Source organism: Delphinapterus leucas, chromosome X (assembly GCF_059928025.1).
Source record: "Delphinapterus leucas isolate spDelLeu-1000000601 "Yukka" chromosome X, BTC_Dleu_Yukka2, whole genome shotgun sequence".
NCBI classification, from domain to species: domain Eukaryota; kingdom Metazoa; phylum Chordata; class Mammalia; order Artiodactyla; family Monodontidae; genus Delphinapterus; species Delphinapterus leucas.
Window position 1 is genome coordinate 58,979,718 of NC_143150.1, and position 261,876 is coordinate 59,241,593.

Genomic DNA, 261,876 nt, shown 5'->3' on the forward strand with positions numbered 1-261,876 from the left:
GGGTGCCTAAAGAGGACATTTTTCTTTAAAGTAAGAAATTATAGCATGTTTATATGCTGATTGGGGCTGATCCAGTAGGGAGGGGAAATTAATAACGCAGGTGAGATAAAGGAGAATTACTGGAATGACATCTTTGAATAGCTGAGAGGGATGGGTCCTTTGTACACTTTGAATAGTGTACAAATGAAGTGGTCTGCCTTACCATGGGGTGTGGATAATGGCAAGAGGGAAGCAAAATATGTGTGTACTGTTGCCGGTAAGTCAGCAGGAAGTTCTCTTCTGATTGCTTGTGGAAAATCTCTCTTTTAAAATATTCTTCATTTTGGAAAAGTTCAAACATATACTGAAGTAAAGAGAATGGGATAATGAACCTCTTCTTGTCATCACCCAGATTTAGCAATTATCTCTTCATCACCTATCTTGCTTTTCCTGTTGGCTCACCTACACTCTCTCCATTCCCCAGATTACTTTGAAGGAAATCCCATATGGCATATTATTACCATAAATGTTTCCATAATAAGTACCATAAGGACCTTAAATATTTATGATTTATGAACAATAAATATTTCATTATATGTCTCTAAAAGACAGTTCTTTTAAAAATTTAACCACATTACCACAATTAAAAGATTTATGATAATTCCTTAGTAGCATTAAGTATCCATTCAGTGGTCAAAATACCCCAATTGACCTTTAGCAATGTTTTCTTGAAACAGGATCCAAACAAGGTCCATGAAATGCAATTGGCCAATGTGTGTCTTAAGTCCCTTTTAATCTATAGATTCTCTTTCCATCTATTTTCCTTAATTTGCTTGTTGAAAAACTGAATTATTTGTCTTACAGAATCTCCCACAGTCTAGATTTTTCTTTTTGCGTCCTCATGGTGACTTTTAACATGTCTTTCTGTTCTCTGTAATTTGCATTCTAGAGGCTTAATGAGATATGGGTTCAATTTTTTGCAAGAATATTTCATAGATGGCATTGTATACTACCATCAGGAGGCACATAATGTCCAGATGTCTCTCTTGTTAAGATGGTAGCAGCAATTGATGATTTTTGCTTAGATCTATGAATTCATTAGGGGTTGCTGGAATTAGCTGGAATATTTCTAAAATAAGAAACTTCCCCTCTTTCCTGATAAGGTTACACTAGTATACAGTTGGAAGTTTTATTTTGATTGATTCAATTTTCTCAGTTAAATAGGAAGGAATGTCATCAACTAGAGTGAGGAGAGAGATGAGATACTGGAGATTTGATGAGGAGAAGGTATTAGTTAGACATCTAGGAGAGTGGGAACACGATTGGACTAAGGAAATTTAATATGATTGCCAGGTAATACTAAGAGCACAGATGAGGTTCATGATCAAGAATTTGACATAAGACCAGTAAGTGTAGTTGTGCGCTTTTCTCAAGAAAACTGCAGCTGCATGGGTGCAGGTAAAAGTAGGTAAAGAACTGGATTTAACCAGGATTCGGTTTTGGAAGATCAGTACAAGCAAGAAAAAGACAAGAATATTGAGGATATGTGCAAGGGAATGATTGTAATGATGAACCATGGAATTTGAATTAGGTAACGGGGGAAGTGAGGGCATGAGAATGATGAGGAACAGTGAAAAGCGGATAGGGTCAAAGGAGTGCATATCCTATAATGGCTGAATAATTAAAGAAGTCAAGAAGCTAAAAAAAAAAGAAGAGTGTGCTACAGGGATAGGCGGTTTTGATCAGATAATGTAAGACTAAAAATTGAGTTATGAAGAGAGCAATGAATGACTAAGGCTAGGGAAAGACTACGGGAGTAAGTGGCTGAGGTGGAGTGAGGGACAAGATCACTGGAAGAGAGGAGATCAAGGGAAAAGAGGCCAAAGGATTGGAAAATTCATTAATATAGATATTGACATCATTAAGTATAATGACGGCTAGTGGGCCAGAAGCTAAACTCCTCAAGGGATGAGTGGTATAACTCAATAAGGAAGGCTAGTAAAATATAAACTCCATATGTGCAGGGATTTTTCTCTATATTTTTTATCACTGTATCCTCAGGTCTTAGGATAATACCTGGCATATAGTAGAGTGCTCAATAAGTTATTATATGAATTAATAAGTGAATGAATGAATGACTTGAAATTCAAAGCTGAAGAGTGTTTAGGTAAGAGAGAGAGAGTAAATGAGTTGTAAGTAGAACATTTAACCCACCTCTAGGACCATTGATTTGAGGGGTATGGGAAAGGAAACAGCTGCCACTTGATAGGACTTCAGGGGAAGCAATGTCTTCATGGGAGAGCCAGAGTTCCTAGATCAAGAAGGCAAAAGGAATGTTCAGAAAAGAGGTTGAGGATATAGGAAATTTTTCTGGTGAAGGATTGTAAGTTCCAGTAGACAATGTAGAAGAAATTCAGGAGGGTGCGAGGGGTGGGGGAAAAGGACCAAAAGAGAATTTGTGAAGTTGTATGCAGATTAGGGATTTGGGATTTCTGGACTTCTCTTGGTGACTGAAGTAAGCTGAGATAAAGGGTAAAATGAGATGATTCTAATGATTTCAAAGCAGATAATGGTTGTGAGGCTGTGAGTGTTGGGGGTGAGGGAGAGAGAGATGGGGATCCTGCAAGGAATACAGAGAGATATGAGGCCAATTCTTCATTTATGTAATGTAAAGGTGGAGACCATGGAAGGAGGTATGTCTTTCTCCTAACTCTTGGAGAACAAGGAATGCTAGGGTTCTCTTTCAATCCTTATGTATCATAGTGTTGAATTCCAGGGATTCCTTTTGACTACTACCAAAGGTGAACATTTCAGGAAAAGTGATATCTCATGCATAAGCTCTTTATGCTTCAGCCATACTTCACTTACTTGTAGCTCACTCAGTCTGGCATGCTGTCTCAGGTTTCTTTGCCTTCTAGTCTCTCTTCCTGGAGTATCCCCTATATTCATTCCCCATCTACCTGGAGTGCTCCTACTCATTTTTCAAGACTCAGTTTAGGCATCTATTTCAATACAAAGTCTTCCCTTTTCCTCACATCCAAGGCAGATTTAAGCACTTCCTCCTGTTGTATTCCTTAGCACTCTATAAATACACCATCATGACATTAACTTTTTTATTAGGATAGTGTAGATTCACATGTAGTTGTAAGACATAACACATAAATAATCAATATACCCTTTACCCAGTTTTCCCCAATGGTAACATCTTGCAAAACTATAGTACAATATAGCAACCAGGACACTGACATTAGTAGAGTTCATCAATCTTATTCAGATTTCCCCTGTTTTATTTGTATTCATGTGTGTGTGTGTATGTGAATTTAATTCTATGCACTGTTATCAAATGTGTAGGTTCCTGTATCCACCACCACAGTCAAGGTACAGAATAATTCCTTCACCACAAGGATCCCTCTTGTTGCTCTTTTATAACCACAGCAAACTCTATTCTACCTCCTGCAACCCAACCCCTGACAACCATGAACATTCTCTCTATTTCTAAAATGTAGTCATTTCAAAAATGTTATAAAAATGGAATCATATAGTTTGGAAAATTTTGGGATTCACATTTTTCACACATAATTCTTTGGAGATTCATCCAGGTTGTTGCATGTATCAGTAGCTCATTCTTTTTATTGCTGAACAGTAGTACATCATATGGATGTATCATGGTTTATCCATTCACCAGTTGAAGGACATTCAGCTTTTCCCCCCCAGTTTTGGCTACTACAAATAAAGCTTCTATTCATATATATGTTTTGTGTGAACATAAGTTTTCCTTTCTCTTGGATAAATACTCATGAGTGGAATTGCTAGATGTAGTGGAAGGACCAGGGAAGTCCATCTCCTCTTATCAGGAAGTCAAAAACTTTCCCAGAACCCTATCCCCATCATACTCCCCCTTCAATTTCATTGGCCAGAAATAGCTGCAAGGGATGCTGGAAAAAACAGGGACAAACTTAGATGACCCAAAAAAAACTGGGATTCTGTTAGCAAAGATGAAGAGGATATTGGTTATAAAATTTAAAATGCCTGCTAAAAAGTCAATGTTTGAGAACAAAAGAAACTGAATAAGAGAACGTGTATCATAGTAGTTATAGTGGGCTAAATGGTGACTCCCCCAAAACTATATCCCTAACCCCTGGAACCTGTGAACATTACTTAAATGTCAAAATATGCGATTAAGTTAAGGATCTTGCTTGTCTGTTAAGAGACAGAAGAGGAGACAGAGACATACACAGAGGAGAAGATGATGTGAATACTGAGGTGGAGATTAGCATGATGTGGTCACAAGCCAACAAAGCCATCAGAAGCTGGAAGAGGTAGGGAATGGATACTTCCCTAGAACTTCTGGTGGGAGAGCAACAGTGCTGACACTTTGAATTCAGGGTTTTATATTCCATATCTGTGAGAGAATAAATACCTACTGTTTTAGGTTGCCCAATTTGTGGTAATTTGTTATAGCAGCCACAAGAAATTAATACAGTAGTTAAGAGCACTGACATTAGAGTTACATCTGAGTTCAAAGCCTTCCTTAGCTACTTAGGACTATGACATTAGAGAAGTGACTTAAATTTTCTATGTTTAAGTTTCCCCATTAATGAAGTGGTGACATAACATAAAAACATTGAGCACTGTGGCTGGCACACAGTAAGCACTTATTAGCTTTTAGCCATTAGTGTTATTCAGAGAGGTGAACCTACAGAGGAAAGCAAGAAAAACACTCACATTAATATATAATCCATCAATCTCAAACTCTGTCTCTCTCTCTTCCAGTGTTATCATTTCCATAAAGAATGCTTCAGGGTTTTCAAGATGGCAGAGGAGTAGGAGGGCATGGAGTTCATCTCTCTCCACAAATGCATCAATAATATATCTACAGATGGAACAATTCTCACAGAACACCAGCTGAACACTAGCAGAAGACCTTGGACACTGGAAAGGACAATAAAGATCCCCACATAACAGGGTAGGATGAAAGAAAGAAGGGAGAAAGAAGAGGAGAGGAAGCAGGATGGGACTTGCAGACCTCGGGGGGAGCTGAAGCAGAGGAGAGGTTCCCGCATTCAGGGAAACCCCATTACCAAGAGGGAAATCAGTTGGGACAGAAGGGAAGCATCTGAGGCTGTCAGAGGAGGGTGAAATTGCCTGTCTGTGGCAGGCAGGATAGAGTGAGAACTACATAGACAGTCCGTACTATGGCTCTGTGTGCCTCAGGCTGGGACATGTATCCACTGGTGTGCATGTCCACTGCTGGCTGAGAGCTGTAGTGTGGGGATTGGAGAGCAAACCTGGGGGGAGAACTTCTGTTGGCTGCGAGGAGACAGACCAAAGGGATAGGGGGGAGGAAATCTGCAACAAGGAATGCTTGTGGAGGAAACCCGGTCTGCCATGGAAGCAAGGCGCCACTGTTGAGTGACGCACAGTGTGTGGAGCCATCATTGTGGCCTCTCTCTCAACACGTGCTGACCCCTGCCCCCCAAGGCACCAGGAAAGGACCCCACCAAGGCTGGCCCTTGCACGCCTGCCACCAGGTACTAGAAAAGACTCCCACTAGGGCTGGATCACTCGTGCCCATGGCCGCTGGCTTACCCATGCACCTGTCACCACTGGGGCTCCTGCGACCCAGGAAGCCGTGCCACCTCCATGACCTGTCCTCAATGGGGCAGACCTGAGTGCTCTAGGGCAAGCTTGGGAGCGGACTCCTGTGGGTGGCCCACATGCAGAGGTGGGGTTAAAAGTACAGCTGAGCCCCAGTGGCGGGGTGACTAAGGAAGAGTAATGAAAATCTTTCCCTCAGCTGCACAAGCCACATTAAATGCCTGCGATCTGCTTGATAGACACTGCATCTATGGAGTATCTGAATGGAAGAGTGTTCCCACAAGTGAAGCCAGTCTAGCTCCGACAGCTGTGGATTTTGGGGGCAAGCACACATAAGAGTTGGGCCTGATCAGAGTCTGAGCTGTCCCCACAGGGCCCACAGTAGATCCAGAGACCAACCTAGAGGCATTGGAGGGCCTCCGGGGGAGGCAGAAGTGGGCTGTGGCTCACAACAGGGGCAAGGACAGTGACAGCTGAGACTCCAGGGAAATACTATTATTACTATTATTTTTATTATGTTTTGATTCATTCAGCTGTTGGCATTGTTTTGTTTTCTTAAATTATTTTTAATTTTTATTTAGTTTTCTGGGGTTTTTTTGGTTTGTTCACTTTTTTCTTTTTGTTTTCTCTTTTAAATTAAATTCTCTTTTAATATATTGTTATTGTTTTATATTTCTATTTTTACTTTGCTTTTTCATTCTGTTTTTTTCCTTTTTTCTTTTCTTCTGTTTTGTTTTTATCTTTTATTAAATCGTTTTTATGTGTTTGTTTTGTTTTCTTTGCTTTATTCTTCAGTTTGCATTCCACTTTAGTTTTGTTGTTTCCTTTGTGGTTTTGTTAGTTTTGTTTTTAATTGTTTGATTTCATTTTGGGTTCTTTTGTTTGTCTGGTTGTTCTCTTGTTTTTTGTTTACTTTGTTTTTGTTTCTTTTTTCGGTGCTTGTGTGTGTTTCTTTGCTTTTTTGTTTGGCTTTGCTTTTACCATTTGTCTGTGGTTTTGTTTGTCTGTTTTTTTTATTGCTGTTTGTTTGCTTCTGTCTTTGCCATTTGTCTTCAATTTTGTTTCTCTGTTTTTTTTTCATTTGTTTTCTCCACCCCAATATTTTTCCGTTTATTGCCATGATGTGTGGCTTGCAGGGTCTTTGTTCCCCAGCCTGGGGTTGAGCCTGAGCTTCTGGGGTGGGGGTGCAAAGTCCAGGACGCTGGACCATCAGATAATTTCTGGCCCCAGGGAACATTAATCAGACAGAGTTCTCCCAGAGGTCTCCATCTCCAATCCAAGACCTGGCTCCACCCAACTGCCTGCAGTTCCAGTACTGGACACCTCATGACAAACAACAAGCAAGACAGGAACACAAAACCACCCAACAGACAGGCTGCCTAAAGTTGTACCAAGCTCACAGACACCCCAAAACACACCACCAGACATGACCCTACCCATCAGAGGGACAAGATCCAGCTCCACCCACCAGAGTTCAGGCAACAGTCCCTCCCACCAGGAAGCCTACACAAGCCAGTGGACCAAACTCACCCACTGGGGGCTGACACCAGAAGCGAGAGGAGTTATGACCCTGCAGCCCGTGGAAAGGAGAACTTGAACACAGCAAGTTAGAGAAAATTAGAAGACGGAGAAATATGTTGCAGATGAAGGAGCAAGGTAAAAACCCACAAAACCAAATAAATGAAAAGGAAATAGGCAATCTACCTGAAAAATAATTCAGAATAATTATAGTAAAGGTGATGCCAAATCTCTGAAATAGAAAGGAGGCACAGATTGAGAAAATACAAGAAATGTTTAACAAGGACCTAGAAGAACTAAAAAACAAATGAAGAGTGATGAACAACACAATAACTGAAATTAAAAACACACTAGAAGGAATCAAAAGCAGAATAACTGAGGCAGAAGAACGGATAAGCCACCTGGAAAATAGAATGGTGGAAATAACTGCCATGGAGCAGAATAAAGAAAAATGAATGAAAAGAAATGAGGACAGTCTTGGAGACCTCTGGGACAATATTAAATGCACCAACATTCAAATTATAGGGGTCCCAGAAGAAGAAGAGAAAAGGCCTGAGAAAATATTTCAAGAGATGAGAGTAGACTACTTCCCTAACATGGGAAAATAATAGTCAATCAAGTCCAGGAAGGACAGAGAGTCCCATACCAGATAAACCCAAGAAGAAACATGCCAAGACATATATTAATCAAAGTAAAAAAATTAAGCACAAAGAAAAAATATTAAAAGCAGCAAGGGAAAAGCAACAAGTAACATACAAGAGAATCCCCATAAGGTTATCAGCTGAGTTTTCAGCACAACCTCTGCAGGTTGTGTGAAGGAAGGGGCAGGATATGTTAAAAGTGATGAAAGGGAAAAACCTACAACCAAGATTACTCTACCCAGCAAGGATCTCATTCAGATTCGAGAGCAAAATCAAGAGCTTTCCAGACAAGCAAAATCTAAGAGAATTCAGCACCACCAATCCAGCTTTACAACAAATGCTAAAGGAACTTCTGTAGACAGGAAACACAGGAGAAGAAAAAGACCTACAAGAACAAACCCACAACAATTAAGAAAATGGCAATAGGAACATAAATATCAATAATTAGCCTAAATGTAAATGGATTAAGTGCTCCAGACAAGAGATACAGACTGGCTGAATGGATACAAAAACAAGTACCATATATATGCTGTCTAAAAGAGACCCACTTCAGACCTAAGGACACATACAGACTGAAAGTGTGGGGATGGAAAAAGATATTCCATGCAAATGGAAAAAAAAAAAACAGGAGTAGCAATTCTCATATCAGAGCAAGTAGACTTTAAAATAAAGACCATTACAAGAGACAAAGAAGGACACTACATAATGTTCAAGGGACCAATCCTAGAAGAAGATATAACAATTGTAAATATTTATGCATCCAACATAGGAGCACCTCAATACATAAGGCAAATACTAACAGCCATAAAAGAGGGAATCAACAGTAACACAATAATAGAGGGGGACTTTAACACCCCACTTACACCAATGGACAGGTCATCCAGACAAGAAATTAGTAAGGAAACAAGGCTTAAATGACACATTAGACAACATAGACTTAACTGATGTTTACAGGACATTCCATCCAAAAGTAGCAGAATACACTTTCTTCTCAAGTGCACATGGAACATTCTTCAGGATAGATCACATCTTGGGTCACAAATCAAGCCTTGGTAAATTTAAGAAAATTGAAATCGTATCAAGCATCTTTCCTGTCCACAACGCTATGAAATTAGAAATCAATTACAGGAAAAAAACTGTAAAAAGACACAAAACTTGGAGGTTAAACAATATGCTACTAAATAACCAAGAGATCACTGAAGAAATCAAAGGGGAATTCAAAAAATACCTAGAAACAAATCACAATGAAAACATGATGACCCAAAACCTATGGGATGCAGCAAAAGCAGTTCTAAGTGGGAAGATTATAGCAATAAAAACATACTTCAAGAAACAATAAAAATCTCAAATAAACAACCTAACCTTACACCTAAAGTAACCAGAGAAAGGAGAACAAAAAACCCCCAAAGTTAGTGGGAGGAAAGAAATCATAAAGCTCAGACAAAGGTATCACAAAAAAGAAAATTACAGGCCAATAACACTGATGAACATAGATGCAAAAATCCTCAACAAAATACTAGCAAACCGAATCCAACAACACATCAAAAGGGTCATACACCATGATCAGGTGGGATTTATCCCAGGGATGCAAGGATTCATCCCAGGGATGCAAGGATTCTTCAACATACACCAAACAATCAATGTGATACACCATATTAAAAATTGAAGGATAAAAAACATATGAAATTCTTAATAGATGCAGAAAAAGCTTTTGACAAAATTCAACACCAATTTATGATAAAAAATAAATCTCCAGAAAGAGGGCTTAGAAGGAACCTACCTCAATATAATAAAGACCATACATGATACACCCACAGCAAACATCATTCTCAGTGGTGAAAAACTGAAAGCATTTCCTCTAAGATCCAGAGGAAGACAAGGTTGCCCAATCTTGCCACTATTATTCAACAAAGATTTGGGAGTCCTAACCACTGCACTCAGAGAAGAAAAAGAAATAAAAAGAATCTAAATCAGAAAAGAAGAAGTAAAGCTGTCACTGTTGGCAGATGGCATGATACTATACATAGAGAATCCTAAAGATGCTACCAGAAAACTACTAGAGCTAATCAATGAATGTGGTAAAGTAGCAGGATACAAAATTAATGCACATAAATCCCTTGCATTCCTATACACTAATGATGAAAAATGTGAAAGAGAAATTAAGGAAACTCTCCTATTTACCATTGCAACAAAAAGAATAAGATACCTAGGAATAAACCTACTGAAGGAGACAAAAGACCTGTATGCAGAAAACTATAAGATACTGATGAAAGAAATCAAAGATGACACAAACAGATGGAGAGATATACCATGTTCTTGGATTGGAAGAATGAAGTTTGTGAAAATGACTATACTACCCAAAGTAATCTACAGATTCAATGTAATCTCTAGCAAACTATCAATGGCATTTTCCACAGAACTAGAACAAAATTTTCACAATTTGTATGGAAACACAGAAGACCCCGAATAGCCAAAGCAATCGAGAAAGAACAACGGAGCTGGAGGAATCATGCTCTCTGACTTCAGACTATACTACAAAGCTACAGTCATCAAGACAGTATAGTACTGGCACAAAAAAATATATATAAATCAATGGAACAGGATAGTAAGCCCAGAGATAAACCCATGCACATATGGTCACCTTATTTTTGATAAAGGAGGCAAGGATATACAATGGAGAAAAGACAGCCTCTTCAATAAGTGGTGCTCGGAAGAGTGGACTGCTACATGTAAAAGAATGAAATTAGACCACTCCTTAACACCATATACAAAAATGAACTCAAAGTGGATTAAAGACCTAAATGTAAGGCCAGATACTATAAACTCTTAGCGGAAAACATAGAATACTTCTTGACATAAATCGCAGCAAGATCTTTTTTGACCCACCTCCTAGAGTAATGAAAATATAAACAAAAATAAACAAATGGGACCTAATGAAACTTAAAAGCTTTTGCACAGCAAAGGAAACCATAAACAACATGAAAAGACAGCCCTCAGTATGGGAGAAATATTTGCAAAAGAAACAACTGACAAAGATTAATCTCCAAAATGTGCAAACAGCTCATGCAGCTCAATATCAAAAGGATAAACAACCCAATCCAAAAATGGGCAGAAGAGCTAAATAGACATTTCTGCAAAGAAGACATACAGATGGTCAAGAGGTACATGAAAAGCTGCTCAACATCACTAATTAGAGAAATGCAAATCAAAACTGCAATGAGGAATCACCTCACACCAGTCAGAATGGCCATCATCAAAAAATCTACCAACAATAAAGGCTGGAGAGGGTGTGGAGAAAAGGGAACCCTCTTGCACTGTTGGTGGTAATGTAAATTGAGACTACCACTATGGAGAACGGTATAGAGTTTCCTTAAAAAACTAAAAATAGAACTACCATATAACCCAGCAACCCCACTCCTGGGCATATACCCAGAGAAAACCATAATTCAAAAAGACACATGCACCCCCATATTCACTGCAGCACTATTTACAATAGCCAGGACTTGGAAGCAACCTAAATGTCCATCAACAGAGGAATGGATAAAGAAGATGTGGTACATATATACATGGAATATTACTCAGCCATAAAAGGAAACGAAATTGGGTCATTTGCAGAGTTGTGGATGGACCTAGAGACTGTCATGCAGAATGAAGTAAGTCAGAAAGTGAAAAAAAATATCATATATTAATGCATATATGTGAATTCTAAAAAAATGTTATAGATGAACTTATTTGCAAAGAAGAAATAGAGACACAGATATAGAGAATAAACATATGGATACCAAGGGGGAAGGGAGCATGGGATTAATTAGGAGATTGTCATTGACATATACACATTACCATATATAAAATAGGTAACTAATGTGAACCTACTGTATAGCACAGGGAACTCTACTCAGTGATCTGCGGTGACCTAAATGGGAAGGAAATCCAAAAAAGAGGGGATATATGTATACATATAGCTGATTCACTTTGCTGTACAGTAGTAACTAACAGAACATTGTAAAGCAGCTATACTCCATTAAAAATTAAAGAAAATGAATGATTCATTTTCATTTTGTAATCTGAAAACATTAGGCAGTATACTCCCAACTATGATTCATGCCTGCATTTATCCTCTATTCCCAGAGACATAAAAGTGTACAGTGCCTTCTTCATTCCTATACTTAAGAATATATTCTTTTACTCTCAGTCTAAATACCTAGTTTTGAATGTTGACAGAGAAAATATCCTAAGGTTAATATAGTGACAGATCTGATTATCTGTTCAGCTAAGGCTCTGGGCATTGAAATACTATTCTACAAATACTACATCTACCAAGGGAGTTCCTCAATATCAGTAATGAGTTCACCAGTGAGAATTAGTTTTGTTTCAAGGAGCCTTAGGCAAGAAAGTAATTTAATATATAGTATAATGCTTCATTTTAATTATGTCATTCAAAAACAGATAACATACATGTGTTATAGCTGATTTCAAGTGGATGTACCTAATCAGATACTAAACTGTTAAAATTTGGGGTTCCCATCAGAAAGCTGAACATATTCTCCAGTCCTGTGTTTGGAAAGTAAACACGCTATTGCCAGATGTCGGCTTTCTTAAAAGGAAAACGATTCTGTGAATTGCAGGCTTCTAATGCACATTTTGACTCTCATTTGGGGACCATAACTGGACCTTTATCTTACCTAACACAGAAAGGAAATCCTGGCAAGCTTATCAGGACTTCAGAGTTTCAAGAACTTTTTGAAAAGACGAAACATGCTCTGATTTCATTACTAATGTTGAAAGTTCCAGTCTTTTCAAATCCATTCATAGTGGCCTACTACAAAATTGGATGCAGCTTTGTTTTAGGAACATGAAAATATAAAGCATCTTGTAATATATTTCAATAGAATGTTATTGCTAAACGAAAGAAAATTGTTGTCTTTCTAGAAATATAACCTAGTAATTTTGCAGGACATAATTTTTTTTTTTGCTCTACGTGGGCCTCTCACTGTTGTGGCCTCTTCTGTTGCGGAGCACAGGCTCTGGACGCGCAGGCTCAGTGGCCTTGGCTCACGGGCCCAGCTGCTCCGCGGCATGTGGGATCTTCCCGGACCAGGGCACGAACCCGTGTCCCCTGCATCGGCAGGCGGACTCTCAACCACTGCGCCACCAGGAAAGCCCTAATAGGTGTTTTGTAGGAGTTGTTCCACATGTAGATGCATTTCTGATGTATTTGTGGGGAAGAAGGTGATTTCCACGTCTTACTATTCTGCCATCTTGAAGGTCTTCTCTCTCAATTTTTTTTTTTACTTGGTTTATTATCATCTAAAGGTCCTTCCTCTGCAGGAATGCTGTTCTTCACTTCACTGCGTGGGAGAAGAGGGAGCAATATTGAAGGCTTTAAGAAGAGAAGTAATATTAGATTTGTATTTTTTATTGAAATATAAATGAAGTAAAATATGTTGATTTCAGGTGTATTACATAATGACTTCATGTTTGCATACATCATGAAATGATCACCATAAGTCTTTGTATTTGTCCCCATATAAAGTTTTTACTGTATTTTTGACAATATTACTTATGCTGCATATTACAGCATAATGTGACCTATTTATTATATGACTGGAGGTTTGTACCTCTTAATCCCCTTCATCTATTTTGCCTACTCCCCATCCCCCACCCTTCTGGCAACCACCCATTTGTTCTCTGTATCTATTAGTCTATTTTCATTTTGTTTTGTTTTGTTTTTTAAATTCCAGTGGATCATGGGGTATTTGTCTTTGTCTGACTTATCTCACTTAGCATAATACCATCCAGATGCATCCACATTTTTGCAAATGGCAAGATTTCATTTTATATTTGGCTGAGTAATATTCAATTGTGCATATATATATGTATATATATACACACACACATACATACAATATCACGTTTCTTTATCCATTCCTCTATCATTGGATACTTATGTTGATTCCATATCTTGGCTATTGTAAATAATGCTGTAATGAATATTTGAGTTCATATGTCTTTTCAAATTATTGTTTTTGTTTTATTGTTATAAATACCCAGAAGTGAAATTGCTGGATCACGTGGCCGTTCTATTTTTATTTTTTTGAGGAAACTCCATACTGTTTTCCATAATGCCTGCACTAATTTTCAATCCCACCAACAGCGCATGAGGATTCCCTTTTTCCACAGCCTCGCCAACACTTGTTATTTGTTGTCTTTTTGATGATAGGCATTCTGACAGATGTGAGGTGGTATTTCATTGTAGTTTTGATTTGCATTTCTCTAATATCAATTTCTCTTTCTGTTAGTTAATTGTTAGTGTATAGAAATGCAACAAATTTCTTTACATTAATTTTGTATCCTGTAACTTTACTGAATTCATTTATTAGTTCTAATAGTTTTTTCATGGTATTTTTAGGATTTTCTATATATGGTATCATGTCATCTGCAGAGTGACAGTTTTCCTTCTTCCTTTCCAGTTTGGATTCTTTTTATTTCTTTTTTCTTTTCTGGTTGCTGTGGCTAGGACTACCAATGCAATGTTGGATAAAAGTGGCAAGAGTGGGCATCCTTGCCCTCTTCCTGATGTTAGAGGAAATGCTTTCAGCTTTTTACCCTTGAGTATGTTAACTATGGGATTGTCATATATGGCCTTTATTATATTGAGGTATGCGCCCCCTATAACCACTTTGTTGAGAGTTTTTTTTTTACCATAGATGGATGTTGAATTTTGTGAGATGCTTTTTCCTGCATCTATTGAGATGATCATATGATTTTTTTAACATCTTTATTGGAGTATAATTGCTTTACAATGATGTGTTAGTTTCTGCTTTATAACAAAGTGAATCAGTTATACATATACATATGCCCCCATATCTCTTCCCTCTTGCATCTCCCTCCCTCCCACCCTCCCTATCCCACCCCTCTATGTGGTCACAAAGCACCGAGCTGATCTCCCTGTGCTATGTGGCTGCTTCCCACTAGCTATCTGTTTTATGTTTGGTAGTGTATATATGTCCATGCCACTCTCTCACTTTGTCTCGGTTTACCCTTCCCCCTCCCCATATCCTCAAGTTCATTCTCTAGTAGGTCTGCATCTTTATTCCCGTCTTGCCCTTAGGTTCTTCATGAAGATCATATGACTTTTATTCTTCAATTTGTTAATGTGGTGTATCACACTGATTTATTTGCAGATATTGAACTATCCTTGCATCCCTGGGATAAATCCCGCTTAATCATGGTGTGTGATCCTTTTAATGTATTGTTGAATTTGGTTTACTAATATTTTGTTGAAGATTTTTGCATCTATGTTCATCCATGATACTGGACTATAATTTTCTTCTTTTGTAGTTTCTTTGTGATGTATCTTAAATTCGGGGGGGGGGGACAATTGCTCTCTTACCATAATATTAGTTTTAGTGGAGAAATTGATTTTAGGTACTCTAAAGAAGAACTAGCCTCACTGTAACTTAGACTAGAAGACCTCTACATTCTCTTCCTCCCACTACATCCACAGGCTCTGAACAGCTTCTACATTCAACACTAGAGATCATGGAATTTGCAAAACTTTCCCAACTTTGGAACAATCATATGAATCCCTTCTCTCCAGTTGTTGGATAACAATTTAGCTGGAGAAACAGCTAAGCCAATCCCCCATCAACCCATCTCCATCTGCCTTTCTGTGAGGGAAAAATGGTTCTGCATGGGTTAGAATTATATTGGAGGAATGTGGCAGACACTTCTGGATGCCATTCCAGCACCCATTTTCTCCTTTCCTCTTGCCAACAAAACCTTTATTGTGATCAAAGTCTTGAATGATACAATAGTAAGAATAATGCCCTTCCCCCAAAGATGTCCATGTCATAATCCATAGAACTTGCGGGTTTTACCTTAAATGGTAAAGGGGAATTTAAGTTGCAGATGTACCAAAGGATGCTAATCATCTAATGTCAAGATAGGGAGATTACCCTGGATTTATCTGGGTGGATCCAATGTAATTCTTAAAAGTGGAAGAGAAAGGCAGAAGAGGTATTTGGAGTGATGCAATGTGAGAAGGACTCAACCCACCATTGCTGGCTTTGATTGGGACCATAAGCAAAGAGATGTGAGCAGTTTAGAAGCTGGAAAAGGCAAGGGAACAGATTTTCCCCTAGAGCAGGAGCAATACAGCCATGTCCATACCTTAATTTTAGCCCAGTGAGAGTCATGTTCAGACTTTGACCTACAGAATTGTAAGACAGTAAATTAGTGTTATAAACCAACTAAGTTCTTGGTGATTTGTTACAGTGGCCATAGGAAACTAATATGAGCAACTAGATAGATGAGCTCACTTTTAGAAATATTGAGTTTTCAATGCTTTTGAGATATCCAAGTTTACAGTGACATTAATCTGCCTCTATCCTCCCAGCTCTTTTGTCCTCTTACCCCTCTCCCAGTCTGCTCATTGACCTGTTGATCTGTTAACAACCTACCTCATTGAATAGTCCCAACATCCTTTCAATCATAATAACTTCTTCCTCCCATCTGTGACATCTCATGAGTCTCCATGTCCTGTCAGTTTACTTAGAATTTGCTTCAATCTGCCTTTCTTCTCAATCTATTTCTCTCACTGCTACAGTGATAGGATTCCTCATCTCTACCTTCTAACTGGTCGCTCTGCCTCTCATCTTGTCTCCTTTATTTTTTAAAAAACATTTATGTATTTATTTGGCAGTGACGGGTCTTAGTTGTAGCATTCAAGATCTTCATTGCGGCATGCAGGATCTTTAGTTGCATCATGCAGGATCTAGTTCCCTAATCAGTGATCAAACCTGGGCCCCCTGCATTGGGAACACCGAGTCTTAACCAAAGGACCACCAGGGAAGTCCCTCATCTCCTTTAAATCCATCCTCCACTTAGCCATCAAAGTGATCAATCTAAACATAAAATCTGATTATGATTATTTAAAACCCTTCAAAGGATCCCCATAACCAATAAAATTTAGTCTAAACTCATTAACAAGACATATGAGATCCTCCATGACCTAGTTTTTGGCTACCACCTCAGCCTCATCTTTTATCTTATGCCCTTGCTCACTTTTACATGCCAGCAGTACTTGAAGTTCCCTGCATACTCCATGTTGTTTTTCATTTCTCCACTTTTTGCTTTCCCTCTGTCTCAAAAACTCTCTCCCAACCTCACTTCATAAAGCTAACTCCCACTCACCTTTTATGACAGCTTAGGCATCACCTTCTTTTATGGCCTTCGTCCTTCACCATTATCATCACACTTCTCCCTAGGCTTGGTTAATTGTTCTTTGAACTCCTACTTCCTTGTATACATTTTTATCATTGTATTGATAACATTGGATAATAAGTGTTTTTTGTTTCTGTCTCTTCTACCAGTCTGAGCTCCAGGGACTATCTCAGATTCATCTTCGTACCTTTGCAACTAACCAGTGCTTGGCACATAGTTGGTGTGAAATAAGTGCCTTTTAAAGAAAGGAGGGATGAAGGAAGAGAAGTAGGAATAAGGGAAGAAAGGAAAAGGGGAAGGAGCAACCCAGATCTTGGGATCATTCCACAATACCACTCAGTTACAGAAATCATTTAGCAATTCTTAGTTTATTTTAAGCAATTAATTTATAATCAAATCACACATTTCAAATAAAATTCATTATTTATATGCCAATGCTTTGGTGCAATTCCATAGATTTATCCAGTAACTACAAAGTATTCAATATTCTCTATAAGCAATTTGCAATCAACCTTCTATGCATTTCACTGAGTACTTCATAAAGATACATGTCATAAATCAGTAAGCAAGTGTTATGCTGAATTTTGGAGATAACAAGTATTTGCCATCCCTGCTGGTTAAAGAAGTTGGATATTGGAAGTGAAAGTTTCGCTCTGTGGTCATAGAAGGAAGGGTTGGGGGAAGGAAAAGTTAAACATATAAAGAGATAACAATTGATGGCATTAATACAGAAAGAAAGGTAAAGTATAATTTATAGCATAGGTAATTCATACCCATAGTTTTCTAAAAATATTCCAAGTATGCTTTGAAAATGATCAAATTATATTATATATATAAATTATATATATATACAGATTTTTTTCTGCCGGAAACGTTTAATAGTTGGGTTTTGTCTGCACACGTCCTATCTTATAAGGGATTTCTGGCTCTTCAGAAATTGGGTATCCAATTTGTTGTCTCTCTCTTTGAGTGTAGCTTGACTTTGGAACTCCTGGTGTGGCCAAACTCTGCAAGGAAGTTAAAAATATCAAACATAATTAAATGATATTTAATAAAATTTCTATTCTTGTTTAGATGTGTTTTGTATTAGAAAATTGTGCATATAATATCTGAATCATTTTAGAAATTTGTTTAATCACCATTATACATTTTAGTTATTTAAAAACACACACACACAGAATTTTTTTTTAGCAACTGAATTGTTGGCTGCTTTTAAATAATCATTAAATACTGTACTCATAGTACAGTTTCCCTAGACAAGTTTAGATATTGTCCAATCCAGAATCTCTGTACTAAAGTAAGAACCTAACATTACAGGAGCAAATTTATGGAAGAAAAACAGATACCTCTTTTTTCTGAAATTACAGTACCAAAGTCCACACTCTAATCTTGCAGTGATGAATGTTAGTACTATATAACTGCACAATTACATTTGTTGCTTTTATGAAGTATCTCACTTTTCTTTTGTTGTATGATCTTATTCACAAATATTAAACTACATTACTAGTGTTTCCACATCATATGTTATTATAACAACATTGTTTATGTCATAGTAGCACAGACTTCTGTTACCACTATAATATTGTTTTATGATAGGGGTTCATGCTAAAACCTCATTTTCTCAGCATAACATGTTACTTTTTGACAATTAATCTCTACTCACAGATGCACTTTTCTATTGCAAAGACCCTCAGAAACATGTTCATGAGCATTTAAAAATACCATTTTAAAACAGATCTGAGAAAGAAATGAAGGCCTTTATTTTGAGAATTCTCTATTTTTATTGGAAAACATTGCACTGATCACTTTCCTCAGTTGTAAGAGAATGGTTCAAAGATAAACACACATATGTGCACATATACACATATGTTGACCACCACTCTGTGGCAGGCATTGTACTTGGCACTAAGGATACAATAATGAATAAGTGAGGGTTCTTGATCTGGATGAATTAAAAATCAAGTGGAAGATACATACCAATAGTCAGGTAGATAAATAATTATAACATAATATCTTAGTATAAGAATGAAGGCAATAATAGTGTTGCTGGGAGGGCAGAGGATAGAGCACTACCTCTGCTTAAAGGTTTGGGAAAGGCTTCATGAATGTGATATTCAAAGTACATATTAGGATGACTAGGAGTTTTCCAGGCATGGAACCATAAATGCTTTGGAACCATATACTTGAGAAACCATACATGTGGTATGGCTGGAACATAGAGTGCAAACCTAAGATCAGCCAGAGATGAAGCTGTAGAGCTGGAGAGATGAGGGGAGCTAAAATCCTTCACATTATGCTTACTTGAGGAATTTTGACTTTGACCTATTTGTAATAAGGATCAAGTATGGTCTTTTAAGCTAGATAACAATAAAATCATATTTGGTTTTAAGATAATAACTTTGGCAGCTGTGTGACAGTTAAGCCTGAAATAGAGACACAGGTAGCAGAGGAATTAGTTGGTAATAATTTAGAAGGGACATGCTGAAGACCTGAATTTAGTCCGTGGCAGAGGGATTGAGTTTTCCCAGAACTGAGCGGGTTCCTGGAATGTGGGACTTTCACTTTTAAAACCAAGACTGTCCCAAGCAAATTGTGGTGAGATGGTCACCCTAGATTTAAGGGAAAAAATTAATAACACATGACTTTGTGCATGATTAGATTTAGAGAGAGTAGTAAAGGAGAGAAAAGAGCCTCCTAGTGCTCACAGACTTCAGTTTTAGATGATTGGGTAGATGGCACCATTCACTTTAATACAGAATACAGGAGAGGAGCAGGGTGGAGTGAAGAGATAATGACATAGGTCTTTAAGGGGCCTGCTAGACATACAAATGTACAGATATCCTGTAGATTACTAGAATCACTGGCCTAGATCTAGAGAAACGTCTATGAGTTGAAATTAGATTTGAAATTCACAAACAAGATGGAACCCTGAAAAAACAGCACCATTTAAGTTGTGGACAGAGTTGGAAGTGTTTCAGAAGGAGTTTGAGGAATAATAATCAGAGAAGTATGCAGACAACCAGGGCAGTAGTACCCTGGCAGTCAAATGAAGAGTCAGGAAGCAGTGAGTGTCAAATGCCAACAGAGACGTCAAGTAAGGTAAAGTCTTAAAATAAGCCTTTAGGTTTGCTTATCAGGGGCTTACAGGTATATGTAATGAGAGCAATCTTAATAATATGGTTTAATAAAATGCTGAGCTTGGTCTCCTGTGTCCTTTAAATGATAGTACAACGGAAGATTTCTTGAGAAAAAGATAAATTGAAGTTGTTAAAAGAAACTCAGATGAAAATTTCCCTAGGTATTAAGTAAGGAGCTCTTGGCATATTGTTTTCTTGTTTGGTGCACTACCTTCTACCCTTATCAATATCAACTTCACTTCAACCTTTTCTCTTACCTTGCCTCCTCCACTTCCAACCCTGCCCCTACTTAGAAATTGCTACTACTTTTTGACTGAGGTAGCCACAAAAGGGAGCTACAGCCCACTTCTTCCGTTTTAAGTCTCTTGTCCAACTCTTGTATATTACTGCTTTTCTTTTAGTGACTGTAATTAAGGGTAAAATTGATATGCGCACTGCATTGAAAGTGACTGCACCAACTTTGTTATTTTCTCTCACTACCCTCTGAGCTATTTCCTCATAGCACTTATCACAATTAGTAATCCTATATGTGTTTATTTGCTTAATATATTTCCCCCACTATATTACAGCTCCATGGAGCAGGAACTTTTCTTTCATCATTCTTTAACTACCACAACAGTGCTTGGCATGTAATGGGCAACAAATTAGTTGAGTGAATGAAAAATGTCATGTTACTCTGTTAACTTCACTCAGTTTTAAAAGATTAATCTATCTGTCCCAAGATTTCTATAACTCTATAATCTTTAAGGGTCACTATTTTTTTTCTGTTCACCTAGTCTTCCAGTAAAATGCTGTTTTAGTACCATTTTAGTCCACTTTAAGTGGTAACCTGCTATTTATCTGGACACACCCTAAAGAATGACCCTCCAATGAGTCATGTCCCCTACCCTTGAGTGTGATCAGAACCTGTGATGTGCTTTTAGCCAATAGAATATGGAGAAAATAATAGGAAATGTCAATGGAATAGTTATTCCCTTGAATAATTTTCTTATATGACTCCATCTTAGGAGAATGGAGCTGAAGCTTCTTCTGCTGGCCTTGAAGAAAGCTGTAATGTTGTGAGAGAGTCTGTCAGAAGGCCAAGTGGCAACTGTAGGTAGCCTCTACGGACCGACAGTGACCCCCTAGTTGACAGCCAGCAAGGAAAGATATGGGGCAGGGTGGGCGGAATCACCTAAGTGATTCCTAAGGAACTGGATTCTACCAACAACCATGTGAACTTAGAAGAGGACCCAAACTCCAGATGAGAATACAGCCTGCCTGACACCTTGATTGCAGCTTGGTGCAACCCTGAGCAGAGCACCCAGAAAAGCCATATCCAGACTCCTGACCCACGTAAATTGTGACACAATAAATGTATAATGCTTTAAACTGCAGAGTCTATGGTAATTTGTTATGCAGCAACAGAGAACTAATACATAGATCAAAACTAATCATGATGTCACCTGCATTCAAACCCAGACAGTTTACCTGCTATATTCTCAATATTAGTCTTTCCTCTTTCATTATTTAGATTGTATTTTCTCTTGGATTTCCATGTATATTGACCCACAATGAGTTCAGTACCATTCTCTATTTCCTTCTCTTTCTGATTTAATATGTCACGTAAAAATTCCCAGTTTCTTCCCAGTTCTATCTTCCAGAATCACTGGTCCACATACATGGTACCATTTACCTAATGTGTGAAAAATCAGTTTTTATTCCATCACACATCCAGCATTTTGCCTTTCTCTTGTACGTCACTAAAACTCCACATTTGTATTTCCTTTCTTTACCTCTCTGAGGTCACTCATCAATTCACAGTGTTTTTTTCTCCCAATTTTAATGAGAAATAATTAACATGCATCACTGTATAAGATTAAGGGGTACAGCATGATGGTTTGATTTACATATATCGTGAAATAATTACAACAGGTTTAGTTAACATCCATCATCTCATATAGCTACAATAAGAGGGAAAAAATTTTTTTTCCTTGTGATGAGAATACTTAGGATCTACTCTCTTAACAACTTTCCTATGTATCATACATGAGTGTTAACTATAGTTATCATGTGGTACATTACATCCCTAGTAGTTATTTATCTTATAACTGGAAATTTATACCTTTTGACCACCTTCCTCAATTCCCCTCCCTTCACCCCCACTTCTGGTAACCACAAATCTGATTTCTTTTTCTATGAGTTTGGTGGTTTTTCATTTGTTTGTTTTACATTCCACTTCAAGGACCATCCATGTTGTTGCAAATGGTAGGATTTCCTCGTTTTTATCTTGCTGAATAATATTCCATTGTGTGTGGTATATATATATACACATACCACAACTTCTTCATCCATTCATCCATTGATGGATGTTTAGGTTGTTTCCGTGTCTTGGCCATTGTAAATAATGCTGCTATGGGCATGAGGGTGCAGATCTCTTTTTGAATTAATGTTTTCATTTCTTTTGGATATATTCCCAGAAATGAAATTGCTGGATCATATGGTAGCTCTGTTTTTAAGTTTTTGAAAAATCTTATACCAATTTACAATCCCACCAACAGTGCACCAGGGTTCCCTTTTCTCCACATCCACATCAGCATTTGTTATCACTTGTCTTTTTAACTATGGCCATTCTAACAGGTGTGAGGTGATATCTTATTGTGTTTTTAATTTGCTTTTCCCTAATGAATAGTGATGTTGAGCATTATTTTCACGTAACCATTGGCCATTAATATATCTTCCTTGGAAAAATGTCTATTCAGGTCCTTTGACTATTTTAAATTTAATTACTATTTTCCTGTTAAGTTGGATTAGTTCTTTATATATTTTGGATATTAACCCCTTATCAGATATATGGTTTGCAAATATTTTCCCCATTCTGTAGGTTGTCTTTTTACTCTGTTGATGGTTTCTTTTGCTGTACAGAAGCTTTTAGTTTGATGTTATCCCACTTGCTTATTTTTTATTTTGTTGTTTGTGCTTTAGGTGTGAGTTTCCAAAAAATAATTACTGAGACTTGTGTCAAGAAGATTTGTTCCTATGCTTTCTCTTAGAATTTTCATGGTTTCAGGTCTTACATTTAAGTTTTTAACACATTTTGAGTTAATTTTTGTAAGTGGTATAAGAGAGGGGTCAAGTTTCATTCTATTACATGTGAATATCCAATTTTCCCAGCACCATTTATTGAAAAGACTGTCTTTTCTCCATTAAGTATTCTTGGATCTTTCACGTCATTGGTTAAATTTATTCCTAAGTAGTTTACTGTTTTTAATACTATTGTAAATAGTTCAGTTAGTTCTTCTTTTTCTATTACTTAAGGCATAGAGTTAGGTTGTTTATTTGGGATCTTTCTTGCTTCATAATTTAGTCATTTATTGATATGAAATTCCCTCTTAGAACTGCTTTTGCTGCAGCCCATAATTTCTAATATGTTGTGCTTCCATTTTCGTTTGTCTCAAGAAATTTTTAATTTCTCTTTTAATGTATTTTTTGATCCAGTGGTTGTTCAGGAGAGTGTTGTTTAATTTCTATGTGTTTGTGAATTTACCAATTTTCTCTTGTTATTGATTTCTAGTTTCATGCCATTGTGGTCAGAAAAGGTAATTGGTATGATTTCAGTCTTCTTCAAGTCACTAAGACTTGTTTTGTGGCCTAATGTATGGTCTATTCTAAATAATGTTCCATGTGCAATTGAGAAGAATGTATATTCCGATGTTGTTTGATAGAATGTTCTGTAAGGTCAATTGGACTATAACGTTGTTCAAATCCAAATCCACTGTTTCTTTATTAATTCTCTGGCTGATCTATCAATTGTTGAGAATAGGGTATTAAAGTCCCCAAATGTTATTGTATTACTGTTTATTTCTCCTTTTAATGTGTTATTGTTTGTTTTATATATTTAGGTGCTCCAATGTTGGGTGCATAAATATTTGCAATTGTTATATCTTCTTGATGGATTGACTACTTTATCATTATATTATGACCTTCTTTGTCTCTTTTTACCAATTTTAGTTTAAAGTCCATCTTTTTCTCGTATAAGAATAGCTACTTCTGCTTTTGTTTTTGGTCACCATTTGTTTGAAATGTCTTTTTCTATCCCTTCACTCTCAGTCTATTCATCTAAGGCTAAAGTAAGTCTCTCGTAGGCAACCAATCATTGGATCTTGCTTTTTTTTTTTTAAATCCATTCAGCTATTTCATGTCTTTTGATTGGAGAATTTAATCTATTTCAGTTTAAGGTAATTATTGATAAATAAGGACTTACTATTACCAATTTGTTAATTTTTTTCTGGTTGTTTTGTAGATCCATTGTTTCTTGTTTCTTATCCTGCTCTCTTTTTTTGTGTTTTGATGCTTTGGGTATCAGTAAGCTTTGACATCTTTATCCTATTCTTTTGTGTAATTGCAGATTTTTTCCCTTATGGTTATCATGAGGCTTACATAAAATATATATAACAGCTTAACTTCAATGAAATTCCTAAACTTTACACTTTTCCTTCTCTTCCCTCTTACATTTTATGTTACTGCTGTTATAATTTACATATATTATGTTGTGTAACTAATAACAGATTATTGTAGTTATGGTTATCTTTACCACATTCATTTTCTTAAACATTTAAACTAGAGTTGTAAGTGAATTATGCACCACCATTACCATATTATAGAATCTAACTTTGAGTATATATTTACCATTAACAGTGAGTTTTTGCTACCTTTTTAATGTTTTTATGATGTTAATTAATGTGCTTTTACTTCCACTCAGAGAACTCCCTTTAGCATTTCTTGTAAGGTAGGTCACATGCTAATAAACTCCTTTAGCTTTTTTATTTTTTCAGGAAAGTCATTATCCCTCCTTCAGTTCTGAAGGACAGCTTCACTGGGTATACAATTATTGGTTGACAGTTTTTTTCTTTCAATATTTTGAATGTCATCCCATTCTCTCCTGGCCTGAAAAGTTTCTTTTGAGAAATCTGCTGATAATCTCATGGGGGTTCCCTTTTATGTAACTTCTCTCTTTAGTCTTGCTGCTTTTAAAATTCTTCATTGCCTTTGACTTTTGACAATTTAAATAATGTCTCAGTGTAGCCCTATTTGGGTTCAACCTATTTGGGGTCCTTTGGGCCTCATGGATCTGGATGTCAATTTCTCTCCCCAGGTTCAGGAAGTTTTCAGCCATTATTGCTATAAATATACTTTCTGTTTCTTTCTCTTTCTTTTCTCCTTCTGGAATTCCAATCATGCAAATATTGTTTCTTTTCATTGTGTCCCATAAGTCCCATAGTCTTTCTTCACTCTTTTGCATTCTTCTTTCCTTTGCTTCTCTGGCTGGATAATTTTAAATGTCCAGTCTTCCAGGTTGCTGATTGTTTCTTCTGCATGGTTGAGTCTGCTTTTGAAACTCTATTGGATTCTTCAGTTCAGTTTTCATATTTTCCAACTCTAGGATTTCTGGTTGGGTTGTTCTGATGATTTCTATTTCTTTGCTGAACTTGTCATTTTGTTCATGTACTGTTTTTGTAATTTCAGTTTTTTGTTATCTATTCCTTGTTTTTAATTACAGGGTAACACAGTAAACTCCAACACAAAGGTAGGGATGGGGGAGTGCAAAAGGAATAAAGAAAACAGAACCAGTATTTCACAAAAGCATCAAGCCAGTGATGAAGTAGCAGTTAATGCTTTGCAGAGTCTTGAGGGTAGAATTTGCTCAGGGTGCTCTGAGGGATTCTCTTCAGCATTTCTTTGGAGAAGGTTTGAAGCAGCTGCCAGCCAATGTTCAAAGTCTCATAGACAGGGCGATTTTCACAAGGACTCTGAGCAATAAAGTTCTTCTCAAACTTCTGCAGAAATTCCAAGTAAAGAAGATCATCTGAGGTAAGGGCTTCGTCTCCAACTACAGCTTTCATGGCTTGTGCATCCTTACCAATAGCATAGCATGCATACAGCTGGTTAGATACATTGGCATGATCCTTTCTGGTTATACCTTCTTCAATAGTAGACTTCATTAACTGTGATAATGAGGGCAGCACATTAATAGGTGGGGAAATCTGTCCGTGTGTAGATCTGCCCCTCTGTAATATATCCAGTCAAGTCAGGGATTCAGTGAGTGATATCATTGTTATGCATGGTGAGAATAGGAATTTGAGTAATAGAGTCATTTCTACCTTCCACTCGACCAGCACATTCATATATTGTGGGTAAATCTGTATACATATAATTTTGGAAGCCTCGTTGACCAGGAACCTCCTTCCTGGCTGCTGAAACCTCTCAAAGTGCTTCAGCATAAGAACTCATGTCTGTTAGGGTAACCAATGCATGTTTTTCATACTGATCTTCACTACTCAGCTGTGGTTAGAGCCAAGTGAGGAGTGATAATTTGCTCAATAGCTGGGTCTTTAGCCAAGTTAAAAAAGAGGCAGGCATTGCCCCTTGAGCCATTTTCTTCAAAGTCAGATTTGAAGAACCGGGCAGTTTCCATGTTTACACCCATAGCAGCAAATACAATCACAAAATTTTCCTCATTGTAGTCCACTACATCTTTGGATTTTTTTTTACCATACCAGGCGGGCAATAGATTAGAGCTGCAATCTAATTGTGTGGTAAGCCAGCTTCAGAGAAGACAGGAATTTTCATGCCATCTATGGGCAAAATACCAGTCTGAATCATCTCCTCTGAATAGCTTCGACACTGAGGATTGATTGCCTGGCCCATGATGTCAATGAACTCTTCAGCCAGTACAACAGGACCTCTGTTGATTGTTTTTTCTAATCCATTGAATACCCCACCAAGCACCTCCTTAGACACTGGTGTTTGGAGAATATCCTCAGTAAACTCACAGGACGTTTTCTTGACATCTATACCTGAAGTCCCTTCAAATACCTGAACGACTGCTTTGGAACCACTGACTTCTAGAACTTGCCCACTCTGCTTCATGCCATCAGGTAATGTCAAGTGCACAATCTCAGCGTATCTGGGAAACTTAACATGAACTAAGATCACTAGTGGACCATTGACTCCTGATACTGTCTTGTATGCCCTAAAACAATTTCTTCATTGTTCTCATTTTAAAAGCATGCAAATATTGTTTTTCAAAGACTTTCTAAAATCAACTGTCTGGCTCATCACTTGTTCTTTAACTCTATGCTGCTGCTCAAATTCTAAAACTGAACTGTTCATTTTTTTGTGGTCTGGGACACTCTGTGTCATTACTGAAAAACAACCTTTCTCCAATGGAGTGTAGCCACTGGAGAAGTTCTTCGGTCACTGGCTAAGCACACACAGAATGTTGAGAAATCATAGTCATCTCCCTTAAGGGTTTACAACCTTAATCATGGAGTACTCTTTAAACTATGTTATTGTTTCAGTTGATACTCTCTGAATTGAGATTGAGTGAATAATTATATGGAAAAGTGACAGCTGCCCCTTATAATCTTTTCCTAGAAGCTGCCCCTCCTAGGGGCAAAACATATAAATGAAATTCATAAAAGAGTATTTATAATTGTTAGGTATAAATTTATTGTCATAAGAATGCAACATCTGTCAGTTACTTGACACATCTACTTCAGCTCACATGAACTCCCCAAAGGCATTCTCTAATGCAAATAATTCCCATTATAAAAAGCACATCTGGGAGAGGAGGGATAAATTAGGAGTTTGGGATTAAAATATACACACTACTGTTTATAAAATAGATCACCAACAGGGACCTAGTGTATAGCACAGGGAACTATACTCAATATCTTGTAATAACCTACAAGGGAAAAGAGTCTTAAAAAGAGTATATATACTGAATCACTTTGCTGTACACCTGAAACTAACACAATATTCTAAATCAACAAAAAATTTTTTTTATAAAAGCCCATCTCCTTAAACCATAGAATCAAGTCTTTTCCTTCTTCCTTACACTGCAGTGCTGTCACATGACCCAGTGACTGATCAGGACAGGATTAGTCAGGCAGGAGAGCGCCCAGACTGATACTCTTCATCTGAAATTCTTTTTAACCAATGAGCCACAAACAGGCACTCTGGCAATTAACCAGTGCAAACATAGTCTTACAACCTGGGGAAACATCAGGTGCTTTCCTAAGTTTTAAAGAGTCTACTTCCAGGGCTCATCCCCAGTTCCTAAGGAAGCTATGAAGAGGTCTGATGCTACACAATTGTATTGTTTAGTAATCAAGAACCATTTCTTTCAGAACTGCTGAGCAGTCCACTTAAGCCTGGTTTATTAAGGCCTTTTTACAATCACAACACTTAAACATATCAGTGCATATGCTTTGGATATATGCTATATAATATGGGCAAAGCTGCTTGTCTTCCCCAAAGAGAGCCTTGAGCTGAAAAAAGTTAATGGTAGAAAAAGGTCAAACAAGACTTAAGAAACCTGGAATTTTCCTGCTCTGCCAATAATCAGGTGTCTAAATCCCGGCAAGCCCTGTCCCTCCCATAACCTTAGGCTTCTCACTGTAAAATGAGAGGGTTAGACTAGATGACCTGCAGGGTACTTTTCAGCTCTAGCCTTCTCTGATATCTAGGTGTCCTCCTGCAGAGCAGCCTCTCCACTGAACAACACCTCCCTCTGGCTGCGGGCCTGACCTCCATCCATGAAAGCAGTTTTCCTAATTTCATTTAGTTTTTTGTGTGTGTGTTCTTGTATTTTGCTAGATTTCCTTAAGAGAATTATTCTGAATTATTTGTCTGACAGTTCATAGATCTCCATTTTGTTAGCGTCAGTTCTTGGAGCTTTATTAGTTTCCTTTGTTGGTGTCATATTTTCTTGGTTTTTCGTTATCCTTGATTCCTTACATTGGTATCTGCACATTTGAGTAATTGGGGTCCTCATACAGGCTTTACAGGTTTGCCTTGGCAGAGACGGATCTTCACCAGTCAGCTCAGTTTGGATCTCTAGGCATATTTGTTGGTAATATGCTTAGGCAAGTGGGGCCTACTTTTATGCTGGGGGTGGAGGGAGGCAACAGTTCAAGCTCTGAGGTTGGGGGTGGGAAGGTGTGCCACTGGCTGAGAACAGTTGGATAGGACTGCTGGCTTGGTTCCCTACCCAAGTAAGGCTGTTAGATGGTGCTGTACTTTCCTGGATTCTCTGGTCAGGCTTACTAAATGGTTGGGACTGGGTACTATATTCAGTAGTAGATGGGGCTATGAATTAGCTTCACTCCCTGGTAGGGTAGCAAGGACCTGTATGGGCTTATTGTTTGGGAACCCAGATCAGGCGACAGTGTACACTGAATTCCCTGATCAGGTGAGACCACCAGTTTTTTTCTGCAAGTGGGGGAAGACATGGCTTGTGCTCTCTGTTCAAGTGCCACTCTAGTCTGGGCTGTTGGATGGGCTATGCAGCTTCCTGTGTGCTCTGATTAGGTTCCCTGGTTAGGCAGGCTAGAGGCTGTATTCAGCAATGAGCAGGGCTATGAATTAATTTTCCTGCCTGGGTGCAGTGAGAGAAGCAACATAAAGCCAGTAAAGCTCTTTGTTGTCTTAACTAAAGCCAACCTGCACTCCAAGTTCTCTGGCCGAACAGGTTCATTGGCTTTGCTCTGCAAACTATCAGCTCTGCCTGCCTGCCTCTTGCCTTGAGTGCTGCTAGGCTGCACAGCTTCCAGTTTTTTTGCCAGCCTTTCTGATCAGATGGGGTGAGAGATACAGTCCACAGTGAGTGGGGATATGTCTCAGTTCCCTTGCCTGGGCAGGCCCGCATCTTGGCTCAAGCATTGCTGGTTACACAGCTTCTAGGGGTTCTTGCCAGCTCTTGTGGTCAGGTGGAGCTCTGGAGCCACAATGGGTGGGGCTATGTTTCAGGTCACTTGCTTGAGTGGGACAGTGAAGGGTCACTCCAGGCAACTCCCATTTTTCTCCAAGCAGGCTTTCTGGTCTTGAGGGGTTGGGAGATACCCTCAGCCTTGGCTATGAGTTAATCCCCCTGCCTGGGCTTAGCAAGAGAACCCTCCATGTCCAGTATTGGCTTTACTCTGGGGGCAATCAGCTCTGCATGTCTCTCAGCTGGAGTGTTGCTAGGCTACACAACTTCCCGGTGCTCTCACTAGCTACTCATCAGATGGGGCTGGGAGACACTCTTCCTAGTGGATGGATCTATGACTCAGCTCCTTGCCTCAGACTCCTTGGTCCAGGCTCTACGGCCAGAAAAACTCCTCATTTGAGTACCCAAATCAGTCAGATCTGCATCCTAATGGGTTCCCTAGTCAAAGTGCACCACTGACTTGGTTCTGCATATGGGCAAAGCCATTAATTAGGATTACTACTTGGGCACTGCAGGTATGAACTTGGTCTGCCAAGATCTTTGTTGCAAGCCCCTTCTCTCTTCTCCATAACAGTCAGATTCCCAGTGGTTGAGCCCTGCAGATTTCCCTGCAGTCTCCATGTAGCGAGACCAGAGTAGGGGCTCCCACATGAGTAGGGGCTCCAAGAAACTTAGGAGGTTTGTTGTCCCCCTTGCCTCTCCTTTCCCACTGGAGGAACCAGAGACTCAGGGAAGACCTCTCTGTGTGTTGCTACACTGGCAATGGGAGGGACAATGCAGTCATTGTGTAGCAGCTTCTCTTATCCTTCTGAAGCAGTATCTTTTGCTCTCTGTGGTGCAGGGGGTGCTTTAGTCTCACCCTTATTTCTAGAATTCTTTCAGTAGTGCCATGTACTTGAATAGATATTAGTTCTTCTTCTGAGGGGGAGTGAAGTCAGAAACGACATATGTTGCCATCTTGGTGATATCACTCTCTCCACTGTGGGTTTTTTGGGGAAGGTTATTTTGTCAGTGGTCACTCAAATAAAAATGACCCTTCCCCCCAAAAAACACAAAAATTCAATATGTCAACAAACATAAGGTATTCATTTTTGGTGAATTATTTTCATTTTTCTATAATTCATTGCATTTGTCAAGAACATTCATAAAGATAACTTTCGGGTGATGATCCATTTCACTTTTTTTTCTGATTTCTGGTTTTAAACACTTATACAGAGAAACACAGTTTGCACTTCATGATAATTGTTAATATGTCTTGTAATTAGAGATCAGCAATTAGCCAGTATTCAGCATTAGCTTGAGCAATGTACTATTTAATGTATTAAGTACACTAAAACACAAAATAGCAGTTGCCTTGTTAAATTATGATAATTTAATGATTATCATAAGACCAGTCTCATGGAATTTAACCAGTCTTCCTTTGATCTCAAATCTCCTTTCTAAAGATTGCAAATTTAAGTTACATACATAGTATATTTATACATATGAAGTATTATATATACTATACCTTTGACTCATATTTCCTAATCCCATTTAACAAAATGAAATAGTAGTGATAGTAAGTCTTATAAGCTAAACTTTCCATATCTTTATCTCAAATGATTCTGTCATATCATTTTGCTATAGCAAAGTCTTAGTATTCATTATATTACCTTTACTAGAACTATGGTGATGATAACTATATATAGAAATGGAAATGCATGATACATACGAAAAGTGGCTTCATATGCATGGCTGAAGAATACTTGTCCCCATAATTTGCTTCAGGTCTAGCTGTTCCCAGAGAGCCATTCCAATTAAAAGATGGATGGATGTAAGGATTGTCCTCTTTGGGCTCATAAGTCATAATGCTATTTTAAATGAAAAAACAAACATGAAATATTTCAGGATATTTTAAAAATATCAAACACACATAGATTCTTATCACTATATTCTCTAGGAAGCAAATAAATGAAACCATCCAGAAGGCACATTAGATCGGTATAGCAGATATACCAAAATAATGGCATCTTCATAAAACAAAGAAAATGATTCTGCTTTTATTCTATTCCTCACTAAGACTAGGGTTTTTGTTAGGGAATATTTCCTATGGTCTAAGAATGTCTGAGAAATTACTATGATACTTAGATAAGTGAAGGAAATACAATTTAAAAAATCTTACAGATTAATCTAGGTCAGTGCTTTTTTCCTCAGGAAATGTGTTATCTTCTGGCATAAACACAATTATGTATGTATTCATAGTTAGAAACACTGTTATCTCTGACTATGCCTCTCCTTCTCTGCAACCCCACCTCCTACTGAAAAATAAATACATAAAATTTTCTGCTAAAATTCTTTCCAAATAATATCCTGCTTTCTTTCTTTTTCAGTATTTACAAGCTTTAAATTTCCTTTTAAGGGATTGCTTACTTGTAATTTCTTCCAGAGAACTGTTGTGGTGGAGATACAGGACTTCTAGGAAGGATGCTCTGAAGGGATGAACTCCAGGGATTCTGCAGGTAGATTTTGTTTTTTGTTTAAGGGAGAGAGGAAAGGTTTAGCCATGATTTTAAGGAAATTTGAAATACAGTGGCTCATATTGATACCACATGCTAAATATCTAAATGTTAAGATACCTCCAGGCCTGCTCCTAAAAAATGACAAATAAGCAAAGGTATTATTAAAAGGCAAATGTTTACATATTATAGTGGTAATTTAGCAGGTCTTTGTCTATTTCTATCTATTATCTATTTATATTTATCTATCTTTCTCTCTATGATGTAGAATGGCTTACTGAAGGGGAAATGCAAATGGAAGGTTCATTTCAGCTGGTACTCTAAGCAATACGTGAAGCTTCCAGTCAAAAGAATTAAATATAAATCCCCCTTCCTATTGTCATAGTGTGAAAAATGCTAATCCCCAGACAAAACAGAGTTGACAAAAAGTAACTTAGAGAATACTGAAGCTGAATATAGAGAGCTGCAACATTAAACAGTTACAGCATACAGCAGAGTTTTGGAGGGAAACAAATACAAATCAATTGATAAAGAGTTGGTTCTTAAAGACCATACTTTAAGTACATAAGCAAAGAGTAAATTGTAGCAATACGGACTTTGAAATAAGAAACTGGCATTTTAACACAGACATGAGGCATATAAGTGGATCCAGACCAGATCTACACAGAGCCTATTCTTACAGCCATACTGGTTATGTGTGGGTACATAACATTGTGACATAGCCATTTTGATGGAGCCATATTGAAATCAAGGATATTTTTATATAGGTACTTTGATAGAGATATTTTGACATGGGGGAATTTGATGCAGACTATAAAATAATCCATTGTACTTTCTGATTAAAATAAGATTAAATTGGATGTGAAATATGTACCATGACTCATCCTTAAGTTTAAGCTCATGTCCATCCACAAGCACCCCTGGAGGAGGGGGTGGTGAGGAACCTTGGATTGATAATAATGTTGGAGATGAGATAAAGGTTAAGTATAATCTGGGAAAAAAAAACTGATACAAACAGGAAGAATGAGACAGACTCAATATTTTTCCTCTATTGTTTAAATATTTGCCTTTGGGCTTTCCTTTTCTGCTTTGTTTTTGCAATCTTCTTTAAAATAAAATTTAAAAAACCCACAAAACTAAAAAAGAAAACCATGACTCTTGAAAGTGTGATTTCAGTGAAGCTTGGCAAGAAAGCTTCACTTGTGTCTATAGCCAGTCCCTCTTTTCTTGGCTCCCTGATGTCATAGTAGACAGAATCACGGGTTCCTGAGCATTCTGTACATCAGTTCTTAAAGGGGCTACCTTTCCTTCCATTGACTTAATTTCATTGGTCCAGGCCTTTTTCTCCAGCAGGCAAGAGAGAATAGCATATCTGATGCAATGAAAAGAGAGCTATCTAAAATTTGGATTTGCGGACCACAGAACAGATTTTCTAGCTGAAGCAGTATGGATATATTTGGGGAGAAGGATCCCATAGGAAGTAGTAGGTGAGTCTCGGCTACTATATAGAGGAATGCTGCATACTTCCCACTTGTCCATTTTGGGCCTAATTTAAATTCATTAAGCCAGACCTGGGCCTTGATACAGCTAGATAGATGTAGAAAAGTGTTTCAGGCAGAACCTAAGGAGTATAAACTTATAGAATAGAAGTCAGGGTCAGATTGACATGGTGACTTATTTATTTATTTATTTTTTGAGATCAGGTCCTAGGGGTGGTGGTGATGGTCATGTGATCATAGTGTGACACCTTACTCTTTTCTTTTTTAACATCTTTATTGAAGTGTAATTGCTTTACAATGGTGTGTTACTTTCTGTTTCATAACAAAGTGAATCAGTTATACATATATATATGTCCCCATATCTCTTCCCTCTTGCACCTCCCTCCCTCCCACCTTCCCTATCCCACCCCTCTAGGTCATCACAAAGCACCCAGCTGATCTCCCTGTGCTATGTGGCTGCTTCCCACTAGCTATCTATTTTATGTTTGGTAGTGTATATATGTCCATGCCACTCTCTCACTTTGTCACAGCTTACCCTTCCCCCTCCCCATATCCTCAAGTCCATGCTCTAGTAGGTCTGTGTCTTTATTCCTGTCTTGCCCCTCAGTTCTTCATGAACTTTTTTTTTCTTAGATTCCATATATATGTGTTAGCATATGGTATTTGTCTTTCTCTTTCTGACTTACTTCACTCTGTATGACAGACTCTAGGTCCATCCACCTCCCTACAAATAACTCAATTTCGTTCCTTTTTATGGCTGAGTAATATTCCATTGTATATATGTGCCACATCTTCTTTATCCATTCATCTGTCGATGGACACTTAGGTTGCTTCCATGTCCTGGCTATTGTAAATAGAGCTGTAATGAACATTTTTGTACATGTCTCTTTTTGAATTACGGTTTTCTCAGGTTATATGCCCAGTAGTGGGATTGCTGGGTCGTATGGGAGTTCTATTTTTAGTGTTTTAAGGAACCTCCATACTGTTCTCCATAGCGGCTGTATCAATCTACATTCCCACCAACAGTGCAAGAGGGTTCCCTTTTCTCCACACCCTCTCCAGCATTTATTGTTTGTAGATTTTTTGATGATGGCAATTCTGACTGGTGTGAGATGATATCTCATTGTAGTTTTGATTTGCATTTCTCTAATGATTAATGATGTTGAGCATTCTTTCATGTGTTTGTTGGCAATCTGTATATCTTCTTTGGAGAAATGTCTATTTAGGTCTTCTGCCCATTTTTGGATTAGGTTGTTTGTTTTTTGTTATTGAGCTGCACGAGCTGCTTGTAAACTTTGGAGATTAATCCTTTGTCAGTTGCTTCATTTGCAAATATTTTCTCCCATTCTGAGGGTTGTCTTTTGGTCTTGTTTATGGTTTCCTTTGCTGTGCAAAAGCTTTGAAGTTTCATTAGGTCCCATTTGTTTATTTTTGTTTTTATTTCCATTTCTCTAGGAGGTGGGTCAAAAAGGATCTTGCTGTGATTTATGTCATAGAGTGTTCTGCCTATGTTTTCCTCTAAGAGTTTGATAGTGACATCCTACTCTTATGAGCCCATAGGGGTTCAGAAAGAATAGCAGCTAGCTATGAAGACATTTTTCTCCACAATCAATGACTGTATCAGCCTCTTGAGGTAGAATGACTATATAATTTATTGCCCAAACCAGAACACTTATGAACGTGACAGGGGTAACTGTTCATGTTTACATTGGAACAACCAACAGAAAGTGGGGCTATCCTTATCACCCTACATTGAAATCACTGTTGTTGTACCCAAAAGCTGAGCCTCCACCTGTTTTTCAGAAATACAGTCAATACGGCTTCCACTTTCTCCATCAAAAGAAATTTCTCTTCTATATCTTACTTCAGAAAACCTTGAAATACCCTATTTGGTATTACATAGGCACAATCATTAATTCCATTGTTCAGCACCCACAAGTAGGTTGACCCTGTGAGTGTGTGAGACAGATGTGTTCAGTAAAGCATTAAGCCATGGTCCACCTTGACAATTTCAAAGGAGAATGAAAAAGCCATGTGGAGGGAAAAATTAGCATATAATAAGTGTAGAAAAGTCAGCAGATTCTGATTTAAATCTATGATCAAAGAGCAAAACATCATGTGAGGGTTGGGAAAATTAAAGAAATCAAGAGAAGTCTCTGGAACTCTGTGATGACATTCCAAAGAGCAAAATTTGTATGTAGGAAGACCCACAGGTCATTCTAATCTATCTGGGACAGCCTGACTAGGTGCCCCATGTATTGAGAGTCAGAGGCAAATTACTTGTCCTATTCATTCTCTTCTCCAATGCCAGTGAAGTTTTTCCAATTGTTACAGATCAAGGCTCTTTCTAGGGCATCAATACCTGGAACCAGGAGTAGACTGTGCCAATGGAGGGCTGGATTTTAGTTTCTCAGATGAATTTCATATTTTAAAATGTATGATTAAAAATCTCCAAAGGGCCAAACAGCACTGTCTAGCAATCCTACAATTTCCTAATTTATTTTCCTATTCTCTGAGACAACTATTTCACCATTGCGTCTCTCCACAAATCTTCAACTTCTCCTCTATGTTCTTTATTCCCAGTTAATGACCTCACATCTTATTTCACTAAGAAAATAGGAACAGTCAGAAGAGAACTATTTCATTTTCCAACCAGCAAATTTACCAACCGACCTGAATCTGTATCCACATACTCTATTATGGATAAAATGTCTCTTGTATCAAAGACCAACTCTTCCAAATGTTCTCAGGATCCCTCTTTTTGCCCTCCCATGGCTTTTCTTCATGCAATTATTAGCATTCTATCCCATAGTGTCACATTTTTCCCTCTCAACTGGATCATTCCTATTAATATGTAGATTTGCATTACACAAAACTCTCTTAACTCCACATAATTTCCCAGCTGCTGCCTCATTTTTCTGCTTCTTACGTGAAAACATCACAAAAAAATGTTGTCACCCTCATTGTAACCGTTTCCTCACCTCTCTTTCACTTTTCAGTCCGTGTCAGTCTTGCTTCTGTCCCCACCACTCTGCTGAAACAGCTCTTGTGAAGGTTACCAGCCATCTCATTTTACAAAATCTAATGTTATTTCTCAGTCTTCACCTGACTTTATCTCTCAGTATCATTTAATATACTGGATCATTCCCTAATTCTTGAAATACTTTCTTTTCTCTCTTTGCTTCCTTGAGACTACACTCTCCTAGTTTTTCTCCTATTGCTGTATATGATCTATCCCAGATCCTTTTTCTGGCCCAGCTTCTCCTTTGCTACATGATCTCTAAATGTTGGAACACCTGAGGGCTTGTTACCAACTTCTCTTTTCCTCTATATTTATACTCTGTCTATAAGTCCAGTAACATGACTTTAATTAGCACTCATATCCTGATGACTATCAAATTCATATCTCCAGTTTGTACTTGTCCCCTGAGATCTAAATTCATATATCCAGCTGCCAACTCAAGGCCTCCGCTTGGAAGTCTAATAGACATACCCAACTAACCATGAAAAACCCAAAAAATTTGACCCCTCTTCCATCTAAAAACACTCTGCTTTTCCTCCAGTATTCCTCATAATCTGGTTGCTCAAATCAAAATCCTTGAAGTCATCCTTTGTTACTCTCTTTTCCTCATGCTTCATATACACTCTGTCAGTAAGTTTTCAGCATTCAGAATCATTCCCATGGAGAAAGTCCTCCAGTGTGACTTTCCACTGAACTAATAACAAAATCAAATCCTACATACCTTACCATATCCTACAAAACCCAGTATAATCTGCTTACCTCACCAGCAATTCAGTCATGTTGAATTTCTTTTTTTGAGCACATCAAGCCTGTTTTTTCCCTTAGGGTTTTTGTACTCTTTCTGCTTAGAAAGTTCTTTCCCTGACTTTTTATATGGAAGTGTTTTTTTACAACTTTCAGTCTTAATTTAAATATCACATTTTCAAAAAGTCATCTCTAACTTTCCCATCTAACGTTTCCCCACTCCAAGTCACTATTATATCACTGTTTATTGTACTTATGGAATTTATCACAATCTGAAATTATCTTATTTATTTACTTGCTTATTTGTTTATTGTCTGCCTCCTCTCCCTTCTCTAATGTAAGATCAATGAGGACAAGACTTAATCTCAAATACCACTGTATCCTCAGAGTATAGAACAGTTCCAAGAACATAGTAGGCATTTGGTAAATTTTTTGTTCAATGGATAAATGAATAATGATATCTAATGAACACAACTGAGTGCATTTTTATGTTAAGAACCAAAGTGAAACATTGGTTCCTTCTTGTTTGGAGTCTGCAATCCCTTTGCTGTGACCTTCTACTTTAATGGCCTCATAATATACCTATCTTGAAAGAACATCAAGCACAGATGAGGAATAATCTGAACAATAATAAGGCATAGTGGGCTCTCAATCAGAACTAGTGTACTGATTATCTAGGATATTTTACTTCTCTATCCTTCTTACTGCCTGCCTGTTGGTACCTTTGTGCCCTCTTAAGGTGAATAAGAATGAAAAAATAAAATTTGATACTCAAACTTATCAATTTGGTTTCCATTAGCAGCTTTAATCAAAAGTTGGTAGAAGAAAAATTATTCTGAAAGGAAATTTGATTAATTTTCTGTTTAGAGATTTAATATATCCACATTTCCTCTTGTCTCATCTCTTGGTCAGGACTAAAGATAATTAAGCATTGGGAATTTAAGATCTGGTGAATAGTGGTCACCTATCCAGGGAAAAAGTGAGTCAAAGAAACGGAAGAAAGTGAAAGAGGTAAGTACTCTTTAAACCCCACTCTAAGATTACTCCAACAGAAAGGAACTGTTTCTTTTCCTGCTTCTGCCTCAAATAATAGTCTTGTCCATCACAAACAGTGACTCTAGACCCTGCTAGAGTTCTTTTGGATCAGTTGTGAAGTGAGTCTTTAACTTGCTAGACTGGCCTGTGAAACTCAGAGAAAAATTTCACACCCATGACAAACAAAACAAAACAAAACAAAAAAACACATCCATAAGTATATATAAAGTATGTATAAACAGAGTTAAAACAACTCATTGAGAGTACAACTTAAAAAAGATCAAGTCTATATTAACACATGATACAGTCTTTAAAATGGGTCTTGAAACTAGCATAATAGAGCCTTAATCTCCTTTAAAAATTCATGTTAATTAGCAACATCCTAGGCTCTGTTTAAATTCTCTCTAGCCAGAAGCACCAAAGTCTAATGAAATTAAGTATTTTAAAGTTTCGAGTAAAATTTTTCTTACTTTTGATCTAAGAAACACATACACATACATGCACACAAAAACATACACACAAACACACATTTATGTGAGTGTGTTGGAAGCTACATTAAAATGCAGTCACCTCTTTGGGTTCTATTTAGTACCACAAAACAGTATCCTGAGGTATTGTAGACCAGAAAGAGTGAATGCATTTGCCAAAGGTATACATTTTACAACGGTTGTAATTTAAATCCTGAGACAGTATGACTCATGTTACTCACAGTTTCCTCCATTAGCACTACACCTAATAGAGCAACCATATGTCTTACCTTTTTATAGGGACAACACTGACTTCATGTAACTTTTTTTTCAATAATGGAAATTTGCTAAATGTATTATAATGCCAGGGACTTCCCTGGTGGCACAGTGGTTAAGAATCCACCTGCCAATGCAGGGGACACAGGTTCAGTCCCTGGTCCAGGAAGATCCTACATGCCATGGAGCAACTAAGCCTGTGCACCACAACTACTGAGCCTGCACACCACAACTACTGAAGCCTGATCACTTAGAGTCTGTGCTCTGCAACAAGAGAAGCCACCGCAATGAGAAGCCTGTGCACCGCAAGAAATAGTAGTCCCCGCAACTAGAAAAAGCCCACGCACAGCAACGAAGACCCAACGCAGTCAAAAAGAAATAAAATTAATGAAAAAATAAGCATGATGCCATACCTCTGCAAGAACTAGCACTGACATATATACACTACCAAATGTAAAATAGATAGCTAGTGGGAAGCAGCTGCATCGCACGGGGCGATCAGCTCAGTGCTTTGTGACCTCCTAGAGGGGTGGGATAGGGCGGGTGGAAGGGAGAGCAAGAGGGAGGGGATATGGGGATATATGTGTACAAATAGCTGGTTCACTTTGTTATACAGCAGAAAATAACACAACACATTGTAAAGCAATTATACTCCAATAAAGATGTTAAAAAAAAGATTAGATGAGGTGACTATTTACCTCCCAATAAAAGAAATATACATTGCAAATAAAAAATAAATAAATAAATACACAGGGTAAACAAAGAATGTTGCCAGCCCTTCCAGTTCTACAAGGATTAAGTTGCAGCGCACTGCAGTGTGGCCTGAGGGGAATTCAGGATGGAAAAACAGGAAGCATTCTGTGTTTTGGGTATACGGGGCCCCTCAATAGTCAAGATGCACATCTAAGGAAGAATTTCAGTGACCCTAGATTCTTGCATCTTCCCATACATAGAAAAGCACTAAAATCATTAACTTCAGATTTTTTCTTTAGCTTATGAGAACTGGCTTCATTATTTTATAGTAGAATTTTGAACTTGTGTCTCTTTTGAACGAATGACAGGGTCTAGTGATAAGACAATAAAGTACAACTGCTAACTGAATAAGTTCCATTTCATTATTAATTTTATTAAATAGCAGAGTATTTGTTCTAACATCTAGTATATCTTTTAGTGGGTATTACCTAAGATATCCTGTCATTAATGTTCATAGTTCTCTTATAGCACATTTCCTAGTGATTAGCCTTAACCCAGTTATCATGCCTATTAGGAGAATAATACAAACTGGATTGAGTTCCTTGAAAAATAAGACCATCACCTTTATCCAGCTGGGTTAGACACCAACATGTGTGGATTAACCATCTGTAGATAATCATGAGTTTTTAGTATTATTACTATTATTAATTTATTTTTATATCAGATGACTATATCTTATTCAAACAGGTCAGACACTATTGGATATGGACATTGGTTATTAGAATAGAATTTTCCTGGTGAGAGAAAATGTCCTTTATTTTTGTTATTTCTAAATTTTATTTCTGCTATTTCTAATTTTATGTATCTATATTACAGGCTAGACTATTTTGTCCTTAGCTCATGATGACAAATAGAGGCACATTATTGGCCAAGTGTAGCTGTTTTATAACCATAATTTCAGAATAAATATGTTTCAAAATAATTGTATTAAGACCATTCTGCAATAACTGTAAAGGCTACAACTGGACATTATATTTATTTGTAATTCAGTAAAAGAACATTTTTAAGCATGAATACATAAATGCTCATATTTTTAAGTTTTTTCATTTCTAAAAAAGAGTTTGACAATCATATTTTTCAGTTTAGTAATAGATTGGTATGGGAATAAATCAGCAAGGAAATGATTAAAAAAGAGATAAGAGGTTACTTTCTGTGAGCATTCACTTATTGAATGCTGCTATTAACTATTCTGACCATGCTGTATAGTTAGCGGCTGTCTGGCTCCAACTGTGCACCATCCATATTAGAGCGCTACATGACAATTGAATATTAAATCTTGCCAAGTAGCATTCATAGTCTCATGTTACAGATATCTTGCTGTGCCTGATGTCTGAAAGCTCCATGTATGATTCAAGTGGTTATTAGCATTAATTTCATAGAGAACTTTTATCTGAGATTTTGAAGCAACAGTTACACAAAGTTGCTCCCTTTTTGGGTGCTATGCAGCTATCAGGAAATCTGTGATTACATTTAAGCCTAGGACTGTGGGGAAAACAAAAACTGTTCCACACTTATTCAGAATTCAGCAAGTTGAAATGCTGAAACCTGAAGACCTTTTGATACAACAAAATACCACAACAAAATTTTGTTTACTTCCAAAAAGGACCCCCTTAGCAGCAAGTTTTCTGAGATATCATGCCCATAGAATGAGAGATAGAAACTTTCAAAGAAAGAACATTTTAGCAAAGCTAACAGAAATGAAGCTTCACAGTTTCTGTGTTTGGCCGATATGACTAAAATCACTGGAGCTTGAAAGAATTTGGTATGGTTATTTTGATAAGCCTAATGGTTAAATTATATTGCTGCTTGGGTGAGCTAATTAACTGCATGATCAACAATTTGTTCTATACACTGAAATAAAAAATCCAAAAATATTGTGAACAATTTGGCAAACATTGATATAAATAATGCTTTGCTTTAATACGTATGAGAGTTAGAAGTGAGAAGTAAAAGGTGGCACTGTTTACTAAATATCTGTTCTTCATCATCATTAAAGAAAATTAATTGAGCGTTCATGTGGTACATAGCACTCATATAAGCATACAGAAATATCAAGATGAATTTTGTCACATCCTATTTATTAAGAAATTTGCAATCCAAGTGGAAAAGTAATGAAGATATTTCCTCCCAATATTTTATAATATCTCCATTTTGAAATATACTATTTTGCATGTACAAACACGTTTGAGAAACCTATCTCTGCATGAAAAGGCTGTGGCTAATTTATATTAACAATTATTTTCATTTAGATATTCCGTTTTATAATTTTAACTATTTTTACTTCTTACAATAAAAGACACACACACACACACACACACACCTCTTCCCAAACGTCTCCTTAAATCTTTCCACTTCCCCACATGTCACCCAACTCATAGACATGTAAAACTATCTTCAAACCCACACCAGCCTGGAAATTTTAAATTTAATTATTTTATGGAAAGTATGAAAAAGAGAGCACCATATACCCACTGCATTAAAGCATATTTATTTTGCATTTTCACGTGTGTGTTATGGCCAAATATCTTACTTATTTTTTAACATCATTATTGAAATATAATTGTTTTACATTATTGTAAAACTTATTATTTGTAAAAATAATTTGTAATTATTTGTAATAATTTATTTGTAAAAAACTTACTTTTTAACATCATTATTGGAATATAATGGTTTTACATTATTGTGTTAGTTGCTGCGGTATAACAAAGTGAATCAGGTATACATAAACATATATCACCATATCTCCTCCCTCTTGCATATCCCTCCCACCCTCCATATCCCACCCCTCTAGGTGGACACAAAGCACCGATCTGATCTCCCTGTGCTATGTGGCTTCTTCCCACTAGCAATCTATTTTACATTTGGTAATGTATGTGTGTCTATGCCACTGCCTCACTTCGTCCCAGCTTACCCTTCCCCCACCCTGTGTCCCCAGGTCCATTCTCTACGTCTGTGTCTTTATTTCTGCCCTGCCCCTAGGTTCTTCAGAACCTTTGTTTTGTTTTTGTTTTGTTTTTTTAGTTTCCATATATATGTGTTAGCATACAGTATTTGGTTTCTCTTTCTGACTTACTTAAATCTGTATGACAGACTCTAGGTCCATCCACCTCACTGCAAATAACTCAATTTCATTTCTTTTTATGTGTGCCACACCTTCTTTATCCATTCTTCTGTCGATGGACACTTAGGTTGCTTCCATATCCTGGCTATTGTAAATAGAGCTGCAATAAACATTGTGGTACATGACTCTTTTTGAATTATGGTTTTCTCAGGGTATGTGCCTAACAGTGGGATTGCTGGGTAATATGGTAGTTCTATTTTTAGTTTTTTAAGGAACCTCCATACTGTTCTCCATAGTGGCTGTATCAACTTACATTCCCACCAAGAGTGCAAGAGGTTAATTTTCCTCTACACCCCATCCGGCATTTATTGTTCGTAGATTTTTTGATGGTGGCCATTCTGACCGGTGTGAGGTGATACCTCATTGTAGTTTTGATTTGCATTTCTCTAATGATTAGTGATGTTGAGAATCCTTTCATGTGTTTGTTGGCAATCTGTATATCTTCTTTGGAGAAATGTCTATTTAGGTCTTCTGCCCATTTTTGGATTGGGTTGTTTGTTTTTTGATATTGAGCTGTATGAGCTACCTGTATATTTTGGAGATTAATCCTTTGTCAGTTGCTGCACTTGCAGATACTTTCTCCCAGTCTGAGGGTTGTCTTTCGTCTTGTTTATGGTTTCCTTTGCTGTGCACAAGCTTTTAAGTTTCATTAGGTCCCATTTGTTTATTTTTGTTTTATTTCCATTTCTCTAGCAGGTGGGTCAAAAAGGATCTTGCTATGATGTATGTCATAGAGTGTTCTGCCTACGTTTTCCTCTAAGAGTTTAATACTGTCTGACCTTACATTTAGGTCGTTAATCCAGTTTGAGTCTATTTCTGTGTATGGTGTTAGGGAGTGTTTTAATTTCATTCTTTTCCATGTAGCTGTCCAGTTTTCCCAGCACCACTTATTGAAGAGGCTGTCTTTCCTCCATTGTATATTCTTGCCTCCATTATCAAAGATAAGCTGACCATATTTGTGTGGGTTTATCTCTGTATTTTCTATCCTGTTCCATTGATCTATATTTCTCTTCTTGTGCCAGTATCATACTGTCTTGATGACAGTAGCTTTGTAGTATAGTCTGAAGCCAGGGAACATGATGCCTCCAGTGCTCTTGTTCTCTCTCAAGATTGCTTTGGCTATTCAGGGTCTTTTGTATTACCATAAAAATTGAAGAATTTTTTTGTTCTAGTTCTGTGAAAAATACCATTGGTAATTTGATAGGGATTGCATTGAATCTGTAGATTGCTTTAGGTAGTATAGTCATTTTCACAGTGCTGATTTATCCAATCCAAGAACATGGTATATCTCTCCATCTGTTTGTATCATCTTTAATTTCTTTCATCAGTGTCTTATAGTTTTCAGCATACAGGTCTTTCATATCCTAAAGTAGGTTTATTCCTAGGTATTTTGTTGTTGTTGTTGTTGCAATGGTAAATGGGAGGATTTCCTTAATTTCTCTTTCAGATTTTTCATCATTAGTGTATAGGAATGCAAGAGATTTCTATGCATTAATTTTGTATCCTGCTACTTTATGAAATTCATTGATTAGCTCTAGTAGTTTTCTGTAAACGTCTCTGATATACTCTATATACTGTATCATGTCATATGCAAACAGTAGCAGATTTACTTCTTCTTTTCCGATTTGAATTCCTTTCATTTCCTTTTCTTCTCTGATTGCTGTGGCTAAAACTTTCAAAACTATGTTGAAAAATAGTGGTGAGAGTGGGAAACCTTGTATTGTTCCTGATCTTAGTGGAAATGATTTCAGTTTTTCACCGTTGAGAATGATGTTGGCTGTGGGTTGTCATATGTGACCTTTATTATGTTGAGGTAAGTTCCCTCTATGCCTACTTTCTGGTGGGTTTTTATCATAAATATGTGATGAATTTTGTCAAAAGCTTTTTCTGCATCTATTGAGATGATCATATGGTTTTTATCCTTCAATTTGTTAATATGGTGTATCACATTGATTGATTTGTGTATATTGAAGAATCCTTGCATTCCTGGGATAAACCCCACCTGATCATGATGTATGATCCTTTAAATGTGCTGTTGGATTCTGTTTGCTAGTATTTTGTTGAGGATTTTTGCATCTATGTTCATCAGTGATATTGGCCTGTAGTTTTCTTTCTTTGTGACATCTTTGCCTTGTTTTGGTATCAAGGTGATGGTGGCCTCATAGAATGAGTTTGGGAGTGTTCCTCCCTCTGTTATATTTTGGAAGGGTTTGAAAAGGATAGGTGTTAGCTCTTCTCTAAATGTTTGATAGAATTTGCCTGTGAAGCCATCTGGTCCTGGGCTTTTGTTTGTTGGAAGATTTTTAATCACAGTCTCAATTTCTGTGCTTGTGATTGGTGTGTTTATATTTTCTATTTCTTCCTGGTTCATTCTCAGAAGGTTGTGCATTTCTAAGAATTTGTCCATTTCTTCCAGGTTGTCCTTTTTATTGGCATATATTTGCTTGTAGTAATCTCTCACAATCCTTTGTATTTCTGCAGTGTCAGTTGTTACTTCTCCTTTTTCATTTCTAATTCTGTTGACTTGCGTCTTTTCCATTCTTTTCTTGATGAGTCTGGCTAATGGTTTTTCAGTTTTGTTTATCTTCTCCAAGAACCAGCTTTTAGTTTTATTGATCTTTGCTATTGTTTCCTTCATTTATTTTTCATTTATTTCTGGTCTAGTTTTTATGATTTCTTACCTTCTGCTAACATTTGGGTCTTTTGTTCTTTGTTCTCTAATTACTTTAGTTGTAAGGTTAGGTTGTTTATTTGAGTTGTTTCTTGTTTCTTGAGGTAGGACTGTATTGCTATTAAATTCCCTCTTAGAACTGCTTTTGCTGCACCCCATAGCTTTTATGTCGTTGTGTTTTCATTGTCATTTGTTTCTAGGTATTTCTTGACTTCCTCTTTGATTTCTTCAGTGATCTCTTGGTTATTTAGTAGTGTATTGTTTAGCCTCCATGTCTTTGTGTTTTTTACAGATTTTTTCCTGTAATTGATATCTAGTCTCATAGCATTTTGGTCGGAAAAGATACTTGATACGATTTCAGTTTTCTTAAATTTACCAAGGCTTGATTTGTGACCCACGATATGATCTATCCTGGAGAATGTTCCATGAGCACTTGAGAAGAAAGTGTATTCTGTTGTTTTTGGATGGAATGTTCTATAAATCAATGAAGTCCATCTTGTTTAATGTATCATTTAAAGCTTGTGCTTCATTATTTATTTTCATTTTGCATTATCTTTCTATTGGTAAAAGTGGGGTGTTAAAGTACCCTACTATGACTGTGTTACTGTCGATTTCCCCTTTTATGGCTGTTAATATTTCCTTAAGTATTGAGGTCCTCCTTTGTTAGGTGCATAAATATTTAAAATTGTTATATCTTCTTCTTGGATTGATCCCTTGATCATTATGTAGTGTCCTTCATTGTCTCTTGTAATAATCTTTATTTTCAAGTCTATTTTATCTGATATGACAATTGCTACTCCAGCTTTCTTTTCTTTTCCATTTGCATGGAATAACGTTTTCCATCCACTCACTCTCAGTCTGTATGTGTCCCTAGGTCTGAAGTGTGTCCCTTGTAGACCGCATGTATACAGGTCTTGTTTATGTATCCATTCAGCTATTCTATGTCTTTTGGTTGCAGCATTTAATCCATTTACATTTAAGGTAGTTATCAATATGTGTGTTCCTATTACCATTTTCTAAATTGTTTTGGGTTTGTTATTTTAGGTCTTTTCCTTCTCTTGTGTTTCCTGCCTAGAGATTTTCCTTTAGCATTTGTTGTGATGCTGGTCTTGTGGTGCTGAATTCTCTTAGCTTTTGCTTGTCTGTAAAGTTTTTAATTTCCCTGTCGAATCTGAATGAGATCCTTGCTGGGTAGAGAAATCTTGGTTGTAGGTTTTTCTCTTTCATCACTTTAAATTTGTCCTGCCACTCCCTTCTGGCCTGCAGAGTTTCTGCTGAAGGATCAGCTGTTATCGTTATGGGGATTCTCTTGTGTGATATTTGTTGCTTTTCCCTGGCTGCTTTTAGTATTTTTTCTTTGTATTTAATTTTTGATAGTTTGATTAATATGTGTCTTAGCGTGTTTTTTCTTGGATTTATCCTGTATGGGACTCTCTGTGCTTCCTGGACTTGATTGACTATTTCCTTTCCCATATTAGGGAACTTTTCAACTATATTTTCTTCGAATAGTTTCTCAGTCTCTTCTTTTCCTCTTCTTCTTTTGGGAACCCTATAATTTGCATGTTGGTGTGTTTAATGTTGTCCCAGAAGTCTCTGATACTGTCCTCAATTCTTTTCATTATTTTTTCTTTATTGTGTGCTGTGGTAGCTCTTGCCACTATTTTACCTTCCAGGTCACTTACCCGTTCTTCTGCCTCAGTTATTCTGCTATTGATTCCTTCTAGATAATTTTAATTTCCTTTATTGTGTTGTTCATCATTGTTTGTTTGCCCTTTCGTTCTTCTAGGTCCTTGTTAAAGGTTTCTTGTATTTTCTCCATTCTATTTCCAAGATTTTGGATCATCTTTACTATCATTCGTCTGAATTCTTTTTTAGGTAGACTCTATTTCCTCTTCATTTGTTTGGTCTGGTGGTTTTTACCTTGCTCCTTCATCTGCTTTGTGTTTCTCTGTCTTCTCATTTTGCTTATCTTACTGTGTTTTAGGTCTCCTTTCTGCAGGCTGCAGGTTCGTGTTTCCCATTGTTTTTGGTGTCTGTCCCCAGTGGCTAACGTTGGTTCAGTGTGTTGTGTAGGCTTCCTGGTGGAGGGGACTGGTGCCTGTGTTCTGGTGGATGAGGCTGGATCTTGTCTTTCTGGTGGGCAGGACTGCATCCGGTGGTGTGTTTTGGGGTGTCTGTGAAATTATTATGATTTTAGGCAGCCTCTCTACTAATGGGTGGGGTTGTGTTCCTGTCTTGCCAGTTGTTTGGCATAGTGTGTCCTGCACTGTAGCTTGCTTGTCATTGAGTGGAGCTGGGTCCTAGAGTCGAGATGGAGATCTCTGAAAGAGCTTTTGCCATTTGATATTATGTGGGGCCGGGAGGCCTCTGTTGGACCAGTGTCCTGAACTCAGCTCTCCCACCTTAGAGGCTCAGACCTGAGACCCGGCTGGAGCACCAAGACTCTGTCAGCCACACGGCTCAGAAGAAAAGGGAGATAGAAAGAAAGAAAGAAAGAAAGAAAGAAAGAAAGAAAGAAAGAAAGAAAGAAGAAGGAAGAAAGGAAAGAAGGAAGGAAGGAAGGAAAGAAAGAGAAAGAAAGGAAGAAAGAAAGAAAGAAAGAAAGAAAGAAAAGAAAGAAAGAAAGAAAGAAGGAAGGAAGGAAAGAAGGAAGGAAGGAAGGAAAGAAAGAGAAAGAAAGAAAGGAAGAAAGAAAGAAAGAAAGAAAAGAAAGAAAGAAAGAAAGAAAGAGGAAAGAAAGAAAGAAAGAAAAGTTATTAATTTAAAAATAAAAATATTATTAAAAATAAAACAGTAATAGAAATAAAAAAGAATGAAAGAGAGCAACCAAACCAAAAATCAAATCCACCAATGATAAAAAGTGCTAAAAAATATAGTACAAAAAAAAGAAAAGAAAACCGGAGACACAGAACCCTAGGAGAAATGGTAAAAGCAAAGTTATACAGAGAAGATCACACAAAGATGCATAGACATACACACTCATAAAAGGAGAAAAAGGAAAAAAATATATATATATATAAAAAGGAAGAGAGCAACCAAATCAGTAAACAAATCAACCAATGATAATAAGCTCTAAAGACTAAACTGAGATAAAGTTAAAACCAGAAACACATTAGATGCAGAAAGCAAACCCCAAGTCAACAGTTGCTCCCAAAATCCACTGCCTCAATTTTGGTAAGATTCATTGTCTATTTGGGTATTCCAGAGATGCAGGGCACATCAAGTTGATTGTGGAGATTTAATCCCCTGCTCCTGAGGCTTCTGGGAGAAATTTCCCTTTCTCTTCTTTCTTCACACAGTTCCTGGGGTTCAGCTTTGTATTTGGCCCTGCCTCTGCATGTAGGTCTCCTGAGGGCATCTGTTCCCTGCCCAGACAAGACAGGGTTAAAGGAGCAGCTGATTAGGGAGCTCTGTCACTCAGGCCAAGGGGAGGGAAGGGTACAGTTGTGGGGCAAGCCTGCAGCAGCAAAGGCCAGCATGACGTTGCAACAGCCTGAGGCGTACCGTGTGCTCTCCTGGGGAAGTTGTCCCTGGATCACGGGACCCTGGGAATGCGGGGCTGCACAAGCTCCCTGGAGGGGAGGTATGGATAGTGACCTGTGCTTGCACACAGGTTTCTTGGTGCCTGCAGCAGCAGCCTTAGCATCTCATGCCCATCTCTAGTGTCTGTGCTGATAGCTGCAGCTCGTGCCCATCTCTGGAGCTCATTTAGGCAGTGCTCTGAATCTCCTCTCATCGTGCACCCCAAAACGGTGGTCTCTTGCCTCTTAGGCTGGTCCAGACTTTTTCCCAGACTCCCTCCTGGCTAGCTGTGGCACACTAGCCCCCTTCAGGCTGTGCTCACGCAGCCACCCCCAGTCCTCTGCTTGGGATCTGACCTCCAAAGCCCAAGCCTCAGCTCTCAGCCACCACCTGCCCCGGTGGGTGAGCAGACAAGCCTCTCAGGCTGGTGAGAGCTGGTCGGCACCAATCCTCTGTGCAGGAATCTCTCTGCTTTGCCCTCTACAACCCTGTTGCTGTGCTCTTCACCGTGGCCCCAAAGCTTCCCCCCCACCCACCCACCGTCTTCACCAGTGAAGGGGCTTCCTAGTGTGTGGAAGCTTTTCCTCCTTCACAGCTCCCTCCCAGAGGTGCAGGTCCTGTCCCTATTCTTTTGTCTCTGTTTTTTCTTTCTTTCTTTTGCCCTACACAGGTACGTGGGGAATTTCTTGCCTTTTGGAAGTCTGAGGTCTTCTGCCAGCGTTCAGTAGGTGTTCTGTAGGAGTTGTTCCACATGTGGATGTATTTTTGATGTATTTGTGGGGAGGAAGGTGATCTCCATGTCTTACTCCTCTGCCATCTTGAAACTCTGCCCCAAATATCTTTTTACATACTACATTTTTTACATTCAAGAAAGGTAAAAAATTATTTCCAAAGAGATATTAAATGGTAGAATATGCTTAAAACATACCAGAGACCATTCGTAGAGTCATAGTATTTTTTAGATGAACAAATTAGAAACTATTAGAATTCTGTGGTAGTCTGTTTTCTCTTTACAATTATAGAGTAAGGGTTAGAAATTTCCAGAAATTTAAAAGGTCTAGAACTTTTAAAAAATGAAGCCTTGTTTTATTTTGAGAGGTATGCATTTTAAATGTACCAAAAAACCCAGAAAAAATGTACAGTCACTTAACCTATCTTATTGTTGATTTCCTCGTTATTAAAAATAGGATTAATAAGACTATGCAGGGGCAGTCATGAAGATTAAAATAGATATCCTATGTTACAGACATTCTGTGATTTAAAAATGCCTTGTGTATGGGACGTGTTCAATAAATGTTAGTTGTTCTCTACTCCATTACCTTACTTATATCCCAGAGTACCTCAATCACAGTAAAGTCTTAATGATACTGAATGGACGGTTGATTGGGGAAAAAAAAATCATTTGAACTGCTTGATTACCACGATTCAACAGATTCAGACTGTATAAATTCTATATGTAAAAAGATCACAGAACTATTTCTCAGGCTCTGATCATATGATTCCAAGCTCAGATATTTTTACACCATAACCCAAAGAGGGAAATGAGAGAACAGACAAAAAAGCTAGTTTTAGAATTAACAATAAGATTAGTGAAGACACTACATGAATTATTTTTATTGGTTTTTACTGAGGGAAATTAAGAATAAAGCTTTCCTGAAAGTGTTTAGTAAATCAAAGGGGACTTCCCTGCTGGTCCAGTCGTTAAGAATCTGCCTTCCAATGCAGGGGACGGGAGTTTGATCCCTGGTCGGGGAACTAAGATCTCACATGCCACAGGGCAACTAAGCCTATGTGCTGCAACTACTGAGCCCGTGTGCTCTGGAGTCCACATGCCACAACTAGAGAGAAGCTGGCATGCTGCAACAAAGAGCCCACTCACTGCAACTTAAGACCCAATGCAGCCAAATAAATACATTAAAAAAATGTAGATTAAAAAGAATCAAAGGTGTCAGAGAAAAGTTACTTTAAATGTGTAGGGTGGTCTATACCTGTTCTATCCAATATGGTAGCCACTAGTCAGATTTGGTTATTTAAATTTAAATTAATTAAAATAAAATAAACCCACTCCTTAGTCATACTAGCTGAATTTCAAGTCCACTATAGCCATATGTGGCTAGTGGCTGACACATTGGACAGCACAGATTTATAGAACAGTTTTTTCATTGCAGAAAGATTTATTCAGAATCACTTGTCAAGTCTTAGTCAAAATACTAGGTGTGGGAGAATCATAAGGGCTGAAGAGCATCTCTTGAACAGTTTGAAGAAAGTCAAAATTGAAATCGTGGAATAGATGACCACGAAGTGTTACATTTTGTTATAAATGGCCACTATGCTGACTCCAATCCATAAGAATCCTGAGAACTATAGACCAATAATTCTTATTCTTACATTGTGGGTGAGGTGGAAGATTAACAGCAATATTATCAGATGCTTAAGAAAACATAACTTATTATGTAAAAGCAATCATGATTTCTATAAAGGAAAATTATGACTGACAAAATCAACTAGGGTTTTTTGAGCATTTTGAGTAAGGGGGTTGAAATGGTTATAACTTATTTAAACTTTCAAAAAACTTTTACAAGTTTCCACACCAAAGGCCGTTAAAGTGTCTGTCATTGAATAGATGGTCTCTAAAATTTCTTCCATACTAACATCTGATGCTGACCTTCCTGAAAATGAACTGCCAAGCTGACAAGGATAATCTGCGTGGAGATCTCGCAAGACTGAGTGAGTGGGTAGAACTCAGCAGATAAGCTTCAATGAGCTAAATATTACTTATTAGAAAATGAGCTTCAAACAATAACCTTGGCATTTAACATACTGAAAACACAGAGTTGAAGGATAGCAATAAACAAAAGCTCCTTTGATTCTTCAAATACGAAGGAAGCTGAAGCAAATTTAAAGGGTGATATGTCAGAAAGGATACAGAATCTTAGCAGTGACTATCATAGAATCTTATCTGTTATCTAGTCTATTCTTCCACCTGAAGATGTCACTCCTGTCTCATCCTACCCTTTTTTGGAATATTTTCAGTTTTGAGGAGTGCTCCCCTCACGGGACCAATCTGTTTAATTAATTGATTGCTCCAACTGTTAGAAAATAGATATATTACATCGAATTGAAGTTTGCCTACCATAATCTCCACCATTGGTTTTGGTTCTGAATTTCGGAACTAGGCAAAAGAAAAATAATCTTTCTTCCACTTACATTCCCTACACATGCTTTAAGACACCTATCATGTACAATATGTACATACATTTTCCTGCTCCTAGTGGGGAAGAAGATATTAAAAAAAAAATCACCCAAACCAGAATATAGTTGCAAAATAAGATATGTTACTAAGGAAGAAACATCTTCCTGCAAGAGGGTATAGCATGATTTCCCTGGTGGTGCAGTGGTTAAGAATCTGCCTGCCAATGCAGGGGACGTGGGTTCGAACCCTGGTCTGGGAAGATACCCCATGCTGCAGAGCAACTAAGCTTGTGTGCCACAACTACTGAGCCTGCGCTCTATAGCCCGCAAGCCACAACTACTGAACCCAGGTGCCACAACTACTGAAGCCCGCGCGCCTAGATCCCGTGCTCCTCAACAAGAGAAGCCACTGCCATGAGAAGCCCGCACACCACAACGAAGAGTAGCCCCCGTTCACCGCAACTAGAGAAAGCCCGCATGCAGCAACGAAGATCCAACACAGCAAAAAATAAATAAATAAAATAAATAAATTTATTTAAAAAAATAAAAAGAGGGTATAGCAAAGGAACCTGACCTAGTCTTGTCCATTGTTTCATGGATCTTTATCATATCCCTGGATACCAGGCATAATGATGTTCATCTGTCTTCCTACACATTCCAGCAGGACTTTGGACCAAAGAGGTTTTCAACCAATGTTTATTGTTAAAAACGTTTTATTTTGAAATGACTTTAGACTTACAGACAAGTTGCAAAAATTGCACAGTGAGTTACTATATTACCTTGACTCTGCTTCCTCTAAAGTTTACATCTTATATAGCTATAGTACATTATCAAAATCAGGAAAATAATAATGGCACAATATTACTAACAGCTGTAACTAATTAACTAACTAAAGTTTTATTTTTTCCATTATTAAAAGCAAAATACTCTGAAAATTTTTGAATGAGTAATAATTTAAACAATGAATTTCTTTTTCTCACCCCGACCTCCAACAATTCAGTCTCCACCCGCAACCCCCTAAGCAGTAATCATTTTTATAGTTGCTTGTGTATTAATCCGAAGTTTTTTTATATACATATAAGCAACATGAATATATATTCTTACTTCCTCCTCTTTCTTATACAAAACGAAGCACACCATACACACTTTTTTGCACCATTTTTTGTTTTTCACTATACCTGTCTTGGAGATCTTTTCATATCAGTACAGAGATAATCCACTTCGTCTTTTGTAAAGTCCCATAGCGTTCCATTGTATGGATGTACTATAGATTATTTAACTAGCCTCTCTTGATAGGCATTTGTGTGGTTTCCAATCCTTTCCTATTGTAATCCATGTAGCAATAAAAATATTATAAACATATCAGTCTGCACTTATGGGAATATATCTGCAGGATATTCACTCCCCCAAGTGATATTGCTAGGTCAAATGATATATGAATTTGTAATTGCCAAACTGCCTTTCCACCAGCCATTTTCCTCAGAGCCTTTCTAATAGAATATATTATCAAACTTTTGGATCTTTACTAAAATGATAGGCAAAAAATGGTATTTCAGTATAATTACAGTCATGTTTCATAATAATGAAGGAAGGTTAACATATTTTTATATGTTTAAGAGCTATTCGAATTTCCTTTTCAATGAACTGTCAGTTCATCAAATTTGTCCATTCTTTTATTGAATTGTTGATCTTTTACTTCACGATTATGAAGAATTTTTATATATTAAGGAAAATTAACCTATAGTTTCCCACCTAAAGAAAAGTATTGTTAATATTTTGGCATACGTATTTCCATCATATATGTATAATTTAGAAAAATGATAGTTGTGATCCTTCAGCATTACAGTTTTCTATTTTCCTATTTTCCACTTGATTGATGCTTGCTTTACAATGCTGTTAGTGTGACACAAATCAGTTAAGATTTTATCAGAATCGCCATAATTTGATACTGATGGTAAGTCCTCTCAATGATTTGGCCCTGAGTGCTTAACTACAGGTTTTCTGCTTTTGAATTTTTACAGAGGAGGCTCTTCCTCAGCAAACCAGAACGGCCTAGGAAGATACACTTAATGGTTGATCACTGCCATCTGTTGGTAAATATGTAGAATTTCATCCAGTGACTTTCCCCTGTGGCGTGGATATTTTATTGTTTTTGAAAACATATCTTAAAAATTCCAGAAAATTTGGGTGCATGATAACCTTAAATAAAATGACAAAAATAGGAACAAAGATTAAGGAAGCTTAGGAGTTTAGTCAGAACATATTTTTCTTCGAAACACTGATTCAAAAAGGTGCATACACCTCAATGTTCATAGCAACATTATTTACAATAACCAAAACAAGGAAACAACCGAAGTGTCCATCAGCAGATGAATGGATGAAGAAGATGTGGTATAGATATACAATGGAATACTACTCAGACATAAAAAAGAATGAAGTTTTGCCATTTGCAGCAGCATGGATGCACTTGGAGGTTATTATGCTTAGTGAAATAAGTCAGGGAAAGATAAATACTGTATGATATCACTTATATGTGGAATCTAAAAAGTACAACAAACTAGTGAATATAACATAAAAGAAGCAGACTCACAGATATAGAGAATACAACTAGTGATTACCAGTCGGGGGAGAGGGAGAGGGAAGGGCACTATAGGGGCAGGGGAGTGGAAGGTACAAACTATTGGGTGTCAGATAGGCTCAAGGATATATTGTACAACACGAGGAATATAGCCAATATTTTGCAACAACTGTAAATGGAAAGTAACCTTTAAAAATTGTATAAAAATAAAAAGTAAAAAAAATAAAATAAAGGTTAAAAAAGCTGCAAAATAATATTCCCCTTCCAATTACTAAGATTCCTTTAGTGTTTCTAACCAATTAATATTATTTTCCTAAGCAGAATATTGGACTGTTGAAAAAAACTAATCTCAGTAAAAGATATTATTTCTACCTTGCTGATTTCCAGTTCACTTTACATAACTGGTTGTCATGGACAAATTAATTTCATGAATTGTATAAGTGACACAACATAAGGTTTTAACTATCCAAATATTCATAAAGCTGTGACTAATTGTTTACTGATAAGGTAGAATAATGTACATATCCAAAGATAATGCAGACTGAAAATGTAGCAACGGTCTGGAGATTATCACAATTTGCACAGTGCCATCTGCAGTGGAGTTCTTGATAACGTTTAACTGTTTGAAGATGATATTAACAACTTCTAGTGAGAAATTACTTAAATAATATAATATTCTCAGGTATCAGTAAAGAATACTTTAATTATTGGATATTATTTTCATTTATTATCTAGGAAGAATAATCTCCTGGATTTGGTAAATTGATCATTTAAAGCTTAGCTCATTATCTCCTCCTGCTTTCAATTCATTCTATTTGAAAACACAGTAAATCCAGCAATTTGGTAAGTTTGTGATTATAATGCCAAATTTAGAAGATCTTATTTTTAGTCAAAGTATTCTTCCTTTTCAGTGAGCACATCTCAGTATTTGTTGCCTCCACTATATGACTTATTATATGCTCTTTAAGTCATACCAGTATTTATTTCTTTGCTCTTCAGACTATGCCAGTTACCTGGGTCTCTATCAAATGTAAGGGTGTTTTTTTTCCCCTCTGGACATAGTTGTCATATATTTTCACCAGGTGAAAGTAGCTAAAGCATGTTATCTCCTGTGGCTGAATGTGGCTGAATCATTACCTGGCATGATAAACTAAAAGGCAGATAAACTTAAAAAACATATTTATGATCAGAACAATAACTAAAAAAAAACAACAGTAGCAATGGTGAATTCTCACAGGGCTAAACTATGCAGCACACCTTCCTGCCAGAGATTCACAGAATATATTGGGACTTCTAATTATATGCTCATGCTAGGATTGTAACAGCTTTGAAAGCCACAAGCTATTCTGTGCTAAAAGTAAAAGTGGGTGGAGGTGAAGAAGAGGTAGCAAATAGGTAGTCTTACCTCCACCCACTCAAATCTAATTGTTAAGTCAATTAGAAAAGATTAACGTTGAAAATTCAAGAATGAACTCAGGCTCTGCTTATTAATTCCTGGTTCTCTGCGTGTGAGTTAGCTGAATAAAGAAAATAGTGATCAATTTGCATGAAAAAGCATTATTCACGTCTGTGGAAACCTGATCTGGGCCTTAGCTTCTGAAAAGTCATCACACGCCAAAGTCAATATTTTAAATGTACACTCAGAGCACAGTGCATCTGGACACCCTTCTAAAAAGTTTAACTCAGTTGAAAAGTTTCTTAGTCCTCTATTAAATTGTTAACCTGCAGTCCACTTCTACTTCCTAATGCCCTAGACTCTGGGAAACCCTCAAGAAGAGAAGAATATGGTAGATTGAGACCAGGCATGGTGGTTCACTTGTGCTGTCCTCAGTAAAGGGAAATTTAGGAAATGTTCACAGCAATGAAGAGAAAGTGTCTACAGTGGAAGTATTCAGATAGATGTAACAGGAACGGAGCAGACATTTAGCCATAGGAAGACTGAGACCAGGAAAAGGGAGAGTAACATTTATTGAATATAGCCTAAACGATGTGCATTATATTGGCCCTCCTCCTGAATTTTATCCACTATTAGAGCTTGTATAGCATTAAGTAAAAAAGGGATGATGAAAGGAGAGAAGGAGATTTGAAAAATAGGTGGGTAGCCAAAGTAACTACAGAGGCTAAGAATAAGTGAATACTTAGAAGAGGAAAAACACCACCTCCCTGCTTGCTTTTCTAACTCATAGGATTCATCTACAAAATAATTGGTCACTTCAGGAGAACAAGTGACAACTAAAACAATCTGACAGCCCTAGAGTTAGCCTTTCATAACATCAACATTATTCACCATAGTATATTCATCCAGAGTACCTTAAACTTCGTTTTTGAAAAATGTTTTAGATAGATAGATAGACACAGATATATTCAGAAACACATAAGTCCTATCCTCATTCTCTAAGTTCCAATATTTAACTGTTCTGACTTCTAATAGAAAATATATGACCACTATCATTCACTCATCCACCGTTTATCAGCTTTTTATCTTAACCTTTTCATGAGTTTTAATTTTAACTGGCCTTGATACTATTGAGAAGGTACCATATCAGGAATATATGTAGAATTATACTGAGGCTTGTGTTCTTTAGTCTCAAAGTAGGTCTTCCTTAAAATACAGAGATCATAATTGGGCATATTCTAGGACTAAAATACCATAACAAAAAGATGATGCTGCAGTGTCTTACTAGCGATTTGTTTGATTTAAAACAATAAAAGCATTGCTGCTGCTTCTGATACTTGTGGTTGGGTATGACATCCAGACCTCTTACTTCAGAGCTATTCCTAAGGTACAATGAATTGAAGAGATCCACACAAGTCTTCTGTTTCAGAGGATCTGTGCTACTGAGAACATATTGTTAGATAAGAAGAGATTTTCAGCTAATTCAAAAAAAAAAAAGCCACATAGCTCTAATCCGTGTCCTGTTACCCATATCTTTCTAGCCCTCTTTTAGTGGCTTCCTTTTCCCCTTTGATATGTGTTTTAACTTTCCCCAAGGCTGCCTTTGATATATGTTTTAACTTGATTTTACCTGGAAACAAATGCTGGAGAAAAGAAGGAGAGAGCACTCCCAGTGTAATTTGCCCCAGGCCTGGCCTGTACTCCACTGATAAATAACTTGTCATCAACAATCCCATATTTGTACAATTTGATCTTCTGATCACACTTCATTTTGTTGTCTCTGACTACTTCTTTAATCTCCCAAAGTTCTTTTTGTTTCTCTAAGGCATTCCTCTCTTTGGTGTCTTCTGTAAACTTAGTTTACCTTACAAATGAATTTCAGTGTTTACCTGGCCTTGATCAGGTTGAGAAGGTCTCATAGCAGTATCAAAAGCATGTGCAGAATTATGCCGAGGTTGGAGTCCTGATAAACTCCTCTGTTCTCTGGCACAGTAAATTAAAAAAAATATATATATATATATAGTTAGGATAGAGAAGTAGCTTAATTGGTTATAAATCACTTTTTAAAATAAACTCATTTTTGACAACACAGAATGAATGTTCCCATCTTAAGACTCCATTATTATATGTACCCGAGAGAATGCAATAATATTGGCTACCATTTGTTGAGTATTTTCCATGCTCAAAGTGTTTTACTTTACATTATCTGATTTTTCCCAACACTTTATTAGGAAAATTTTCAAACACACACCAAAATTGAATTTTATAGTGAATGCCCATGTATCTACCACCTCGATTTAATCATTAACACTTTACTATACTTGCTTTTGCATATATCTATCCATCTATCCATCCTTCTATCCACCCATTAATCCATTATATTTTTAATGCAATTGAAAGTAAATTTCACACATCAGTTTATTTCACAAAAATTACATTATCTTACTTGAGTAAGGCTTGCAAGATAAGTATTATTAACTCCATTTTACATATGAGAAACCTGAGGCTGAGAAATTTTAAGGAAATTCCCCAAGGCCACACAGTGATTTATAGGGCAGGGATTTGAATCCCAGTCTGTCTTGCTCTATGTCCATACATTTTCCACTACACTAAGGAATCTTCCAGAGTATATATAGAAACACTCTGTCAATTCACAATTGAGGGAATGGCAGAAGGGAAAAAAAGGAGCTCAAACTAAATTATATTTTAACTGAAGAAAAATAAGGCAGATTAATTCTTTACCCAAAAAACCTGTAAATAAGTCTAAATGCTTATAAACACTACTACTATTCTAATCTATAATCAAGCTTTTTGTTTTGCTTTTGCTTCTCAATGCAGTTTTCCATTAATTATTTCATTTGATTCTCACAACTATAGAGAAGGATATGTATACCCAACTCTTCATTTATAAAGGAGGAAACAGGGGCTAAGTGATCCTCTCAAACTCATAGACAATTAGTAGAAGAGAGAGGATTGGAATACAAATCCAGTGTTCTAGAAAGCTTTGGAGTAGGAAAACTATGGAGAATACTTAAAAGGTGACTTGTTTATGGGTATGATTTCTAATTAAAATGATTCTTTAAAATCTCAGGAGGTTTCCAACCTAATTCTATTCTTAGAAGTGTAAGGCTGACAGTACAAGCCACTTCCAATTTTAAAGTAATATTTCAAACTCTCTTCATACTGCATAGAGGGTAACATTATCTTGTCACTGGAGAATGATACTTTAAAGTAGATGCTAATTTGAATTAACTGATATAAAATTGGTGAGATTTTACCCTACTGGTATTTACCTTTCATATTTCTATCATTTAGAGGCAGTGCAAAATATAAAGGATATTATTTGCTTTTAAGCAAAAAAACAAAAGGAATGCAACAGGGCTTTACAGCTTTCAGAGCACTGTTTTATCTCATTAGAGTCCATTAGTGTAGCATGGGGATTAAGAGTTTAAGCCTGGGAGTCAGATTGCCTGGGTATAGACTTAGCCCTGTAACTTCAGCCAAGTTATTTGATCTCTCTGTGCCTTAGTAATCTCATCTGTACTTTATAGGGTTCTTGTGAGGATTACATGGGCCGATAGGTATGAAACATTTATAATTCAGCCTGATACATATAATAAGCTGTCTGTAAATGATTGTTGTTTTCAGTATCAATCTCACCATCTCTGTGAGATGTGTAGGTCAGATTATAGCAATCTCTACAGCTGAGAAAATTGAAGCCCAGTGAAGTGATGAGATTTGCCCAAGACAGAGTCAGAATACAGTCAAGCCTATTGGATGCTGGGGGTTGGGGTAAATAGGAGATACTGGTACAGCTGTCCCCCTTCCCCCACCTCAACTCTTAGGACAGTATGTGTGGTGCATACAAATAGCACGTTGGTGGAAGGAAGGCAATGAAGTAGGACAATTCTTTAGTGAATTACACTTGGCTCACTTGGTTTTTATCTGAGGAAGGGGCTTTACAGTTTTTGTTGTATCCAAATCCTGAACAAAATTTATTTAGTTATCCTGACTTTTGTTCTAATTTAATTAAATGTTGATGAATATGGAAGAGAATATATCAGCTGTATGCATGATAAATGATATCCATTATTTCTTGAATCATTTACTGATCTCACAAGCGATTTCCCATCATTCTCAGATGTATTTAGAAATTTCTTACCAGTGATCATTTGTATTCCTTGACTTCTTTTTACAGTAGTGGATAGTCTGGATTGTTACACCAACTAGTAAAGCCAGTCCTATTCCAGGCAATGCTGCTACTAAAATCAGGTCCAGAGTATTCCAGAGCTGGTCACATTTGGTCCCCATGTACCAATAATTTCCCCACCAACCTCTGAAATTTGGACATCTTGATAGAGATAATAATAATAGAAAAAGCTCACAACTTAAAGAAATAAAAACAAATTGTTTACCCTGAAAGAATCCAATCTTTCATTGTTACTAAACCATAAGTTTTCCCTTTAAGGCCCTCAAGAGATTTCTATTGTCCTATTTTTCCACTTGAGCAAATATGCTAAAATGTACAGGTTTGAACACATGGAATTAGCATGCAGAAGGTGGTCAGGATTTCCCAACCATTGGCTAATGAAGATGTGGTACTTAGAAGTGAAAAAAAAAGTCTCACCCAGAATGGCTGTCTCAACACTGCTTTTAAAACTATCCACATTTTGCCCATTGCTCATGCCTCTATTCACTCTGGCTACTTCAGTTCATGACTGCTATGAAAAGAGTTTGAAGTGGCCTAATCTACTAGTTCTGTAACTGCAGCTGGGTGTTCCCTTGACCAACTCCTACAGTGATGAATGCAGGTTAACAGCCTGACTATGCCACTCGACAGCAAATACAAGAAGAAACATGAGAAGGTGAGAATAGACTGTCTGCCAGCAAAATCTGCCTGTTTCCATCTTTCCCATGACTCCAGATCTTCCTCCTCTATTTTAAAGAAATAAATGACTCATACATAAACTTCTTGTGTTTTTATAAAACCTGACACTTTGCCAGATAACCTGAGTGTGGTTCTCTGGTGCCTAGATTGAACTGGCATAGCACACACCCACATAGAAATGTCTATAGGTTTGTGGAAAGGAAAAATGTGACTTCTCACCATCCTCAATTAGAGTGACTAATGGTGAGGTTAGTTCATGTAGTGTCTTTAGAGATTACGTCATTATCTCCTGTAGAATTGATAAAGGATTACCCAGTTTAACAGTGAATGTCAGATCCTAAGTAAACTAAACCTGGTTTGTATTGTTCCAATACATTGGGGACTGTCATGGATGACATGAAGGGATTGATTAGATGATTACTATAATCTTTTATAGCTCTGATACTCTAGGCTTCTATAATAAAGTGCAGCTACCAGCTTCAAATAGGTAGTAATCTACTCAATGGGACATGGCTTCTAATATGTAATATAATGTAATTCATTTAAGCAAGTTAAACTATGTTTGAAAAATATGTCTTATAAACTCTCACAGAATTCTTCCTAGAAAAAAAGACTTTTTCAAGAGTGTATTTCTTGTTTAATTTAGGACTGAGTCACAAAAGGAATTATATATAAAACAGTAACAATTCATTCATTTATTCAACAACATTTATTGGGTTCGTACCATGTACCAAGTACTGTGCCAGGCATTTGAGATAGACCAGTAAATAAAACAAAGATCCATGTTCTCAAGCATCTTAAAATGTAGGAAAGGAAGACAGACAACAAAAATAAGCATCATTAGTAAATTATCTAGAATGTTTAAAGGTGATAAGTGCTAAGGAATAAAGAAAAAGTAGAGCAGGGTAAGGGGGATTAGCAATTTGGGGAGGGCAGGATAGTGGGACAGGTTGCAGTGATATAATAGGTTGCTAAAGGGCAGGCCTTATTGAGAAGATAATATTTGAAGAAAGACTGAAGGAGGTGAGGGCGTTAGACACAGGTTTATTTGGGGAGAAGAGCATTCCAAGAAGCAGGAACAGCAAGTACAAAGGTTCTAAAGCAGGATGGAATGTGCCTACATGTCTGAGGATCACAGGAAAATCAGTGTGGCTGAAGCAGAGTAAGGGAGTAGGGTAGAAGATAAGGCCAAAGAAAGAAGGAGACCAGATCACAAAAGTCCTTATAGGTCATTGTAAGGACTTTAACTTTTATACTGAGTGAAATGAGGAATAGTTACAGGATTTTGAGGAGTGACATGATCTAGGTTGTTTTACACGGATCGCTCTGTTTTCTACAGTATTGAAAAACAGACTATAGGGGACAAAGGTAGAAGCAGGGAGAAAGGTCACAAAGCTGTTCAGTAGTCCAGGTAAGAGATGACCAGAGTAGTTTAGACCAGAAAGATAACAGTGGGGGTGAGGATAAAAGATGGTTGATTTCTGCTTATCTTTTAAAAGGTAGAACCAGCAGGATTTCCTGATAGACAAGAAGGAGAGTGTGCAAGAAAAAGAGGACTGAAGGATGACTTTAAGTTTTTTGGCCTAAGCAAATGAAAGGATGGCGTTGCCATCAACTGAGATGGGAAAGACTGTGTAGAAAGAACATTTTGGGGTGGGAGTGATGGGAGTTGGGGAGTTCAGTTTTGTACTTGCTGATTTTGAAAGGAGTATTAGATATCCAAGTAGAAATGTTGAGTAGGCAGTTATACCTCTAAGTCTGGAGGTATGAATTTTCCCAGTTGGATGGTATTTAAAGACATGAGACTGGATGAGATCACCAAGGGAGGAGGTACAGATAAAGAAGATGAAGGACTAAGTCCTCAGACACTCCAACATTAAGTAGGTGGGGACAAGAGAAGAGATTAGCAAAAGTAATTCAGAAGTGGGCAGTGAAGCAGAAGAAAAAAAATAAAAACAGGAGAGAGGGATATCCTGGAAGCTAAGTGAAAATTCAAGGAAGAGAGATTTATCAACTGTGTTAATTGCTGCTGTTGGGTAAAGTAAGATGAAGGCTGAGAATTGACCATTGAGCTTAACATCATAGTGGCTAGGGAGAAGAAATGAACTGACTTTGCGGGAGCACATTTCTGAACCAGTTACTTTATGAGGAATTTTAAGTATTTTATCTTACTTAATTCTCATAGCAATCCTGGGAGGTATGTAATTTTTTTCTATCATAAATGGAAAATAAAGCCGTTATATAAAAATACACTTAAAATATAGTTTAGATTTCTTTTTCCTCAGAAACCAGTAAGTATGTGAGAAATGTGAATATTGGTTGAGAGATACATTAACTGTTCCAAGTAAAAATAGTCAAACTCATAGAAGCAGAGAATAGAATAGTGGTTTTCAGGGGCTGGGGGCGGAAATAGGGAATTATTTCTCAATGGGTATGAAGTTTCAGTTGTGCATGATGAGTAAGTTCTAGAGTCTGTTGTACAACATAGTACATATAGTTTACAATACGGAATTGTGCACTTTAAAATATATTAAGAGGATAGGGGATTGGAGACAAGGTGGTGGAGAAGAAGGACCTTGAGCTCACCTCCTCTCACAAACACACCAAAATCACAACTAACTGCTGAACAATCATCGATTAAAAAGATTGGAACCTACCAAAAAAGATATTCTGTTAATACATCCAAAGACATAAAGAAGACCACAACAAAATAGTAGGAAGGGTGCACTTGGGATATAATCAAATCCCATACAACCTGGGTGGGCAACTCACAAACTGGAGAATAATGATATTGCAGAAGTTCTTCCACAGGAGTGAGAGCTCTGAGCACCACATCAGGCTCCCCAGCTTAGGGGTCCAGCATCAGGAGGAACAGCCCCCAGAGCATTTAGCTTTGAAGGTTAGTGGGGCTTCATTGCAGGAGCTCCACAGGACTGGGGGAAACAAAGACTCCACTCTTAGAGGGTGCACACAAGGTCTATCACACACTGAGACACAGGCAAAAGCACTGACTTCATAGGAGCCTTGGCCTGACCTACCTGCTGGTCTTGGAGGGTCTCCTGGGGAGGTTAGGGGCAGCGGTGGCTCTCTCTGGGGTCATAAGAAGTGGTGGACATATCGGGGACTGTTCATCTATATGAACTCTTGCTGGGGGTTGACAGCAAGACCCTTGCTCAAGTCATTAGCACCAAGACTTGGCCCCACCTAACAGCTTGTAGGCTCCAGCTGGGACACCTCAGGCCAAACAACCAACAGGGTGGGAACAAAGACCCGCTTTTCAGCAGAGAGGCAGCCCAAAGAATTCCTCACCCCACAACTACCTCTAGACACTTCCCTTGACACAGCCCTGCCCACCAGAGGGTCAAGACCCAGATCCACCCACCAGGGGGCAGACACCAGGAGCAAGAAAACTGTCATATCAGAGCCTGTGGAACTGAGTCTGCAAACATGGGTCAGAACTGATCCTGGGACCAGCTGGTCCCTGACCCTTGGGTGACAAGAGGAGAGTGTACTGCTTGGACACATAGGACATCCCCTACAGAGGGCCAATTCTCCAAGATCGAGAAACATAATTAACTTACTACATACATAAAAACACAAATAGAATTTATAAAAAATGAGACAGCAAAGGAATATGTTCCAGATGAAGGAACAAGATAAAACTCCAGAAGAACAACTAAGTGACATGGAGATAGGCAATGTACACGAGAAAGAGTTCAGAGTGATGATTGTAAAGATGATCCAAGAACTCAGGAAAAGAATGGATACACAGAGTGAGAAGTTACAAGATGTTTTTAAGAAAGAGTTAAAATATTTTAAGAGGATAGATCTCGTGTTGTGTTCTTATTAAACAAAGAAACAAAAGGTGGGGTGAGGGGGAAGCAAGCAAGGAAGAAAGTAAAGATACCACAAAAGAACACAAGAACATTTTTGGAGTTGATGGATATGTTTAGTGCCTTGGTTGTGATGATGATATCACTGGTGTATGCATACGTTCAAACTCATCCAGATATAAACATTTAATGTGTGCAATTTTTGTAGAGCAATTATACCTCAATAAAACAGCAATACCAAAAAAAGATTTGCATCCTGTTTAAATATACTGAGGTATTGATTCTCATTTTGATGAGTGATGGACATAGGGGGTCAGAGTTAATTGAATTTTTTTTTTTTTTTTTTTTGCGGTAGGCGGGCCTCTCACTGTTGTGGCCTCTCCCGTTGCGGAGCACAGGCTCCGGATGCGCAGGCTCAGCGGCCATGGCTCACGGGCCCAGCCACTCTGCGGCATGTGGGATCTTCCCGGACCAGGGCACGAACCCGTGTCCCCTGAATTGGCAGGCGGACTCTCAACCACTGTGCCACCGGGAAGCCCATAATAGAATTTTTTAAAAATATAAAATGATCTTAAATAAGCTTTATTCTATTTGAATCAATGTAAAATGTAGTTCTTTTAAACAAAACATGACTGAAAAATTAAAAAGTGTGTATCAGGCATGTGTTCTTAGTTCGGCCAATTTTCTTAAATTGTTTATCTTTAAACATATTTTAAATTTGGCTTTTGTTCATTCATTATTTGAATGAAATATTTGGAACATCTGTGCATGTACGTGTGTGTGTGACAGAAATCTGCCTGGAGGGGTGTGGGTGGTGGTGATGGTATATATATCCTGACAATTTCAGCAATGCCATTAAAATGTTCTAAGAACTTAAAAATAATGATCATACCATTTAATTTGATACGTTCAATTATAATTTGTTAGTGCCTAACTCTGATTAGCAATGTCAAAATAACTGACTCAAACTGTGTGGTGCTAATATATTTAGTAATAAAAATGATCCCTTGTCATTAGGTAGACATTCAAAGAACCTGACAGATACATATATACACAGGCACACCAAGTCCAGAGCAGTTATGCTCCACATTGAGATCTACCAGTAAAATAGGTTGAAGTAATTTGTTTGAATCAACTTGGTGGAGAAAAACTTTAAAATAGGCATAATGTCAATGTGATGTGGCAATTAACAATTGTAAAGACTTGTAAAAGAAATGAGGTACATAATTATAATAAGGATTAGGAAGACAGGTAAAAAGTAATTAGCTTTTAGCCAAAATTTTGATTACATGCCTCCAGAATTCCTCCAACTAAGAGTTTACAAATAACATTAAAATTGTCAGATGACTTATATATGTTTCTTCATTGCCGTATTACATTTACTTCCTACTCCTTGGATGTAATTTTGCAATCTGGTTTGTATTCTCATCTCAGTCTTGGAATATTCTCAAAGATTATAACCAACAACTCCTAAATGCTAAATCCAATGGATTTTTAAAATCACTTTTTATCTTTTTCAATATTTTTCCAATATTTTGCACTATTGAATTACTGATTCATTCAACAAACCCTTGCAGAACGTCTTCTATATGACAGGCATTGTGCTAGGTGCTGGAGATAAATAAAACTAAATTTTTGTTCTTGTGGAGCTTTCAAAAAGGAAACTAAATTTTTGTTCTTGTGGAGCTTTCAAAAAGGAAACATACACCCTACATTCATAGGCAGAACACTCTATGACAAAAGGAACACAGCAAGATCCTTTTTGACACACCTCCTAGAGAAATGGAAATAAAAACAAAAATAAACAAATGGGACCTAATGACACTTCAAAGCTTTTGCACAGCAAAGGAAACCATAAACAAGACGCAAAGAGAACCCCCAGAATGGGAGAAAATATTTGCAAGTGAAGCAACTGACAAAGGATTAATCTCCAAAATATACAAGCAGCTCATGCAGCCAAATATCAAAAAACAAAAAACCCAATTCAAAAATGGGCAGAAGACCTAAATAGACATTTCTCCAAAGAAGATATACAGATTGCCAACAAACACATGAAAGGATGCTCAACATCACTTATCATTAGAGAAGTGCAAATCAAAAGCACAATGAGGTTTCACCTCACACCGGTCAGAATGACCATCATCAAAAAATCTACAAACAGGGCTTCCCTGGTGGCGCAGTGGTTGGGAGCCCACCTGCCGATGCAGGGGACATGGGTTTTTTCCCCAGTCTGGGAGGACCCCACATGCCGTGGAGCAGCTGGGCCCATGAGCCATGGCCGCTGAGCCTGCACATCCGGAGAGTGTGCTCCGCAAAGGGAGAGGCCACAACAGTGAGAGGCCCGTGTACCGCAAAAAAAAAAAAAAAAAAAAAAAAATCTACAAACAATAAATGCTGGAGAGGGTGTGGAGAAAAGGGAACCCTCTTACACTGTTGGTGGGAATGTAAATTGTTACAGCCACTATGGAGAACCGTATGGAGGTTCCTTAAAAAACTAAAAATAGAACTACCATATGACCCAGCAATCCCACTACTGGGCATAGACCCTGAGAAAGCCATAACTCAAAAAGAGTCATGTACCCCAATGTTTGTTGCAGCACTATTTAAAATAGCCAGGACATGGAAGCAACCTAAGTGTCCATCGACAGATGAATGGATAAAGAAGATGTGGCACATATATATAATGGAATATTACTCAGCCATAAAAAGGAACGAAATTGAGTTATTTGTAGGGAGGTGGATGGACCTAGAGTCTGTCATACAGAGTGAAGTAAGTCAGAAAGAGAAAAACAAATACCATATGCTAACACATATATATGGAATCTTAAAAAAAAAAAAGGTTCTGATGAACCTAGGGGCAGGACAGGAATAAAGACACAGATGTAGAGAATGGACTTGAGGACATGGGAAGGGGGAAGGATAAGCTGGGACGAAGTGAGAGAGTGGCATGGACATATATATATGACCAAATGTAAAATAGATAGCTAGTGGGAAGCAACCACATAGCACAGGGAGGTCAGCTGGGTGCTTTGTGATGACCTAGAGGGGTGGGACAGGGAGGGTGGGAGGGAGGTGCAAGAGGGAGGGGATATGGGGATATATGTATACATATAGCTGATTCACTTTGTTATACAGCAGAAACTAACACAACAATGTAAAGCAATTATACTCCAATAAAGATGTTTTAAAAAAATAAAATTGAGAGGAAAGACACCCAGAAATTGCAGTACAGTAGTTTAAGTGCTATGTTAGAAATATGATGGAGCTTACTCTTGAAGGTTAAGTAGGAATTCACCAGGGGAAGAAGAGCTGTGATGAGAGGAGGGAGGGTGAATGAACAGTAATAGGGAGAAGTTGTAGTATATGTCAACATCCAAAGGTGAGAGAGAAAATAGTGCACTTGAAGAACTGCAAATACTGTTATTCAGTATATCCAGAGCATGGTGTGCAAACTAGTCACATTTCTCCAAACACAAAATTCTCTCAAACCTCAGGTCCCTTTGCCTACCCCTGGTTTTCTTACTATCAGTTTAAGAGGCAGGGACCCAGGAAAACCTTTCACTATTGCCCCGTCCCCACCTATCCTCTCTTTCTCTCACTTATGAATGCTTTCTTATTCTTGTGTTATGTTTTTTCCTAGGTCTCCTTCTAGTTTTTGCTCAAATACTCTCATATTTTTGATTAGAGCAAAGTAGAAAATCTGCCTAAATTCATATCAAAGAATACATACTTTTATAAAAAGCAAACCTGGAAACAAAGAGGGGGAACCACAGTACATTTAAGATATTTCTTGATTTACAAAAAAACTTTATTTACACATAACATGTCAGGTTTATTGCTATTTCATAACATGAGGCACACCTTAAGTTCTTCTTTAGAACAGCAAAATAGTTTATTCATGAGTATATATAACTAATCTATTAAAAGTCTGTCTGAGGAAAGCTCTTTTGAATGATGCTAATCTCTTAAAGTTAATAAAAGTGTCTCAGTTAATCTTTTAAATTTTATTATATTGTTTTTAGAACAGTAAATTAAACTGTTTTAGGGAATCTACAATAACTGTGCTATATGTGTAGGGGTTATTTCTGATTAAAATATTATTTTAAAAGAAGTGTTGCATTGTTGAATATAACAAACAAAAACAAAGTGCATTATTACTTACAGTATATTGTACTTTGCTTTTACAGCATACATAACCACTTACTTGCAAAAAGGCTCTCCATCTTTGCATGCACAAACAATATTCTCTGGACAGAAATGTGTTATATTCCCTGGACAATCATCAAAGTCAGTCACAGATGTACAATTGGCTGTAAATAACAACATTCAAAAATCCTTCAACAATATAGAACAAATGTTTCAAACTTAGCTAATACACATGTGAAAAGTTCTACATGTTAGAAAAACTACATGTTAAAGAATCTTAAAACATAAAAATGAAAATAACTTTGTTTTACTTTGAAAATGTTCAAATACCATATTTTCAAGTACCAGTCTCCAAAAATCAAGATGAACAACACAAGTGATTTCATTCTGTTATTTTGTACCTGATGGATTTTTACAACATGGCTTCAAAAACAGTCACTACACACCATTATAGCTTAAAGGCTATCTAACATTTGAAATAAAGTTCTTTTGTACTAAATTTGAGAATCATCTCTGGCTAAGGGAAGACATAACAATATATCCAAAGATAGGATCAACACACATCCTGGTTTGCAAGGACAGTTTCAGTTTATGCCTTTTGTCCTGGAATAAATATTAATACTTCTCTCTTCACTTTCAAAGTGTTCTGGTTGAGACAGGTAGATTAGTTACCCTACTAGTAGGTCACTGGGGGTGGCAGACACCTCAGCCCCAATCCTTGATGATTTTCTGATATTTCTAAGGTTACCTTGGAGAGTCATTCTGTCAATGATATGGCTGCAGTACCCGTTCCAGAAATCTGGACTCAGAAAAGGTTTTCTAGAGTCTGAAAATCAGTGAGTAGGAACATTTATCTGGAGTCACAGGACCTATAAACATGCACAGAAACTGTAATTTCAAGAAAGGGAAAACTATTTTGACTCTCCACCAGCCTAAACACAAAGAAGAGATTCTATAAGCGTGAGACTTCAGATTGCCCAAGTCCCAAGGTTAGAGGTGACAGGCAAGAAGGGAAAACAGCTCCAATAAGATCAGGTCTATAGAATCCAAAAGAAAACTGTTTGCCCTTTGGAGAGCATATTTTTTCCTAATGTAAAATATGACACATTGATTTTGCTACATAAACATATTTTTTTAAATAAATGAAAGGGTGACATCAGAAAAATACAGTACTTTAAAACAGTTTCTTCGAATCTGGAAACCATTTCAGTTGACCAAAATGCACAACTGACTATCTAAGTACCAACTAACATGGCAAAACTCCCTCACCAGAATTAGTGAGTCAAATGGTATTGCTTGGAGAAATTTCAACAGGCAATATTTTGAAAAAGAATTGTACCTCTGGTCTCAGCAAAGATGTTAGGCCATTTTACAGACCAATATGATTATATAATTTATTTCTTTGGATATCTCTTTCCTTTTATAGGGATTCACATGGTTTATATTATGTCAAGTAAGTACCTGTTTGTATTGGACATGTTAACAGAGCAAAATTTTTCTGAAAAATAAAGTATAACCTTATATATTCTAAGAAACAAAGTGTTAAATATAAATAGCCTAAAACAATCACTAATATTGATGCAAGTAAACATTTTAGTTGGTAGTCCATAGAATTTTTCATATTTATCTTAGATATCAGAGACAAACATGTCAGCTTCAAGATAAAACAATTATTTATCCCTTCTAAGAATAAATATCTTTTAAAAGAACCAGATACTTTCAGGTTTGTGAATTTTTAACAATAGAACCTTTGCTTAGAGTTCTGTTTAGTCCCTTAGGCTACCTACTGCAGCCTTGATTCCTTCTCTGATTAATATCTAATGAATTCTTTACATCTTCAATCTATGGAAATAAAGCAATTAAAAATTTTCTTACATTGTGCACAATGTACAGTCAGAAAACAGCAGGAGATGAAGAAAATTCGAGTCAATATAAACATGCAATCCACCATCGTGAGAGTAAGACAGAAATACAAACAGTCCTCACAGCAGCACTTAACGACTACTGCAATTATGAGAGAAGATCAGCACACAGAGACTGTGAGTGGTTAATATAGGAGATAAGTGAGCATGGATTTTGAGCTTTCTCCTCCACCCTGCGTAAATTACTAGATAACTTTTTCGTTGTACACTTGTTGGTTCCTCACATCTATAGTTCCTATATATAGAACATACATGACTTGTTTGTGAGTTGTATACTGCTTGTGTTTAGTCACAGGAATTTGTTATTTGTAAAAGCTATTTGTTCATCTTTGTACTAGGTTTCATCATGTTTTATTATTTGCCAAAAAATCCCCCACATCTTATGCATGAAATATACTGCTATGAATGCAGTTTTCAACCCTGTGCAAATCAGAGATCTCTGACCTTATAGCCACCAGGACTGCTAAACAATAATCTGAGGATATCATTGAGTATCATTGGCAAGGAGAAGAGATGAAGAAAAAGTAAGGGAAAAAAAAGCAAGTGGAAAAAGACAGAAAGAGTGAAACAGGTAAGGAGAGTTGCCAGGAAGAGAAAATAAGGAGGAGACAGGGAAAGAAGTATTAGGCAGGGCAACAGACACAGATGTAATCCAGCTGGGACACCAGGCTTTCGTTAAGATTCATTCTCTCTCTCTCTCTCTCTCTCTCTCCCTCTGTCTTTCTTTCTCTCTCCCTCAAGTCTACATTTGCCAGGATGTCACTTCACATTCTGCTAATATTCCCTACCATATATTTTCCATTTAGGTCATTTTGATAAGTTGTTAACCTTCTACCCACTGTGTATCTCAAATTCTACTACTTCCCTTACTTATTGGCAAATATATTTTATGTACTATTTCCTGCTTGGAATATATGCATTTTGTACTTTATTCTCCACTCCTTCTTCCTGGAAACCAATAAAATGGAAGTTTCATGAGAATGAGAATTCCAGGGTGATTCATGCCACCTGTTAATGCAAATAATTTTTTATCTACCTGGCCACCTTGACCTACTATAATTTATTTGTTTCCAGTAACTATATCTCATTTGAAAAATAATCTCCTTGTTTTAGAATACTTAGAGCAGTAAAATAGGTACTTCATGGTATTAGTACAATATTATGAGAATATATATACCCATCTTTGAGAAATGGGAATTTTTAATTTATTTCTATTATCATGAGAACCAAGTCCTTATTTGAGTGTTTAGTAAGAAATAAGATACAAAGGGTTATGAACCACAGAGGGTAGTAGAATCTAACTCTATGTAACCTCTATCAGAATTCCCTTCACAAAATTACACTGGCCTTTGAGATGAATCTCAGCTTCTCTTGGTTCAGAATTTATAGATTACTATTGCCCCTAAAGTGCTCTGCTTAAACATTCTGGTGACAGGTAACTCAGACCCTCTGGAAGCAGCCAGCTCTGTCAGAAGTATTAGTCCTATTAAACCAAAGTCTACTCTCCTGAAACTTCCAGTCAATATGGAGCAAATTCACCATGGACCACTGAAAGACCTGTCATATGGTGAGACTTCAGAAGCACAGTGGCAGACAAGTTGTGGGAAGAGAATATTTCAGCTAACTTATTTACTACGGGTGTAGTTAATGTCCCCCTTCTTCATCTCTATCCTTTCTAAGACATTAAGATTTTTTTGTACTGAAAGGAATAATGAGTGACAGTAACATTTTTAATGATAATGATAACAACTCATACGTTGGCTCTCAACTTCTCTTGTCTACTTAAGGACTCTGCTCAGCAATGCTTCCCTCTCTCTTCTGCATTAGAATTTTTGGTTCTCCATTGTATCATTCCCATCAATAAACGTGCTCTCATGCCAAGCATCTCAAAAACAAACAAAAATCCCTTGACCTTACATCTTCCTCCAGGTATGTTCCTTTACTCCCATTAACAGCAAAATTCCTCAAAGGAGATGTCTAGACTTGTTATCTCCAATTTTTCTTCCACTTTGTCTTGAACCCACTTCAGTCAAACTTTCTTCTCACTATTCCACTAAAACATCTCCTAGCATGCTCACCAGTGATTACCATGATGCTAAATACAATGGCCAATTCTCAATTCTCAACTTACATGACTTATTTTGGTGACCATGTGTTCCAGTTTGCCCAGGACAGTCATGGTTTTAGCCGGTTCTACCCACATGATTATTAATACTGTTATCTGTCACTCTCATAAGTGTCCCATTTTGATCACTCCACCATACCTATTTGACACAGTTGCTTACTCTTTATTTCTTGAAAAACTTTCTTTACTTGGGTTCCAGGACATCCCTCTCTTTTGCTTTTCTTCTTAGTTTTCTGGCCATTCCTTCGGAGTTGTCTCTGTTGGCTTGTTAATTTCTTAACCCAGGTCTATAGCTAAACCTCTTCTCTTTTCTATCTCACTTCATAGGAGATATCATCTCACCCCAGGCAAATGACTCCTGCATTTCTATCTCTACCCCAAACCACTCAGAGCTCCAGACTCAAATATCCAACAACCTACCTGACATTTCCACTTTGTTGTGTAATAGGTGTCTCAAACTTATTTCCAAAAGTCCCTTCTGATCTTTCCCCTTAAACCAACCCCTCAAAGTCTTACAATAGACTAAGATTGTACATACTCTAACCATATATCCTTCTAATTGCTTCCTTATTTACTGAGCTTCAAACTACTACACTGGCCTCCTTACTGTTATTCCAAAATGTTAGGCACTCTCCTTCTCTGGGAGTATGTACTTGTTGTTCCCTCAGCCTGGAATGCTCCAACTCCAAATATCCAAAAATTTCACTCTTTCATTCTTTCAAGTTTCTGCTAAATGTCAACTTTTAAGTGAGGCCTTCCCTGGCCACCCTAATTTAATTTTGCATCACCTCCACAACACCAGCTCTTCCAAATTTCCTTCCTTGTTTTATGTTTTTTCATAACAGTTATAACCATCTGACATTCTATACATTTTGTTAGCTGATTATTTCTGTCTCCCTCAATTAAAAGGTAAGATTTATGAAGGCAAGGATGATATTTAAGCAGAGACTTAAAGGAATTAATGGAGGAGTCACGTGGTTTTCTACCTGAAGGGCAATCTCGGCAAAGGGAACAGGATGACATCATGTTACCGAACCAAACTTGGGTTCACTTGCTTGCGTGCAGTAAAGCCAATCTACTGACATCGGGTTGTGGTGAAGGAAAGTGCAGTATTTATTGCAGGGTGCCAAGCAAGGAGTCTAGGGCAGCTAGTGCTTAAAAGACCCGAACTTTCTGAAGGTTTTCAGGGAAAGGTTTATAAAGACAGGGTGAGGGAGTGGGGTTGTGGGGTGTGTGATGGGCTCATGGACAGTCTTCTGATAGGTTGGTGGTGAGGTAATCAGGAGTCAACATCATCAACCTTTTGGTTCCAACCGGTCTGGGGCAGCATACGGTTAACTTCTTCTACCTGGTGGGGCTTTCAGTATCTGCAAAACAGCTCAAAAGGCATGGCTCAGAATACTATCTATAGTAGGGGTCCCCAACCCCCGGGCCACGGCCTGTTAGGAACCAGGCCACACAGCAGGAGGTGAGCAGCGGGTGAGCAAGCAAAGTTTCATCTGCTGCTCCCCATATCTCCCCATCGCTCGCATTACCACCTGAACCATATCCCACATCCCCATCCATGGAAAAACTGTCTTCCACGGAACTGGTCCCTGGTGCCTAAAAGGTTGAGGACCACTGATCTATAGCCCTTGAGGAGGAACTAAATATCCTTGACTTTGTTTAATGGCTAAACTATTATTATTTTGTCTTGCTTGACTGTTTTCCTTTCTTTCTGAATTTTCTCACTTCTCTGATTAAATGTAGTCTTTGGAACTCGAGGAAGCTTAGGAGGCTACAGTTTTTCTACAGACAAGAGGCAGGTGGAGGACATGGAGGGGTACTGTTCTGAGAAGGCTCCATCAGGTCCTGCTCGGTTACAATTATATGACTTAAGTTTTTAAAAGCATCACATTGGCTACTGATAAAATACTTCAAGGGTAAAGGGTAGAAGCAGGGGGACAGTAGAAAGCTATCATGGCCTTCTGGTTTCAGCTCCCATACGTGAAGAGCTTGTAAGTCGTCACTCCCATCCTTACAGCAAGGAAAAGGCTGAACAAACTGAAGATCAGTGATTTTCTTAGACCCATCAGAGAATTGAGGTCACAGGCCAAGTCATTGCTCACAAAACTAGAGTGACAGGTGAACATAGAAAATAAAAGTCCAGATTGTCTTATCTGGAATAGAAGCCACTGGAGCCAGTAACTGGTAGAAACACTTAAATGCTAATTGAAGAATTGCTGGAGGCTGAACATCGACCAGCTGGAGAGTTAAAAAACTCCTGGGGCCCGGTCTAGGGGCTGGGCACACTTTCATTAATTTTAACTCCAGGAGTCCCACCAGATTCTCATGGTGAAGATCAGATGAAAATTTCTCATATTTTGGGCAGGTGGAGGGGAAAAGTAACCACATTGAAATATGACCAGAGGAAAATAACCACTTTGAAATGTCCATAGAGTTATTTTCTCTGTAACAAAGCCCTGCCCTCAAGGGAAACTACTTTACCAGAGCCTTATCTGACTTAAGGGAAGGGCATTTAGGCAACTCCAGCCCACTATAGTTTTCCTTTTTCAGATACAAGAGGTGAAAAAAAACTAAGAAATACTTCTGAAAATCACAGCCCAAGGACTCAGGTCCACTAACAAAATGAGATCTAATCACAAGACTGTAGAATGCTTCCCCTCCCCAATACCTTACTGCCACATCAACAGGGTTGCAGGATAATAACAGTGGATTACAACTGAGAGAGCTACAAGTCACAGACTTTATTTAAGGAGTCTCTAGGAAAATCCAAAGACAATAGGAGGCAAAAACAAGGAGAGTAGAGGACATTTTAGCCACTGACACCACAACTATAGCAAACAGTAAGTACAGCCTAACTCCAGCTAAACATAATACCTCACACTAAATGTCAACCTACATTAGCTCCTTCTACCTCATACATTATATCTATTTTTCAAAAAAAAAATTTAGCATGCTAAAAAACATGCTAGAAATCAGGGAAAAAAAAGTCTGAAAAGCAAACCAAACCAAGTATCAGAACCAGACTCAGATATGGCAGAGATTTCAGAATTATCAAATTGGAAATTTAAAATTATCGTGATTCATATGCTAAACCTTCTAATGGAAAAAGTGGACAGCATGGAGGAATAGATGGGTAAGGTAAGCAGAAAAATAGATGCTGTAAGACAGTGTCAAATGAAATGCTGCAAAGCAAAACACTGTAACAGAAATGAAGGACACGTTTAATGGGCTTATTATTAGACTGGACATGGCTGGGGAAAGAATCTGAGCTAGAAAATATGTCAATAGAGAAAGAGAGAGAGGGAGAGACCTCCATCAAGTTCATTGCCCCTTCAGTTATCACTATTTCTTTCTTCATAGTACACCTAGTTGGAAGAGTCACACTCATTCATTGCTTCTACTCCTTCACTTCTTATCCATTCCTCAGCCTATTGCAGTTTGATTCCACTTCCTTCATTTTACTGAAATCGAAACTGTACTCAATAAGTTTATATACAACCTAATTGTTGGTAAATCCAGTGGGTACTTTACAATCTTTATCTCCTGTGAACATTTACAGCATCTGACACTGGTGACCACTCCCTTCTGGAAACTCTCTGCTACCTTGGCCTCTGTGACATCACTATCTTTCTGACCTTCCCCATACCTTTATGGCAATTCTTTTCAGTCTTCTTCAGGTGCTTCTCTTCTTCCATTTAGTCTATATACATTGGTACTCCTTAGGACTCTATCATTGGGGTTTTAATCTTCTCACCTTCTATACTGTTTATTGAGTAACCTCGCTGTGATTGTGTCCTCAAATACCATGTCTTTGAAAGTAGGTCTAGATCTATCTCCAGCCCAGATGTCGAACTGCTAACTGAATATCTTTGCTTGGAAATTTCAAAGATAACTCAAGTTTGATTATGGCTGAACCCATAATTTTGCTTCCTTGCCTGCTCCTTTCCCTTCCTATTTGCCATGTTTCATTAAACTGTACTCTTATCCATCTACTCACTAAAGCCCCAAACTAGGGATCTTCCTATGACTTACCATCTCCCTCATCCTCACATGTAGTCAGTCACCAAGTCTTCTCACTTCTACCTTCTAAAGAATTCTTGAATGTGTCCCTTTCCCCCCTATCTCCACAGCTTTACTTCAGAACCTCATTTTTTTCTTAAATCTAGATTAAAGTAACAAACTCTCAACTGGTTTTGGCTCTTTCCTCTTTTCATTAGATTTATCTCTAAAACACAAAACTTGTCACTGTTTTGCTTAAGTTTCTTCGATGGCTTTCAGTCACTTCTGGATAAAGCCAAACTCCTTAGCAAAGTCATACCAAGTTCTTTCAAGATCTGGCTCCCTCTGATCTCTTCAACTTCATGTATTGCTACTCCTCCTTCCCTCACACTCTAAGCATTGAACAAGTTGCAGATTTCTGGAATCCTTCTTGCTTTTCGTTATCTCCAGACTTTCAAAGAGGCTTCTTTTACTCCCTGGAATACACCCCCTCTCCTTTAATATGAATAACCCCTATTTCTCAACTGTAACTTAGCTCAGAATGTCACTTCCTCCAAAAAGCCTTACTTGACCCTTCAGTTTGAAACAGATGTTCTTTTCATCTGCTCCTTTGCCAGCCTCTGCATATCTCTAGCACAGCACTTACACCGACTTTTTATCTATCTATCTATCTATCATCTATCTATCTCTCCAAGAATACTGAAAACTTTGAGAGCAGAGATTTATCCTATTCATCTTTGCCTCCTCAGAGCCTAATGTAATATCTGTCTGACATAAAGTAGATGATCAATAAAGTTTTATGAATAAATGCTTAACTGAATGAATGCTTTTCCCCTTTATTCAATCTAATCTCCAAATTTCTACATTCTCCTTCACTCATTTCTTCCCTTTCTTATAAGCCAAACATTTCTCTTTTTTGATTTAATGTCTTAAAGACTTCTGTCTTGAAGTGTTCCACTGGAGAAAACTTTGTGTGTTTGTGTGTGTGTGTATATACATATACACATATATATTCAAAGAACTTTTATGTTGTTATTACTGAAACAGAATACTCATTCATTAGAGTTCATATACTTTTTGAGTTTTAATTCTGAGCACGGAAGAAATATTTGCTCCTGGTACAAGCTTATTTTATTTATTTCAAGAGCTCCCTAAAATATCTATTTCTTCAGTTTATTTTTGTGTAATGCAAGGAGATTAATTTACTCTTTTCCATATAAGGTAATATACATACAGCATTTGCTTCATTGTCATTTATAATTATAGAAAACAGGAGGAATTAAAATAATTTATTCATGCAAAAGAGTTATGTAACTACTAAATGGCAATGCAAGACAATGATATAAAATGGCATGGGTTGAAAAAATTCAGTAACAATTCAGTTTTTTTTTGTTTGTTTTTTAGTATCAGTTTTTCTGTTATTTGCCAACAGGATATGGAGGAAATTAAGATCATTAGATCACAAAATGTTAAAACTGTAAGCTGCTTTGTTTTACAAATGGTGAGAATGAGGTTCAGGGAAGTTAATGCCTTCAATCAAATCCCACAGTTTAGATTAGGGGCTAATGTGAACTAACATTTCTGTTTTCAGACCTGATACTATGAATAATAATAATAAAACCTACAGTTGTATAGTGCTTTAAAGTTTTCTTTTTTTTTTTGGCGGTACGCAGACCTCTCACTGTTGTGGCCTCTCCCGTTGCAGAGCAAGGCTCCAGACGCGCAGGCTCAGGGGCCATAGCTCACGGGCCCAGCCGCTCCGCAGCATGTGGGATCTTCCCGGACCGGGGCATGAACCCGTTTCCCCTGCATTGGCAGGCGGACTCTCAACCACTGCGCCACCAGGGAAGCCCTGCTTTAAAGTTTAAAAAGTACTTTCAGATGCATTATCCTCTTTGATCCTCAAAACCATCTTTGAGGTAAGGCAAATATTATCCCCAATTTATAGATGAGAAAGCAGGTGGTGGTGGAGGAAGGGCTTAAAGAGATTAAATAACCTCTCAAATTTATATAACTAGTAAAGATGTAGAGCTGGGATTAGGATTCAAGTCCTTTAGCTCTAAATCACACAATAAATCACAATAAACTAAATAGGAATCTGAATCAGCAAGTTAGTAACAAAAATTAATTCGCTTTTTAATTTAATTTTATCTTCTCCTTTTGGTAAAATACCTCACTAAAGAATTATAAAATGCCAGACTTTGAGGAAGTTGAGTTGATAAATTAAATACTCCCTGAGTCCGTTTTCCAATGTTTCACAATAATTTTGAGCCTTGATTCATGAGTCATTTTAACTATGGTGAATAATTTCCTATAATGGTATATATCAGCTTAAAATAATCAGCAGGGTGAAATTTGTAATGAGAGGAATAAAGGTCATCATTAGATATTTCAGCCTCTGGAGGTTTGCTCAAGTCTTGGGCAACTTATTAGGTACCTAGCCCTGTCCTAGGCCCTGAAGAGATTTTTTAGACCAGGAGCAACACAGGATTACAATGAGTGAAGCATACTTAAATCGCTTAAACTACATCATGGGTCAAGCAATTCTTTCCCTTCAGAGTTCACTAAGAACCTTGAGCAGGCAGTTCACAATTTTTGAAAAAAATCACACATACAAATTTAAGGCATTGCTCAGCAATGGATCACATATTCGGTGAGGTCTTCAATGGAATAATTCAAGAATGAATTGACTGGAATGTGGAAGGACAGTTTTAGTATTGCAAGTTTCACGGCATTGATACATTGCAAAGAAAACTTACAGTTTGCTAGTAAAAAGATTTGAAAAGTACTTGAGCATTCAAACATGGTTTTGGGTTTTTTTTCCTACGATATATATATATATAGATATAGATATAGATATAGATATAGATATAGATAGATATAGATATAGATATAGATATACATATGGTTTTTCATCTGAAATCTGTACATTGCATGTTATGTTACTGTAGATGTTTGGTTAAGCAAATTCCTATGGGCTCATTACAGATTGACTTTGAGATAAGTTCTCAAGTGTGCAGAGTTCAGAAATGTTATCTACCATTCACATAAGCCAGTGGGCAATTCTCCATTCTTTTTTCTCTCCCTACACGCAGGCACACAAACTTTCCTGTTTTTCTACCTTCAAATGGAAGGAAGAAAAATCATGCTTCAGATTAATGCAATACAGGGGTCTTTTTGCTTTTGCCTTCATTTTTGCCTGGCCAACTCCTAATCAGTTTCTTCCCAAGGAAGATACCTACTTTTCCACGTTAAAAGAAAACCCAACAAATTATTGGGTTACCCTGTGCTGCTCTCTCATAGCACCCTTTGATTCTTCTTCACAGTACATATCACACCTTTTTCTCTAGGCAGATAGGTATAATTTAATGTCTGTGTCCCCCAGGGACCACGCTGGCTTTGTGCACCAGTGTATTCCCAGTGCATAAAGTGATGTCTGCCACACAGGTGCTCAGTACATATTTGTTTAATGAACAAAGTGGAGAAGAAATATGGCATTTATTGAATACCTGGTCCTATGCTAGACACTTTCACATAACTCACATTTATTCTTTATAACAGTTTTGTGAGGAAGGTAAAATTAGCACATTTATAAGAGGATGAAAGTCAGAGAGACTAAACAATTTTTCTAACATCACAGCATTATTAACTGGCAGTGTCAGGATTCAAACTGAGGATCCTCTGACTTCAAAGCTAGTGCTCTAATTCTACCATATTGCTTCTTTTTTTATTTTAAATTGAGATGTAATTGACATACAACATTGTGTAAATTATATATCACAACAGGATCACTACAGGAGTGTTAGCTAACACCTCTATCATGTCACATAATTATCCTTTCATTTCTTGTTGAGAACAGTTAAGATCTAGTCTCTTAGCAACTTTAAAATTTATAATAGAGTTTTGTTGTCTATAATCACTATGCTGTGCATTAGATTTCCAGAACTTATTTACCTATTAGTTGCAAGTTTTTACCCTTAAACAACATCTCCCCAGGTCCCCCATCTCCAAGCCTTTACTACATTGCTTCAGTGTCTGTCTAGTGTGACTTCTCCATTGACTCAGTGATGTAAAGGATGTACTAGCAAGCCATATTTAAAAGAAACAGAAGGAAGGAATAAGGTAAATATTTGAAGCTAAATACTTTCGCTTTCATTCCCAAATATCTAAATATCACAGAGAAAGTTGGATTACAAACAACTACCCAAATACATTTTTGTAGAGTAGCGTATTGATAAATTATGGCATCAGTAACACAGCCCTGAACTTTTAAAAACATATTTTATTTTGGGTGTTTTTTAAATTTAAAAGGTAATATGTCTACAAATAAGAAATGCTGTAGGGTGTGTGGAGAAAAGGGAACCCTCCTACACTGTTGGTGGGAATGTAAATTGGTGCAGCCACTGTGGAGAACAGTATGGAGGTTCCTTAAAAAACTAAAAATAGAGCTACCATATGATCCAGCAATCCCACTTGTGGGCATATATTCAGAGAAAAACATAATTCGAAAAGATATATGCAACCCAATATTCATAGCAGTGCTATTTACAATAGCCAAGACATGGAAGCAACCTAAGTTTCCATCAACAGATGAATGGATAAAGATGTGGTACATATATACAATAGAATATTACTCAGCCATAAAAAGGAACGAAATAGTGCCATTTGCAGCAACACAGATGGACCTAGAGATTATCATACTAAGTGAAGTAAATCAGACAAAGAAAGACAAATATTATATGCTATTGCTTATATGTGGAATCTAAAAAATACAAATGAACTTATTTACAAAGCAGAAAGAGACTCACAGACATAGAAAACAAACTTATGGTTACCAAAGGGGATGGGGGATAAATTAGGAGTATGGGGTTAACAGATATGTACTACTATATATAAAACAGATAAACAACAAGGATTTACTGTATAGCACAGGGAACTGTATTCAATATTTTGTAATAACCTATAATGGAAAAAATATGAAAAACAATATGTATATATGTATATGTATAACTGAATCACTTTGCTGTACACCTGAAACTAATGCAATATTGCAAGTCAACTATACTCCAATAAAAAGGTAATATATACTCCTAATTTTAAAAAGTCAAACAATACAGAAGTGTATAAAGTAAAACCCCAAATCCCTTACCTTCTCTCCCAATCCTACTCTCGGGCAGTAACCAGATTTGACAGTTTGATGTGTTGTGAACATGCCTTTTTTGTTTCTGAAAAATCATCTACAGTTTCCATTAAAAACTGTTATGAAACTCATAATTGACAGTTATTATGACAGTGAGTCCAGATGTTGGTAAATGTTTTGCATTTAGTGTGCTTGTTCTTAGAGCACATCTTTGTAATAATTGAGATGCAGGGTTCAAAGGACCATGCAAAGTTCATATAGTTCTTCCTACTTTAGGAAACCTGTTCTTTCACCTTCTTTTCTTTCTTTCATATAGTCATTCATTTATTTATTTACTCCAATATGTATTGAGTGCCTACTATATGTCTGGCACTGGGAATACAATCGTGAGCAAGACAGACGTGGTCCCTGCTCTCGTTACAGGTTAGAGGGAAGAGACAAATATACTATTTTAACTCAGGGTGATGAATAGTATGAGAGAATGTGCTTCTTAAACTTTAGTGCACAGCAGAATCACTTGGGATTCTGGCTAAATTGCAGGCTGGTCCTACACCAGACCCACTAATCTGGAGGGTGGATACCATAAATTTGCATTTTAATAAGCTCCCAGGTGGTTCCAATGGGAGTGTTTTCTTTCTGCGACATATAGAGGAAGAAGGAGTGCAATAGGGAGTGAGTGGGGGGCAAGTTTGTTTAAAGGGAGTCAGGGAAGACCTCTGCAAACAGTATGTCTAAATTGAGACTTGAATGGTAAGTCAATATTAACTAGGCAATTGGAAGTTGGGGGTTGGGAAGTGGGTAAGTGCATAAGAACAGAGACTTGCCTGAATCTAAGAGGGAGAGGGCCTACACTCAGGAAATGAAAGAAGTTCAATATGGCTAAAGAATACAGTTTGAGGTGGGTAGGTAAATGGCAGGTGGGTAGCTGGGTAAGAACCCCCATGGAAAGGGTAGCTTGAGGTGATAACCAAGGTTGGTACCACAGGGATTGTTAACATTTAGAGGAAGTGTGGAGGAGGAAGAGGTCAAGAAGACTAACAAGGGCCATTCAATTATTTTCTGTCATATCCTTGGTCAATTAACTATCTCTTTTTTTCCATTTATACATATATCATTTTCTCTCTAAATATAAAAATAATCCCTTACATTTGTACCTTCTTATACATTTTTTCTTTTGAGTGGACCTTCACAACAAATCTGTGAGGTAGTTTGGGCAGGAATTATTATTTCCATTCTACATATGAGAAAACTACGGCTCATAGAAGTTAAATTTCTTAAGGCCTCAAAGTTGCTAAGAAACACAGAATTGATTCTTGAACTAGGATTTTTTATGTTTGTTATGATTTGTTTTGGTGTTTGTTGATGCCAAGTTCAATGTTCTTGTACTCTCTATTTCCCTATTTGAGGGTATTATGAATTCTGACTTTATCTTCCAAAATTCTATACATTCTAGCCAACTGAAAGCCGTTACAAAGTTGAGCATATCATCACCAAACTAGTGATGATGGCACAGGGCCCAGGGCCAACTTAAGCAGGACCTATTCGTTTTCACCCCTCTCTGTGATGGATAACTCTAAATTTTTTGTAACAGATAGGCTTGTAGAAGAAAAAGAGTGTGTCTTAGAGTATATGTTGCAAAATCACCAGCATCTTTTGAGTACTTATTAACTAAGCACAATATTCATGGTAATAACCTTTTCTATAACAGCCCAGGATATTACAGAAGATAGTTTACTGCTATGATTTTCAGTTTCAAAGTTCAAATGAAGCAGAGCTCTCTCATCAAACACCATTGACATAAACTCAGTTTCTGGAAATGTGCTTCCTTTAACTTTGCTTCCTTCTTTGCATATTTCCTAATAACTCCAAAGAGAACTGAATTATCAATTTCATCAACTTTCTTATCCTTTTTGGTCTGCTTTCACCCCAGAATTATGTTCTTCTTAAGAGTTTCTAATTTTACCTTTCATTTTCTCCAAGAATATTACTTCTACACTAGAGGTGGAGAAAGACTGTCATTATTCCTGTTTTAGAGTTGGGATTTCCTTTTAAACTGGGGACATTTCAGGAAGACAATAACTAAGTGGTTAAAGGTTAGTAAGATTAGTGGGTACAATTAAGGGGAAGAGAAAATAAAATTTCTTTGGGGACATAGCTACAGTATCAGTCCACTGCCTCCACCATACTCTGGAGGGAGAGGCTTCCCCAGAGAACTAGTTCAGGAGCAGGGATATTTGAAGAGACTAGAAAAGTAAGATTATAATAATATTTAATTGGGTTACTAGGCAGTTTAAAAGGAGTCTTTGAAGGGGAAAAAGCAGGATTTAAATTACATTAAATTTCTTAATAAGAATTAAAGCAAGGATAAGTTATTTCATAAATATTTCTTGAATTATTTTATTCTATTACTTGAATTTTTTTTATTTTTAGTCTTTTTTTCATTGAAGTATAGTGGTTCAGTTTTATATATATATATATATATATATATATATACACTTTTTCAGATTCTTTTCCATTATATGTTATTACAAGATATTGAATATAGCTCCCTGTACTACATAGTATGTCCTTGTTGTTTATCTATTTTATATATGGTAGTGTGTATCTGTTAATCCCAAGCTCCTATATTATCCCTCCCCTGCTTTCCCCTTTGGTAACCATAAATTTGTTTTCTATGTCTGTGAGTCTCTTTCTGTTTTGTAAATAAGTTCATTTGTATCATTTGTAAAGATTCCACATATAAATGATATCAAATGATATTTTTCTTTGTCTGACTTACTTCATTTAGTATGATCATCTCTTGGTCCATCCATGTTGCTGCAAATGGTATTATTTCATTCTTTTTATGGCTGAGTAGTATTACATTGTGTATATATATCATATCTTCTTTATCCATTCAGTTGTTGATGGCATTTAGGTTGCTTCCATGTCTTAGCTATTGTAAATAATGTGGCTATGAACACTGGGGTGCATGTATCTTTTCTAATTAGAGTTTTTGTCTTTTCCTGATATATGCCCAGGAGTAGGATTGCAGGATCATATGGTAGCTCTATTTTTAGTTTTTAAAGGAAACACCATACTATTTTCCATAGTGGCTGCACCAGTTTACTTGGATTTTTCCTTTTAGTCTTTTTAAAACTTGAAGTGTAGTTGAGTTACAATATTGTATTAGATTCAAGTGTACAGCATAGTGATGCAGTATTTTTGCAGATTATACTCCATTATGTTATTACAAGATCCTTTTAGTTTTTTATTCATTTAATTTAAAAATAAATTTATCCTGATTTTACTCTTTGTTATTAAAATAAAATGGAAAAACCCAGAAATTTTAAATATCATTAATTGCTACTAATGGTATCAAAACACTCTTTTTAAGGATAGCTCTACTCCACCAATTTCCTCTGATTCTCCTTAAGATATTTGAGGAGTTAGAATTTAAAAAAAAATTTAACTTGAAAAGAAAGTTCTAACTTGACACTCCCTGGATATTTGCTGAAACTTGTATACTGAGGAAGATCATTTGCCTAAGAGTCCTATATATCAAATGCCAGGTATTTAAGCATCTTAAATAGAGCTTTTGTCTGGGCTTCATCTACTGCTATTTTTCCAAAAAAAATTCTGGGTTTTTCCGGAATTTTTTTTTTTTTTTTTTGCGGTACGCGGGCCTCTCACTGTTGTGGCCTCTCCCGTTGCGGAGCACAGGCTCCAGACGCGCAGGTTCAGCGGCCATGGCTCATGGGCCTAGCCGCTCCACGGCATGTGGGATCTTCCCGGACTGGGGCACGAAGCCGTGTCCCCTGCATCGGCAGGCAGACTCTCAACCACTGCGCCACCAGGGAAGCCCTTTCCGGAATATTTAAAGTGAAATTTATTTTAAAAATTTATTGCACAAATATGTTCACTGGAAAGTTGTTTGATACCACAAAACTGGAAACAATTAAAATGCACATCAAATATGAGGTTGATTAAATAAAAGAAAGCATATACATGAAGAGTGAAGTGACTATGCATCTGGTTTAGAGCAGTGGGCTCAGGAGGTCACACTAGTCCTGAGTTTGAATCTTGACTCAACCATTCCCAAGTTGTGTGATATCAGGCAGGTTAACTTCTCTAAGCCTCAATTTCCTATTCTATGAAACTGGGATCATTGTGCCTACCTCACTGTGAGGATTAAATGGGATTATGTATATAAAACATGTGCCATAGTACCTGACACTTGATAAATGCAGGGCTCAAACAATTTGGCACATGGCTGGTGTTTAATAAAGATTTGTTGAATGATAACAAATTTTTAAAAATGTTATATGTTATGCTATAGCAGCTGGGGAAGACTAATAATACATTGTTAAGTAAAGAAAGACAGTTACTATGATGTCAATTTTATTTAAAATATTATATATATATATATATAGAGAGAGAGAGAGACAGAGAGAGATATAGAGCCAAAAGATAGTTTTGAATCATTGAAACGTAAAAAAATGGTTATGTACAGATAGGACTCTGAGAGGTTTTTGATTTCTATTTTATGCATTTCTTAGGTAACCCAAATGTCTCCCAGTCTTCTGGAGCCATTTATTCCTGTAATAACCAAATGTCTTGAGTTCCTACCCTAGGTAATGGCAGGGTCTATGCTCGCTACCCACCCCTCTTCCTCTAGGGTAACCTTCTTCTTAGATACCTGTTCATGAATTAGTCCAAGTTTCAGTTTTCCCAGTCCCTGGGTTCAACTCCTGCAGCTGCTGTCTTCTTTCAGCACCTCTGTCAGGCATGTAGCCTTCATCTCTCCATTTTCATGGCCCCAAACCACCAAGGCTAGTCTACTGACTTTCACTAAATTACTGGTAAGTGTTTTTCCATACAGCATCTAATAGGAAACAATTTAAAACTGAATACTGATATCTTAAAGAGGACATTTAGTGGCTATCTTGTGCCCTAGACCATAGCCTACCACCGTTTGGCCAGGTACTGCTCCTCAAGCCAAGAATTCTTCATTTCCATTTAATCTCTCTTTTCCTAGTTCCTGAAACACCCAGCCTCTTTCTCCAGATTGCTCCCTGGAAAAAAATCCAAGTTCTTTTTATATGTAAAGAAATCTAATTCTCAGTCCTCATCCCAGACTAGGCTCTGGCTGGACCCATCTTGCCTTTCACATAAGGTTACTGTTGGGGAACTTTTCTAAACAAAAAAGCCATGCACCCATGATCTACACCCTCAGCTAAGCAAAGAGACAGCATAAGCAAAGTCATGATTTTCCCTTAATTGGAAATTTGCTGATAATATCTGGAAAGGAAGAAAATTCATATTTTTGGATATGCTCAATTTTAACCAGTGCAAAATCTAGAGGTAATTTTTTGTCTGTCTGTTACAGATATTTCCCAAATGTTTTACAATGAGCATGTATTCTAAATAAAATAAAATACAGCAAATATTATAAAATATTAATCTTTTAATTGATGAATGTCTTAAGTTTTCATTTCAGAAAATATCCACATATGTTAGCTCTGTTCTCCTTGCCTTAAGTTCTTCCTCACCCCACTCCCCACCTCCTGCTTTTTCTTTTTCTTTCTTTTTGTTTGTTTGCATCTTACAGGAGTAAAAATAAAAAGCTTGTGAACTTAAAAGGGACAGGAAAAAGATGGGCTCTGAGGTACAGGGAGATTCCAACAAATTTGTCTGCTTGCTATAGATGAAAATTATATAAATGTCTTTCTCAATTGTGAATATTCATTTAGATGAAACCAAGCTGGGGTCACGAATTCCGAATGCTGGATTTTACATAGCATCTTCAGAAAAGGGGGTCTAATATATTGTAGTAATTAGACTTTAAGTGCATAAACATATCCATGTTTTTACACCTATGGGAGATGGCTTATACATCATACTAAATTAAAAACATTTTGGTAGAGCAGACCATGAACACACATTTTGAATTCTTAGAATTTGGCACGTATTGGCTTACAAAATTTACCACCTAGACTAGATCTGTAATAAAAGATCTGTATGTTAAGACTAAGATTATATTTTAGAAAATTTCTGATAATATCTGGAAATGATAAAAACCTGAAATTTAAATAATATGTACACCTTTATTAAATATAAACAAGGTTGCAATGTTTATCATTTAGACTTTGTTTCTAAACTGGATTACATTTCTACCTTGTGGCAAAGACTTATTATTGATGCTTTTGTTTAAATATTGCAAAAAACTATTTTTTCCCTGATAATATACCAGTTATAGTGTGGAGATAATTTGCATGGCTGATGGAGACAGTCTCATTCTGTTTCTAAGATGGAACAAGTTGTGTTAATAAGTAACTGTGAGCAAGAATATGCATTTTTGTGTGTCCCCTTAAAATCACTATTGTATAATGTTAAAAAAACATTAAAAATTAAAAACAAACGAACACCTAAATCACCTTCAAGTGATGGAAAGTTCATGAGCCAAAGTACAAAAGAAACTTGTTAACAACTCTAGATCACTAAACTATAAATTTCTAATTTTACCCCTTTAAGGCATCAGCCAGAAACCTAACACATGTCTCCTCCTTTTATAAAGCAAAAAGCAATGTCATTCATCCCCACAATAAATTATGAAAGTGATATGATTTTGTAAAGCAAAAAGCAAAATTCCTTCACCTCTTTTCTGGCATTTCAGAAAAGCCAAAATGAGAACTCGGTTTTCCTTATTTTGTCTGGAGTTTCAGTTGTGTGACTTAAATCAAGTTACCTAACCTCTCTGAATCTCAGTTCCTTTACTTGAAAAATGAACATAATAATATAACCTACCTCACTAGATTATTGTGAGCATTAAGTGAGCTAATATAAGTAAATTGCTCCTTAGACCCATGCCTAACACCACAGGAAGCATTCATAAAATTTTAGCTCTCATTGTTATTACAGGTCGATCAAGATCAGGAATGTATCTACATCTAATTTGTGTTGAGTTTGGCATAGTTCTGCGATGTGACTTAATTTGTCTGTCATGCTAAGAAGGTGGGCTCTCTAGTTTTCATTTATAGCTAGTATAGGCAAAATGGTGATGGTACTCTTTAGTTCTATTCGAACCTTCCATCTATGGGATGGGCCTTGGACTCTCCCCATTCTGGCATGTATTAGATTTTGGAAAATTAATCTTTCTAAGTTCCAGTTTCTTTATTGATAAAAATGGGGAACAAGAGTATATATCTCACAGGGTTGCTTTGATGATTAAATAAGTTATGCATACCTAAAGACCTTTTCGCAAAGTGTGAGACTTCACAGCTTCAACCAATGTTTTCTGGTATGTTTAGAAAATAAAAGACACTCCATCTACAACAATATTAGCACTAGTTATATAATATACATTGTTGAGGAAGTGAGCCAACAGATAAAAAGATGGGAGAAGGAATTCTGCGAGGGGGGATGGGGTGAATGGGCAATATACCTGATCTTACAGATGTGGGGGGTGGAGAATAAGCATAGCATGTGTAAGGAGCAGGATAGTGTGATGGTAAAAACCCTGGAGTTGGAATCAGATAGATGTGGGTCTGAATTCAGGCTCTTTGCCAACTGTTCATGTCTTGGTTAGGTTGCCAAATCTTATGAATCAGTTTCCTTAGAACTGGGGATAATAGGGTTGCTGTGGGATTGAATGACAAGATGCAAAGTGCCTCCCACTGAACCTAGGTCATAAAATAACTCAATAAATAGTAGCCATAGTTATTCTTAATTATTTGTAAACAAATATTTTCTTCATTAGGGACTTGAGCACCTCAATAGGAGAACCCTTTTAAGCATTCCACTTTCTATGGTGTGGGGAAAAGGTAATAAGTGGAAGTCAGAACAGAAATAGGAAGTGAATTATTTCAGGGCTGGGGCATGGGGAAAACAGAATGGGTTAGGGCAAATATCCTTACAGTTGTTGGTTAAAACAGTGGACACTCTTAGGGTGTCAAGCATATGCTCTGAGATTCCTCCCAGCTTTTTGCTTCAGTCTCTTAAGCTCTTGGGAGGAGGAAATAAAGTGGTGTAGCAGCCCCTGCCTCGCCCCTCCCCCACCACGTGGGGGAGCACTCACACACGTAAATAAGGGCACTGTGACTTCATCACTGTGACGCAGTGATGGTGCAAGGTGGTGAAGCAGTAATACTCTCCCAGGGTCATTTTCTTCTTCCCCTCACTACCAGCCTGTTGGCAGGGAAAGGCCAGATGACAACCTGAAACCCAGCCAAGCCTACAGCTGTGATAGCTGGTAAGGTCAACTCCAGCAAATTGGAGGCATCAGTAATCTTCTTTAGGTAGCACTCCTTTATTTTTCCCATTCTCATCTTGATAGAATGGTATCTCAAAGAACGAATCAAGTTGAGAAAAAAATAGAAACATCCTACAGCCTCCCACCACAGCACTGTAGTTAAGGGCTCCTGTTACATGAAGGCACTTAGTCATTGGCCAACCAGTTGTCTGCCAACCCATCATCCACCAACTAGTTCTAAACCAAATAGCCCTCAGCCAACCAGACACGAATCAACTGGGTATGAATCAATCAAGCTTACCAGACATGAACCAGCCAGGCATGATCTTACGTGGTATGAACCAATTGGACATGAACCAACCAAGTACAAGCCAACCTGACACTAACCAACTGAGTCAACCAGGTAACTAGGCCTGTGCCAAATAAGCATGAGGCAACCTGGCACATGCATGCAGGCCTGAGTCAACTTGGCATGAGGCAAACAGTCGTGAGCCAATCAAGCACGACCCAATCAGGCACAAGTCAGCCAGGCATGAGTCAATCAGGCATGAGTCAACTGCAACCAGACCCAAGCAAATCCAGCATGAATGAACCAGGTATAAGGCAAAAATGCCCAAGCCAATCAATCATGAGTCAGCCAGGCATGAGGCAACCATGCCCGAGCCAATCCAGCACAAGTCAACCAGGCCTGAGCCAATCAGGCACAAGACAAACAGCCATGAGCCAAACAGGCAGGAGACAATCAAGCATGAGGCAACCAAGCGTGAATTCTTTCCAAGTAAGACCTGCGGAGGCTCGAGACTGCCTATGTTTTCCTCTAAGAGTTTTATAGTGTCTGGTCTTTAATCCATTTTGAGTTTATTTTTATGTATGATGTTAGGGAGTGTTCTAATTTCATTTTTTTACATGTACCTATTCAATTTTCGCAGCACCACTTATAGAAGAGGCTGTCTTTTCTCCATTGTATATTTTTGCCTTCTTTGTCATAGATTAGGTGACCATAGGTACGTGGGTTTATCTCTGGGCTTTCTGTCCTGTTTCATTGATCTATATTTCATTGATCTATATTTCTGTTTTAGTGCCAGCACCATACTGTCTTGATTCCTGTAGCTTTGTAGTATAGTCTGAAGTCAGGAAGCCTGATTCCTCCAACTCCGTTTTTCTTTCTCAAGATTGCTTTGGCTATTCGGGGTCTTTTGTGTTTCCATACAAATTTTAAAATGTTTTGTTCTAGTTCTGTGAAGAATGCCATTGGTAATTTGATAGGGATTGCATTGAATCTGTAGATTGCTTTGGGTAGTATAATCATTTTCATAATCATTTTCACAAAATTGATTCTTCCAATCCAAGAACATGGTATATCTCTCCATCTGTTTGTGTTATCTTTGATTTCTTTCATCAGTATCATAATTTTCTGAGTACAGGTCTTTCGCCTCCTTAGGTAGCCCTAGGTATTTTATTCTTTTTGTTGCAATGGTAAATGGGAATGTTTCCTTAATTTCTCTTTCCAATGTTTCATTGTTTGTGAATAGGAATGCAAGATATTTCTGTATATTAATTTTGCATCCTGTAACTTTACTGAATTCATTGATTAGCTCTAGTAGTTTTCTAGTAGCATCTTCAGAATTTTCTATGTATAGTATCATGTCATCTGCAAACAGTGACAGTTTTTGTTCTTCTTTTCCAAATTAGATTCATTTTATTTCTTTTTCTTCTCTGATTGCCATGGCTAGGACTTCCTAAACTGTGTTGAATAATAGTGGTGAGAGTGGACATCCTTGTCCTGTTCCTGATCTTAGAGGAAATGCTTTCAGTTTTTCACCATTGAGAATGATGTTTGCTGTGGGTTTGCCGTATACTGTATATGGGCTTTATTATGTTGAGGTAGGTTCCATCTATGCCCACTTTCTGGAGAGTTTTTTTTTAATCATAAATGTGTGTTGAATTTTGTCAAAAGCTTCTTCTGCATCTATTGAGATGATCATATGGTTTTTATTCTTCAATTTTTTAATATGGTATATTACATTGATCAATTTGCATATATTGAAGAATCCTTGCATCCCTGGGATAAACCCCACTTGTTCAAGGTGTATGATCCCATTAATGTGTTGTTGGATTCTGTTTGCTAGTATTTTGTTGAGGAATTTTGTGTCTATGTTCATCAGTGATATTGGCCTCTAATTTTCTTTCTTTGTGACATCTTTGTCTGATTTTGGTATCAGGGTGATGGTGGCCCCGTAGAATGAGTTTGGGAGTGTTCCTCCCTCTGTTAAATTTTGGAAGAGTTTGAGAAGGATTAAGTATTAGCTCTTCTCTAAATGTTTGATAGAATTTGCCTGTGAAGCCATCTGGTCCTGGACTTTTGTTTGCTGGAAGATAATCATAATTTCAATTTCAGTACTTGTGATTAGTCTGTTCATCATATTTTCTGTTACTTCCTGGTTCAGTCTTGGAAGGTTGTACTTTTCTAAGAATTTGTCCATTTCTTCCAGGTTATCCATTTTATTGGCATATAGTTGCTTGTAGTAGTCTCTTATGCTCCTTTGTATTTCTGTGGTGTCCATTGTAAATTCTTCTTTTTCATTTCTAATTTCATTGATTTGAGTTCTCTCCCTTTTTTTCTTGATGAGTCTGGGTAAAGGTTTATCAATTTTGTTTATCTTCTCAAAGAACCAGCTTTTAGTTTTATTGATCTTTGCTATTGTTTTCTTCATTTCTATTTCATTTATTTCTACTATAATCTTTATGATTTCTTTCCTTCTACTAACTTCGAGGGTTTTTTGTTGTTGTTGTTCTTCTTTCTCTAGTTGCTTTAGGTGTAATATTCAGTTGTTTATTTGAGATTTTTCTTTTTTCTTGTTTCTTGTGGTAGGATTGTATTACATAAACTTCCCTCTTAGAACTGCTTTTGCTGCATCCCATAGGTTTTGGGCCATCGTGTGTTTTTGTCATTTTTTTCTGGGTATGATTTGATTTCCTCTTTGATTTCTTCAGTGATCTCTTGGTTATTTAGTAGCATATTGTTTAGCCTCCATATATTTGTATTTTTTACAGTTTTTGCTTTTCCTGTAATTGATTTCTAATCTCATAACATTGTGGTCAGAAAAGATGCTTGAAACAATTTCAATTTTCTTAAATTTACAGAGGTTTGATTGCTGACCCAAGATGTGATCTATCCTGGAGAATGTTCCATGAGCACTTGAGAAGAATGTGTATTCTGCCACTTTTAGGTGGAATGTCCTATAAATATCAATTTAGTCTATTTGGTCTATTGTGTCATTTAAAACTTGTGTTTCCTTTTTTATTTTCTGTCCGGATGATCTGTTAATCAGTGTAAGTGGGGTGTTAATGTCTCCCACTATTACTGTGTTACTGTAGATTTCCCATTTTATGGCTGTTAGCATTTGCTTTACGTATTGAGGTGCTCCTATGTTGGTTGCATAAATATTTACAATTATCTTCCTCTTGGGTTGATCCCTTGATCATTATGTAGTGTCCTTCCTTGTCTCTTGTAATAGTCTTTATTTTAAAGTCTATTTTTAAAGTCTATTTTGTCTGATATGAGTATTGCTATTCCAATTTGCTTGGAGTATCTTTTTCCATCCCCTCACTTTCAGTCTGTGTGTGTCCCTAGGAGACAGCATATATATGGGTATTGTTTTTGGATCCATTCAGCTAGTCTGTGTCTTTTGGTTGGAGTATTTAATCCATTTACATTTAAGGTAATTATCAATATGTATGTTCCTATTACCATTTTCTTAATTGTCATGGGTTTTTTCTTGTAAGTCTTTTCCTTCTCTTGTGTTTCCTGCCTAGAGAAGTTCCTTTAGCATTTGTTGTAAAGCTGGATTGGTGGTGATCAATTGTCTTAGCTTTTGCTTGTCTGTAAAGCTTTTGGTTTCTCCTTCAAATCTGAATGAGAGTGTTGCTGGGTAAAGTATTCTTGGTTTTAGGTTTTTCCCTTTCGTCAATTTGAATATATCATGTCACTCCCTTCTGGCCTGCAGAGTTTCTGCTGAGAAATCACCTGACGACCGTATTAGAGTTCTTTTGTACATTATTTGTTGCTATTCCCTTGTTGCTTTCAAGATATTTTTCTTTATCTTTAATTTTTGTCAGTTTGATTACTATGTGTCTCGGTGTGTTCCTCCTTAGGTTTATCTTGCCTGGGACTCTCTGCCTTTCCTGGACTTGGGTGACTGTTTCCTTTCCCATGTTAGGGAAGTTTTCAGCTATTATCTCTTCAAGTACTTTCTCAGGTTCTTTCTCTTCTCCCTCTGGTACCCCTATAATGCGAACGTTGGTTGTTTATTGTTGTCCCACAGGTCTCTTAGACTGTACTCATTACCTTTCATTCTTTTTTCTTTATTCTGCTCCTCAACAGTTATTTCCACCATTCTATCTTCCAGCTTACTTAGTGGTTCTTCTGCCTCAGTTATTCTGCTGTTGATTCCTTCTAGTGTATTTTTCATTTCAGTTACTGTGTTGTTCATCACTCATTGTTTGTTCTTTAGTTCTTCTAGGTCCTTGTTAAACATTTCTTCTGTCTTCTCGATCCATGCTTCCATTCTATTTCTGAGATCTTGGAACGTCTTTACTGTCATTACTCTGAAGTCTTTTTCAGGTAGATTGCCCATTTCCTCTTTGTTTATTTGGCCTTGTGGGATTTACCTTGCTCCTTTGTCTGCAACATATTTCTCTGTTGTTCCATTTTGTCTAACCTATTGTGTTTATGGTCTCCTTCTGCAGGCTGTATGGTCATAGTTCCTCTTGCTTCTGTTGTCTGCCCTCTGGTGAGTGAGGTTGCTCCAGGGGCTTGTGTAGGCTTCCTGGTGTGAGGGACTGGTACCTGAACTCTGGCGGGTGGAGCTGAGTCTTTTCCCTCTGAAGGGCAGGGCCATGTCAGGTGGTGTGTTTTGGAGTGTCTGTGAGCTCAGTACGACTTTAGGCAGCCTGTCTGCTGATGGCTAGGGCTGTGTTCCTGTCTTGCTGGTTGTTTGGTGTGAGTTTTCTTGTGCTGGAGCCTGCAGGCAGTTGTGTGGGGTTGGGTCTTGATGTTAATATGGACTCCTCCAGAAGTGTGCATGCTGAATAATATTCCCTGGGGCCAGGAATTCTCTGGCAGTCCAGTGTCCTGGACTTGGTGCTCCACTCTGGAGGCTCAGACCCAACCACTGGCCAAGGAACGAACAGCCTGCAAGCTGCACAGTGTGGCCAGAGTAAAAGGAAAGAAAAGAAAAGAAAACCAACAGACAAACAAAACCCAAGACAAATAGCAAAAACAATGGCAAACAAACAGCAGCAATAACAACACTACACACACACACACCGAAAAAATAAAATAAAATAAACCAAGAGAATAAACATACAAAAGAATTTAAAAATGAGAATAGTCAATAAGGACTAAATGAACAAGAACAAAAAATGAAAAAGAAAACAAAAACAGAAAGCAAACACAGGCACTTCCCTGGTGGCGCAGTGGTTGAGAGTCCGCCTGCTGATGCAGGGAACATGGGTTCGTGCCCCAGTCCGGGAAGAGCCCACATGCTGCAGAGCAGCTGGGCCTGTGAGCCATGGCTGCTGAGCTTGTGTGTCCGGAGCCTGTGCTCCACAGTGGGAGAGGCCACAACAGTGAGAGGCCATGTACTGAAAAAAAAAAAAAACAAACACAAAACAATTACATAAAAATGATCAAAAAATATAAAGAACAAAACCAAAAATAAACACAAAACAACAGAAAACTAAAGTAAAAATAGAAAAATCAAAAAATATATTAAAATTTTTTATAGAATAAATAATAACAACCACAACTGAACAAAATGAAACAAAAAAAGAATAATAGTAATAATAATATTTTCCTAGGCTCTCTGCTGTCAGTGTTCTTACTCCCACAGTGAGCTAGAGCCAAACCCTGCCTCCCCAGGAGGCCCTCCAATACCTCTATTTAGGTCACTGGACCCGCTGTGGGTACTGTGGGGGCAGCTCAGACTCTGGGCTGGCCCAACTCCTGTGTATACTTTCCCCCAAAGTCCACTGCTTCTAAAGGTAGAACAGACTCAGTTGTGATAGCACTTTTTGTCCATTCACATACTCCACAGATGCAGGGTTTACCAAGCTGATCTCTGGGATTTATTCCTTAGCTTTTGCAGCTGCATGGAGAGATTTCCATTCCTCTTCCTTAGTTGCACCACCCTTGGTGCTCAGCTTTGGTTTTGGCCCCACCTCTGTGTGTGCACCACCCTCAGGTGCCTGTTTCTTTCCCCGGTGAGAGGGAGTGAAAGCAGTGGCTGATTGGGGCACACTTACTCACTTAGGCCGGGGAGGGGCATGGCGGCCACAACTGGGGTGTGTGTGAATTGCCTGCAGCTGCATAGACAGTTGCAACAGACTGGGGTGTGCTTGCTCTTGCGGGAGTCCCTCCCAGTGCCTGCTGAGGCAGGGGCTGGCATGGGGAGGCAGTGGTGGCCCTGCCCCCTTGCACGCCACTCAACAATGGAGCCTTGTTTCCAAGGTAGACCATGCTTCCTCTAGGGGCATTCCACCTGTGGAGCCCCTCACCCACATCCCCTTTGTTATATATGCACAGCCAACATTGGTCCTGTCCCTGGATCTGCTTTCTTAACCCCATGCTTTAGCACTCAGCCCCCATCAGCTTTGGTGGATTCCCATTTCAGGCAGGGGTGACCAGGGCTGATTCCCAAGGAGGCTTTGGGATGGGCGGCACTCGGGTCCCCAGAGCCTACGCGGGTGGAGGAGACCTTGGCTTGAGGGGCGGGCAAGCCTGCTCAGATGGGTGACTCTCCCAGTGGCTGTGGAGGCTGAAGAAGCCAGCAGGTGGGGAAAAGGGTTGTAATTGCGGCTCCACCCCTTGTATGCCACTCAGCAATGATGCCTTGCTTCTATGGTGTCCTGGGCTTTTTCTAAAGACTTTCCTGGCTGTGGAGCTCCTTACTCCTGTCCCTTCAGGCTGTCTTTTCACAGCCAACAGCTGTCCCCTCCCTGGGTCCACGCTCCAAACCTCACTTTCCAACACCGAGCCCCCTTACGCAACAGGTGACTTACGACTCAGGCTGGAATGTGCAGAGCTGCTGTGTAGGCCATGTGTGCAGTTCTTACTTTGTCCTGCCTTCCACAGACCATCCACTGCATTCTCCTTTGATCCCCTGAATGTCCTTTTCTGTCCCAGCTGCTTTCCCCACCGTGAGGGAGTTGATCTGAGCGTGGGGACCTCCCCTCACTTTCAGCTTCCCGCCAGGGTTGCTGGTCCCTGTTTTGATTCCTCTTTCCTTTTTTTCTTCTTTCTTTCATCCTACCTACCCAGTTTTGAGGGGATTTTTTTGTCCTTTTAGGTGTCCAAAGTCTTCCGCTAATGTTCAGCAGGTGCTCTATGAGAACTGTTCCATTTGTAGATGTATTCTTGATGTACTTGTGAGGAACAATGAATTTCATGTCCTCCTATTCTGCCATCTTGACTTCTCCTCAATTTTAACTTTGAAAGAGGATCTTTGATAAAAGGAATGCTTAACTCAAATGAATGACCTGTCAGTGATAGAATTTCAGGTATTAATGGCTAAGATTTTAGGGTAGGGCCTCTTGCTTTGAAGACCACACCTACATGTAGAAGCTAATGATTGACTGCCCAGAAAACAATATTTATCCACAACAAATTTTCCATATAATTTCAGACTGTTCTTTGACTCCTGAAGCCCATCCACAGATAGCCTCCCAGAAGTCCAAGGAGCAGGGTTAAGTTTCTGATTTAAAATTCATTTTAATTATTTTCCTGGAAATCATCCCAGTGCAGTAAAGGTGACAAACTATTAGCCATACTTCAGCTACTGTGCTGAAGTTCTGTGGCACTCAAGGCAATCATGTATGTAATACACAACCTAAACAATTCCATATAAAAGCCCATATAAAAGCAGTAGCCTAGATTTTTTAAAAGAGTAAATATGTGGCTGGAACAAGGCACAGGTTATAGGTAAGGAAAACTTGTAAAAGAGTTTTGTAATGGAACTGTTTCCATATATATATATATATATGTATATGTATATAATTTAAATTAGGCCAAGTTTCTGTTCCCTTGGATCAGAGCATGTATTTTAATGGACAAAATAAAATACCAGAAGTTTTCTAGTGAAATCTATCTGCTGAAATGATGCTAGGCCTGGTTACAGATCTATAAGAACTGGGTTATCTACCTTCCCATGCCTTCCATTCTATTCTATCCCCAAAAGTTCCCACATCATTTCTCTAACTGGCATTAATCCGCATGACTAGGTCATCAATCAAAATGCTATGCCCAACATGTTAATTATTCTAGAAGCACATTTTTCCAGGTAGAAAATAATTTTAAAGGTTTTTTTTTCTTAGCTTAGTATCTGACGCCCAGTTGGCAATTAATAAATTTATTATTGAACGACAGTGAATCTTTCTATCCAGAAAACTTACCTTCCTTATCTTTCCAAACAGTGCCCATTGTTATCACCAAGGGAAAAATACATCACTAGATTCTCCGACTTCAGTGAACCTGTATCTGTGAAGTTCCTAACCACATTTACTTTTGAATTTGCCTCATGTACCTGAATATACACTAGATGTTTCTTGGAAATAATTCTAATGACTATTCAGTGTAGAAAAATAATAGAAAAGCTAAATTACTCTGCAGCACAGACATGAATATAATGATTAATTAGGTTTGGGATGTTATTCTCTGATACATACATGTCCATTCACCCTAACTCCTGTTCACTGATAAGTTTTCAAAGCATTCTCTCTTTGCTTTGCAAGGGATTTACGAGAGTTTGTCATCTACAAATTGTTTCCATCTACATATATATGTGTACATCTACAAACTGTTTCCATCTACATATATATGTGTAATATATATATATATATACATATATATAACACACACACACACACACACACACATATATAACTCACATATATAAATACTCATTCCTTAACTGAGTATTTTTCAGGTTTTACTTACTGCCCTGCCACTAAAATTCTTCCAACCATCCTTTGTATGAATCTGTTTTATCTTATTCTTAATCAAACAATACCACAGCATTATTTGGGGATCTAGTCACTTTATGTCTAGACAGCTATAACTTCTTGCTTACCAGACTTTCCATTTAATGCCTTTTATTATGGTGGTTCTCAAACTGTGGTTTTTGGACCATTGATGATCCATACGAAGGACTGTGTACTATTAATATCTGATTTTTGTTCCTTATGCAAACACTGAGTGCATACTAGGTGAAGGCCACGTGCTAAGTACTATAAAGGATATCAGATTATTAAATTATAGTCCCAGCCCTCAAAGAGTGTACAGCGTCTTAGGGAAGGTGCTCAAAACAGCAGCCAAGAGGCTCAAATTCCATTGGGCTCTGGTTGTACTGAGAATAAAATCCAAATTTCTTAGCAATGATGTACACAATCTGGCCCTTGCTGTCTTCCTTATATATTTTATACATTTTTTCCATTATAAATTTAATGCAATTCCAGTCAAAATCCCCAAATTTTCACGTGGAAGAATAAACATGTGACTGTTTCTAGAAAAATATCAAAAAGAAGAGTGATGAGGGGGAGAAGATCCCTATCAGATATTATAAAACTGTAAGTAATTAAAATACTATGGTAATCTATTACGATAGATGCAGAGATAGATCATTGGAACAGAATGGAGAGTCCAGAAATTCTGTTAAGTATATATGAGAATGTAGTACATGATAAAATGGAAACTTCAAGTCAGTTAATAAAAGATACATTATTAAATAAACAGTGTTGGGATAACTGGGAGAAAAAGAAAAAGGTGAAATTCCACCATCTTACATATACACACACAAACAAAACCAAATTAATCAATTTAATATAAGGAATTTAAAACAGACTGGTGGAGGAAGAGGAAGATGGCGGAAGAGTAAGACGTGGAGATCACCTTCCTCCCCACAGATACACCAGAAATACATCTACACATGGAACAACTCCTACAGAACACCTACTGAACACTGGCAGAAGACCTCAGATCTCCCAAAAGGCAAGACATTCCCCACATACCTGGGTAGGGCAAAAGAAAAAAGAATAAACAGAGACAAAAGGATAGTGACGGGACCTGCACCAGTGGGAGGGAGCCGTGAAGGAGGAAAGGTTTCCACATGCTAGGAAGCCCCTTTGCTGGCGGAGACTGTGGGTGGTGGAGGGGGAAAGCTTCGGAGCCGCGGAGAGCACAGCAGCAGGGTTGTGGAGGACAAAGCGGAGATATTCCCGCACAGAGGATCGGTGCCGACCGGCACTCAACAGCCCGAGAGGCTTATCTGCTCACCCGCTGGGGCGGGCGGGGCTGGGAGCTGAGGCTTGGGCTTCGGTCGGAGCTCAGGGAGAGGACTGTGGTTGGGGGCGTGAACACAGCCTGCAGGGGGTTAGTGCACCACGGCTAGCAGGGAGGGAGTCCGGGGAAAAGTCTGGAACTGCCAAAGAGGCAAGAGACTTTTTCTTCCCTCTTTGTTTCCTGGTGCGCAAGGAGAGGGGATTAAGAGCACTTCTTAAAGGCGCTCAAGAGACGGGTGTGAGCAGCAGCTAAAAGTGTGGACCCCACAGACGGGCATGAGACACTAAAGCTGCTGCTTCCGCCACCAAGAAGCCTGTGTGCGAGCACAGGTCACTATCCACACCCCCTTCCGGGGAGCCTGTGCAGCCCGCCACGGCCTGGGTCCCGGGATCCAGGGACAACTTGCCCGGGAGAATGCACGGCGCGCCTCAGGTTGGTGCAACGTCACGCTGGCCTCTGCCACCGCAGGCTCCCCCAACACTCTGTACTGCTCCCTCCCCCCAGCCTGAGTGAGCCAGAGTCCCCGAAGCAGCTGCTCCTTTAACCCTGTCCTATCTGAGCAAAGAACAGACGCCCTCCGGCGACCTACACTCAGAGGCGGGGCCAAAGGCAAAGCTGAGCCTCAGGAGCTGTGAGAACAAAGAAGAGAAAGGGAAATCCCTCCCAGCAGCCTCAGAAGCAGCAGAGTAAAGCTCCACAATAAACTTGATGTACCCTGCATGTGTGGAATACATGAATAGACAACGAATCATTCCAAATTGAGGAGGTGGATTTTGAGAGCAAGACTTACGATTTTTTCCCCTTTTCCACTTTTTGTGAGTGTGTATGTGTATGCTTCTGTGTGAGATTTTGTCTGTATAGATTTGCTTCCACCATTTGTCCTAGGGTTCTCTCCATCCGATTTTTTTTCTTAATAATTATTATTTTTATTTTAACAACTTTTATTTTATCGTACTTTATTTTATCTTATTCCTTCCTTTCTTTCGTTCTTCCTTTCTTTCTTTCCTTCCTTCCCTCCTTCCATCCTTCCCTCCCTTCTTCCTTCCTTCCTTCCTCCCTCTCTCTCATCTTCCCTTTCTTTCTTTCTTTCTTTTCTTTCTACATTTTCTCCCTTTTATTCTGAGTGATGTGGATGAAAGGCTCTTGGTGTCCCAGCCAAGAGTCAGTGCTGTGCCTCTGAGGTGGGAGAGTCAACTTCAGGACACTGGTCAACAAGAAACCACCCAGCACCACATAATATCAAATGGCGAAAATTTCCCAGAGATCTCCATCTCAACACCAGCACCCAGCTTCACTCAACGACTAGCAAGCTACAGTGCTGGACACCCTATGCCAAACAACTAGGAAGACAGGAACACAACCCCACCCATTAGCAGAGAGGCTGCCTAAAATCATAATAAGTCCACAGACACCCCAAAACACACCACCAGACATGGACCTGCCCACCAGAAAGACAAGATACAGCCTCATCCACCAGAACACAGGCACTAGTCCCCTCCACCAGGAAACCTACACAACCCACTGAACCAACGTTAGCCACTGGGGACAGACATCAAAAACAACGGGAGCTACAAACCTGCAGCCTGCAAAAAGGAGACCCCAAACACAGTAAGATAAGCAAAATGAGAAGACACAAAAACAAACAGCAGATGAAGGAGCAAGATAAAAACGCACCAGACCTAAAAAATGAAGAGGAAATAGGCAGTCTACCTGAAAAAGAATTCAGAATAATGAGAGTAAAGATGATCCAAAATCTTGGAAATAGATTAGACAAAATGCAAGGAACACTTAACAAGGATCTAGAAGAACTAAAGATGAAACAAGCAATGATCAACAACACAATAAATGAAATTGAAAATACTCTAGATGGGATCAATAGCAGAATAACTGAGGCAGAAGAATGGATAAGTGCCCTGGAAGATAAAATAGTGGAAATAACTACTGAAGAGCAGAATAAAGAAAAAAGAATGAAAAGAAGTGAGGACTGCCTCAGAGACCTCTGGGACAACATTAAACTCACCAACATTCGAATTATAGGGGTTCCAGAAGAAGAAGAGAAAAAGAAAGGGGCTGAGAAAATATTTGAAGATATTATACATGAAAACTTCCCTAATATGTGAAAGGAAATAGGTAATCAAGTCCAGGAAGCACAGAGAGTCCCATATAGGATAAATCCAAGGATAAATACGCCAAGACACATATTAATCAAATTGTCAAAAATTAAATACAAAGAAAACATATTAAAAGCAGCAAGGGGAAAAACAACAAAAAACACACAAGGGAATCCCCATAAAGTTAACAGCTGATCTTTCAGCAGAAACTCTGCAAGCCAAAAGGGACTGGCAGGATATATTTAAAGTGATGAAGGAGAAAAACCTGCAACCAAGATTACTCTACCCAGCAAGGATTTGATTCAGATTTGATGGAGAAATTAAAACCTTTACAGACAAGCAAAAGCTGAGAGAGTTCAGCACCACCAAACCAGCTTTACAACAAATGCTAAAGGAACTTCTCTAGACAAGAAACACAAGAGAAGGAAAAGACCTATAATAACAAACCCAAAACAATTTAGAAAACGGTAATAGGAACATACATATCGATAATTACCTTAAATGTAAATGGACTAAATGTTCCCACCAAAAGACACAGATTGGCTGAAAGGATACAAAAACAAGACCCATATATATGCTGTCTACAAGAGACCCACTTCAAACCTAGAGACACATACAGACTGAAAGTAAGGGGATGGAAAAAGATATTCCATGCAAATGGAAACCAAAAGAAAGCTGGAGTAGCAATTCTCATATCAGACAAAATAGACTTTAAAATAAGGACTATTAAAAGAGACAAAGAAGGACACTACATAATGATCAAGGGATGAAACGAAGAGGAAGGTATAACAATTGCAAATATTTATGCACCAAACATAGGAAAACCTCAATACAAAAGGCAAATACTAACAGCCATAAAAGGGGAAATCGACAGTAACACATTCATAGTAGGGGACTTTAACACCTCACTTTCACCAATGGACAGATCGTGCAAAATGAAAATAAATAAGGAAACACAAGCTTTAAATGATACATTAAACAAGATGGACTTAATTGATATTTATAGGACATTCCACCCAAAAACAACAGAATACACATTTTTCTCAAGTGCTCATGGAACATTCTGCAGGACAGATCATATCTTGGGTCACAAATCAAGATATGAAAATTGAAAAAAAGTTGAAATTTTATCAAGTATCTTTTCTGACCACAAAGCTATGAGACAAGATATCAATTACAGGAAGAGATCTGTAAAAAATACAAACACATGGAGGCTAAACAATACAATACTTAATAACAAAGTGATCACTGAAGAAATCAAAGAGGAAATAAAAAATACCTAGAAACAAGTGACAGTGGAGACACGATGACCCAAAACCTATGGGATGCAGCAAAAGCAGTTCTAAGAGGGAAGTTTATAGCAATATAATCTTACCTTAAGAAACAGGAAACATCTCGAATAAACAACCTAAACTTCCACCTAAAGGAATTAGAGAAAGAAGAACAAAAAATCCCAAAGTTAGCAGAAGGAAAGAAATCATAAAGTTCAGATCAGAAATAAATGAAAAAGAAATGAAAGAAACGATAGCAAAGATCAATAAAACTAAAAGCTTGTTCTTTGAGAAGATAAATAAAAGTGATAAACCATTAGCTAGACTCATCAAGAAGAAAAGGGAGAAGACTCAAATCAATAGAATTAGAAATGAAAAAGGAGAATAACAACTTACACTGCAGACATACAAAAGATCATGAGAGATTACTACAAGCAACTCTATGCCAATAAAATGGACAACCTGGAAGAAATGGACAAATGTTTAGAAATGCACAACTTGCAAAGACTGGATCAGGAAGAAATAGAAAATATGAACAGACCAATCACAAGCACTGAAATTGAAACTGTGATTAAAAATCTTCCAACAAACAAAAGCTCAGGACCAGATGGCTTCACAGGCGAATTCTATCACACATTTAGAGAAGAGCTAACACCTATCCTTCTCGAACTCTTCCAAAATATAGCAGAGGGAGGAACACTCCCAAGCTTCTTCTACGTGGCCACCATCACCCTGATACCAAAACCAGACAAAGATGTCAAAAAGAAAGAAAACTACAGGTCAATATCACTGATGAACATAGATGCAAAAATCCTCAACAAAATACTAGCAAACAGAATCCAACAGCACATTAAAAGGATCATACACCATGATCAATGGGGTTTATTCCAGGAATGCAAGGATTCTTCAATATACGCAAATCAATCAACGTGACACACCATATGAACAACTTGGAGAAAAACCGTATGATCATGTCAATGGATGCAGAGAAAGCTTTTGAAAAATTCAACACCCATTTATGATAAAAACTCTGCAGAAAGTAGGCATAGAGGGAACTTTCCTCAACATATAGGCCATATATGACAAACCCACAGCCAATTTCGTCTTCAATGGTGAAATACTGAAAGCATTTCCAGTAAGATCAGGAACAAGACAAGGTTGCCCACTCTCACCACTCTTACTCAACATAGTTTTGGAAGTTTTAGCCACAGCAATCAGAGAAGAAAAGGAATCCAAATCGGAAAAGAAGAAGTAAAGCTGTCACTCTTTGCAGAGGTCATGATACTATACATAGAGAATCCTAAAGATGCTAACAGAAAACTACTAGAGCTAATCAATGAATTTGGTAAAGTAGCAGGATACAAAATTAATGTACAGAAATCTCTGGCATTCCTATACACTAATGCTGAAAAATCTGAAAGTGAAATCAAGAAAACACTCCCATTAACCATTGCAACAAAAAGAATAAAATATCTAGGAATAAACCTACCTAAGGAGACAAAAGACCTGTATGCAGAAAATTGTAAGACACTGATGAAAGAAATTAAAGATGATACAAATAGATGGAGAGATATACCATGTTCTTGGATTGGAAGAATCAACATTGTGAAAATGACTCTACTGCCCAAAGCAATCTACACATTCAATGCAATCCCTATGAAACTACCACTGGCATTTTTCACAGAATTAGCACAAAAAATTTCACAATTTGTATGGAAACACAAAAGACCCCGAATAGCCAAGCAATCTTTACAACGAAAAACGGAGCTGGAGGAATCAGGATCCCTGTCTTCATACTATACTACAAAGCTACAGTAATCAAGACAGTATGGTACTGGCACAAACACAGAAAGATAGATCAATGGAACAGGATAGAAAGCCCAGAGGTAAACCCATGCACATATGGTCACCTTATCTTTGATAAAGGAGGCAGGAAGGTACAGTGCAGAAAGGACAGCTTCTTCAATAAGTGGTGCTGGGAAAACTGGACAGGTACATGTAAAAGTATGAGATTAGAACACTCCCTAGCACCATACACAAAAATAAGCTCAAAGTGGATTAAAGACCTACATGTAAGGCCAGAAACCATCCAGCTGTTAGAGGAAAGCATAGGCAGAACACTCCATGACATAAATCACAGCAAGATCCTTTTTGACCCACCTCTTAGAGAAATGGAAATAAAAACAAAAATAAACAAATGGGACCTAATGAAACTTCAAAGCTTTTGCACAGCATAGGAAACTATAAACAAGACCAAAAGACAACCCTCAGAATGGGAGAAAATATTTGCAAATGAAGCAACTGACAAAGGATTAATCTCCAAAATTTATAAGCAACTCATGCAGCTCAATAACAAAAAAACAAACAACCGAATTCAAAAATGTGCAGAAGACGTAAATAGACATTTCTCCAAATAAGATATAAAGACTGCCAACAAACACATGAAAGAATGCTCAACATCCTTAATCATTAGAGAAATGCAAATCAAAACTACAATGTGATATCATCTCACACCAGTCAGAATGGCCATCATCAAAAAATCTAGAAATAATAAATGCTGGAGAGGTTGTGGAGAAAAGGGAACACTCTTTCACTGCTGGTCGGAATGTGAATTGGTTCAGCCACTATGGAGAACAGTATAGAGGTTCCTTAGAAAACTACAAATACAAGTACCATATGACCCAGCAATCTGACTACTGGGCATATACCCTAAGAAAACCATAATTCAAAGGGAGTCATGTACCAAAATGTTCATTTCAGCTCTATTTACAATAGCCCGGATATGGAAACAACCTAAGTGTCCATCATAGGATGAATGGATAAAGAAGATGTGGCACATATATACAATGGAATATTACTCAGCCATAAAAAGAAACGAAATTGAGCTATTTTTAATGAGGTGGATAGACCTAGAGTCTGTCATACAGAGTGAAGTAAGTCAGAAAGTGAAAGAGAAATACCGTATGCTAACACATATATATGGAATTTAAGAAAAAAAAATATGAAGAACCTAGGGGTAAGACAGGAATAAAGACACAGACCTACTAGAGAATGGACTTGAGGATATGGGGAGGGGGAAGGGTAAGCTGTGAGAAAGCGAGAGAGAGGCATGGACATATATACACTACCAAACATAAAATAGATAGCTAGTGGGAAACAGCCGCATAGCACAGGGAGATCAGCTCGGTGCTTTGTGACCACCTAGAGGGGTGGGGTAGGGAGGGTGGGAGGGAGGGAGATGCAAGAGGGAAGAGATATGGGAACATATGTATATGTATAACTGATTCGCTTTGTTATAAAGCAGAAACTAACTCTCCATTGTAAAGCAATTATACTCCAATAAAGATGTAAAAAAAAAAACCTGATTGGTGGTTGTTAGAGGGGGGAGGTAGGGGTGGGGGCAATGGGTGATGGTAGTTAAAAGTTAAAGGTTTCCAGGTAAATAAGCTCTGGGGATGTCATGTACAGTATGGTGACTATAGTTAACAAAACCATAGTGTATATCTAAAAGGTATTAAGAGAGTACATCTTAAAAGTTCTCATCACAAGAAATAAATTGTAACTATGTGAGATTATTGATGTTAACTAACCTTATCGTGGTAATCATTTCACAACATATACATACATCAATTCATTACATTGCCCACCTTGGACTAATACAATGTTATATGTCAGTTATATCTTAATAAAACTGGAAAAAATAAACAAAAATTAAGAAGGGAACAGAAGTGACTATTTTTATAATCCAAAAGTGGGGATTTCCCTTCCAAGCTTGAGATCCAAACTATGAGGAATTGACTTGAATGTGTAGAATTATTTTAAAAACCAAATAAACAAAGTCTAAAGTTAAATTGGGAAGAACACCTCACAAGCAATCACAACAGACTTCTCCGTAAAGTCTATGAGCTTTATAATTCATAGACTTTGTGATATCTACCTTGAATGCTCAGAAAAACTTTTGGCTTTACTTCCTGATTTCTGGTTGTATCCAAGGCTAGTTACCTAGACAGTTGACCTTCACAGGAATGATGTATCGACATAGTTAATCATCTCTCTATATATTGTCTTGTTGCATATGCTGTTTTGGATTTTAAGTTTCTAGATGACTGGAGTTAAGTCTGACTCACTTTTAATACTACCCAGGACGTCGTATGTTAATAAATACTCAATAAAATCTTAATGCCTATCATCTTTAGAATTTGTTACTAGGAATTCTCTGGCGGTCCACTGGTTAGGACTTGGCACTTTCACTGCTGTGGGCCAGTTTCAATCCCTGGTCAGGGAACTAAGATCTCACTAGGTGCTCAGTACAGCCAAAAAATTTAAAAAAGTAATTTGAAAAGTAATTAAAAAAATTTTGTTACTAAACCATAAACTGAATGTTTTCTCTACTTTGACAGGAATTGGCTGCCTGTGAAAACATGCTAGATGCAATGAAGTTAACAGCAAAGGGTAAGATGTTTTATGGTATTTTCAGAGCTAGAAAAAGAAGCATGGCATAATGTGTGCACAAAGCACTACTTGTACCTAGATATGTGGACACTGTTGTCCTTGGTACACAAAGAAGTTGTCATTAATAGTATTTAGATATACAGGGCAAAAGTTTGTATAAAAAGCTATTGTTTAATAGCTTTGTCAGTGCACCACTATTTTATATTTTCCTCATTTTTAAAGTATGAAATTGATAGTTAAGAGCTTTTACATCTTTACAGTGTCAATAAATTTCAACTAATTTTGGAAATGTAAAATGAGAAGTGTAGTTGTCAAAGACAATATAATTTAATGCCCAATGTTAGTAGTAGCTTGATAGGATGAAATGGATAAAAGCAAAATGACTTAAAATTATTTTCAAGATATTTACTACATTTTGAGAGCCAGCAATATTAATAGCCAATGCTAGTGTTTTATGATGAATTGCAACATTTTAGGCAGGAAACGTGAACACTGAGAGAAGAGATGATTAAAGTGTACAGACAGTCCCTGACTTACTTACGGTATGACGTTGAACAATTTTTCAACTTTATAAAGCAATACGCATTCAGTAGAAACTGTACCTCAAATTTTGAATTTTGTCTTTTTCCTGGGCTAGCTATATGCAATAGGATACTCTCTTATGATGCTGGGCAGCAGCAGTGAGCCACAGCTCCTAGTCAGCCATGTGATCATGAGGGTAAATAACTGATACACTTACAACCATTCTGTACCCATACAACCATTCTATTTTCACTTAGTATTCAATAAATTACATGAGATATTTGACACTTTATTATAAAATGGGCTTTGTGTTAGATGATTTTGCCCAACTCTAGGCTAATGCAAGTGCTCTGAGCAGGTTTAAGGTAGGTCAGGCTAAGCTATGATGTTTGATAGGTTAGGTGTATTAAATGCATTTTCGACTTTTATGACATTTTCACCTTATGATGGGTTTATCAGGATGTAACCCTATTGTAGGTCAAGAAAAGTCTGTATAAAATTATACACTTGGAATTCTAAATGAATTTGAGGATCAGCTTTACCACTCCTGTAAAAAAGGATGTTAGAATTTTGATAAGGACGACATTGAATCTTTAGATCACTTTGGGTACTATTGACATCTTAACAATGTTAAGTCTTATCTATGAACACGGGATATCTTTTAATTTATTTAGGTCTTTAACTTCTTTCAGCAATGTTTTATAGTTTTTAGTATGCAAGTATTTCACCTCCTTGCGTAGATTCTTTCCTAGGTATTTAATTATTTTAGAGGAGATTGTAAATGAAATTGCTTTTTAAATTTACTTTTTGGTTTATTCTTTGCTGGTGTATAGAAATAAAACTGATTTTTTTGGTTGATCTTGTAGCCTGCAACTTTAATGAATTAATTTATTAGTGTTAGTAGCTTTCTTTGGATTCTTTGGGATTGTCAATCAGTAGGATCATGTCATCTGCAAATAGAGATAATTTTACTTCTTCCTTTGTAATTTGGATGGCTTTTATTTCTTTTTCTTGTCTAATTGTCTAACTTCCAGTACAATGTTGAACAGCAGTGGTGAGAGTGGGCATCCTTGTCTTGTTCCTAATCTTAGGGGGAATGCTTTCAGTCACTCACCATTAAAGTTAACTTTTTTTAAAAAAAGGTACCCATTATCATGTTAGGGATTTCCCTCTATTCCTAGTTTTCTAAGGGCTTTCATCATAAAAGGGTGTTGGATTTTGTCAATTGCCTTTTCTACACCAATTGAGATGGTCTTGTGTTTTTTTCCCCCTTTGATTGATTTCCTTATGTTGAACCATCCTTTCGTTCCTAGGATCAATCACACGGTCATAGTGAATGATCCTTTTAATATGCTGTTGAGTTCAATTTGCTATTTTGTTGAGTATTTTTGCATCTGTATTGATAAGAGATATTTATTTGCCTTTTTTTCTGCTAGATTTGAGCTTAGTTTACTCCTTTTTCTAGTTTCTAATGTGTAAGATTAGGTCACGACTTGAGATCTTTCTTCCTCCCTCCCTCCCTTCCTTCCCTTTCTTCCCTTCTTTCTTTCTTTCTTTCTTTCTTTCTTTCTTTCTTTCTTTCTTTCTTTCTTTCCTTCCTTCCTTCCTTTTTCTTTCCTTTATTTCTTCCTTTCCTTTCCTTTCCTTCCTTCCTTTCCTCCCTCCCTCCCTTCTACTTCCTTCTTTCCTTCCTTCTTTCCTTTCTTTCTTTCCCTCCCTCCCTCCCTTCCTTTTTTAATGTTGGAATTTACAACTATAAGCTCCCTTCTGAGCACTTCTTTCACTGAATCCCATAAGTTTTTTATATTGCTTTCATTCTCATTTATCTCTGTTTTCTAATTTCTCTTGTTATTTCTACTTTGAGCCAAAGTTGTTTGAGTGCATTGTTTAATTTCCACATATTTGTGAATTCCCTAGTTTCCATCTATCAGTTTCTAGTTTCAATCCATTGTGATTGGAGAAGGTACTTTGTATGGTTTCAATCTTTCAAAATGTATTAAGACTTGCTTTTTGGCCTAACATATGATATATCCTAGAGAAAGTTCAAGAAAAATTGTGTATTATGTTGTTGGGTGGGATGCACTGTATATTTCTGTTAGGTCCAATTGATCTATAGTTTTGTTCAAATAATCTATTAACATATTTATCATTGGTCTGTTTGTTAAGTACATTACTGAAATTGATGTAATGAAGTTTTCGAATATTATTTTAGAGCTCTTTCTATCTTCAATTCTGTCAATATTTGCTTCATATATTTTGGAGCTCTGATGTTTGGTGCATAAATGTTTATAAATGTTATATCTTCTTGGTAAACTGAACCTTCTATCACTATATAATATCCTTCTCTTCAGTAAGAGTTTTTTACTTAAAGTCTATTTTGTCTTATATTAGTACATCCATCCCAGCTTTCTTTTGATTACTATTTTCATGAAATGTCTTTTTCCATCATTTCACTATCAACCTTTTTTTTTTTAATCTAAAGTAAGTGTCTTACAGACAGCATATAGTTGGATCATTTTTAGAAGTTCATTCTGCTAATCTCTTTTGATTAGAGCATTTAATCCATTTACATTTAAAGTAATTACTGATAAGGAGGGACTTCTGACATTTTCCTATTTGTTTTCTATATAGTTTTTTGTCCTTCACTTCCAACATTGCTACCTTCGTTTGTATTTAGTTGATTTTTGTAGTAAAATGTTTTGATTCCCTTCTCATTTCCTTATGTATATATTCTATAGACATTTTCTTTGTTGTTATTGTGGGGATTACATTTAACATCTTAAAGTTATAACAATAAAATTTGAATTTATACTAGCTTGATTTCAATAGCATACAAAAACTCTTCTCCTGTACATGTCAATTCCCCTTTTATGTTATTGATGTCACAGATTACATCTTTATACATTGTGTGCCCAAGAACACACACTAATGACTAATTTTATGCACTTGTCTTTTAAATCATGTAGAAAATAAAAAGAACTACAAACAAATTTAAAATAACACTAGTTCTTTATAATTCCCCATGTATTTACCTTTAACTAGGCACCATTACCTTTATCTTTATTTCTTCATATGGCTTTGAGTTACTACCTAGTTTCCTTCAACCTGAAGGACTCCTTTTAGCATTTTATGCAGGGCAGGTCTAGAGATAACAAACTTCCTCAGGTTCTTTGTTTAGGGGGGATGAGTCTGGGGATACCTTAATTTCTCTTTTTTTTTTGCAGTATGTGGGCCTCTCACTATTGTGGCCTCTCCCGTTGTGGAGCACAGGCTCCGGACGTGCAGGCTCAATGGCCATGGCTCACGGGCCCAGCTGTTCTGTGGCATGTGGGATCCTCCCGGACCGGGGCATGAACCCATGTCCCCTGCATCAACAGGCGGACTCTCAACCACTGCGCCACCAGGGAAGCCCCCTCTCCTTCATTTTTGAAGGACAGTTTTGGTGGATATAGAATTCTTGGTTGACAAGTTTCTGCACTTCTCCCCTCCTTCCCTGTCCCCAGTACTTTGAGTATATCAATCCACTGCCTTCTGGCTTCCAAGGTTTCTGATGAGAAAGCAGATGATAATCCCATTGAAGATCCATTGTATGTGACAAGTTACTTCTGCCTTGCTGCTTTCAAGATTTTCTCTTTGTCTTTCAACAGCCTGATTACGTGTCTTGGTGTTGACTTTTTGGGGTTTATACCACTTGGAGTTTGTTGAACTTGGATTTGTAGATTGATGTATTTCATCAAATCTGGGAAGTTTTCAGTTGTTATTCAAATATTTTTTCCTTTCTCTCTCTTCTTCTGAGAGTCCCATAATATGTATCTTGGTCCATTTGATGGTGTTCCACAGATACCTTAGGCTCTTTGCTTTTCTTCATCTATTTTGTTCCTCAGACTTGATAATTTCAGTTGTCCTATCTTCAAGTTAACTCATTCTTTCTTCTGCTTGCTTAGAAATTCTGATTTTGAATCCCTAGAGTGCACTTCTCATATATTATACTTTTCAGCTTCAGAGTTTTTTGATGGGAATTGTTTTTTTAATAATTTCTATTTATTGATATTCCTATTTTGTTTATACATCTTTTTCTTGTCTTTGTGCATGTCACCCTTTAGCTCTTTTAGCACCTTTAAGTCTTTGTTTAGTAAGTCTGACATCTGGGGTTCCTCAGGTATGTTTTCTGTTAATTTACTTGGTTCCTTTGAATGGGCTATACTTTCCATTTTCTTTGTATGCACTGTGATTTTTTGTTGTTGAAAACTGGACATTTTAATTTTATAATGTGTCAACTCTTGAAATCAAATTCTCTTGCTTCCCCAGGGTTGGCTGTTTTTTTATTGTTATAGGGTGCCTGTGTCAGAGATCAATCTGAGTTAAATGTTTAAAGGTATTTTAAGGTCTTTTCTAAGTCTGTGTCTTTCCCTGATCATACATGGTGGCTTTCTAGATTCTCCTGTATACATGGTTGTTTTTGAATGTCTAACAAAACTGGTGTGGCTCCTTTAAATCTCCTAGAAGCTGCTTTAGTTGGTGGAGGTTAGAAAAATAGCGGCCAACCTCTAGGTCCTCACCTCAGCATTGAGAGTAGCAATCCACTCCAGCAATTCAGGAGTCTCAGCAGTCCCTACAACTGCCTGCCGTGAGATGAGGTAGGACATGATGGAGTTGGGGTGTGTGTGCTTGGAAACCACCACTGGGCTGATGGCTGAATTTTGCCAAAATTAACTGCAATTTACCAGTCAAGCTGTCCTCTGGAAGTTGTAAGTATTCAAATAAACTCTACTGTTCCAAAATATTCACTTCAGGCAGTTTATGCCAGTACAGTTGTTGTATAGGTGAAGAAAGGAATTCTGGTGCTGCCAACTCCACCATCTTCCTTTTCTCTACTGTAAATTTTCTAACATATTTTATGTGAATTGATATTTCAGATGTACTCAGGGGTGGCTTTGGGGACCATCCCCTTTTCTACTGCTTGATTGCAGAAGTACACAATCATCAAAAACCATTAGGTAAAATAAACCTTCCTTTTTCAATTTAATCTAGAGTATATTTTCTCTATCCTGAAAACAAAGTACAGTTTGATAGCATATAATTACTATTAAGCAGAGGAGAAGAGCATAAGTACATAAACTGAGTCTTGTTTTTAAGAGAAAATGTATGGTATGTACTTATGTTTGTAAATGCATAGAAAAAAAATTTAGGAAGAATATACTCCACACTGTTAAAAGATGGGTTATCTCTTAAAGGTTGTATTATAAAGGACTTAAACCTTCTACCTTATACATTTCTGTATTGCTTGAAATTTTGTCCAGCAAGCTTTTATTACTTTAATAGTTATTTTGGAGGAAAGAACATTACAAGATTCAAAGCATTAACCTCTTTATACCCTCTCTTTCCTCTTCCTAGGCAAAGTGACTGTTGGATTTGCCATGTACTACTTTACATATGACCCCTGGATTGGCAAGTTACTTTACCTAGAGGACTTTTATGTCATACAAGCTTACTGAGGTCAAGTAACAGTTATAGTATTACTTATACTTTAAAAATTAAAATGGTATATTTTAATTTAAGGAGAGTTAGTATAAATGTGTTTAAGTTAGTTTATGTAACTCATTTCTATTTCATAAGCCTGATCACTATCCTAGTTATCCTTGCTTATGGTGAAGACTCAATCACAGATTAGAAAAAGATTTATTAGTTCCCATCAAGGCTTGAATAAGCCAAGTTATGAAAGCTATACTTTCATGTTTAAAACGTGCTTTTACATTTTGTGTTGGTTTGTCTAAAATGAATGAGAAATATATTCTGTGATAAGATGATAGTGATAGGGACACATTTCCTCTTCACTGATCTTTAAAGTAAATCCAAAATCTTTTCCATTACCTTTGGAACCACATGCCAATTAGGAAAAAGAGATATGAAAAACATTCATGAGTTGAATTTCAACACAAGCTATTACTAATATGTAACAACCAGATACAGGGTTTAAAGTAAAGCAAATAACTTTTTAAATGGAGTTTTTCAACTTATGTTTTTTTCATTTTGCATTATCTATTTAAAAGGTCTAGGTATTGGAGCTGAAATGCTGAAGAGGCTAGGTCAGGTATATATTACAGTTAGTATTCTTATTCTATATGCTATCCTTTTCTTCATCAAATGTTATTACTTAACATGGCATAAATTAGATAATTTATCTTAACATCTGAACATAATCTCAAAATATGCTTAATTTTTTAATTCTAATTACACTGGATCTTCAAATCAGATATTCATACAGGTCATAATTGAGTTATGTTTAATTAAGAGTTGTGTTCTATATAACACACAACCACATTATATGCCTCTGTGCTACAAAGCAGAAGTAAGCAAAAGGGAGATCAGAAGGCAATTTTACCCATAAAATAGGTCTACAGTATGAATATGAGAACAGTATAAAAAGATTCTTTTATATTTTGGAAATACACATGAGAATTTTAGGTAAACTTTTTCTATAGAATAAAGAAAAAAATAGTGAAGTAGATTTATATAAAACCAATGAGTAGACTTTGCAAATGTGTTTTGGACTTCTAAAGAAAGTATTTTAAAACTTGATGGGAATTTTTTTCTTTTTACAGATTTAGAGAAGTCCAAGAGATAACTATTGTATTATTTTTTGGGAGTATTTTACACACACACAGTGCCTTGCATACAGACCTTTAATAAAATAAATGTACTAATGAAGATTATACTTTCAAGTAACAGTAATATCCATTTGTTTTTAAACAGATAGCCGTCAGAAGCCAGTGTAACTGCATGAAGTTTCTGGTTGTCATTTGGAACCAGGCTTCTACTGACTACTATACTAGTCGAGGGGCTTTAGACCTTTCCTCCGAGGAGGGCAGGCATCTGTTCAGGTTTAACAGAGAAGAACTAATGGACACGGCAGGGGAAGAGTTAAAGATGACTCATCACAAATTGTCCCAGTACAGGCTCCAATATTTAAATGTCACCTGAGTCCAACAGCAGTTTGATTTTGAGTGTTGTACAATACAAGTGAACAAACTCTCGTTTCAGCAGATCTTTTACTCTGAAGGAGATTTTACCAGTCAACTTTCCATTATCCAAACTAATATACTAATGGCTAGTAGCAGAGCTAATGATCCAAAATAGCAGATAATTCAAAAGTAACTTACACTTGGCTTTAGGATATTTATTTTTTATCCTCCATATCTTATTATATTTCAAATGCTTATATTTTTACACACTAACAGACCTGAAATCAGGGTATTATCATTAACTGGCAGCATGTTTTATTTTTTAACATCTTTATTGGAGTATAACTGCTTTACAATGTGTGTTAGTTTCTGCTTTATAACAAAGTGAATCAGTTATACATATACATATGTTCCCATATCTCTTCCCTCTTGCATCTCCCTCCCTCCCACCCTCCCTACCCCACCCCTCTAGGTGGTCACAAAGCACCGAGCTGATCTCCCTGTGCTATGTGGCTGCTTCCCACTAGCTATCTATTTTATGTTTGGTAGTGTATATATGTCCATGCCACTCTCTCACTTTGTCACAGCTTACCCTTCCCCCTCCCCATATCCTCAAGTCCATGCTCTAGTAGGTCTGTGTCTTTATTACTGTCTTGCCCCTCAGTTCTTCATGAACTTTTTTTTTCTTAGGTTCCATATATATGTGTTAGCATACAGTATTTGTTTTTCTCTTTCTGATTTACTTCACTCTGTATGACAGACTCTAGGTCCATCCACCTCACTACAAATAACTCAATTTCGTTTCGTTTTATGGCTGAGTAATATTCCGTTGTATATATGTGCCACATCTTCTTTATCCATTCATCTGTTGATGGACACTTAGGTTGCTTCCATGTCCTGGCTATTGTAAATAGAGCTGCAATGAACATTTTGGTACATGACTTTTTGAATTATGGTTTTCTCAGGGTATATGCCCAGTAGTGGGATTGCTGGGTCATATGGTAGTTCCAGTTTTAGTTTCTTAAAGAACGTTCATACTGTTCTCCATAGTGGCTGTACCAATTTACATTCCCACCAACAGTGCAAGAGGGTTCCCTTTTCTCTACACCCTCTCCAGCATTTTTTTCTAGATTTTTTGATGATGGCCATTCTGACCGGTGTGAGATGATATCTCATTGTAGTTTTGATTTGCATTTCTCTAATGATTAATGATGTTGAGCATTCTCTCATGTGTTTATTTGGCAATCTGTATATCTTCTTTGGAGAAATGTCTATTTAGGTCTTCTGCCCATTTTTGGATTGGGTTGTTTGGTTTTTTGATATTGAGCTGCATGAGTTGCTTGTATGTTTTGGAGATTAATCCTTTGTCAGTTGCTTCATTTGCAAATATTTTCTCCCATTTTGAGGGTTGTCTTTTTGTCTTGTTTATGGTTTCCTTTGCTGTGCAAAAGCTTTGAAGTTTCATTAGGTCCCATTTGTTTATTTTTGTTTTTATTTCCATTTCTCTAGGAGGTGTGTCAAAAAGGGCTTCCCTGATGGCGCAGTGGTTGAGAGTCCACCTGCCAATGCAGCGGACAGAGGTTTGTGCCCTGGTCCGGGAAGATCCCACATGCCACAGAGCGGCTAGGCCCGTGAGCCATGGCCCCTGAGCCTGCGTGTCCGGAGCCTGTGCTCTGCAACGGGAGAGGTCACAACAGTGAGAGGCCCGCGTACTGCAAAAAAAAAAAAAAAAAAAAGGATCTTGCTGTGATTTATGTCACAGAGTGTTCTGCCTATGTTTTCCTCTAAGAGTTTGATAGTGTCTAGCCTTACATTTAGATCTTTAATCCATTTTGAGTTTATTGTTTTGTATGGTGTCAGAGAGTGTTCTAATTTCATACTTTTACATTTACCTGTCCAGTTTTCCCAGCACCACTTATTGAAGAAGCTGTCTTTTCTCCAATGTATATTCTTGCCTCCTTTATCAAAGATAAGGTGACCTGGCAGCACTTTTTTCTTGGATTTGATGAAATATCGGTGCATTTGTTTATAAACAGATCTGAGGTAAAAAAATTTATTTAAAATACTGAAGCTTAATTTTATAAAGCTTACCTATAAAAAACTAGCAAGTGAACTGCTTCCCCACCTTGAGCAGATCAAGGACCACTGCCTCCTTAACTTCATCTCAGAACTACGCTCCATCTCTGAGCATCCATAGTTCTTTTGTAGTACATATCTTAGGGAAGATACTACATAGAACACTGTATTTGTGTATGTTTCTATCCTTTCTAGTAGAATGTAAGCCTTTTGATAGGGTGCAAAAATAATTATAATTCTGTGTTACAACTAGCATGGTAGAACATGTGAGTTTCTACTACATACCAGGTATTCATGGGCATAAAAGCTACACAAATATGATTCAGTCATATCCACAAGGAGCCTTGTAAGTGAAAAAATACTAACCTAGTTTTAGTTTTATAATAAAATGTATGCGCTATCACAGCTATAAATACCAAATGTAAGGGAATGTACAGGAGAGAGCATCTAAATCCTACCTTGGAGAACTGAGAAAGGATGGGTTTGAAGGATGAGTAGGAAGTTGGAATGAAGCAGGATGAGACAGAAAAAATCCTAAGAGGAAACACCAACATAGGCAGAGAAAAAGAGACATAAAATAGCAAAGCATGTTCAAGAAGCAAGTGGTAAGTTATAGATAAAATATACATTGGCAGTACGGTGGGTGGGGAGAAGGAAGGAAGGATTAAAGTTTAGTTGGGATCATATATGAAGGGCTTTGTATGTCATACTAAGGGGTCTTGATTTGATTCTGTAGGCAATGATTAGCCACTGAGGACTTCAGGAACACAACTACCCATAACAGTTGTTAGAAACATAACTATGTCATAATAATATGACAGATGGGTTAGAAGAAAAAGGTGGCAGACACTGTGTGTTAGCTTAAACTCAACACCCATTCCAAATCCCTTACCCCTTGCCTTTCTCTCCATAGACAAAAATGTGACTTGCCAATCTTCCTTGAGCTAAATGTGGCTTACATGACAAATTCTGGTCAAGATATAGACATAAGTCTTTTGAGAAAGCACTTACTTCTCTGATAAAAGGGGATCAGAAGCATCTGGTACAGTTTCTGTAACCCTTCTTCCTACTCTGAGTGTGTATGTGTTCCCCAGAGGTATAGGAGCCATTTTGTGATCATGAGGTGACAAATCAACATGCTAAAGAGCAGAGTAGAAAGAGAATATGTCTAGATCCTTGATGATACCAATGAGCCACTATACCAACCCTGTACTGACCAATTCCCAGACTTTAAATAGACTCTCACTTATTTAAGCTACAGTTAACTGGTTTACTGTTACCTATAAGGAGAATGCATTGTTAAGTGACAAAAAGCAAGATTGATATCAGGCAGATTAACCAGAGGCTACTGTAATAATCCAGGAAAGTGATGAAGAAGACTTGAATGAGAGCAAGGATTAGAGAAGGTAGAAAAGATTTGAGAAACACAGAAATGAGAGCGATGTAGAGACAATTTAGTTTTAAGTCTATTGACATTGAGGATATCTATGGGATATAAGGTGGATATGACTAACAAATAATTAGAAAGATAGCTATACACTTCTGGAGAAATACAGGAGCTGGAAATATAAATAATAATGACATATAAATGGTAGCCGAAGTCAGTAAAGTATGTTGAATGGAAATGAGAGAGCACAGAATGAGAAAAGACTAGAAATGCAACCTGAGGAGCCTCAGCATTTAAGGGATTCAGAGCAAGAGAAGAATGAAGAATAACAAGAGGAGCAGCAATGACACCAAAGGGAGGACTGAATTTTAGGAGGGAGTGGTCAAGAGTCAAACATTACAGAATATTCAAGTAGGTATAGAGGCCAAGGTGTCACTACTTAGAGAGGAATTGAAAGTGAGGAAATAAGAAAGTGACATTAATTACTGTTTTATGAAGTCTGAAAATCATAGGAAAGAGAAAGAAAAGATAGCTCAAGAGGAAGAGGTAGAGTTGGGGAAAGGTTTTTGTTACTGTTGTCTTTGGATAAAGAAGATCTGAAGCTATTTAAGAGATTGAGAAAACAAAATGAATGAAAAGAGAAACCAAAGACTGAAGATTAAATGGGATGGAATATGGTACTGGAAAAGATAGGAAAGGAGGAGATCAGGAACACAAATAGAAGCATTAGCTTTAGAAAAGGGGGATGCATGGCTGAAAAGAGGTAAGTCTTGAAGGTAGATGTGAAGAAGTTGGGAAAAACTATGTGTAATAACTTATTTTTTTCTCTATGTAATAGGAGACAGTCATCATTGGCAGGTATAGGAGGTTTGAGAATAAAAGGTCTGTAATGCCTCTCCTGGAAAACAGAATAGGAAACCACCCAGGAACCAGTAGAAGGAATGCTAAGCAGCATCGGGGGTCCCATGTAGCATATGTTCCTCTCAAATAGTTAGAGGTATTTTGGGACATTTAAGAGGAGTTAACATTAATAAAACAGAGACAAAGCCAAGTCCAAGTGTCATAAAATATGGATATTTTATTCCAGCTCTGGGAAATGAAAAACAGAGGGGGAGGGAACACATCCTTACACACACAATTCTAATTTAGCTGACATTAATTCATAAAAGTTAAACAAATATATATGTGCATATATATACATAATTATATACACACATACATATTTTTTCAGATTTTAGTCTCATCAGTGTTCATATATTTACTTTTATTTTTTTATAAATACCCTTAAAAATCACCAAATGCATCCTAATACTTTTACCTCTGCCTCCTCATCAATCATTTAGTATTGTTCGGATTGTATTCAATTTGAGTTTTAATCACTTATGTGATTTGTCTAACTGTACATTAGAAGATGTAAAGGAAAAACTTGGTTTAAATTATACTCCATGCATCACAGTTACCCATTACATGATTTTTTTCATTGTTATTCACAACTTCACACATCTTGTAGTTCTATTTCAGCTTCTAGTGCTGTACATATCTACATCTTCTGGATGGGACTGCCCATGATCCATGAGCTTGGGGTCAGCCATAAACTGTGTAGCACCTGATAAAGTATTAAAATGAAAAATATTAGTCATTCATTTTACAAATTTCCTGTTGATATGGGGCACACATCAGCGAACAAAACAGATAAAAATGTCTGCCAACATGGACCTAACATTCAAGTTGGGTGAGAGAGACAATAAACTAAATGACATACCAGAAGGTGGTAAGTGCTATGCAAAAAAATATTAAATAAATCAGGAAGGAGGGGCATATGGAGTGCTTGGGTGATTTGCAGTTTTAAATAGGGTGGCCAGGGAAAGCCTTCTATATTTGAGCAAAGAACTGAAGGAGGTGAAGGTGTGAGCCCTGTAGATATCTGAGGGAAATGCCTTTCAGGAAGAGCAGGCAGCAAGTGTAATAGAACTTAGGCATGTCTGAGGAGCCATAAAATGGCCAATATGGCTAGAACAGAGTTGGCAAGATATGCTGATGGTGGGTATAATGAGAGTGGTAGGAGGCATGATCAGAAAACAATGGAAGGTCAGGCCACATAGGGCCATGGCAAAGTTTTTCTCCTTATTCTAAGAGATGAGAAGTCTCTGGACAGTTTTGAGCAGAGGAGTGACATGATGTTATGTTTTTTAAAAGATTACTCTTGGCTATGGGGAGAAGAGAGTATAGGGAAACAAGCATGGAAGTAGGGAGAGCAGTTACGAAGCTATTGCAGTACCCCAGGAGGGAGATGCTGATGGCTTTTATTAGGGCAGTAGCAGTGGAGGTGGTGAAAAGGTACTGGATTCTGGATAACTTCTTAAGGTAGAATGGACAAGATTTCCTAAAGGGACTCAATATGTTGTGTGAGTGAGACTCTTTAACTTGAGAAACTAGAAGAGTGGAGTTGACATTTACTGAGATAGGGGAAAGTGTAGAACCATGTTTGGGAGAAGGCAAACAAAGTGTTAAGTTTTGGATGTGCTATATTTGAATTGCTAACTAGACATCTGAATACAAATATTGAGTAAGCAGTTAGAAATGTGAATCTAGAGTTCAGCACAGGAGTAGCCTGTGCTGGTTTATAAATTTTATGCTCCTAGCCTATATATGGCATTTAAAACTATGAGACCATATGAAGTCTTCCAGAACATCAGAAAAGAGGTCCAAGAAATGAGCCCTTTGGATACTGCAACTTTTTGAGGTTAAGAACATTAGGAGAGGAGAGTCAAGATGGTGGTGGAGTAGATGGATGTGGAGTTCAACTCTCTCCATGGGTGCAGCAGGACTACATCTATAGATGCAACAATTCTCATGGAACATCAGCTGAAAACTAGCAGAAGACCTTGGACGAAAGGACTATACAGATCCCTTCCATAACTGGGTAGGACAGAAAAAAGAAGAGAGGAGGTGGGATGGGAAGAGCACCCTGGGGTTGGGGAGCTGAAGCAGAGAGATTCCTGAATTTGAGGAAACCCCCTCTCTGACGGGGAAATCAATTTGGACAGAAGGGAAGCATTTGAGGCTGTCAGAAGAGGGTGACACAGCCGATCTGTGGCAGACAGGACAGAGTAAGAAATACAGATGGTCCATACCACAGCCCTACGTACCCCAGACTGGGACATGTGTTCACAGGTGTGCAAGGGGGCTGGGAGTTGGTGCGTGGGGATTGGAGAACAGGCCCAGAGCGAGAACTGCTGTTGGCTGTGCAGAGACGGACTGAGGAGACAGGAAGGAGAAAATCCACAGCAGTGAATGCCTATGGAGGAAAACCAGACTACCATGGAAGCAGGGCACTATTGCTGAGTCACACGTAAGTGGAGGAGCCACTATTGTAGCCTCTTCCCACATGCCAGCGCCTGACAATGACAATAAAAGAAGCCTGCTCAGGGATGGCTCCTGTGCACTGGCTGCTGAGCAATAAAAAAAGCCCCCTTAGTGCTGGCCCTCACGCACTGGCTGCAGGGTAATAAAAATAAAAGCCCTCTCAGGGCTGGCCCTCACACACCTGCTGCCGGGTGCCAGAAAAACCCCGGCCAGGGATGGCCCTCATACATATTACGCTGGGTGCCAGAAAAGGCCCTCACTAAGGCCATATCTCTTTTGCCTGTAGCTGCTGGCTTCTCTGCACATTTGGTGCCACCAGGGCTCCTGTGATCCAAGCAGTCATACCACCTCTGTGCCTGGTCCTCCCAGGGCTGACCCAAGAGCTCCAAGGCAGCCTCAGGACCAGACACCTGTGGGTGGACCACACGTAGAGATGGGGATAAAACCAAAGCTGAAACTCAGGGATGGGGGGACTAAGGAAGAAGACTGAAAATCTTTCCATTAGCTGTACAAGCTGCAGATTAAATCCCTGCAATCAGCTAGGTAGACCCTGCATCTATGGAATATCTGAGTAGACAGTGAGTGTTCCCACAAATGAAAATGGTCTAGCTGTGGCAGCTGTGGAATTTGGGGGCAAGTGCACACAGGAATTGGGCCAGATCAGAGTCAGAGTGGTACCCACAGGGCCCACAGCAGGTCCAGAGACCAGCCCAGAGGCAGAGGAGAGCCTCTTGGGCTGTGGTTCACAGCGTGTGCAAGGACAATTACCGTGGAGAACCCAGGGAAACATAATTATTACTATTAATTTTACTATGTTTTGATTCCTTCTGTTGTTGGTTTAGATTATTTTTTGGTTTCTTTTTCTGTTTTTGTTTGTTGTTGTTTCTTTTTTTTAGTCTTTTGGGATCTCTGTGTTTTATAACATATTTTTACTTTTTAATATATTTCTATTTCTACTTTGCTTTTCTGTTGTCCTGCTTTTTTCCCTTTTTATTTTATTATTATTTTTTAAAAATCACTTTTATAGGTTTGTTCTGTTTCCTTGCTTTATTCTTCAGTTGGCTGGCATGGCACACGCTCTGGTTTTGTTTTTAGGTTATGTGTTTTTGTTAGTTTTAATCCTAATTGTTTGATTTCATTTTTGAGTTCTTCTATTTGTCTGGTTGTTCTCTTGCTTTTTGTTGTATTTGGCTCTGGTTTTGTTTGTTCCTTTTTTGTCTTTAATATATTTTCTATTTTTTTTATATTTGTTTCTACATTGCTTTTCTGTTGTTCTGTCTTCTTTCCCCTTTCTCTTTTTCTCTTTTTTAAATATCATTTTTGTCAGTTTGTTTTGTTTCTTTGCTTTATCTTTCAGTTGGCACTCTGCTTTGGTTTTGTTTTTTGGTTTTGAGTTTTTGTCAGCTTTCTTCTTAATTCTTTGATTTTGTTCTTGGGTTCTTTGGTTTGTCTGGTCTCTTGCTATTTGATTTATCTGGCTCTGTTTTCTGTGTGTGTTTGTGTGTTTCCTTGTTTCTGTTTGTTCGATTTTACTCTTTACCATTTGTCTGGGGTTTTGTTAGTATTTTTATTTTTATTTTTTGAATCCCCTTTATCGCTGGGACGAGCGACTTGTGGGGTCTTGGTCCCTTGACCAGAAGTCAGGCCTGAGGCTCCAGAGTGGGAGCATCGAGTCGAGGATGCTGGACCACTAAAGAATTCCCAGCCCCAGGGAAGATTAATCACCTAGCGCTCTCATGGAGGCCTCTATCTGAATCTAAGACCCAGCTCCACCCAACTGCCAGCAGCTCCCAGTGCTGGATGCCTCACACCAAACAACAAACAAGGTAGGAACACAAACCCACCCGTCAGCACACAGAAAACCTAAAGTCATACTAAGCTCACAGACACCCCAAAACACACCATCTGACACGGCCCTGCTCATCAGAGGGAAAAGACCCAGCTCCACCACCAGAATGCAGGCACCAGTCCCTCCCATCAGGAAGCCTACACAAGACACTGGACCAACCCCACCAACAGTGGCAGAGAACAGAAGCAAGAGGAACTACAACCCTGCAGCCTAGTGAAAGGAGACCTCAAATACTGTAAATTAGACAAAATGAGAAGATAGAGAAATATCTTACAGGCAAAAGAGCAAGATAAAAACCCACAAGACCAAATAAATGAAGAGGAAATAGGCAAACTACCTGAAAACGAATTCGGAGTAATGATAGTAAAGATGATCCAAAATCTTGGAAATAGAATAAAGACAAGAATGTTTAACAAGGACCTAGAAGAACTAAACAGCAAACAAACAGTGATGAACACAATAACTGTAATTAAAAATACTCTAGAAGGAATCAATAGCAGAATAACTGAGGCAGAAGAACGGATAAGTGAGTTGGAAGATAGAATGGTGGAAATAACTGCTGAGGAGCAGAATAAAGAAAAAAGAATGAAAATAATGGAGGCCAGTCTCAGAGACCTCTGGGACAACATTAAGCACACCAACATTCGAATTATAGGTGTCCCGGAAGAAGAAGAAAAAAAGAAAAGGTCTGAGAAAATATCTGAAGAGATTATAGTTGAAAGCTTCCCCAACATGGTAAGGGAAATAGTCAATCAAGTCCAGGGAGCACAGAGAGTCCCATACAGGATAAACCCAAGGAGAAACACTCCAAGACACATATTAATCAAACTAGCAAAAATTAAACACAAAGAAAAAATATTAAAAGCAGGAATGGAAAAGCAACAAATAACATACAAGGGAATCCCCAGGAGGTTAAAAGCTGATCTTTCAGCAGAAACTCTACAGGTCAGAAGGGAGTGGCAGGACATATTTAAAGTGATGAAAGGGAAAAACCGACAACCAAGATTACTCTATCCAGCAAGGATCTCATTCAGGTTTGACAGAGAAATCAAAAGAGAATTCAGCACCACCAAACCAGCTTTACAACAAATGCTAAAGGAACTTGTCTAGGCTGGAAACACAAGAGAAGGAAAAGACCTACAATAACAAACCCAAAACAATTAAGAAAATGGGAATAGGAACATACATATCAATAATTACCTTAAATGTAAATCGATTAAATGCTCCAACCAAAAGACACAGACTGGCTGAATCGATACAAAAACAAGACCCATATATATGCTGTCTACAAGAGACCCACTTCAGACTTAGGGGCACACACCGACTGAAAGTGAGGGAATGGAAAAAGATATTCCATACAAAGGGAAATCAAAAGAAAGCTGGAGTAGCAATTCTCATATCAGACAAAATAGACTTTAAAATAAAGACTATTACAAGAGACAAAGAAGGACACTAAATAATGATCAAGGGATCAATCCAAAAAGAAGATATAACAATTGTAAATATCTATGCACCCAACATAGGAGCACCTCAATACATAAGGCAAATGCTAACAACCATAAAATGGAAATCAACAGTAACACAATAATAGTAGGCAACTTTAACATCTGACTTACACCAATGGACAGACATCATCCAAACCCAAAATAAAGGAAACACAAGCTTTAAATGACACAACAGACCAGATGGACTTAATTGATATTTATAGGACATTCCATCCAAAAACAACAGAATATACTTTCTTCTCAAGTGCACATGGAACATTCTCCAGGATAGATTACATCCTTGGTCACAAATCAAGCCTTGGTAAATTTAAGAAAATTGAAATTGTATCAAGCATCTTTTCTGACCACAACGCTATAAGACTAGATATCAATTACAGGAACAAATACAGTAAAAAATACAAATGGAGGGTAAACAATATGCTACTAAACAACCAAGAGATCACTGAAGAAATCAAAGAGGAAATAAAAAATTACCTAGAAATAAATGACAATGAAAACATGATGACCCAAAACCTACGGGATGCAGCAAAAGCAGTTCTAAGACAGAAGATTATAACGATACAATCCTACCTCAAGAAACAAGAAAAATCTGAAATAAACACAACCCTGGCTCTTCCGTAAAATGGGGCTTAGAGCAGTAACAATGTTAATTATTTATTTTTAGTATTCAACATAATGCACACAAAGTGGTACATACAATACCCTATGCATGGTAAGCAGGTAAGAACAATTTTTATATTTACTTTGTGACATAAGACTAAAAATATGTTTTTCACAAACTTGTTTTTATTTTAAATGTTTTTCAAACTCTGATTCATTTTGAAATGATTTTTTTTTTACATTTGGAAGACACATCTTTTTTCCATAGAGGAATTTAATTTCCAGTTTTATGATGAAACTGAAGGGGAAAAATTTACATACAGTTATTTATTTTACACCTACCTTTTCATAAACAGTTTCTGCTTTATGAACTGGGATAGACCTATATGTAATTTCACCACTAAGTATATTTTAAAAACAGCCAGATCTTAAATAATCACTATCTATGACATTAATACAGTTCTCCACAGACAAATTTTTAACCTGGGATCCCTTTGGGGGAGGGAGGTCTGTGGATAGAATTCATGTGATCTATGAAGTTGAATGGGGAAAATTTGTCTTTATTTTCATTAACCGTTGACTGAAGATGAACGTTTTCTTCGATAATGAATGCAGGCAACAAACCACAATACTATTCATGGTACCTTAGACTTTGCCACTAATAGAAATCACAGATAACCACGCTGCAGTTGCAGATATCTTGAAATATTTACACTTACTACTACTTCAAAATTATAGCCTTAATCAGATATGTTGTTAGATACTGTTGATTAACACAATTAAGGAAGCTCATACATTACTATGTATTTTAGTTTATGCATTTAAAACATTCTGAGAAGGGGTCTGTAGCACACAGAAAAGGTTAAGCTTAGTGGTTCTGTCTGCTTCTTTCCCAAATGCATCTTTACTGCCACCTGGTGGAAGCCTTTGCTCAGTACAAGTGAAAAGTATACTACGAAATAGTTTAATCAATGTCTTTTTTTAATCAAACAGACATACTATAGTAAGCATTGACAAATAGTTATTTTATGTAAGTCTGAATGTGTCTAATTTTCTTAACAATGTCAACCAATTGACTAAGTTTTCTAACACTTCTACTCACTACCTTAATTTATATTCTTGTCCAAAATATGGTCAAAGGGTCAGATCACCTAAATTTGAAAGGCTCCTTTGCCTTTAGAGCTACACCTCTCAAAATTTGTTGAAAGGCTTCAAATTTTTAGTTTATCCATAGCTTATGTCAGATATTATTAACTAGAGGAACGTGCATAGAGAATTCCCTGAGGAGCTTTTCCTACAATCCACCTGCTTGGAGGCCTCACCTCTGGAGATTCTGATTTATAATTCTTGTTAGAGTGAATTTTAGAAAAAAAAAAAAACTCAAGAAATTGTGATGTGGATCCCTCTGGTTTAGAACCATTCAACCTAGGTCATTTGATTTCTGCCTTTTTTTTTAAAGGGTCATCTCATGCTTTTCTGAGTAATTAAGGATTATATCTTTCCTCTTAGAAATTTCTTCATCCCTTTTGATCCAGGGCTCTCTGTCCTCCCAAAGAATTACCAATCATAAAAACTCTTCTTGAATCTCAATCCCCTAATCATTGTAATGATTTTCTTTGTACTTTATCATATTTAAATCTCTAATGAAAAACAATTTATGCTTAGCTTTTTTTTAGTAGACTTTAAAAAAAGCTGGTGTTATACAAACAGGAAAGGAATAAAGATATTTAAAGTTATAAAACAGCAATGAATTATTATCTCAAATAGCCATTAGGTGTTATCTGTTCACTGATAATTTAGTTCACGTCTTATCTCATTTATATTTTAAGCAAGTTAGGTACAAAAAAAATAGGACAGATCACTAATAAATTGCTGAGTGAAGTTACGAATGTTAGAGATTCTATTTTTGTTTCTTTTGTATAAAATTGGGATGATATTCAGTATTCAGCTTTTCAGTAACTGAAACACTAAAAGATATTAGTCATTGCAAAGTAGTTTCACATGCTGTTCTATTCTTTCCAATCTTTTTTCTCTCTGTACTTCAGTTTGGCTATTTTTTATTGTTCTGTATTTGAGTTCGTTATTTCTGTCCTCTTTTTATATATGATCTGCTATTAAACCCATCCAATGAGCTCATAATTTCATGTACTGTATTTTTCACATCTAGAATATCCACTTGATTTTTTAATAGATTTCAACTTTCTGTGAAATTCTCCATCTTTTTATCCATTTTGTTCATCACGTTTTCCATTTGACATATTAGTAATAGTTAAAGTGCTTTTCTGCTAACTTCAATATTTAGATCACCTGTGGGTCTGCTGTTATTTTTTTCTCTTTTGTTAGTCACATCTTCCTGCCTCTTTGCATGACTAGTATTTTATTTGTATGGTGGACACCGTGTAAAAAAGAACTGAAGAAGCTCCAGATGATATCATCGGCCAGAGGGGGGACCCTTTTCCTCTTTTAGGAAGGGTGAAGTACTTATCATCTCACTCCAATCAGGCACTGAGCTGAGCTGCAGTTATAGTAAGAGTCAGTCAACCTCTGGTTCCTCCCTCCTCCTCAGGTATGATACTCTCTAGCTTCTGATTGACAGCCTGAGTTTCTGTCTCCCTCACACTAAAAGACTGTAGGAAATTTGGTTTTGCCCTTCAGGGTTTTGAGTTTGACTATTTAGTGTTATGACTTATAAAATAATCTGGGAAATATCAAGAGGGGAAGATGAGTCATGTATATATGGCACACATCATCCCTCTAATACAGAAATCAGCAAACTTTGTTTGCACAGGGCCAAAGTAAACATTTTCAACTTTGTAAACCATAAGGTCTCCATCACAACCACTCAACTCTGCCATTTTAGGGTGAAAGCAGCCACAGACAAGACAATACACAATGAGTGTGGCTGTGTTCCAATAAGACTTTATTTATTTATGGACACTGGAATTTGAATTTCATACAATTTTAACTTGTCATGAAATATTTTTATTTTGATTTTTAAACTATTTTAATCACATAGGAACCATTTGTGAAATGTACAAAAATAGTCCGTGAGCCAGGGTCCATAGTTTGCCAACCTCTGAGAGGGACATTAATCTTGTGAGACTGTGAGAGATTTCATTCTGCTTTCATCAGATTTTGAATAGGTCCATGTCACCAAATTTCCGAATTTGTGATTCCCAAAATAAGTTATTGGCATAAATGTATATGGATGATAGAGAATAACCAAACTCATATTCAGAGCCATGATATATAGTTGGACAGTACACCCAATTTATTCTGTATGGTGAGAAGTGGTGGCCATGGCTAAGTTCCCTAGCTAAGTAATGTGCTCCCAAAGTGTGCTCAATGACAATAAATTTATCGGCAAAATGGCTAATTACTCTAGGCCAATGATAATGATATCTTCTAACACTTACTGAGAACTTAGTATGTGCTTGACATTGTACTTTTTGCTTTACATGCAATATCTCATTTAATCCTCACAACAAGCATGTCAGAAAAACACTATTATTGTCCTCCTTTTACAGATGAGGAGACCAAGGCTTGAGGTATTAGATAACTTGCCCCAGGCAATAAAACTAGTAAATGTTGGATTTAGGATTCAGATCCAGGTTCTATTCTAAAACCTGTACTCATAATCACTACTGTTTTCTGTGTCTTGGACCTTTGGGATTGCATATGAAATGTGGAAATAGTCTCAAGGGTCTCAAGTATAATCAAATCTGAATACTATACAAGGATGAATAGTACTGGGTATTTCTCTCTTCTACATGTCTCCTTAGAATGCTTTTCATATACCACATTACCCATGACAGGCAGGCAAAATGTTCCAGAATCCAGATATGTGAAGAAAAGACATTGGCTGGGGATGGTTTGGTCCCATTGTGAAGCTGCAACACCTCCACAAAGATCTCTGGAGTTGACAGGCATTTAGAGAAATGACCAGATATATTATATGCCTATGGGAATACGATCAACTGGGGATTACTCAGAGAGAGTCTAAAAACCGTATAACTTACCTTGATTAGAAAGGAGACGTGACAGGAAATAGTAAAACTCAAATCAGGTTTACTCAGTGACAGCTTTTATAAAGATTAAGTAAGAGAGGAGGAGGCTGAAATTAGAGACTAAACTCTGGCTTTAAATTAGATAATCTATACGCAATGGAAAGAGCTGGGACTTTGGTGTCAGTAATATCTAGACTATAAACACAACTCTATTCATAAACTATAATTTTGGGCAAGTTACTTAAGCTCCCTGAGTCTCAGTCTCTTTATCATAAAACAATTATAATTACATATATACCAGAGGTTTTTTTTTTTGCTTTTTGGGAGAGGATTGAATAACATAACATACTAACAGTTCTTTGCACCACAGTAGTTGCTCAGTAAAGGGGAGATATTTTCATTATTCCCTAATTCTCTACCTCTGAGTTGGTCCTATTTCCTTTGTAATAAGACAACTTAATGCATAGTACCATTTACTTGGTATAGATAAACAAACCTACATAAACCAGTGACTGGTGAGTTTATGTGAATACACTACTGAAATGGTACTAAACACTCTGTTACTTTCTTTTTGATCACAGTAAAACCATGGTAGTATTTGCCTAGGAAGTATAATTGTCACTATTTGGTCCCACAAAGTATTAATTGCCTGTATCTAATACTAGCAAAGATATTAATATTATATAACTTGTGTTATTTTTATTATTTGATGCTGAAAGTTCTTAGTATCTAAACTAAACTGATGGTAGAAGAGAGGATTGATAGGGGTAGATAGCACAAGAAATGGAAACCTGATATTTCTTCTATGTAGATGTGACTCGTCATAGCCTGTAAACTGGTAGAATCCAGAAAGACACATTTTCCTCCACCTGATTAAAAATCTCACATCTATAAATTGATTAAATGCTTCACTCACCCAACCAGCCAGTGCTATTATTCTCTACTCCCATATGCCAAGAACTATGTTATGAGCTATGTGGCAATTAGAAAAAGTTCCACGTATCTGAGTACCTCATAACCTAAAAAGATACACAGACTACATATATGAGAAAGACAAAACATTTATGAGGAAAACACATAAATAAGTTCAAACTACTAATTATAATACTATAAAATTATTTAAGAAAAGAATGAAAACAAAATTGAATTATTCCAAACAAACCTGAGGTGGATTCTGATTTGGTCTTTGTTTCAGAGCTGAGTTCTGTTGACAAAGGCACTGAATGTTTCAGGTTGTGAGTTGTTTTTGCAGGTATTTCTATTTCATCAGAGCTTCCTAGCTGTTTACCAAAAAGGATTTTTCTTTCATAAGTAAATCATTTTACTAAAAGAATAAAATATCTTAAAAAATTATAGCATGTGTCTTTATTCCTGTCTTACCCCTAGGTTCTTCATGACACTTTTTCCCTTAAATTCCATATATATGTGTTAGCATACGGTATTTGTCTTTCTCTTTCTGACTTACTTCACTCTGTATGACAGACTCTAGGTCTATCCACCTCACTACAAATAGCTCAAGACCTACTAGAGAATGGACTTGAGGATATGGGGAGGGGGAAGGGTAAGCTGTGACAAAGCGAGAGAGAGGCATGGACATATATACACTACCAAACGTAAGGCAGATAGCTAGTGGGAAGCAGCCGCATAGCACAGGGAGATCAGCTCAGTGCTTTGTGACCGCCTGGAGGGGTGGGATAGGGAGGGTGGGAGGGAGGGAGACGCAAGAGGGAAGAGATATGGGAACATAGGTATATGTATAACTGATTCACTTTGTTATAAAGCAGAAACTAACACACCATTGTAAAGCAATTATACTCCAATAAAGATGTAAAAAAAAAAGATTTTATAAAACCTTCCTCAAAATAGAAATAGCCATAAGGAAAGTTGTAGCATGCTAATGATACAGTACTGTAGATCAAAATGCAATTGGTAATAAGGCCATACATAACTTAGTTACAAACTGACTTTCTTTTGCTAATTGATTTTATGTCAATCTTGAGTTTAAATGCTATGTATCAGGGACTGAAAATTAATACGAATGCTATCTTTACAATGTATGTGCTATAAGAGTTCTTGCTGCCCTATTCCTAATACAAAGCATGAAATGTTCTCAAGTTTGAGAGTATTGGTGTCATAGGAAACATGATTAAAACTAATCAATAAGGAACTATGAAATAATCTTCTATATAAGTTCAAACAGTCTGTTTTTGGTTGATTGTTAAGAATATAATTCTGTCTTTAAGCAATAACATGTAATATGTGATTTCCACATTTTTATAAGAAAACAAACTCTTTGTTGCTTAACTCATCAAAATTCTAGTTGTGAAAATTGATTTAATGGCATAATTCCTAAATGAATTTATTTTTATAGATATCCAAAATTTCATCTTAAAATCAAACCAGAACACGAAAAATCTAGACCTCATTGCTTAGTCCATAATTAATATTAATATTGCTTCCAGTGAAATGGGCTTTATGTTATGTTGTTGACTAGAATGGAAGATGCTATGATTAAGGACTCTATTCATATATTGTTGCCAAGAATATCATACACACTTTACAAAGACCTAACAGCAACATATGTCTTAGGACTTAACTCTAGGAAAAACTGTTTCTCTTCTAAGCAGTCAGTTTTAGTTTTTTTCATATTACTATATACAAAATTAAGAAAATTATTATTTTTTTCATTTACTATGTATTAGGCACTATTCTTTGTACTAGATATGTAATAAAACATTGAATTTTCACAGAAAAATAAAGAAAATTATAGCATGCAAAGGTAGTATATTCCTTCATCTCTTTTCAATCCATCCTTGACTTCTGTCTAGGAGTCTCATTACAAGCTAAAACCCACCCAAACAAAACTCAAAATCTACCTTTTTGGTCCATTTAAACTCTACCTTAGTTTTTTCTTTAGGTTCAGGAAGTGACTCTTTTTTGTTGTTTTTTGTCCACAATGATTTAACTGCTTCATAAATCTGCTGGCTTGTAGCATATGTCTTTTTCCCAGTTACCTAATTAAAACAAAAAGTGAGTCAAATAATACACACTTTTAAAAGTTAAAATAACAAATACTAAAAAATTTACATCTGGTATTTTATAAAAACACCCAGGTCAGAATCAATAATAAAGATATAAATCTCTAGATCATGAGAACACAAAGCCTCATTTTCTGTATCTTATATGAAAAATTATTTGCCTCATGTAAAAGGCTAAAATATATATATTTAGTAAAACACCAAGAGTGAATCCTAATGTAAACTGTGGACTTTGGGTGATAATGATGTGTCAGTGTAGGCTAATCAATTGTAAAATAATTAGGAGACTCATTAGCGCAGTAGGTAGTGCACAGCCTCATAATTGTAAAAAATGTATCCCTCTGGTGAAGATGTTGATAACGGAGGAGGCTACGCATGTGTGGGTGCAGGGGGTGTACCAGAAATCTCTGTACTTTCTCCTTAATTTTGTCGTGAATCTAAAAGTACTCTAAAAAATTAATAAAGTCTTAAAAATGTATAGTTTGCATTCACACTGTAACGTGAATTTAAAACTCTGTTTAACAGGAGTTTGGGAAAGACAGTTTGAGATAACAAACAGCTGACTGAGAAAAAGATTTTAAGATGCTAAAAAGTTAATGCTTTTGCTTAAATTTTTATGTTGCTTTCTCCAATCACAAAGAAAAACAATTAATGTATTTCTCTAGAGAATAATACTTTTTTGGTAGAAACGTGAAATAAACAATGAACTACAAACACACTAAAGCAGAGGCTAGGATGCTAACTGAATTCCTGAAGCTGCTATTATTTTCATTCATATCTCTTTTCCTTTGGAAAAAATCTCTTTCTGATTCCTCCTTTCTATTCTTTTCCCACCCTTTTTTTTCTTATCGTTAAAGTAATGTTAATAGCTATTGATTTCTCAAACTTTAAAGAGGTTTTGAGGCACTTTCTAGTTTTACACTTTCTATAAACATAAATTTTTAAAAACTATGTTTTTCTTCCTTAAATAGAAATATTTTTATTATTTTTGCTAAGTATATATCTATACTTAAGAAAAATCAGTCAATCCACTAGTAATGAAAGTCCTCTTCCTCCTCTCAGTGTAACCTTTGTTAACAACTGTACGGATATTCTTCTTGAATTTTTACTCTTTTATGTTCATTATATATGCACACACATAGCATTTTAAAACAAACAGAATGTTGATACTTATACATCTACCAAAGGGATGATGTAGATCTATATGCACTGACATGGATAGAAATCCATGATGAACCACTGAATTGCAAAAAAGAGAAGAATAGATTACCAACTACAATCTCAATTATGTTTTAAATTAACACTGAAAATAAACTGCCCACACATACACTTTTTTTCCTTTTTAAACACAAATGGAATCACGTGATACATATTGAGGTGTGATTTTTTAAAAGCTTAACAATATGTCACAGAGATGTTTCCATATCAGTTTATATGCCAGTAGATCTGCTTCTAACAGCCACACAGCTAGTATTCTATATGGATACATCACAATTCGTTTAACAAATCCCCTATTGATGGGCATATGGGCATTATGACTTGTTTAACAAATCCCTTGTTGATGGGCATACGGAATACTTCCCTTTTTATCCTGGCAATTATAAGCCTGCTGTAATTAGCACCCTTACACAAATAACTGGGACCATATACTGTTGTGGTATTTCCTTGGAAAAATTTCTAGATGGGAAATATCTGGATTAAAGATTATATACATTTTAATTTTTGATAATATTGCCACATTGCCTCTAGAAAGTCAGTGCTATACTGTAGCAATTTACACTCCCACCAAGAGTATATATGTTTTCCAACCCCATTTACCAGCAGAAGTGTTATGATTTTTTTAAATCTTTGTCAAATGGAAAGGCTAAAAAACAGTATCTAAATGATTATTTAAATTTTCATTTATTTGATTGCTGATGAAGTTAAGCATCTTTCATATATTAGGCCATTTATGTTTCTTATTTTGTGGAATGCTTGTTCATATACTTAATTTTCATAGAGGGCATTCATCCTTTTCCTATCGATTTATAGAAGTGTTTAATATATGGAAGGATATTATTTAATCCTTTGTTAATATGTTGCAAATAGGTCTTCCAGTTTTTCATTTATCCATTTACTTTGTATACAGTATACTGTAGTCAACAGAAATGTATCACTTTGATACACTTTGATACACTTTGATACACTTTGTAAAATATATTCATTTTTCTTCTTCGATGGCTTCTGGATTGTGTTTTGCTTAAGAAAGCCTTTCCTATCTTAAGATTACACAAAAATTCCTCTTTTCTCGTCTAACATTTTATAGCATTATATTTTATCATTAGATCTTTATTCCACCTTCAATTTATTTTTGCATGATATTTAGTAAAGGTCTAAGTATTTTTCCAAAAAACCAATTATTCCAACACATTTCTTGAAGAGTCCATCTTTTCTTTTTTTTTTTTCTGATTCCCAGTTAAGTTTACTATCTTTTTTCTTTTTAATATCTTTATTGGAGTATAATTGCTTTACAATAGTGTGTTAGTTTCTGCTTTATAACAAAGTGAATCAGCTATACATACACATATGTTCCCATATCTCTTCCCTCTTGCGTCTCCCTCCCTCCCACCCTCCCTATCCCACCCCACTAGCTAAACCACCGAGCTGATCTACCGGTGCTATGCAGATGCTTCCCGCTAGCTATCTATTTTATGTTTCGTAGTGTATATATGTCCATGCCATTCTCACACTTTGTCACAGCTTACCCTTCACCCTCCCCATATCTTCAAGTCAATTCTCTAGTAACTCTGTGCCTTTATTCCCATCTTACCCCTAGGTACCTCATCACCTTTTTTTTTTTCCCTTAGATTCCATATATATGTGTTAGCATACGGTATTCGTTTTTCTCTTTCTGACTTACTTCACTCTGTATGACAGTCTCTAGGTCCATCCACGTAACTACAAATAACCCAGTTTCATTCCTTTTTATGGCTGAATAATATTCCACTGTAAACATGTGCCACACCTTCTTTATCCATTCATCTGTTGATGGACACTTAGGTTGCTTCCATGTCCTGGCTATTGTAAATAGAGCTGCAATGAACATTTTGGTACATGACTCTTTTTGAATTATGGTTTTCTCAGGGTATATGCCCAATAGTGGAATTGCTGGGTCGTATGGTAGTTCAATTTTTAGTTTTTTAAGGAACCTGCATACTGTTCTCCATAGTGCCTGTATCAATTTACACTCTCACCAACAGTGCAAGAGGGTTCCCTTTTCTCCACACCCTCTCCAGCATTTATTGTTTCTAGATTTTCTGATGATGGCCATTCTGACCGGTGTGAAAAAATATATCACTGTAGTTTTGATTTGCATTTCTCTAATGGTTAATGATGTTGAGCATTCTTTCATGTGCTTGTTGGCAATCTGTATATCTTCTTTGGAAAAATGTCTATTTAGGTCTTCTGCCCATTTCTGGACTGGGTTGCTTGCTTTTTTGTTATTGAGCTGCATGAGCTGCTTGTAAATTTTGGAGATTAATCCTTGGTCAGTTGCTTCATTTGCAAATATTTTCTCCCATTCTGAGTGTTGTCTTTTGGTCTTGTTTATGGTTTCCTTTGCTATGCAAAAGCTTTTAAGTTTCATTAGTTCACATTTGTTTATTTTTGTTTTTATTTCCATTTCTCTAGGAGGTGGGTCAAAAAGGATCTTTCTGTGATTTATGTCATAGAGTGTTCTGCATATGTTTTCCTATAAGAGTTTGATAGTGTCTGGCCTTATATTTAGGTCTTTAACCCATTTTGAGTTTATTTTTGTGTAAGGTGTTAGGGAATGTTCTAATTTCATTTTTTTTTTTTTTTTTTGCGGTACTGGGGCCGCTCACTGTCGTGGCCTCTCCCGCTGTAGAGCACAGGCTCCGGACGTGCAGGCTCAGCAGCCATGACTCATGGACCCAGCGGCTCCGCGGCATGTGGGATCTTCCCGGACTCGGGCACAAATCCGTGTCCCCTGGATCAGCAGGCGGACGCTCAACCACTGTGCCACCAGGGAAGCCCTAATTTCATACTTTTACATGTACCTGTCCAGTTTTCCCAGCACCACTTATTAAAGAGGCTGTCCTTTCTCCACTATACATTCCTGCCTTCTTTATCAAAGATAAGATGACCATATGTGCGTGGGTTTATCTCTGGGCTTTCTATCCTGTTCCATTGATCTGTCTTTCTGTTTCTGTGCCAGTACCATACTGTCTTGATTACAGTAGCTTTGTAGTACAGTCTAAAGTCTGGTAGTCTGATTCTTCCAGCTCTGTTTTTTGTTCTCAACATTGTTTTGGCTATTCGGGGTCCTTTGTGTTTCCATACAAATTGTGAAATTTTTTGTTCTAGTTCTGTGAAAGATGCCAGTGGTAGTTTGATAGGGATTGCATTGAATCTGTAGATTGCTTTAGGTAGTAGACTCATTTTTACAATGTTGATTCTTCCAATCCAAGAACATGGTATATCTCTCCATCTGTTTGTATCACCTTTAGTTTCTTTCATCAGTGTCTTATAATTTTCTGCATACAGCTCTTTCATCTCCGTAGGTAGGTTTATTCCTAGATATTTTACTCTTTTTTTTGCAGTGGTAAATAGGAGTGTTTTCTTAAATTCACTTTCATATTTTTCATCATTAGTATATAGGAATGCCAGAGATTTCTGTGCATTAATTTTGTATCCTGCTACTTTACCAAATTCATTAATTAGCTCTAGTAGCTTTCTGGTAGCACCTTTAGGATTCTCAATGTATAGTAACATGTCACCTGCAAACAGTGACAGCTTTACTTCTTTTGTTTTAGCTTTTTTTTTTAACACCTTTATTGGGGTATAATTGCTTTACAATGGTGTGTTAATTTCTGCTTTATAACAAAGTGAATCAGTTATACTTATACATATGCTCCCATATGTCTTCCCTCTTGCGTCTCCCTCCCTCCCACCCTCCCTATCCCACCCCTCCAGGCTGTCACGAAGCACCAGGCCAATATCCCTGTGCCATGCGGCTGCTTCCCACTAGCTATCTACCTTACTACGTTTGTTAGTGTGTATATGTCCATGACTCTCTCTCGCCCTGTCACAGCTCACCCTTCCCCCTCCCCATATCCTCAAGTCCGTTCTCCAGTAGGTCTGTGTCTTTATTCCTGTCTTACCCCTAGGTTCTTCATGACATTTTTTTTTCTTAAATTCCATATATATGTGTTAGCATACGGTATTTGTCTTTTTCTTTCTGACATACTTCACTCTGTATGACAGACTCTAGGTCTATCCAACTCACAACAAATAGCTCAATTTCGTTTTTTTTTATGGCTGAGTAATATTCCATTGTATATATGTGCCACATCTTCTTTATCCATTCATCCGATGATGGGCACTTAGGTTGTTTCCATCTCTGGGCTATTGTAAATACAGCTGCAATGAACATTTTAGTACATGACTCTTTTTGAATTTCGGTTTTCTCAGGGTATATGCCCAGTAGTGGGATTGCTGGGTCATATGGTAGTTCTATTTGTAGTTTTTTAAGGAACCTCCATACTGTTCTCCATAGTGGCTGAACCAATTCACATTCCCACCAGCAGTGCAAGAGTGTTCCCTTTTCTCCACACCCTCTCCAGCATTTATTGTTTCTAGATTTTTTGATGATTGCCATTCTGACTGGTGTGAGATGATATCTCATTGTAGTTTTGATTTGCATTTCTCTAATGATTAATGATGTTGAGCATTCTTTCATGTGTTTGTTGGCAGTCTGTATATCTTCTTTGGAGAAATGTCTATTTAGGTCTTCTGCCCATTTTTGGACTGGGTTGTTTGTTTTTATGTATTGAGCTGCATGAGTTGCTTGTATGTTTTGGAGATTAACCCTTTGTCAGTTGCTTCATTAGCAAATATTTTCTCCCACTTTGAGGGTTGTCTTTTGGTCTTGTTTATGGTTTCCTTTGCTGTGCAAAAGCTTTGAAGTTTCATTAGGTCCCATTTGTTTATATTTGTTTTTATTTCCATTACTCTAGGAGGTGGGTCAGAAAGGATCTTGCTGTGATTTATGTCATAGAGTGTTCTGCCTATGTTTTCCTCTAAGAGTTTGATAGTTCCTGGCCTTACATTTAGGTCTTTAATCCATTTTGAGCTTATTTTTGTGTATGGTGTTAGGGAGTGATCTTATCTCATACTTTTACATGTACCTGTCCAGTTTTCCGAGCACCACTTAGTGAAGAGGCTGTCCTTGCTCCACTGTACATTCCTGCCACCTTTATCAAAGATAAGGTGTCCATATGTGCCTGGGTTTATCTCTGGGCTTTCTATCCTGTTCCATTGATCTTTCTGTTTTTGTGCCAGTACCATACTGTCTTGATTACTGTAGCTTTGTAGTATAGTCTGAAGTCAGGGAGCCTGATTCCTCCAGCTCCCTTTTTCGTTCTCAAGATTGCTTTGGCTATTCGGGGTCTTTTGTGTTTCCATACAAATTGCGAAATTTTTTGTTCTAGTTCTGTGAAAAATGCCAGTGGTAGTTTGATAGGAATTGCATTGAATCTATAGATTGCTTTGGGTAGTAGAGTCATTTTCACAATGTTGATTCTTCCAACCCAAGAACATGGTATATCGCTCCATCTATTTGTATCATCTTTAATTTCTTTCATCAGTGTCTTATAATTTTCTGCATACAGGTCTTTTGTCTCCTTAGGTAGGTTTATTCCTAGATATTTTATTCTTTTTGTTGCAATGGTAAATGGGAGTGTTTTCTTGATTTCACTTTCAGATTTTTCATCATTAGTATATAGGAATGCCAGAGATTTCTGTGCATTAATTTTGTATCCTGCTACTTTACCAAATTCATTGATTAGCTCTAGTAGTTTTCTGGTAGCATCTTTAGGATTCTCTATGTATAGTATCATGTCATCTGCAAACAGTGACAGCTTTACTTCTTCTTTTCTGATTTGGATTCCTTTTATTTCCTTTCCTTCTCTGATTGCTGTGGCTAAAACGTCCAAAACTATGTTGAATAAGAGTGGTGAGAGTGAGCAACCTTGTCTTGTTCCTGATCTTAGTGGAAATGCTTTCAGTTTTTCACCATTGAGGATGATGTTTGCTGTGGGCTTGTCATATATGGCCTTTATTATGTTGAGGAAGGTTCCCTCTATGCCTACTTTCTGCAGGGTTTTTTATTATAAATGGGTGTTGAATTTTGTCAAAAGCTTTCTCTGCATCTATTGAGATGATCATATGGTTTTTCTCCTTCAGTTTGTTAATATGGTTTATCACATTGATAGATTTGTGTATATTGAAGAATCCTTGCATTCCTGGAATAAACCCCACTTGATCATGGTGTATGATCCTTTTAATGTGCTGTTGGATTCTGTTTGCTAGTATTTTGTTGAGGATTTTTGCATCTATGTTCATCAGTGATATTGGCCTGTAGTTTTCTTTCTTTGTGACATCCTTGTCTGGTTTTGGTATCAGGGTGTTTGTGGACTCGTAGAATGAGTTTGGGAGTGTTCTTCCCTCTGCTATATTTTGGAAGAGTTTGAGAAGGATAGGTGTTAACTGCTCTCTAAATGTTTGACAAAATTCGCCTTTGAAGCCATCTGCGCCTGGGCTTTTGTTTGTTGGAAGACTTTTAATCACAGTTTCAATTTCAGTGTTTGTGATTGGTCTGTTCATATTTTCTATTTCTTCCTTGTTCAGTCTCAGTAGGTTGTGCATTTCTAAGAATTTGTCCATTTCTTCCAGGTTTCCATTTTACTGGCATAGAGTTGCTTGTAGTAATCTCTCATGATCCTTTCTATTTCTGCAGTGTCAGTTGTTACTTCTTTTTAATTTCTAATTCTATTGATCTGAGTCTTCTCCGTTTTTTTCTTGATGAGTCTGGCTAATGGTTTATCAATTTTGTTTATCTTGTAAAGGAACCAGCTTTTAGTTTTATTAATATTTGCTATCATTTCCTTCATTTCTTTTTCATTTATTTTTGCTCTGATGTTTATGATTTCTTTCCGTCTCCTAACTTTGGGTTTTGTTTGTTCTTTTTTCTCTAATTGCTTTAAATGCAAGGTTAGGTTGTTTATTTGAGATTTTTCCTGTTTGTTAAGGTAGCATTGTGTTGCTATAAACTTCCCTCTTAGAACTGCTTTTGCTGTACCCCATAAGTTTTGGGTCATTGCGTCTCCATTGTCATTTGTTCCCAGGTACTTTTTAATTTCCTCTTTGAGTTCATCAGTGATCACTTGGTTATTAAGTAGTGTACTGTTTAGCCTCAATGCGTTTGTATTTTTTACAGATCTTTTCCTGTAATTTATATCTAGTCTCATGGCGTTGTGGTTGGAAGAGTTACTTGATATGATTTCAATATTCTTAAATTTACCAAGGCTTGATTTGTGACCCAAGATATGATCTATCCTGCAGAATGTTCCATGAGCACTTGAGAAAATTGTGTATTCTGTTGTTTTTGGATGGAATGTCCTGTAAATATCAATTAAGTCCATCTTGTTTAATGTATCATTTAAAGCTTGTGTTCCTTTTTCATTTTCATTTTGGATGATCTGTCCATTGGTGAAAGTGGGGTGTTAAAGTCCCCTACTATGAATGTATTACTGTTGATTTCCCCTTTTATGGCTGTTAGTATTTGCCTTATGTATTGAGGTGCTCCTATGTTCGGTGCCTGAATATTTAAAATTGTTATATTTTCTTCTTGGATCTATCCCTTGATCATTATGTTGTGTCCTTCTTTGTCTCTTGTAATAGTATTTATTTTAAAGTCTATTTTGTCTGATATGAGAATTGCTACTCCAGCTTTCTTTTGATTTCCATTTGCATGGAATATCTTTTTCCATCCCCTCACTTTCATTCTGTATGTGTCCCTGTGTCTGAACTGGGTCTCTTGTAGATAGCATATATACCGGTCTTGTTTTTGTATCCATTCAGCCAGTCTTTGTCTTTTGGTGGGAGCATTTAATCCATTTACATTTAAGGTAATTATCGATATGTATGTTCCTATACCCATTTTCTTAATTGTTTTGGGTTTGTTATTGTAGGTCTTTTCCTTCTCTTGTGTTTCTTGCCTAGAGGAGTTCCTTTAGCTTTTGTTGTAAAGCTGGTTTGGTGGTGCTGAAATCTCTCAGCTTTTGCTTGTCTGTAAAGGTTTTAATTTCTCCATCAACTCTGAATGAGATCCTTGTTGGTAGAGTAATCTTGGTTGCAGGTTTTTCTCCTTCATCACTTTAAATATGTCCTGCCACTCCCTTCTGGCTTGCAGAGTTTCTGCTGAAAGATCAGCTGTTAACCTTGTGGAGATTCCCTTGTGTGCTATTTGTTGTTTTTTCCCTTGCTGCTTTTAATGTGTCTTGTTTGTATTCAATTTTTGACAGTTTGATTAATATGTGTCTTGGTGTGTTTCTCCTTGGATTTATCCTGTATGGGACTCTCTATGCTTCCTGGACTTGATTAACTATTTCCTTTCCCATATTAGGGAAGTTTTCAACTATAATCTCTTCAAATATTTTCTCAGTCCCTTTCCTTTTCTCTTCTTCTTCTGGGACCCCTATAATTCAAATGTTCATGCATTTAATGTTCTCCCAGAGGTCTCTGAGACTGTCCTCAGTTCTTTTCATTCTTTTTTCTTTATTCTGCTCTGCAGTAGTTATTTCCACTATTTTATCTTCCAGGTCACTTATCCGTTCTTCTGCTGCAGTTATTCTGCTATTGATCCCTTCTAGAGTATTTTTAATTTCACTTATTGTGTTGTTCATCATTGCTTTTTTCCTCTTTAGTTCTTCTAGGTCCTTGTTAAAAGTTTCTTGTACTTTCTCTATTCTATTTCCAAGATTTTGGATAATCTTTACTATCATTTGTCTGAATTCTTTTTCAGGGTGACTGCCTATTTCCTCTTCATTTGTTAGGTTTGGTGGGTTTTTACCTTGCTCCTTCATTTGCTGTGTGTTTTCCTATGTTCTCATTTTGCTTATCTTACTGTGTTTGGGGTCTCCTTTTCGCAGGCTGCAGGTTCATAGTTCCCGTTGTTTTTGGTGTCTGTCCCCAGTGGCTAAGGTTGGTTCAGTGGGTTTTGCAGGCCTCTTGGTGGAGGAGACTAGTGCCTTTGTTCTGGTGGATGAGGTTGGATCTTGTCTTTCTGGTGGGCAGGCCCATGTCTGGTGCTGTGTTTTGGGGTCTCTGTGGCCTTATTATAAATTTAGGCAGCCTCTCTGCTAATGGATGGGGCAGTGTTCCTGTCTTGCTAGTTGTTTGGCATATGGTGTGCAGCACTGTAGCTTGCTGGTCGTTGAATGATGCTGGGTCTTGTTGTTGAGATGGAGATCTCTGGGATATTTTCACCGTTTGATATTACATGGAGCTGGGAGGTCTCTGATGGACCACTGTCCTGAAGTTGGCTCTCCCACCTCAGAGGCACAGCACTGACTCTTGGCTGGGACACCAAGAGCCTTTCATACACATGGCTCAGAATAAAAGGGAGATAAAATAGAAAAAAAGAAAGAAAGAGGATAAAATAAAATAAAGTAAGATAAAATAAAGTTATTAAAATAAAAAATAATTATTAAGAAAAAAATTTTTTAAAGTAAAAAAGAAAAAAGAACGGACGGACAGGACCCTAGGACAAATAGGGAAAGCAAAGATATACAGACAAAATCTCTCACAGAAGCATACACATATACACTCACAAAAAGAGGAAAAGGGGAAAAAATAATATGTTTTGCTCCCAAAGTCCACCTCCTCAATTTGGGATGATTCATTGTCTATTCAGGTATTCCACAGATGCTGGGTACATGAGGTTGATTGTGAAGCTTTAATCCGCTGCTTCTGAGGCTGCTGGGAGAAATTTCCTTTTCTCTTCTTTGTTTGCACAGCTCCCGGGGTCCAGGTTTGGATTTGGCCCCGCCTTTGCATGTAGGTCACCTGAGGGCATCTGTTCTTTGCTCAGAGAGGGTGTGGTTAAAGGAGCAGCTGATTTGGCGGCTCTGGCTCACTCAGGTCAGGGGGGAGGGAGGGGTACAGTGTGCAGGGCGAGACTGCGGCAGCAGAGGCCAGTGTGTCGTTGCACCAGCCTGATGAGAGCCATGTGTTCTGCTGGGGAAGTTGTCCCTGGATCATGGGACCCTGGCAGCGGCGGGCTGCACAGGCTCCTGGGAGGGGAGGTGTGGATAGTGACCTGTTCTTGCACACAGGCTGCAGCAGTAGCCTTAGCGTCCCAGGCCCGTCTCTGGGGTCTGCGCCGATAGCCGCAGCTTGTGCCCGTCTCTGGAGCTCCTTTAAGCAGGGCTCTTAATCCCCTCTCCTCGTACACCATGAAACAAAGAGGGAGGAAAATGTCTCTTGCCTCTTCGGCAGTACAGACTTTTTCCCGGACTCCCTCCCGGCTAGCTGTGGCGCACTAGACCCCTTCAGTCTGTGTTCACGCAGCCAACCCCTGTCCTCTCCCTGCGATCCGAACGAAGCCCGAGCCTCAGCTCGCAGCCCCCGCCCGCCCCAGCAAGTGAGCAGACAAGCCTCTCCGGCTGGTGAGTGCTGGTCGGCACTGATCCTCTGTGTGGGAGCCTGTCCTCTTTGCCCTCTGCACCCGTTTCTGTGCTCTCGTCCACGGCTCTGAAGCTTCCCACTCCACCACTCGCAATCTCTGCACGTGAAGGGGCTTCCTAGTATGTGGAAACCTTTCCTCCTTCACAGCTCCCTCCCACTGGTGCAGGTCCCATCCCTATTCTTTCGTCTCTGTTATTTCTTTTTTCTTTTGCCCTACCCAGGTACGTGGGGAGTTTCTTGCCTTTTGGGAGGTCTGAGGTCTTCTGCCAGCATTCAGTGTGTGTTCTATACGAGCAGTTCCACGTGTAGATGTATTTCTGATGTATCTGTGGGGAGTAAGGTGATCTCTGCATCTTACTCTTCCACCATCTTCCTCTGCTTCCGTCCACCTTTTCTTTACACACTGATCTGAAATGCCACTTCTACCATACCCTCCCCCTCCCTCCACCACGTATACGAAGATATACTCTACAAATTTGTTTTTGGACATTTTCTTTTGTTCTCTTGGTATATTTTATTATGTATGCTATAGCTTAGTATCGATCCCAATACATGGTACATGGACAACAAACTCTGGTTGAATGAATGTCACGTTTCCTCCAAATGCAGGAATTTTGTAAGAACCGAATTAAATATATAAATTTGAGAACATCTGCCATATTCCAATATTGAGTCCTTTCATCCAGACAACAAGACATATCACTAAACCTATTGAATTAAAAAAAAATGCTGTTCAGTAAAGTTTAACAGTTTTTGAAATATATGTTTTAAAACATTATTTGATAAGTTTATTCCTAGATATTTTATAGTTTTCAAATACAGATTTTTTGTTACTCTTTACATAAGTTAATAATGATAATCTTGTGAGGAAAAAAATATAAAAAGCAAAGAGTAATTCCATTTTGAAGTGTATTTCCAAAATAGTGAATAACTGGAGTGTGACTTTTATTTTTCAAAGAACCTTCTGGACTATCATTTTGTAACCTTTTTTACACCATAGACAATCTTGGACAATCTCTTGAAATGTATGAGCCATTTCCTTCTGAAAAATACACATATACCTTACATTGTTTTAAGAGACTTGTCTGATTAACTAAAGCTGTTTTAAAAATGTATAATAGGAGGAGCTTCAAGATGGCAGAAAAGTAAGACGCAGAGATCACCTTCCTCTCCACAAATACATCAGAAATACATCTAAATGTGGAACAACTCCTACAGAACACCTATGGAACGCTGGCAGAAGACCTCAGACCTCCCAAAAGACAAGAGACTCCCCACGCACCTGGGTAGGGTGAAAAAGAAAAAACAGACACAAAGAATAGGGACGGGACCTGCACCAGTGGGAGGGAGCCGTGAAGGAGGAAAGGTTTCCACACACCAGAAGTCCCTTCGTGGGTGGAGACTGCAGGTGGGGGAGGGGGGCAGCTTCGGAGCCATGGAGGAGAGCACAGCAACAGGGATGCGGAGGGCAAAGTGGAGAGATTCCTGCACAGAGGATCAATGCCGACCAGCACTCACCAGCTGGAGAGGCTTGTCTGCTCATCCACCGGAGCGGGCAGGTGCTGGGAGCTGAGTTTCGGGCTTCAGAGGTTGGATCCCAGGGAGAGGACTGGGGTTGGCTGCGTGAACACAGCCTGAAGGGGGCTAGTGAGCCACAGCTAGCCGGGAGGGAGTCCGGAAAGAAGTCTGGAGCTGCTGAAGAGGCAAGATCCCTTTTCTTGCCACTTTGTTTTCTGGTGCGTGAGGAGAGGGGATTAAGAGCACTGCTTAAAGGAGCTCAAGAGACAGGCACGAGCTGCGACTATCAGCACGGACCCCAGAGAAGGGCATGAGACGCTAAACCTGCTGCTGCCGCCACAAAGAAGCCTGTATGCAAGCACAGGTCACTCTCCACACCTCTCCTCCTGGGAGCCTGTGCAGGCCGCCACTGCCAGGGTCCCATGATTCAGGGACAACTTCCCCAGGAGAACACACGGCGAGCCTAAGGCTGGTGCAATGTTATGTTGGCCTCTGCTGCCGCAGGCTCACCCGGCATCTGTACCCCTGCCTCCCCCGGGCCTGAGCGAGCCAGAGCCCCCAAATCAGCTGCTCCTTTAACCCAGTCTTGTCTGAGCGAAGAACAGATGCCCTCAGGCGACCTACATGGAGGGGCAGATCCAAGCCCAAAGCTGAACCCTGGGAGCTGTGGGAACAAAGAAGAGAAAGGGAAATCTCTCCCAGCAGCCTCAGAAGCAGCGGATTAAATCTCCACAATCAACTTGATGTACCCTGCATCTGTGGAATATCTGAATAGACAATGAATCATCCCAAATTGAGGAGGTGGACTTTGGGAACAATGATATATATATATTTTCCCTTTTTCTCTTTTTGTGAGTGTGTATGTGTATGCTTCTGTGGGTGATTTTGCCTGTATAGTTTTGCTTTTACCATTTGTCCTACGATTCTGTCTTCTTTTTTTTCTTTTTTACTTTGAAAAATTTGTTTTTGTTAATTAGTTTTTACTGTTAATTTTAATAACTTTATTTTATTTTATATTAATTTATCTTCTTCTTTCTTTCTATTTTTTCTTCCTTTTATTCTGAGCTGTGTGTAGGACAGGCTCTTGGTGCTCCAACCAGGCGTCAGGGCTGTGCCACTGAGGTGGGAGAGCCAAGTTCAGGACACTGGTCCACAAGAGACCTCCGAGCTCTACGTAATATCAAATAGCGAAAATCTCCCAGAGATCTCCATCTCAATGGCAAGACTCAGCTCCACTCAACGACCAGCAAGCTACAGTGCAGGATACCCTATGCCAAACGACTAGCAAGACAGGAACATAAACCCATCCATTAGCAGAGAGGCTGCCTAAAATCATAATAAAGCCACAGACACCCCAAAACACATGACCAGATGTGGACCTGCACACCAGAAGGACATGATCCAGCCTCATCAACCAGAACACAGGTACTAGTCCCCTCCACAAGGAAGCCTACACAACACACTGAACCAACCTTGACCACTGGGGACAGACACCAAAAACAACAGGAAGCACAAACTTGCAGCCTGCAAAAAGGAGACCACAAACACAGAATGTTAACCAAAATGAGAAGGCAGAGAAACACACAGCAGATGAAGGAGCAAGACAAAAACCCACCAGAGCAAAGTAATGAAGAGGAAGTAGGCAGTCTACCTGAAAAAGAATTCAGAATAATGATAGTAAAGATGATCCAAAACCTTGGATATAGAACAGAGAAAATATAAGAAACGTTTAACAAGGACCTACAAGAACCAAAGAGCAAACAGCGATGAACAACACAATAAATGAAATTAAAAATTCTCTAGAAGGGATCAATATTAGAATAACTGAGGTGGAAGAACGGATAAGTGGCCTGGAAGATAAAATAGTGGAAATAACTACTTCAGAGCAGAATAAAGAAAAAAGAATGAAAACAACTGAGGACAGTCTCAGAGACCTCTATGAAAACATTAAATGCATGAATATTTGAATTATAGGGGTCTCAGAAAAAGAAGAGAAAGGGACTGAGAAAACACCTAAAGAGATTTTAGATGAAAACTTCCCTAATATGGGAAAGGAAATAGTTAATCAAGTCCAGGAAGCACAGAGAGTCCCATACAGGATAAACCCAAGTAGAAACACGCGAAGACACATATTACTCAAACTATCAAAAATTAAATACAAAGAACAAATATTAAAAGCAGCAAGGGATAAATAAAAAATAACAGATAAGAGTATCCCCATAAGGTTAACAGCTGATCTTTCAGCAGAAACTCTGCAAGCCAGAAGGGAGTGGCAGGACATATTTAAAGTGATGAAGGAGAAAAACCTACAAACAAGACTGCTCTACCCAGCAAGGATCTCATTCAGATTTGATGGAGAAATTAAAAGCTGTAAAGACAGGCAAAAGCTAAGAGAATTCACCACCAAACCAGCTTTACAACAAATGCTAAAGGAACTCCTCTAGGCAGGAAACACAAGAGAAGGAAAAGACCTACAATAATAAACCCAAGACAATTAAGAAAATGGTAATAGTAACATGCATATCGATAATTACGTTAAATGTAAATTGATTAAATGCTCCAACCAAAAGACACAGACTGGCTGAATGGATACAAAAACAAGACCCATATATATGCAGTCTACAAGAGACCCATTTCAGACCTAGGGACACATACAGACTGAAAGTGAGGGGATGGAGAAAGATATTCCATGCAAATGGAAATCAAAAGAAAGCTGGAGCAGCAATTGTCACAGACAAAATAGACATTAAAACAAAGACTATTACAAGAGACAATGATGGACCCTACATAATGATCAAGGGATCAATCCAAGAAGAAGATGTAACAATTGTAAATACTTATGCACCCAAGATAGGAGCACCTCAATATATAAGGCAAATACTAACAGCCAAAAAAGGGGAAATCGACAGTAAAACAGTCATAGTAGGCGACTTTAACACCCCACTTTCACCAGTGGACAGATCATCCAAAATGAAATTAAATAAGGAAACACAAGCTTTAATGATACATTAAACATGATGAACTTAATTGATATTTATAGGACATTCCATCCAAAAGCAATAGAATACACATTCTTCTCAAGTGCTCATGGAACACTCTCCAGGATAGATCATATCTTTGGTCACAAATCAAGCCTTGGTAAATTTAAGAAATTTGAAATCGTATAAAGTATCTTTTCCAACCACAATGCTATGAGACTAGACATCAATTACAGGAAAAAATCTGTAAGAAATAAAAACACACGGAGGCTAAACAACACACTACTTAATAACGAAGAGATCAATGAAGAAATCAAAGAGGAAATCAAAAAATATCTAGAAACAAATGACAATGAAAACACAACGACCCAAAACCTATGTTATGCAGCAAAAGCAGTTCTAAGAGGGAAGTTTATAGCTATACAAGCCAACCTTAAGAAACAAGAAATATCTCAAATAAACAGCCTAACTTTACACCTAAAGGAATTAGAGAAAGAACAGAAAAAAACCAAAGTTAGCAGAAGGAAAGAAATAATAAATACAGACCAGAAATAAATGAAAAAGAAATGAAGGAAACAATAGCAAATATCAATAAAACTAAAAGCTGGTTCTTTGAGAAGATAAACAAAATTGATAAACCATTAGCAGACTCATCAAGAAAAAAAGGAGAAGACTCACATCAACAGAATTAGAAGTGAAAAGGGAGAAGTAACAACTGACACTGCAGAAATACAAAGGATCATGAGAGACTACTACAAGCAACTGTATGCCAATAAAATGGACAATCTGCAAGAAATGGACAAATTCTTAGAAACGCACAACCTTCTGAGAATGAACCAGGAAGAAATAGAAAATATGAACAGACCAATCACAAGCACTGAAATTGAAACTGTGATTAAAAATTTTCCAACAAACAAAAGCCCAGGACCAGATGGCTTCACAGGCGAATTCTATCAAACATTTAGAGGAGAGCTAACACCCATCCTTCTCAAACTCTTCCAAAATATAGCAGAGGGAGGAACACTCCCAAACTCTTTCTACGAGGCCACCATCACTCTGATACCAAAACCAGACAAAGATGTCACAAAGAAAGAAAACTGCAGGCCAATATCACAGATGAACACTGATGCAAAAATCCTCAACAAAATACTAGTAAACATAATCCAAAAGCACATTGAAAGGATCATACACCATGATCAAGAGGGGTTTATTCAAGGAATGCAAGGATTCTTCAGTATACGCAAATCAATGTGATACACAATATTAATAAATTGAAGGAGAAAAACCATAGGATCATTTCAATAGGTGCAGAGACAGCTTTCGACAGAATTCAACACCTATTTATGATAAAAACCCTCCAGAAAGTAGGCATAGAGGGAACTTTCCTCAACATAATCAAGGTCATATAGGACAAACCCACAGCCAACATTGTCCTCAATGGTGAAAAAGTGAAACCATTTCCAGTAAGATCAGGAACAAGACAAGGTTCCCCACTCTCACCAGTATTATTCAACATAGTTTTGGAAGTTTTAGCCACAGCAATCAGAGACGAAAAGGAAATAAAAGGAATCCAAACTGGAAAAGAAGAAGTAAAGCTGTCACTGTTTGCAGATGACATGATACTATACATAGAGAATCCTAAAGATGCTACCAGAAAACTACTAGAGCTAATTAATGAATTTGGTAAAGTAGCAGGATACAAAGTTAATGCACAGAAATCTCTTGCATTCCTATACACTAATGATGAAAAATCTGAAAGTGAAACTAAGAAAACACTCCCATTTACCAGGGCAACAAAAGGAATAAAATATCTAGGAATAAACCTACCTACGGAGACAAAAGACCTGTATGCAGAAAATTATAAGACTCTGATGAAAGAAATTAAAGATGATACAAATAGATGGAGAGATATACTATGTTGTTGGATTGGATGAATCAATGTTTTGAAAACGACTGTTCTACAGAAAGCAATCTACAGATTCAATGCAATGCCTATCAAATAATTACTGGCATTTTTCACAGAACTAGAACAAAAAATTTCACAATTTGTCTGGAAACACAAAAGCCCCCGTATAGTCAAAGCAATCTTGAGAAAGAAAAATGGAGCTGGAGGAATCCAGCTCCCTGACTTCAGACTGTACTACAAAGCTACAGTCATGAAGACATTATGGTACTGGCACAAAAACAGAAAGATAGATCAATGGAACAGGATAGAAAGCTCAGAGATAAACACATGCACATATGGTCACCTTATCTTTGGTAAAGGAGGCAAGAATATACAGTGGAGAAAAGACAGCCTCTTCAATAAGTGGTGCTGGGAAAACTGGACAGCTACATGTAAAAGAATGAAATTAGAACACTTCCTAACACCACACACAAAAATAAACTCAAAATGGATTAAAGACCTATCTGTAAGGCCAAGCACCATCAAACTCTTAGAGGAAAACACACACAGAACACTCTATGACATAAATCTCAGCAAGATCCTTTTTTACCTACCTCCTAGAGAAATGGAAATAAAAACAAAAATAAACAAATGGGACCTAATGAAACTTCACAGCTTTTGCACAGCAAAGGAAACCATAAACAAGACAAAAAGAAAACCCTCAGGATGGGAGAAAATATTTGCAAACGAAGCAACTGACAAAGGATTAATCTCCAAAACATACAAGCAACTCATGCAGCTCAATATCAAAAAACCAAACAACCCAATCCAAAATGGGCAGGAGATCTAAATAGAGATTTTTTCAAAGAAGATATACAGATTGCCAACAAACACCTGAAAGAATGCTCAACATCATTAATCATTAGAGAAATGCAAATCAAAGCTACAATGAGATATCATCTCACACCGGTCAGAATGGCCATCATCAAAACATCTAGAAACAATAAATGCTGGAGAGGGTGTGGAGAAAAGGGAACCCTCTTGCAGTGTTGGTGGGAATGTAAATTGATACAGGCACTGTGGAGAACAGTATGGAGGTTCCTTGAAAAACTAAAAATAGAACTACCATATGACCCAGCAATCCCACTACTGGGCATATATCCTGAGAAAACCATAATTCAAAAAGAGTCATGTACCAAAATGTTCATTGAAGCTCTATTTACAATAGCCAGGACATGGAAGCAACCTAAGTGTCCATCAACAGATGAATCGATAAAGAAGATTTGGCACATATATACCATGGAATATTACTCAGCCATAAAAAGGAATGAAACTGAGTTATTTGTTGTGAGGTGGATGGACACAGAGACTGTCATACAGAGTGAAGTAAGTCAGGAAGAGAAAAACAAATAGCGTGTGCTAACACATATATATGGAATCTAAAAAAGGAAAGGAATAAAAAGTTCAGAAGAACCTAGGGGCAAGATCGGAATACAGATGCAGACCTACTTGAGAATGGACTTGAGGATATGGGGAGGGGGATGGTAAGCTCGGACAAAGTGAGAGATTGGCATGGACATATATACACTACCAAACGTAAAATTGATAGGTAGAGGGGGGCAGCCACATGGCACAGGGTGATCAGCTCGTTGCTTTGTGACCACCTGGAGGGATGGGATGGGGAGTGTGGGAGGGAGGGAGATGCAAGAGGGCAGAGATATGGGGACATGTGTGTATGTGTAACTGATTGACTTCGTTGTAGAGCAGAAACTGACACACCATTGTAAAGTAGGTATACTCTAATAAAGATGTTAAAATAAAGTTATAATAAATGATGGTCATAGAATGCTGAACATTCATCATTAGTAGGTACTGTACAATATACGCAACTACTGTCTTTCACAAGTGATTTGTATGCTTATCAAGAGTAAGTTGTATTTGTTTCCAGATCTCTAATCAGCTTTACTATAATTAAACAGTTTAAATGTAACATAACAGGATGAAATATAAGTGTAAAGAGAATTGTTCTGTTTACAAAAATTAAGTATTTTGTAGACTCAAAAGTGAATTAGTAAAAAAAAAAACTACTGTCAAATTAGAGGTGCTCAAGATAACTGTAAAAGGCTAGGAGAAATAAAAAAATTAAACAGGATTCTGCACTCATATTATTTAAAAAATATTTTTAAGTGTTGACTTGATGTTTGGGACTTCCCTGGCAGTCCAGTGGTTAAGACTCCTTGCTTCCACTGCAGGCGGTGCAAGTTAGATCCCTGGTCAGTGCAACTAAATCCCGCGTGCCGCGTGGGTGTGGCCCCCCCAGCCAAAAAAAGGCGTTCATTAGATTTTAAAGAAACCTCTAAACTGCAAACAGTAGAAGACATATTACAGATATGGATAATTATAAGAAAGATGTTATGGACCTTTAACTAGGAGACTCATACTCATAGAAAAGTCCTACTTCAAAAGACAGAAAAATGAACACACATTATGTTTTAAATTGAAATAAAATATTTAAGATACATATTTATGATTTTAAAAAAACTTCTTGCTTTAACATTTTCAATTAATTGTTAACTACTGGTCCTGATAATATCAAATTAGAAGGCTCCTATTGTATACCTACAAGTTTTTATATAGTTTTGGGCAGGGGAGTCACAGATTCTCTTAAGTCTATCATGGATCTCAGGATAAGAACCCATGTTTTCTCTCTCTCTCTCTCTCTCTCTCTCTCTATATATATATATATATATATACACACATGTGTATATATATTACAATTCACCAGATATTACATGTGATGCTGTTATATGACAGTCAAAGAAAAGCAAAGGTCTCAACTCTAGGAATTTAAGTAAAAATCATTATTTAACTACAGAAGAACTTTTAGGAACTCACATTAATATCTTTTACCATAGAATTTTTTATTTGGAGTCCTGCAATTCTTTTGTTTTTATTTTCCTTCTGTTAAAGTAAAATTAAGCTTCATACTTTATTTTTAAAATTAAAAATAAGATGCATACTATACTATGATCCTGTTCTTACGAAACTGTATCTATTCATCCATCTATGTTTCTATGTCTATGTATGCATGAAGAAATGTCTAGAATAGCATTCCATCAAATTTTAACACATATTTTTCTGGATGGAAAAATTTCAGGTGGTTAGTTGGTTTTTTCTTATTCTGTTTTGTAATGCTTAAATTATTTAAGAATTAGTAGGTACCAATTTTATTAAAAAAAAAAAACCCACAAAGTCATTATTCTAAACAAACAAAAACAATCAGTGGCAGCATCATGCACTGGGAAGAGAAATGGACAGGGAAGCAAGATGTCTGAAGCTGAATAGAACCCTGGACAAATCAGTCACTGGAACTTCTCTGGGCCACAGTTTCCAAATTGGCAAATGAGAAAATGAGGAAGTTGAACCTAATGAGCTCAAAGGTTTCTTTTAGTACTAACATTATATGAACTTAAGTGGCTAATTCCTATGTAAATTCTTAGAAAATATTTTTAAAAATAAGTTTATCATTTTATCCATCAATTACCTCAAGTTTAACTAGATTTAATGAATAATGCTCTCTTCCTTTGCTGTAAGCTTTTATAGCTTGATCATATTAGAAACTACATAGGGCACTATATCCTTGACATTCTCAAAATACTAAATAGGCAGCTTTATCGACATCAATAATTAAAGAGATGAAGTAATGAGAATACAAGTACAGAAAGTCCTGGTAACACCACACAATACTTCAAATGTGAGGGGGAAATGTTAAATGTTGGTAATTAAAGGAGAAGGAATGGAAGAAAAAAACTATATCCCAAAGCTCTCCTTCTCAATCCAAATATGTATTAAAAAATAAAATAACAATACTGACACAAACTCTTCAAATCATTAGGAGAATCTTTGGATTTGTAGGGTAAACTCACAAGAAAATGACAAAACAACTATAATATGGATTTCAAAATTGAGTGTGCATATGTGTGTGTATTTTTTTTAATCCTCAGAAGCCTCTGTTTTCTATCAGTTGGTTATTTCTTGCATTATTTTAAATTGCTGAACTGACAACTGCCAGCAGGTATAATTTTCTGTTAATTAAAAACTGAATTTTACACAACTCAACAATGGAGCAGTATTTCTCCCCATAAATTCTAATTCATTGTCTCTGAACTTAACCCTCAAATCAGCATTTACTTCCTTGAATAATATTTAAACAAATTCATCCTATTTATTTGTGATAATCATGTAATCAACCATGGCATTTACCACGCTGAGATGCTGATGTGATTTTGCCAACATAAGAGAATACCAACTATATTTCTCTGAAAATTAAATGTTGCAGGTGCTGTATGACATTTAAACATTGTCACACTGAGAGTTTAAACAAGTACTGAAATGAAGCTATTGCTTAAAAAGAACTTACCTTTGCAATTATTACTGATTGAACAGGGTAGCAAACAGTTGCTCCTAAAGTGGCCAGTCCCAGTGGATAAGCAATTCTCTTAAACCTAGAACCTATGACATTCAAACAAACTATTAAACTCCAAACAGATGCTACCAGAGACTTGATGCTTTTATAACTTTCATGCTTTCTTTGTTCCCCTTTAAGCCATCACCCTATGTTAAATTTTCTTTAGGTAATAATACCAATCAAGATGATAGGTAAAATGTCTTTAAGTATTACAGTTCAATTAATACCCCTTAGTTGTCATGTCTAATTTAAGAAAGGTATTCTCAATCTAACATTGATAATTACCTACACAAAGGGGGTTGATGATTTTCTTCTTTTAAAAAACCAGGTATTTTTTCATGTCCTAAGAAACCCACAGTTGTAACCACATTTTTTTCAAGTATCTAATAAAACATGACAATATAGAGAATTAATCAACTACCATTTTTGTGACACCATGTTAAACTGAAATGGACTCTTCAGAGATCCTGTTTTGATTAAGTCCTTAGATAGCTAAAGGATCCAACTAACTGGTCAGCTAAGGATTTTAAAAGGGACATAATTCCTTCGTGTCACTGATTTTGAATACTAAAGTAATAATTTAATAGAGAAGAAGAAATATCATATGATGCCGCTTATATGCAGAATCTTTAAAAAATGTGACAAATGAGCTTATTTACAAAACAGAAACAGACTCACAGACTTGGAGAACAAACTTATGGTTACCGGGGGGGGATGGGTAGTGGGGAGAGATAGGGAGTTTGGGATTGACTTGTACACATCACTACTATATTTAAAATGGATAACCAACAAGGACTTACTGTATAGCAGAAGGAACTCTGCTCAATATTCTGTAACAACCTAATTGAGAAAAGAAATTGAAAAAGAATAGATACATGTATATGTAAAACTGAATCACTTTGTTGTACACCTGAAACTAACACAACATTGTTAATCAACTGTACTCCAATATAAAATAAAAAGTTAAAAAAATTGCAAGTAACTTGCAATAATTCATTCATTTCCCAAAGTGCCTTAACTAAGCATCTGAGTCATTTTCAAACTTTTTTTTTTAATAGCAAAATCCTTTAAAAAAGTCTTTCAAATAGAATCTCACCTGGAACTTCATATATAAAACTTACAGACTTGAAGCTACTCTGGTTAGCCTGAGGGAGTGAAGCTCATTATCAAGCCCTATCTACACCGCTTTTTCCTTATCCCTATACAACCCCTAAACACTTCCATGGAACCCTAGGTTCTACTGAATAGTGTGAAACCCACCACTCTAAGCCATAGCTTAGTTCTAACAGACTGTTGGTTGAAAACAATATGTATTTTAAATGCTTGTCTGGGTACCCTGGACTGTAAATGTGATCTGGACAATTAGATGATGGGGTTTCTAATTAGGGTAAGTACTTTTATTTTCTGGAACAGCTCTTACAACCCTTAATTTAAAAATGAGACACCCTATCTGGTATATCAGTAAAGACTATGATGAAAAATACCTGGCAATGTTTGCAGGCAACTTTACAGTTTAGGGTAGGTAAAAACAAGATGTATTTCTCTGTCCAGTTTAACTATTAGTAAGGAGGCCTTCTACAGTCATGTCTACAACAGACAGAGCATTGAGGGAGGTGGGTAGTAGGCTGCTTCAACCTTTACTGTAGCTTTCCTTTAAATATTGACAGGATTTTGTGATACTGGGAAAGAGGGTCTAGCTATATTAAAATATGTCTTGCTCACTATTATTCTAGTATCTGTAGTTTGGTTGTTGATTTTACTGACCTAGCATCCTTTAATGTAGGTTTCCTTGACTCAGCCAAATTCCCCTAATTGTGCTGCTCCTAAACTTGGAAGGTGGCAGTTTTTCCTTGATGTGTCATCTTATTTTATTTTTTATTTACTTTTTCTGTAGTTGTTATACTTTTTTGAAACCTTTTAACACATTTTTGACCAGAGATGTATTATGGCCACAGGTGTCAGTTTCTGCAAAAATCCCCCAGTCAATAATGTGTTAAAATTGAAGTATAGTTAATTTACAATGCTGTGTTAGTTTCAGGTGTACAGCAAAGTGATTCAGTTATATATATTTTCTTTCAGATTCTTTTCCATTATAGGTTATTCCAAGATATTGAATATAGTTCTCTGTGTCATATAGTAGGTCCTTATTGTTTATTTTACATATAGTAGTATGTATCTGTTAATCCCAAACTCCTAATTTACCTCCCTACACCCCCATCTCCGCTATCCCCTTTGGTAACTGTAAGTTTGTTTTCTATGTCTGTAAGTCTATTTCTGTTTTGTAAATAAGTTCATTTACATAATTTTTTTTAGATTCCACATATAAGTGATATCACATGATATTTGTCTTTCTCCATCTGACTTACTTCACTTAGTATGATAATCTCTAGGTCCATCCATGTTGCTACAAATGGCATTATTTCATTCTTTTTTATGGCTGAGTAATATTCCATTGCATACATATATATATATACACACACACACACACAATGGAATATTTCTTACACACTCCACATCTTTGTTATTATTTTCAATATTAAAAAGACTTACATTCATCCTCTCTTTACTTGAGGCCAGTTTACAAGAAAATAAATTTCACTTGGGTTCAATAGCCCTACTCCTGTAAGTAGAAAGGACTCTAGACACAAAACACTAACTAGCTATGTAATATGTACTATGAAATCATTGAATGATTTCCTTTCTCTGGACCTCTAGCTGTAGCATTATAGGGTTAGACTAAACCAACATCTTTCATACATTTTTGACCATGACTCATACTAAAGAACAAATTTTACATTATGACCTCTCTCTCTCTCTGTTTCTGTCTCTGACGTTTCTCTCTTTCACACACACACATACACACTCCACTGAAACAGAAGTTTCACAATATTTATTCATACTGAGTACAAAATACTCTGATATTTGCTATTGTCCTCTATTTTATTTTTTAATAAAATGCTTCCTGAGAGTCACCACATTTATTTCACTACCTACTTATAAACTGAGCTCTGTAATTTGAAAAATACTGGGTTAGATTATTCTAGTTCTGACACTTGGAGTCATTGTGAATGACCTAAGGAACAGTTTCTCTTACAAGTGGATTATGAGTTTCTCACTGAGAAATGAGTAATATGCTTTGGCCGGTTTCATTCAAAATTTAATTCTTTCTCTTATTGTTACATGTGGTGATCCTGATTTTCAATGTCTTTCCTAATGAATAATTTATAACATGTATTCAATTAGAAGTTGCATATAGTGTTAGAATAAAAAATATGATACAAGCTATGATTAATACTAGTTATAGGGAAGATCTATTGGGATAAGATATATGGGATAGAGTTAGAATGCTGGAATGTTCTTATAATTGAGATGTTTTGTATCTGATTAGGTGTACTTGGGTTAAGGCTACTTTAAGGACTAAAGCTGAGCGAACCAACCATAACATATCTGATGTCAGATTCCAGGTTGGTTCAGAGCTGTGACTTGCAACAACATGTAATTTAATTTGCGGACAATGACTGGCACTGGGGACAGATGATGAATGGAAGGTGCCCCAGATGGCTACTGACCAGAGAACTGCACCAGCTTAGTAAGGGCTTAGGTGAGGAGTGGAGGCAGTAATCCTACTGAGAGAGATTTCTATACCCAGAGGTGGAAGATGGGCAAATACAAAATTCACCATGTGCTTATGAATGAGTTATTTAGTGATGTGCAGAAAAGAGTTAACATATGCCCAAGACTGCCATTGTTAGAAAGGCATGCTTACAGGACTGGCCATTGGCTGGCATCTGGGAACCTGACTGGTAAGCAGTTCACTACACTAATAGAAAATGTTCCCTGAATCAGAAGAGTGGTACAGTAAGTCCCCTACATACAAACGAGTTCCATTCCGAGAGCGTGTTTGTAAGTCCAATTTGTTTGTTAAGTCCAACAAAGTTAGTCCTAGGTACCCAACTAACACAATCAGCTATACAGTACTGTACTGTAATAGGTTTAAAATACTTTTCACACAAATAATACATAAAAAACAAACACAAAAAATAAAGAAAACATTTTTAATCTTACAGTACAGTACCTCGAGAAGTACAGCAATACAGTACAACAGCTGGCACACAGGGGCTGGCATCAAGTGAACAAGCAAGGAGAGTCACTGACTGGAGGAGGGAGAGGAAATGGGAGATGTAGAGCTGAAGGATCATCAGCAACAGGAGATAGAGGGCAAGCTGCAATTTCACTCATGCCTGACGTTGATGGCATAGGTTCTGGCTCCTTGCTGGATTCATTTCTATCTACCCTCTAAAAGAAACGATCCAGTGATGTCTGGGTAGTAGCTCTTTTTTTCTCGTCACAGATGACACTGTAGCACTGGATTGCATTCTGAACGGCTACTGCAACCTTTGTGTACCATTCTACGTTAGGGTCCTGTGCCTCAAAAACTAAGAAAATCCCCTTGCCATTTCCTGCGCCGTGTATCTCTTCAGTTCTTCAGTTACTTCTTCCTCTTGTCTCTCTTCATCCTTTCTCTGGGCCTCCAATTCCATCAGGTCTTCATTACTAAGCTCCTCATGTTGCACAGAAAGCAGTTCAATGAAGTCGCCCTCTTGCAGATCTAGCTCCAGCTTCTCGCTGAGGGTCACTAAGTTGCTGAAGACCTCTTTGGACTCCTCATCCACCTTTTCAAATCCACAAAAATTGTGAACAAACTGCAGGCAAAGGTTCTTCCAAACCCCATTCATGGTGATGGCCGTAACCTCACGCCAAGCAAAGTCAATGTTTTTTATGGTCTTGTAGATGTTATAGTCCTTCCAAAATTGTCGCAAGGTTGTTCCTGATTCATCACTTGCCTTTACTTCCTGACGAAAAGTGTGACGTAAATAATATTTCTTGAAAGTGGCTATAACTCCCTGGTCCATAGGTTGGATGAGCGATGTAGTATTCGGTGGTAGATGCTCTACTTTGACATTGGGATGAAAGTCGTCCATGAATGGGGGGTGGCCTGGAGCACTGTCGAGCAGCAAAAGAATGTTGAATGGGACGTCCTTCTCCAAGCAATATTTCCCTACCTCCAGAATAAAGTGGTGGAAAAAGCAGTACTGGAAAATGGCCTCTGTAACCCAGGCTTTGGGGTTACTCTTCCACACAACAGGAAGAGAGCCCTTGGCTGTTTTAAAGGGCTCTTGGGTTCTCTGAATGATAAACTAAGAGAGGCTTCAGCTTCATCTTGCTGGAAGCACTGCCACCAAACAACAGAGTTAGCCTATCCTTTGCTGCTTTATAGCCTGGCATCAACTTTTCTTCCTTGCTGATATAACTTCGGTCTGGCATCCTCTCCCAGTACAGTTCTGTCTCATCCACATTAAAAACCTGCTCGGGTAAATACACGCCTTCATCAATAATTTCCCGAAGCATTTTAGGAAATTCCCAGGCAGCTACCATATCTGCACTCACAGCCTCGCCACTTACTTTTACGTTGTAAATGTTGGCTCTAGCCTTGAACTGATGAAGCCAGCCATGCCTGGCATTAAAAGATGGGCCCTCTGATTCTTTGCTGTATTTGTTCTTCAAGTCTTTATAAAGGCTTTTACCTTCCCCTTGAACCAGCATTAAGCTAAGTGGGACTTAACGCTGATGCTGATCCTGCATCCACACACTGAGAAGTTTCACCATGTCCTCCATCACTTTTCCACGCTTCTTTGATATTATTGTCCACATCACTGGCACAATAGACTTCACATGTTCCACGATCTTGTTCTTGTTCTTTAGAATCTTGCCGATGGTTGAGTGATTCATGTTATAAGAAAGAGTGACGTCTACCATCTTTTCGCCTCGCTCTACTCTCTCAATTATTTTCACTTTTGTTTCCATCGTTATCACTTGGTGCTTCTTAGCAACGCCAGACACGTGAACTAACTTACATGATTGGACATGCGAATGCCTGTTTGCATCTCTGAAAGTTTGCAACTTGAAGTTTCACATGTAGGGGACTTACTGTACACTGTGCTTAAACTGTTTATATAAATAAATTCAGAAATTAATATAATGGCATTAAAAGAAAGATTATATATTTTTAACCCTACCTTTTCTTGCTGAAATGAAGCCTGCCAATCCTGAAACTGTAATCACTCCAATTTTCGGAAGAAAATCTCGAGGTGGATTCTTCAAATAGACATATGCATCTCAAGAAATCATTTAAAAAATAATATAAATAACTTACTATAATTGACATTCTATATAGGTATGATGAAGAAAAGTTAGAGATTTGCTAAGATAATAGTAGATGGTTTAAACATTCTTCAAAAGAACTACACAAAATAATGATTTGAGCAGCAACTTAAAAAGCCAGTTGTTAATAGTTACTTGTTACAAAATAAAATCTTCCTTCCACAGCTGATTTAATGGTATTTGTTTCCTTAATACAGGCGATTATTACACTTTAATGAAATATAATGCTAGAGTGTACACTAGCATTATATGGATTAAGATGGATTACTATAAAGCAAATTCCTCATTGTGTATGTATTATATTCTTATAATGGAAATGCTTCTGGCCTTATCTGTTCAAACATTGGCAGGATCTAGTAAGAACTGAAATAGATACTTTAGCAGGAAACTTTGAATAACAGTCTAAGGAAACATGCAGCTATGACTCTGCTTGCCACTACTCCCCAGTAAACTCAGAGAAGCCATTGCTCTTGGTTAAAACCAATGAGCAGAATGAGAAGTGAGTCTAGACAAAAAATAGATGGAAAGGGGGCAGAGGTCCAAATTTCTTGGCTTTTTATATATTTAAATGGTTTCTGGTTCCATGCAATCCAAAAAACACACTCTTCTATCATAATTATTTATTTAATTATTAATTATTTATTTAATGGAATTTAATCATATTCTTCAAGGTTGATGAGGAATATAATTTGGACTTAATTGGAATTAATTCCTACACACATTAAATAATGATAATACACACACAGAGGCATTTCAACATCACAGAGGCATTTAAAATTTTAGGTGTCCTTTCTGTCCCCCAATACACATTTATTTTGACAACTGGCTTAGTCTAAAAAATGTTAGGGAGCTATACCTGCTGCCAAACAACATTATCAAACTAACGAGTCAAACACAATTGTTTTCCAACACTAGCTCAAATATTCTAGGGTGACTAATTGATATCGTGTTTCCTAGCAATCAATAGCAAAATACTATGTATTTTAACATCAAATAGTACTTATTTAAACTAATTAATAACAATGGAGATATATGTTTAATTTATGCTGTATGAGTATACAATATAAGTTTCGTAGCTAAAACAGCCAGTTTGAGTCCAGGTGTTGCCACTTACTAGCTATGTGACCTTGGTAATCTACTTAACCCCTCTAAACCCCAGTTTCCTCATCTGTAGAATGGGAGTCATTATAATACCAACATCCAGAAATTTGCTACAAAATAAAATTAGATAAATTATGTAACATGCTCATCATAATGCCTCAACATATAATTGCTAAATAAATAACAGATACTATTGCTTTGTTATTATTATTATAAACTGCTATATAGAGTATCTTCTGAGTTGGTAAAACATGATAATGGATAACATACCAAGTTTATTTTTCTCACATTTAAACCTTGCAAGTTAAAAAGACAATAGAACATTTCTAATTATAGACAGTTCACTCAACCTACCTTTTCCAAATTGTACTGTATCCATTATCCCATATTTCATGAAGACATAAACACCCTAAGTAAAAAGGGGGAAAAAAGGACATCTGCATTTTTGAAGATGTTGACAATTAGGTCAAATAGCCCACATCTTTGAGATTATATGAAATTGCACCAAAATCTAAATCTAGTTTTCCTGTTTATTCTCTATGTGGACACTTGTTGAACTTAGCTTCTCTTCACTTCTTGCTTTTCATTCTATTTAACATGGATAATACTTGTTTGCTATATTCCTCATATAAATGGGTAAAGTAATGCCAGTAAAATAATCAGAGCAGCTCACAGAAAAGTTATTACAGAAGTACAAAGATTTATCATCTTATTTTATGATAGCGTAGAAAAATGAATGGAATTTTTTAGAAGCATGAAGAGAGGTATATTTCAGCTTAGAAGCAACATCTGATTAATAAAGATGAGGCAGTAACAACATGATTTGTGGAGAAAACAACAAAAAGCCTAAAGAAAAGTGCTTCATCTTCTCCCCTTTCCTTAGTGTTCATTAGAATGAGAAAAATAAATCTAAATAAGACATTTATCTTAGAATAGAAATCATCCTACACAGACTAGTGTCCATCTTGTTTTCAACAGGAACATAAATTACCTGCAAATCAAGATTATATTAGCCCACTGAAGGGATTAAAGCTTTAAATCAAAGATTCTTTTTACCTGTTTCTAACTACTTATTTTAATGCAAGAAATATTGTTACACACATTTTTTGATATGTACTATCTCAAGTACATCAGAAGAAAAATGAAGGCATGGAATAATTTACCCATAGTAATTGCCCATAGTCATGCTGTACTCTATTGATAAAACTAGAAAACACAGTCTAAATATGTGGTCTCCATCTCTGAACTAGTTGCTATGAAACCATGGGATAAAAACAAAAAAAGAGATTTTCAAAGCAAAGACAATAGATATTATTATATTAGATAGGAAAGAATTAAATTATTTCTATTGATATATCTTGGTATTAGTAACTTTGTCTCAGACAGATACTTTCATGATGATCAGATGCAGAAGTTCATCCTGTTCATCATGGTTTAAAGCTGTACAAACCAACACAGACCCTAACTGCCACTGAGCTACTTCTCCTTGGGGACTGTCTCTTGAGAAAATTTCACCTCAAAATTATAATGCTTACTGATCAGTTGATTGGGAATAATGTAACTGTTGAGGAAGAAAACTTTGGGGAAATTTTCCTTAGCTGTGTTTAGGAATTCACTTTTACCACTGGAGGTCGCTGCTACCTAAATTTCGAAACACTAAGGAGTAGGAATAGAAATTGAATTTGCCCTGCGATTCTAAGTTTAATGCAGAATGTAATTTGAGCCGGAGGTAATTTTTAAAGAATAGATTACATTTTAAGGAGAACATTAGAGAGGAAATGTTTACATTGAAGATGAAATGCATTTGAAAGTGCCCTTCTTCAATCTATTCATTTCAGCATATTACCAGAGTAAAAAGCTCTTTTAGTCTTAAACTGGGTGATAGTAACAATAGCAATTTAAAGATCTCACAGGAACAATTAACCTCACTGAAAACAACTTTGAGAACACTAAGAAAATTAGGTGTCAAGAGACTTCAGTCTGAATCATCCAGCTGTTGGCATACAGCCTCAGGGGCATGACTCAGACCCTAATTAGTTAAGCTATTTCCTGCTGAGACCAACCTATTAATAGTGTGTGGTACAACTAGTCAAACTATTAAAAGTGTATTATTAGAATTATAAAAGTCTATTAGATTGTTTGACAGGCACAAATTTAAAAAAAAATAACACCATGTATTCATCAGACGTTTTAAATATCTGAAATGACCAGAGTTCACAGATTTGATATTTCATAAGACCATTAGAATTTTCTTTTTAAAAAGAATGGATTAGAAACAAGAAAAAGCACAAGGGTTCACAATTGGATAGGTTAGACTTGAGGAAAAGTTTTGTGGTTATTAGGTCAGAATGATGAAAACAATGGTACCACCATTATCATTATGACACTGACACTGCAGATGTTGATGTTAGCACACATCTATGTTGATGCGATGATTATGAAGCAGCAGTATTGTACTAGCTTACTCCACCCCTCTGCTGCTGGATAATGCTGACTGAAGGCTAAGTATTAAAATAAGGTGAATTCTATTTTGCCCAATAGCTGACTATAGTCAAAACGGTCTTATGAACTAAACCTAACAAGTGAATATTTTACTCAGTCAAATAACTAACAATGCAGAAGTAATCTCAGAACTTCATATAAAAGGTCAAGCAATGTTTTGTACATGCCACGTGACATAAATGCTTGCTGAACTACTTTAATCTATGCAGTAGTGGTAGAGTAGATTAAATATGGCCACAAATTCTTTGCTGCTACTCATATTGAGAGATGGTATCTAATTCCCCTCCCATAAAAACTGGGTTGGCCTTAATGACTTCATTTAACAACAGAATGCTGTAGAAGTAACCTTCCTGGGCACCTGAAGACAGGTAAGAAGCTTGGCAAATTCTGACTAAGGCCTCTTGCAACATATTCTCTAGGAGCCCTGAACTGTCCATGTAAGTTATCTGACTACCTGAGGCCAGGTGTGGATGCTTCAGTCAACATTCCCAGCTGAGCCCAGCCTTCTAGCCATCTGTGACAAGGTGCCAGCGAAGATAATGAAGCTGTCTTGGACCCTCTAAATCAGCCCATTCACCTGATGAATACCACTGGGTGGCCTCTGTCAACACCACATTCAACAGAAGAATCAGCTGTCTGAAGTCTGATTAAATTTCTGACTCACAAAATCATGAGATAGAACAGTTGCTGTTTTAAACCACTAAGTTTTGGGGTAGTTTGTTACACATCAGTGAATAACTGGAACAACTGTTATGTAATAAAATGAGAACCCTCTGATATGAAACCACTATCAGAATTCACTTACCTTGCACCAGCCAATATAACGACCAGTTGTAGTGCGAATGGACGCAAAGCCCATTTGTAAATGACCAGGCTGCTCATCAACATATTTAGACTGGAGAGGTGGTGCAGTATATATGGGGAGCTAGAAGGAAAAAAATTCATGTCAAAAATATAAAATAGCTGAACTTCCTTTTCCAGCAGTATGGCAGAATAAGAATCCTCATCAACATTCCTACTGAAAACAACTAAAAATGCTGATAAAATGTATTTTAAGCCAGCTTTTACCTTGATGTCATTTGCTGTAAAACAGATGGTTCATGGAGTATGGGATCAGGAAACAAAACCCAGAATGAGCTTGAGGTGGGCAATCTTACTGGAGAGCCTATAAAATCGGCATCTCAAGGTGCTGCATGCTCAATTTAAGGTTGAACTAGAAATAAACAGTTCACTCCAAGGAACTGTTAGGAAAACGGATTGTCTCAAAGATTGGGCACGGAGTAGAGAGGAAAGAAATATTTCCTAAGAATTGGCAATCACAAGTGAGAACTCATAATGTGCAGCATAAAACTATCTTGATAATCTAAGAAATCTCAAATTAAGTATACATTTAAGGTGCTCCCAGGCTGGTATCCCCCACAGATGCTTGGCAGAAGCAAATGAACATCTCCTCTCTGAAGGAAGCTACCCAGACTTCAAAGATTTACAACAGATAAAGGCCCAAGAAATATGAGACCACAATTTTGAAAAATTAAAAAACACAAAGAAGCAAAATCAGAAAACACAAGGAAGCATCTGGACAAGAGCTAGCAGAAACAACAAAGAGCAGAATCAGAGCCACAAAAAATGTATATACTAGAACATATGGTATCAAATACATATATTTTTTATTTTTAGAGAAATAAAAGAGGAAATTTCAGTTAAGAGCAAGAGACTACAAAAATTACCAAAGCTAATGAAAATAAAGAGAAAGAGAACTTCTAGAACTGGAAATTAAAACAAATAAAGAACTCAATTGATAAGTTTTAATAGATTGGATACAGTTTATAGTTGCTGAGAGATTTTGTGAATTAGTAGACCTAAAGAAATTTTTATGCAAAGAAATGAAAAATAAGTATGAAAGAGATACGTATGATAGAGTGAGAAATATTAATATATGCCTAATCAGAGTTCCAGAGAAAAGGAGAAAGATGGGGCAGAAGTAATATTTGAAGAGAATAGTCAAGATTTTTCCAGAACTTATGAACACTTGACAGGTTCAGAAAACTAACATATCCCAAACAGGATAAATAAAAAGTACTCCACAATTAGACAAGTCATAGTAAAACTCTATAACACCAAGGATAAAGAGGGGATATTAAAAAAAAAAAAGCCAGAGAGAAAAGACAGATTACTTTCAAAGGAATAAAAATTAGATAAACTGTGACTTCTCAAAAACAACACTGGAAGGCACAATATAATATCTTCAATGCACTAAAAAAAAAGTAACTTAACTGAGAATTATATACTCAGTAGAATATCTTTTTTTCAAAAATGAGGGGAGAAGGACACAGACAGACAAAACCCAAGATAATGTGTAACCAAATGACCCTCAGTGGGAAATTTTAAAACATGTACTTAAGGCAGAAGAAAAATATTCCCATTGAGAAGGTCTGTGATGGAAGAAGGAATGATTAGCAAAGAAAGTGGTAAATATGTGGGTAAAACTAAAACAATGAATATATAAAATAATAATTTTTAGGCATGTGTTTAAAAAATAGAACTACATCCCTGAGTATCAATATAGTATAAGTTAGGAAGGGATGTCAGAAATTAAAATGTTCTCGGTTCTTAATATGGTTTGGACAGAGGGTAAATATACTGATGAGACTTGAAATGAATGCAAGTTAAAATTTCTAGGGTGACCAATAAAAGAAAATAAAAAGAAGGCAGAATTAACAAACTATGTTATAGAAAAAAAAAGAGACAGAAAATAAAGCAAAGAAAGGAAATAAAAGAACAGAAGAGGTAAGAAAAACAAAAACCACAAAAACTTGGTAGAAATGATTCCAAAGATATTAAAAATTATAATAGATGCAAACGGATAAAATGATCTAGTTGAAAGACAAAGATGAAGAGATTGCATTTACAAAATACAGCCAACATTTTGTTTATGAGACACTGTTAAAACAATTATTTAGAAAGGTTAGGGAAAAAAAGGAATAAAAAATACATATTGGGCAAATAGCCACCAAAAGAAAGCTACTATAAGCTATATTAATATTAGACAAAACAGACTTTGAGACAAAAATCATTACTAGAGATCAAGGACCTATATTAAGACAAAAAGTTTAAATAATGAGAGAGTACATTCTTTTTTTTTTTTTTGTGAGAGAGTACATTCTTAAACTTGTATGCATCTATTAATATATTCTCAAAATACATGAAACAAGGGGAAATAGACAAATTTGCCATCATAGAGGAAGTTTTACTTATTCTCCATGATGGCTGATCAAAAACCAGATTAAAAATAAAAACTAACAGTAACGAGCAGAAGTGGGCAAACTATAGCCCATGGACTAGTCACCAGTTTATGTAAATCAAGTTTTATAGGGTCACCAGCTATACTCATTCATTAACGTAATGTCTACAGCTGCTTTTGTGCTACAACAGCAGTTGAGACGAAGTGACAGAGTTAGATATGTTTAAAGTATTTACTATAGGGCTTTTTAAGAAAAAACTCTATTGACTCCTGGTACAGAAAAATATAATCAATAAGCTTGATCTCACGGGCATATATAGCACAGTGCATTGAACAACTGCAAACTACATAATATTTTCAAGCACAAATGGAAATGTATAAAAAACTGACTGCACCCTGGACCATTTCAGGAATTGAAAGTCTTAGGAAATTTCAAAGGACTAATATACAGAATACGTTCTCTTAACACAAAACTCCTACAGCTAAGTCATACTTACTAGTAACAGAATGAGTGTTTTCTTCTTTACATCAGAAACATACAAAATGCCACTCTCACCACTTCTGTTCAACATTTTACTGGACGTTCTAGCCAGTGCATTCAGAAAAGAAAAAGAAATAGAAGACACTAAGTTGGAAAGGAATAAATAAAACTATCTCAAATCGGGAAGATGGCAGAAGAGTAAGACATGGAGATCACCTTCATCCCCCCAGATACACCAGAAATACATCTACACGTGGAACAACTCCTACAGAACACCTACTGAACGCTGGCAGAAGACCTCAGACCTCCCAAAAGGCAAGAAACTCCCCACGTACCTGGGTAGGGCAAAAGAAAAAAGAATAAACAGAGACAAAAGAATAGGGACGGGACCTGCACCAGAGGGAGGGAGTAGTGAAGGAGGAAAAGTTTCCACACACTAGGAAGCCCCTTCATGGGCGGAGACTGCAGGTGGCGGAGGGGGAAAGCTTCCGGGCCGCGGAGGAGAGCACAGCAACAGGGGAGTGGAGGGCAAAGTGGAGAGATTCCCGCAGAGAGGATCAGTGCCGACCGGCACTCAACAGCCCGAGAGGCTTGTCTGCTCAGGGCGGGCGGGGCTCGGAGCTCAGCCTTGGGCTTCGGTCGCAACGCAGGGAGAGGACTGGGGTTGGCGGCGTGAACACAGCCTGCAGGGGGTTAGTGCACCACAGCGAGCAGGGAGGGAGTCCGGGGAAATGTGTGGACCTGCCGAAGAGGCAAGAGACTTTTTCTTCCCTCTTTGTTTCCTGGTGCGCAAGGAGAGGGGATTAAGACCACTGCTTAAAGGAGCTCCAGAGAAGGGCCCAAGCCGCAGCTAACAGTGAGGACCCCAGAGACGGGCATGAGACGCTAAGGCTGCTGCTTCCGCCACCAAGGCGGCTGTGTGCGAGCACAGGTCACTCTCCACACCTCCCTTCCGGGGAGCCTGTGCAGCCCGCCACTGCCAGGGATCCAGGGACAACTTGCCCGGGAGAATGCACAGCGCGCCTCATGCTGGTGCAATGTCACGCTGGCCTCTGCTGACGCAGGCTTGCCAAGCATCCATACCGCTCCCAACCCCAGGCCTGAGTGAGCCAGAGCCCCCGAATCAGCGGCTCCTTTAACCCCGTCCAGTCTGAGCGAAGAACAGACGCCCTCTGGCGACCTACACTCAGAGGCGGGGCCAAATCCAAAGCTGAAACCCAGGAGCTGTGAGAACAAAGAAGAGAAAGGCAAATCTCTCGCAGCAGCCTCGGGAACAGCGGATTAAATCTCCACAATCAACTTGATGTACCCTGCATCTGTAGAATACCTGAATAGACAACTAATCATCCCAAACTGAGGAGGGGTACTTTGAGAGCAAGATCTATGATTTTTTCCCCTTTTCCTCTTTTTGTGAGTGTGTATGTGTATGCTTCTGTGTGAGATTGTTTCTGTATAGCTTTGCTTTCACCATTTGTCCTAGGGTACTATCCGACCATTTTTTTCTTTTTTTTTTTCAAAAAATTTTTCTCTTAATAATTATTTCTTATTTTAATAAATTATTTTATTTTATCTTATTTTATCCACTTTCTTTCCTTCTTTACTTCCTTCCTCCCTCCCTCCCTTCCTCTCCGTGTCTCTCTCTCTCTCTCTCTCTCTTTCTTTCCTTCTTTCTACTTTTTCTCCCTTTTATTCTGAGCCATGTGGATGAAAGGCTCTTGGTGCTGCAGCCAGGAGTCAGTGCTGTGCCTCTGAGGTGGGAGACACAACTTCAGGACACTGGTCCACAAGAGACGTCCCAGCTCCATATAATATCACACGGTGAAAATCTCCGAGATCTCCATCTCAAAACCAGCACCCAGCTTCACTCAACAACCAGCAAGCTACAGTGCTGTACACCCTATGCCAAACAAGTAGCAAGACAGGAACACAACACCACCCATTAGCAGAGAGGCTGCCTAAAATCATAATAAGTCCACAGACACCCCAAAACACACGACCAGACGTGGACCTGCCCAACAGAAAGACAAGATCCAGCCTCATCAACCAGAACACAGGCACTAGTCCCCTCCACCAGGAAACCTACACAACCCACTGAACCAACTTTAGCCACTGGGGGTAGACACCGAAAACAACGGGAACTATGAACCTGCAGCCTGCAAAAAGGAGACCCCGAATACAGTTTGATAACCAAAATGAGAAGACAGAAAAACACACAGCAGATGAAGGAGCAAGATAAAAACCCGCCAGACCTAACAAATGAAGAGGAAATAGGCAGTCTACCTGAAAAAGAATTCAGAAAAATGATAGTAAAGATGATCCAAAATCTTGGAAATAGAATAGAGAAAATGCAAGAAACATTTAACACGGACATAGAAGAAATAAAGATGAAACAAGCAACGATGAACAACACAATAAATGAAATTAAAAATACTCTAGATGGGATCAAGAGCAGAATAACTGAGGCAGAAGAACGGATAAGTGCCCTGGAAGATAAAATTCTGGAAATAACTACTGTAGAGCAGAATAAAGAAAAAAGAAAGAAAAGAACAGAGGACAGCCTCAGAGACCTCTGGGACAACATTAAATGAACCAACATTCAAATTACAGGGGTTCCAGAAGAATAAGAGAAAAAGAAAAGGACAGAGAAAATATTTGAAGTGATTATACTTGAAAACTTCCCTAATATGGGAAAGGAAATAGTTAATCAAGTCCAGGAAGCATAGAGAGTCCCATACAGGATAAATCCAAGGAGAAACACACCAAGACACATATTAATCAAACTGTCAAAAAATAAATACAAAGAAAACATATTAAAAACAGCAAGGGAAAAACAACAAATAACACACAAGGGAATCCCCAAAAAGTTAACAGCTGATCTTTCAGCAGAAACTCTGCAAGCCAGAAGGGACTGGCAGGACATATTTAAAGGGATGAAGGAGAAAATCCTACAACCAAGATTACTCTACCCAGCAAGGATCTCTTTCAGATTTGATGGAGAAATTAAAACCTTTACAGACAAGCAAAAGCTGAGAGAGTTCAGCACCACCAAACCAGCTTTACAACAAATGCTAAAGGACCTTCTCTAGGCAAGAAACACAAGAGAAGGAAAAGACCTACAATAACAAACACAAAACAATTAAGAAAATGGGAATAGGAACATACATATTGATAATTACCTTAAATGTAAATGGATTAAATGCTCCCACCAAAGGACACAGACTGGCTGAATGGATACAAAAACAAGACCCTTATATATGCTGTCTACAAGAGACCCGATTCAGACCTAGAGACACATACAGACTGAAAGTGAGGGGATGGAAAAAGATATTCCATGAAAATGGAAACGAAAAGAAAGCTGAAGTAGCAATTCTCATATCAGACAAAACAGACGTTAAAATAATAATTATTAGAAGAGACAAAGAAGGACACTACATAATGATCAAGGGATTGATCCAAGAAGGTATAACAACTGTAAATATTTATGCACCCAACATAGGAGCACCTCAATAACTAAGGCAAATACTAACAGCCATAAAAGGGGAAATCGACAGTAACTCATTCATAGTAGGGGACTTTAACACCCCACTTTCACCAATGGACAGATGATCCAAAATGAAAATAAATAAGGAAACACAAGCTTTAAATGATACATTAAAAAAGATGGACTTAATTGATATTTATAGGACATTCCATCCAAAAACCAAAGAATACACATTTTTCTCAAGTGCTCATGGCACATTCTCCAGGATAGATCATATCTTGGGTCACAAATCAAGCCTTGGTAAATTTAAGAAAACTGAAATTGTATGAAGTATCTTTTCCAACCACAACACCTTGAGACTAGATATCAATTACAGGAAAAGACCTGTAAAAAATACAAACACATGGAGGATAAACAATACACTACTTAATAACGAAGTGATCACTGAAGAAATCAAAGAGGAAATCAAAAAATACCTAGACACAAATGACAATGGAGACATGACGACCCAAGACATATGGGATGCTGCAAAAGCAGTTCTAAGAGGGAAGTTTATAGCAATACAATCCTACCTTAAGAAACAGGAAACATCTTGAATAAACAACCTAAACTTGTACGTAAAGCAATTAGAGAAAGAAGAACAAAAAATCCCCAAAGCTAGCAGAAGAAAAGAAATCATAAAGATCAGATGAGAAATAAATGAAAAAGAAATGAAGAAAACGATAGCAAAGATAAATAAAACTAAAAGCTGGTTCTTTGAGAAGATAAACAAAATTGATAAACCATTAGCAGACTCATCAAGGAAAAAAGGAAGAAGACTCAAATTAATAGAATTAGAAATGAAAAAGGAGAAGTAACAACTGACACTGCAGAAATACAAAAGATCATGAGAGATTACTACAAGAAACTGTATGTCAATAGAATGGAGAACCTGGAAGAAATGGACAAATTCGTAAAAAAGCACAACCTGCCAAGACTGAATCAGGAAGAAACAGAAAATATGAACAGACCAATCACAAGCACTGAAATTGAAACTGTGATTAAAAATTTTCCAACAAACAAAAGCCCAGGACCAGATGGCTTCACAGGCGAATTCTATCAAACATTTAGAGAAGAACTAACACCTATCCTTCTCAAACTCTTCCAAAATATAGCAGAGGGAGGAACACTCCTAAACTCATTCTACGTGGCCATCATCACCCTGATACCAAAACCAGACAAGGATGTCAAAAAGAAGGAAAACTACAGGCCAATATCACTGATGAACATAGATGCAAAAATCCTCAACAAAATACTAGCAAACAGAATCCAACAGCACATTAAAAGGATCATACACCATGATCAAGTGGGGTTTATTCCAGGAATGTAAGGATTCTTCAATATACACAAATCAATCAACGTGATACACCATATTAACAAACTGAAGGAGAAAAACCATATGATCATCTCAAGAGATGCAGAGAAAGCTATCGACAAAATGCAACACCAATTTTTCATAAAAACCCTGGAGAAAGTAGGCATAGAGGGAACTTTCCTTAACATAATACAGGCCATATATGACAAACCCACAGCCAACATCGTCCTCAATGGTGAAAAACTGAAAGCATTTCCACTAAGATCAGAAACAAGACAAGGTTTCCCACTCTCACCACTCTCCCTCAACATAGTTTTGGAAGTTTTAGCCACAGCAATCAGAGAAGAAAAGGAAATAAAAGGAATCCAAGTCGGAAAAGAAGAAGTAAAGCTGTCACTGTTTGCAGATGACATGATACTATACATAGAGAATCCTAAACATGCTACCAGAAAACTACTAGAGCTAATCAATGAATTTGGTAAAGTAGCAGGATACAAAATTACTGCACAGAAATCTCTGGCATTCCTATACAGTAATGATGAAAAATCTGAAAGTGAAATCAAAAAAACACTCCCATTTACCACTGCAACAAAAAGAATAAAATATCTAGGAATAAACCTACCTAAGGAGACAAAAGACCTATATGCAGAAAATTATAAGACACTGATGAAAGAAATTAAAGATGATACAAATCGATGAAGAGATATACCATGTTCTTGGATTGGAAGAATCAACATTGTGAAAATGACTCTACTACCCAAAGCAATCTACCGATTCATTGCAATCCCTATCAAACTACCACTGGCATTTTTCATAGAACTAGAACGAAAAATTTCACAATTTGTATGGAAACACAAAAGACCCCGAATAGCCAAATCAATCTTGAGAACTAAAAATGGAGCTGGAGGAATCAGGCTCCCTGACGTCAGACTATACTACAAAGCTACAGTAATCAAGACAGTATGGTACTGGCACAAAAACAGGAAGATAAATCAATGGAACAGGATAGAAAGCCCAGAGATAAACCCATGCACATATGGTCACCGTATGTTTGATAAGGAGGGAGGAATGTACAGTGGATAAAGGACAGCCTCTTCAATAAGTGGTGCTGGGAAAACTGGACAGGTACATGTAAAAGTATGAGATTAGATCACTCCCTAACGCCATACACAAAAATAAGCTCAAAATGGATTAAAGACCTAAATGTAAGGCCAGAAACTATCAAACTCTTAGAGGAAAACATCAATGACATAAATCACAGCAAGATCCTTTTTGACCCACCTCCCAGAAAAATGGAAGTTAAAACAAAAATAAACAAATGGGACCTAATGAAACTTCAAAGCTTTTGCACAGCAAAGGAAACCATAAACAAGACAAAAGACAACCCTCAGAATGGGAGAAAATATTTGCAAATGGAGCAACTGACAAAGGATTAATCTCCAAAATTTACAAGCATTTCATGTAGCTCAATAACAACAAAAAAACCAACACAATCCAAAAATGGGCAGAAGACATAAATAGACATTTCTCCAAAGAAGACATACAGGCTGCCAACAAACACGTGAAAGAATGCTCAACATCATTAGAGAAATGCAAATCAAAACTACAATGAGATATCATCTCACACCGGTCAGAATGGCCATCATCAAAAAATCTAGAAGCAATAAATGCTGGAGAGGGTGTGGAGAAAAGGGAACACTCTTGCACTGTTGGTGGGAATGTGAATTGGTACAGCCACTATGGAGAACAGTATGGAGGTTCCTTAAAAAACTACAAATAAAACTACCATATGACCCAGCAATCCCACTACTGGGCATATACCCTGAGAAAACCATAATTCAAAAATAGTCATGTACCAAAATGTTCATTGCAGCTCTACTTACAATAGCCAGGAGATGGAAACAACCTAAGTGTCCATCATCGGATGAATGAATAAAGAATATGTGGCACATATATACAATGGAATATTACTCAGCCATGAAAAGAAACGAAATTGAGCTATTTGTAATGAGGTGGATGGACCTAGAGTCTGTCATACAGAGTGAAGTAAGTCACAAATAGAAAGACAAATACCATATGCTAACACATATATATGGAATTTAAGGAAAAAAATGTCATGAAGAACCTAGGGGTAAGACAGGAATAAAGACACACACCTACTAGAGAACGGACTTGACGATATGGGGAGGGGGAAGGGTAAGCTGTGACAAAGCGAGAGAATGGCATGGACAAATATACACTACCAAGCATAAAATAGATAACTAGTGGGAACCAGCCGCATAGCACAGGGAGATCAGCTCGGTGCTTTGTGACTACCTAGAGCGGTGGGATAGGGAGGGTGGGAGGGAGGGAGATGCAAGAGGGAAGAGATATGGGAACATATGTATATGTACAACTGATTCACTTTGTTATAATGCAGAAACTAGCACACCATTGTAAAGCAATTATACTCCAATACAGATGTAAAAGACACGCAAGCAAGCAAACAAACCAAAACTATCTCCATTCACAGATGGTATGATCTTGTATATAGAAAATCCTAAGGAACCCCCATAACCCCTACTACAACAAATTCTGTAAGGTTGCAGGGTAAAAGATCAATATACAAAAATCAATTGTATTTTTATACACTAGCAATAAATGATCCGAAAATGAAATTAAGAAAGCAATTCCATCTAAAAGAGCATCAAAAAATAAAATACTTAGGAATAAATTCAACAAAGAAGTGTAAGACTTGTACACTTAAACCTACAAAAATGTTGAAAGCAAGAGAGAACATGTAGATAAATGGAAATACATCACAGACATCCCAGGTTCTTGGACTACAAGGCTAAATATTATTAGAATGGCAATATTTCCCAAATTGATCCATGGACCTGAAGGAACCACTATGAAAATCCTGCTTGTCTTTCTTTTCCCCATATAACGAAAATTTGATGCTAAAATTCATACAGGTGTGAAAGGCAAACAGAATAGCCAAAACAATCTTGAAAAAGAAGAACAAAATTGGAGGACACATACTCCTCAATTTCAAAACTTGTTACAAAATAATAGGATGGTATTGTTATAAGGATAGATATATAGATAAATGGAATAGAATTTTGAGTCTAGAAATGAACCCATGCATTTATGGTCAACTGATTTTTAACAAGGTAACAAAGAAAATTCAATGGAGAAACAATGGTATTTTCAACAAACAGTACATGGACAACTGGATATTCACATACAAAATAAAGAAGTTGGACCCCTACCTCATGCCACATACAAAATATTAACTCAAAATGGATCTCAGAACTAAATATAAGAGCTAAAATTATACAACTCTTAGAAGAAAACATAAAGGTAAATCTTCATGACTTTGGGTTAAGCAATGATTTCTTATATACAACATCAGAAGCACTAGCAACAAAAGCAAAAAATAAATAAATTGGACTTCATCAAAATTAAAAACTTGTGCTGCAAATGATACCATCAATATAGTAAAAGGACAACCTATGAACAATACTTACAAATCATGTATTTCATAAAGAACTTGTATCTGGAATAAATAAAGAACACTTGCAATTCAACAGTAAAAAGGCGATTACCCAATTTAAAAATTGACAAAGAATTTGAATAGACATTTCTCTAAAGATGTACAAATTACCAGTAAGCACATGAAAAAATGCTTGATATCATTACTTATTAGGGAAATGCAAATCAAAACTCCAATGAAGTATCATTTCACACCCACTAGGATTGCTATAATCAAAAAAGAGACAATAACAAGGGTTGGTAAATATGTGGAGAAACTGGAACCTTCATACACTGCTGGTGAGACTGTAAATGGTGTAATTGCTTTGGAAAACAGCCTGGCAGTTCCTCAAAGGTTTAAAGATACAGTTGCCATATGGACCAGAAGTTCCACTCCTAGGTCTATACCCAAGAGAAATGAAAACATATGTTGACACAAAACTTACACAACAAAGTTCATAGAAGTATCAGCCATAATAGCCCCAAAGTGGAAATAACCCTAATGTCCATCAATTGATACATGGATAAACACCTGCTGTATTTACAGAATGAACTATTATTCAGCAATAAAAGGAAATGACATACAAATACATTCTATAACATGGATGAAACTTGAAAACATTTTGGTAATTGAAAGAAGTCAGTCACAAAAGGCCACATATTATATGATTCTATTTATATGCAATGTCTAGCATAGGCACATCCACAGAGAAAGAAAGCAGATTAGTGGTTACCAGGGGCTTAGGAGAGACTGAAATCAAAGTGATGATAATGGGTATAGGCTTTCTTTCTTTCTTTTTTCTCTTGGAGGGGCTTTCTTTTTGTAGTGATGAATTTTTTCTAAAATTAGCAGTAGTGGGCTTTCCAAGATGGCAGAAGAGTAAGAGGATGTGAAGTTCATCTCTACCTACAAACACATCAAGAATACATCTACAAATGGAACAATTCTCACAGAGCACCTGCTGAACACTAGCAGAGGACCTCGGACACATAAAAAGAGAAGAAAGGTCCCACGCAACCAGGTAGGATGAAAGAAAGAAGAAAGGAAAAGGAAGAGGAGAGGAAGCAGGTTATGACCTGCACCGCTGGCGGGGAGCTGAAGATGAGGAGAGGTGTGTGTCTGCGGAAGCCCCCTCGCGAGCGAGGAGATCAGCTGGGACAGAAGGGGAGCTTCGGGAGCTTGGAGCAACTGGTTGGTGGCAGGCAAGACAGTGAGACCTACACAGGGGGTCCGTGCCAGAGCACTGCACACCCCAGCCTGAGACAGATGTCTGCTGGTGCACACAGGGGCTGCGTGCTGGAACATGGGATTTGGCGAGCAGACCAGGGGAGAGGGCTGCTGCTGGCTGTGAGGAGACAGCCTGAGGGGACAGGAGTGAGGAGCTCTGCAATCAGGAATGCTCATGGAGGGAGCCAGGACCACCACAGAAGCAATGTGTTCATGTTGAGTGATGCGCAGTGGGTGGGGCCCCCATTGCAGCCTTTCTCCTCAAGTGCCAGCCCATGCCTCCATGAGCACTTGGGAGGGCTCCCACCGGAGCCGGCACATGTGCCCCTGCAATCGTCTCCCCTGCCCCCCCACCTCTCTGCCTGGGCAACCTGCTAGCCCCAGTCACTGCCTGATGGGCTCACGCGTTCCAATTGCTACTCCAGCACCCTGCCACCAGGGTGGCCTGCTCGCCCCAATTGCTGCCTTGGCTCCTTCCTGCCTGATGGGCTCGTGTAGAGACTCCAGTGGGAGGAACACATGCAGAGGTGGGGCTGAAACCGCAGCTGCACCCCAGGGGTCGTGGGACTAAGGAAGAAGAGCTGAAATCTCTCCTTGCGCTGTGTGAACCACGGAGTTACACCTCCACTGACGGCTTCCTAAATTCAGTGCCTGCGAAACATCCAAAAGGACAACAAGTGCTCCTGTAGCTGGGACAGGTCTGGATTTAGCAGCTGTGGGCTTTGTGGGCACGTACACATGGGGATTGGGCCAGGTCAGAGTCTGAGCTGCCTCCATAGCTCCCACAGCAGGTCCAGGTGCACAACTACTGCAGTCCTGGGACCTGACCTCAGTGGATCTGTGTGAGTGACCGGGTGAAACCAATGCTTGAGAGTCACTATGGCCAAGTGCTCGCATACCCACAGTTAAGGTGGGACCAACAGCAGTGCCAACAACAGTGTACTTTGTAAGCCCACACAATGGACGAAAGGGGACACAACAGAGCACATTCACAGGCGAACAGCTCCAGAGAAGGAATACACATTGGCTTCTCTCCCAGTGGGAGTGCTCCAATCCCACCCACTTTGCACCGCAGATGAGAAACACAGCTAAGATCTGGAGACATCTACTCCAACAATTAGGGAGCAGACCCTGTCCCTGACAGCGCAGTGACAACCACAGAACAAAGGGGAGGCCCTCTCAATATCCAGGGCAGGCTCTGGTCACCACACCACCAGTCAAATCACCTATCAAGGGGATAAGACCACAAGCCTTGGGACCAAGCTCACCCACTAGGGGGCAGGCAATAGAAGTGACAGGAACTACAATCCTGCAGCCTGCAGAAAGGAGACCACAACACCGTAAGTTTGACAAAATGAGATGACAGATATGCTGCAGATAAAGGAGCAAGATAAAAACCTACAAGAACAACTAAATGGAGAGGTGATAGGCAATCTATCTAAAAAAGAATTCAGAGTAATGATACTAAAGATGATCCAAGATCTCAGAAAAAGAATGAAGGCACAGATTAAGAAGATATAAAAAATGTTTAAGAAAGACCTAGAAGAACTAAAGAACAAACAAACAGAAATCAAAAATACAATTACTGAAATGAAAAATACACTAGAAGGAATCAATAGCAGAATAACTGAGGCAAAAGAAGGGAAAGAGCACTGGAAGGCAGAATGGTGGAAATCACTGCTGCAGAACAGAATAAAGAAAAAAGAACAAAAAGAAATGAGGACAGTCTCAGAGACTTCTGGGACAACATTAAACGCACCAAAGTTCGAATTATAGGGGCCACAGAAGAAGAAGAAGAAGAAGAAGAAGAAGAAGAAGAAGAAGAAGAAGAAGAAGAAGAAAAAGGGCCAGAGAAAATACTTGGAGAGATTATAGTCAAAAACTTCCCTAACATGAGAAAGGAAATAGTCACCCAAGTCCAGGAAGCGCAGAGTCCCATACCGGATAAACCCAAGGAGGACCATAACGAGGCACATATTACTCAAACTAACAAAAATTAAATACAAAGAAAAAATATTAAAAGCAGCAAGGAAAAATCAAAAAATAACACACAAGGGAATCCCCATAAGGTTATCAGCTGATTTTTCAGCAGAAACTCTGTAGGCCAGAAGAGAGGGGCAGGATATATTTCAAGTGATGAAAGGGAAAAACCTACAACCAAGAATACCCTACCCAGCAAGGCTCTTGGTCAGATTTGAAGGAGAAATCAAAAGCTTTACAGACAAGCAAAAGCTAAGAGAGTTCAGCACCACCAAACCAGCTATACAACAAATGCAAAAGGAACTTCTCTAGGCAGAGGAAAAAAAAAAAAGAGGCCACAACTAGAAACAGGGAAATTACAAATGGGAAAGCTCACTGGTAAAGGCAAACATACAGTAAAAGCAGGAAATCATCCTTACACAAATATGATATCAAAATGAGCAACTGTGATAAGAGAATACAAATGCAGGAAATGGGAATTGTATTTGAAATTAAGAGACCACCAACTTAAAACAACCTTCTCTATATAGGCTGCTTTATCAAAACCTCATGGGAAATGTAAACCAAAAAATGACAATAGATATACACACAAAAAAGATAAGTAACCCAAACACAACACTAAAGATGGTCATCAAACCACAAGAGAAGAGAAAGGGAAGATAAAAGACCAAAAAAAACAAACCCAAAACAATTATAAAAATGGCAGTAGGAACATACATATCGATAATTACCTTAAATGTAAATGGATTAAAAGCTTCAACCAAAAGACACAGACTGGCTGAATGGATACACAAACAAGACCCGTATATAGGCTGTTTACAAGACACCCACTTCGAATCTAGGGACACATACAGACTGAAAGTGAGGGGATGGAAAAAGATATTCCATGCAAATGGAAATCAAAAGAAAGCTAGGGTAGCAATACTCATATCAGACAATACAGACTTTTAAAATAAAGACTATTACAAGGGACAAGGAAGGACACTACATAATGATCAAGGGATCAATCCAAGAAGAAGATATAACAATCGTAAATATATATGCACCCAACATAGGAGCACCTCAATATATAGGACAAAGGATAACAGCCATAAAAGGGGAAATAAACAGTAAAACAATAATAGTGGGGGACTTTAACACCCCACTTACATGAATGGACAGGTCATCCAGACAGAAAATAAATAAGGAAACACAAGCCTTAAATGCCACATTAGACCAGATAGACTTAACTGATATTTATAAGACATTCCATCCAAAAGCAGCAGAATACACTTTCCTCCCAAGTGCACAGAAACGTTCTCCAGGATAGATCACATCATGGGTCACAAATTGAGCCTTGGTAAATTTAAGAAAACTGAAATCATATCAAGCATCTTTTCTGACCACAACACTATGAAATTAGAAATCAATTACAGGAAAAACTGTAAAAAACGCAAACATGTGGAGGCTAAACAATATGTTACTAAATAACCAATGGATGACTGAAGAAATCAAAGAGGAAATAAAAAATTACCTAGAAAAAAATGGCAATGAAAAGATGATGACCCAAAACCTATGGGATGCAGCAAAAGCAGTTTTAAGAGGGAAGCTTATAGCAATACAATCTTATCTCAAGAAACAAGATAAACAAAAATCTCAAATAAACAATCTGTCCTTATACCTAAAGCAACTAAAGAAAAGAGAAGAAACAAAACCTGAAGTTAGTAGAAGGAAAGAAATCATAAAGATCAGAGGAGAAATAAATGAAATAGAGATGAAGAAAACAAAGATCAATGAAACTAAAGGCTTGTTCTTTGAAGAGATAAACAAAATTGATAAACATTTAGCCAGACTAATCAAGAAAAAATGAGAGAGGACTCAAATCAATAAAATTAGAAATGAAAAGAAGTTACAACTGATAGCACAGAAACACAAAGGACCATGAGACTACTACAAGCAACTATATGCCAATAAAATGGACAACCTAGAAGAAATGGACAAATTCTTAGAAAGGTACAACCTTCCAAGACTGAACAAGGAAGAAATAGAAAATATGAAAAGACCAATCACAAATACTGAAACTGACTGAAGCTGTGATTAAGTATCTTCCAACAAACAAAAGTCCAGGAACTGATGGCTTCACAGGTGAATTCTATCAAACATCTAGAGAAGACTTAACACCTACTCCTCTGAAACTCTTCCAAAAAATTAGAGGAAGGAACATACCCAAGCTCATTCTACAAGGCCACCACCACCCTGATACCAAAACCAAAAACGGTATCACAAAAAAAGAAAATTACAGGCCAATATTACTGATGAACATAGATGCAAAAATCATCAAGAAAATACTACCAAACCAAATCCAACCACACATTAAAAAGATTATACACCATGATCAAGTGGGATTTATCCCAGGGATGCAAGGATTCTTCAACACATGCAAATCAATCAATGTGATGCACCCTATTAACAAATTGAAGAAGAAAAAACATATGATCAACTCAATAGTAAAACTATCTCTGGAGATGATAGGATTTTATACATAGAAAACCCTAAAGATGCTACCAGAAAACTACTAGAGCTCATCAATGAATGTGGTAAAGTTGCAGGATACAAAATTAATATACAGAAATCTTTTGCATTCCTACACACTAACAATGAAAGTTCAGAAAGAGAAATTAAGGAAACAATCCCATTTACCACTGCATCAGAAAAAATAAAATACCTAGGAATATGGGCTTCCCTGGCGGCGCAGTGGTTGAGAGTCCACCTGCCGATGCAGGGGACACGGGTTTGTGCCCCGGTCCGGGAGGATCCCACATGCTGTGGACCGGCTGAGCCCATGAGCCATGGCCACTGGGCCTGTGTGTCCGGAGCCTGTGCTCCGCAACGGGAGAGGCCACAACAGTGAGAGGCTCGCATACCACACACACACACAAAAACCTAGGAATAAACCTACCTAAGGAGGCAAAAGACCTGTACTTAGAAAACTATAAGATACTGATGAAAGTAATAAAAGATAACACAAACTGATGGAGAGATAGACCATGTTCCTGGAATGGAAGAATCAATATTGGGAAATGACTATACTACCCAAAGCAATCTACAGATTCAATGCAATCCCTATCAAATTACCAAGGGCATTTTTCACAGAACTAGAACAAAAATTTTTACAATTTGTATGGAAACACAAAAGACCCCGAATAGCCAAAGCAATCCTGAGGAAAACAGACGTAGCTGGAGGAATCAGGCTCCCTGACTTCGGACTATACTACAAAGCTACAGTAATCAAGACAGTATGGTATTGGCACAAAAACAGAAGTATAGATCAGTGGAACAGGATAGAAAGCTGTGAGATAAACCCACGCACCCGTCGTCACCTAATCTATGACAAAGGAGGCAAGAATACACAATGGAGGAAAGACAGCCTCTTCAATAAGTGGTGCTGGGAAGACTGGACAGCTACATGTAAACAAATGAAATTAGAACACTCCCTAATACCATACACAAAAATAAACTCAAAATGTATTAAAGACCTAAATGTAAGGCCAGATACTATAAAACTCTTAGAGAAAAATATAGGCAGAACACTCTGACATAAATCGCAGCAGTATCATTTTGGTTCCACCTCTTAAGAGTAATGAAAATAAAAACAAAAGTAAACAAATGGGACCTAATGAAACTTAAAAGCTTTTGCATAGCAAAGGAAAGCATAAACAAAACAAAAAGGCAACCCTCAGAATGGGAGAAAATATTTGCAAATGAAGCAACCAACAAGGGATTAATCTCCGAAATATACAAACAGTTCATGGAGCTCAATATCAAAAAGACAAACACCCTAATCAAAAAATGGATGGAAGATATAAATAGATATTTTTCCAAAGAAGACATACACATGGCTAAAAAGCACATGAAAAGGTGCTCAACATCACTAATTATTAGAGAAATGGAAATCAAAACTACAATGAGGTATCACCTCACAGTGGTTAGAATGGCCATCATCAAAAAACCTACAAACAATAAATGCTGGAGAGGGTGTGGAGCAAAGGGAACCATCCTACACTATTCGTGGGAATGCAAATTGGTATAGCCACTCTGGGGAACAGTAGGCAGGTTCTTCAAAAAACTAAAATAGAGCTACCATATGATCCAGCGACCTCACTCCTGGGCATATATCTGAAGAAAAACATAATTTGAAATGATACCTGCACCCCAATGTTCATTGCAGCACTATTTACAATAGCCAGGACATGGAAGCAACCTAAATGTCCATCAACAGAGGAATGGATAAAGAAGATGTGGTACATATATATAATGGAATATTAGTCAGCCATTAAAAAGAATGAAATTTGCAACCACATTTGCAACAACATGGATGGACCTGGAGACTGTCATACTGAGTGAAGTAAGTCAGACAGAGAAAGACAAGTATCATATGATATCATTTATATGTGGAATCTAAAACAAAGGTATAAATGAACTTATCTACAAAACAGAAATAGAGTTACAGATGTAGAAAACAAGTTTATGGTTACCAGCGGGCAAGGGGTGGGGGAGGGATAAGTTGGGAGATTGGGATCGACATATACACACTACTGTATATAAAATAGGTAACCAATCAGGACCTACTGTACAGCACAGAGAACTCTACTCAATAGTCTGTAATGGCCTATATGGGAAAGGAATCTAAAAAAGAGTGGATATGTGTATATGTATAACTGATTCACTTTGCTGTACACTTGAAAGTAATACAACATGGTAAATCAACCATACTCCAATAAAATTAAAAAAAAATAAAATTAGCAGTAATGATTGCACAACTCTAAATATACTAAAACCCAACTAATTGTAAGAAAAGAAAAACAACTAAAACATGAATAAATGCTTGTGACTTTTTGTTAGGCAAAAATGTCTTAGACATGACAGCAAAATAATAATCCATAAATTCAAAAATGGATAAATTGGAATTTATAAAATTAAAATTTTCTGTTCCTCAAAAGACACTTTTAAAAGGAGGTAATGTGTGCAGAACGATTCCCCACCCAAAGACATTTATGTCTTAATCTACAGAAGCCATGAATATGTTATGTTACAATAGCAAAGTGGAGTTAAGGTTGCATATGTAATTAACATTAATCAGGTGACCTTAAGATAGGAAAATTTTCTTGGATTATCTGGGTGGGTTCAAAGTAATCATAAGACATTAAAAGTAGAAGAGGGAGGTGGAATGGTAATGACAGAAGATGTGACTACAGAAGCATGGTCAGAGTTATGTGACATGAGAATGACTTACACTACTTTTCCTGGCTTTGAAAATGGAGGAATTGGACCACAAACCAAGGAAAGTGGGCCAGTCTCTACAAGATGATACAATGAAGGAAATGGATTTTCTCAACAGCCTTCAGAAAGAAATGCAACCCTGCCAACATCTTGACTTTAGCCCAATGTACATGTGTTAGAATTCTAACTTAACAGAAACTATAATAAAATTTTGCTGTTTAAAATCACTAATTTCATGGTAGTTTGTAACAGAAACAATGAAAAAGTAATACAGAAGGAAGAGATAAGCCACAGTTTGGGAGAAAATATTTGCAAAACACATACCTATATACCTGATATAGGGATGAAAATCCAGAAATATATAAAAAACTTTCAAAGCTCAATAATAACAAAACAAACAACCTAATAAAAATGGGCCAAACGTTTTAACAGACTCTGCACCAAAGAAGAATGGCAAATAAACACATGAAAAGATGCTCAACATAATTAGTCATTAGAAAAATGCAAGTTAAATGTACAGTGCCATACCTGTACATAACCACTAAAATGACTAATATATAAAATGATGTTCAACTTCATTAATAACATGGAAATGCAAATGAAAACCACAGTGAGATAGCATTTCAACTCCAACTGTTTGGCAAACTAAAGTCTGACAATATCAAGTGTTGGCATGAATGTGGAGCAACCTCAACATCTATATACTGCTTATGGGAATGTAAATTGGTACATATACTTTGAAAAACAATTTGGCATACTATAGCAAATTTGAAAATGATACATATTGTATGACTCAGTAGTTCCACTCCTAGGTATATTTAGAGAAACGATTGTAATTGTGTACCTAGAAATATGTACAATAATGTTCACAGCAACATTTTAATTGCAAAAATCTGGAAACACCTCAAATGTCTGTCAGCAGTAGAATGGATAATTAAACTGGGATATATCCACGAAATGAAATACTATAAATTAGGGGAAAATATATAAATTACAGGTACATGGAAAAATCTGGATGGATTTCAGGAATTTGAGCATAAAAAAGTATTTGTAGAGCAAAAAAGGTAAAATGTAGAAAATTATATGTAATATATTTCTATCAATATATAGCTCAAAAACATTGTTTAGTAATACAGACATATAAGGTGAAGTTAAAAAATTAAGAAAGGGAACAATAATCAAAATTCAGGGTAGGGTAGTGGTTATCTCTGAATGGATAGGGAATGGGATGAGAATCAGGGGATTTTATTTTGTTTTACCTTTAAACTGGGTAGTAGGTAGGTATATGGTTGTTCATCATGTTATTATTTTTATACCTTTCATAAACTGATTAAACAGTCTTTTGGTTCTAATCCATATTTAATAAATACAAATATAAAACATAAAAGAATTATGAAAAATTTAATGAGGTAAGGACTTATTTCCTTCAAAAATACTTATTTTTTACTTTATGTTCAGGGTATAGCACCTTTCTATAAGGTTTGGTAAAGACATATTTGGGGAGAATCAAGTTTACAAATCAACAGCAAGGGAACTAGATTATTAATAGCTTCAGATTTGATCTTCTATCAGCAACAAACATGAAACAGTGTAGGTTTTGTAAAACTTTAACAGTAATGGGTCACAAAAGTCTTGTTTTTACCATTAGATAAATGAGCCTTTGCTACCTGTACCAGGATTAAAGTGTTTATCTTTCCAGACTAATACTTGAAATTTAAATTCACCACATTGGCAACTATGTATAGTTAGGAAGGTCAGAGGTGCAATTTTATATTAAAGGTGCACTACATGCATAAAAAGCAGGCACACAGCAAGTAAGGAAGTTCCCCAACTCCTCAAGGAAGAATGCATGTGGATACATGGGTGTTAAAGTAGATAACATTTGTCCATTATGTCCCCATCCTCTCTATTCTTTATGCTCCTCAATTCCAAACTTTATGAGTCATTAAGTGTTCTTGTTCTCTCTTCTGTCCTAATCAAAACCAACTGATTCTTCATTTATACCCTAGTATAAATTAGCTTAACAGTTTAAAGAACAGGTTTGTTATTGTGGTCTACTGTAAGCAAAATTTTGTATATGTACTTTTCTAGGAAGAGCATCCGAAGTTTTTGTCAGATTCTCAAAGGGGTCAAAATGGTTAAGAACCAGTGCTGTATTTTCCTTCTTAGATATGGGCATTCAAGCACACTTGAAAGGTTTATGATAAAAGTATTTATTGAAATGGTAAACAAAATTGACAAACTCTTAGCCAGACTAATAAAAAAAGAGTAGATTCAAATAAATAAAATTAGAAATGAAAGATAAGACATTACAGTGGATGCCTCAGAAACAAAAAGGATAATAAAGGATTATTATGAATAGGTATATGCCAACAATTTGATAACTCAGAAGAAATTGATAACTTCCTAGAAACTAACAACTTACCAAGACTGAATCAAGAAGAAATAGAAAGCCTGAACAGACCAATAACCAATAAGGAGATTGAATCAATAATCAAAAATCCCTCAACAAAGAAGAACCCAAGGTCAGATGGCTTCATGGGTGAAGAATGGTATTCGAAGAATACCAGTTCTTCTTAAACTCTCCCCAAAAATAGAAGAGGGAACACTTCCAAATTCATTTGATGGTATCACTCTGATATTAAAGCCAGACAAAGGCACTACAGGAAAAGAAAACTACAAGTCAATATCCCTAACAAACACAGATGCAAAAATCCTCAATAAAGTAATAGCAAACTAAATTCAACAGCATATTAACAGGATTACACAACAGGAACAAGTGGACTGTAACCCTCAGATGCAAGGATGATTCACCATATGTGTATCAATGTGACACACCACATTAACAGAATAAAAGATGAAAACCACATTTGTGATCACCTCAGTAGATACAGAAAAAGCATTTTACAAAATTCAAAATCCATTCATGAGAAAAAGCTCTCAACAAAATAGGTATAGAAAGAACTTAATTCAATAAACATCATATATGAAAAGCCCACAGCTAACATCAAAATCAATTGGGAAAAACTGAAAACTTATTCTCTAAATCCAGTACAAGTCAAGGGTGTCCACATCTGAAACTTCCATTTAACATAGTATTGGAAGTCCTAGCCAGAGCAACTAGACAAGAAAAAGAAATATAAGGAATTCAAATCAGAAAGGAAGAAGTTAAATATCTGCAGAAGACACAATCATATATGTAGAAAACTCTAACGACAACCACAAACTATTAGAATTAATAAACCAATTCATTAAAGCTGCAAGATATAAAATCGACATACAAAATATCAGTTGTGTTTCTATACACTAACAATGAACTATCCGAAAAAAATTAAGAAAACAATTCCATTTCCAATAGCAATACAAAGAATGAAACAGTTAAGAATAAACTCAACCAGAGGTGAAAGACTTGTACACTGAAAATTATAAAAAAACTGATGAAGGAAATTAAAGACACAAAAATGGGCTTCCTTGGTGGCGCAGTGGTTGAGAGTCCGCCTGCCGATGCAGGAGACACGGGTTTGTGCCCTGGTCCGGGAAGATCCCACATGCCGCGGTGCGGCTGGGCCCGTGAGCCATGGCCGCTGAGCCTGCGCATCTGCAGCCTGTGCTCCACAACGGGAGAGGCCACAACAGTGAGAGGTCCGTGTACCGCAAAAAAAAAAAAAAAAAGGAAAGACACCCCCTGTTCATGGATTGGAAGAATTAATATTATTAAAATGTCCATGCTACCCAAAGTGATCTACACATTAAATGCAATTCCTATTAAAATCCCAATAGCATTCTTTACAGAAAAGAAGAAAAACCCTAAATTTTATATGGAAACAAAAAAGACCCTGAATAGCCAAAGCAAGTCTTGAGCAAGAACAAAGCTGGAGGTATCACACATCCTGATTTCAAAATATATTACAAAGTTACAGTAATCCAAACAGTATTGTATTGGCATAAAAACACACATAGACCAATGTAACAGAACAGATTACAGAGAAATAAACCCATGCGTTTATGGCCAACTGATCTTTGACAAGGGTGCCAAAAACACAGTAGGGAAAGGATAGTCATTTCAATAAATGGTGCTGGGAGAACTGGGTATCTAGATGCAGAAGAATGAAATTGGATCCTAATTTCCCATCTCACACCATATAAAATATCAACTCAATATAGATTAAAGACTTAAATGTAAAAACTGAAATGTAAAACTACTAAAAGAAAGCACAGTGTAAAAACTTCTTGACATTGGTCTTAGCAATGACCCCAAAAGCACAGACAACAAAAGCAAAAATAAACAAGGAGGACAACATCAAACTAAAAAGCTTCTGTACAGCAAAGGAAACAATTAACAGAGGCAACCTATAGAATGGTAGAAAATATTTGCAAACCATGTATCTGATAAGGGTTAACATCCAAAACATATAAGGAACTCATACAACTCAACAGCAAAAAATAACTGACTAAAAAATGGGCAAAGAACAGTAATAGACATTTCTCAAAAGAAGACATAAAAATGGCCAACACGTATATGAAAAGTTGCTCAGCATCACTAATCATCAGGGAAGTGCAAATCAAAACCACAATGATATATCACCTCACAACTGTTGGATGGCAAAAAGTCACGAGATAACAAGTGTTGGCAAGGATGTGGAGAAAAGAGAACCCTTAAACACTGTTGGTAGGAATGTAAATTGGTATAGCTATTATGGAAAACAGTATGGAGGTTCCTCAAAAACTCAAAAATAGAACTACCATATGATCCAGTAATCCCACTTCTGGGACTATATCCAAAGAAAATGAAATCTGGATGTTGAAGAGATACTTGCACCTCCCATGCTCATTGCAGCATTATTCAAATAGCCAAGATATGGAAACAACCTAAATGTCCATCAACAGATGAATGGATAAAGAAAATATCATGTGTGTATGTATGTGTGTATATGTGTGTGTGCGTGTTAATACTGAAGACTGCAAATTTCATGGTTTAAAAGTGTATATACATATGTGTGCATGTGTGTGTATACACACACATGCATACACATACATACAATGGAATAAAGAGGATATCCTCCCATTTTTGACAACAAGGCTGAACCTGGAGGACATTATACTAAGTGAAATAAGGCAGACTCAGAAGAGAAATACTGTATGATCTCACTTATATGTATAACCTAAAATAGACTCAAAAGCAGAGAGAAGAATACTGGTTACCGGTGTGGGGTAAGGTAGAGGGGAAAATGGGGAGGTGTTGGCCAAAGAGTACAAAGCTTCAGTTATGCAAGAAGAGTAAGTTCCAGAGATCTAATACATATCATGGTGACTATGGTTAATAATGTTGTATTGTATACTTAAAATTTGCTAAGAGGGTGGATCTTAAGTGTTCTCACCACATACACACACATACACAATAAAATGGTAATTATATGAGGTGACATATATGTTAATTAGCTTCATTGTGGTGATCATTTCACAATGTATACATATGTCAAAACATCAAGCTGTACACTTTAAATGAATATGCTCATCCTGGATTGGAGGCCCTGGCTTAAAAGCCATTTATTGTATTGTATAAATACAACTTGTTTGTATTCAATTAGAAATTAAGATTAGATTTAGTAAACTATAAAACAACATTTAAATTAAATTTAACGAAAGTAACTAGAACTCTCAAATCAATATTTTTCTCTGTTATTTTTTGCCTAAAACAAGCAAATGACAAGCAAATAAGTCAAACTCACATTATAGAAATACTTTAAAAAGAAACATCTGGTAATGTCTATGGCTGACTGTATACACACAGCCCAACCTCCAGTCATTTTACAGTCTGAATACTGAGAATTTTATGGTTTAAGAAAAGGGTCACCCCACAGCTCTGCAGAGTTTTCTAATAGAGAGATTTAATTACATTCATGACATCATAATTAATAAGGCAGGAGTATATTGATACAGTTGAAAAAGATGTTTAACAAGAGAGTTGAACTGAAAAAGGATCTTCTCATTAGCCACAAGTTTACCAGAAGAGTCAATTAACCAGAACACCTCATTCATAAAGCATTCTGGCTTAGTACAGATTTATTGTAAATAGATTTAAACAAAGGCATAACTCACTTTACACAATAAAAGTGCCGGGGAATAGTTCATGCAAATCACATTTTCATTCCTTCAGCAATTCTAAGTTTCTCAAGGATTGAATCCTGATTATATGAATAGTCCCTAGCACTCAGCTGGCAACTTTATTTAATAAGTAATTCAATTGAATTCTATTTAAAATGTACTGGGGAATACAATAAATACCAAGAAATCCTGTTTATTCCATAATATAGTAAAGAGCAAAAATTTATTTTAAAATTCAGAAATATGTAAATTCAGCTATTAGGGACAAATGCTAGTTACTTATTATCCAATCTAGATTTTGAGCTTTCCAAACATAGGAGTGTCAAGATAGGCTTAAAAACATCATCTCTCTAAGATTAATAAAAAGGAGAAAAAATACTGAGAGTCAGCAAGTATATAGGAGAGCGAATCTATTCTAGACTGCTAATGAAAATTAATAAAACTTTACCCAGTGCTTCATATATGACTCAAACACATATAAGAGAAGCTCAGGAAATATTTTTTTGTTTAATAAATGAATAAATACCACCTTTATGTATGTCAGTTTGGCAATACATTGATATTTTTCATGCCTTCTGACTTACAATTCCATTTCTAGAAATTTATTCTAAGGAAACAGTTATAGATGTACATAAAGATTTATGTACAAGGTGTTTCGACAAAGCATTGATTACATTAGCAAAATAATTGGAAATATGTTAAATTTCCAAAAATTTATGAAAATTATACATTTGAAAATGGTATATTCATACACAGAATATTTATGCCACTGTTAAGAATTCTGTCCAATGCCATCCAACTACTCAGTGGTGGGGTCAGGATTCAGTTTCAGGCCTGTTTGACTCGAGTTTATATTTCTAAGCATGTAGATAAATTCAAGAATAGCTTGAGGCTAGAAAAGATGAAAAGTACAACGGTGAATAGAATCAGTTACTACAATGAGATACCAATAGGCTGGCATGATAGATTAGATCAACAAGATAAAAGTTAAAAAGACATAAATGTGCCTGTAACTAAGTCCAAAAAGTCTATATGCTTAAGTACAGACTGAGAAAAGACATAGCTTACCAGTGGCCCATGTAAAAAAGTTTAATGAATTTTAGAGAACTGCACAATCACTATATCATGGTCAAAGGCTGATTATAAGCAAGGTTGATTGTGATGACTCAAAACAAAAATAAATATAAAAACAAATGTGATCTTAGGCAGCTTTAACAGAAATATATTATGTAGAACAAGAGAAGTCAGTCTGACTCTATCCTGCGGTAGTCAAAATACTTACACCCGAAGAAAACACTAACCATCCTGAACATGTTTGGCAGAGAATGATCATGAAAGTGAAGGAACTCAAAGCTATGACATATGAGGAATAGTTAAACTACTAATACACTTATCCAGGAAGCAAAACTACTTAAAGTGTAACTGACATCTGAAGAGTTGTTTTGTGGAAGAGAGATGAGAATTGTTCTGTATGGCACCAATGCAAGAGATACGGGGCCAATGGGTAGAACTTATAATTATGACACAGGTTTGTGTTTGACGTAAGAAAGGACCTTAAGTTGAATGAGAGCTGCCAGAAAATGGAATGGACTGCCTTAGGTTCCTTTATCCAGAGTTTTATTCATGTAGAAGAAAACAGCCAGTTAGCGTACCTATTGTAGAGGGGACTACGGTACCACAGTGAAGACTGAACTAGAAAACATTTAAGATTACTTTCAAAACTGAGATCTTAATGAATTTCTTAAACTCAGGCTTCCAAATATCAGGTGTACCTGTATAAACATTTTAAGAAAGAAAAGTCAGACTGCTTAGAAGAACTAAAACCCTGTACTACTCATTGATTATTCGTTAAGAAAAATCACCAATTGTTTTTCATTGGAGTTAGGATTTTAGATGTTTGGGTTAAATATAATAGTGTTTACTTTGAGACACCTTGTAACTATTTCTCACAACTTAAAAAACGAGCCTAACAAATACTTCAAAGACGTTTTTGATGAATAGAGCTAACAAACAAACCAACCTCACAGCTTTTACATCATATTTCTGTTATACAAAATTCAAACTTTTGTAGGCAAGTTACCTGCTCTGGTTTCACTAGATGCTTTCTGGACTCCTCTTCTTTGGCCGCATGCACACTTATAGATGCACATATTAGAGCTGCTGGCATGGTTGTCAGCTTTCCCATCTGAGAAAGATATATCAAAAAGGTATTTTTAATTGAAAGCTTCCCACCCTCTATTTCCTGATAAAGTTTGGGGGGCATCTGAGGAACACTATTGGTTTCATTTAAATTTATTAAATTTATTAAAAACTCAAGCACTCCAAATTATTCATACATTTTTAGGATATAATTCCTAAAATTCTTTTCTCATGGTAGAGTCTTATTTTTACCAATTTGTTAACTATCTACTTCATATGGAATATAGCAATATAATAATTACTAGTTAGAAGTGAATATAAGCTTTGAGGGATGAAGTGAGAGATAGATTATGATATTCACTCAGTCCACAAATATTTATTGAGCAATTACTATATGCCAGACCCATCAGGGAACAAAACAAAGATCCTTGCTCTCATGGAGCTGACATTCTAGTGGAGAAGAGGCAGGAGATAAACACAATACATATATTATATGGTATATTAAAATCGATAAATGCTATGGAAAAAGTAAAGTATAAGGGTGATCTGGAGTACTGGGTGATTCAGGTTGTATCTTGAAATAAAATTTATAATTACATTATTTATAAAAAATAACAACCTACCATTACAAATCTTATGCCCCTAACTAACATATTCCTTTTTACCTATTTCATGCTTGATCTAAAGCCAAAAGTGACCTTAATTTTAAATATAACTTGATTTGAATTAAGAATGCAGGAAAATTACTGGCTCTAAGAACAAAGTGTTCCAGTGTTTATCCAGGTACAGAATAATTCCTAAAGATTATTCATTCAACAAGGCCAAATGAAAAGCTTTCCAGGGAATGACTATTTTAAGAGCTTGATTCTTTAGACTCAGAAGGAGGCCTGCTGAAATTGACCAAAGACATCCAGAGGGAAGAGGTCTCTCTGGCTTACACATAAGTGGAATTGTTCAAGAACTGGAAGAAACACTGGCCAAAGGATTCCAAATCTTATTGAATAACAGTGATCGTGTCTGCACTTCATTTCTGACATATTTTTCAATATTTTCTGGACAGAATACGGGAAGCTGCAGGCACTAGTTAAGCAATTTCCTGTTTAAACTAGGCATGATTCTGATTTAGATTGAGACTCCAGAAATATAGGGTAAAAGGAAGACTCAACACTAATAAAAGAAATTGTGTTCACTGTTTTTCCCCCTTCAAGCCTCCCTCTAGTACATAAGTCAGCATCACAGAACAATTTATCTAGGCCTGCCTTCCAAAAGGCATCACTTCTGATTTCTTACACACAGTTGGTATTCACTAATGAAATAAGATTTCCACTCAGTATCTAATGTTGGGTATCAATAAAAAACATATTAAAATGGATGCCAGCAATGGATGTTCTCCCGTGTACCTGAAAAAAATTTTCAATAAAGCTCTGAAGTGATTATTTGAAGCATGTCAATTCTTACAATATTTAAAACCTATTTTAAAAATACTGGATTAGACCTTACTCCCTAGATAGAACATTTGAAGTATGCTAATATCTGAAAAAATTTCAATACCTTATGTTCTTAGTATAGTTATTTTATTTCACATAATGGAAAAGTAATAGCATGTAGACTATAAAATAAATTCATAGGTATTACTTAATAATTATGATCGACTGCTCCAGAGTGTGGACTGACTAATTGAACTAGTGGCTTAAAAAGTTAATACAGTATACCTTGAAAAATGCTTAAGTATCTTTGCTACATTTTCTACTCTTTAGGGCAGGGTCCATCCACCTTGACTTTTATTAATAAGGCAGTGTGGCATAATGGTAAAAACATAAGCTTAGGAGTTGCACAGACCTTGTTCTGAACTCAAGTTGTGGAACTTACTATCTAAATCTGGGCAAGTTACTTAAGCTCTTAAGAATTATGCTGCCCAATATGGTAATTACTAGATGCATATGGTTATTTAAATTTAAATTTATTAAAAATAAATAAAATTTAAAATTTAGTTCCTTAGTCACATTAGCCCCATTTCAAGTGCTCAACAGCATAATGTAGGGCACAGATATACAATATTTCCATCACTGAAGAAATTTCTATTGGACAGAACTATCTTAAGAGTCTCAGGTTATATATCTGAAAAGAAATGGGAATGCCTTCCTTTTTATGATTATCTTGAGGATTAAAGAATTACATAAAAATGGCTTGCACTTGGTAAATGGGCAATTAATTCTAGCTCCCCATTCTTTCTGATTGCTGAATAAAGATGTTAAGTGGTGGTGCTTACTCCCCATTTTTCTTGTCACATGTATTTGATGTTAATCAGGCTCTACTGAGGGCCATAATAACAATAAAAAACATAGCATACTTACTGCCTCTAAACAAAAAAGGCCAAGACTTTGATCAAAAGAAAAGAGGCAGGGCTCCCCTGGTGGTGCAGTGGTTGAGAGTCCACCTGCCGATGCCAGGGGACATGGGTTCATGCCCCAGTCCGGGAAGATCCCACATGCCGCGGAGCGGCTAGGCCCATGAGCCATGACCGCTGAGCCTGCGCATCCGGAGCCTGTGCTCCGCAATGGGAGAGGCCAGAACAGTGAGAGGCCCACTTACTGCAAAAAAAGAAGAGAAAAGAAAAGAAAAGAGGCAGATTGGCACACTCAGGCCTTTTCAAAACACAGGTTATACTGATGAAAAAGGCATCACTATCCAGAGAGACAGCTGATTATATACCACACTGAAAAAATTAGAATATGGATTGGTAAACTACAGATCTGGGCTAAATCTGGTCTGGACTCTGAGCTAAAAATGCTTTTTTAAAAAACATATTTAAAAATTTATAAAAACAAAATAAACAGAAAACAAAGAAGAATATGTGACCTTTTGTGTCCTACAAGTCTAACATATTTACTATCTGCCCCTTTATAGAAAAAACAATTGCCAATGCCTAATTTAGAAAATAAAATAAGGTATTTAAAGAACATCAGGGGGTATTATAAAATTTACAGGCTCATAAGGCTGTTAGTTAAATAGTATTAAAATTGGGCAGAGGCAATCCTAGTTTTCACAAGGTAAGACCTTGAGTTAAAATTATTTGTAACTTCAAAATAATGACTTGTCAATTCAAAATTATGTGTCTTGTTTAAAATCAATTATCTTCCTATTAAAGATAACAAACAGGCCCTAGAACAGAATTCTATCATATAGAGATTTACAAATAGCAAGACTGAAGATGAGCATCAGTTAACTCCCCCATGAGACTCAACCCTTCCAATTACTTCTGTAATCAAAATATAGTTGATTCGCATTATTTGCAGTAGTTATATTCCATAAAGTAGCCATGAACACTGATTTAGGGAATAATGAACACTACTCCTAGGGAAAATACAGGGTTAATTTCTTGTGAACCTCTGGTTACATTTTCATCAACTGATCAATACATAACCTTGTTTTATATGTGTTTCTGTTTAAAGACACCTTGTTTACTATATATTGTTGATTCAGTAACATTGAACTCACAGCCAACAGCACTATAACTCATGCCACGATGAAGTTTATCCAACATACATATTTTCTCCCTAAGGCATATCACAGCTTTCTTGCACTTAAGAACACTAGATAGCACTTCTGCACTATGCATGGAGACATTTCAAATAGCAGCATTTCCAAAAAAAAAAAAAAAGTGAAAACACTTAGCACTATTTACCACAAAAGGGACACTTGTTCACAGTATGAGAGCCGGAAAAATAAGGCACAGAATTAACTGGTCCAACTTTACTTGGGAGTACAAACATATCTGTTTTCTCTTCTTTACTAACAGAATTGAAATTTAAAGTTCTCTTCTATAAGAATTTTTGTTACTTATTTTGTAAGAAAGAGCATATAATTATTATAGGCTAATCTAAAATCAGTCCTAATCATTAATTCTGCTTTAGAGATATATTATCATGTAGTAAATGCTATTTTATTAAATCAAGAGTGCTGTGATAAGTATAAAACAAAACTGAAATTTAGAAAGGTAAGCCCTAAAAACTAAAAGGAAAATGAAATAAACAATGTTGAGGCAATGATCACACAGACAGGAACAATTCAAAATGAACTTACAACCAGTAATTGGGCTATATCCAAAGGACAAAGAGAACATCAACAAACAAACAAACAAACCTTAAAACTTAATAATCATATTGTTAGTGGCAGTTTTGATATTTTATTATGAACCTGCTCTGTGTATGTTATACAAGGAGACATTTAAATATGCTGGCATTTTAAAGATTGGGATTTTCAGTGTGGGAGAAAGATGTAAGATTAATGAAGTTAAAGCAAGATCCTGTAGTTCTGAATTGGAATAAGATTTATCAGTTGATTATATTATCATGATACAGGAAATATAGAAGACGGAGAAATACATTAAAAGACACCATGGTGTACTGGAATATAGCTATGCAACAAAGTACCCCACGCAAACAGCCAGATAGACCTTCGAGTTGAGATTTGTAAGAAAATTCAATTGTGCTTGCAATATTGCAAGTGTAAACTGCTTTAAAATATTTGGCTCAAGAACTTGGTGAGTCTATTTCCAGCACCCAATGAGTTGTGACAAGTTGACATTAGTCATCAAAGTTCAGTACAGCCATCAGCAGCTTAACAGAACTTTGTATGCTGTAGTGCCTTTTGAGTTGTTTACTTGTGAAGATCTGAGAGGAAGTAGTCATACAGTGGAAAGAACACCAGGCTGTGAATTGGAAAAGCTGTGTTCTAGTCTGTGCTCTGCTAATAATTCACTATGTCACCTTTTACAAGTTAATTCCCCCTCACTGTGTGTCAGATTGCCCATTTGTGAAAGGAAGCTGCACTACAAAATGTCTACACTTCCTTCTAATTTTGACAATGCATGATTCTAAAGTTCAGTGATAATTTCCAAGTATATAATTTACTACAGATAAGATATTGCCATTTTGTTTCTCTAAAAACCAGAAGGAAAGTCACCAACAAATAATTACCTTATATTGAAATAATACTCTAGATTACATAATCAGAATCACACTTTTACTCACACCGAACATCTTAAATGCGAAGACCACAGAGGGAATTTCAAGAATTTAAAAGTCATTTAAAAACATACACAACTAAAAATTACCTCTTACTTAAATAAATGAATTTAAAACCTTCTTCCTAAAAAAATAAAAAATAAAAACTTCTTCCTAAAGACAGCATTTTTTTTTCTTAACATCTTTATTGGAGTATAATTGCTTTACAATGGTGTGTTAGTTTCTGCTTTATAACAAAGTGAATCAGTTATACATATACATATGTCCCCATATCTCTTCCCTCTTGCATCTCTCTCCCTCGCACCCTCCCTATCCCACCCCTCCAGGTGGTCACAAAGCACCGAGCTGAAAAAGACACCATTTTTTAAAAATGGAGATAATGTAAGTGTGTGTGAAGGAGAGGAAGCAGTAGAAAGGATAGGAAAAATGGGTAATTATTACTAAACACAATAAATGGAATAAAAGTAATAATTCCAATTTGATTAGCAACTTAAAATTTCAAAGTGATCTAGTAATACCACTGACTTGGCCATCAAGACACTTCTGTTTAGTCCCAGCTCTGTTCTTGAACAACTGTGTAATCTCTAGTTAGTCATGTCATCTCTCTGGGCCAAAGCATCTTTATTTGTAAAATGAAAGACCTTGAGCAGATAATCTCTTAGGGCCTTAGAATTGCACTATCTAATAAGGTAGACAATATCCACATGTGTTATTTAAGTTTATGTTTCAATTAATGAAAATTTAAAAACTAAAAATTCAGTTTTTCCAAAAAAAAAAAAAAGTGAAAACACTTAGCACTATTTACCACAAAAGGGACACTTGTTCACAGTATGAGAGCTGGAAAATTAAGGCCACTTCATTCCCTTAGCCACATTTCAAGGCCTCAGTAGATACATGTGACTCCAGTGGGTACCATACTGGACAGCACAGAAATAGAACATTTTCACCACTGAAGAAAGTTTTATTGGACAGCACTGCCTTAGAGCTCCAACCTTTAGGATTTTCTTATGATTCTATCAAAAAAAAGAGATTAAGATTTTGATGAGGGGACTTCCCTGGTGGTCCAGTGGTAAAGAATCTGCCTTCCAATGCAGGGGACACAGGTTCAATCCCTGGTCAGGGAACTAAGATCCCACATGCCGCAGGGCAACTAAGCCTGCAGGCCACAACTACTGAACTTGCGGACCTCAACTAGACAGCCCACATGCTGCAAACTACAGAGCCCACGTGTCACAACTAGAGAGAGAAAACCTGCACGCCACAACTAGAGAGAAGCCCACATGCCACAACAAAGATCTCCCATGCCTCAAAGAAGATCCTGCATGCCGCAATGAAGACCCAATGCAGCCAAAAATTTAAAAAATTAATTAATTAAAAAAGATTTTGATGAGATATATACACTCTTATGTTTATCACAGCATTACTCACAACAGCCAAGATACGGAAACAACCCAAAAACCCACCAATGGATGAATGGATAAAAAAGATGTGGTACACGTACCAAATGGAATATTATTCATCCATGAGAAAGGAGGATATCATACCATTCGCAACAACATGGATGGACTTTGAGCACATTATACTAAGCCAGGTAAGTCAGAGAAGCAAAAGTACTGGATGATGTCATTTATATGTGAAATCTAAAAAAGTCAAACCTGTAAAAACCAGAGAGTAAAATGATGGTTACTAAGGGAAGTGGGGGAGGGGAATAAGATTGATTGGTTTTAAGGGTACAAACTTATAAGTAGTAAGTAAGCCACAGAGATCTAATGCACAATAAAGACAATATTGTACTGTAATTATGTAATTTGATAAATATTATTATAACAGCAGTCATATTATAACATATAAATGTGTAAAAGTAACACTCTGTACACCTTAAACTTACACAACATTACATGTCAAATTTATTCAATAAGAAAAGAAAATGATTTATATGATTTTTGCTTTCAAACATACCAGTTTTAACTCTATATCCATCCATTCAGGGCATATATGCTAACCTGAAAACAGCAGAAGAAAGAACTGGACACTGTTTATGCCACTGTAGAAGAATATAATGGCATTACATTTTCAAGAAAGTAAAAGGAAAATAGGAAAATGAGAAATTGTATCCTTTTATAGGAATGGTTCTAAAAGATGGTCTAAATCTATAAATCAGAAAATAGTCTCATAAAATCATGAAAACAAACCTATAATACTGTGTCTCCTGTACTACTTCCAAGGGCATTTTCCTTAAAGACAAGGACTAAATCTTAGCAGTTGTTGTAGCTACTTTACTCCAGCCTTGTATCAAGTACATGTTTTAGTATAAACTAACATGATAGTAAATCATCAGGTCAAAGTAACCTATCCTTGGACAAATGTAAGATGTAAGGTTTAAAATATGAAGTAATCATATCACCTTTATCCATTCTTTAGATTTTCATTTGGCCTACAGATCATTACCACTCTCCTGAAGTGTTAAAACTTAGAGATGGGGATAATAATTAGTATATCCAAGATAACCTCTCTGAAAGGGAACCCTTGTACACTGTTGGTGGAAATGTAGAGTGGTGCAGCCACTGTGGAAATCAGTACGGAGGCTTCTCAAAAAAACTAAAAACAGAAGTACCATATGACCCAACAATTCCACTCCTGGGTATATATCTGAAAAAGATAAAAACACTAATTTGAAATTTTACATGCACCCCAATGTTCATACAGCATCATTATTTACAATTGCCAAGATATGGGAGCAACCTAAGTGTCCATCAACAGATAGATCAATAAAGATGTATACACACACACACACACAGACACACACACAATGGAATATTACTCAGCCATAAAAAAGAATGAAAAATTGCCATTTGCAGCAACATAGACTTGGAGGACATTATGCTAAGTGAAATAAGTCAGAGAGAGAAAGACAAATATCACTTACATGTGGAATCTAAAAAATATAACAAACTAGTGAATATAACAAAAAAGCAGCAGACTCACGGATATAGAGAACAAACCAGTGGTTACCAGTGGGGAGAGGGAGCGGAAGTGACTGTACAGGGGTAGGGGATTAAGAGGTACAAACTAGTGCATATAAAATAAGCTACAAGGATATATTGTACAACACAGGGAATATATTTTATAACTATAAATGGGACATGACCTTCAAAAGTTGTGAAACACTATACTGTTCACCTGTAATTTATATAATATTATACATCAACTATACTTCAATAAAAAATAAAAGAGGAAGGGGATGAGAGGAAGATGGTGGAAGAATAAGACGCGGAGATAACCTTCCTCCCCACAGATACACCAGAAATACATCTACACGTGGAACAACTCCTACAGAACACCTACTGAACACTGGCAGAAGACCTCAGAACTCCCAAAAGGCAAGAAACTCCCCACGTACCTGGGTAGGGAAAAAGAAAAAAGAATAAACAGACAAAAGGATAGGGACGGGACCTGCACCAGTGGGAAGGAGTTGTGAAGAGGAAAGGTTTCCACACACTGGGAAGCCCCTTCGCAGGCGGAGACTGCGGGTGGCGGAGGAGGAAAGCTTTGGAGCCGCGGAGTAGAGCACAGCAACAGGGGTGCGGAGGGCAAAGCAGTGAGATTCCCGCACAGAGGATCAGGCTGGTGAGTGCCAAGAGGCTGGTCTGCTTACCCGATGGGGCAGGGTGGGCTTGGAGCTGAGGCTTGGGGGGTTTTGGTCGGAGTGCAGGGAGAGGACTGGGGTTGGCGGCGAGAACACAGCCTGCAGGGGGTTAGTGCACCACGGCTAGCCGGGAGGTAGTCCAGGGAAATGTCTGGACCTGCCAAAGAGGCAAGAGATTTTTTTCTTCCCTCTTTGTTTCCTGGTGCGCGAGGAGAGGGGATTAAGAGCACTGCTTAAAGGAACTCCAGAGACGGGCGCGAGCCGCGGCTAAAGGCGCAGACCTCACAGACGGGCATGAGACGCTAAGGCTGCTATTGCCGCCACCAAGAAGCCTGTGTGCAAGCACAGGTCACTATCCACACCCACCTTCCGGGGAGCCTGTGCAGCCCAGCACTGCCAGGGTCCTGGGATTCAGGGACATCCCTGGGAGAACGCACGGCGTGCCTCACTCAGGCTGGTGCAACGTCACGCTGGCCTCTTCCGCCGCAGGCTTGCCCTGCACTCCGTGCCCCCCACCCACCCCGGCCTGAGTGAGCCAGAGTCCCCGAAGCAGCTGCTCCTTTAACCCCTTCCTGTCTGAGCTAAGAAAAGATGCCCTCCGGCGACCTACACGCAGAGGCAGGGCCAAATCCAAAGCTGAGACCCTGGGAGCTGTGAGAACAAAGAAGAGAAAGAGAAATCTCTCCCAGCAGCCTCAGGAGCAGCGGATTAAAGGTCCACAATCAACTTGATGTACCCTGCATCTGTGGAATACATGAATAGACAACGAATCATCCCAAATTGAGGAGGTGGACTTTGAGAGCAAGATTTATGATTTTTTCCCCTTTTCCTCTTTTTGTGAGTGTGTAGGTGTATGCTTCTGTGTGAGATTTTGTCTGTATAGCTTTGCTTCCAGCATTTGTCCTAGGATTCTATCTGTCCGTTTTTTTTTCTTAATAATTATTTTTTATTTTAACCACTTTATTATATTTTATCTTACTTTATTTTACTTTATCTTCTTTCTTTCTTTTTTCCTTCCTTCCCTCCTTCCTTCCTTCCTCCCTCCCTCCTTTCTTTCTTTCTTTCCTTCTTTCCTTCTTTATTTCTTTCATTCTTTCTTTCTTTCTACTTTTTTCTCCCTTTTATTCTGAGCCGTGTGGATGAAAGGCTCATGGTCCTGCAGCCAGGATTCAGTGCTGTGCCTCTGAGGTGGGAGAGCCAACTTCAGGACACTGGTCCACAAGAGACCTCCCAGCTCCACATAGTATCAAATGGCGAAAATCTCCCAGAGATCTCCATCTCAACACCAGCACCCAGTTTCACTCAACAACCAGCAAGCTACAGTGCTGGACACCCTATGCCAAACAACTAGCAAGACAGGAACACAAGCCCACCCACTAGCAGAGAGTCTGCCTAAAATCATAATAAGTCCACAGACACCACAAAACATACCACAAGACGTGGACCTGCCCACCAGAAAGACAAGATCCAGCCTCATCCACCAGAACACAGGCACAAGTACCCTCCACCAGGAAACCTAAACAACTTACTGAAGCAACATTAGCCACTGGGGACAGACACCAAAAACAGTGGGAACTACGAACCTGCAGCCTGCAAAAAGATCCCAAACACAGTAAGATAAGCAAAATGAGAAGAGAGATAAACACACAGCAGATGAAGGAGCAAGATAAAAACCCAGCAGACCTAACAAATGAAGAGGAAATAGGCAGTCTACCTGAAAAAGAATTCAGAATAATGATAGTAAAGATGATCCAAAATCTTGGAAATAGAATAGAGAAAATGCAAGAAACATTTAACAAGGACCTAGAAGAACTAAAGATGAAACAAGCAACGATGAACAACACAATAAATGAAATTAAAAATACTCTAGAAGGGATCAATAGCAGAATAACTGAGGCAGAAGAACGGAGGAGTGACCTGGAAGATAAAATAGTGGAAATAACTACTGCAGAGCAGAATAAAGAAAACAAAAGGAAAAGAACTGAGAACAGTCTCAGAGACCTCTGGGACAACATTAAATGCACAAATATTCGAATTAACGGGTTTCCAGAAGAAGAGAAAAAGAAAGTGACTGAGAAAATATTTGAAGACATTATAGTTGAAAACTTCCCCAATATGGGAAAGGAAATAGTTAATCAAGTCCAGGAAGCACAGAGAGCCCCATACAGGATTAATCCAAGGAGAAATATGCCAAGACACATATTAGTAAAACTGTCAAAAATTGAATACAAAGAAAACATATTACAAGCAGCCAGGGAAGCAAAAACAAATAACACACAAAGGAATCCCCTAAGGTTAACAGCTCATCTTTCAGCAGAAACTCTGCAAGCCAGAAGGGACTGGCAGGACATATTTAAAGGGATGAAGGAGAAAATCCTACAACCAAGATTACACTACCCAGCAAGGATCTCATTCAGATTTGATGGAGAAATTAAAAGCTTTACAGACAAGCAAAAGCTGAGAGAGTTCAGCACCACCAAACCAGCTTTACAACAAATGCTAAAGGAACTGCTCTAGGCAAGAAACACAAGAGAAGGAAAAGACCTACAATAACAAACCCAAAACAATTAAGAAAACGGGAATAGGAACATACATATCGATAATTACCTTAAATGTAAATGGACTAAATGCTCCCACCAAAAGACACAGATTGGCTGAATGGATACAAAAACAAGACCCATATATATGCTGTCTACAAGAGACCCACTTCAAACCTAGAGACACATACAGACTGAAAGTAAGGGGATGGAAAAAGATATTCCATGCAAATGGAAATCAAAAGAAAGCTGGAGTAGCAATTCTCATATCAGACAAAATAGACTTTAAAATGAAAACTATTAGAAGAGACAAAGAGGCACACTACATAATGATCAAGGGATTGATCCAAGAAGAAGATAGAACAATTGTAAATATTTATGCACCCAACATACCAGCACCTCAATACATAAGGCAAATGCTAACAGCCAGAAAAGGGGAAATCAAAAGTAACAGAGTCATAGTAGGAGACTTTAACACCTCACTTTCAACAATAGACATATCATCCAAAATGAAAATAAATAAGGAAACACAAGCTTTAAATGATACATTAAAAAAGATGGACTTAATTCATATTTATAGGACATTCCTTCCAAAAACAAGAGAATACACATTCTTCTAAAGTGCTCATGGAACATTCTCCAGGATAGATCATATCTTGGGTCACAAATCAAGCCTTGGTAAATTTAAGAAAACAGAAATTGTATCAAGTATCTTCTCCAAACACAACGCTATGAGGCTAGATATCAATTACAGGAAAAGATTTGTAAAAAATACAAACACATGGAGGCTAAACAATACACTACTTAATAACGAAATGATCACTGAAGAAATCAAAGAGGAAATCAAAAAGTACCTAGATACAAATGACAATGGAGACAGGATGACCCAAAACCTATGGGATGCAGCAAAAGCAGTTCTAAGAGGGAAGTTTATATCAATAAAATCCTACATTAAGAAACAGGAAACATCTCAAATAAACAACCTAACCTTGCACCTAAAGCTATTAGAGAAAGAAGAAAAAACCCCCAAAGTTAGCAGAAGGAAAGAAATCATAAAGATCAGATCAGAAATAAATGAAAAAGAAATGAAGGAAATGATAGCAAAGATCAATAAAACTAAAAGCTGGTTCTCTGAGAAGATAAAAAAAGGGACAAACCATTAGCCAGACACATCAAGAAGAAAGGGAGAAGACTCAAATCAATAGGATTACAAATGAAAAAGGAGAAGCAACAACTGACACTGCAGAAATAAAAAAGATCATGAGAGATTACTACAAGCAACTCTATGCCAATAAAATGGACAATCTGGAAGAAATGGACAAATTCTTAGAAAGGCACAACCTGCCAAGACTGAATCAGGAAAATATAGAAAATATGAACAGACCAATCATAAGCACTGAAATTGAAAATGCGATTAAAAATCTTCCAACAAACAAAAGCCCAGGACCAGATGGCTTCACAGGCTAATTCTATGAAACATTCAGAGAACAGCTAACACCTATCCTTCTCAAACTCTTCCAAAATATAGCAGAGGGAGGAACACTCCCAAACTCATTCTAAGAGGCCACCATCACCCTGATACCAAAACCAGACAAGGATGTCGCAAAGAAAGAAAACTACAGGCCAATAACACTGATGAACATAGATGCAAAAATCCTCAACAAAATACTAGCAAACAGAATCCAACAGCACATTAAACGGATCATACACCGTGATCAAGTGGGATTTATTCCAGGAATGCAAGAATTCTTCAATATATGCAAATCAATCAACCTGATACACCATATTAACAAATTGAAGGAGAATAACCATATGATCATCTCCATAGGTGCAGAGAAAACTTTCGACAAAATTCAACACCCATTTATGATAAAAACTCTGCAGAAAGTAGGCATAGAGGGAACTTTCCTCAACATAATAAAGGCCATATATGACAAACCCACAGCCAACATCATCCTCAATGGTGAAAAACTGAAAGCATTTCCACTAAGATCAGGAACAAGACAAGGTTGCCCATTCTCACCACTCTTATTCAACATAGCTTTGGAAGTTTTAGTCACAGCAATCAGAGAAGAAAAGGAAATAAAAGGAATCCAAATCGGAAAAGAAGAAGTAAAGCTGTCACTGTTTGCAGATGACACGATACTATACATAGAGAATCCTAAAGATGCTACCAGAAAACTAGTAGAGCTAATCAGTGAAACTGGTAAAGTAGCAGGGTACAAAATTAATGCACAGAAATCTCTGGCATTCCTATACACTAATGATGAAAACTCTGAAAGTGAAATCAAGAAAACACTCCCATTTACCATTGCAACGAAAAGAATAAAATATCTAGGAATAAACCTACCTAAGTAGACAAAAGACCTGTATGCAGAAAATTATAAGACACTGATGAAAGAAATTAAAGATGACATAAATAGATGGAGAGATATACCATGTTCTTGGGTTGGAAGAATCAACATTGTGAAAATGACTCTACTACCCAAAGCAATCTACAGATTCAATGCAATCCCTATCAAACCACAACTGGAATTTTTCACAGAACTAGAACAAAAAATTTCAGAGTTTGTATGGAAACACAAAAGACCCCGAATAGCCAAAGCAATCTTGAGAACGAAAAATGGAGCTGGAGGAATCAGGCTCCCTGACTTCAGACTATACTACAAAGCTACAGTAATCAAGACAGTATGGTACTGGCACAAAAACAGAAAGACAGATCAATGGAACAGGATAGAAAGCCTAGTGATAAACCCACACACATATGGTCACCTTATCTTTGATAAACGAGGCAGGAATGTACAGGGAAGAAAGGACAGCCTCTTCAATAAGTGGTGCTGGGAAAACTGGACAGGTACATGTAAAAGTATGATATTAGATCACTCCCTAACACCATACACAAAAATAAGCTCAAAATGGATTAAAGACCTAAATGTAAGGCCAGAAACTATGAAGCTCTTAGAGGAAAACATAGGCAGAACACTCTATGACATAAATCACAGCTAGATCCTTTCTGACCCACCTCCTAGAGTAATGGAAATAAAACAAAAATAATCAAATGGGACCTAATGAAACTTAGAAGGTTTTGCACAGCAAAGGAAACCATAAACAAGACCAAAAGACAACCCTCAGAATGGGAGAAAATATTTGCAAATGAAGCAACTGACAAAGGATTAATTTCCAAAATTTACAAGCAGCTCATGCAGCTCAATAACAACAAAAAAACCAACCCAATCCAAAAATGGGCAGAAGACCTAAATAAACATTTCTCCGAAGAAGATATACAGACTGCCAACAGACACATGAAAGAATGCTCAACATCATTAATCATTAGAGAAATGCAAATCAAAACTACAATGAGATATCATCTCACACCGGTCAGAATGGCCATCATCAAAAAATCTAGAAACAACAAATGCTGGAGAGGGTGTGGAGAAAAGGGAACACTCTTGCACTGCTGGTGGGAATGTGAATTGGTACAGCCACTATGGAGAACAGTATGGAGGTTCCTTAAAAAACTACAAATAGAACTACCATATGACCCAGCAATCCCACTACTGGGCATATACCCTGAGAAAACCATAATTCAAAAAGAGTCATGTACCAAAATGTTCATTGCAGCTCTATTTACAATAGCCCAGAGATAGAAACAACCTAAGTGTCCATCATCGGATGAACGTATAAAAAAGATGTGGCACATATATACAATGGAATATTACTCAGCCATAAAAAGAAATAAAATTGAGCTATTTGTAATGAGGTGGATAGATCTAGAGTCTGTCATACAGAGTGAAGTAAGTAAGAGGAGAAAGACAAATACCGTATGCTAACACATATATATGAAATTTAAGAAAAATTAAATGTCATGAAGAACCTAGAGGTAAGACAGGAATAAAGACACAGACCTACTAGAGAATGGATTTGAGGATATGGGGAGGGGGAAGGGTAAGCTGTGATAAAGTGAGAGAGAGGCATGGACATACATACACTACCAAACTTAAGGTAGATAGCTAGTGGGAAGCAGCCGCATAGCACAGGGAGATCAGCTCGGTGCTTTGTGACCAACTGGAGGGGTGGGATAGGAAGGGTGGGAGGGAGGGAGACGCAAGAGGGAAGAGATATGGGAACATATGTATATGTATAACTGATTCACTTTGTTATAAAGCAGAAACTATCACACCATTGTAAAGCAATTATACTCCAATAAAGATGTAAAAATAAATAAATAAATAAAATAAAAGAGGATAACCTCTTTGTTTATACATTATTATATATTATTCCATAGGTTTAATCTTGGAATAAGCCAGATTTATGCCTCAAACAGGTCTCTCATCTGAAATTTGTTATGGTATGAAACACCAAGCTTATGAAATACGAACATTGGTGTAATTTATTAATGGTCATGAAAAGTCTACAAATAAATCCAAAATCTATTAGAGAAACATTTGTTCGCTTATTTGACATAAAACCTGTCAAATCATGAAAGTTCTTATTTCCCCCTTAGCCGTGAACTGACATTTTTGCTAAAAACAAAACCAAAATAGTACCACCTGGGAAAAATTATGAAACCTGTTACTTGTACTATAAACACAAGGCTTCTTTCTATGATAGTTATCCACTATCACCCAGTGTTTTTCTAAAATAATATTTATAAAATATTTGAATAGCAGTTTTATTACTTCTAGTCTAACAACACTATGGGGACACATGATGATCAAATGCAATCCCAAACTGAAATAACGGGGTGCTCGGGAGACATTCTGCAAGAAAAGATATTTTTTTTCCCAATGACATCAAACTTACCTAATGTTAAGATGTAAAAATATACATGGTACTATGGACTGAATGTTTGTAGTATCCCCCCAGTTTCCTATGTTGATGTACTAACCCCTAATGTGGTGGTATTAGGAGGTGGGGCTTTTGCGAAGTGATTAAGTTCAGAAGATGTCACAAGGGTGGAGCCCCCCAATAATGAGATTAGTGTCTTTATACGAAAAGGAAGAGACATGAGAACTCTCCCCACCTCCCCTGCAGCATGCACAAAGAAGATGTCATGAGAGCACACAGCTTGATGGTGGCAGTATGCAACCCAGGAGGAGAGCCCTCATCAACAACCAAATCTGCTGGCACCATGATCTTGGACTTCCCAGCCTTCAGAACTGTGAGAAATAAATACCTGTTGTTTAAACCAGCCAGTCTGGGGTATTTTGTTATAGCAGCTGGAGCTGACTAAGAAAAATGGTGTGACTCCAAAGTAAGATTAATTTTCCTGCAGCTTTTAGAAATCTGTCTCTTTCATAAACCATGCTTATTATTAGGTACAGTATGACATTTGCTACCTAAAACTTTTAGGTACCTAGAGGAGTTCTAAAACGTGGGTAGGGGGAAAAGAAACAAGACCTCATGTTGTAGAATCTCTTGTGGCCAAGAAGCTGTCCCTGAACATCCAGTAACCGACAAAAGGGAAAAGAACCAAAGAGCTGAGTATTACAGGCAAGCGTATTCCAATTGGCTAGTTGTGCTTATAAAAGGCTAGATTTATTATACAAAAGCCAAAAAGTGGAAAAAGTAACAAGAAATGTAAGAGATAAGAAAGAATAAAAGCAGAATAAAAGACAGTAGCAGAGGCACACACCATGGTTGGGAAAGAAAGAGAATCAGCAATGAAGTTAAAAATGCAACAGCTCTACAACCTGGTAGTGGTACCTGTTCTATGCCTTAATATAATGTCCCTGAAAATATAAAGGATCCCTGAAGACAGGGTGTTCTGTGTTTATGGAGCACTTACTATGTGCCAGGTGCTTTACATCCACTGAGTTTTTTAATCTTTACAAAAATTCAATATTGGGGATTTAGGATGGTTTTGGCTAAAGTTTTCGAATCCCCCCCAACTTAAACAGGCTTCAACAATGACAAACATTGTTCTCTCATGTAATAGGAAGTCTAGAAGTAGACAGAACTTTAGGGTTGATTTGGTGACTTATCAAAAACCCAGGTTCTTCCATCTCTCTGCTCTGTTGCCTATATTTAAAATGCCATTTGAAATGGTGCATAGGATCTGGTCTTTTCTTGGAAATTAAATATCAAGGAATACTAAGAGGAAGTAGTGACCTATAGCGCATCTGTAAAAGTGAAATTATCTGAAGATAAATGTGATGACAAAATAATACTTCTGCTCTAATACATTAGTAACAGGAAAGGGATAAATAATGTTTTTTGAATGCCTACTACTATGCATCAGAAAGTATCTTATGTTAATGGTGCAGGAAACATACAGAATATTTTCAATGGGGCAGACAAGGAAAAGGACACAAGTATCAGCAGTGACCTTTGGAGGGCAGAAAAACACTTGGAAAAAGGCTGCCTTCAGTTTATTGAGCATGTGACACTGCCCACAAAGCTAAGAAGTTGCATATATTTTATTTCAAAAAAAGAAAATGACACCAGAAATGTTTTCAAGATAGTGTATCCTAAGGCTATTTCTGCATTCAATACCATTCACTATCTATATAGCATCTTCATTAAGAATAACAGCTATAGCATATTAAAATCGGCAAAGTTAAACAATGAAGATACCGAATGATGATGAATAGGTTTAAGATGGATGGGAAGTACATGGTACACTTGAGCTCTAATCTTCATCAAAATTAAAGTTCTGGCACTTAAAAGGCCAATCTTAAATTAGACAGAATAAATAACTGCCCACCTCAGTGTGGCTTGGATAGGTATGGTTTTTACTGTATTATTAAATTATAGAACATTAATTAACGTTAAAGCATTTCAAGCACCTAGTACTTTAATTATGATGTATGAAAGAACAAAATTATTTTGGAATTTATGAACACTCAATAATTGTGATGTAATTGTTACTGAGTAACACTTGAAAGTGTCAAAAGTTTACCTTAGATACATAAAAATTTAAGTAGAAAATTAAAAATAAAAACAGGGAATGTAGCAGTTATGTAAACATTTTTTAAAAATCCTCCAGAAATAGTAACACAGATTGGCATAATTCAACTTTAGTAAGTTTATGGTAATCAGGGTCAGACAAATACTAACTTATTGTCAAAATCAGTAACTAAATTTTAAAAAACACCTAACAGCTCCCTTTCACAATACATATTTACAAACGTGTGCTATCTATAGCAAAGAAATTAGGCTATATCTACCTTGTAGTGATGTGGGAAAGGAATATTGAGAGCATTCTATTTACTTGAGAAGACAGTAATACTCCAGTAAGAGATGATTTTCAAGATGTTGTCCATTTAGAATTCAGTTGCTGCTAAATTTCAAAATAGGATTAAGTAAACTATACAGGAAATGAAATGAATCTTTCTAAAATACTGCTTTATTCTCCTGGTTCAACAAACAAATAAACCATCTTAGTTTAACCTTCTCTATATACCCTCTGGGGTTAGCAGATATTTGGTGTTGTGCAAAACGTCCAAAAGACATGCCAAAAGGTCCTTGATATTTGGTCCTGTCCAAAACCATTTGGCACAAACCAAATATGCTCATGGACATTTTAGATAGGACCAAATTTCAAGGACTTTTTGGTGTCGTCCAAATGTCTTATAAACCAAATGCCTTATGAACCAATGTCCTGTTAGGCTCTCTGGCTCTAGCCAAATTAATCTTCCTAGGCTGAAACATGTCAAGTACATTCCTTCCTCAGTGCCTTCACTCACTTCATTTTCCCTGCTAGAATGTCTTCACCTCTCCTGCGCCTAACAGTGCGTGGCACGTAGCAGGTACTCAACAACTATTTGTTGAATGAATACACTGCCTAAACTCTGTCCTTCCTTGAAGGTTTAGCTCAAGTCCTACTAGATCACTCATAGTCATCTCTCTGAGTTCATAAAGTTCTTATTTGTATGAAACACTAATCTGGAATTAAACAAACATAATGTTACATTATTATTTACCCGTTGAAATATATATAGCCTATTCTTCTACTAAAATGCAGGTTCCTTGTGAGTAGTCTTATGCCTCTTTGTATTCAAAGGGCTTTGCAGGACTAAGGATCTCAAAAAAAGTAATAAAATCATTCACAGGTTTAAATAAGGCAGTGTACATAGGTAATCTAGCAAGTTCTTCTATGTAACATTTACTGACTACCTATGTGCCAAGTATTTGTGAAGGCAAATGATAACTAAAAGTCCTAAAGCTGATCTGAAATTGTAAGACTGATTTAATGATCTTAATTTTTTGAGAATCTAATGAAAATTATGCATTATAGTCCCCCAAAATGTAGTTATTCTCAAAATTTTGCATATGCTTGCAGGCTCCACCATACTCTCTGAAGCATTTGGGGACCCAATTAAATCCAGGCCCACCACAACTAAAATTTATCACAAATGCATCCTATCCTGATACAAGTATAAATGCAATAGAGAATATTTCTCTTCTTACTAAAAATTCTCACAAGAATGTTCTAAGAATCAAATACTATAATACATGAAAATTTTATAAACTGTTTAGTGCTAGATAAATGGAAGGTAGTATTCTTATAACACATTTCTTGACTAAATTTCAAACTTCTGAAGACTATAGCTAAGTGGACAACAGAGCAAGCCTGATTATTTCTTACTAGAAACAACATTCTACTTTCAATGTGCCATGACAAAACTTCTTGGCCAAATTAATGTGGTGATTATTATACTAAATCAAATAAATACCTTAAAATATAATACTTTCTATCTAAATTGATGCATTTTTAGCTAGAATGGTCAATAATACCTTGCTTAAAGAATCCCGTAGGAAAAAATATTCCTTTATACCATAATTGCTTAAATATAGTTTTAAAAAGGCTTCATTTTTTGGAGGTCAAAAGATTCGGAAATGGGGGGAGTTGGAAAGGTATGAAAAAAAGTATTCCTTTCAGTGTGGGGCTGATGCCTGAGGAGCTGTTCACAACGAAAATCTCATCACCACAGGGCTGTTTATGATTTCAGACCACTAGACTTGGGTAGGGAAGAGAGGAAAGTTACAGTCCTTCCATCCCTGGTAGAAGAAAAAGTAGCTTACCCATCTCCAATCATCTCCAATTGCTCCCACTTTTTGCTCTTTCTTGTCCTCACCTCTTTCCCCCACCCTTTTATTTTTTTCAGCGACTATTTGTTCCAATTATTTTTCAATCCTTATTTTACCTCCATTTCCTACTTTTCTTTCTTTCTCCCTTTCCTTTGCTTGGCAGATCTGAAGGGCTAAGAGCTTGCCTTATCGGCAGGGGAGAGAAGACTGTGACTTACTGGGTGATTTCCTTTGTCCACCGAGCTAAAGTACAAATACTCCAGAGGAAACCAAACACAGGGGCATAACTATACAACTGATACAGTTTAGCCTCTTCTGAAATATTAGGTAGGAGATGGGAAGAACAAAAATTGGCCTGAAAGATCAAGTACTGCTCCTGAATAAAGTAATGATTATTGAAACCAACATAAAATGGTAAAAGAGAGACTGGTTTCAAAATATAGTGCTGAGTTTCAGGCATACTACCTTCTTTGTACTAGAGTTTTAGTCTCAGAATGCAAAGGGACCTTAAAGGTCTTCTGGTCCAACCATTCCTCTGATGATAGAATCCCTTCTGTAACACACTATCAAGTGACCCTCAAGTTTATGTATGACCCCCTTTAGTAATGGGAAACTCCACTAATAGATCATTCCATCTTTTTACAGCTCTTTAAGAAAGTTCCTCCATAAACTGAACTGAAACACATATCCATACAATTTTCACGGCTCCTAGTTCCACTCCTTTGGGTCACGCAGCACAGGTCCAGCCACTCTTGCCAATGAAAGCATATTTTAATTCCCCATTATTAACTTCTGGAATGCACTCCTGTGTCTCCTTGTACTACTTCCAAGGGTAATAAATTTCTGACAATGGCAAGTGCTACTGAACTCATCTTCCATTTTAACAGAGATATTACCATATCTTTTTTCTGAGTAAAACTGAAACAAGAAAAGGTGCTAATGCTTCATTTTGTAGCTATCGTGTAACAGCTAATATTTCTCGACAGCAACATAAAACTCTTACACAAGGATGTCCTGTTTTAAAGTAATCACCAGTGAGTCACTAACAAGTCTGTATATATCATGGTGCTTATTTTCTTCAGAAAATGAGTGGGTGAATCATCTTTAAGAGAATAAACTATCATTAATCTACTGAGAACAGAGTCTATCAGCTACAGCATTATTTATTATACTGGTACATGAAAAGCAGATACCTTGCTGAAATAGGGAATTTGAAAACTCTGCCTGTATTTTTTCATAAAACTCTTGAAAAAGATAGTGGTACTGAAGAACAAATAATCAAACTATGAAAATGTATCTGTACAATTTGGGCCTTCCATGTCAGCACTTCAAACAGTCTATTTCAAAGGACTGAAATACTGAGATCAAAAATAAAGAACTTGTGAAAAAGCTATAGGGGTAAAACAGCCACAAACTATAAAGCCTTTAGCATCTCAATCCTTAAAGGTTCGAGACTCTAGTATGCCTTAATTTACACTCTTATCAGTTAGGCTTTTATAGATGATCAACAAAAATCTCATTCCCACTCTACTAGAATTTTACCAATGGAATCCTTAAATCTGGGTTATTCTTGAAAGAAACTTAAGTCATGTTTCACAGGATAGTTTTTTAATAAACAATCTCTGCAACAATCTCTGCATTCAAATTACACATAAATGGTATGGTAACCAAATAAACACATTATATTTTATACTTTTAAAAATGATTTCTGTTATTAAAAACATCATGAATAACCATCAAGGGTCTGAAAGAAATCAAAATAAGTCTAAGAAGAAACAAGGCTGTAAATATATACTCATTTTAATAAAAATTGATAATATAACACAACAAATTCCTATTCTACTTGCTTGAGACTAGTGATGTTCACTGCCATGAGAAACAGGTTATCAGCCCATTGGCACGAAGGAGGTGTGATTTAAATTGGGATCTGAAGGTCAGAAGAAATGTAGCATTATACTAGGTGCTGGGAATATAAAGATCCTTTTAAATACTGATAAAAACAGCAGCTAGAAATTACTGGACATTTGCTATAGCCTGGGCATAGCATTGTGCACAGCATAGATTATCTTTTAATATTTCCTAGTATAAAATGCTACAGAATAAGGTTTAGACAGGTTAAGTGATTTGACCAAAGTCATACAGCAGGTAGAGCAGGGAAACTCTCACACGAGCCCAAGGAGACTTGCATATGATTGCTCATAACAGTCTTATTTGTAACAGAAAAATGTGTGGGGGAAGTCACCACAATATCCATTAAAAGAATAGAGAAGTAAATGTGGTATATTCTTAGAGCAGAATACTACGCACAATGGAAAGGAATGAACTAGAGCTACACATACAAACATGAATAAATATCACAAACAATGCTTTGATAAAAACAAGATGCAGGAGAACATAAGCAGCATAAATAAAATTCATATAACGCTTAAAAACAAGCGTAGCAATGTTAAATACAAAAGTGAGGAGAGTGGCTATGGGGAGTTCAGGAAGCAAGGGGAATGCAATCAGAGTTGGAAGGATACACAGGAGGCTTCAACTGCACTTGCAGTGTTCACTAATACCTCTTTGTACATTGGTAATATTTTACATTAAATTTAAAAAATCATAAAGTATTTTGGATCTCTTTCAATGGCTTTTGCTGCCTTCAAAATAAAATTCCAAAATAAAATAGAATAAAATAAAATTCCAACTTATCCTAGCATTCAAACACTCCACCATTTTCCTATTTCTAATCCAATTGTATCTTCTATAAGTAAACCCAAATTAACCTTTCTGATTTAGTCAGCCTGTCTTAAGTTCCTAGAACATATAACAATGTTAACCCAAAGCCATTGCTGACAAGCTAACTGCTTCATTCTTAGTAAACTAAATGCTACCATTCAAGTTCTGAGAGGCCTTATACTATCATAATATATGTTGGTTACTTCTTGAATTGCTAAGGATTTTTATATATATTACATGTTTTATTATTTAAATATATGCTCTCTTATATTATCCATTGCATGTGGATATGTCTTCCGTCAACAAAACAGTAAGCTCCTTTAGATCAGAAATGATGTTGTAGAATTTGTGCACACCTGTACTGTACTTGGTGTGTAATCAATACTATTTCAGCAGTCGAACGGAACTTGAGGCATTTTGTAGAGCTAGAATCCTCAGATAATTTAGGTTTTAATACAATAAGAAATTCCTAAATACAAGTTCATAACAGAGGTTCAGGACAAATCAAACACCCCATCGTGGAATGATGTTAAAGATACAGTCCTAAAAAAAGTAACTACATACCTCTATTTGATAAGGAAGCTGAAGTGTGATTACCATGATATAAAATCTGGTATAGAGCACAATTAAATATTTCCTTTACCAGTATACGGTGCAGATTTTGGAGTTGGGGGTTATTTTTGTTTTTAAAGATGAGAAACCTCAATTGTTCAAAAGAAAAGCAAGTAAGAAGTATAATTTAACAACTCTGAGTCACAGGCAAAATCACAAAGAATACTCTCCTTAAGAAATATTATTTAGTTTATGTACTTTCTGAGAAATATAATGTAATTCTCATCTCTTTTACTCTTTATGTAATGCGTCTTTCTTCTCTGGCTAGATTTTCTCTTTTTTTCAGAAGTATGGAAATGATGTGTACCAGGGAGTGGGATGTGTTTGTGTGTGTGTGTGTGTGTGTGTGTGTGTGTGTTGTATTTATTTTACACGAGGTTTTTTCTGATTCTTAGATCTGTGATTTGATGTATGTCATTATTTTTGGAAAATTCTGTCATTATTTCTTCAAATATTTCTTCTGGACTGCAGAAATATTATCAAAAATATCAATAAAGGTTCAAACTTCAAATCACTAGAAGAGTCATTCTTTAAAGAAAATTTTTTCAAATGAAGTTTTGAAAAAAATGCATGTTAACATTACCCTTTTAATCAATTATTTTAAAATCTATAGTTATGATAAATTTCCCTCTAAATATATTTAAATATAAATACCTAAACATAAAAAATTTAATCTTATAATTGCTTATATGGGTGTCACAGAATGCACTCATTCATTCATTCAACAACCATTCAAGTGTCTACTGTATACTCTATCTCAAGAGCCTGAGAGACTTGAGATACAAATATGAATAAAACATGGTCCCTGTTTTTAAGGAAACTCTCAACTTAATGTGGGAGAAAAACACAAAAATAAATGCAATACATGGTTTTAAGCAGTATAACAGAAGTGTGTACAGTGGGGACACAGAGGAGGAATTGATCTATTTAGGGGGCAGAGATAAGGAACATATCCTCATTTTCAAGTATTTCAAAGAGATGGAAAATTTTACCTACAAAGGACATAAACTGCCCAGTCTATGAAGGCCTGGGATAATTTAGGATTTAACCATGTACTATTATGAACTATTACTTAATTAATATTTCTCCAACCAGGATACTTTGTTCTTAAGGGCAAGAAGTCTAAAAGTTATTCAAAGTTTTAACTCAGTCAACAAATACTTCCTGAAGAAACACTATGCTCCAGGCAGGTGCCCTCTTAGGCCACGAGGGGTATAAATATGCAAAGACATTGTTCTTGTCCTCAAGTATTGTATAATCTCTAGTGTGGGAGTCAGACAAATATATCACCAGTAAAGGATGATAAAAGTATATGATGGAGGACTTCCACTTATGGAAAGATGAAGTAGATATACTTTTTCCAATTCCATCTACTGAGTATAGCTCAAAAGCCTGGATATTATATAGAAAATAAGTACAGGAAGACTCTGGATGGTGCAGAGAAGATGGCAGACCAGTTAGCGACGACAGGACCTGAGGAATGACATGGCAGTGAGGTCCCTGGATTTTCTTTTTGCCTCATATGTCTTAGACTGGGTGCTGGAGAAGCTAGCAACACAGAAATGGCAACCAGTGAAGACAAAGACCCAAGAAAAGCCTGCTCTCTCTAGCCAAAACACCAGGAAAGGGGCAGCCTAGCAAGACACAAAACTTTTATACAACAGCCACTCTACTATAGCCAAACACCACAGACAAAACTGAGGCCATAACCCCACCCACACAAGCAAAGCCTGAGGGGAGAGCCTACACTTCCCCTCTAGCTCGGCTGAAGTAAGGCATTCTAACACTCCCCATCCCACCAAGGTAGTGTTAAAGAAGGTAGAACTTTCATCTCTGCCAGGTGGTAATGAGCCCTGGCCCCCAAGATATTAGTGGAGACCATATAGGGAACATGAATATCCATCACCACCTGATGTTAATGAGGCAGACCCTCCCCTTCCCTGCTAAGGTGGTATCTGAGAAGGCCTAGTGGAGAGTCAGGATTTTCATTATCATCAAATGGTAACAAGGTCACTCCCCCCCAACAGTGGTCATTAGTGGGGAGCACTAATGAGGTACTCCTACCTCTCCCAGCCAGGGTTGTAAAAGCAGAAGCCTATGGGAGACCTAAACTCCCACTCTTGCCCAGGAATAGCAAAGGGGCCCTCCTCTCCTTGGGTGTCAAGAGACTGAGCAGGGAACCTTGACTTCTACCCTCCACCTGGTAGTAACAAAGCAGCACTGCCCTTTCCTTTGCCAGAGTAGTGTTAGAGGAAGCAATTGAAACAGAAGTTTTGAATAAGATTATATCATAATATCAAAACATACATATATTAATTGAAAACTACTCATTATAACAAGAACCAGGAAAATCTCAACTTGAGTTTAAAAGGACAATAGACAAATACCAACAATGAGATGACAGGGGTGCTAGAATTATCTGACAAATATTTTAAAGCAACCACCATAAAAATGCTTCAACAAGCAATTATAAACATATTTGAAGCAAATTAAAAAATAGAAAGTCACAGCAAAGAAACACAAAGTCTTGGCAGAGAAATACAAGATATAAAGAAAAACCAAGTGGGTAATTTAGAACTGAACAATACAATGACTGAAGTAAAAGACTCAATGGATGAACTCAAAGAACCCAAAGAAGTTCATACCAAGACACATCATAGTTGAACCTCTGAAAACTAAAGAAAAAGAGAAACTATTGAAAACAATGAAAGAGAAACAACATCTAAAGTATAGGGGGAAAATGATTCAAATAACAGCAGATTTCTTATCAGAAATCACAGAGTCCAGAAGGAAATGGCACAACATTTCTCAAGTGATGAAAGAAATGGACTGTTAACCTGTACTTCTATATCCAGACAAGATTTCCATTAGGAATGAAGAGGAAAGAAAACTAAAAGAATTTTTCACCAGCAGACCAACCCTAAAAGAATGGTTAAAGTAAGTTCTCTAAAGAGAAAGAAAATGATAAAAGAAGGAACCTTGGGACATCAGGAAGGAAGAAATAACAGTGGAAAGAGTAAAATTATGGATAACTACAAATAAAATAGCTATTCCTAGAAAAATCACTAAAAGAGTTATACAGGAGATACAGCCAAAGTACTACAGATAAATCAAAATGGAGTTATAAAACAGGTACAAAAAAACCCATAGAAAAACCCAGGGAAAAGAAAACACAGTAATCAAAAGAAAGCAGGCTATATTAATATCAGGTAAAGACCAACTCAGGACAAAGAAAATTACCAGTGTCAGAGACATTTAAAATGATAAGAGGACTGTGATAGACTGAATAATACCTTACCCTCCTGCAAAGATTTAGATGTCTGAATGCCCAGAAGTTGTGAATATGTTCCCTTAGATAGTGAAAGGAACTCTGCAGATGTGATTAAGTTATAGATTTTGAGATAAAGAGATTATGGTAGCTTATCAGGGTGGTCCCGATGTAATCATGACTGCCCTTATAAGGATGTTGAGGGATTTTTGACTATAGAAGAGGAGTACTGAAGTAATGCATCATGTGAAAGACTTGACCAGCCATTGATGGGTTTCAGTATGGAAGAAGAGGTCATGAGATATGGAATGCAGGTGGTATCCAGAAACTAGAAAAGGCAAGGAAATGGATTCCCCCCTAGAACTCCCAGAAGAAATTCAGGCCTGCCAACACCTTGATTTTAGCCCAGTGAAATTGATTTTGGACTTCTGACCCCCAGAACTGTAGGGTAATAAATTTGAATCTGTGGTAATTTGCTACATCAGCAATAGGAAACTAATACAGCGGTCAATCCACCAATAACCAGTTTTTCAAAAAACTAAACATAATTACCAAAGAACACAGAAATCACACTTTGGGGCATTTATTCCAGTGAAATGAAAATTTATATCCACACAAAACTGTGTACATGCTTCTTCATAGTAGCTTTATTTGTAACAGACCCAAACTGGAAACTTGCATTTGGTTCTTGTATGTAGTGTGAGGAGCTTGGTGAAACCTCTCCCTCAAAGAGACATCTATTAAACTAGTCAAATTAGCAAATTCTCTGGATATGGATCAAAGGGCTTAAAACAAATTGAGATGCTTCTTTCCACAAAATCTACAGAACATGGTAAGAAGAGTGGGAAACAGTTGCACTCAACTTAGAGCCTGTAGCCCTCCCCCCTAACCAGTGCTGTGTTATAGAAGAGCTATTCTAGAAAGCTCTCCAGCAGAGTGGTAACTCCCATCTTCCCCTGAGCTAAAAAGAGGTATTCTAGGTAGATTTGGCAATTGGTGAAAACTGGCAGATACCATACACACTGATTCCCCATCCCCAGATCTTGCTCCATGGAGAGGATTCAGGAAAGCAGCTGGTGAAAATTCCAGTCCCCTATTCCCTCATATCTCTATGCTGCTAAAGAGCTGTTCTGATACTCACAGTACCTGATTGGCACAGCATAAAATATCCACTGAATACAAGAAAAGGCAGTAAAGAAGGAAGAGAGGAACAAAAAAGACATGAGACATAGAAAATGAAAGCAAAATGGCAAAAATAAATCCAATCACATTAATAATTACATTAAATCTGAATGAGTTAAACAATTCAATCAAAAGACAAAGATTGTCAGATTTTATTAAAAAAACAAAATCCTGTCCAAAGGAAACACATTTCAGATTTAAAGATATATTTAGGTTAAAAGTAAAAGCATGGAAAAAGATATACCAGGAAAACAGCCACCATAATTTGACTTTGAGACAAAAATTGTTACTAGAGTTAAAGAGACACATTATAATGATAAGAGGGTAAATCTATCAGAAACATATAACAATTATAAACATATATGCACCTAACAACAGAGCCACAAAATACTTGAAACAAAAACTGACAGAAAACACAGAAAGGAAAAGCAGAACAAACAGAAAACAAAGAACAAAGAAAACAGAGGGAAAAAATAGACAATGTAATAATAATAGTTAGAAAATTCAATACCTCATTTTAATAATGAATTCAACTAGGCAGAAAGTCAGCAATATAGAAGGTTTGAACAACAATATAAACTAAGTAGACCTGACAGACTTCCACAGCACGCTTCCACCCAACAACAGCAGAATATACATTCTTATTAAGTGCATATGGAACATTCTTCAGGATAGACCATACAGTAGGCCATAGGACAGGTCTCAAAAGATTTAAAATTGTACAAACAAAGCATGGTCTCTGACCACAACAAAATTAAATTAGAAATTAACAATAAAAAGATCTGGAAAATGCACCAGTATGTGAAAAATAATTAAAATACAAAATACTCCTAAATACCAATAGGCCAAAGAAAAAAAGTCACAAGTAAAATTAGAAAATACTTTTGAGTTGAATGAAATGAAACAAAATGAAAACAAAAGACACCAAAACTTATGGTGTAGTGAAAGCAGGGCTGAAAGGGAAATTTATACATAGCTGTAAATGCTAAAAAAAAAAACCCTCAAATTAATAATTTAATAATTTACCTTAGGAAAATAGAAAAGCAAACTTAACCCCAAAGCAAGCACAAGGAAGGAAAGAGTGAAAATTAGAGTGGAAATAAATGAAATACAGGAAAGAAAATCTACCCAGAAAATCAAAACAACCAAAAGTCATTTCTTTGAAATGATCAACAAAATTGACAACCCTTTTGATAAGGTAACAAAGAAAAAATAGAAAGAAAAGGCTCAAATTATGAAAATTAGTAATGAAAGAGAGGATATCACATACTGACCTTACAGAAATAAAAAACATTTTAAGTTAATACTATGAACAACTATACAGCAAAAAATTAGATAACTTGGAAGAAATGAACAAATTCCTAGAAAGACACAAATTACCAAAAGGATGAAAGAAGAATGGAAAATCTGAATATGTAACCAGTAAAGAAATTTAATTAATAATCAAAAATCTTCCTATAAGGAAAGCCCAGGCACAGACTGCTTCATGGGTAAATTCCACCTAAAGTTTAAAGAAGAATTAACACTAATCTTTCAAAAACTTTTTCCAAAAAATAGCAGAGGAGGCAACACTTACCCTCTCATTCTATAAGGCTAGTACTGCCCTGGCACCAAAACCAAAGACGTCATAAGAAAACTACAGACCAATACTGTTTATAGATATAGATTAAAAATCCTCAATGAAATAATAGAAACTGAATAAAGACACATATAAAAATAACTATGTATTGACCAAGTGGGATATATTAACATATCAAGAATGCAAGGTTAGTCTAACATACGAAAATTAATCAATGTAATATACCATATTAATAAAATAATGGACAATAAATACATGACCATATCAGTAGACATAGAAAAAGCATTTGACAAATACTAGTACTCTTCCATATTTAAAAAAATAAAACTCTCAACAAACTAGGAATAGAAAAGAACTTCCTTAACCTGGTGAAGGGGGCCTACGAAAATTTCCACAGCTAACATATTTCATGATGAATAGCTGAAAGCTTTCCCCCTATGATCAGGAACAAGAACAGAATGTCTGTTGTCACTACTTCTATTCAACGTTGTACTGGACGTTCCAGTCAGGGCAATTAGACAATAAAAAGAAATAAAAGGCATGCAGTTTAGAAAAGAAGTAAAACTACCTCTATTTACGTATGACATGATCTTGTATGTAGAAAATCCTAAGGAATACACTCATTCACACACACGTACATGCGTGCACTCAACTATTCAAGCTAATAAACGAATTCAGCAATGTTGCAAGGTACACAGGATATAAATCAATATACCAAAATATATTTTATTCCTATTTGCCAGTAAGGAATACTCTGAAAATGAAATTACAAAAACAATTTCATTAACAAGAACATTAAGAAGAATAAAATAGGAATAAATGTAATGCAAGGCTAAATTTGCAAGTCTTGCAAGACTTGCAAAATAAGTGCAAGACTTTTAGACTGAAAACTACAAAATATTGTCGAACAACATCAAAGACCTAAATCAACTGAAAGACATCCCAAGTTCATGGATTGTTAGACTTAGCATTGTTTAGCATTGTCAAGATAGTAATACTCCCCAAAGTGATCTACTGATTCAAGAGAGTTATTATCAAAATTCCAGATGCCCTTTTTGTAAATTGACAAGCTGTTTCTAATATTCATATGGAAATGCAAGGAACCTAGAAAAGTCAAACATCTTGAGAAAAAAGATCAAAATTGGTATTCTCATCAAAGGAAAAAATTTTTTTCTATTTCTTTAATTTTGTATCTAAATGAGATGATAGGTGTTCACTAAACTTACTGTGATAATCATTTCATGATGTAAGTCAAATCATTCTGTACAACTTAAACTTATGCAGTGCTATATGTCAATTATATCTCAATAAAACTGGAAGAAAAACTCCTGTCAAGGTCACTCATGAAAGACAGGAAAGAGTAAGGAAATATTCCAGATTAACCAGATCAAAGAGATATAAGGAAACATAATGCATGATCCTAGATTTGGATCCTGGCCTAGAAAGGAAAAGGAGACGTTGTGCAGTGGGTGAAATTTGAATGGCATCTGTGGATTGGATGGTAGTGCTGTATCAGTGTTAAGGTTATAGAACAGTATACTTCTTTTTGAGGAAATACACAGTGAAATATTTAGGGGTGAAATAGCAACATGTCTGCAACTTGCTCTCAGACTGATCAGAAAAGGAATAATTATAATAGAGGAGAAACGGAGAAAATGTCAAAAGTTAACAACTGTAGAATCTGATTTAAGGAGATGAGTTCTTTGTACTCTTCCTGAAACTTTTCTGTAAATGTGAAATGATTTCACAATAAATTATACTAAAAAAAGGACCAAGTTAGAGCACTCACATTTTCCCATTTCAAACTTAATAAAAAGCTACAGCAATGAAGACAGTGCAATACTGGCATAAAGATAGAAATATAGATCAATGGAATAGAATTAATTGAGAGTCCAAAAATAAACCTTACATTTAGGGTCAATTAGTTCTTGACAAATGTGCCAAGACAATTCAATGGGAGGATGAATTGTCCCTGCCAGTTACATGGCTCTGTGAATTTCTGTCACAAGAGCTCTATTGTGAATTTTGTCACAGGGGCCCAAAATTTCAGGTTTTGCTATAGGCAGAAATATAAGTATAAAAATACATCCCAAAGTTAAGTGCAAATATTGGTTTTCAATTATTTATGCTGTTCCTTTCCTTCCATTAGTCCAGATGAGTGGATGGATATAACGGTATTTTCTCTGCTTACAAAATTAAGTTCTGTTTAACTCTACTGGCTCTTTCATGATAAACAGAAGGACTTGTGTTTCAATTAGACTAAGGTAGAGTAAATATTTTGCTTTAACCATATTTTGATCAGTACCAAAATATGCCAAAAACAAATTATAAAATTATTTACCTAGTAAAGTAATACTAGTCATTCTTGAGGTAGAGGGAAAGAATAAGAAATCTACGCAGGGGTGTATAATCCTCTCACAGGAAGAGAAAGCAAATATTTGAAATAAAAAATACAATCTACCACCACATGGCAAGTAGCAGTTCTTAACCCATGGTAGGTGCTTAATACATACTTGTTGAAGAACTAAATGAATGAACTAAAATGAACAAATATTATGAAGCAGCCTTATGTTCTGTAGGCATTTAAACTACTCCTTCCTCTTTTCTCCCACAGTAACTTTTAGATACCTTTTATTTTGAATACAACTTGTGTTTACTTATCAGTTTCACCCACTAGAGTCCATTCCTTGAGGACAGTACTTTGGCCTTGTTCTTCTTTGCCCTCCCTCCTTTGTAACTTTGTAATTCATTCATTTCCTTTAATTGCCAAATTTCACTCTAATTCATCCACCATAGGTAGCTATTTTCAAATATTTAATGATTATCTTTTTGTTTGAATTTTTACAAAATGCATATTGTAGTATAATGTGTACATGTATTTTTAATTTTGTTACACATCTCATTTTTTCTTACTGTTTTCACAAAAATGGTGTATTACAGTTGTTTTGTTTCTTATCCTATTTTCATAAAACATAGCCTTTTATATCCATCTGTGTTCCTATGTGTACATATAACCCATCTCTTCTAGCTGCTATATAGTACTACATGATGTACATCCACCACATTTCACCTATCCCTGTCAGTGATGGACACCTATATTGCCTCAAACTCCCCATCACCATAAAAAAACACTGCGATGAATATCCTTCTATAAGTGCCCTCATGAACTTGTATATCTTTGTGATATACACTCAAGGACAGAATTGCCATGCCATAGGACATGAGTATATATTTAATTTCACTAAATAATATCAGATTGATCTCCACAGTGGCTGTACCAGTCAATACTCCCACCAGCAGTCCATGGGGGCGCTTACATTCCAATATCCCTAACAACATTTGGACTTAACCAGCATTCTATTTTCCTCTAGCTTAATAAAATGTTATCTCATGGTTCTAATATGTAGTTATCTGTTAATTATTTTGAGCATCTCTTCATGTGCTTATTAGTTTTAGTGTTTTCTCTTCTATATACCTCTTGTTCTTATCTTGTTGATCTTTGTATCCCCAATGTTTATCACCATCTCCTGCACATTATAGGCATTAAGATTTTTTTGAAAGAATGTATAAAAGAATAAGAATGTATGAAAATATAAAGTACTCACAAGACTTGTTAACAGTATGGATGTAGACGATTCTTTAAAATGATGCAATACAGCAGAAAAATCAAATGTGGTAAAGATAAAGGAATTTTGCACATGTTGAATTTGATGCACCTAAAGATATCGAATAGGAATTTGGATGTATGAATGAATGAGGTGAACTATAGAGCCAGGCTGAGGGGATATGACAGCAGCAGTTAGCCTAGTGATATGAGAAGTCCCTATTAAGTTTCAGAATGACTGAGAGAAAAGATCCAAAAACAGCCAGGCCAAATCTAAATTAAGCATGCAACTCATGCCTTAGCTTAGAGTACTAATATCCATCAAGTCTATATAACTCAGGAGAGATTACAGAAGTGGGTTACATTTTCCCTGAATATGTTCAAATTATACTAAGCAAATTTTATTATCCACCACAGATTGCTACTTACACTGGTTGTCTCAGTGTTTTTTTATCCTTGGGCAACCAATTCCCCAATTTAAATTACAAGATCTTAATAAGTTAGCTTTTAATAACAACTCTAAATATATCCTACCATATTTTCAACAACTGTATCACTTCTGGAAAGTATTCAAAAGTAAATTGTACCAGACCATGAACCCCAAAAGTATCCATCCATTGTCTTGTCCCTTCTAAGAAGTTTTAGAGCATCTGACAACTATATTGCTCCCTTCTGTGATTTCTAACATAGGTCACTATGCTGTTAACTACAGGACTGATTCACTGGCCAAAACTGACTGGACCAGGGATTGGTATCTGAGCCAAAGGCAGCCAACAAGAGACTGCCTTACAAAGGGGCCCGATGTACAATTTCTGCCTAAGAAGGGTATTTTGCAGTGGTTAGTGACTAGCCAACCTGATCAGATCTTCTCTCTAGGGAAGTCTGGATATGAAACATATAGAGTTAGCAGAAGCAGAAGTCATGAGAATGGTAACTACCAGAGTTGCTATGGTATCCTGAACGGTTCTTCTTGAGATTTGTTTAGCTGCTGAGGCAGTTTCCTAGGCTTTCTTCCTAACCTATGCAACTTTCCAATAAACTACCACTTAAGATGACTTGAACTTGCCTCTATTCTGCATAACCTGAAAAGCCTAATACCCTTTCTTCTCTAACCTGTATAAAAGCCACAAATTCTCCCCTAAATCAGTGGTTCTCGAACCTAGCAACACATCAGAATCACTCGTGGGCTTTTAAAATATTAAAATGCCCCATCTGGGGCGGGGCTCAGGCAACAGTACCTTTTCTAAGCTGCCCAGATGATTCTAATGCACAGCTAAGATCAGGAAATATTGACTTACATGCGCCCATTATGCAAACATTTTAGGGTCCATGTCAAGCAATTTTTAATTTCCATATTAAATGAGGTTCACAGAACACCTAACAGCCACCTGTGAGGATGGCATCACAGGGAATAGCTCAGTCATATAGGTGTGGTAGGAGGCAAGGCACAGATCATTTTCACTCTATGGCATAAAGCAACATCCTGGAACCTATACCAAGTATGGTTAAGGGTTTCAAAGCATACTTTCAAAGTTGCACTGAAAATACAGATGCTCAACAATGCTGAGTGGAAAGTGAAAAACTGATTTTGCTGGAGATAACCAACCGTCTTCCCAAGAATGAACTTCATTTGTTAGGTTCCAACTACTTTCTGATATCAGTCACATGAAACAAAAGAGGAAAGAGACAAAGACTAAAGTTGACACAAAGGCTGGTATTATCAAGGATTTTGAAACCTTTAGGTCTATGGCATCCATGTTCCTTCCCGTCCCCATCATCCTTGACTCAAGCCCCAAAACAAAATCTAGAGTCATGTATCATCTCCTGTATTCTAATTTCTACAGTGATCTGTATTTTCTCTTCACTGACCAAAGTTCCTGCTACTCCACCAAACTCCAAAAGCCCTTCCATTGTGTCTACCCTCTTCTCTCCTTGCCTGAAATGAAGCATGACTGTCCCCTGAGGTCACTGCTTCCCTTGTAACTCTCAAGTGGAGGCTATTCAAAGTGTCTCAGGTATAGGAGGTAGAGTTTGTCTTCTTCTGATTGCCAATGCTGCTTCTAAGCCATTACTTCCCCAGCCTTAGGTAAAAATCTCTGTTCTTGTTAGTGAGAAAGTGGAACAACTGGAACCCTCATGAATGGGAATATAAATTGGTACAACCACTTTGGAAAACTATTTGGCAGTAGCTACCAAAGCTGCATGCCCTATGACCTGGCGATCCCACTCCTAGGTATATACTCAACAGCAACGTGCACTTATGTGCGCCAAAAGACATATACAAGAATGTTGATGGGAGCATTATTTGTAATAGCTCAAAACTGAAAATAATTCAAATGTCCATTAACAGCAGAATGGATAAATAACTCATGATATATTCACCCTCTAGAATATCACAGAGCAATAAGAATGAATGAACTAGCATACATGTGTAACGGCTGAATCTCAAAAACAATATTGGGTGAAAGAAGCCAGACATAACAGAGTAAATACTGCCTTATTCCATTTACATAAAGTTAAAAATAGGCTAATTAATTTATGGTGGAGAAGGAGCAAAGGGGAGGGCTTCGGGGCTGCTGGTAATTTTTTTTTTTAATTTGGCTGCTGGGTGAACAAGTAAGATCATTTTTGAAACTTTACCAAGCTGCTTATGATTTGTGTACTTAACTGTATGTATGCTATACTTCAACTGAAGAAAGTTTTCATAAAGGAAAGAAAAGTAATTCTCCTCTGAGACTTACACCACCCATCTATTCATCCTTAGCACCTGCCTCCTGGTCACTTCATCGCATTGAAGATTTAGGATACTGGTTAATAGTCTTCTTCTATACTCTAAATCCTGCCATAACTGAGTGACTTTAACGTCCATATGGCTGAACCACTCAAAAGCCTCACCTCACTCTTCTTTGACCTCACCTTTTTAGACCTTCATATTCACTCCACTGCAGTTACCCACTCCATGAGTACACCCTGAATTTACCATTTCCCAGAACTTGTTAATAGCTAAAATCATAAACTCAACAAGCTTTTCTCTGACTACAACCTCCTATTTCAGCTTTGTTTTCCTTACTGCTTTACTCCTGTTCTTTAAGCCAATAAAACTATCTACCACAGAAAACTTTTTGAGAGAATTAAATGAAATAATGTGCATCAACAGCGTAATACAGTGTCTGACACATAGGAAATACTCAATACATGGTAGCCATATTTCAATATTAAGTATTCTATTAGAAACAAGTATCTTTTAGGATGAAAATTTTCCTCAAATTCACTCAATCTCTGGCATTAATGAAATCTAGCTTTTGACACTACATTCCTCCCAATCCTTTTAAATGAAAGCCAGTCGTCCAGCCATTCTCTCTGATTCAAGAGGTCAGGAGGAGAGATCAGTACAGTACTTGTTCTCAAGGCTAATTCCACATCAGTGTTCCACCATCACATTTGCTCAAAAAGTTCTTATCTCTCAAAATGTATGTAAACTATTTTCAGAGTTATCTACCAACTTTCAGGACTCCTTTCTACCTTATTCATTGTTATTAATCTCTGGGGCTTCAAAATTAACACAGATCAGCATTTTTGTACCTCGGCCTCACAGATGCTTCCTCAAGCTTAAGCCCCACGATCCGAACTCAGACCATAGCGATTTCAGATCCAGATCTACCACTTATGACTGAGTGACTGTGTCAAAGTTACTCAACCTTTCTAAGCTTCAGTTTCTTCACCTTTAAAATGCTGGTAATAACAGTACCTAGATATAGGGCCACTGTGAAGCATAAATGCGAAAATTCACATAACGTGCTTAGCAAAATGCCTAGCACAGTAAATGTTCAATAGCATAATAGCTGTGATCACTATTATTAATTCTTACCAGTTCTTGGCATATTTCCACTTGTCTCCAAACCTGCTCAGGTCTCCTGAATTTTTTTTCACCAGTTTTATTGAGATTTAATTGGCATATAGTCTCCTACTTTTTTAAATGAAAAGAAACTTTCCTGGAATTTGCTACCCCCAACTCAAGATTTCTTCCCTACCTTTTGCTGCAACATTTCTCTAAAGAGTAATGTACACCTCCCTTCCAGAGGAGGCAAGGAGTAGTGGAAAGATCAGGGACTTTGAAGCCAAATATATCTGTGTTTGAACCTGGTTCTTCCACTTGGATAACCCAGAGCAAGCACTTTTTCTAAACCTCAGTTTTTTCATATGTAAAATGGGGATACTACCCATTTCTTAGGGTCATCAAGAAGATTAAACTGAAATAATACATGTAAAGCAGGTGGTCAAAGTAGGTGCTAAATGAATGCCAGTTTCCCACCCCTTATCCTTTCCCTAACCCCTTACAATCTAGGTTCTCACTCTACCACTTTACCTCACTTCAGCTCTTATTAGCATTGTGACTTTGGGCAATTTAATTGAATTTTCTAAACCTTAGTTTTTCATTTGTAAAATGGTGATCATTATCATCTACAACATAAAGTTGTCTTGAGAATTAAGTGAAATAACATATGCAAAGTATTTTAGCATGGTGCCTGGCCTTGCAGTAAGCACTTAATAAATGGCAGCTACCAGTGACTTATTAATAGCCAAATCAAAAGACTGTTCAACTCGCTCCTTCTACTGTTCAACTCGCTCCTTCTCTAGGCTTCAGTGACAACACACTATTCAGGTCTGCTTTTTAACCACTGACCATTCCTTCTCTCTCTGCACTCCCTCCATGATGTCTTTCTTTATTCTCTTCAACCAAGTGTGAACTCTCTCTTCTGAACCCTCAGATCACTTTGTACTTCTCCTGAGAACAAGGCACTTCCTCTACTCTGAATGACAATCATTTGTTATATGATACATCTCCACTACTTAATTTAATATCCTTTATGTCCATTGCCTGGCACTTATTTATTCATGTAGAATTTACTGAGTCCCTAATATAGCTCATATATGTGCTAGGTACAAAAATTAACATATTATAATTACTGTCCTCAAGTAGCTTATAGTTTAGGAGGATAGAATACACAAGTAAATAGTCTACTATTTGCAGTATGATAGGTCCTATGGTAAAAGTATGCCCAGAATCCTCTCGAGCACAAAGAGGAGTTACTTAAATCAGACTGGGGAGATCTGGGACACTATCTTGGAAAAGGCATTTTGTATTTAGCATACGGGGAGGCAGTACACAAATCCCTGTTAAATGAACGAGTGAAATATGAATAGGAAATAACTAGATGAGGATGGGAAACGGCACTTCAGGCCCAGAGAAAGAGCAGGGAAAAAGGCTTGGAGTACAGATATTAGGAGAGTTCCTGAGAGACAGGAAATGAAGCTGGAAAGCCAAAGCAGAGTCGGCTCTTCCAGACATAGGAGCCTGACCTGACCCTAGAGGGCAGATGATGGAGTGCCAATAAAGATTTTTAAGTAGTGGAAGGGCATAATCAGATTTACATTTTAGTACTCTGGCAGTGCAGGGGGAAGTTAATTCCATGAGAGCCAGGCTAGAGGCAGCGAGTTCAGTTAGAAGGGTGTTGTGATAATTCAAATAAATTCTGAAAGCAGAAATGGAGTGAGAATGGCGAATCAAGACGGATACTGAGCCTGAATTATTCATATTTGTATCTCCTGCAAGCAGTGCATTTTACACTTAAAACCCGCTACAAATATCTACCCGTAGGTATTTGTCTACTCATAGATATTTGTCGACTACTGTTACTGAAACCCACTTAGGGAACTGCAGCTAGCAGCCACGTGTCACTTCCTGTACACAGATTCCTAAGTAAAGGCACCTTTTCCCATTACAGAACTCAAAAGAAACTTAGGTTTGTCATTCAAACCCGTAAAGTAACAACAGTGAATACAAACCCAGGCACTGCAGAGAGACTTGAGACGTCTCTATCCTGGTCTATTTCACCCGAAATAATGTTTGAACAAAGTCCTTCAAAGGGTCGTGAGGCCCCGCCCTATGCACCCAGACAAATGCCCAGGATTCTTTTCTCTTTGTTTCATCTCAAGACCCAAGTCTGTTCGCTGCTCGTCACCTGGCGGGCCATTTTCGCCCAGCTGTTTCCCAGTTTTTACCCTGCCGCTGTGTAAACAGTCAACAGCAGGGGATTGAGGAGAGAGAACCGTCCCAGGCTGAGGAAACTCTAAAGGGGAGAAGCAGGTGTCTTGAGGCTTCAAACGTTAAAGATTCCCTGACCTTGCCAATTCTCTCGCAACCCCATCTCCACCTCGCCTCTTGCTGTGGGACTCCCTTCTGAAGTTAGGAGGATCCCTTCTACAGTTATCAGAGGGCTACCAGCATCCAGAGAAACTAAGCAAAGTAATTCTTACTTACCCTAACGGCCGCCATAGCTGTAGCGCTCTCCGCCCAGGTCTTCGCACGGAGAGCGGAAAGGGACAAAATAGCTCAACTAGGCACTGCTCAAAGTAGCCCCACCCAGTTCCGCCCCTCGCCGGCCGGCTCCGCCCTTTCTCCGCCTTCCTAGTGCCGCTCTAGGAAGTGGCACAAGTTGGCCCTCTTTCTCCGGGGAAAACGGTTCAACCCTGTGGTTGGCTGTCGCTATCCCTGATAACACCTTTCAGAATATTCTCCATAGTCCACTTGAAAGTTACTTTGCTGGGTGCAGAACTTTTCATTATGTTCGTTTTTTTCAGGCATATGTGATTTGTCTAGTTGAGGACTTAAAATCCAAGTCCGGCTGCCTTAATAAATAACTGTATAGTCACAAAAAGAACATGTTACCTCTGCAATACGTGGGCAAGTTCATACAGCCTAAGAGTATGTCACTAAGTGCCTGCTACGTGCCAGGCACTTGTTCAAAGTACAGACATAACATAATGCCTTCCCTCACGGAGCTTGTGATTCCAGGGGGAAAAGAGAAACAAATAAATGTTACAAAGTGCCAAATGCTATGAAGGAAAATAAAACAGTATGGGGATGGGGTGGGAATTCATTGATTTAGATAGATTAGGGAAAGGCTTTCTGATAAAGTGACATTTGAGAAAAGTCCTGAAGGAATTTAGGGAAGAACCTTCCACGCAGAAGGAACAGCAATGAAAAAGGCCGGTGTGTCAGAAGTGGCTACATCTGATGGCACTGACTAATTTAACGTGAGAGGAAAAGTATATGCAGCTTCTTAAATTTGCCCCTAGGCATATAATAAATCTCAGGGACCTCTGATGGCCATACTAAAGAAAGCCCCTTTACTTCTCATGGTCAAGAAAAGCTGAGATTTTTAAAAGCTAAACTCAAAGACTGATTCCCTTGGTTTCTAAAATTATTTCAGTTGAATTTATACCTAACCTTGATAGGTCACTTATTTAAAAATTTAGAACTTTGAGCAGGAGAGAGTGGTAGTCTGACATTTTAAGGGGGCTATCTGGGAGGATCTGGAGGGCTAAGAGTATTCAAAATCCCTACACCTTTCTCTCTGAACTACTCTTTATTCCTGATACCAATTCCTGTATTGGTCAGCATTCTTTGATTACAAGCAACAAAACCCGGGCCCCCTGCACTGGGAGCACAGAGTCTTAACCACTGCGCCACCAGGGAAGTCCCTCATTCAAGTTTTTATTTGCATTTCCCTGATGTCTAATGAAATTGATCACCATTACATATTTCAATTGGCCATTTTGATGTTATCTTTCATAAAGTGCTTATTCAAGTTTTTAGCCCGCCTTTTCTATTCTGTTGTACATTTTTCTCATTTATTTGTAGGTGTTCTTCAGCAGACTGTATACACACACTTTGCCAGTTTTATGTGTTGTTAATATCTTCTCTCACACTGTGGCTTGCCTTTTTATCCCTTCAATGGTGTCCAGAAACCAACCCTGCTGGACCTGGATCTGGGACTTCCAGCCTCCAGAGCTTAGAAAATATATTTCTGTTGTTTAGGCCACCCAGTCTATAGTATTTGGCTATGGCAGCCTAAGCAGACTAATACATTATTCTTCTTATATATTGCTTAATTTCATTTGCTAATATTTTCATTAGGATTTTTACATCTATGTCCATGATGGTTATTGGTTTGTAATTTTCTTTTAAGACTTTGGTATCAGTGTTTTATTAGCTTCATAAACAAATTGGGAATTGTTTCCTCTTTATTTTCAGGAAAAGTTTGTTTAAGATTGGCATTATTACTTCCTTAAATATCTGAAATATTTCACCAATGAAGCCATCCAGGCCTGGAGATTTCTTTGTAATAAGGTTTTTAATTATAAATTCAAGCTATTTAACATGCTCTCAGATTTTCCATTCTTTCCTGTGGCTGCTTTGCTGAGTTGTGCACAGTCAGTTCTACAATAACACTTATTTAAAAACATGAATTTGTTCCAAAATGGTGGATATATTAGGAAACAATTTGAAAATTACATACATTTCATGTTCACTCATGCACTGTTTCGTCCATAAGAAACACGATGTGAATGCAGAAAACAGCACCCAGCACAATCAGACTGTGTAAGAATGCACAAAACACACACACAGACTCCTCAAACATCTACCAGATACCTTGGTTCACTCAGGTGTTACCTACAAAATTGTGTTTTGTTACTATTTTTTAATTGTGAATTTTTCTATGTAAGTAAACAATATCCTAAACGTGTCTAAGCACTCTGGCCCCAAAACACCAAGCACTGCATGAGAAAGGAAAGCTTTAAATATCAGGTGAAGTTTGAAGTAACCAAGAATTTTGAAAGAAGTGTGAGAATATGTGATATCTCCTGAGCAGTAGGTGTAAAGAAATATGCATTTTTGGACCTTCTGAGACAATACAGTGAAAATAAAGGAAACACCTATGTCTGGAAAAACTTCAAGAAATACAAAATCAGTAATGAGACCTAAAGTAATAGAAGAAATGAAAAGATTGATGAATCTATGGATTGAAGACTAGACAGTAAAAAAAATTAAGAACAACCTTTCTCACATGCAATGAGAAGGCACTATCTATACACAAAGGCCTTAAACGAAAATTGTCAGACCCTGCAGAAGTGGCTCCTTCAATGATGGTTTGGTGATTTAAAACACTGTTGCAATTTCCAAAGCTTTCAGCCTTGGGTGAAGATGTGATTGCAGATTTAAAACTTGCAGAAGAATTTCTAGCAGTGAAACACATGATAATTGAAGAAGAAGGATTACATTGGATTACATTTTCAATTTTAATGAAACAGTTATCTATTATATATGCATCTCTTGAAGGGCCTACATTTGAAAGAAAGAATAATATGACCTAAGATTTAAGGCTGTGAAAGATTTCAAATTTTGATAACCCTGCTTAAAACTACTTCACAATGACGCACAAGCTGCAACCCTTCCTACATCCACTGCTATAAGCAAACTTCAGTTGACTTTCCTATGTATTGTATGTAGTATTTATATATTTCTTAAAAGTGTGCTACCACGTTTATTAAGTTCCTATCTTTTTGTAATGGGTTACTGATGAAGTGTTTGGGTGTTGTGCCTCTAATCTCATTTTCCCCATAAGATCTTCAGTTTTTATTCATGATTTCATGGTGCATTGATTTTTAGGGATTCATGTTGAGTTATAGTAGTACTGACATCTCATTTCACCTTAGTTGTCAAATATGTTGGCACAAAATTATTCATAATCTGTTAACCTAAATGAGTGAAGTACAAGACATGTAAGAAATATATAGCTTTTTTGGTCTACCTTTTATTTTCCCATTTTTGGAAAAAAGGATACAAAGAAAACAACACTAGTGCAATGATCAATGGCCCCTGGTACTCAGCCTCAGCATCAGGAAGACAATAGAAAGAGAGAGACATTCTGACAAACGTTACAGCAGTTCCTTCTACTCAGTTCCAAGTTTTCAAGACAAAATATTCTGATATTTAAATATTTAGACCACACTCATAGTCTGCAACCTAAATCCTGGACGTTATGAGTAGTAGGAAGTGGCAGGAAGTCCCAAGTCTTGTGCTCATTTTGTACTGTTGTTACCGACCAGGGTTCCTGGACTCTTTAATCAATAGAAATTGATATAAGGCCAGACAAGAAAATTCAGACAAGGCTTTATTGAGGTTCATGCTGCTGCATGGGGGAGTGAGAACAGGAAACATGTTCCCTTGCTCAATTCCTGAGGGGGGGGCAAGCTGGTCCCTTAAATGGGGTGAGAGTGGGGGCAGACTCGTGGGTTAGGCAAGAGGGGTGGCTTAGGTGGTCTGCTCACCCCTTTGGTGGTGCTATCTGCAGGGATCTTGTGAAGTATCCTGCTTTTGCCCCGACACCTCAGAAGTGGCAGTTGGGTTTTGGTCTTTTTGTATCTTGTTGCTCATAATTTGCCTCAACTGTGCATGTGTGCAGTTATTTTTAGTCCCTTAGAGTTTCCTTGTATTCTGTTGCTCGAGGAAATATTTGTCTAGGTGCAAGCACTGCAGCAAAGGGTCCCAGGTCCAAGCCTATATCATTCCAATACCTTGAGGCACAATATGGCAAGGTTTCCACTCAGGCTAAGTGACCTAACCAGGTGAGTCATCTCCAAGCTATGATGCTGGTATGAATTCTCCATTTAATAAGAGATTTTGGGCACTTGCACAGTGCCCTTCATAGCAACACACTAGCTGCAGCACCTTCCAGACTATAGTTTATGGGACTCAAGTTTATGGCCAGGCATATGAACTTCAGGACACAGAGCCTATTCAATCTGTCTTTTGCCCCACTCTTTCTACTCACTTTTTCTTTAGAATTTTATTCATAAAAGCTTTCATTCTAAAATGTCTCCCCCATAATAGGGCCTGATGATCATGAGAAAGAGCCTGATGTCCCCAGTCCTTCACAACACATTAACTTTTAATTTTTTACATCTTTTCCCAAAGTCCTTGGAAATAGAATTTTCCTTCACTGGAAGAGACGAATAAATACTCCACAATTTGTACAATTAGTGTCCCTCAATCTAGGATAGAAGAGAAGCTCATCGTTCAAGCAGAAAACCGAATCCCATAACTATTATGCTCTGCAACAGTTGGGTTTCATGAGATGAAAAAAAGAAATGTGATCAACCTTGAGTAAATTTCTGTTTATTACAATAAAATGTGCCCAAGGACAGTTGTATAGTGGAGCAAAGGAGGATGTGAATTGATGATGAGTTCAGTTTTGGATGTGCCAAATATGAGATATTTGTGGGACATTCAGTTACATATTGGAGCTTGGATGAGAGGTCTGAACTGTTTACAAAGATTTTGGAATCTTGTATATAGGTGATCAACAGATGAGGTTGCTCAGGGTAAGCATAGAGTGGTCTTTCTCCCAGTTATCTCTTAAGGCTATTTGGAAGTTTTAGAGTAAAAATATGAGAAAATAATTTTGTTCACATATTCACCAATTTGAGATTTTAGATTAATATTTTTACAGAAATCTCTTTATAGTCTTAATAATAATTGTAGACTCAAAGGTTATGTGTGCACATCAAGGACATTTTATTTTATTTAATTTCTAGTTAATGGTTCGTTTTCTCTTGCTTAGTATATTTTCCAGTATTTGCATTTTATCTTTAGATTTGTTAAATTTGCATTTTATTGTTACTAATTAGGTTGCTTTAGGTCTTCAATTAACAAAAATTAATCATTGGTGGAAGAGTGTGTCAATAATATGTAAAAGAGTTGTTAAGATAGTCTAAATACTACAATGAATAACCTGAAAACCACAAGCCATAACAATATAAATATGGATAGTGAACATAACTTTTATGTTTTTCTCTATTTCTGTATCAGTTGAAATTTCTTCTGATGTATTCATGTATTACATATTTAATAAAAATAAAGATATAAAAAGGTGAAGAATTAGTGAAGAGTTAGAGAAAACAGTATAAACAACTCTTTTCCTATGGACAGAGGTAAGACATTATTAGTTAATAATGAGACATTAATTATTAATAAGACTTCCTTATTATCTAGAAGGAAAAAATAGTAGTATATTTTTAGTATACTTTTTGAGCAAATATAGACTATTGGTCATTATGCACTTAGACACATGAATCTGGAAATGTGATAATTTTGCAAAAGTAGCATAAAAAAAAGGAAAAAAGGTACCTTTTCCTTTAAAAAAAGGTACCTTTTCCTTTAAAAAAAAGGAAAAAAGGTACCAGGAACTACAATGGTAAATATCTAAAAATTAGATTTCATTGGACCAGTGATGCATTCACTCCGAATCCTTAGGATGTTGTCCATTATGAGAATTATGAAAATAATAGATTGATTTTATTGATGCTTTCGTGCCATGTTCAGAGTACATTCAATGTAAACTAACTGCGTTTTTCTAAAACAAGCACAAAGTAATTATTTATGAAATAAAATTGATGACTTTTTTCTCTAAAAGTTGGGAAGAGACCAAAACAAAGAAGCATCATTCAAAGATGTACTTATCATAGGAAACAGAGGAAAAGACTTCCTTTTGCTAAGAACTGTGTAAATCTAGCTGCTAAGAACTGTGTAAAGCTAGCCACTAAGCATTTGTACAGAGAGAACAAACTGTTGGTAAAATTCCTCTATGAAACCATACTGTTACACATTGCATAATATCAAAGATATATACAAGACAGGAGAGAAATTATTATAAAGGATGTGCACAAGGCAAATCTTCATGACTGTGGGTTAGGTATTCTATATTTCCTGTATATAGTATTTCCCAGATATAATACCAAAAATGAAAACACAAAAAGAGAAGATTAAGTTGGACTTATCAAAGTTATAAACTTTTGTGCTTCAAAGGACACCATTGAAAAAGTGAAAAGAATATGTATATAAAATATGGAGAGAGAGAGGATGGGAGAGAAAATTTTTGCAAATCATATAGCTGAAAAAGGGACTTTTATCTAGAATATGTAAAGAACTCTTACAACTCAATAGACAACCTAGTTAAAAATGAGAAAAGAACCTGAAGACATTTCTACAAAGGAGGTTTACAAATGGCCAAGTGCATAAAAGATGTTCAACACCATTAGTCATCAGGGAAATGCAAATCCAAATTGCAATGAAACATCACTTCACACTCACTTTTTGATTAGCTATAATTAAAAAAATGGAGAATAACAATTGCTGGTGTGGATGTGGAGAGAACCCTCCTATACTGCTGATGGAGACATAAAATGGTATAGCCACTTTGGTAAATAGTTTGGCAGTTCCTCAAATTGTTAAACCTAGAAATAATTTATGACCCAGCAATTCCACCATTAGGTATCTAATCAAGAGAAATGAAAAGTATGTGCACACAAAAACTTGTGCACAAATGTTCACAGCAGCACTATTCATAGTAGCTAAAAAGTGGAAACAAGCCAAATGTCCACCAATTGATGAATGGATAAACAAAATATGGTATATACATTAAATAGAGTATTATTTGGCAATAAAAGGGAATAAAGTACTTATATACACTACAACATGGTTAAAACTTTAAAACTTTATGCTAAGTTAAAGAAGCCAGTCACACTAGCTGGAATAAAATAAGAAGTGAATTTTTGTGAAGTCTTATATTCTTGTATGTTTTCTAAATGATGATTTAAATTATTTGTGTAACAGGCAAGTTTTATATATATATATATGAATTATATATATGTAAAATATATGTAAACATGAATTTATAAAATTCATGTTATCTAGTAGCCATCCATATTTATCAGATAGGAAGAACTGCATACCATTCATTTTTAAATGTGTTACAAATAAATGCAGTTTTATAAGTGTAGGGATGAACGTAATCACATTTCCCCTAACTACTCATCTCATGATTATTCATACTTTTTTTCCTTTAAACACACAGCCTAATTCTAAAATAATTGGTCACAATTATCTTCCCTCCTCCATATGCCTGTGTATGATGAGGTCTTCAAAGGGAAATAACCATGTTAATAAAATGTTTATTGTCATTGTTTTCTTATTATAGTCTTTCAATAAATATTTGTTGCCTAAATAAAATGATGATATCTTTTTAAAATAAAAGGGAAGCCAGTAGCAAAAGTCCACATATTGTATGATTCCACTTATATGAAATATCCAGAATAGGGAAATCTATAGAGACAGAAAGTACATTAGTGTTTTCCTAGGGCTGAAAAGTTGGGGGGAAATGGAAAGTGACTGCTAATGGGTAAGGGCTTTCCTTTGGGATTATGAAATGTTCTAAAACTAGATTGTGTCAATGGTTGCACAATTCTGTGAGTATACTAAAACAATTTTACAAGGGTGAATGTTTATATAACTTGTATCTTAATAAAACTGGTACAAAAGAGTATGTGCTAGCATACATTTTCTTTACAGTGGTGTGAAACCACACATATGCAGAACATGAACTATTTCTTGAAATAAGTCCAATTCTTATAAGAGAGAAATGTTCTACAATCTTGTTGGGTACATCACTGAAAGTGTATTACACAGAAGAGAGCTTTTGATTAGTTAATTATATTGTGAGTTAATTATATATATAAACTTGAAAACAATCAGAACTAGGACATTGGTGGCCATGTGAATCTAAATGTTTTCATATACACTCCAACAAAGGACTAAAATCAGCTAGGGGTGTAAACAAAATCACACATGACCCATGTCTTAAGCATTACTAGGAGAGCATACCACAAATCACGTTGATTGATTTGCATACGTTGATCATCCTTGCATCTTAAATAAAAATCCCATTTCATCATGGGGTTTAATCCTTTTAATTCACTGTTAAACTCATTTTGTTAGTATTTTATTGAAGTTTTTGCATCTATGTTCATTAGGAACATTGACTTGCAGTTTTCTTCTGGTGTCTTTGTCTGGCTTTGATATCAAGGTGATGCTGGTCTCATAAAATATATTTGAAAGTGTTCTGTCTTCTATTTTGGAAGAATTTAAGAAGAATTGATATTAATTCTTCTTTGAATGTTTGGTAGAATTCACCTGTGAAACTATCTGGTCCTAGACTTTCCTTTGTTGGGAGGTTTTCAATTACCGTTTTAATCTCCTTATTTGTTATTGGTCTGTTCTGGATTTCCAATTTTTCTTGTTTTAGTCTTGGAGGCTTGTATATTTCTAGGAATTTATCCATTTCTTCTAGATTATCCCATTTGTTGACATAAAATTCAAAATAGATTTTTATGATCCTTTTTGTTTCTGAGGCAGCCATTGTCATATGTCCTCTTTCATTTTGAATTTTATTTATTTGAGTCTTCTCTCTTTATTTTTCCTTAGGTAATCTAGATAAGAGTTTATCTTTCAGAAAACCAACTCTCAGTTTTATAGACTGTTTCTTATTGCTTTTCTAATCTTTATTTATTTCTACTCTAATCTTATTGTTTCCTTCCTTTTGCCAACTTTGGGCTTAATTTGTTCTTTTTCTAATTTCTTGAGGTGTAAAGGTAGGTTTTTTATTTGAGATTTTTCTTCTTTTTTAATGTAGGTATTTATCACTATGAACTTCTCATTTAGCACTGCTTTTACTACCTTTCATAAGTTTTGGTATGTTGTTTGTTTTTCTTACAATATTTTTTAAATTCCCTTTTGATTTCTCTTTGACCCAATGGTTGTTCAAGTGTGTATTGTGTATTATCCATGTATTTGTCAATTTTCCTGGTTTCTTTCTGTTATTAATTTCTGATTTCATTCTACTGTGCTCAGAAAAAGTACTTGGTATGATTTTAGTCTTCTAAATTAGTTAAAACTTGTTTTGTAACTTAATATGTGATCAATCCTGGAGAATATCCCATGTACTGCTGAGAATAAGGTGTTTTCTTCCACTCTTGAGTGGAAATTCTGTATATGTCTGTTAGGTTCATTTGGTCTATAATGTTATATAAGTCATCTGTTTCTTTATTGATTTTCTGTCTAGATGTTCTATCCATTATTAAAAGTGGGGGTATTGAAGTGTCCCACTATTATTGTATTGCTATCAATTTCGCCTTTCAGATCTCTCAATATTTGCTTTATATATTTAGGCGATGTAACGTTGGGCGCATATATATTTATAATTATTACATCTTCCTGGTGAACTGACCCACTTCCCATTATAATGACTTTCTTTATTTCTAGAGACAGTTTTTTATTTTAAGAATTTTATTTTATTTTATTTTTAACATCTTTATTGGAGTATAGTTGCTTTACATTGTTGTGTTTGTTTATGCTGTAAAACAGTGAATCAGCTATATGAATACATATATCCCCATATCCCCTCCATCTTGTGTCTCCCTCCCAACCTCCCTATCCCACCCCTCTAGGTGGTCACAAAGCACCAAGCTGATCTCCCTGTGCTATGCAGCTGCTTCCAACTAGCTATCTATTTTACATTTGATAGTGTATATATCAATGCTACTCTCTCACTTCGTCCCAGCTTACCCTTCCCGCTCCCCGTGTCCTCAAGCCCATTCTCTACGTCTGCGTCCTTATTCCTCTCCTGCCCCTAGGTTCTTCAGAACCATTTTTTTTTAAAGATTCCACATATACATATTAGCATATGGTATTTGTTTTTCTCTTTCTGACTTACTTCACTCTGTATGATGGTCTCTGTGTCCATCCAACTCACTACAAATAATACAGACAGTTTTTGACCTAAAGTCTATTTTGTCTGATATAAGTATAGCTACACCAGTTTTCTTGTTACCATTTGTGTGGACTATGTTTCCTACCCGTCCACTTTCAGTCTATGTGTGTCCTTGAATCTAAAGTGAGTTTCCTGTAGACAGCATAAAGTTGGATCTTATTTTTTATCTATTAAGCCACTGAATATCTTTCTTTTTTTTGATTGAGGATTTAATTCATTTGCATTTAAGTAATAATAATTGTTGTGTTTACATCTTTATTGGAGTATAATTGCTTTACAATGGTGTGTTAGCTTCTGCTTTATAAAAAAGTGAATCAGCTATACATATAGTCTTTATTTTAAAGTCTATTTTGTCTGATATTGGAATTGCTACTCCAGCTTTCTTTTGATTTCCATTTGCATGGAATATCTTTTTCCATTCTTTCACTTTCAATCTGTATGTGTCCCTAGGTCTTAAGTGGGTCTCTTGTAGATAGCATATACATGGGTCTTGTTTTTGTATCCATTCAGCCAGACTGTGTGTTTTGGTGGGAGCATTTAATCCATTTTCATTTAAAGTAATTATCGATATGTATGTTCCTATTCCCATTTTCTTATTTGTTTTGGGTTTTTTACTGTAGGTCTTTTCCTTCTCTTGTATTTCTAGCCTAGAGAAGTTCCTTTAGCATTTGTTGTGAAGCTGGTTCAGTGGTGCTGAACTCTCTCAGCTTTTGCTTGTCTGTAAAGTTTTTTATTTCTCCATCAAAACTAAATGAGATCCTTGCTGGGTAGAGTAATCTTGGTTTTAGGTTTTTCTCCTTCATCACTTTAAATATGTCCTGGCAGTCCCTTCTGTCTTGCAGAGTTTCTGCTGAAAGATCAGCTGTTAACCTTATGGGGATTCCCTTGTGTATTACTTGTTGCTTTACTGTTGCTGCTTTTAATATGTTTTCTTTGTATTTAATTTTGGATAGTTTGATTAATATGTCTTGGTGTGTTTCTCATTGGATTTATCCTGTATGGGACTCTCTATGCTTCCTGGACTTGATTAACTATTTCCTTTCCCATATTAGGGAAGTTTTCAACTTTAAACTCTTCAAATATTTCCTCAGTCCCTTTCTTTTTCTCTTCTTCTGGGACCTCTATAATTCAAACGTTCGTGCGTTTAATGTTTTCCTAGAGGTCTCTGAGACTGTCCTCAGTTCTTTTCATTCTTTTTTCTTTATTCTGCTCTGCAGTAGTTATTTACACTATTTTATCTTCCAGGTCACTTATCCGTTCCTCTGCGTCAGTTATTCTGCTATTGATCCCTTCTAGATTATTTTTAATTTCATTTATTGTGTTGTTCATCATTGCTTGTTTCCTCTTTAGTTCTTCTAGGTCCTTGTTAAATGTTTCATGCATTTTCTCTATTGTATTTCCAAGATTTTGGATCATGTTTACTATCATTATTTTGAATTCTTTTTCACGTAGACTGCCTATTTCCTCTTCATTTGTTAGGTCTGTTGGGTTTTTACCTTGCTCCTTCATCTGCTGTGTGTTTTTTTGTCTTCTCATTTTGCTTATCTTACTGTGTTTGGGGTCTCCTTTTTGCAGGCTGCAGGTTCATAGTTCCTGTTGTTTTTGGTGTCTGTCCCCAGTGGCTAAGGTTGGTTCAGTGGGTTGTGTAAGATTCCTGGTGGAGGGGACTAGTGCCTGTGTTCTGGTGGATCAGGCTGTATCTTGTCTTTCTGGTGGGCAGGCCCACGTCTAGTGGTGTGTTTTGGTGTGTCTGTGGCCTTATTACGATTTTAGGTAGCCTCTCTGCTAATGGATCGGGGTGTGTTCCTGTCTTGCTAGTTGTTTGGCATAGGATGTGCAGTACTGTAGCTTGCTGGTCGTTGAGTGAAGCTGGGTACTGGTGTTGAGATGGAGATCTCTGGGAGATTTTCGCCGTTTGATATTACGTGGAGCTGGGAGGTCTCTTGTGGACCAGTGTCCTGAAGTTGGCTCTCCCACCTTAGAGGCACAGCACTGACTCCTGGCTCTAGCTCCAAGAGCCTTTCATCCACACAGCTCAGATTAAAAGGGAGAGAAAGTACAAAGAAAGAAAGAAAGAAAGAAAGAGGATAAAATAAATTTAGATAAAATAAATAAAGTTATTAAAAATAAAAAATCATTATTAAGAAAAAAGTTTTTTTTTAAAGTAAAAGAAAAAAACAAATGACAAACAAGAAAAAATAGACGGACATAACCCTGGGACAAATGGTGAAAGTAAAGATATACAGACAAAATCTCACACAGAAGCATACACATACACACTCACGAAAAGAGGATAAAGGGAAAAAATAATATGTCTTGCTCTCAAAGTCCACCTCCTCAATTTGGGATGATTCGTTGTCTAATCAGGTATTCCACAGACGTAGGGTACATCAAGTTGATTGTGGAGATTTAATCTGCTGCTCCTGGGGCTGCTGGGAGAAATTTCCCTTTCTCTTCTTTGTTAGCACAGCTCCCAGTGTTCAGCTTTGGATTTGGCCCCGCCTGTGCGTGTAGGTCGCCTGAGGGCATCTGTTCTTTGCTCAGAAAGGACGGGCTTAAAGGAGCACCTGATTCGGGGGCTCTTGCTCACTCAGGCCGGGGGTAGGGAGGGGTGCGGATGCGGGGCGAGCCTGCAGCGGCAGAGGCCAGTGGGATATTGCAGCAGCCTGAGGTGCGCCATGCGTTCTCCCGGGGAAATTGTCCCTGGATCACGGGAACCTGGCAGTGACGGGCTGCACAGGCTCTCCGGAAGAGGGGTGTGGATAGTGACCTGTGATCGCACACAGGCTTCTTGGTGGCAGCAGCAGCAGCCTTAGTGTCTCATGCCCATCTCTGGGGTCCGCAATGATAGCTGCTCCTCGTGCCCATCTCTGGAGTTATTTTATGCAGCGCTCTTAATCACCTCCTCGCGCACCAGGAAACAAAGAGGGAAGGAAAAGTCTCTTGCCTCTTCGGCAGGTCCAGACTTTTTCCCGGACTCCCTCCCAGCTAGCCATGGTGCACTAAACCCTTCAGGCTGTGTTCATGCCGCCAGTCATCTCCCTGCAACCCGATGGAAGCCAAAGCCTCAGCTCCCAGCCCCTGACCGTTCCGGCGTGTGAGCATACAAGCCTCTCGGGCTGGTGAGTGCTGGTCAGCACCAATCCTCTGTGCGGGAATCTCTCCGCTTTCCCTCTGCACCCCTGTTGCTGCACTCTTCTCCATGGCTCTGAAGCTTCCCCCCTCCGCCACCCGCAATCTCCGCCCCCGAAGAGGCTTCCTAGTGTGTGGAAACCTTTCCTCCTTCACAGCTCCCTCCCACTGGTGCAGGTCCCATCCCCATTGTTTTGTCTCTGTTTTTTCTTTTGCCCTACCCAGTTACGTGGGGAGTTTCTTGCCTTTTGGGAGGTCTGAGGTCTTCTGCCAGCGTTCAGTGGGTGTTCTGTAGGAGTTGTTCCATGTGTAGGTGTATTTCTGGTGTATCTGTGGGGAGGAAGGTGATCTATGCATCTAAGCTTCTGCCATCTTCCTCAACTCCCCAATTATCTTGTTTTTGACTGACCCTGATCTAATACTAATTCCTGAAGATTTCAAGTTTCATGACAGTCTATAGGTTAGGAGGCAGATGCTGAAATGGAATTCAAAGTGCAAGAGGCCTACTGGGTGGGAGTAGGAATAAAGATTCCCTATCCATTGATTCTCATAATTTTACTGATCTAATAGTACTTGAATGCCTGTTGAAGCACAGAATCTCAGGCCCTTTTCAGATGTAATGAAGGGTCAGCCAACATAATGGGGTGTTAAGGAGCAAAGATTTCCTATTAGAGGAGTTCCACATTGGGCAGAAATGGCCAGGCCCTAGTACCTCTGCCATGCTCAGTCACTATCTGGGGTTACTAAGAAGAGGAGGGCCTCAGCTCAAAAACTGAAGTCGATCCTGAAGGTGCTAACTGTTGGAGGCTCTCTGCTAACTTAACTAATAAAGCTGAACTGCAAGTTCTCTCTTGAAGGAAGATCTGAGTGGTGCATTTCCATGGCTGCCCCAGAGGGTAATAGACTTGATATTTTTGCCTCATGTTAATTTCAGTGGGCCCTCAAATTCATTCTGTATTTATCAGCTCAGTTCCTGAAAGAGTAAGTGAAGCTAATATCTTTGGTAACTGGTAGAACCTTCTTTTAAGTTCTTTGACTCATTGAGTAAGGGTTAGCGTTAGAAAAACTGAGTGAAAACCAGGGACACACCACTTTTCTATCAAAAGACTAAATCAAAGATGATAGTACCACCTTGCTAGGGGAATTAGAGTCACTATCAAAGATTTGTGTGACGTCTTCTATTCATTTTTTCAGTTCAGTCATTGCAAAAGTCCAATGGCCATTGACTACTAAGAACTTAACAAAATGATATTTCTGGTTATATTTTCTATTCTGGATTGGATTTCCTCTCTGAACAAAAAAATTAACTTCCTTAATTTAACATGTAGATAGTAATCTATATAATGCCTTTTTTTCTGTTCCTATCTACTAGGTGACTATCTGAAGCAATTCACCTTCACCCAACAGTGTTTATATTTTATCTTTACCATTCTACCCAAGGAATATATCATTTATTTTGCTATGTTACACAAATTAGTTTGTCAAAACATTGACTTAGTCTGCTAGAAACTTGATCATCTTACTCTCCTCCAAGGCATCATCTTATGCACCATAATTATTATGGTGTATAACTTTTATGGTGCACATAAAGATGCTATTGTCTTCATTGGTCCTGGTTAACTGGAATTTAGAAAAATGCTAAATATGGGTAAGCACTACTGGGAAATAAATACTGAAGAAAATATTATGATTTGTTCCCTCAGTAAGGGGGTCCTTTATTAGGAAAGTGCTGTGGTATGAGGCATGTGGGATTTCCCTGCAAAGTGAAACATAAACTGTAGAATCTTGAGCTCCCTACCACTAAGAAGAAGGTACAACACCTGACGGGTGTCTTTGGATTTGGGAGCCAGCATGAACTTCGCATGCATGCCTTTTCCCACTCAGTTAATGTGCAATGGAGAAACTGTTACCTTTTCATGGGTCTGAAAACTCTCAAGCCAGTCCAGGATGAGGCACATGCTTCTCTATCCATTGATTCTCATAATTTTACTGATATAATAGTATTTGAATGCCTATTGAAGCCTGAGACAAAACCAAGTTTTAGGTTGAGGAAAGCTCAAAATGCAGTGGAGCCCCATGGGATTTTAGAGGAAGAACATGACGCTTGTGGTATTTAGCTACTTCCCTTTTGAGATATAGCTTCCAGATTGCTACTTGATAATTATGGAGACCAAACACTTAGTCAAGGAAAACCAGTGAACCATTTGTCTTGAGATGCTAGTCATACACAGAACAGTCTCATTTGCTTAGTCACAAGGTTTGATGTGCTCAACGATAGATGATCATTAGGTTGAAATAGTTTGTTGAAGATAGCCCCCATAATCTTCAAAGACACAAGTAGGCAACATTAAATAGATTTACCTTAATCCCAGTGTATATAAACTTGTTATGTTTCTATGCCTTCTCTTTCAAATAACATCTATAGCTTAATGAGGACTTCCCTACAGCCAATTGACCAATGATAAAAGATTCTTCCTTGGTTTACAGATGGCTCTTTCTGATATGCTGGCACCTGCCAGAAATGGACTGTTGCAGTGTTACAGCTTTTCAAGAGGTAGCCTTGAACGGTAATTGAGAAGGAATATTCTTCTATTAGGTAGAACTTTGAACTGTACACTTTATATTCCACCAATCCTGGAGAAGCATTGTCTGAGGTCAGGGTTTGAATTAATTTGGGTTAAATGGATAACCACTTGGCCAGGTGGTTAAGGTTTTACTCTAATGTCATATATATAATGTGTATTAGTGGTGGTTTTATTTACTACTTAGAATGGTAGAATTGTGACAAATAACAACTGGGTGGAATCCTGACAAAACTGGAGTAGAAATGAGTACAAGAAATTGAATCACCGGAGATCATGGAATATGAGAATGACAAGCAGTGTTTGAAATAGTCTCACTGTTGACATCTGGCTGCAATAGTTAGATGTGAATTTAGTTTGTTCTCCATTAAGAAAATGGTTAGTTCCTTTTGTGATGTATTCAGGAAACATTAGAAATCTCTCTGAATATATATGTGTAAAACGCTGGGTGTTGTGTGTTAGACAAGCAAAGAATAGAATATGTTAGATTGAAGTTCATAAGTCCAAAATTCTTGCAATGCTTATATCTGTTTTTTTTTTGAGGAAATAAGCTCTAATAAATTCTTCCTGAAGTGTCTTAATGTGAAACTCTGGACTGTGGAAGTGCTTAAGATAAGTAAACTGAGTAGTAGAGTGACATTACTAAGGCCACACGGCTTTTGGTGTGACCTACAGATGCTCTGTTGAGTGCACTTCCCCTCTCCTTTCTCCCATCATTCACTCTCCTTCTGTGGAGCCCTCGAAATATACCCCTTTTAGATCTACTACTACAGGAAGTATAGTTGACCAAGGGCCCCAGCTGCAGCACTCTGAAATACACTGTTACATTTGCACTGAGACCATGCCTCCCGTGGACTGCTCTTGACATGTGACTGAACATGGCAGAGAAATTAAGGTAGGCACATTCTTGAGAGACATAGGACTTCTCTGAAGGATGATTTGGGTTTGTGGGCTTCAAAATGGTCTTGGTGAAACTTCCTTAGACTGTAAAGTGGTCCAGAATGCTTCCACCCAACTTTCTTTCCCTCTTTCTTTTACTCAAGGCCTGATAGCTCTCCCAGTCTTTCCTAGCTCCCTTCCCATTTTCTCTAATGAGTATTTCCTTTAATAAAATCATTGTATGTTTATCCATATCTTGGCATCCAGTTCTCAGAGGACCTAGACTTAACACACCTTTCTTTCCCATTCCTTCCTTTCCATTTATTCCTGAACAATTCAGTCCTAAAGCCATTAGGTAAGAATCCGTGATGTCAGAGGTAGGGGACTAATGATCCACAGCAATGTGTCATAGGCCAAGCATAACGAGGAAGATGTCTATAGGAGGAGCGGTGGCCCAGTGTGGGGAGTCAGAATGCAAACAGAGCAAGGAAGGCAACCTCACAGAGGGGTAGCCTGCTGTGGAGTATCACAGCCAAATCAGAGTAAAGAAGGCATCCCTGCATTAAAATGGCCTTGCAGAGGAGTAAGACCAAGCTGAGTAAGAAAAACATCCTTGCTAAAGGGCAGTCTGGTGAGGTGTGTCAGCCCAAGCAGGATGAGGAAGGTGTACACATGGAAAATAAGCCTGACATGGGTATTCAGAGCCTCAGCAAGGTGAGAAAAGCATCTCTTCAGAGAGATGGCCTGGCTCAGGATGTCACAGCTTGAGTAAGATGAGGAAGGCATCCATGTGAGTGAAAGAGGACTATGTTTGACTCAGAATTGGGACTCAGAGTGGGAACAGGCAGAAGACAGTATCTGCAAGGGGGAAGGATGTGGCTGTATAAATGGGATATTGATTATTAATCAAGTAAGTAAGTATATTAAGTGTAATTAAAGCCAGGTTTCTCACTGTCAGAGAAGGATATTGCAAATGCAGAAAGGGAGAAAATTAGAATGAAAACTGTTCATTCTAATGGTTTTGGATTGGAATTGGAAGTATTGGTATTAGCTCATGGTTTTCAATATACGTTGATAGACATAGAAATAAATATAGATGTAAATATGTTTGCATCATTATCTATCAGCAGTCATCTATCTATTATCTATTCCCTTGTTCTGTATACTAAAAGCAGCCACACATTTATATTAATGAGTTCACTTAACACCTAGATTTTGGCCTCTAAATACCAATCTCCAAAAAGAATGAGGGTTCCTTGGAGAAATGGCTGATTCCAGGATGGTGGCAGAAAAAATACTGGATGATTCTGGAACAACTTAGGCCAGAGATCCAGGAAGTACAAAAGAATGATGGGGACATGCTGAAAGGATGTCAGCTTTTAAGGGGATCTCACTGACTAAATGAAGGACATTTTGTGCATAAAATTAAATAATGATAATAATGGATTATAAATCATTCATTAAAATCAGAAACTATGTATCCTTATATAAATAAATAAGTGGAAAAAATTTTGATGAGGAACAGAATACTTAAATGAGACAAATCAAATTTGTGTGCCATTTGATAGGATGCAATGATAAGTACCCAACATCCTGTGATATATCTGCTGGAGATGCATAACCTGAATCTAATTATGCGTAAAAATCAGATAAACCCACATTTAAAGACATAAAAAACACTCATAATTTTCAGAAGAGTCAAGGTCTTGAAACTCAAAGAAAGACTAAGGGACTGATCCTGGTTGAAGGAGACTAAAGTATCCTGGCATATAACTGCAACATGTGATTCTAAACTGGATCCTCTGCCATAAGGAACATTATTGAGACATTTGGAGGAACTTGAATAGGGTCCAGTAGTTCCCTGATTTTGATGGATGTATTGTGATTATAGGTGAGTGTCCTTGTTTATAGGAAATACACACTAAATTATTGAAGGGTGGTGGTGCATCTGGTCAGTAACTTATTCTTTAATGTTCCAGAAATAAAAATGTTCTCTACTGTACTTATACTATTTTCCTAAGTATGTGATTGTTTCAAAATGGAAATATCGATTTCTTGTGCCCCATCCCTAGAAATTCTTATTTAATATCAGGGTCTGGCTTCAGAATTTGTCTTTTTAACTAGTTCTCTAGGAGATTTTGATGCACATCAAATCTGAGAGTCATTGCAATCAAGAAAATTGTCTTAGCAACGAGTTAGACAGAAGCAGCAAATGTGACTTGATTTCTTTGCTGTGATTGTATTAAATCATGATTGGATGCCATGCCTTAGGACTTTGCTGTATTTTAGAGAGAGAATATTCTTCCAGAATTCTTGTAGTAACAGGGACCACTCGATATTTGTCCAAAACTATTTTACATTGTAATAACACAATAAGGACCTAAGCAGGCCTTTTTTGTCTATGTGAATACTTCATTTATTGTTAGTTTTAAGAGTTATTTGTTATAAGAAGTGGAGCAAAATGATTACCAGTTACTACCAGAGTGCCCTTTCATGACCACCTTAATCGTTTACACTGTTTCTTCAACTAGATTGTAAGCTCTAGGCATGTATGAATGGGTTTCTTTTTCTCACCATTATATCCACTATTGCCTGGTACAGTACATGTCCCATGGTTGATGCTCAATTGTATGTTGAAGAAAATGAATGAATGCCATAGCTCCCTCAGGTTTTCTGCAGTAACTCTTTCCTTCTCAATGAAACATTGCCATCAGGATACTGATGTTTGTTCATTCATTCATTGGTTGGAATAATTTTATTCCATATAAAATGTTTAGCTTTTTAAATCATAAAGACAACCAAAACCATCAGATTAAAGTTGGAACTTAGGTAAGAGCAATAGCTATTTTGGTTTGGTCTTATTCATGATTTTTTGTCTCACCAACATAATGTAGTTGGAATAAACTTTAATGTGTATAATATGTAAGTATATATACATATATTTTGACGTATATTCATTAAAAATATAAATATTTGCTCAATACCTGTTTAATGAAAATGATAAACAGTGCTCTTCTAGAGGTATGTTAACCATAGTGGGACTGCTGAAGTTCTTGGAGACCCCAAAAGAAGAAGTCAGCCCATCTACACCCAGAGAGCACCAATGAGATTATTTCGAGTTTGGTGAACTGGGAAGAGAGGCATTTAGCAAAGTTATAGCTGTGGACCCATGCATTACAGAATCCTGGGATGTAATGGAAGTTCGTGTTTCTCATAAATCCTGAGGTCATTAAGCCTTGGTCACACACAACTAGATTGAAAAATCAATTCCTCAAGATTTGAAGTAACGCCATCAAACTTGCTTGACAATTTTTAAAATGACTGGACTATTTTGGGTGGGGTGTTATTGCTTAAGCTTTCAAACACTCAAAGAGTTAACTCTTATTATTTGCTTGCATTAAGGATACCTGAAGTAGGGATGTTTGAACACTAAGCAAAGGGTTTCTAAAAGAAATTTAAAAAGAAAACAACATTTGAATGCAGGTGACACCATTTATTGAAATGTGAATTTACAAATGAAGTTTGTAAAGCAAAAGACAAATCTGGATTCAGAAACAAATAGGTTCCTTTCACTACTGTGCCAAATATATATATTTTTTGCAAATTGATATGTTAGATAAAATTTTTTTATCATTTTTGCAATGCACCTTACACATCATTGTAATGTATTGGAAAATATATGCCTAATGAGGACAACATAGTGACATTTACCATCAACAAGTTTTATCAGACACAAAATATTAACAAGGTAATCTGGCAGGTATATGATAGGAAAAAATGGCATCAATTACAATCAGTATCACAATTTATTTGAAGAGAAACAATGAACACTTACAGTTTACATAACCTAGAGTATAAGCCTCAACATGGTACAAATACGAAATTGAAAAATTTAGGACAAACAGTATATTATTCAGGAGTTGAAATTTAGTTTTAAAGATACAAGAGAGGAATTAATTAATTCCTATTTCTATAGCATCAAACATTTCTAGTGTTCTAGATTATAAGATTTCTAATCAAGTTTGTGTTTGAGAGAAGAGTTCACTTTCTAAAAATCTTGAATTTTGATGAGATTTTGTGTATAAATAAAACACTTGGAACACATAGAGCCAACCACAATTTTCACTGGAGATTAACTGTCCTTTCTATTTTAATTCATAATTGATTAGGACACAAAATTCAACATTTGGCATATCTATTCCCTGGCTTGCCACCTTAGCAAGGCAAAGGTTAAGAACCACAAGTTTATATTATGAATGCAGATGAAGTTATATTGGAAGGAATTATTTGGGAGAAATTATTTTCTAGCAAAATATAAAATAATACTTTTAAGTTGGTTAAGAAAAAATACATTGCATTGTCAAAACTGTCAATGATTGAACATAAGTGCTAATAGTAGCGTATGTACATTTCTCTCCAGATCCCCTTGTCTCTCTGTTATTCACATGTGTGTGTGCACACACAAACCTACACATACATGCCTGCAGAAAAAGATCCAAAAATGAAAACGTCCACATTGACACTACTCTTGGACAAAAGGTCATGGAATAAGAGCAGCAGCTGCATCATCAGGTATAGAAATAATTTTGGTTTCGTCTGTTTTTGAAAATAGTCCTAATGAATGTTTGGTGCATTTTGCTACAGAAATAAGATTAATTTGGTAGTTTAGCTTTTAAATGGTCATAACCCTTTGTACTAGTCTTTATTAACATTTTAAGTTAGTAAGATATTAAAATACCTGTCGAGAGCTTCACAAGCTTAGGATAACCTCATAGACTGAGCAGCAGGAGTTCTGTAGTCCAGTGCTGTGATAGTTCAACCCCTGAATAAATAAATGCATCACATCAATCTACGCCACACTTTATTTAAAGATACAATACAGTCCAAGATACACATATCACAAATACATTAAAATATCACCTTGAACGATATACTGTTTGAACATATCACAGTAGATACTTAATAAATGAGACAGCATGCAACAATGGCCAGCAATTAATAGCAATATACATTTTGAAAAATGTAATACAGCATCAATGTAAAATATTTCACAATACCAGTGTACTTTACTGTCTTCCTTTTCTCTGAAAATAAAACCAATTGAAATGCTTCATTTTCAAAAGGTGAAAAATTTTAATTCATAATGAATGCTAAAATCATAAGCATTGCATCAGCTCTCACTGATTTTCTTGGAGCTGAGCTGTCATTTTTTTCCCCAAGTTAAAACAGATTGTTCTCTAATCACTGGTAATAAATGTAGCGAAAGAGAAATATGGAGTTACTTACTTGAACATATTGGACATAGTCACAACAAACTGAACACTCAGTTTGAGAGCTTGATGGGTTTATAGGTTTGAGAAGGTGTAATGTGTAAAGGTGTTATTATCAAATTTTAACAATAATGGGTATTTCCAAATCAATTATGCTTTTTAGTTAATTTTTCTTCTTCATAGACTTTTGAAACCCTCCAAGTACTTCACATGTATTAGCATTAACTCTTATTATACTGTACTGAAACGTTAGGTTTAAGGAATGAACTTTGGACATTATAATTCTGCAACTTTAAAATTATCAAATTTATGTGTATTTACTTTCAAATGACTAGATGCATTTCTGGAGAAATTATCAAAATTAGTTTATATCTTCAAGATTCTTGGGCTCTGCGGGACAAATTGGTAATATGATGTTTCTAACACTGTTTAGTATTATATTAGCTATAGTCTTGAATGTCACTGCATTTTTTAAAGTGAATTTTATTTTGAAGATGATCTTTTAATTTTATTATATGTATAAGAATAGAGAACTTGGTTTCTAGATGGATACTAGTTGCATAAGATAATGAAATTTACTAGAAGTGAATCAGCTTTAAAAATAAACGTTCAAAATATTACTTTTTAATAGCAAAAATATGCTCTAGGTAAATTCACAAAGTACATATTTTATCTTTTTTTCATTAACTTATCTTACAACTAAAATTAAGAAATTGGTGAAGTACAATATATCTGTTCATTTATCCAAAGATCCTAAAATGAGTACTTGTTTAAGTGAAAGGTAGTTTATAATATATGAAAAAAGGAAAAAAAAGCCTTCAAGTCTTTTGAAAGTCATTTAAAAATAAAACAGACAAGGGCTTGAAATGATGTTTATATGGTTTTATAATCTTTAAAAGTCTGGTATAAACCAGTCTATTTTCCATATTAAGGATGTCTTTAGGGGGTACATGGTATTCAGGCCCCTACATTTTGACAAAATCATTTTGACTTAGCTGCTTTGATATCATGGATGTCATAATTTGGGATATCTTGACATAATCTGGAAAAAAATCCAACTTTGGGGTTTTAATTTAATAAATCAATAAAGGTATGAAATAAATATCTTTAATTCATTCATGATGCTCATATTAGTCTTTATTCTGTCCTTATCTCTGAAGGTCAAGATTGAGGAAGAGTTTAAGATTAGTGTTAGGGTGGAGTTGAAGGGCCTATGATAGGGTGATGCTTGGGATGGGTGAGGTCAGAGGTGGAGTTAGGGTTGGGATGAGGCTCAGGAATAGGCTGAGGGAAAGAATGATGATAGGAAATGGGGTGCAGTACATAATAGAGTAGAGATCAGGGACAGGGTGTGAACTTGGAATGGTATGGGAGGAGAAAAATAAGTGGGGAAAGAGATGGGGAAAAATATCCAGAATGAGGTAGGGTTGGGTAAGGACAAGGGAGAGATGAAGTGGGAATGAAGTGTGGAAGGTATGGAGAAGAGGTCAAGCATAAGGTAAAGAGAGGGGTGGGACAAGGTGAAGGATGGATTGGAATAAGGTTTGGGATGAAGAACATGTACAAGGAGTGAAAATTTGGGAATCAGGGAATAGTATAACATTTAGAAACATAAATGATAAAATTGAATTATTTTAAGACTTATTTGTTCATATTAATAAGAAAATAACTTTCAAAAGAGCAAAAAAAGCAAACAAAATTACCTTCAAAATAATATTTTTAAGAAGATATCATTTACCTTAAAAGCTACAATTTTATTCTAATTTTTATTTTTCTCTTCTTTCTTCCTTTCACTTTCCACTCGATTGTCACTCACGTCAGTGAGGATCTCTAGTCTTGAGATATGTAAAAGGCACATGTACTTTACACCCTATGACCTATTAAAAGCACTTTGCTATATTTTGAATTTTCACTTCTAAAGCACACTTAAAATATAATCATTAGATGGAAAATGTCACATGCAATTAATTAAACTTTCTTCCTAGTTAATGGATTTTAGAATAAATAATGCATACTGCCTATATTTACTTCATCTTTAAGTAGAGATACCATTGTACATTAATTTACTATTATATTAATCATCAAAAACAATTACCCTTGTTTGGTTTTTCTTTTGGTTAAATTTTTTTCTATAGTTGTATGTTTTAATATTATAATTGCTCTTGATACTGTGGTTTTCTGAAATAAATTTTCACTACATGTATAAATCCTCAATTCTCTATTTTACTATTTAATTATGGACATAATTTGGCCTCAATTTAGAATTCAAGATCATTTTTCATTGTTAGTCAAAATTCAGTTTTCTTAGGTTGTTCTTAATATAAAAGTTATTTTATTTATAAGCTCATTTTTTTTCACCAGGTGGTCACAGTGACTTGTTAGTTGGACAGCAGTAATTGTCTTATATACTATGTCTCACTTCTGGTAAATTTCAACTTTAAATAACAGAAGAAGCTCAAATCAATATAAAAATGAATAATTTTACTTTATATGATTTTTAAACTTATTGTTACTATCCCATACAAAGGAGATTAAGGGTATTAAAACTTCTAATAATAGATCGATTCAAAGATTTATGAAAAAAGATATTTTTTAAACTGTTGAAGTCCCTATGGTCCAAGGTACCGATTATGGTTATGGATGAATGATTTCTCTACTCAGGATCCTTCAAAAATATTGTGAATTCAATTAACTGCCTTGCAAATATTTTTGTAACACCATGCTGGTTAATGTGAAGGTGGCAGTTATGTGATTTGAATACCATACTTTTGTTGGTTCTTAGAGGGGCGTTTTTGTGAAAATTTTCCCTTTGCTCCATTTTAGTAACTGTTGAAAACATGCTTTCATTTGGTTAATTTTTAAAAACTTAAGCAGAGATAAATGAAACTTTATTTGGTAAGGAAAACTTTTTTATTTTTCAAATCAGAATTGCTAGGTAACTAATTTGTGAATTAAAAATCACTTGGATTTGTCTGAATGTACATTGTTCAGTTTAATTTAAAAATGAAAATCAATTTGATATAATTCCCTAACTAGTGGATTGGATGTTAAAAAAAATCTGTAAAGTTAGAAAAATTAGTCTGCTATTCACACTGAGAAGAGCACACTTCATACTTTTCTAGAACCTTGGAAGGAAATGATATGGCTAATTAGGGATGTTAAGCTAACTATATATTACTGTTTTTTAATCAACTGTTATTTCTTGTACAGAACAATATGCAGGAAAATTTTAGAGTTCTTTCCCCTACTTTATGCCATCATCAATTTTAGCATGTAATTTTCTTCTTATTTTACAGGGGATATATTAAAATATAGAAGTATACATGTAAATTTAATCTATCTTTTATTTGGTAAGAGCGAGAGAGCTACAAATGGCTTATTTTCTTTCTTCAACAGTATGCATTTAGATTTGCAATTTTAACTTTTATTCATGAAAACCTCAAATTCAATTGGTGAAATTTGTGACAAAGTTTTCTTATTCAATATATCGCATACTCTTTACTCTCTTTTTGTTGACTTATGATGATTACTGAGTGACTTTAGATAACTTACTTGATATGTATAACCCTAAGACATGGCACAACCTTTGAATGTAGATAACAATGTGTCACTGAAACTTTTGCATTGCTCAGTTTTGAACTAACAACATTTAGCAGAATAAAACCAATGCTATAAGTAACTTTCTCTACCAATTTGATAATTATTTTCTTAGACCGTCTTCAAATTTGACTCTTTACCTAACTTAGTTTCATTCAATTTCTTAAAATTTTACAAAGAAGAAGCTGCTGGCTATTTACATATAATTTTTATATTTAAATTTTAAGTCACTAAACATAATACCCCAAATTATATGAATCATAAGCATGAGGAATAACACTCACATAGCAGGTATATTTTTTGTTGTTCTTGATGGTAGTGTGGTGGTGTTTTGTTTTGTTTCAGTGACCATGTTTAATTGTGTATCAGTGTTATATATAGTTGAGTGTAATGGGGTTTTTTTTGTTGCCTTTCTTTTCACTTGCTGTTAGGTAAATGTTAGTTCTCAGTAAGTCGTCTCTCAGTTTCCACCTTACTCTTTTTGCACTCACAAGGTGGGTTCCCTTTGAAGGCTGAAATGCAATACTTCTGTTTCACAAAATCAGTGTTACAAGAGAGCATATAGAGTAGACTTCTGGTTAAACAAGGTGAACTGTCAGTTTGGTTTTTTCTCACTCAGAGTTTGGCAGTAGCTGAAGTATGGCAGCCTGTATTCTTCCATTACTTCTGTAGTTTTGACACCCCATTCAAGATTCAGGTTACTTAAGTAACCTGAATGGTACCCCTGATTGTGGGCTCTAAGAAGTAATCTTAGTGAGAAAGAAATCTCACTACTTTTCCTTTTCTTCTGAGGCCTATGTCCTGGTTCAGTAACCACGCTGAACCAGCAGAGAGTGAAAGAGGGAGGCTAGCCAGCCTCTTTACCTCTTTCCTCAAAGACCAAATGGAACTTGTGAGTAGGCAAGAGTTTTCCTTCAGATCACATATTGCCACCCCTTCCACTATGTGGTAAGGCATACAATAAGGGGTTAGGTGGTACCCATAATTAAATTGCCCTTGGTTTTGTAAAAACAACAGCTATCTTTATTCAGGAAAGTTGAAAATTTAAATGTACAAATTGAGTAGTGGCCCATATGCCCTAAAACTTTGGACAAAATTTATATTATGTATGAATATAAAGTAATTAGATTATTTTCCCCATGTAGTTTATGGAGTGAGTCTCATTACCTTATACACCTTATCTTAAGAGAGTTATGAAATAAATGTTTTGGAAAATCAAATTTTATAGATAACTATGGTTGTGTGACTTGAATACTATACTGATCATATGTGACAATTAAAAGTGGTCCTCTTTTTTCTGAGAAAGGCATCCTATTCAGTA

At 37.0% G+C, this 261,876-nt stretch overlaps 2 protein-coding genes and 2 pseudogenes across 8 annotated transcripts; 1 reads left to right on the forward strand and 3 right to left on the reverse strand.

Annotated features, from left to right (window-relative positions):
- Positions 1–17,167: 17,167 nt before the first annotated feature.
- Positions 17,168–102,662, reverse strand: LOC149744255 (uncharacterized; annotated as a pseudogene). The gene is made up of 7 exons (XR_016391324.1): positions 71,363–102,662; positions 69,546–69,651; positions 60,783–60,971; positions 58,510–58,603; positions 32,259–32,341; positions 31,561–31,699; positions 17,168–17,968 (listed from the first exon to the last, which is right to left on the reverse strand). The product of XR_016391324.1 is annotated as an uncharacterized LOC149744255 (transcript).
- LOC111178209 (V-type proton ATPase subunit B, brain isoform pseudogene) lies at positions 20,960–30,470 on the reverse strand (annotated as a pseudogene).
- Positions 91,186–116,688, forward strand: SATL1 (spermidine/spermine N1-acetyl transferase like 1). Its single transcript, XM_089904915.1, is given in 6 exon segments — positions 91,186–91,312; positions 91,365–91,718; positions 114,518–114,598; positions 114,996–115,097; positions 115,652–115,692; positions 116,355–116,688. Coding segments are annotated over 6 exon segments (927 nt in total). The 5' UTR covers positions 91,186–91,191; the 3' UTR covers positions 116,583–116,688.
- A 4,390-nt stretch (positions 116,689–121,078) lies between these two features.
- APOOL (apolipoprotein O like) lies at positions 121,079–234,996 on the reverse strand. 6 transcript variants are annotated; one of them, XM_089904317.1, is made up of 10 exons: positions 234,907–234,996; positions 195,317–195,421; positions 167,400–167,519; positions 164,447–164,501; positions 162,847–162,945; positions 156,722–156,813; positions 134,254–134,367; positions 132,516–132,633; positions 123,176–123,284; positions 121,079–121,632 (listed from the first exon to the last, which is right to left on the reverse strand). In XM_089904317.1, the coding sequence occupies exons 1-10, from the start codon at positions 234,919–234,921 to the stop codon at positions 121,611–121,613; spliced, it is 849 nt and encodes a 282-aa protein (XP_089760443.1). In that variant the 5' UTR covers positions 234,922–234,996; the 3' UTR covers positions 121,079–121,610. The 6 variants fall into 6 exon arrangements, with proteins under 6 accessions (XP_089760443.1, XP_089760442.1, XP_089760447.1 ...); XM_089904316.1 differs by having other exon boundaries at positions 134,230–134,367; XM_089904321.1 differs by lacking the exon at positions 134,254–134,367.
- Between the last annotated feature and the right edge of the window lie 26,880 nt (positions 234,997–261,876).

Coding starts and splice junctions, on each gene's coding strand:
- APOOL (XM_089904316.1), bottom strand. Junction 167,520..195,316: donor ATCTAGTGAAACCAGAGCAG/GTAACTTGCCTA, acceptor TTTTCCTTCTAG/CTCCCCATATATACTGCACC. Junction 162,946..164,446: donor TACAGTACAATTTGGAAAAG/GTAGGTTGAGTG, acceptor TGATTTCTTGAG/ATGCATATGTCTATTTGAAG.